The sequence below is a fragment of the Pristiophorus japonicus genome, chromosome 3, assembly GCF_044704955.1.
Source record: "Pristiophorus japonicus isolate sPriJap1 chromosome 3, sPriJap1.hap1, whole genome shotgun sequence".
NCBI classification, from domain to species: Eukaryota; Metazoa; Chordata; class Chondrichthyes; family Pristiophoridae; genus Pristiophorus; species Pristiophorus japonicus.
In genome coordinates this window covers 270,944,824-271,196,519 of record NC_091979.1, presented here as the reverse complement: position 1 = coordinate 271,196,519, position 251,696 = coordinate 270,944,824, and the positions used below count along the sequence as shown (strand labels likewise).

The 251,696-nt window shown below is 44.6% G+C and overlaps 3 protein-coding genes and 1 long non-coding RNA gene across 4 annotated transcripts; 2 read left to right on the top strand and 2 right to left on the bottom strand.

The window, feature by feature from the left end:
* Positions 1-98,010: 98,010 nt before the first annotated feature.
* Positions 98,011-183,018, bottom strand: acadsb (acyl-CoA dehydrogenase short/branched chain). Its single transcript, XM_070876713.1, has 11 exons — positions 182,519-183,018; positions 160,711-160,879; positions 150,881-150,981; positions 139,574-139,780; positions 123,709-123,879; positions 120,300-120,425; positions 104,624-104,716; positions 104,065-104,154; positions 100,051-100,188; positions 98,758-98,857; positions 98,011-98,250 (listed from the first exon to the last, which is right to left on the bottom strand). The coding sequence occupies exons 1-11, from the start codon at positions 182,543-182,545 to the stop codon at positions 98,180-98,182; spliced, it is 1,293 nt and encodes a 430-aa protein (XP_070732814.1). The 5' UTR covers positions 182,546-183,018; the 3' UTR covers positions 98,011-98,179.
* LOC139260287 (zinc finger protein Pegasus-like) lies at positions 182,947-206,433 on the top strand. The gene is made up of 4 exons (XM_070876714.1): positions 182,947-183,246; positions 190,413-190,577; positions 202,106-202,288; positions 205,461-206,433. Exons 2-4 carry the CDS (start codon positions 190,445-190,447, stop codon positions 206,393-206,395), a joined length of 1,251 nt encoding a protein of 416 aa, XP_070732815.1. The 5' UTR covers positions 182,947-183,246; positions 190,413-190,444; the 3' UTR covers positions 206,396-206,433.
* Positions 205,563-221,183, bottom strand: LOC139260290 (uncharacterized). Its single transcript, XR_011592760.1, has 3 exons — positions 220,533-221,183; positions 213,330-213,400; positions 205,563-205,958 (listed from the first exon to the last, which is right to left on the bottom strand). It is a non-coding gene; the product is annotated as an uncharacterized lncRNA (long non-coding RNA).
* Positions 220,655-250,248, top strand: LOC139260288 (zinc finger protein Pegasus-like). Its single transcript, XM_070876716.1, has 4 exons — positions 220,655-220,897; positions 235,183-235,349; positions 241,088-241,270; positions 242,953-250,248. Exons 2-4 carry the CDS (start codon positions 235,217-235,219, stop codon positions 243,882-243,884), a joined length of 1,248 nt encoding a protein of 415 aa, XP_070732817.1. The 5' UTR covers positions 220,655-220,897; positions 235,183-235,216; the 3' UTR covers positions 243,885-250,248.
* Positions 250,249-251,696: the final 1,448 nt, after the last annotated feature.

Below are 251,696 nucleotides of genomic sequence, written 5' to 3'. Positions count from 1 at the left end.
GATGGAAGGGGAGCAGAGGAGGAGGAGAGGGGTAGGGGGGATGGAAGGAGTGGAGAGGGGGTAGGGGGGGAGAGGGGTAGGGGAGATGGAAGGGGAGGAGAGGAGGAGGAGAGGGGTAGGGGAGATGGAAGGGAAGGAGAGGAGGAGGAGAGGGGTAGGGGACATGGAAGGAGTGGAGAGGGGTAGGGGAGGAGAGGGGTAGGGGAGATGGAAGGGGAGGAGAGGAGGAGGAGAGGGGTAGGGGAGATGGAAGGGGAGGAGGAGGGTAGGGGAGATGGAAGGGGAGGAGAAGGGGAGACGAGGGGTAGGGGAGATGGAAGGGGAGGAGAGGAGGAGGAGAGGGGTAGGGGAGATGGAATGAGTGGAGAGGGGTAGGGGAGGAGAGGGATAGGGGAGATGGAAGGGGAGGAGAGGGTAGGGGAGATGGAAGGGGAGGAGAAGGGGAGACGAGGGGTAGGGGAGATGGAAGGGGAGGAGAGGAGGAGGAGAGGGGTAGGGGAGATGGAATGAGTGGAGAGGGGTAGGGGAGGAGAGGGGTAGGGGAGATGGAAGTGGAGGAGAGGGGTAGGGGAGGAGAGGGGTAGGGGAGATGGAAGGGGAGGAGAGGGTAGGGGAGATGGAAGGGGAGGAGAGTGGTAGGGGGGATGGAAGGGGAGGAGGAGGGTAGGGGAGATGGAAGGGGAGGAGGAGGGTAGGGGAGATGGAAGGGGAGGAGGAGGGTAGGGGAGATGGAAGGGGAGGAGAGGGTAGGGGAGATGGAAGGGGAGGAGAGGGGGAGGAGAGGGTAGGGGAGATGGAAGGGGAGGAGAGGCGTAGGGGAGATGGAAGGGGAGGAGGAGGGTAGGGGAGATGGAAGGGGAGGAGGAGGGTAGGGTAGATGGAAGGGGAGGAGAGGGATAGGGTGATGGAAGGGGAGGAGAGGGATAGGGGAGATGGAAGGGGAGCAGAGGCGTAGGGGAGATGGAAGGGAAGGAGACGGGTAGGGGAGATGGAAGGTGAGGAGAGGGGTAGGGGAGATGGAAGGGAAGGAGATGGGTAGGGGAGATGGAAGGGGAGGAGAGGGGTAGGGGAGATGGAAGGGGTGGAGAGGGGTAGGGGAGATGGAAGGGGAGGAGAGGATTAGGGGAGATGGAAGGGGAGGAGAGGATTAGGGGAGATGGAAGGGGAGGAGAGGGGGAGGAAAGGGGGTAGGGGAGATGGAAGGAGTGGAGAGGGGTAGGGGAGGAGAGGGGTCGGGGAGATGGAAGGGGAGGAGAGGGGTAGGGGAGATGGAAGGGGAGGAGAGGGGTAGGGGAGATGGAAGGGGAGGAGAGGAGTAGGGGAGATGGAAGGGGAGGAGAGGGGTAGGGGAGATGGAAGGGGAGGAGATGGGTAGGGGAGATGGAAGAGAAGGAGAGGGTAGGGGAGATGGAAGGGAAGGAGACGGGTAGGGGAGATGGAAGGGGAGGAGAGGGATAGGGAGATGGAAGGGGAGGAGAGGATTAGGGGAGATGGAAGGGGAGGAGAGGGGTAGGGGTGATGGAAGGGGAGGAGAGGGATAGGGGAGATGGAGGGGAGGAGAGGCGTAGGGGAGATGGAAGGGAAGGAGACGGGTAGGGGAGATGGAAGGGGAGGAGAGGGGTAGCGGAGATGGAAGGGAAGGAGACGGGTAGGGGAGGAGAGGGGTATGGGAGATGGAAGGGGAGGAGAGGAGGAGGAGAGAGGTAGGGGAGATGGAAGGGGAGGAAGAGGGTAGGGGAGATGGAAGGGGAGGAGAGGAGGAGAGAGGGGTAGGGGGGATGGAAGGAGTGGAGAGGGGTAGGGGGGAGAGGGGTAGGGGAGATGGAAGGGGAGATGGAAGGGAAGGAGAGGAGGAGGAGAGGGGTAGGGGAGATGGAAGGAGTGGAGAGGGGTAGGGGAAGAGAGGGGTAGGGGAGATGGAAGGGGAGGAGAGGAGGAGGAGAGGGGTAGGGGAGATGGAAGGGGAGGAGGAGGGTAGGGGAGATGGAAGGGGAGGAGAGGAGGAGGAGAGGGGTAGGGGGGATGGAAGGAGTGGAGAGGGGTAGGGGAGGAGAGGGGTAGGGGTGATGGAAGGGGAGGAGAGGGGTAGGGGAGATGGAAGGGGTGGAGAAGGGGAGACGAGGGGTAGGGGAGATGGAAGGGGAGGAGAGGAGGAGGAGAGGGGTAGGGGAGATGGAATGAGTGGAGAGGGGTAGGGGAGGAGAGGGGTAGGGGAGATGGAATGAGTGGAGAGGGGTAGGGGAGGAGAGGGGTAGGGGAGATGGAAGGGGAGGAGGAGGGTAGGGGAGATGGAAGGGGAGGAGAGGGGTAGGGGAGATGGAAGGGGAGGAGGAGGGTAGGGGAGATGGAAGGGGAGGAGGAAGGTAGGGGAAATGGAAGGGGAGGAGAGGGGGAGGAGAGGGGTAGGGGAGATGGAAGGGGAGGAGAGGGGTAGGGGTGATGGAAGGGGAGGAGAGGGGTAGGGGAGATGGAAGGGGAGGAGAGGAGGAGGAGAGGGTAGGGGAGATGGAAGGGGAGGAGAGGCGTAGGGGAGATGGAAGGGGAGGAGGAGGGTAGGGGAGATGGAAGGGGAGGAGGAGGGTAGGGGAGATGGAAGGGGAGGAGGAGGGTAGGGGAGATGGAAGGGGAGGAGGAGGGTAGGGGAGATGGAAGGGGAGAAGAGGGGTAGGGGAGATGCAAGGGGAGGAGGAGGGTAGGGGAGATGGAAGGGGAGGAGGAGGGTAGGGGAGATGGAAGGAGAGGAGAGGGGTAGGGGAGATGAAAAGGGAGAAGGAGGGTAGGGCACTTAAATCAAAGTATACTGCCCTAAATATTTCTTTGACAAAAAATCTTGAGCAGAGAGCAGGCATCTGTCAAATTTTTTTTTAACGTATAAAACAAAGTAGGGCCCAGAACAACAGAGGTGTCGGGAGGATGTCACACATGGTGTCAGGCCGGGGTGCAGTGAGCGGGGGCTAGTTTTAGATATCGGTCAGAATGTCCGTATCAAGAGGCGGGGAATTTTGTAAACCCCAGCGTGTTATAAAGCAGTGATGACCAGTGCACGTTGACTCCTCACACACCTCAAGAACATTGAACCAACTGTCACATTAAATTCAGAAAATGACATTTCCAGAATTCATGATTTTCTTTTTGTCATCGCGTTAAATTCCTTGCACGATATGGTCGGGAGAGTAAATATCGAGACAGGTCCGGCGTATCTTCCAGAGCAAACAATGCTGGAATGTTAAATTTGGATTTAATGATTCGTTTGATTTGAAACAAAATGGAAACAATCTTACACTCAAAATTAAACGTCGTTTCACATATTTTGACAGAGCTGCAATCAGTCACTTTTTCAAAAATGTGAGAACCAGAAAACCGCTAATTAAACTGGTAATCTGTGTGGCTTGGACTGCATCAACTTTTAGTCCACCTAATGTTCACAATTTTATTATTCTGCTTATTATCGATTTTGATTTCATATATTAACGGGAATTTTTAAACACCCATACAAGCATCTGCAAGTGCCATCCTTTGATGTTTAAAAACTCAAAAGTACATTCACTTCTGCAGATGCTGAACAATTAACTTTAATTAATTCACTATTATATCTCAACTGTAGGTTGCATAGAAATAAATATCAGCCTTCAACTTGCAGTTGGAATGACAGCGAAACTGCCAGCGTTCTCCGCCATTACAACTGTGAAACTGACAGCAACTTCTGGAGTATGCACATGCGCAGTTAAACGGAAATCCAGAGATTGCTGTCAGTCATTCCCTGCTCCTCCACAGGGCGCACTGTTGAATGCTCCGCAGCCGACAATCGATTGAAATCACTGAACTGATGAGAACTTCAGTTTTTACGCTTTAATATCGCTGCCTAAAACCCCCGAAAAAGTTTAGCCTTGTTGAAATGAGGTGTAACTGGATTTTTAATGGAGTATTGAGTCATAATTACTGTTCAACAACCATTCTGGCCCTTAAAAACTAATTATATATTTGTGGAATATCAAATTTTTCCATTATGATAAAAATTCCGTGGTTTTTAGTATAATTTTTTTTAAGCTCGTTTATGATATTTCAACTTCTACCATAATCCTATGTGTATGCCCCAATCTATATTTTGCTCTCTTTGAGATGATTTTAAAAGTGAAGGACAATCAGTGCATTTTACTTCCTGGTTTGTTGTCTCTGTGAGAATTCTTCAATGTGATTGGCTGCTCAGCCAGCTTCATAACATTACTGTTGTTGGACATTGAAGACCCCCTAGATCTGGTGCTAGGTTCAAATTAACGTCAAGAGAGGTGAAATTCATACCACAGAGATCGCTAGACCGCAAAATCTGGGCCTTTGTTAACCCTACCAGTATAATTACTGCTGCTTTGTGAGATGCAAGGCTGAGTGAGTGTGTAACAGACAAGGTGTGACACTCTTGACATTAAAAACTGTGACCACAGTGGCACTTACAGGCGTAACTACTACTGGCAGTAAATTGGGTTTGCACATGGGGCAAAGCTACAGGAAAGGTTTCAATGATGCACATGCCCCAGATACTGAGTTTAATAGCTAATGCTTAGATATTTCATCTTGACAAATTGGTAGTAGTTGAAGCTTACCGCACAATTTTTAAACAGCATCAACAACCATTACAGATATGTATCCTATGTCCAGTTAGAACAATATTGGTGGGACTTGGAAACAGGTTGTTGTCAATCTCTTCCCCTCAATCAGAGCTGCTTATATGACATGGGGACATGGGAAGGCTATAATCAGAGAAAGTTCTTGAAAACATACACAAAGAAAAGGAAAGCAAAGGATAGCTGATTACATGGAAAATTCAAATTGTAGAATGTTTTCCGATTACAAAACCTTTTGTTGTCAAATCTCATGATTTAATTGCACATATTTATTTCAGATTAACTTTATCCATCTCATTTCATAGTTTTATTGAACAGTGCCCAACAGAGACCAAGCATTTTTGCATCACATTTATTTTACTGAAGGTCTGAGGTCAAATACTTTGACCCCAGGGCATCAGGGAAGTAATTTCCAATGTTAATAGGGTTTCATCTAAGGAGATCGGGAAAAAGTTGGTAACACTTTACCAAGGTACAGTCTTAGCAGTAAAGATTGATACTCTTAATAGGTTTTAATTTTATAAAATTGTAATGTTAATACAAAATATCAGGGGAAACTTAAGTTTATCTTACTTCATACTATAATAATTTTACTGCAGTAAGATATCAGAAGATGGATGTTAGTCAAACATCAGCGATTTTACCCCACATCAAAATTTGTCACTATAAATGCTTCAATGGCAGCCAAAAGCACTAGGGTTTCACTGATGTCCATTCTCATGACATTACACTGTAGTAAAATGATTGTAATGTGAACGGTGCTTAACATATTAGCACTACTTTAGAAAATTCAAATTTCAGCAGCTATGTGCCAGAGAAAATAAATGGTAATTACCTACCTAATTTGTATACTCTTTATGTAATACACTAATAACACTATAAACATATCAAAGTACCCATAGTTAATATGTTTTATAGACCTAGAACTATTATATCCAGTAAATGCCGGCTTTTAAGATCTAGCTGTTTTTTGTTCCAACATCAATTCAGATACTGTAAATGTTATCAATATGTAAAGCAACTAAAGGTGTGTAGCCTGCATAACTCACTGATGATCTTTAAGTGGATATCCATTCCTTATCTCTTATGTGCCTGGAATCATCTTTTTCATTTGTATTTGTGTTATATACTAACCGCATAAACTCTCCTAAAGTACAGCATGTTTGTCACTGTCACAGGTGAAACTGTTGTAATTAATGATACAAGTGTCTTTTACTGAAATGCATTTTGCTTTTGAATTTCTCGCTTGGAACTTGCCACCTGACTCAGTGCAGGCCACAGCTGGATGTCGCTGGGTTGGATCGATAAGGGCAGCAGGGCAGCCAGCATTTCCATCATTTCCATCAGCTCCATCAGCCCTGTACAGTCTAACTAACGATGCCTGCAGGTACAGTGAGATCTCCACATTCACACACCAACTACCCATGAACTGTAACAAAGAGCCTGGAGGTGATCTATGAAAAAAATAGACTCCATCTAGAGGATCTACTGTTATTGCATACTTAAAATATCCACCTATTTAGCACTACATAACTTCATAAATCTATTAGGAGCAATAATTAATGGTCATGAAATGTTAAAGCTCTGTCACACATTGCAAGTGTATGTTAAAATATACATATTGTCTTCATGTACCAATATTTCAAAAAAATACCTTAGTAACTAATTTAAAATACATTTAAAACAATGAAGACACTATCACATGTTTTTAAATATAGATTGGTAAAGGATAGTTTACAATAGTGTTGTAAAAATTTACTTTCCTGATAAGATAGATTCAAATTTAAAATACACCCTTAGTAGCCACGATAAAAGGGTATTACCTTCATTTAAAAGGAAAATAGTATAATTTAGGGAAATACAAATTAAACTTTAAAAAAAAAATGACACTACAACATTAGCCTATGAACTGCTTAACCCATATGTATGAAATTCCTTTGCTTGTTGTGTAATAGAGTTGTTAACCCGTTTATTTTGACATTCCAGGTAGGGTAATGGAGGCAAAAACCTTAGAGTCATTGAAGATACAGTTAGATGTAGGATGATGGGCAATGTTCCCTCTCTTTTTTTTCATGTGTGTGCCCTGTAAATTTATGGCGAGACATCTCTTCCACTGGCAGCAGCTGGTGCGCAGCCCGCACGGGACCTCTGGATTGGTGGCAAGGGGAACATTGATGGTGGCTGTGCATGTTTTTATTATTATTCTGGAAGGGTGGGATGAGTGGTCACTCATATGTATCCATCTTACATCATCTTTCAAAAACAAATCTCTGCTTGGGCAATTGGACGGCTGTCCGACAATGATAACAGCCATTATCAGAGAAGGTTCACTAGGTTGATTCCTGAGATGAAAGAGTTGACTTGTGAAGAAAGGTTGAGCAGGTTGGGCCTATGCTCATTGGAGTTTAGACGAATGAGAGGTGATCTTATTGAAACATATAAGATACTGAGGGGGCTCAACAAGGTAGATGCAGAGAGGATGTTTCCACTCGTGGAGGAATCTAGAACTGGGGGCATAGTTTACGGATAAGAGGTCGCCCATTTAGAACTGAGATGAGGAGGAATTTCTTCTCTCGGAGGGTTGTAAATCTGTAGAATTCTCTGCCCCAGAGAGCTGTGGAGGCTGGGTCATTGAATATATTTGGCGGAGATAGACAGATTTTTGAACGATAAAGGAATGAAGGGTTATGAGGAGCGGACAGGGAAGTGGAACTGAGCCCAAGATCAGATCAGCCATGATCTTATTGAATGGCGGAGCAGGCTCGAGGGGCCAAATGGCCTATTCCTGCTCTTATTTCTTATGTTCTTATTAGATCTAGTGCAATCTGCAAATTTTTTTTTTTGTAGAGTTCAAATAATGTCTACATTGCGGGAATGACTTGAACCCTACCCGTCAGTGGAAATTAGCAGTTAAAATGGGCGACCTTTAGGTTTCTTACCCCCCCTGATGACTGTTCCTGATTTTAGCCTGCTCAACTGAGTAAGGGGCAAGGACACCTGCTCAGAGCTGGTGGGGTCCGCTTGTACTTACGCATGGCTGGTTCTGATTCTGTTGGCACCTGACTACAATTTTAACTCAACAGGTTGAGTTGGAAGCTGTAATGGTTTTCCTGCCAGGTTCAGAGGATCAGAGCCAGAACAGGCCCCAAAAGATAAGTTTAAAAAAAAAATTGTTTTTAATATACTTTCCATGTGGGACCAGGAGGAACAGGAGTGCTCCACTGGATCCCACCAGGAAAGCTTAGGCCTCACCTGCTCCAGATTCAATCTCCCCCTTCCTGAGCATGAGACTCCCCCATAGGTGGGCCTGGCAGTCGTTCCCGCCACCTATCTGGTCTCGACAGGCAGCCTCCAGGCCACATTATTTTCTATTGCTTTCCACCAACTTCCTTGCCAGAATGGTTGGGAAGTCGACCAGCGGGATTTAAATGAGGGTCTGTACTTAAAACACCCTGGGTCTCTGGAGCAATGAGTGAATTTCTAACTCACACTACAACTCAGCCGCTGAAAACTGGCCCAGTGTTAAAATCAGGCCATGTGTCTTTTTAAATTGTATGGTCATGTACTGAATAATTGTGTTCCAAATTTTCCCCCATGAAATCTTTTTTGCTCTGTAACTCACTTCCAGAAGATGTTAGAACGCTTGAATGGGAGACTTTCCATACAGTGGGCAAAGTATTACCTTCAGTGCCACCAGCATTATCCCCACTGCAAATAGAAATGTATCAAGCCTCCACTAAAGAACACATATGTAGTCTCTCTCTGTTCCTTACCCCAATGCAAGCTATCATTTTTAATGATATGTAATTAGAATCCAGTAGAAAACAGAGCTTGTATTCTGCTTTATCTGCTATGTTCCTGCATGAATGAGAAGATTGCGTACAAACAGTGTTCTTTGCTTTTAGTGCATTATCCCTTTTATTCTTTTACTTTTTCCCTTTTGATCCATTAATAAGGATGTATGGATCCTGATCTCATCAGGGACAAGGGCAGGAGAAATAGGAATGATTAAATTCCCTTACGCACCCCACCCCCCCACCCTGCCCAGTGGCTTTTGAGCTGGAAGCAGAGAATGTAATCAGATAGCAGGATGGAAAGAAGAAGATCCTGCAATGTTTCTGCAATACAAGCTCCCTGGAATTAGCATTGAGTGGGGAAGTCGAGCATCTCTATTGCAAATGTTGCTTTAAGGTAAAGTACTTGCCTTGAACCAAGATACATTTGTATTGCATTGCACCAGGGCAACACATTTACAAATCATTTTTCAAATACTAAAGATCTAATACTCAAAACAGATCTTGGAAATAGTGGCCCGACATTTATTGGGCGGGATTTACAAGCGGGGGTGGGGAGAGAAGTTCTGGACCTGGAAGTCCGGGTTTCTCTGATTGCTCTTGAGTTTTAACTTCACAGCATGCATGTTTTTATTAACAGGTTCCCCACCCGGAAGCCAGCCCGATGGGGGATCCTGGGTGGGTCAGTGATTGTGGGGGAGTGGGGTCAGTGATCGGGGGGGAATCGGTGATCGCAGGGGGGGGGTTCCGATCGCAGGGGGGGGGAGTTCCAATTGCATGGAGTAGGAAACCGGCTTGCTTACCCGGGATGGGGAGCATTCCTGCTCCTCCTGACCCACAAGCAATGCTGGAAAAACACTTTGTTCTTCCATGCAACATCCCTTTAGTAGCTGGTTTTCCCGAGGCCCAGGAAACTCGGCCGGCCAGGGTTAAACCTGGAAGAGAGATAAAATCCGAGGCATGCAGCCCCATTAAAATATTTAAATAAGCGATCCGCCTCCTGGGAGCGGGTTGGTCATCTGCCCCCTGTCCCACCTCCGTTAAAACCGGAAGTGGATGGGTTCAAGGCGAGTTGGCTTCCGGTTTGAGATTTTAAAAATGTTAACATCCCACCTGACCCAAACCCACCCATTTTTGTGGGTTAAAATTACCCCCAGAGTCTTCATAGTACTTTTAATGCTGACCGTTCAAAATGCATGGAATGTTCTTAAATTATACAGTTAATACAACAACAGAAACATATAAATCATTGGGATCATGCATGTTGTTACTATATAAGACGTGCTTGGTAGAACATAACTGTGAGGTGAGTATTCGGGCAAATAGGAAAGGCTATTGGATGGCCTCAATGGCACCCTCTTAATTCTCATTAATTTATCGCATCATACAATAATATTCAGGGTAATTGCACAATGCTGTTTCAGCACTTATCCCCAGCACTTATCACGTTCAAGCTAAGCAAACCAACAATCACATTTTTATGTTGTATATTTCCGACCTCAATCACCAAAACATTTTCAGAGGCATATAATGATGACAACATTTATTTTAGCTAACAGTCTATATTCACAGTATTCTATCAAAGATAAACGAGTACTGCCCTGATATCAGGGTGAAAGGTTGTAATTGGTGCTTTGCTTAGGGTTATCTTTAAGTCAGTATAGTGACCTGTAAAATGCTATTACTCTAAATCTAACTCAGGAACACTGAAGTAACCGTCTGCATTCTTGTTCAGCAACATATTCATTCTATGTACTGTTGGTAAAATAATTGTTCTCTACTGAACAATTAAATATTTCATAATTCATAAATCTGTCCTTTCTATTTTTTCTACTCCACCTGAAGGTTGCTTTACCTTTATATGTATTAAACTGTACATCAAAGCAGGTATTGTGCTGTAGTAAAGTCACTGCATTTCATCATTCGGCCACAGAGTTGACCATTTCTCTTAGATGCAGGCCAGTAGCCCATCGGATGTCGATAAACAATATTATTTTAAGACATGAGAATCTCCAAGCTTAAGAGATGATTTTGACCTTATTTTAAAAGTGCTAACTATATATTTTCATTCAGATAAGCGGGAACAAAATGTACAAAGATCTGGGCAATATCCGCATAATTTGCTCAACATGATAGGCCATTACTTTCATTTAAACTTTTTTATCACATAGACTTTGAGATGTAGACACCAAACAGAACTGGGCAATAAAACAACTCACATACTCATGCACTATATTCAGGACATAGAAGCATGTGTCAAATGATATGCCTGCATGCACCCCATTCCTACGTACAGACTAATACATTTCAGCTCATGGCAAGAGAGAGATACTTGCAACAGAGCATTTAGAGGTATCATTCAACTGAATGAACTATTACTAACAGTGACAAGCTGGAAAAATGCTCTCGCTTTTCAACCTGTACAAATGATGCCAGCTTGCAATAACTCACAGTGGACATTCCATTTCGAGTCAAAAACTATTATCCCATCTTCTTTATTTGTGCACTGTTCTATTGCACCTTCTCATGGTTGAATAAATATAAAAGTATTTGTCAGTTCTTTCAAAATATACCAATAAATTACATCATATTTGATTCTATGAATCCGATTGGTTATAACCTGTAATACAAATATTGCATCTTGTAATTATCTTAATCTATTGAAAAAAAATACTCAGTTATTGGTGTGTTGTAAGTAACAATAATGGCTTGATGCAGTACATTATTTCCAAAGTACACAATTTCATTTATAAGCATAGCTTTGCTTCTTGGTCATCTGTAAATATTTTATTATTCATGATTCCATTATTATAATAGATTTAGCTAGAGTAGTTTGGAAAGATTTTGGATCCTTTCACTTCAATAGGATTAGACTCCATAAACTAAAATTATTTTCCAGATTTTTTCCTGAAATGTTCCATCTTATTTCAGCAAATTTTGCACAGTTTAATGTTATGCATGCCTCAGCTTTAATTTTAGAGGTACAGATGTTCAAACTATTCACGTTGTCAGCCCAAAGAAATCTTCCAGCATGGGGCTCAATGTTCACTTTTACAATCTGCTCACCCGTTTCAGCAAATTTACTTGTCATATTATTTCATGCAATTGGAAATATACTACAATTTGGCATCAGAACACATTCTCGCATATCTCTTTTTTTGAAAATATGAAATAAGCATTGTTTTTTTGTGTTTATGAAGGTGAGCAATGTTAGTAATGGGGAATAGAATAGTTTCTATTTTAGCCTCTCACTGTCCCCATTAAGAACTCCCAGGACAGAATTGTGTGTAGTAAAGCTCATCCTATGGGGGTAATTTTAATCTAACAAGGCTGGTGGGAAACTGACGGAATCAAATCAACCACCCCCATTTACAACCCACCTGAATTCAGTTAGCTTAAAATTACCCCTATATTAGCCCCGACCATAGATGGCCATCCCTACTGCCCTGTATAACATTACCCACTGCCCACAAATGCATCAGGTCACTGATGCCATGTTTGACAAGTCAGCTAATTATGTAAACTTTGTCACGGATGAAGCCAGTGTTACTGAGCGGGCGCTCGGCTTTGTGGCTCTGGCTGCCTTCCCACAGATGCAGGGCATCATCGACTGCACACGTGGTCAGCAAGATACCCCTACATCACCCAGGATTGTTTGTGAACTGCAAGGGCTTCCACTCCCTCAATGTGCAGCTCGTCTGCAGCCACAAAAAGATCATCATGTATGTGTGCGCCAGATTCCCTGGCAGCTGTCATGACTCATTCGTGCTGCACCAGTCCATCCTCCCTCAACTCTTCGCACCTCCAAACAGACTTACCGCCTGGCTACTTTGAGACAAGGGTTATCCACTGAATGTGTAGCCAATGACACCCTTGAGGAGACAAAGTACTGAGGCCGAGGAGCATTATAATGACAACCACATGTCCACCAGATGGGTCACTGAGCAAGCAATCAGCATGCTGAAGATGCGCTTCAGATGCCTTGGCAGATCTGGAGGAGCCCTTCAGTACGCACCAGTCAGGGTCTCCAGAATCATCGTCGTTTGCTGTGCACTGCACAGCAGAGCACAGCAGCGAAGAAGGGAGCTTCAGGAAGAGCAAGGCACAGAGTGCACAGCCTCTTCAGAGGAGGAGGAAGAATCTGAGATGGAGATGGCACCATCAACAGCAGACGTTGCTGCCCGGGAGGTCTGGTGGCTACAAAATGTTGTACTAAGTCCTTCCGCCCGCCCCCGCGCCCCCCCACACCCACCAACAACAACACAAAACAGCCCTACAATGACCAAGCCAGTCCTCTTACCCAAATCCCTATAGCTCGAGGTTAAGTAATGTCTCACCATTCAATTCAAGTGACAAAGCCACTTCCCAGGTAGCAGGCAAAAATGGACAAGCCGGGAAAGCAGTACAAAGAAATAAATTTACGTGCGTCATAAATAAAGCTGAAACTTTAACACTAATATTTGTTCATGCACCCATGTGCATACTTTTGTGCATCTAGGATTGTGTTTTTTTTCTTTTCTTTTTGCTTCTATGAGGTGCAACCCCTGTGGCTTCAGCAGAGGTAGTGGCAGGCTGCTCACTTCCCTGCTGCGACGACTTTGACACTTTTTGCAGATGTTCTCTGGGTTTTGGAGTCTGTGAGGGCCCCACCAAAGACTGCTTTTCCTGCAACTATGCAGGGGCGGACTGGGCCATTGGGATCTGAGTAAGCATGTGGGGCTCTGACAGAGGGGGAGAAGTGGGAGTGCTTTGATAAGAGCTCCAACTTCCATGTCCCCTCTCAACATTATCCCTCTCATGGCCCACCTGCACTTCCCTGCTAGCAAGGAGCTGGAGAGCACTTTGCTGCACATCAGTGGGGTGATGAACGCCCAAGTCTATGTTTATATCCCTCCTCGAGATGAGGTCAATGAGCATCTGCCACCTGTTGTCCACAGCAAGCATGTTCTCATTGGACTGGCACATTTGCTGCTCCGTGCAGGTGGCCATCCTTTCCATGGATCAGCACATCATTGCCATCACCTGCGAGATGGTGGACACTTCCATTCTCTGCACATTTGCACACAGTGTGGCTGCAAAAGCTGCCAGAGCCTCGTGCAATTGTTACTGCCCCTCCAAGGTCACCCTCTTTCTCGATGGTTCCCGAGGCTCAGCATCTGCATGCAGCTCAGCACAACTTGGAGTATCCTGCACCCCCCTGGCAAGGCATCTCCACTGCTGTCCCCGACAACACCATCTGCTCTTGCTCACTTGTGACGTGAGAGACACCAGGCGACAAACACTGCTGTATCATGCACAGGACCCACCGATGTGTGGTATCTGCACTTGTGCTGGCTGCGCTTGGGTCTGCTGATGGTGCACCCTCAGAGGCTGGAGCTTCCTCTGAGGAGTCGTCTTCGTACTCCAGCTGTACAGTCAGAGTGTGGGGGGTGGGGGGGGCAGGGGTTGCACTTGATGGGCCTGTGATAGAATAAAGAGATGAATTAGAAGTGTTATAAGAATGGGTAACGTTACCATTATGCACATGATGACATTTCCCTGGATGCTGACATCTGTCACCATATGAGTAACTGTTCTATGCCATGTGCCTGTATGAGATTGAATTCTGTCACCAGGTTTCTGGGCGGTCCCCCTCTCTTTCCATCTCCCACTGCAACTCCAGAGATCTCTAGGAGCTCCTCCTCGGCTGAAGTCAAATGACTGAACCATTTCTGGTTCTCTGCCTCTCCCGTGTGTTCTAGGCTCTCTTCTCCTGCAAAATCGAAAGAAAACTTTAAGTGGGAGTGATGGAATGAGTGTAAGGAATGGGTGGGCTACATCTGTTGAGGGTGACCATGAGGGAGTGGTGTGACATTGCCAAATGGCCCCCTTCTGTGGTGTTACTTGCTATGATTGCATTAGGATGAGGGGGAGTATCAGGGGTGGTTAGTCAGATGGGGATGTGAGCAGGTGCATAGACAGAGAGAGGTGAGTGGACTTGCAAGGTAAGTCGGTGTGAGGAGTGATGTGCAGGAGTAGGCTTGGGAAGGCAGAATGATGGGTTGTGCTGACAGGCACATGAGGATATAGATGAGTATGGCATTTTACTCATCTCTCCTGACCTCATGAGATCATTGAATGTTTTCCATCATTGGATCCACGTGCTCCTCATGACATCTCTGCTACTGACCTCTGCGATACCCATTTCCCCAGCCATGCTCCTGTTGTCTCTGTGGGTGGTTGTTTTCGTCGATTACCAGGAAAAAGGACCACCTTGCGTGCTCTTACTGCGTACACCAAAACTTCCAGGGAGGCATCGGTGATTCTTGGCACTGCCCTCTGTCTTGTCTCCATGACCCACAGTTTTGTCAGTTTTATGGCAACATCGAGACCTCTGGAAACCACCTTCTGCACTCCTACATCAACCTTTAGGTAATGCATTTGGGGAGGGCTAACAAGGCAAGAGACTACACACTAAATGGTAGGAGACTGAAAGTGTAGGGACCTTGGAGTGCATGTCCACAGATCCCTGAAAGTAGCAGGACAGGTGGTTAAGAAGGCCTACGGAATACTTGTCTTTATTTGCCGAGGCATAGAATATAAGGGCAGGGAGGTTATGCTTGAACTGTATAAAACACTAGTTAGGCCACAGCTAGAGTACTGCATGCAGTTCTGGTCACCACATTACAGGAAAGATGTGTTTGCACTAGAGACAGTATAGAGGAGATTTACTAGGATGTTGCCTGGACTGAAGAATTTTAGCTATGAGGAAAGATTGTATAGCTTGGGTTTGTTTTCTTTGGAAAAGAGGAACCTGAGGAGAGACCTAATTGAGGTGTATAATGTTATATATGTAGACTATAGATATACTCTCTGTGTGGTCACTGTATAGTTGTATAAGATGGAGACTTGTTTACCTGATGTATTATCAATAAGGTTTACACTGTGTATATACTATGCTGGCACCACTAGAGGGTGTGACTGGTGGAGACCAGGGTTTCCTGCCCTGGTGTCAGGGGCTGTATAAGAGGGTAGCCACCATGCGGCTGCCTCACTCTGGAGTTACGAATGAAGGACCAAGGTCACTACAGTTTGAGTACAACACATTGCCTTGTGGAGTCATTCATAGTACATTACAGACACAATAACTGATGATAAGAATACGGACTTTCACGCGATTATGGCTAACTTTGGCACATTAAAAGACTTCACAGAGGGTGATGATTGGGATGCCTTCACGGAAAGACTTGAGCTATATTTCGTGGCAAACGACCTGGCAGGGGAGACGGACGCATCGGCGGAGAAGCACAAGGCTACACTGCTGACCGGATGTGGGCCCGAGGTCTACCATCTCATCAGGGATTTGCTGGCATCTACGAAGGCCAAGGATAAGACATACGATGAGCTGACTGAACTAATTCGCGACCAACTAAAACCAAAAGAGAGCATCTTCACAGCCAGGCACAGATTCAACACTCACTGCAGACCCGAGGGCCAGGAAATTGCAAAATATGCTGCCGGCCTCAGGGGATTTGCAGCACCATGTGATTTTGGCACGCACCTCAACGAAGCATTGCGAGACATCTTTGTTATGGGAATTGGCCAAGAGGGCCTCCTTCACAAGCTATTATCTGCCGACACCACAGTCAACCTGCAGAAGGCCATCTGCATCAGTCAGGTGTTCATGACCTCGACCTGCAGCACCAAGCAAATTATTCATCCTGTGGACTCAAACCCAGCAAGTACTGTACACAGAAAGGTGTCTTTCACAGTCAAGACTGTAGAATGTGGCTCTGCCCAGGGCAGAGAGCACAGATCTCAGGGTTCCAGAACTCAGAATCCACCGAGGGGTGCTAATCGAGTAGCCCCATGCTGACGTTGCGGAGGAAATCATAGAGCTCACCTGTGTCGGTTTGCTGAATACGTATGCAAAGCCTGTAACACGAAGGGCCACCTCCAGCGAATGTGTAAAAGAAACACGACTCACCATCTAGCAGAGGAATCTGTAGATGACTTTGAATCCAGCGGGGAGTATGATGATTTGGCCAGAGAGACAGCTCAGCCCCAAGAAGAAGTGTATGGAGAGTATATATGCACCACCGATTGTCATAAGATGGTGCATATGGTAAAGATGGAAGTCGAGATAAACGGCGTTCCAGTCTTCATGGAAGTGGACACGGGAGCGAGCCAGTCAGTGATGAGCTAGGATGCCTTTGAGAGGCTATGGAATGAAAAATGACCCGAGCTGGTTCCAGTACAGGAAAAGTTGCACACCTATACCAAGGAGCTGATCCCAGTCCTTGGTAGTGCGGATGTAAGTGTAATCCATAATGGCGTGGTGCACAAGTTACTCCTGTGGATTTTTGTGGTGATGGTCTAACACTATTTGGAAGAAGGTGGATGGGGAAGATCCAGTGGAACTGGGAAGACCTCTTCACTCCAGCAATCGATGTCCCCAGTGTTCAGAGGCAGAACAAAACCTCACCTTCGCTTGGGTCAGTCACCAGTGAACAGACCAGCGCAGCACCTGAGGCACAGACCGTCCATCACAACTGCATGGCAATGATCTGACCGGAACGACCTAAAAGTATCTTCCCGGCTCCCGTGGCAGGACTCCTGGGGAGAAGGATCGAATTCACAGGCACTCTTCCAGCTTTTGTGGCAGAATCACGGGAGAGAAGGATCAAGGCATTTGACCTCGAGAACAGAGGTAATATGGCATCCCTACTGCAGCGAGGTGCAGCGTGGCTGGAAAAAAAAATGGCCACGGCAATACCATGAGGTGCAACGCTGAGGGACCAACACGTGGAGTCTAACAAAGGATTTGATTGGGGTAAAGCCAGCAGGGTTCTCTTAAAGGAGACCTGCAACCAACTGAACTTAGAGACATTGTATGCATGGCAATCAATGTAACGAACTGATTAAGAATGTAAAGAACAAAATTTGTTGCGAGATGTCGGGAATAGACTGTCCCCAAAAGTAGCAAGCGAGCGAATTCTGGAGGGTAAAGGCACTGATCCTGATGCCCTGCCCCAGGTGTCCCCTCAAGTTATAGGCCAGCGACCTCAGGAGAGTGAAGGCACTGATCCTGATACCCTGCCCCAGGTCTATCTCACGCTGCAGGCATCTGATGGCACTATTCACCACAGACCTGGAAATGAAAATGGCGCCAATACGCGCAGTCGGCCACCGTTGCTCACCACCCGGGTGGAGACGGTGCAGCCCCCAGACCCAGTCACTACCTCGGCCATGTCCGGGAGCGAAAGGTCAGAACCAACAAGTTCCCCAAACGGGACCTGGAACAGCCAGGTTCCCAACACCGTTAGAGAGCAGGCAGAAGATTCTGCAGCCCTCATAGGAGTTCAAGGAGGCCACACACATCTGTGGCTCTGCCCACCACTAGGCAACGGCAAAGGCCCTGAGTCCTGGCAAGGTGAGCGAACCAAGCCCACCCCACTAGCAGGGGGTGCAGCGCCGCCATCAGACTACTAGGACCCCGTCCGGCTGCTCAGGAACTAGCGTCCTCGCATACCTGTACTGCTACCTCAGTACTGACCATGACTGAACCATGAATCCTGGCGCACGACTGTAAAACATAACGAATGTAAGTCACTGAACCAAGGTGTCATGATACAAACTGTAAAAATTTTGTTTTTTTCTTCCTTTCTTTGTACTTGCACTGTGTCTGATCTGTATGTTGATGTAACAAGCCAGCTGCATGATCTCGCTGTGTGGGGCGGGGGGGGGGGGAGTGGGGGGAGGCGAATAGATGTATGTAGCAATGGTCACACACATGGACCACACCCAGAACCCATTGGAACCTCCACTGCATCATCGAACCATCCAAACTGATAACCCCCAAGTCCTTTTGCCACAACGTTGGGTAGTGGTTAACAGGGAAAGTGCCAAGCCAAAACACAGCCAAGGTGAAAGGGCTATTGGCACTTAAGTCTGGAGAGATTGATGTTATATATGCAGACTATAGATATACTCTCTGTGTAGTCACTACAGTTGTAAATGATGGAGACTTGTTTACCTGATGTACTATCAATAAGGTTTACACTGTGTATACTATGCTGGCACCACTAGAGGGTGCAACTGGTGGAGACCGGGGTTTCCTGCCCTGGTGGCAGGGGCTGTATAAAAGGGTGGCCACCATGCGGCTGCCTCACTCTGGAGTTACGAATAAAGGACCAAGGCTACTACAGTTTGAGTACAACACATTGCCTCGGAGAGTCATTCATAGGTACATTACAGACATAATATATAAACTTATGAGGGGCCTCGATAGAGTGGATAGGAAGGACCTATTCCCTTTAGCAGATGGGTCAATAACAAGAGAGCATAGATTTAAAGTATGTGGTAGGAGGTTTAGAGGGGATTTGAGGAGAATTGTTTTCACCCAGAGGGTGGTGGGGGTCTGGAACTCAAGAGTTGGAAAGTGGGATTAAGCTGGACAGCTCTTTGTTGGCTGGCACGGACACAATGGGCTGAATGGCCTCCTTCTGTGCTGTAAATTTCTATGATTCTATGAAATGAGATGTGTGCAAGGCTGCTTTAATTATTCGCACTGAAAATAAGTTATCGGTGGCGTCATCAGACCCGCTCCATTTAATTGGGCCGGGAAACACGCAAGACTATTTTAATTGAGGCCATTGAGTTAAACACGCAGTGCAGAACACGCTGCTCATCTTTGGGTTCCCGACCTGCTATGTGGCCCGCGCACACGCAACCCGACTCCAAGTTAAAGATTTCGGCCTTTCATTCCATCACTCTGGATTGGATTCAAACCCAGGTCCCAGAGGTGAAACAACAGTGTGATAATTTGCTGTACTACACTGCCAGTCCGCCAAGGCACCGATTTTGTCGTCAGCAGCAAAGGAATGGTGCTCGCCGTTCATTATGCTTACAGCTGCCCACAGACTTTCTGTGGGCTTTTGAGTGGCAACTTACAGTTACTAGAGATCCTTTTCAGTGCGGTGCCCTCAACAAGGGATTTGTGGCATGTGTGAGCAGGGAAAGGAGCAGCGTGTCTCTTCAACCAATCAGATTGAAGAATCCTCACTGAGCCACACACAGTCTAAACCAGGAAGTATGAATTAAAATATTTCATTCAATGTAACATCATGTACAGAAAATTAAATAAAGTGAGGAAAAACACTCGGAATGCAGCAGTTCAAGGCGGCAGCTCACCAGGACCTTCTCAAGGGCAATTAGAGATGGCCAATAAATGCTGGCCTTGCCCACATTCCATGAATTAATTTTTTTAAATGGGATTAAGAGAGAGAGATAAAAGAGACGGAAAGAAATAGTAAAAAAATATATATATATTTTTTTTAAATCTCCAACAAGATATAAAATCTGAAGTAATGAGACTCCACACTTGTAAAAGTAAATGTTCAGTGCCAGAGAGGTTGTTTGGCAGCAATTAAGATTTACGATGCTGTTAAAAATTCACTGCGACTCTGCTCCCGCTTCCATAGGGCTCTGTTGATTTGATTTTACGTTGATGGAGCTTGTTAAGCCCACCCTGTGAGGTTCCCACCCAATTAACAGGAAGTGGGTCTGATGACATCATCTGATGATATCATCAGACGCACTTAAAGGGACCATGGCCAATTTTTTTTGACAGTTGTTCTGTCAGTTTCCTACAGCATTGAGTTGCTGCAAACACCGACAAGCACTGCAAAAAGGTGCATGGCTGCACACAGGCTCTCCCATGACTCCCTCCATAAGCATCCAGATACTTATGGATGGAGTCAGAGCATGCAGTGAGATTCTCTTCCCTTCCAATGAGCAGAAGAGACTACCACAGGACACCAACGCAGCCTGGTTGCACATCGTCAGGACAAGCAAAGCCACACTTAACTTCATCCTGCTGTGCCACTTATCACATCCCCATCACTCTGCTTTCCTTACCCTACTCCTGCACATCCTTACTCACACCAACTTACCATACCCCTCCACCCATCCCTCTCTATCTACATTATTACTTCCCCATCTCACTAGCCACCCCTCACACTCACCCTCATCCTTGTCCAATTATATCAATTAACAACACATAAGGGTAGGCATTTGGGTCTTTTAGCCAATGTTCATGTAGAGTTTCTGCTAATGTGTTGTCAAACATTGAAATCTTTATTTTGAACACTTCAGGGCCGGAATTGCCCCTTTCCTTAGGGCCTGTTACCATCGCAAATCGGCGGCCACGCTGCGGAATGGAGTGGCTGCTGACTTTTAGTAGAATGGCCGCTGCTAGCCCAATTGCCCTCCCGAGTTTTTCCAGCGGTGCCCCAATCCTCCCTTACCGCTCCTCTGCTGCTGATCGGTGTTAAGCACATCATCATTGTATGCACTACCGATCACCCCGCCCCCATCCCCCACACCTGACGGTGACATTCACCTCAGAAAATCTTCGGCCCGCCCGGCGGTGCAGAAACAACCGGTGGTCCAGTGAGCCTGCCTTCTGCAGTGGCCTTGCAGCTTCCCTTAAAGTGGAGGGCTCACTCCCACTGCCGCCATGTTTTTTTTAAGTTGGCCAACTGCCAGGTCGGTACCAACAATTATGCCCCCAGGTTCAGCCGGGCCACCAACAGGCAGCCTGGCATCCCCTCTTTGGTGCCAGGCTGCTGGCCCGACCAAAACCCTCCCTGGTGGTCCAGTGGGCCTAAGTTTAAAAAGCGCGGCGGTTCGCCCCTTTAAGTGAAGGGGAGAGCCATGGTGGCGCGGTGCCATGATTATGTCATCGCAGCGGTGAATACGCACCACCCTTAACTTCCGCCCCTCAGTTGCTGTCACCGGCGCGTTTTTGCCCCTTAGGTGTAGTCACTATGACCGACTTCCGGATAAAAGAAAAAACAAAGAGCGGAATTTCCCGAAGGAGTTGACCTGGACCGCAGCTGTGGTTAAAAAAAACATCAAAATGGGGTATATGCGCCCCGTTTCAGGCAGCGAGGCAATTTCTACCCCTTTCTATTCTTGGACAGATTTGTGTGAACCTTTGGAAATGGGTTAGTGAGTTGCAGTGAATGGTCAGACTTAAGGGTGCCTCGCACAATGGTGATGAGTGCGAAAGGAATGGCTTTGGCATTACAGGGTTACTTTATGGTGCTGGTGTGGGGTGGTGCCAACCTGGCGCATCATGTGACAGCCAGAGTGTACAGCATCAAGTGAAGTAAATGTGGCCTTGGTGAGGTCATCCGTGGTCTCCCGGGCAGCAATGTGGTTGGGTGCTGATGCCCTGTGTCCTGTGCAGCATCAGGTGATTGCAGAGAAGGTTGGTGTTGTTGTTAGTGATGCTGGTGCGTTTAGTGATGTTGGTGTTGGGGCTAATCGTGGTGGGATTCTGAGAACCAAGGTGAGGTTTTTTTTTTATAGGGCACTGATGCTGTTGGAATAGATGGCAGGTGAAGTCGAGATGACAGAAGCGATCTGTCAATGGTGAGAGAGGTTGCTCCAAGGAGGTGACAGTGGATAGAGAGTTCACTGCAAACACTTCCAAACTGCATACAGCTCAAAATTTTCTTCCAAATCCTGAGGGCTTCAGCTTCTGACATTTAAAGTGAACAGCTGTGAAATGGTAGCATATATACCACTTCTGCAGCTGTCAGCTAGCCAAAGCAATGGAGAGTCACTGAGAAACCCGAGGGACAGTAAAATGGTAAGTGCCTAGGTAAAATCCTTTTAAATACTTTTAAATGACCTCTTCAGCATCTTAATTGACTGGCCCGCTGCTTGTTGACGGGTCTGCAATCCACAGCCAGACCCGACAGTTGAGAAACTGACACGGAGACGGGTTCAAAGCGGGGTCCCGAACCGCTGTCAATCAGAAACATTTTGACAGTGGGCCCGCCTCCAAATCCGCACTCGCAGGGCTGGGAAGATTCTGGCCATGGTCTTCCATACTTATAAATAAAAAGGACACAAAGAGAGAACTCTAAGTTTAAAAGGAAAAACACTCAGATTAGTTTATGCATTGACTTAAAGTATCATTTTACAAGCTAGTGAAACGCACTGTTTGGAGAATCTAATTGTGATTTAAATAGAAAAATCAATAATAATCTGGATTAATTGACTAACCCATTAGGGCTATGTGAGTGCTGGATAGTTTGGCCTCCTAATGACGAGGTTCACCTTGAACCTGGCAAGCAGCTAATGGTGTGCTCAAATGCAACATTATTTCTGAGTTGGAGTAAACTAAATCTTTATCCTTGTTTATTTTATGCTTTATGATATCGCCTAATATCCAAACATTCAAATTCATGCTCAATTTTAAATACATGATATAGCAACTATTTAACTTCCAGATTTGTTAATCTCCCTGGATCTTTACTTCAATAAACCATTCTTGTATCAATTAACTGCAGCTGCTGCTTCTATGTATAAAATGAACACCTATGTTCCAAATCCTTGCACTAAACCTCAAATTCAGATAAAATTACCAGTGCAAAATAGTAAACCATGTACTTGTAAAAGATGTACATTTCATGAAAAAATTAAGCTCAGTATTCCTGCTAAATCATTAATTGATCTCATAAATGGTATTTAATTTGGTACCAAAATTTGTTTTCAGCAAATTTTCTGGACATCTATAAATCAACTCAAAATATTAGCTATTTCCCCTTTTCTAAGCACACATTATCTGATCAATCAAGGGACCTTGGATCATTTAAGTTTATATCTAATTAATTTTGGCAGTACCCATCTAAGTCTTTGGATAGGAGCCCTGTTTTGGGAGTTGAATCCCAACAGTGCCTTACCCTGTAGTGCAGTGCAATCTAAAAGTAAGGCATAAGCAACATGGTTGTTCACATCATGAAGGAGTCTGGGTAATATATTAACTTGCCCTCAACTCTAAGAGAAAGGCACACAGTGGCAGCTCACTATAATGAAATAATGAAATAATAAAATGAAAAAGGAAAACTACAGCAATCGTACTGACAATGGGAAGGGTATCCCACTAAATTGTCAGCTAATCCTAAATGTTATGACGGGAGATGCTGTACACTCACTGGTGATCCCTCTTTGAAATATGAATTTTGCGCTGAAGGAACATCATGAAGTGCTGTGGGTGGTGCATAGATACATTGATTAAATGATAAAGATTAACCACATTGGCAACAATGCAGTACAGGCAGTTTCTAATAATTAGTAAAGAAAGGACTAGAAACAGTATGTTAACATTGTTTTATTTAAGATTCTTCATTGCAAATTGATAATACAATGAAAGGATGTTTGTAAAAATACCAGTGGTTTCCTTGTGCTTTGGTAATAATCATTGCAGACACAGAGTAGAGCATTAGAAAGAATGTTTTGAAGCTGCTGTTTAATCCTTTAAACAACTCAGTACAACTACTTGATTAACAGCCTAAAGGGTAAGGTTAATGTAAATGAACTTAGTGTTGATCCAATTGTAACATAAATAAGATTAGAGATTGGCAGCCCCTTCCATCACTTTTTGAAACTACTGCTAGCTAAATTTGCCTTGAACTCTCAATAGCAAACTGCATGGATTATTGTATATGTTCAAAATGTTAAGGATGGCATCTTTAACATGAGAAAGGATTGGTGAACCTGATTTTTTGGGTGGCGGGGGTGGGGGAAGAAGAGGTATTAGAGCTGCATAGCATTAGAGCTATCTGTTGTGATATGCAAGTGATGCTGTATGTATTCAGTTAGCAATATTTTACATTATACAATAATGAGAATTATTAATAAAATCACATCATTTTTCACAAGCTTAAGTAAAGTCTAACTAATAACTTAGTTTCCACATTACACACATATATATATATTTTATATATATATATATATATATTTTGTTTCAAGTTTGGCTTGGAAATCAAGTTGATATTGTGAAACAGACACCAATTTCTTGATGCCACAATATGATGACATAATGAAACCAGATTAAGTACCACAGACACTAGCGAAACATCATTTAACCTTTGAGCATTTTTTTCCTGTCCCCCATCCCCCAATCAGAACCCATATAGGCGAAAATATTAAAATACATTGATATTATTGAACTAGAGATTTTTTTAAAATTAAATAGGTGTCCTTCATTTCATGGATTTTTTATCATTCATGTTGAGATGTAGATATGATATGGTATAAGATTGAACGTGGTTTAATCACTCAAAAGACACAATTTCATAATAAATTCTCTAAAAATAAATCACTATCACTGGTTGTAGGGGAATGCTTCCTGTGACAAGACAATGAGACGCATAAATTAACTTTTAGAAGCTGATTGAACCAGCCTGATCCAACATCTTCTCCTGAAATCAGTCTAAGACTGTTAACATTATTGTTCAAATTAAAATATCACCATCTGACTGACAACCATAGTTTTCAATGATTAGGTTGGTTATGTAGCACAGAAAGGAAAACGTTTGTATTTTTAAAACCTCACCATGTGTTTCAGGATGCCCCAAAATGCTTCATATCCAATGAATTAGTTTTTCAGTGCTTTTGTTATGTGGATAAATGTGGCAGCAAGTTTGTACACAGCAAGATCCCACAAGCAGCAAATGAGATAACCGGCTAATCTGAATTCCTGGTTATAGAATCACCGGCAGTCTGGTTTTATATGGAAGCTGCAGCTGTTTTGAACAAACAAAATACAAGCAGTGAGCAATCAAGATGAATTTAATTGGCTGCAACTGTAAAGTAAACAAGACCTCCTTCCATTACCAGATGTGACTCCAAACAGTTTGAATTATGTTTGCATATAATTGTTAAATTTAACTTTCCACTGGTTTTGTGCCCTCCTGTAAAATAATTTTGTTTGTTTTAAGAATATAAGAACAAGGAACAGGAGTAGGCCATTTGGCCCCTCGAGCCTGCTCCGCCATTCAATAACATCATGGATGATCTGATCATTGAATCAATTCCACTTTCCTGCCTGCTCCCCATATCCCTTTATTTCCTTATCGCTCAAAAATCTGTCTATCTCCGCCTTAAATATATTCAATGACCCAGCCTCCACAGATCTCTGGGGCAGCGAATTCCATAGATTAACAACCCTCTGAGAATAGAAATTCCTCCTCATCTCAGTTTTAAATGGGTGTCCCCTTAGTCTGAGACTATGCCCCCTAGTTTTAGTTTCCCCTATGAGTGAAAATATCCTCTCTGCTCCACCTTGTCGAGCCCCCTCATTATCTTGTATGTTTCGATAAGATCAACTTGCATTCTTCTGAACTCCAATGTGTATAGGCCCAACCTACTCAACCTATCTTCATAAGTCAACTCCCTCATCTCCAAAATCAACCTAGTGAACCTTCTCTGAACAGCCTCCAATGAAAGTATATCCTTCCTTAAATATGGAGACCAAAACTGTACGCAGTACTCTAGGTGTGGCCTCACCAATACCCTATACAGTTGTAGCAGGACTTCTCTGCTTTTATACTTTATCCCCCTTGCAATGAAGGCCAACATTCCATTTGCCATCCTGATTACTTGCTGTACCTGCATACTAATTGTTATGTATGTAAACCTGTAATTACCATGTCTAACCACCAGAGGGCTTATCCCCTGGATCCCACAATCCCTTGGGACCATTTGTATATAAGGAGGCCTCACAGGCTGGAGAGGCACTCTGAGATCTGTAATACAGGACTACGGTCACACCTTACTTTGAGATTGCAGTATCTAGTCTGACTCTTTATTCAAGACATAACAACTGGTGATAAGATACAAATGACGAACCCCACCGCAACGATGCAGAGAACAGTGGGCATCCTGGAGAAATTTTCGGAGGGAGATGATTGGGAAACCTTCGTGGAGTGACTCGACCAATACTTCATGGCCAACGAGCTGGAAGGAGAAGCAAACGCTGCCAAACGAAGTGCGATCCTCCTCACCGTTTGCAGGGCACCAACATATGGCCTCATGAAAAATCTGCTCGCTCCAGCGAAACCCACAGACAAGTCGTATGATGAGTTGTGCACACTGGTCCGGGAGCATCTAAACCCGAAGGAAAGTGTTCTGATGGCGAGGTGTTGGTTCTACACATACAAGAGGTCTGAAGGCCAGGAAGTGGCGGGCTATGTCGCCGAGCTAAGGCACCTTGCAGGACATTGCAAATTTGAAGGATACTTGGAGCACATGCTCAGGGACATCTTTGTACTTGGCATTGGCCATGAAGTAATACTTCGCAAACTTTTGACTGTAGCGACCCCAACCTTGAGTAAAGCCATAGCGATAGCCCAGGCGTTTATCGCCACTAGTGACAATACCAAACAAATTTCTCAGCACACTAGTACTGCTGCAAGTACTGTGAACAAAGTAACGTTGTTTTCGAATCAAAATGTACAGGGCAGGACTTACACACCTGTAGCTGCATGTCCGCAGATGACTCAGAGTCCACCATCAAGGGTGCTGAATACAAGGCCATTAACACCTTGTTGGCGGTGCGGGGGTGATCATCATTTCCATTCGCTTCAAAGGGTATGTTTGCAAGGGCTGTGGAACAATGGGACACCTCCAGCGTATGTGTAGGCGAGCTGCAAACCCTGCTAATCCTGCAAACCACCATGTTGCAGAGGAGAACAGATCCACGGTGCATCACGATGAACCAGAGCCTCAGACCAAGGAGGCAGAGGTATATGGGGTGCACACATTTACCACAAAGTGTTTCCCGATTAATGCTGAAGGTTGAATTAAATGGACTCCCGGTGTCCATGGAGCTGGACACGGGCGCAAACCAATCCATAATGAGCAAAAAGACTTTCAATAAATTGTGGTGCAGCAAGGCCTCAAGGCCAGTCCTGACTCCCATTTGTACTAAACTGAGAACGTACACAAATGAACTGATTCCCGTAATCGGCAGTGCTACAGTAAAGGTCTCCTACGATAGAGCGGTGCACGAGTTACCACTCTGGGTGGCGCTGGGCGATGGCCCCACACTGTTCAGCAGGAGCTGGCTGGGAAAGATACGCTGGAACTGGGACAATGTCCTAGTGCTTTCGTCCGTCGACGAAGCCTCATCTGCCCAGGTCCTACACAAGTTCCCCTCGTTGTTCGAACCAGGCATCGGGAAGTTCCAAGCAGCAAAAGTGCAGATCCATTTGATTCCGGAGGCGCGACCCATCCATCACAAGGCGAGAGCGGTACCGTACATGATGAGAGAGAGGGTGGAGATCAAACTGGACAGGCTGCAACAAGAGGGCATCATTTCGCCGATCGAATTCAATGAGTGGGCCAGTCAGATTGTTCCAGTCCTCAAGGGAAACGGCACCGTCAGAATCTGTGGTGATTATAAACTAACTATCAATCCGAAGGCAGACAACCTATTTGCGACGCTGGCGGGAGGGAAAACGTTCACGAAGCTGGACTTGATCTCGGCCTACATGACGCAGGAGCTGGAGGAATCATCGAAAGGCCTCACCTGCATCAACACGCACAAAGGCCTCTTCATTTACAACAGATGCCCGTTTGGGATTCGATTGGCCGCGGCGATATTCCAGAGGAACATGGAAAGCTTGCTGAAGTCGGTCCCGCGCACCGTGGTCTTCCAGGACGACATCTTGGTTACAGGTCGGGACACCGTCGATCACCTGCAGAACCTGGAGGAGGTTCTTAGTCGGCTTAATCGTGTGGGGCTCAGGCTAAAATGCTCGAAGTGCATTTTCCTGATACCTGAAGTGGAGTTTCTGGGGAGAAGAATTGCGGCGGACGGCATCAGGCCCACTGAGTCGAAGACGGAGGCAATCAAGAGCACACCGAGACCACAGAATGTGACGGAGCTGCGGTCGTTTCTAGGACTCCTGAACTATTTTGGTAGCTTCTTACCGGGCCTTAGCACATTGTTAGAACCCTTACACTCTTTACTGCGTAAAGGAGTTGAATGGGTATGGGGTAAACGCCAAGAAAATGCCTTTGAGAAAGCTAGGAAGCTGTTATGCTCAAACAAATTGCTTGTGTTGTACGATCCATGTAAACGTTTGGTACTAGCATGTGATGCGTCATCATATGGGGTCGGGTGTGTATTGCAACAAGATAATGAATTTGAGAAATTGCAACCGGTTGCTTATGCATCCAGAAGTCTGTCTAAGGCTGAGAGGGCCTACAGCATGATCAAAAAAGAAGCGTTAGCGTGTGTTTACGGGGTAAAGAAAATGCATCAATAATGCATTGGCCCGCATCCAGAGATGGGCGCTCACGTTGTCCGCATGCAACTACGCCATCCGCCACAGACCAGGCATAGAAAACTGTGCCGATGCTCTCAGGAGGCTGCCATTGCCCACCACAGGGGTGGAGATGGCACAGCACGCAGATTTAGTCATGGTAATGGAAGCATTCGAGAGTGAGCAATAACCTGTTACCGCCCAACAGAATAAAACCTGGTCGAGCCAGGACCCCTTACTGTCCTTAGTAAAAAAACTGTGTGCTCCATGGCAGTTGGTCTAGTGTCCCATTCGAGATGCAGGAAGAAATAAAGCCATACCAGCGACACAAAGATGAAATGTCTATACAGGCAGACTGCCTCCTATGGGGTATTCGGATAGTGGTGCCAAAAAAGGGCAGGGATACTTTCATCAGTGATCTCCACAGCACCCACCCAGGCATTGTAATGATGAAAGCGATAGCCAGATCCCACGTGTGGTGGCCCGGTATCGATGCAGACTTAGAGTCCTCCTTTCACAAATGTAATACATGTTCACAGTTAAGCAATGCACCCAGGGAGGCGCCACTAAGTTTATGGTCCTGGCCTTTCAAACCGTGGTCCAGGGTCCATGTTGATTATGCAGGCCCATTCTTGGGAAAAATGTTCTTAGTGGTTGTAGATGCGTACTCCAAGTGGATTGAATGTGTGGTAATGTCGGCAAACACGTCTACTGCCACCATTGAAAGCCTACGGGCCATGTTTGCCACGCACGGCCTGCCTGATGTCCTTGTAAGTGACAATGGGCCATGCTTTACCAGTGCCGAGTTCAAGGAGTTCATGACCAGCAATGGGATCAAACATGTCACATCTGCCCCGTTTAAACCAGCGTCCAACGGTCAGGCAGAACGAGCAGTTCAAACAATCAAGCAGAGCTTGAAAAGGGTAACTGAAGGCTCACTGCAGACTCGCTTATCACGAGTCCTGCTTAGTTACCACACAAGACCCCACTCGCTCACTGGGGTCCCTCCCGCTGAACTGCCCATGAACAGGGCACTTAAGACAAGGCTCTCATTAGTACACCCTGATCTACACGAACAGATAGAGAGCAGGCGGCTTCAACAGAACACATATCATGATCGTGCAAATGTGTCACGTGAAATTGAGATAAATGATTCTGTATTTATATTGAACTATGGACAAGGTCCCAAGTGGCTTCCTTGCATTGTTTTGGCCAAAGAGGGGAGTAGGGTGTTTGTGGTCAAACTCTCAAATGCAGGAAACACTTGGACCATACCAAACTCAGATTTATGGACTATCCAGAACAACCCACAATAGACTCCACCTTTTTCAACCCTCCAACACACACACAGTTGACAACCGACCCAGCGGTTAACCACGAAGCAGAACCCATCACCCGTAGCAACCCAACAGGACTCACCACCCCCAGCAGCCCAGCAAGTTCAGCTGCGCAGCAGCCCAGCGAGGGCCCAACAAACGACTTACCCAAAACCAGCATTTGCACCGAGACGATCAACCAGGGAAAGGAAGGCACCAGATTGACTCACATTGTAAATAGTTACACTATTGACTTTGAGGGGTGGAGTGTTGTTATGTATGTAAACTTGTATATACCATGTCTAACCACCAGAGGGCTTATTCCCTGGAGTCCCAAGGGATCCCACAATCCCTTAGGAGCACCTGTATATAAGGAGGCCTCACAAGCTGGAGAGGCTCTCTGAGATCTGTAATAAAGGACTGCGGATATACCTTACTTTGAGTTTGCAGTATTTAGTCTGACTCTTTATTCAAGACATAACATGAACTTTTTGTGTTTTATGCACAAGGATCCCCACAAGTCCCTCTGTTCTGCAACACTTTGCAATTTTTTCTCCATTCAAATAATAATTTGCTATTCTATTTCTTTTGTGTGAGTTCCCATTACTATCAATGAGAAAACCCCATAATGCACCCAAACACAGCATAATAAATAACTAAAACACTTCACATATTTAAAATTAATTGAAATTAAAGTTAATTAAATGTTTTAGTAAAAAAATATGTTCTTTGGAATTTTGTTTTATGTGTTCTAATATGGCTCAAAAAAAACTTACCTTAATAGTCAGGGTTTTAAATTTAATTTTTATATTTTTTAAAACTCTTATGTTGGTAAAAGTAGGCTATGCACCTGCTTTCACTAGGCGTAAGAGTTTGAAGTACATTCGCTGGGCATGAGTTGCGCAAATAGCCCAATCTCGGCCTTGCAAATGTCCTTCCTGCGAGGATGTGTTTGATCTGTCAAGACAAATCTTGACAGATCGGAAAAGCTGGTTTTTGGCGCATGCGCATTGCACCCCGAAAACTGGCTTTTGCGAGGCCTCGCCGGGTCCGTGCGCACTCCGTACGGACCCGTTGAGGCCGTAATTTCAACACCAATATGATTTTAAAAACTGAATACATTCACATTGGAAAGGGTGAAATTTGACTTCAAGTTGAAAGTACTAGTTTATTATTACATTGCCATTGTCATGAAATTGCGGTGAAGAGACGCTAACATGTCATCACCATGCCCGCTGACCCCTTAGCTCTCCGTGCCAAAAAATTAACCAGTGCGCCGCGAGGCTGCTGCAAGCAATGTCGGCGCCAGCCCTCATGAGTCACAAATTGGGCCAATATCACGGGGCGGAAGTTAAAGAGGAGGTGCACTGCGCAGCCATTTTTGTAATTTTGGCCGACTCACCGGTCGGTCCGTCTTGCTGCTCCGTGGAATGGTCCAGGCCGCCATCGTGCAGCCCGGCACTCCGTTTAGGTGTCGGGCTGTGGCCATGGCACTCGCTGCTCTGGTGGCCCAGTGGAGGCCATCAGAGGCCTTGCCGAGTGCACAGCGGCCCTCCCATTTAAAGGAAGGGGAGGGGCATTAAAATGCATCAGCGCCACGTGGAGAAGCCGCAGAGTGCTGCCAATGCTGCCTGATTAGCGCCCCAAATACCGCCCCAACAGGCGCACAACATTACACTCCACTTCCTGTGAGGGGCGGTAACCCCAATTTTGCATAATGTCCATCTCCGGAGAGGTTACCGCCCCCAACTGAGGGATAGACAATTTTGACCTCTACGTTCAATAACACTGCCCTTCTCATCTCAGGGTGAGAACACTGCAGTGCCATGTTCAACTGTGCTGTTATGTGATGGTGTTGTCAAGGTATCCTCAGTTATGTATGATAGGATGGCCTGAACCCAGTCAAACCATAGGATCATCAGCAACTCTGATGGAATAGTACTTTTCTAGCCCTACACATCCTTTCTTGGGTCACGTTGGCGACGTTACTGTTCAGAATTCTACTATATACACGTAGTGTGACTCCAATCACCATTGAGTGCATGTAGAAAATGATATATAAATAATATATAAAAATGCAATTTAAATGACAGGACTGAAAGATTGTTGAACACAAAGATTATTTTGGACACAAATGATCGACCGCAATGGAGTTAAGCCACAGATTCACATCGTGACAATGGCCATTACAGATTTTCTACACTTTTGCTTGCCAAAAAGAGAGATCCTTCAAAGAAACTAATTTGTTTTTTTGGAAGACATTTGTATATTAATAGTCAGTATAAGAACTTACCCAAATCTTGCACATTTACAATAAATATAAATGGTTCACGAAGATAAATCTTTATTTGCTTTTATAGAAGTGAAATTACAGTGCTCTATATATCAGCTTTCCATCAGTTCAATTTTATTAGTTAAAAGATATGGTGCAGATTGGAAAGCCAAGAGTGATTACAAAATAACAATCTAGTTGAGTGGTTCAGGTGATATCGTAAACCACAATACCAAAATCAGCATGGTTTATATAAATATACTTACACTATTACAGATTTTAATTCACACCCAGCTATCTTTTATTTAAATTATACTGTATATACGCACTATAAATGTTATGGATTGTTTTTAATTCCATGTGTGTATTGTTACCAACAGCCAATGCGCTCCATGTAGGGTTGCCAATTCTCTCGGATTATCCGGGAATCTCCTATGCACTGCTGCTAGCAGCCCAGGAGAAGTTTGCTCTTTAAAGTTCCCACCGTAGGCCCTACCCCCTCAGTGAAGTCCAAGCACAGATTGGCTCTGGCTGAGGCGCCCAGTTAAGAGTTGCCACCTTCACACAAAACCGGAGTTCAAACCAGAGTCCAAGGAGATGGTGAAAGATGGGGCCTGTTAAAAGTGGCACTGACCTCGTGTGGTGCATGGGGAATTCTGGTTGGAGTTACAGGGTGAATATCAACGGGTTATAGGATTACTACTAGTTACAGGTAGGATATTGGGGTGATAGTCTATCACTGAGTACTATTACTTACTGGTAGAGTCACTGTTGGCTATGAGGGACCCTGAGTGTTACCAGTCCTACTAGTTATCAGTACTATTTCAGTGAGCTACTATTACTTACTGGTAGAGTCAAAATTCCTCCCATCTCTGGGTTCCTCCATTACCTCCTTGCAAATCGCTGTCCCACATTCGATTTCGCCTCTTCCCTGCCTTCGGTTTCCCTACTGCACCTGCTCATGGGTAGTTTTCTGGTTCTTGTACCACAGCTGCGGCATTAAACCACAAGCAAAAGTATTCAACTATAGAGGACCTAAATGTTATACAGAAATGCAGTAACATTTGCAGATGTCATGTGATCAGATATTACATGGCCAAACCTCCAGAAATATCTCCAACTAAAGTTGGCAACTTTAGCTCCATATCAATGATATATAAAGATATTCATACCAAAGGGTGGATTATGATACAATACTACAAATCTATTGACAGATAATTTGTAGTTACCAGGACATTCTATGTCCAATCTATATTGCATGAAGGATGCTCAGTGGGTAATTGTGAAATACTGTTTTTATTCAACTAAAGTGAAGGACTGGGGAGTTCATTCCTTTGTAACTCAGGAGAAGCCAGTAAATCATTAAATATTGAAAATTATGCAAATTATTTTTAGAAATATATATTTAAATCATTGTGGCAATTACTAAAGAAAATGATATAAGGCAAGAAGTTTCAGCCTTTAGAAAATAAACCTTTCTGCCAGTCTTCAGTTGGCACCACTGCTGTATTTCCAATTTTCTTTAGCTGCCTCAGATTTTACACTGCTATTCATCTCATTGTGCTCCTCTGTCAAAGCACTAAGGTGCAGTATGTCTCACCTTTTTTATGGACAGCCAGGTTCTCTTGTGAATTGTTTGGCTAGAGGCCAATTTTTGGCTTTCCAGTCCTGGTGTTATCCAAATATGGACGCAGGAACCTATCCAAATGTAGAAGTCCAGCATTCCTGTTGGACCAAACTGATCCCTGTCAATAAGTAAAGCAATCGAGCAATTTAATCAAAGGTAATAGCTGAAATGCCTGTGTGCTACAATTGTCATTATGGCTATATTTTAGTGAGTTTTAAAGGAGCAACAATTAATGAAAATAGCATGTGGCAAACTTTATTTCTCATCATTTTCTCCCCATTGTAAGGGGGTGGGGGGTGTGTGGGGGGGGTGTGTGGGTCTCTATGAGGGGGTCAGGTTCCCTTCTGACCAACTTGAGCGGTTTCAAATCGCTCCCCCTCCCTTGGGTTCTGTACTCTGGATTTATTTGGTGGGGGGGGGGGGGGTGACAAAAGTGCAGAGGACACTAGTTTGATGCAAAGAACTTTGGTTTTATTACAGTCAAAGTAATACAGGCTTATTACTCGATGAAGAAAATACACGGCCAAACTTACAATCACTCTAATAAAGAACAAGACAAGGAAAGGTACAAGGTCAAACTTATAATCACTCTAATAAAGTGCCATACACTACACATTCAAAGGGGGTTGCAGTAAAATTATACCTCCCACCTCCCAATACCTAATTCTAGCTCGGTTAGACTCCAGGGCAGGGACTTATGCTTACCAATCCTTTTGATAGTTAATGGTAGATGGTGATATTCTTCCTTCCCTCAGGACTTCAAGACTTCGAGGCTGGAGAAGTTAGTTTTACAACTATCACATTGGTTTCTCTCATTGTCTTGATGAGGTAGTAGCGACCACCTCTCTCCCCCACTAACCTTTGTTGAAAACAGGGGCAGTTATACGATTTCAGTGTTCTAATCTTGCCACCCAATCTGTTCACAATCCTTTGTATAATTTTGTCGGGCTTGGTTCTTCTTTGTAATATTTTGTCGGGCTCATTAAAGTTGATATGTCTTGGGTGGGTTGATCTTCGAAAAACTGTTTCCTGATGGAAATATTAGTTTGGTAATTGCAATGTCCTTTTGTGCTTAGTCTTTCGCATACAGGCTGGATTGGGCCTTTTCGTGATGTATATGCTGAAAATGGTTTGTCCAGACCCATGTTGATGGGGAGCTATCTTTGGGTGATACTGTGATGGTAATGTCTCTTGTGGAGGAAGATTTCCAAATACTCATTCTTCCAGACAGGTTACCTCAGTCCTCACACCCAGACAGTTCCAATAATCAAGTGGGCTTCCTTTGTTCCCTAGATCCGCCCACAGGCTTGAATTTGTCTTGTAAAAGTTCATAACTCTATTAAAGTTCGTAGTTTCTTCCATAAGCACTTTAGAGTTCCAAACTTTTTGGTAGATAGTCCCAAATTAAATTTCCTTTCGAATGAGCCGTAACACAGGGGAAGTTTTGGTGAATTTTGCTCTCCGCAGTCCCCCCTGTTGACACTCTACACTCCTTGAGTGTCAAACAAAGTAAGCAAAATTCTTGCTCCCAAGAGTCAACCTTCCCTGCATTTATACTAGCTAAACATTACCCTGTATCCCCCGTTGAAATGCAATGCAATATACAGGTGAATGCAGTCATTACAATTCGGTTATAGCATAGAGGGGGTATGATGTCCCTCTTTTACTCAGTTTTCACAGTGAAATGACGGTATACAGTCATACACAACTTCAAGTAAAGTAAAACAAAAACACATAGTAACACATTCTCAGATAGCATAAAAGGTTCATAGTCAAACACGTTTTAAGTTCAGTAAAATAAAAGTACATAGTCAATACATTTAAGTAACACTCTTACAACACTGGCGATGTGTTTGCAGTTCTATGTCATCTAGGCTATTTATTACAGAGGATGTTGTATTGTAGGTAGTGAAAATGTCATTTATGATTCCCCTTCTAGGTCTCCCTGAGCTCATTGTGTCCCTAGCGTTTAGGGTGTATAGGTCTGCTTTGTCTACATTTCCAAACTCATAAAATTTCTTGAACATGTCTCTAAGTAGGGCCTGGTATAACAGCTCTGTTTCCTTCGGACACCATGCAGGCAGGTGTACCTCGGTAAGGTTTAATATTACTGAAGCTACTGCATAATATACCCCCTGATATAACACCTTTTCGGTCGGTACCAATACTAATCCGTTCCCAGGTCCCTTGGTGGTGGGAGGACACCTTTCTATTATTGTGCGTATTGGCGGGGTTGTGGGTAGGTGTTTCTTGTGTGCTCTTAGTTCGGTGGCGTTAATTGGGAGTGGGGAGTGTGGGACCGCGCACCCGTGTCGGCTAGAGCCCCACCCCATCCCTTCCCCTTCATCTTGCCATTGCCTGGCGAAGGCGATCGATATGCCTGTGGGACAAATACTCTCTGATCCCCACATGCAGACATAAATTCCTTGTTCGGATTCCCACCATTAGTCCCAACACACTTTTACTCCTCCCCGTGACCCCGTGATGGTGCGGTACGTATCATTACCGAGTCTTTCCCAGTCCGATTCCTGGTCCCATGCGTCCTTGCTGAGTTTTCTGAGCCACCACCATCTTCCCAGGCGAATGTTCCCTTTGCAAGTCAAACACACACGCTTTCCCTCTAACACTGGCTCGGGCAGCGATGATCCGTATCCGGGGGCATGGAAGTGAGGCCTCCCCGTAAGTAAAACTTTCCTGGCTGGAGTAGCGGGTAGAATTAGATCCCAGCCACCCTGGCCATCTTCCCTCGGGGGCCACCCCCGGCGGTTACGATCAGTGCTCTCCCTCCTGAACACCCGTAGATGAGGGATTCTTCCACGTCTCCTTATCAGGGCGAGCAGGAACAGGATCCTTCTCATGCTGTCCTCTTTCCTGTAGGGGCACATAAAATAGATTGTCTAGCCCTGAGAAAGCTCTCTGGCTTAACAAAGGTGACTGAGTTCCAAGTTGGGCTCATAGTCTTTAATTGACTGGCTGTTTTATTCAGTTCCTTGTGGACTGATTGCTTTTAACTTTATCTCACAGTCATTCTACTTGTTATCTCACCGGTGTTTCCTTAATAGCTGCACAGGTAGATTCTTTTCCTTACCCCAGTTAACTAGCACTATTCTAAACTTATTCACTAAACATACTTAAATTCATATTGCTAAACATCCTTAAATTCACATCGCTATATATGTACATCTGCCACCCGTCTCCGGGTGGCCAGGTTAATTCCTGCCTTCTCTTTTTCTTCTTCTCCCGCTGGGTGTCCAGCGAGGTAGGTGATAGATCGGTCTGCACCGTCTAACCCTAAGTACCCTGACCGGACGTGGGTTTGAGTCCCACACGATCAGGGGAATGTCCCCTCCGGTGCTGCAGCACACCGCTTCTTTGGGGGTGGCTGCCTGGTTCGTTTCTTCCCCTGGAGGTTCTGCCTGATTGAGGGCTATGGGCTGGGGACTCTCTCACTTGGTGGCTGGTCCACCGCTATCTCTTCTGGGAGTCCCTTGTTGCCCGAGGCTACCGGCTGGGTGTCTCTGCTCGCGGGCTGGTCTTTGACCTTAGGTGCCCTTTTGCGGCTGGTCCCTCTCCCGGGGCTGAACCATTCAAATTGGAGCGCTGGTGACCACGGTGTCTTTGGCTGTGATGTGCAGGGAGTGCTTCTTAAGATTCCGGCTGCTGTGGGTGCATCTGAGTCCCAAATGATTGGGGGGGACAGCTCCTCTTGTAACACAGTTCACCGCCCCTCTAGGTGCAGTCTGTGGGTCTGCCACGTCCCCTGTGGGATTTCCACAGTCGGGGGTTGTTGGCTGGGTTTACAGGTTTTGGCTGTCCCTTACGTTTAGCTGCTGCCCCTGGGTTGAAAAGTTTACACTGATTTACATGGAACCACGTTGTTCAGCGGGGTAATTTTATGGCATAGACCATGGGGCTTGCCTTGGCGACAATGTGGTATGGTCCCATGTACAGTGCCTCAAAGACCCCTACTCTAGCGTAGTTTCTCACCATGACCTGGTCCCCTATCTCCCACTCGTGGTGCTTGCAGGGGTCTAGCAGCAGTTGGTTGCTTCGATGCTGTTTTCCCATGTTGTTAGCAGCTTGCCAGTGAATCTGTTTAAGGTGTTCAAACAGATTCCTGACAAAGCTGTCCCGGTTCGCTTCCCTAAGCTGACCTTCCGTGAGTACTGGGGCTAACACATGGGTGGGGGTTCGCATGGCTCTGACAGTCATGAGCTCGTACGGGGAGTACCCCATGCTCTTTGGCTGGCCCGGATCCCCATGAGGACTAGTAGTAGGACCTCTACCCATCCCTTTGGGTGAGTCCCCTGTCTCTTTGCGCAGCCTTTCTTTGATGGTGCGGTTTAAACGTTCCACAGGCCTGGATGACTGTGGCTTGTGCGCGACATGCCATTTCCCTTTGATGTCGGGTACCTTAAGGGTCTCCTGCATCACCTGTCTGGTGAAGTGATTCCCTTGGTCGGACTCCACGTATTGTGGTAGTCCCCATCGAGAGAACACTTCTCTGACCAGGATCCAAGCTGTTCCCAGGGAAGTGGCTGTTCGGTATGGGAAGGCTTCCACCCATTTGGTGACTAGATCCACCAATACTAGGCAGTACTTGTAACCTCCCTGGGCAGTGGTTAGGGGCCCGATGTAATTGATTTGGATCGACTGCCAGGGTTCCTCTACCCTCCTGATTTGTCCCATCGATACCTTTCTTTACTGGGGGTCGGGGTTGTTGGCCGGGCACACCAGACAGCTAGCACAGAACTCATGGACATCTTCCCTGAGTCCTGGCCACCACCCTGCCAAGTGATCTCAGGTCCGGAGTGTCCTGCTCCTGGACCCTCGTGGGCCAGCTGGAGGAATTCTCTCTGGTGTTGTTGCGGTACTACCCATTGCTCCCCGCTGAACAGCATGCCTTCTTTAATGGCAATTGCTGCGGTGCCGTACGGGCCGTCTATCCTTTCCACTTTTTGCTCGCGTGTTCAGGACAGTTTTGAGGATGGCGTCTTGGGTCTGGACCATTTTTAGGTCCGGGGGCAAAGCTATCCCTGCCGTCCCTATCCTGCCCCTGACTGCTGCGATGGATCCTGGGTTGTACGGATCCCAGAGCTTGCCCGTGCAGGCCCCCTGCTTGGCTAACATGTCAGCCGGCTGGTTTCCCTCACTCCGGGGTTCAGTGGTGGAATGTGCCTTCACCTTATGTATGTAGATAGTCCCTTCCTCTCCTACGGCTTTCATGATCTTTTCCAGTAGGGGCTTAATTGCCAGGGGTCTCCCATCTGCGGATGTGTATCCGTGGCAGGACCAGATAGCCAGGTACTCCATACACGAATTGCATGTGAACATACTGTCCGAGCAAATCATGTATGGGGTAGGGAATTCTTCAGGGTGTATGACTACATACACTACCGCAGACAGTTCAGCGTGCTGGGCGCTCATAGTACTGGGGAGTTTAATCGCCAGGGCAAGGCCTGCCTCGGGGTCATAAACTCAGCAGCATGTGAGTCGTTCACCCGCAGATACTGTGCTTGAGCCGTCCACATAGATCTATCGGCCTGTGGGGTGTAACCCAGCCTGAAAGCCTATGTTAATTTCCCATACCCCTTCTATGGAACACCGGTGGGCTGTCCCTGGATAAATCATGTTGGCTGCGAGTCTTGGCTCGCAGAGACCCTTTACCCGTAGGTCCATTTGGGAGAGAAGCAGGGTCCAGCGAGCAATGTGGGCACTGCTCACTGTCCCGTCCTTAATTCTCCCATCCAGGAGCATTTGGGTGGGCGTATGGTGGGTAAGGAGTGTGATAGGGAACCCCCCCCCTGTGAAGATCAGTGATCTTTTCACAGCCCAGTGAGTGGCTAGGAGGTGCTGCTCACAGTTGGAGGATCCCTTCTTCATGTCCGTGAATATTCTGGAGGAGTAGACCACTGGTCTCAGCCGGCCGTGCCACTCTTGGAGCAGTACTGCACTCAGGCTGTCTTCATTAGCTGCTACCTCCAGGAAAAACTCTTTACCCCCATCTATGGCCCCTAGATCTGGCGCGGTCTGGAGGTCTTTTTTGAGTTGGATAAATGCTGCCTCATAACCTTTGTCCCATTCCCACTCCACTCCCTTGTGTAGCAGTCGGAGCAGAGGGGCTGCTGTGGCTGCATAATCCTCAATTAAATCTCTGCAGTACCCGGTTAGCCCTAGAAATGATCTTACTCCTGTTACTATGTTGGGGGCGGGTAACTTCTGCACTGTTTCCCTTCTAGCTGTGTCTATGGCTCTTTCCCCAGCGTGCACAGCCAGTCCCAGGAGTTTTACTTCCTTCAGGCTGATCTGTGCCTTCTTGGGGTTTACTTTAAATCCTTCTTCTTTCGGCAGTTCCAGCAGCTCAACCAGCAGTGGGCCATGCTCGTCCCCCTCATCGGTGAACAGGAGCAGGTCATTTACATACTGTATCTACATACTCTTTAAACAGTTGGCCATACACTGATGGAAAATACTGGCACTGTTGTGGAAGCCCTGAAGGAGACAGTTCCAAGTATATTGCTGTCCTTTAAAGGTAAAAGCAAACTTGTACTGATCTTCCCTTCTTAAAGGTATGGACCAGAAACCATTGGAAATATCCAGCACCGTGAAGGTGGTCGCAGAGGCTGGGATACTTCCAATGAGGTCGGCGACAGCAGCAACAGTGGGTGCATAGGCGGGGATGTTACGGTTGAGTACTCGATAGTCCACCGTGGCTCTCCAGGAGTTGTCCGGTTTCTTAACTGGCCACAATAGAGAGTTCACATGGGTAGCTATTGGCCTCAATATCCCCTGTTTAACCAGCGAACGCAAGGCTGTTTACATGTCTGCCTCCGCCTCCCTGGGGAAGTTGTACTGTTTCTGTGGTCAGGTCTTGGGGTCCCCATCTGTGCTAATCTCGACCCCATTTAATCTCCTGCAATCGTGTTTGTGAGTGGCATATCTGGCCATGCTTACGGCATATCTGGCCATTGTTGAGTTTTACCACGAGGACCCTATTCCCCTCTTTGTCAATTACAGTACCTTCATGCCATTTGGGCCCCATGGTGTGATTGAGGATGAATACAGGATCATTTATTTCTATACATCTCCCCCTCACATTACGGTCATGGTACTCATTTTGTGACTTGCACTTTCCCTCAACGATGTCGTTCAGGACTGGGTGAATGAGGGACAACCGAGTTTTGAGTGTCCGTTTCATTAGTAGCTCTGCGGGCGGGATCCCCGTGAGCGAGTGCGGTCGGGATCTATAGGGCAGCAGGAGACTGGATAGACGGCATTGTAGGGAGGGTCCTTGAATCCTGAGCATACCTTGCTTAATGATTTGGACCGCACGTTCCGCCTGGCCATTGGAGGCTGGCTTGAACGGCGCAGTCCTGACATGGTTGAGGCCATTGCTCGACATAAACTCTCGGAATTCGTAGCTTGTGAAACATGGGCCACTATCACTAACCAGGATGTCTGGCAAGTCATGGGTTGCAAAGATCGCAAGTAGGCTTTCCACGGTGGTGGATGACTTGCATGAATTCAGAATGATGCACTCGATCCACTCGATCCATTTCGAGTACGCATCTACCACAATAAGGAACATCTTACTCATGAACGGGCCCACGTAGTCAACATGAATGCGTGACCATGGCCTAGTGGGCCAGGGCCACGGGGTGTGCGGGGCCTCCCTGGGGGCATTACCCAGCTGGGCATACGTCGTGCACCTGCGAACAGAGTGTTCCAGGTCTGAATCAATTCCAGGCCACCAAACGTGTGACCGGGCAATGGCCTTCATCAGCACAATGCCTGGGTGCTAGCTCTGGAGTTCCCTGATGAATGCCTCCCTGCCTTCTGGGGCATAACTACCCGGCTGCCCCATAGTAGGCAGTCAGCTTGGATGGAGAGCTCATCCATCCGTCTGTGGAACGGTCTGACCTCCTCAGGGCATACTCCGTGTGCGGGCGCCCAATCCCCAGTCAGGACACATTTCTTAATCAGGGATAGGAGGGGGGGATCTCTGTTTGTCCAGATTTTGATCTGGCGGGCTGTGATGGGGGAGCCTACGCTGTCAAAGGCATCGACAGCCATGACCAGCTCGGCGCTTTGCTCCGCTGCTCCCTCAGTGGTGGCCAGAGGAAGCCTGCTGAGCACGTCAGCGCAATTTTCAGTGCTGGGCCGGTGCCAGATGGAGTAGTCCAAAGCAGCAAGCGTGAGAGCCCATCGCTGTATGCGTGCTGATGCTTTGGCATTGATAGTCTTGCTGTCTGACAACAGGGATGTTAATGGCTTGTGGTCCGTCTCTAATTCAAACTTCCTACCAAAGAGGTACTGATGCATTTTTTTTTTACACCATAGACACAGGCAGGCGCTTCCTTCTCGACCATCCCATATTCCCGTTCCGCTTGAGCGCGCGACCTGGAGGCATAAGCCATAGGTTGTAGTTGACCCTCAGCATTGCCCTGCTGCAACACGCACCCAACCCCATAAGACGATACATCACATGTCAGAACAATTGTTTTTTACAGGGGTCGTACAGGGTCAACAACTTGTTTGAACAAAGTAGGTTTCGCGCCCAATCAAAAGCCCGTTCCTGACAGTCCCCCCAAAACCAATCGCAACCCTTACAGCAAAATTCTAAAAGGACAAAGGGTGTTAAAAAAACAAGCCTGAAGGCTTTGTGTCTTAATGCAAGGAGTATCCGCAATGAGGTGGATAAATTAACTGTGCAAATAGATGTTAACAAATATGATGTGATTGGGATTACGGAGACGTGGCTCCAGGATGATCAGGGCTGGGAACTCAACATCCAGGGGTATTCAACATTCAGGAAGGATAGAATAAAAGGAAAAGGAGGTGGGGTAGCATTGCTGGTTAAAGAGGAGATTAATGCAATAGATAGGAAGGGCATTAGCTTGGATGATGTGGAATCTATATGGGTAGAGCTGCAGAACACCAAAGGGCAAAAAACATTAGTGGGAGTTGTGTACAGACCTCCAAACAGTAGTAGTGATGTTGGGGAGGGTATCAAACAGGAAATTAGGGGTGCATGCAATAAAGGTGCAGCAGTTATAATGGGTGACCTTAATATGCACATAGATTGGGCGAGCCACACTGGAAGCAATACGGTGGAGGAGGATTTCCTGGAGTGCATAAGGGATGGTTTTCTAGACCAATATGTCGAGGAACCAACTAGGGGGGAGGCCATCTTAGACTGGGTGTTGTGTAATGAGAGAGGATTAATTAGCAATCTCATTGTGCGATGCCCCTTGGGGAAGAGTGACCATAATATGGTGGAATTCTGCATTAGGATGGAGAATGAAACAGTTAATTTAGAGACCATGGTCCAGAACTTAAAGAAGGGTAACTTTGAAGGTATGAGGCGTGAATTGGCTAGGATAGATTGGCGAATGATACTTAAGGGGTTGACTGTGGATGGACAATGGCAGACATTTAGAGACCGCATGGATGAACTACAACAATTGTACATTCCTGTCTGGCGTAAAAATAAAAAAGGGAAGGTGGCTCAACCGTGGCTATCAAGGGAAATCAGGGATAGTATTAAAGCCAAAGAAGTGACATACAAATTGGCCAGAAATAGCAGTGAACCCGGGGACTGGGAGAAATTTAGAACTCAGCAGAGGAGGACAAAGGGTTTGATTAGGGCAGGGAAAATGGAGTACGAGAAGAAGCTTGCAGGGAACATTAAGGCGGATTGTAAAAGTTTCTATAGGTATGTAAAGAGAAAAAGGTTAGTAAAGACAAACGTAGGTCCCCTGCAGTCAGAATCAGGGGAAGTCATAACTGGGAACAAAGAAATGGCAGACCAATTGAACAAGTACTTTGGTTCGGTATTCACTAAGGAGGACATCAACAACCTTCCGGATATAAAAGGGGTCAGAGGGTCTAGTAAGGAGGAGGAACTAAGGGAAATCTTTATTAGTCGGGAAATTGTGTTGGGGAAATTGATGGGATTGAAGGCCGATAAATCCCCAGGGCCTGATGGACTGCATCCCAGAGTACTTAAGGAGGTGGCCTTGGAAATAGTGGATGCATTGACAGTCATTTTCCAACATTTCATTGACTCTGAATCAGTTCCTATCGAGTGGAGGGTAGCTAATGTAACCCCACTTTTTAAAAAAGGAGGGAGAGAGAAAACAGGGAATTATAGACCGGTCAGCCTGACCTCAGTAGTGGGTAAAATGATGGAATCAATTATTAAGGATGTCATAGCAGTGCATTTGGAAAATGGTGACATGATAGGTCCAAGTCAGCATGGATTTGTGAAAGGGAAATCATGCTTGACAAACTTTCTGGAATTTTTTGAGGATGTTTCCAGTAAAGTGGACAAGGGAGAACCAGTTGATGTGGTATATTTGGACTTTCAGAAGGCTCTCGACAAGGTCCCACACAAGAGATTAATGTGCAAAGTTAAAGCACATGGGATTGGGGATAGTGTGCTGAAGTGGATTGAGACAGGAAGCAAAGAGTAGGAGTAAATGGGTACTTTTCAGAATGGCAGGCAGTGACTAGTGGGGTACCGCAAGATTCTGTGCTGGGGCCCCAGCTGTTTACATTGTACATTAATGATTTAGACAAGGGGATTAAATGTAGTATCTCCAAATTTGCGGATGACACTAAGTTGGGTGGCAGTGTCAGCTGCGAGGAGGATGCTATGAGGCTGCAGAGTGACTTGGATAGGTTAGGTGAGTGGGCAAATGCATGGCAGATGAAGTATAATGTGGATAAATGTGAGGTTATCCACTTTGGTGGTAAAAACAGAGAGACAGATTATTATCTGAAAGGGGAGGTGCAACGAGACCTGGATGTCATGGTACATCAGTCATTGAAGGTTGGCATGCAGGTACAGCAGGCGGTTAAGAAAGCAAATGGCATGTTGGCCTTCATAGCGAGGGGATTTGAGTACAGGGGCAGGGAGGTGTTGCTACAGTTGTACAGGGCCTTGGTGAGGCCACACCTGGAGTATTGTGTACAGTTTTGGTCTCCTAACTTGAGAAAGGACATTCTTGCTATTGAGGGAGTGCAGCGAAGATTCACCAGACTGATTCCCGGGATGGTGGGACTGACTGGATCAACTGGGCTTGTATTCACTGGAGTTCAGAAGAATGAGAGGGGACCTCATAGAAACGTTTAAAATTCTGACGGGTTTAGACAGGTTAGATGCAGGAAGAATGTTCCCAATGTTGGGGAAGTCCAGAACCAGGGGTCACAGTCTAAGGATAAGGGGTAAGCCATTTAGGACCGAGATGAGGAGAAACTTCTTCACCCAGAGAGTGGTGAACCTGTGGAATTCTCTACCACAGAAAGTTGTTGAGGCCAATTCACTAAATATATTCAAAAGGGAGTTAGATGAAGTCCTTACTACTCGGGGGATCAAGGGGTATGGCGAGAAAGCAGGAATGGGGTACTGAAGTTGCATGTTCAGCCATGAACTCATTGAATGGCGGTGCAGGCTAGAAGGGCTGAATGGCCTACTCCTGCACCTATTTTCTATGTTTCTATGTCTATGTTTCTTACGCAGGAGCACGTGTAGCAGCTCCAACAATGTGCTCAAGTTCGGCAGAAAGTTCCCGAAATAGTTCAACAGTCCCAGGAATGAACGCAACTCCAATGTGTTGCAGGGCCTGGGTGCTCGCGAATCGCCTCTGTTTTGGATTCGGTGGGCCGAATCCCATCTGTAGCAACCCTCCTGCCCAAAAACTCAACCTCAGGAGCTAAGAACACACATTTTAACTTCTTGAGTCGCAGGCCTACCCGGTCCAGTTGGCGTAGCACCTCCTCCAGGTTGTGGAGGTGTTCCTCGGTGTCTCGACCCGTGATAAGGATGTCGTCCTGAAATACGATCGTTCCAAGAATGGATTTAAGCAGGCTTTCCATGTTTCTTTGAAAAATCACAGCCGCTGATCGAATGCCAAACGGGCACCCGTTATAAACAAAGAGACCCTTGTGCGTGGTGATGGTGGTCAGTAGTTTAGATTCATCGGCCAGTTCCTGGGTCATATAGGCTGAAGTGAGGTCCAACTTGGTGAACAGCTTGCCGCCTGCCAGTGTGGCGAAGAGGTCCTCCGCTCTCGGGAGCGGGTATTGATCTTGTAGGGACACCCGATTGATGGTGGCCTTGTAGTCTCCACAGATCCTGACAGAGCCATCCGCTTTTAGGACGAGAACGATGGGGCTCACCCAGTCGCTGAATTCAACAGGCGAGATGATGCCCTCTCTCAACAGCTGGTCCAATTCGCTCTCGATCTTTTCCCGCATCATATACGGCACCGCTCTGGCTTTGTGGTGCACTGGCCTGGCGTCCGGGGTGATGTGTATCACTACTTTAGTGCCTTTGAAAGTCCCGATGCCAGGTTGGAATAGTGAATCGAATTGTTGTAGGACTTGTGAGCACGAAATTCGCTCCACAGATGACATTGCGTGAACATCCCCCCCATTTCCAGTTCATCTCAGCTAACCAGCTCCTCCCTAACAGTGCGGGACCATTGCCCGGGACAATCCAGAGCGGCAGCCGATTCACTAACCCATCGTGTGTGACAGCCAACATTGCATTGCCTAGCACCGGAATGATTTATTTTGTGGAAGTCCTTAATTGTGCCACAGTACATGCTAATTTGGGTCGACTGGCTTTAAGTGGCCATAGCTTCTCAAATTGCTGAACGCCCATGAGTGACTGGCTGGCCCCAGTGTCCAGCTCCATGCGTATAGGGATATCGTTTAATAAAACCATCATCATCATTGGTGGCGTTTTGGTGTATGAGCTGTGAATATTCACCACATGGACCCGCTGAACCTCGGCGTCCAATGCTCCAAAAGTCATCCTGCCTCAAAGAACCCACTTCTGGTCCATCTGCCTCATACATTAGTCTGGTAGCAGACTTCCTGCACATTCAAGCTAGGTGGCCACTGAGATTGCAGTTCCTGCAGACAAACTGTTGAAATCTGCAAAATCTAGCTGAGTGTTTTCCCTCACACTTCCAGCATGAGTTAAAGTTTCCATTGTTGGGAACAAAGGGACTATGGCCAGGCATTCTGCGCTGACTGTCCCTTTGACTGCTCTTAAGTATCCTATTGGTGGGTGTCAATGGCCCCATCCCGGGCCGCATTGTCCACTGTGATGGCGTGAATGTCCATTCAGCCTGCCATTGCCTCTGTTGAAGTCCTACTCTGGGGTCTATTGCTGCCTGGGGAGTGTCGGACTGCCCCTGCCTGCCTGCGGGGCTCTGAATCGCATTGATGATGTAGACTCACTGATCCATTGCCGCGATAGAGGCAGAATTGCGCGCGTATATTATTTTCGTCTCTTCCTCCCCAGCCATGAAAGTTTGAGCCATCTATGCCGCCGCTTCCAAGGTCAAAGCCTTGGTCGCAATTAATTTGCAGAAAATTCCCGCATGACCGATGCCCTCGATAAAGAAGTCCCTTAGCATCTCCCCCCTGCGGACGTCTGTGAACTTAGAGAGGCTGGCCAAACGCTGGAGGTCCGCTACGAAGTCCGGTATGCTCTGTCCTTCACGACGTTGGTGGATGTAGAATCTGTGTCGGGCCGTATGTATGCTACTTGCCGGTTTGAGGTGCTCCCTGATCAATTTGCTAAGTTCTTCAAAGGTTTTGTCCGCCGGCTTTTTGGGTGCTAGTAAGTCCTTCATGAGCGCGTAAGTCTTTGGTCCACAGCTGGTCAAAAGATGAGCCCTTCGCTTGACGGCCGCTGCGTCCCCCAGCCTTTCTTTCATAACGAAGCTTTGCTGAAGCCTCTCGACAAAATCATCCCAGTCTTCCACAAACAGTACCTTTCCTCTGTGCTACCGGTGGCCATTCTCGTGGGTCGTGAATTCCCGTTTCTCGTCGCCGCCAATGTACAGTCCTTACTCTACAGTATGAAACTACACAAGGCACATTCTGGGGACAAGGTCACTCTGTGACCTTAACTCTTTATTCACAGGACTCCAAAGACGATGACTCTGCACGGGACCTCCCTTTTTATACCTGTGTGATCAGGTAAGGACTGTCTCCCACAAGTTCACCCCTTGTGGTCGAGGTGTGTATCTAGGTTGAGTGTATACAGTAATACAGTGGTGTTACATTGTGGTTGCCATCACCTCACTCTCCTGTCCCATACAGACTGACCCCCAAAGACAGTGGTTTCTTAAATCCACCAGAATCCCGTGGCCTAGGATGCAGTCTGCCCCCAGGATCCCTCTCCCTTCCTGCTCCCACTTCATCAGGACACAAGTCCACTTAGTGTGGAGTGTACCTAAATGAATGGAGAGTGGAACGGAGAATGAGCTAGTCTGTTCTGTGCCTGTGAAACCCACCCACCTTGAGGGCACACAGGTGGACAGGCTGTGCCTGTCCTAGTCATGGTTTTGGTTGGGAGGAGGCAGATGGGACTTAGGTACCGGTGGCGGTGGCTACCTTCCCTGGGCCATCTAACATGGCTCGGAGCGCAGTTAAAAAGGTATCAAACGAGTGGGGAGGGACTAGCTTATCTGTCTCGGTCTTTTGGGCAGGGGCTGGAGAATTCTTTCCTGCACTATTCTTCCAAGGATTTTTACAATCCTTTCTCCAGTGCCCACTCTTTCCACACCCAAAGCAGCTACGTTTTGTATCGGAGGAGTTGCCTCCCTCGTCACGCCATTCCCTCTTGTCTTGGTTAGGTCGGATTTTGTGAACCCATCCCTTTTGTAAGTGCTCTTCTGTCCCTCTGCCGTTTCTGTAAGCTAGGGTCAGCTGCCTAAGCACTCCCTGTTCTGTGGCTTGGGGATCTCTGGGGTCGAACCAGGCCTCAGCCTTGGTTCTCATTCTGGATAAACTGTTAGCTACTAGGCTTCGGAGCCAGTGTGCTAATTCATCCGGGTTTAAGTGATCCCTGTCTATGTCCCCACTACAGGCGCTTTTGTACACCGGCCATAGTCGGTCTGCGAAAGCCTGTGGGGTTTCTCCTGTGAGCTGCACCGTTTTCTCTACTCTAGAGGAGGGACTCCCGTCATTGCAGGCCATAGCTTCTAAAATGTCCTTTTGGACGACAGCAAGTGTTTTCTGTCCTCTTTTGCTCTCAGTAGAGAGGGATGGGTACAGTTTGCTGCCTAGAGATTGGAGAAGCACCTTTGCCATTTCTGCATCATCGCGCCGATTAATATCCCCTGCCTGTTCCACTTCCACAAAGTGAACCGAGGGGTCTCCCTTTGGAGTTAGCTTTCCCAGGTGGCTTATCATAGCCCTAAGCTGATGGGGAGTGTGGGGGACCACAAACTGACTTTCCAGGGGCCCTGGACCCCCGTTAAGGGTGGACGGGTCAAACTTCTGTTGCCGGACCGGGCACATTGGCCCTGGTTCTGGCTCTCCCTGTTCTGGCTCGCCTCCCTCTCCTCCCTGCGGCCAAGCTGAGCTGAAACTCGGTGCTGCAGGTGGTGGTGGTTCACTGTCCCTGTCCGTCCCGCAACTGAACCGGTGTAGTCACTGGTGCTACAGGTTGTGGTCAGATAGTTTCTTCCTTCTCTTCCAGGTTTACCTGGGGCGTACCCAGGCTTATTTGGCATACCATGCCTTTTGCCTTGGATAGAGCAAGGTTTAAACTTTTAATTTGTTGCTGGCAGGGACCGTGGTCTCCCGATTCAAACCCATTACTGCTAACTACTTTATACGCTGCTTGCACATCTTTTAATCTTTCCTGGAGCTCTTTTACTTGTAGGGTGAGGCGAGTGCTTTCCTCCCTCAGTGACTTTTCATTACTTTTGGCCACGGTAACCTGAAAATAGTCCCGACTGTTTTTAAACCTTTCCATTATTTGGGTCCTTTCCCGTTTTAGCTTATGGAGTTCTCCTAATAACCTTTCTTCTGACATAACCCTTTCCTGATAGTTCTCTATCTCTGTGCATTCCCTTAACGCTGCCTGTAATGTTTCATTCATTCTGTCCAGCAGTTGGACCTGTCGCTGTAGGCAGACCAACAAAATTGCTTTCGCTACTGCTTCTTTATGATCTTTACTTGCTGTCCACTGGGCTGCAGCGTCAGCTGGATGCTCAACGCGCAATAGACTAAGCACCCATTCCTTAGTTACATTCACTTTCTTATACACACAGGAGAAAATCCTCTCTTCCATTTTGGTTCTTTGCCCCAAACCAGCACTCTCTACATCACACCCCATGTACCAGAGTCCTGCCGCGGTCGCCATTTTGTAAGGGAGTGTGGGTCTCTATGAGGGGGTCAGGTTCCCTCTGACCAACTTGAGCGGTTTCGAATCGCTCCCCCTCCCTTGGGTTCTGTACTCTGGATTTATTTGGGGGGTGTGGCAAAAGTGCAGAGGACACTAGTTTGATGCAAAGAACTTTGGTTTTATTACAGTCAAAGTAATACAGGCTTATTACTCTCGTAAGAAAATACACGGCTAAACTTACAATCACTCTAATAAAGAACAAGACAAGGAAAGGTACAAGGTCAAACTTATAATCACTCTAATAAAGTGCCATACACTACACATTTAAAAGTGGGTTGCAGTAAAATTATACCTCCCACCTCCCAATACCTAATTCTAGCTCGGTTAGACTCCAGGGCAGGGACTTATGCTTACCAATCCTTTTGATAGTTAATGGTAGATGGTGATGTTCTTCCCTCAGGACTTCAAGACTTCAAGGCTGGAGAAGTTAGTTTTACAACTGTCACATTGGTTTCTCTCATTGTCTTGATGAGGTAGCAGCGACCACCTCTCTCCCCCACTAACCTCTGTTAAAAACAAGGGCAGTTATACGATTTCAGTGTTCTAATCTTGCTGCCCAATCTGTTCACAATCCTTTGTATAATTTTGTCGGGCTTGGTTCTTCTTCGTAATATTTTGTCGGGCTCATTAAAGTTGATATGTCTTGGGTGGGTTGATTTTCGGAAAACTGTTTCCTGATGGAAATATTAGTTTGGTAATTGCAATGTCCTTTTGTGCTTAGTCTTTCGCATAAAGGCTGGATTGGGCCTCTTTGTGGTGTATATGCTGAAAATGGTTTGTCCAGACCCATGTTGATGGGGAACTATCTCTGGGTGATACTGTGATGGTAATGTCTCTTGTGGAGGAAGATTTCCAAATACTCATTCTTCCAGACAGGTTAACTCAGTCCTCACACCCAGACAGTTCCAATAATCAAGTGGGCTTCCTTTGTTCCCAAGGTCCGCCCACAGGCTTGAATTTGTCTTGTAAAAGTTCATAACTCTATTAAAGTTCGTAGTTTCTTCCATAAGCACTTTAGAGTTCCAAACTTTTTGGTAGATAGTCGCAAATTAAATTTCCTTTCGAATGAGCCTAAACACAGGGGGGGTTCTGGTGAATTTTGCTCTCTGCACCATTCCTTCATCCCTTTCCTGAAGACGATGGATGGAACGGTCAACTTTGGTCAGGGGTGTAAAACAGGTGGTATCGGACCGCCCACACATTATGCACACCTGCCTGATTTTCCATGCCAGCGACTATGTGAAAACGACAATCAGGTGAGGTGTGTAATGGGAGATCTGATACCGTCTGTTTTACCCCCATGCCAAAGTTGAAGGTTCCACCCATTGACTCCTTGTTGAGATTTAATACTAGGGTGCTAGGCATATGTGAGCCTTAACCGGGAATGTCAACAAGCTATTTTATCACAAGGTACACCAGACCCAAGCCCAATGCTAGCCTCACTAAATATCCACAAGTGCACTTTCCAATAGCAATCAGAAGTCAGGCACGAGGGCTCCATTCTCCAACCACCACCACCAGAGTTAAGTCAAATAATTCAACACAGGCCAGGGATTGAACACAGCCTGCGTGGCTCATTTATTGTAACTTTTTTTCTCTACTGCTTTTAGAAGGGTTGTGTATCAAATTTCCTTCCCTTTTTGAGCCAAGCATTGGAAACTTTTCCGGGATGAAGGTGCGAATCCACTTGGTCCCAGAGGCACGACCCATTCACCACAAGGCGCGAGCGGTACCTCACATGATGAGGGAGAGAGTGAAAATCGAGCTGGACAGGCTGCAACGCGAGGGCATCATCTCCCCAGTGTAATTCAGCGAGTGGGCCAACCCGATTGTTCCAGTACACAAAAGTGATAGCACAGTCAGGATTTGTGGCAATTATAAAGTAACTATTAATCGTTTCTCGCTACAGGACCAATACCCGCTACCTAAGGCAGACGACCTATTTGTGACGCAGGCAGGAGGCAAGACGTTCGCCAAGCTCGACCTGACTTCGGCCTACATGACGCAGGAGCTGGAGGAGTCTTCGAAGGGCCTCGCCTGCATCAACACACACAAGGTACTGTTCATCTACAACAGATGCCCGTTTGGAATTCAGTTGGCTGCAGCAATCTTCCAGAGAAACATGGAGAGCCTACTCAAGTCGGTACCACACACGGTGGTTTTTCAGGATGATATATTGGTCACGGGTCGGGACACCGTCAAGCACCGACAAAACCTGGAGGAGGTCCTCCAGCGACTGGATCGCGTAGGGCTGTGGCTGAAGAGGTCGAAATGCGTCTTCATGGCAACAGAAGTGGAGTTTTTGGAGAGAAAGATCGTGGCGGATGGCAATCAGCCCGCAGACGCCAAGACAGAGGCCACAGAACGTCACGGAGCTGCGGTCGTTCCTGGGACTCAACTATTTTGGTAACTTCCTACCGAGGTTAAGCACCCTTTTAGAGCCACTACATGTGTTATGGCGTAAAGGTATGGAAAAAAAACCAAGTAATTGCTTTTGAGAAAGCCAGAAACATTTTATGCTCCAACAAGCTGCTTGTATTGTATAACCCGTGTAAAAGACTTGTGCTAGCATGTGATGCGACATCGTACGGAGTCGGGTGTGTATTACAACAAGCTAACATTGCGGGGAAGTTACATCCTGTCGCCTATGCCTCCAGGAGCTTGTCTAAGGCCGAGAGGGCGCCTACAGCATGATTGAGAAAGAGGCATTAGCGTGTGTGTTCGGGGTAAAGAAAATGCATCAGTACCTTTTTGGCCTCAAATTTGAGCTGGAAACCGATCACAAGCCCCTCATATTCCTGTTCGCTGAAAACAAGGGGATAAATACGAATGCCTCAGCCCGCATACAAAGGTGGGCACTCGTGCTATCAGCGTATAACAATACCATCCGCCACAGGCCAGGCACCAAGAAGGAAGGACATTCTTGCTATTGAGGGAGTGCAGCGAAGGTTCACCAGACTGATTCCCGGGATGGTGGGACTGACCTATCAAGAAAGACTGGATCAACTGGGCTTGTATTCACTGGAGTTCAGAAGAATGAGAGGGGATCTCATAGAAACATTTAAAATTCTGACGGGTTTAGACAGGTTAGATGCAGGAAGAATGTTCCCAATGTTGGGGAAGTCCAGAACCAGGGGTCACAGTCTAAGGATAAGGGGTAAGCCATTTAGGACCGAGATGAGGAGAAACTTTTTCACCCAGAGAGTGGTGAACCTGTGGAATTCTCTACCACAGAAAGTTGTTGAGGCCAATTCATTAAATATATTCAAAAGGGAGTTAGGTGAAGTCCTTACTACTCGGGGGATCAAGGGGTATGGCGAGAAAGCGGGAAGGGGGTACTGAAGTTGCATGTTCAGCCATGAACTCATTGAATGGCGGTGCAGGCTAGAAGGGCCGAATGGCCTACTCCTGCACCTATTTTCTATGTTTCTATGATGCTCTCAGTCGCTACCATTGCCCACCACAGGGGTGGAAATGATGCATTCTGCAAACTTGTTGATGGTGGCACAGCCCGCAGACTTGTTGATGGTCATGGAAGCGTTTGAAAATGATAACTCACCTGTCACGGCCCGCCAGATTAGGACTTGGACCAGTCAAGATCCTCTGCTGTCCCTAGTAAAAAAACTGTGTACTGCATGGGAGCTGGGCCAGCATCCCCGTTGAAATGCAAGAGCTAATCAAGCCGTTCCAGCGGCGAAAGGACGAGTTGTCCATTCAGGCAAACTGCCTGTTGTGGGGTAACCACGTAGTGCTACCCAAAAAGGACAGGGAGACGTTCCTCTTGGATCTCCAAAGCACACACCCGGGTAAAGTAATGATGAAAGCGATAGCCAGATCCCACGTATGGTGGCCCGGTCTCAACTCTGATTTAGAGTCCTGTGTACGGCAATGCAGCATATGTGCTCAGTTGAGCAACACGCCCAGAGAGGCACCACTAAGTTTGTGGTCCTGGCCCTCCAGACCATGGTCAAGGATCCATGTCGACTATGCGGGCCCGTTTCTCGGTAAAATGTTGCTGGTGGTGGTGGATGCTTTTTCAAAATGGATTGAAAGTGAAATAATGTCGGAAAGCACCGCCACCGCCACCATTGAAAACCTGAGGGCCATGTTTGCCACCCACGGCCTGCCTGACATACTGGGCAGTGACAACGGGCCATGTTTCACCACTGCCGAATTAAACAAATTCATGACCTGCAATGGGATCAAACATGATTTGGTGGCCATTACAGAAACGTGGTTGCAGGGTGGCCAAGACTGGGAATTAAACATACAGGGGTATCTGACAATTCGGAAAGTTAGACAAGAAGGGAAAGGAGGTGGGGTCATTCTGTTAAATAAAGGATGATATCAGGGCAGTTGTTGGAGATGATATTGGCTCTAATGAACAAAATGTTGAATCATTGTGGGTGGAGATTAGAGATAGTAAGGGGAAAAAGTCACTGGTGGGCATAGTATACAGGCCCCCAAATAATAACTTCACGGTGGGGCGGACAATAATCAAGGGAATAATGGAGGCATGTGAAAAAGGAATGGCAGTAATAATGGGAGATTTTAACCTACATATCGATTGGTAAAATCAAATCGCACGGGGTAGCCTTGAGGAGGAATTCATAGAATGTATACGGGATTGTTTCTTAGAACAGTATGTTACAGAACCTACAAGGGAGCAAGCTATCTTAGCTCTGGTCCTGTGTAATGAGACAGGAATAATAAACGATCTCCTGGTAAACGATCCTCTCGGAATGAGTGATCACAGTATGGTTGAATTTGTAATACAGATTGAGAGTGAGGAAGTAGTCTTAAACGAGCGTACTATGCTTAAACAAATGGGACGACAGTGGGATGAGGGCAGAGTTGGCTAATGTAGACTGGGAACACCGACTAAACGGTGGCACAATTGAGGAACAGTGGAGGACTTTTAAGGAGCTCTTTCATAGTGCTCAACAAAAATATATTCCAGTGAAAAAGAAGGGCATGAAGAGAAGGGATAACCAGCCGTGGAAAACCAAGGAAATAAAGGAGAGTGTCAAATTAAAAACCAATGCGTATAAGGTGGCCAAGATTAGTGGGAAACTAGAAGATTGGGAAAATTTTAAACGACAGCAAAGAATGACTAAGAAAGCAATAAAGAAAGGAAAGATAGATTACGAAAGTAAACTTGCGCAAAACATAAAAACAGATAGTAAAAGCTTTTACCGATATATAAAACGGAAAAGAATGACTAAAGTAAATGTTGGTCCTTTAGAAGATGAGAAGGGGGATTTAATAATGGGAAATGTGGAAATGGCGGAGACCTTAAACAATTACTTTGCTTCCGTCTTCACAGTGGAAGACACAAAAACCATGCCAAAAATTGCTGGTCACGGGAATGTGGGAAGGGAGGACCTTGAGACAATCACTATCACTAGGGGGATAGTGCTGGACAGGCTAATGGGACTCAAGGTAGACAAGTCCCCTGGTCCTGATGAAATGCATCCCAGGGTATTAAAAGAGACGGCGGAAGTTATAGCAGATGCATTCGTTATAATCTACCAAAATTCTCTGGACTCTCGGGAGGTACCATCGGATTGGAAAGCAGCTAATGTAACGTCTCTGTTTAAAAAGGGGGGCAGAAAAAAGGGGACCGGTTAGTTTAACATCTGTACTGGGGAAAATGCTTGAAGCTATCATTAAGGAAGAAATAGCGGGACATCTAGATAGGAATAGTGCAATCAAGCAGACGCAACATGGATTCATGAAGGGGAAATGATGCTCAACTAATTTACTCGAATTCTTTGAGGATATAACGAGCATGGTGGATAGAGGTGTATCAATGGATGTGGTGTATTTAGATTTCCAAAAGGCATTCGATAAGGTGCTATACAAAAGGTACTGCAAAAGATAAAGGCACGCGGAGTCAGAGGAAATGTATTAGCATGGATAGAAAATTGGCTAGCTAACAGAAAGCAGAGAGTCGGGATAAATGGGTCCTTTTCGGGTTGGAAATCGGTGGTTCGTGGTGTGCCACAGGGATCGGTGCTGGGACCACAACTGTTTACAATATACATAGATGACCTGGAAGAGGGGACAGAGTGTAGTTTAACAAAATTTGCAGATGACACAAAGATTAGTGGGAAAGCGGGTTGTGTAGAGGACACAGAGGCTGCAAAGAGATTTAGATAGGTTAAGCGAATGGGCTAAGGTTTGGCAGATGGAATACAATGTCGGAAAATGTGAGGTCATCCACCTTGGGGGAAAAAAAACAGTAAAAGGGAATATTATTTGAATGGGGAGAAATTACAACATGCTGCGGTGCACAGGTACCTGGGGGTCCTTGTGCATGAATCCCAAAAAGTTAGTTTTCAGGTGCAGCAGGTAATCAGGAAGGCGAATGGAATAGTGGCCTTCATTGCGAGAGGGATGGAGTACAAAAGCAGGGAGGTCCTGCTGCAACTGTACAGGGTATTGGTGAGGCCGCACCTGGAGTATTGCGTGCAATTTTGGTCACCTTACTTAAGGAAGGATATATTAGCTTTGGAGGGGGTACAGAGACGATTCACTAGGCTGATTCCGGAGATGAGGGGGTTACCTTATGATGATAGATTGAGTAGACTGGGTCTTTACTCGTTGGTGTTCAGAAGGATGAGGGGTGATCTTATAGAAACATTTAAAATAATGAAAGGGATAGACAAAATAGAGGCAGAGAGGTTGTTTCCACTGGTCGGGGAGACTAGAACTAGGGGGCACAGCCTCAAAATACGGGGGAGCCAATTTAAAACCGAGTTGAGAAGGAATTTCTTCTCCCAGAGGGTTATGAATCTGTGGAATTCTCTGCCCAGGGAAGCAGTTGAGGCTAGCTCATTGAATGTATTCAAATCACAGATAGATAGATTTTTAACCAATAAGGGAATTAAGGGTTACGGGGAGTGGGCGGGTGAGTGGAGCTGAGTCCACGGCCAAATCAGCCATGATCTTGTTGAGTGGTGGAGCAGGCTCGAGGGGCTAGATGGCCTACTCCTGTTCCTAATTCTTATGTTCTTATGGCACCTCGGCCCCGTTTAAACCAGCCTCCAATGGGCAGGCAGAGCGGGCAGTACAAACAATCAAACAGAACCTTAAACGAGTCACAGAAGGCTCACTCCAAACCCGCCTGTCCCGAGTACTGCTCAGCTACCACACGAGACCCCACTCGCTCACAGCGGTGCCCCCGGCTGAGCTACTCATGAAAAGGACACTTAAAGCCAGACTCTCGCTGGTTCACCCCAACCTGCATGATCGAGCGCAGGTGGCAGCAACAAATTGTAAACGATGGTCGTGCCACTGTGTCACGGGAAATTGATCTGAATGACCCCGTGTATGTGCTAAGCTATGGACATGGTCCCAAGTAGATCGCAGACACGGTGATAGCTAAAGAAGGGAGTAGGGTGTTTGTAGTCAAACTAGACAATGGACAAATTTGCAGAAATCACCTGGACCAAACGAAGCTGCGGTTCACAGACTGCCCTGAACAACCCACAGCAGACACCACCTTTTGAGAGCCCACAACACACACCCAAAGGATCAATGACACCATGCCGGACCAGGAAATCGAACCCATCACGCCCAACAGCCCAGCAAGGCCAGGCTCACCTACCAGCCCTGCAGGGCCAACAACATGCCAGCCCAGCGATGGCACAGCCAACACACCAGAACAGACATTTGTACCGAGGCGGTCCACCAGGGAAAGAAAGGCTCCCGACCGCCTCACCTTGTAAATAGATTTCACTTTGACTTTGGCGGGGTGGGAGTGGGGGTGGGGGTGGGGTGGGGGGGGAGGGGAGAGTGATGTTGTGTATCTGTAAAGCATGCACCCTCATGTTCTGCCACCAGGGAGCGAATCCTCTGAGGTCCCAAGGGATCCCAGCATCCCTTGGGAGCACTGTATATACGCCAGCCCCTAAGGCCTGTTCCTCACTCTGGAGTGTCTTAATAAAGACTGAGGTCACTGTTACTTTAACCTCCCTGTTTGCAGTCTCAACTGTGTTAGGAACACAAGAAGAAGAATAGCCAGCAAAGACACCTATCATTTTATCATATGAATCATGACATTGTGCACAAGTTGTCAACAGTATAACTGCATCAGAAAAACAAATTAATAAGTAAAATCAGGGGTGAGAAATGCCTGCTCTGTTGTCAAGCTCATTGTACAAGTGCATTAAAATTGCAGTTACACTGCCCCACTAGCATTTTGATACAAAATGGTTTTGAGTGCAGATTGCCTCGATAGGGGCAGTATGACTCAAGAATAAAACCTTAACCAACACTTGAGGACACTAAAGCAAAGCAGTAACAGACTGTCACTAGAAGGCCATTGCACACCATTTTGTACTGTGTGGAATATAACTAGTCTAGTGCGACGCCAGATTTAAAAAGCGCTGAGGTGTTTATTGAAATTTCTCTAAACTTAGTACGGAGTCTTTAACTTTGAGAAAAAGGATGCTGTCTGCACGTTGCCAACCTTAAAAATGGCTGCTCTCTTCTGACAGAGTGAGTCAGAGCTTGCAGTATCACAGAACATGCATACACTGCACATTTAGCATTGGTGATGACTGGAGACCAGGCTCTACTGTATGGGCCTAGTTGCCTATGGTGGGATGTGAGCCGTAAGCTTGGCACTGGGTAGCGCCTTCAGGAGAGGTGGTGGGAGATCTGAGATGTGATGAGGGATGCTGGGGCCCTGTTCCATTTTAGCTGCTTGAAGGGTCGTGGGAGACGTCAGAGTGGCCGCCGCCATTACCCGCACCACGTGCCCGACAGTGGCTCCTCCAGCTGCTTTCACCTCCGCAGTTTGGGCCGCCGGCCGAAAGGACTCCGGGGCCGACTCTGAGCTAGCCAATAGGACTATGAGATCACTGCAGGGGCCAGCTCTGAGCTGGCTGAAAGGACTATGAGGTCGCCACCGGATTAGGAGAGGGAGGACAGAATTCGGACCTGGGAGGATTTGTTCCAAATCCTCGGAATCCGGAGAGGGAAGTGAGCTCCAGGTGCAGTAGAGACATCCAGAAGGTTCTTGAGAGGTCCGATAGGTGGGCCCAGGTTGTTGTCCGTGCAACATGGGTTTGTGCTTTGGGGGGGTGGAAAATACTCCCGCGATTAGGGCCAAGGAGGAATTTAAACTTAAACTTAAATGATGGTGGGGTAAGAGAATGGGGGAGAAAAGATGTAGGATGGCATTGGATGGCCTCGGGTAAAGATGCTCAGCGGAGCTCCCCAGGGAGCTGCCATCCCGGGCGCCATCTTTGGATTATCTCTCTTATCTGGAAGCAGGAGAGCATGCCAGGAGATCTCAGAGATGCCGTAGTCGTGACCATCTTCAAAAAAGGGGACAAGTCCGACTGCGGTAACTACAGAGGAATCTCCCTGCTGGGAAATCGCAAGAATCCTCCTCAACCGTCTTCTCCCTATGGCTGGAGAGCTCCTCCCAGAATCACAATGCGGATTCCATTCACTATGGGGTACAACGGACATGAGCTTCACTGCGCGACAACTACAAGAGAAATGCAGGGAAGAGCACCAACCCTTGTATATGCCTTTTTTTGACCTCACAAAGGCCTTTGACACTGTCAACCATGAGGGAATGACCTCCTCTGTTTCGGCTGCCCCCAAAAGTTTATCACCATCCTCCGCCTGCTCCACAATGACATGCAAGCCGTGATTCTGACCAATGGATCCACCACAGACACAATCCACCCAATCCGGACTGAGTCATCGCACCAACACTTTTCTCAATCTTCCTCGATGCAATGCTTCATCTCACTCTCAACAAGCTCCCCGCTGGAGTGGAGCTAATCTATAGAACCATTGGGAACCTGTTCACCTTCGCCGCCTCCATGCTAGATCCAAGGTCGCCCTATCCTCTGTTATCGAACGACAGTACGCAGACGATGCTTGCATCTGCGCACATTCAGAGATAGACCTCCAAGCCATTGTCAACACCTTCACCGAGGCGTATGAAAGCATAGTCCTTACACTAAACATTGGTAAAACAAAGGTCCTCCACCAACCTGACCCCGCCACACAGCACTGCCCCCCAGTCATCAAAATCTACAGCGCGGCCTTGGACAACGTGGACCATTTTCCATACCTTGGGAGCCTACTATCAGCAAGGGCAGACATCGACGACGAGATCCAACACCGCCTCCAGTGCAGCCTTTGGTCGCCTGAGGAAGAGAATGTTTGAAGACCAGGACCTCAAATCTGGCACCAAGCTTATAGTCTACAGGGCAGTGCTGGGACCTCAGCTATTTACAATATACATCAATGATTTAGATGAAGGAATTGAGTGTAATATCTCCAAGTTTGCAGATGACACTAAGCTGGGTGGCGATGTGAACTGTGAGGAGGATGCTAAGAGGCTGCAGGGTGACTTGGACAGGTTAGGTGAGTGGGCAAATGCATGGCAGATGCAGTATAATGTGGATAAATGTGAGGTTATCCACTTTGGTGACAAAAACATGAAGGCAGAATATTATCTGAATGGCAGATTAGGAGAAGGGGAGGTGCAACGAGACCTGGGTTTCATGGTACGTCAGTCATTGAAAGTTGGCATGCAGGTACAGCAGGCGGTGATGGCGGCAAATGGTATGTTGGCCTTCATTGCTAGGGTATTTAAGTATAGGAGCAGGGAGGTCTTACTGCAATTGTACAGGGCCTTGGTGAGGCCTCACCTGAAATATTGTGTTCAGTTTTGGACTCCTAATCTGGGGAAGAACATTCTTGCTATTGAGGGAGTGCAGCGAAGGTTCACCAGACTGATTCCCGGGATGGCAGAACTGACTTATGAGGAGAGACTTGATCGACTGGGCCTGTATTCACTGGAGTTCAGAAGGATGAGAGGGGATCTCATAGAAACATATAAAATTCTGACGGGACTGGACAGGTTAGATGCAGGAAGAATGTTCCCGATGTTGGGGAAGTCCAGAACCAGGGGACACAGTCTAAGGATAAGGGGTAAGCCATTTAGGACTGAGATGAGGAGAAACTTCTTCACTCAGAGAGTTGTTTGCTGTAGAGAATTCCACAGGTTGAGAGTTGTTGATGCCAATTCGTTGGATATATTCAAGAGGGAGTTAGATATGGCCCTTACGGCTAAAGGGATCAAGTGGTATGGAGAGAAAGCAGGAAAGTGGTACTGAGGTGAATGATCAGCCATGATCTTATCGAATGGTGGTGCAGGCTCGAAGGGCCAAATGGCCTACTCCTGCACCTATTTTCTATGTTTCTATGTTTACCCGGCCACCTATATGGGTCAGAGACATGGATCATATACAGCAGAAAACTCAAAGCACTGCCTCCACAAGATCCTGCAAATCCACTGGGTAATAGATGCACCACCATCAGTGTTCTCACTCAGGCCAACATGCCCAGCATCGAGGCACTGACCACGCTCGACCAGCTCTGTTAGGCAGGCCACATCATCTGCATGCCTGACACGAGACTCTACTTGGAACTCCGACACAGCAAGTGAGCCCCAGGTGGACAGAGAAAACATTCCAAGGGCACCCTCAAAGCCTTCTTGATAAAGTGCAACATCCCCACTGGCACTAGGAATCCCTGGCCCAAGACCGCCCAAAGTGGTGGAAGAATATCTGGGAAGGCGCTGAGCACCTCGAGTCTCGTCACCGAGAGCAAGCAGAAATTGAGTACAAACAGCAGAAGGAGCATGCGGCAAACCAGGCTCCCCACCCACCCTTTCCTTCAACCACTGTCTGCCCCACCTGTGACAGATACTGTAATTCCCACATTGTACCGTACAGCCACCTGAGAACTCATTTTTAGAGTGGAAACAAGTCTTCCTCAATTTCGAGGGACTGCCTATGATAATGATGATGATGATGAGCATTGGTGCAAAGCAATTTCAGGTTTGCAATAATACTAGTGTAAATTGGACATTGAAGCTTGAACTGATTCTGAAATGCACTGAGGGCCCGGTTGAGGGATGGAGTGAGAGAGCCTGTTTGGAGTGGTGGGGGGAGGGGAGGGAGAGAGAGCCTGGTTTGTGAGGGGGGGGGCGGCGGGGAGAAAGAGACAGGCTACGGGTGGGAAGAGAGGGAACTCAGGGAAGACAAATCACATTCTTCGAACCCCCTTTACACCCACACCTGACATCTTTGTAGTGGATGAAATCCAGAAGTCACGACACTGACACTTCATACCCAATAAATCTGTTAACAATCCGCACACAATGCCCCATCTACGGCGGGGTGGGGGTCTTGGGTAAGGGACTTAGGCTGAGGGAGGGATGCACTTGCACTGGGGTTAGGGGGATGGACTTTGTAAACCCTTTTTACCCTTTGTAAACTGCATGACACCTGACCACCAGAGGGCCCACCTGTTGGAGTCCCAAGGGATCCCAGCATCCCTTGGGAGCACAGTATATAAGCAGGGCACACACGAGGTATCTGCACCCTGGAATCTTATTAAAGGAGCTAAGGTCACACTTGCTCATTGTACAATGTACTCAGTTTCATCCTTTATTATGAGTGTACCAATTGGCGACGAGGTAACGAACAACCGCACGAAAATGCAAAGAACAGTTGGTATTTTGGAGAAGTTCTCAGAAGGGAACGATTGGGAGGCCTTCGTGGAGAGACTCGACCAATACTTCGTGGCCAACGAGCTGGAAGAGGACGAGAACGCTACCAAACGAAGGGCGATCCTCCTAACTGTCTGTGGGGCAACAACCTATGGCCTCATGAAGAATCTCCTTGCCCCGGTAAAACTGACAGAGAAATCCTACGAAAAATTGTGTACGCTGATCTGGGAACACCTAAATCCTAAGGAAAGTGTTTTGATGGCGAGATATCGGTTCTACACGTGTCAACGATCGGAGAGCCAGAAAGTGGCGAGCTATGTCGCCAAACTAAGGCGCCTCGCAGGACATTGTGAGTTTGAGGGATTCCTAGAACAAATGCTCAGAGACTTTTTTGTACTGGGCATCGGACATGAGACAATCCTTCACAAACTGTTGACTGTAGAAACTCCGAATCTAAGTAAAGCCATAATGATAGCCCAGGCATTTATGTCCACCAGCGACACCAAACAGATTTCGCAGAGTAAAGAAGTTTTGGCCAGTACTATGCAGAAAGTAACATTGGTCTTGAGCAGAAATGTACATGGCAGAACATACACGCAGGCTGCTGTGGCCCGACCTCAATTGACCCAGAGTCTGCCATCAATCGTTAATGTGAGGCAATTAACACCTTGCTGGCACTGCAGAGGTGATCATTGGCTCCATCAATGCCGCTTTAAGCACTATACGTGCAATGGTTGCAGAACTATGGGACACCTCTGCAAACACTGCAAACCACCATGTTGGAGAGGGAGATCGATCCACTGTGGATCAGGCTGAATTGGAGACGCGTACGGAGGAGGCAGAAGTTTACGGGGTACATACGTTCACTACAAAATGTCCACCAATAATGTTGAAAGTTGAACTGAACGGTATTCCAGTATCTATGGAACTGGACACACGGGCAAGTCAGTCCATAATGAGTAAAAAGGCCTTCGACAGGCTGTGGGGAAAAAAGGCACACAGGCCCAAAGCTCAGCCCCATTCACACCAAACTAAGGACTTACACCAAGGAACTAATCCATGTAATTGGCAGTGCAGAAGTCACTGTCTCCTATGATGGAGCAGTACACAAACTCCCGCTGTGGATTGTGCCGGGGATGGCCCCACGTTGTGTGGCAGAAGTTGGTGGGAAAGATCCGCTGGAACTGGGACGATATCTGAGCGCTTTCGTCCGTCGATGATGCCTCGTGAACCCAGGTTCTGAGCAAGTTGTTCGAGCCAGGCATTGGAAGCTGCTCGGGGGCGAAAGTGCAGATCCATTTGGTTCCCGGTAGGCGACCCATCCACCACAAGGCACGGGCGGTACTGTACATGATGCGTGAAAAAGTGGAAATTGAGCTGGACAGGCTGTAACGTGAAGGCATCATCGCGCCGGTGGAATTCAACGACTGGGCCAGTCTGATCGTGCTGTCCTCCTTAAATACCGGGACAGTTAGAATTTGCAGGGATTATAAAGTAACGATTAACCGTTTTTCGCTGCAGGACCAGTACCCGCTATCCAAGGCAGACGACCTATTTGCGACCCTGGCTGGAGGGAAGACGTTCACCAAGCTGGACCTGACCTTGGCCTAACATGACGCAGGAGCTAGCGTCTTCTTTGAAAAGCCTCACCTGCATCAACACGCACAAAGGTCTGTTTATCTACAACCGGTGCCCGTTTGGGATTCGGTCGGCCACGGCAATCTTCCAGCGGAACATAGAGAGCCTGCTAAAGTCGGTTCCTTGCACAGTGGTTTTCCAGGACGACATATTGGTTACAGATCGGGACACCATGGAGCACTTGAAGAATCTGGAAGAGGTTCTTAGTCGGTTGGATCGCATGGGACTCAGGTTGAAACGCTCGGTGTGTTTTCCTGGCACAGGACGTCGAGTTCTTGGGAAGAAAAATCGCAGCAGACGGCATCAGACCCACCGACGCCAAGACGGAGGCCATTAAGAACATGCCATGACCGTAGAATGTGATGGAGTTGCGGTCGTTCCTGGGACTCCTTAACTATTTCATTAATTTCCTACCTGGGTAAGCACCCTGCTTGAACCCCTTCATGCGCTACTGCACAAGGGAGACGACTGGGTATGGGGGAATTCACAAGAGGCTGCCTTTAAGAAAGCTAGAAATCTGTTGTGTTCAAACAAACTGCTTGTCCTGTACAACCCTTGCAAACGATAGTGCAAGCTTGCGATGCGTCATCATACGGGGTCGGGTGTGTGTTACAACAGGTTAATGAATCGGGGATTTTGCAACCGGTCACTTATGCATCCAGGAGTTTGTCCAAGGCTGAAAGGGCCTATAGCATGATTGAAAAAGAGGCTCTGGCGTGCGTCTACGAGGTGAAAAAAATGCACCAGTACTTATTTGGCCTCAAGTTTCAGCTTGAAACTGTTCTCTGAGAGCAAAGAGATTAATACCAATGTCTCTGTCCACATCCAAAGATGGGTGCTCACGCTGTCAGCATACAACTATGTAATCTGCCACAGACTGGGCACAGAGAACTGCACAGATGCTCTCAGTCGGCTGCCATTGCCCACCACCGGGGTGGAAATGGTAGAGCCAGCAGACTTGCTCATGGTCATGGAGGAATTTGAGAATGAGAAGTCCCCCGTTACAGCCCGCCAGATCAGGACCTGGACCAGCCAGGATCCTTTACTGATCTTGGTAAAAAAAAACTGTGTCCTCCATGGGAGCTGGTCCGGTGTCCCAGTGGAGGTGCAGGAGGCGATTAAACTGTTCCACAGACGCAAAGACGAGTTGTCCCTGCAGGGCGGATTGTCTACTGTGGGGAAATCGCGTGGTCTTGCCCAAGAAAGGCAGAGATACATTCATATGTGAACTGCAGTGCATCCACCCAGGCATTGTAATGATGAAAGCCACAGCCAGATCCCGTGTGTGGTGGCCCGGCATCGACTCAGATTTAGAGTCATGTGTGCGCCAGTGCAACACTTGCTCTCAGCTGAGCAATGCAACCAGAGAGGCACCGCTAAGTTTGTGGTCGTGGCCCTCCAAACCATGGTCGAGGATCCACGTAGACTACGCGGGCCAATTTCTAGGCAAATGTTTTTGGTTGTCATGGACGCTTACTCAAAATAGATTGAATGTGCAATAATGTCAGTAACCACATCCACGGCCACTATTGAAAGCCTACGAATCATGTTTGCCACGCACAGCTTGCCTGATGTCCTAGTCAGTGACCAGGGGCCGTGCTTCACCTGTGCTGAATTCAAGGAATTCATGGCCTGCAACGGGATCAAACACGTCACATCTGCTCCGTTCAAGCCTGCATTCAACGGCCAGGCAGAACGGGCAGTTCAGACCATGAAGCAAAGCTTGAAACGTGTATCGGAAGGTTCCCTGCAGACCTGGCTGTCCAGAGTGCTGCTCAGCTACCGCACCAGACTCCACTCCCTCACTGGGGTTCCCCCAGCCAAGCTGCTCATGAAAAGGGCGTTCAAAACAAGGCTCTCTCTTGTCCACCCTGATCTCCATGATCACATGGAGATAACACATGGAGATAAGGGTAGACAAGGCCAGTTGCCCAACAGCCCAGTGAAGAACTGACCAAGCCACCCACACTCGCATTTGTACCGAGTCGATCGAAAAGGGAGCAAAAAGCCCCAAATCGTCTCACCTTGTAAATAATTGTACTGTTGACTTCACAGGGGAGTGATGTTATGTATTTAACCCTTTGTAACCTGCATGACACCTGACCACCAGTGGTCCCACCTGTTGGAGTCCCAAGGAGCACGCAGTGTCCACCGGTACGCTCGCGGCCTTCCGCGAGAGGTGGGCGCCGGAGGGACTGGAGTGCATCATCACCCCCAGCAACCAAATTTTAATTTGATTTTATGTTTTAAAGTTTAATTTGTTTTAATTGCCGGGGTTTTTAGTGTCCCCCTCCCCTTTTATAGGGGGCACTGGTAAAATATGGAATTTTAATGCCCTAAAAAAAAACCCTACAAAAATACAACAAAAATACAAAAAAAAAGGGCCTTGCAAAATATTTGCAGTGTTCCCCAGATCGGGGGGCACTTGACCTCATGTTTATTTGTTTATTCTAAAAGAGTTGTTGGAGTCCCAAGGGATCCCAGCATCCCTTGGGAGCACAGTATATAAGCAGGCCACCCACGAGGTACCTGCTCTCTGGAGCCTTATTAAAGGAGCTAAGGTCACACTTGCTCATTGTACACAGTACTCAGTTTCATCCTTTATTATGAGTGTACCAAACTTGCTCTGGGATAAGGAGGGACTTCGGCTAGCTGAAGGCAGCACTCGTGCTAGGTTAAGGGACTTCGGCTTGGTGAGTGATGCACTTACATAATCATCATCATCATCATCATAGGCAGTCCCTCGGAATCGAGGAAGACTTGCTTCCACTCCCAAAGTGAGTTCTTTGATGGCTGAACAGTCCGATAAGAGAGCCACAGACCCTGTTACAGGTGGGACAGACATTTGTTGAGGGAAGGGGTCGGTGGGGCTGGTTTGCCGCGTGCTCCTTCCGCTGCATGCGCTTGGCTTCTTCATGCTCTTTGCGTTGAGACTCAGAGTTCAACGCCCTCCCGGATGCACTTTCTCCACCTCGGGCGGTCTTCGTCCAGGGTCTCCCAGGTATCAGTGGTGATGTCGCATTTTACCAGGGAGGCTTTGAGGATGTCCTTATATTGTTTCCGCTGTCCTCCTTTGGATCATTTACCATGAAGGAGCTCCGCATAAAGCATTTGCTTAGGGAGTCTCGTATCTGGCATGCGAACTATGTGGCCTGCCCAGCGAAGCTGATCAAGTGTAGTCAGTGCTTCAATACTGGGGATGTTAGCATGGTCGTGGACACTGATGATGGTGCGCCTGTCCTCCCAGGGGATTTGCAGGATCTTGCGGAGACATCGTTGGTGATATATCTCCAGTGACTTGAGGTGCCTTCTATACATCGTCTATACCTCAGATCCATACAGGAGGGCGGGTATTACTACAGCCCTATAGACCATGAGCTTAGTGGTAGATTTGAGGGCCTGGTCTTCAAACACTCTTTTCCTCAGACGGCCGAAGACTGCACTGGCGCACTGGAGGCAATGTTGATTCTCCGCATCAATGTCTGCCTTTTTCGATAAGAGGCTCCGAGATATGGGAAATGGTCCACATTGTCCAGGGCCGCGCCGTGGATCTGGATGATTGGGGGGCAGTGCTGTGCGGCAGTGACAGGCTAGTGGAGGACCTTTGTCTTACGGATGTTAAGCATAAGGCCCATGCTTTCATATGCCTCAGTGAATACATTGACTACATCCTGGAGTTCAGCCTCGGAATGTGCGCAGATGCAGGCGGCGTCCGCATACTGCAGCTCAACGACAGAGGCTGGGGTGATCTCGGACCTGGCCTGAAGGCTGCATAGGTTAAACAGCTTCCCACTGGTTCCAGCGGGGACAACGTGGACCATGCACTTGCGCTGGGGTAAGGAGGGACTTCGGCTGGGGAAGGGATGGGTCCTTTCTGACTTCTGAAGTCCAAATGGATCATGTTACAATGTGCTAAGTTAGGCTGGGCAGTGCCATTTACACATTCCAGAGAAACTTCAGGTTGTGGCTTATCCTCCAAGGGGACCAATTAGCAATGATCACAGATCTTGTGATCATGGACAGCCAATCAGAGAAACGGCTTTAATTCAGTTAGTACAAATAAACACCGATGAAACTATTTTTACTGCACTTTTTTTGACAGACAAGCATCTGTTCAGCCCCACCCCACCCCCTACCCGTACTTCACTTTTTTGACATACAGGTGACAAGCCCTGCTCCGTCAAGCTCCGCGCCCCCTACCGGCCTGAATCATTCCATCCACGTTGTGCCAAGAAGCAGGACCTGAGGCTCCGACTCTCTTCGACCGCTCAGGCTCACACCCCGGCCTGACTCTCTTCCGCCCCCCCAGCTCCCCAGCCGGCCTGGAGTTGAGAGTGGCATTGTGTGGTTGAGAGCGCGAGAGAGGCGGGGGCGGAGAGAAAGAGAGGCTGGGGGTGGGGGGTGGGGAGAGAGAAGAAGAGAGGCTGGGGGGGGGGGGGAGAAGAGCGAGGGAGGCTGGGGGGGGTGAAGAGCGAGGGAGGCTGGGGGGGTGAAGAGCGAGGGAGGCTGGGGGGAGGGGGGAAGAGCACGAGAGGCTGGGGGGGGGGGAAGAGCACGAGAGGCTGGGGGGGGGGGAAGAGCACGAGAGGCTGGGGGGGGGGAAGAGCACGAGAGGCTGGGGGGGGGAAGAGCACGAGAGGCTGGGGGGGAAGAGCACGAGAGGCTGGGGGGGGGGGGAGAGCGAGCGAGGCTGGGGGGGGGGGAAGAGCGAGCGAGGCTTGGGGGGGGGAACAGTGAGCGAGGCTGGGTGGGGGCAGAAAGAGCCTGGGGGGGGGCAGAGAGAGCCTGGGGGGGGAGAGGGGAAGAGAGCGAGAGAGGCTGGGGGGGGAGGGGAAGAGAGCGAGAGAAGTTGGAGGGGGGGGAAGAGAGCGAGAGAGGCTGGGGGGGCGGCGAAAGAGAGCGAGAGAGGCTGGGGGGGGCGAAAGGGGGCGAAAGAGAGCGAGAGAGGCTGGGGGGGGGAAGGGAGCGAGAGAGGCTGGGGGGGGAAGGGAGCGAGAGAGGCTGGGGGGGGGGAAGAGAGCGAGAGAGGCTGGGGGGGGAAGAGCGAGAGAGGCTTGGGGGGGGGGTGGGAGAGCGAGAGAGGCTGGGGGAAGAGCTAGAGGCGCTGGGGGGGCGAGAGCGAGGATGGCTGGGGGGGCAGGGAGAGCGAAAGAGGCGGGGGGTGGGAGTGCGAGAGAGGCGGAGGGGGGGAGTGCGAGAGAGGCTGGGGGGGCGGGGAGAGCAAGAGAGGCGGGTGGGGCGTGGGGAGAGCGAGAGGCACAGGTTGGGGAGTGGGGGGGGAGAAAGAGACCCGGGTTGGGGAGGGTGGTGGGGAAGACGGATTATGTTCTTCCAAACCCCTACAAGGGACATCGTTGGAGTGGATGATACCCAGAAGTCACGATTTTGTCATTACTCACTTCATACACAATAAACTTGTTAACAATCCATACACAATGCCTGCCCCATCTATGGTTTTGTGGGTCCTGGCCTGCAAGACCATCAGCAGGCTGGGGCCATTCGAGGGAGCAATGTGCGGTGGCCCGACCCGGAAATCGGCGCGGTCCTGGCCTCCGGGGCCATTAGAGGGAGCACGTTAAAAAAATCTAACCACAGGTATCTTCCACCCTTCAAGATGTAGTTCGGGATCTGAAATATTAGGTCCTTCATTGAAACACCTGTGAACTCATCCCTTTTTTGCGTGGAAGCAAGTCATCATCATTTGGAGGGACTACCTATGATGACGACAAATAAGCACTTCCAATAAATGCATCCCTCAAATCCTAGAGTGGGGCTTAACAGTCACATACGTTTGCTTTGCATTAATGGAGTAATGGTGCATTCAGACTCCAATAGTTTATCTGTGCAAAGTCAAAAACGGGTGCCAAGGCCTAACCCGATATAAAGAAAGCAAAGTAGAATGACTACCGACGCCCTCGGTCTCAGAACCATCATGTCGTAAACGGTCCCTCTTATTTACAAACAAGATGTGTTCCATTCACATGGGAGTGAGCTTTTGATTTGGGCTTGTTTAATTGCTAATATGCTCGCTAATGGGATAAACTAAAGGCAGATTGTCGAAGAACAGAGACGAGACGAAACAAATGTTTCTCCATCTGATACAGAAGCATAAAGCTGAACAATTCACAATCTGTTTCACAATAAGGCGATCTAGAAGTGTCACATCTCACAAGCAGATCGCTCTGAGCTGGGGGATGCTCTATTTAAAGCGAGAAAATCGCTTCACTTTTGCGGAAATTAATCAGGGGAATGGGCTTTGTCGAGCGTGTAGCAAATCTAATCTCTCTTTTGTGTAAATTTGGCTTGCTTGAATTCGCAGTAATTGTGAACACTGTCCCTCTTTTGTTAAGGTGCCACTTAGTCCACGCATAATTAGAGATCGCAGTGGCTGTGTTTTAAAAAAACGTTTCACATGATATGTGTGATCTAGATAATGGTATTTTCATCAAAGGTAGCAATTACATTCATTACCAAATCCGCGCGGCAATCAGGAAATTAAGTGGTAGCGAATGAAAAGCTTCTTATTCTTTTTATCTCTCCCTTTACGCTTTGAAATGCACCATGTTGAGCTGAAATGGGGGAAATAAATACTGAAGCTGAAAAATAAAGTCTTCTTAACCTTTCGGTGTAATGAAGTAGCAAAAATCCTAGGGACAACCACTATTATGTACTTTTCAAAATGAATGGTTTTATTCCGAGTAATTTCTTATGCAAGTTTTGAATTAGCCCAACATATGATTCCAGTCTTTAAAAGCTGCAGGGCCCGCCGGACGAGTGCACTGTTCTTTTCACACGTAAATTAATTGTTTTGTATCCTATAAATTGCAAACACCGCATAAATCAACCAGTTTACAGGAGACGTAATTCCTATTTCCTTCTAATTATCCCTTTAAATTTGAATTAGGGTAAGTGAATAACTCTACGACTTCCTTACCAAACAGGTGTAAAGCAGAACTATTAATATTCAGAGCTACACACGATAGAAGACAGTCTCTCAAATCTGATCCAATTACTCATTTCAGACATACAGCCACAAGTATGAATCCAGACAAGATTTACTCGGTATTTGTTTCGTTAGTTGACATTTTAAATCGACCTGTCCCCCTCAATTTGGTGCAGTTTCCTTATATACACGCTGTATGTCGGGGATATACAATGGGGACCAGTAGTGTGCCGCGTCTAGTTTGTGATTAAGGAAGATCCCAAAACTGAGATAGGATAACGTTACCAATAAGCCCGAAAGATGTGTCCTTGGTTGGCATGATTGGTTATCTATGATCTGTAGAATATCCTGTTAAATTACTTCAGTCTATCCAGAGTGAAGACCCCCTTCTGCGGGTCCCATTCTCCAGTTCAATTAACATGAAAACTCCCTTCATTGCTTCCATATTCTTTTATAAACTCTTGATTTATTGTGCCTTTGTTTCTGCCTTTTAATGTGTTGGACATTTGTCTCCCAGTATGTTCTTACACTTATTTCTCCACCCTTGTTTTTCCCTCTCTAGTTTGCTTACATCTACATACCCACCGGGTAAAGTTTTCACATCTGTCCTTATGAAAGATCTGACTTCTCTGTCAATGTTCCTTTATTTTATTTCTTCCTCTGATTTCCATACCACTTTCACTGTTACTTTTCTATCTCTTTTTAAATTTCCTATTTTCTCTTCCCTGATGAATATTATTTTGACCTGTTTCTTTTTATTTTACCAGTTCTTTACTTGTTCAGTCACAATTCCTCTTTTCCTCACTCTTTAATTTTCTTGCTGCTTTAGCTTGCTGTATCTGGGTTAAAATGCCTAAATTCTCAAGAATTGTTTCCCTGAACCAAACAAGTTCTGATTCCATGAACTCGTCTCTGAGCCAGACAATGTCAATAAGTCTGGAGCATCTGTGACAAAAAAAACACTGTCCATCCAGGAAACATACAGGTTCCAAGTGTGCAGAAATGCAGTGCTCTCAGTCTCCACAAACTGAGAATAGCAACCCTGGGTGCAGCCAAAATGCCATTTCATATTTCATTTTAGTATTATTTCTTAAAAATGTAGCTTAAAATGTGTAAGATTATTTGCCAATCTATTAGCAACGTCATAATACAAGGCTGCAGCTACGCCCCATCAGTGGTCTGAGGCCATTGGCCATCGAGTGTGAAGCACAGGTGATAAGACTGAACTATACTGCAGGCTTTGCCTCATACTTTCTCACCAGGAGAGGGGTCCATGCATGCCAGCTCCACCCTTCCCAGTGGCTATTAATGGTGGGAGGTTAGGGTAGGGAGAGAGTGAGCTAATAACAGCATTTGCTTTCTCATGATATTTAAAAGACTTCAATACTAAGTTTACAATTGCCCAAGAGACCTAACAGACTTGCCAGAGCATTTTTAAACCCAGCTTTACAGCAAACTGGAGTTATACTTTACTTGACCTGAAAAAGAAATATATCCCAGTGTTCTTATCATCTTTTGCTACCCAGTTTTTATGCTCGAGAACTGATGGAAGGAAGTAGCACTGAAGCAGTGCTGTCCCAATCCACTGCCCCCTGTCTTGATATTAGCATGAGACAGAAGTATTGAGGGTCAGTTCATTCTTAACAGTCCCTTTATCCATAGATCAAAGACGGTGGAACAAAACTAATTTTTTACCAAAATAGTTTTTTCATGGAGCTATAATTGAAGAAAGAGAACAATGTATTATTAACCAGTTTACCATCTGAATTATGATGTTGTGCTTTCCTTTTATTGAAAATGTATAAGTATCTGCCTACGAAGAAATATATAGTCTTAAAGAATGTTATATGAGGGTGTGTTATTTTAAAATGTAAATGTTTGAACTCCATGTACCAGACAATGAAATATCTACACCACAGTTCTACTGTGCACAAGCAGAGAATATGAGAAAACTCTCCAATTAACGTTCTGATTTGTTATGATGGAAGGGTACACATGGCTGAAGATTTTTAATTGATATATAGAAACAATTATCAGCTTGAGTAAATCTTCACTGGAATGAATGATTACTTGTTTGCTCATATATAGAATAATTCACACCCACCGGCTTGAAAAAACACTATTTGCTGAAGCCATTCTTTAGATATCATGTTTAAATCTTTGCATCATACATGGCTGAGAAATTAGTTCATTTCACTTATGGAGCAAAGGACAGAAAGTGTATATAATGAGGGAACCGATTAGGTGATATGCAATTAGTCTGTAACCAAAAGCATGTTCCGTCTACAGTGAATGAGCATGCTTTTATGTTATCGTATCCCTAGCATTTAATATAGTTTTAATATTTGACATTGGTCAATTTTTTACAAAACTGACCTAATAATAGTGATATTTTGTACTCAATGATTACAGCACAGACATTGTATGATCAGGATATACAGGACACCACTGCTTTTGAAAATGTGACATTTCAGGATTATCTATCCGTTCCCCTTGTTTATATGCTAACACTTTGAAGCCAACTATGATACTCTTCAAATATCACCACATCGAAGCTGTTTATACCATGGATAGCAAATCTGTCAGTTATCACAAATTCATGGTACAGCAGCCAAGAGGTGGTGGAGATTAGCATACATGTTGAAGCTGACCCCATGTTACTAAGGGGCAGCATATAGATAAGGAAGTGGGGGCCTAGGTTAGTTCCTTGGGGAACTCTGGAGGTAACTATGTGGAGGCAGGTAGAGCAGCCATTGTTGGAGATGGTCCGGAATTGACTGAATAGGCAAGAATTAAACTAAGTGAGGGTAGTTCCACTGAGTTGGACAAAAGAGAGGTGTTGGAGATAGATGGCCTGGTTAACCATATCAAAGGCTACAGAGAGGCCAAGTAGGGCTAGAGAAGTAAAGGGAGCAACCAAGATGAGAGTGCTGATAAAAGTTACACTGGCACCATCGTGGTTTAGGAGGGACAAGGGGTGGAAAGTATAGTCAGGAGAAGAAACGTCATTAAGGGGCAGGTGTTGTCACCTATGAGGCAAGTTTAAATCAAAGCCATGATGTCCACAATGAGGTCAACAAGTATCTTGTTCATGAGTGAATGGACATTTTGGAAAGAAATGTGTAAAAGGGTGGTAATTGGAAAGTCCAAGGGGGCAATGGTGTTTGGAATGAGTGGGATGGGAAAGAGGTTGGTGAGATTAGCCCCTAACAGGCACTCTGTACAACATGTTTGACAAGAGAAGGTGGGACAGAAAGGGTTGCTGCTCATAAGAAGTCAGTGACGGGAGCTTTGATAGGCCCTTCAGAGAATGCAGATCAAGTTACAGAGCAAAGCTATGTGTTTGTCCAAGAGGGGTTCATGGTGGCAGGTGAGCCAGATGGCAAAGTGATAGTTATGAGTTGGAGTGGAATCAATGGTGACATGATTGGATGACAGGCAGGGGAGGATACAGGAGACAAGGACCTAAGAGGGGCCAAGAGAAAAATAAAAGGAGATATAAATAATAAGCTTGGGTCTGGAGTGGCAGCCAAAGCGTGCACGCAAATGGAGGCAGAGGGAATTCAGGTTATATAAGGTAAGGCAGAGATTAGGAGAGACGACATGTCCTGGTCAAAAATAAAGTACAAGGATATGACGACAATAGAGAATGCAAAGTTATGTCTAAGATCCAGATTTGCAGACAAGGTGGACTCAGCTTGGTGCATTGATGAATCAATCCAGGTCTAGGTTCAAAAACAGTTGTGGAGAGGCAGTGATACCAAGAGATTTTCAAGGGTTAGCCTATCAGTGGTCACAATGTTGGTGGTTATCCACTGGGAAGAAAATGGAGATTTGACCATGAGCCAGCAAAGGTTGATGCAGGGGTTCGCAGAAGTGCTTGGTAACCTCAGGTGTTAGTGGTGTGCACCAATGGATCCGGTATAACAGCAGAGGAGCCAGGAGCAGGGGGAGTGATACCCAAGGGTCAATGCAGTGAAGTCAAGGGAGCCAGGCACCTCCTTTCTTTCAAAGCATGTATCAAAGCATTTGTTGAATGTGAAGGGAGAGAGAATTGTCCACCATCATTCTCTGCATCTTACAAAGATGTGACTATAGCAACATAAATTGATGATACCATGCTATATAGATCCACATCACATATGTCCTTTACTATATTTTTGTCAGATTGGTATTTGATTTCCATTGGTTGAATTACTGTCATAAAGCATGCACTGAACTTAATTCCTGGAAAGTTTCACAAACCAGTTCAGGTAGGCTGAACATTCTAATTAGTGCCACAACCATACTTTGATTTTGACAGTGCTAACTGTGTGGCTGTCTGTGTGAATTGTTGATATAAATTGGCATAACAGAGTGCAGTTGAATCAACTATAAAGATCATAGATATCCTATGAAAAATAGATTTCCTGTGGTGCATTTAGAAACCTGAAACTTGTTTTAGTTGGGATTCCCCTTTAAGTTCTTTCTTTAAATGAAGGGAAAACTAACAGCAGAGATCTATCTACCTGTCACTGTGGCTTTGATGCTGATGTTTAACTCAGTGCATGATTGTTTTGGGCAAAATACACCACTCACACATTATACTGATTTGGCACTGAAGTCAGATTGTAAATTTCTACAACTCCCAGGGTCCTAAACATTAGACAGATCAATATATTACTTTTTTTTGCTAGTTGGATCAGTGTAAAGGTGGCTCATGTAGTTACTGTGGCTCATGTATTTACTGTATTCTCCCATTGAATAGATGTAGCGCTAGTGTGATGAGAAAGTGTATCCTCTAGGGCATGAATTTTGTTATGCTTTTGCAATTGTAGAACTAGAGTATAATTTAAGGAAGAAAATGGGGTTCAATTGAAAGGATCACTTATTAGAAATCCAAAAGATTAAAAAAGGTGAGGGGTAAGGAATTTACCCATATAACCCTGTGAGTCTTGTTACTTTCAATAAAAAAATCACTAATCTTAGAAATTAACTTCCTTCGATCAAGTACCACTTTCATTACCCATCTCAAGCAGTGACCAGCTGACAATATCAGTGGCCAACATGTTGAAGTAGGACTCAAAATCCTGACAATACTGTACTGGTTATAAAGAAATGAGATTTACCATTCTTCCAGGTTGGTACCCTGTATTCATTTGCTGCCATGTTTTGTTTTGCTAAAGCATAGGTAACAGTGCCATCTAGTGTTCAACTGCAGTCAGAGACACAATATGAACTTAGTTACAAATTGATCAACCAAGTACTGTGTACATAGAGCAGAGTATTGAACATGCTATTTTACTGCCCTTTGTCATGATGCTATTCATTTAATAGCACATTTGCATTGTACTGCAGTACTAAAATTAGTTCAGCTGATACTTGAACTGTCCAAAAAAAAGATTCTTAAAAAAGATAAAATTCCTGTTGAATCCCTGAAGAATTAGCCTTAAGTTATGGACATTTAAACAAGATAGTTTCTGTTTCTAAGGTATTCCTAATTTTGCATTTCTACTGTATATATTAGTTATTATCTCGACAGGCTATGGAAAACAGATCATTGCAAGAACTGAAAACCAACATTGTTTCAAGACATAGAGAAGAGTGGGATGCAGAGAGTTTAAAGAGTTAGGTTCTATATTGAAGTGCAAGGCCGAGAGAGTAGTAATCTCAGAATTACTCCCAGCGTGTGCTGGACCAGTTAGGCAGCAACAGCTTAGATAGGGTGAAGGAGGATAGAGGAGATAAATTGCTCGGATATTGGAATATAGTTCAGACAGGTTCCATGCCAGCTGTTATTGTTAACAGTTCCCTCTCCTCTGGTACCATCTCTCCCTTTCAAATTTGCCATTATCACCACCATTCTCACAAAACCCAAGCTTGACCTCTCTGTCCTTGCAAACGACCACCCCATCTCCAACCTCCCTTTCCTTCCAAGTCCTTGAATGTGTTGTCACTTCCTAAATCCATGTGCATCTCACCCGCAAATCCATGTTTGAACCTTTCCAATCGTGTTTCCGCCCCTACCACAGCACTGAAACGGTCCTTATCAAAGTCACAAATGACATCCTATGTGGCGGTGACTGTGGTGCACTATCCGTCTTCATCTTCCTCGACCTTGTCTGCAGCCTTTGACAGTTCACCACACATCCTCCTCCATTGTCCAACTGAGAGGAACCTCAGAGAATCTCCTACAATAGCATCTCTTCCCAATCCCGCACCGTTACCTCTGGAGTCCCCCAAAAGATCTATCCTTGGCCCCATTTCTTTTGTCATGTACATGCAGTCCTTCAGCATCATCCAAAAACAAGTCAGATTTCACATGTACACTGACAACATCCAACGCTATCTCACCACCACCTCTCCCAACCCCTTCACTGCATTTAATTTGTCACGCTGTTTGTCCAACATCTAATATTGGATGAGCAAAAATTTCCTCCATGCTAATAGTGGGAAGACCGAAACCATTGAATTCAATCCCCACCATAAATCCCATTCCCTAGTCACCGATTCCATCCCCCTCTCAGGCCACTGCGAGGCTGTACCAGACGGTTCACAACCTTGGCCTTCTATTTGACCCTAAGGCTGAGCTTCTGCTGTCATATTCTCTCCATCACCAAAAATGCCGACTTCCATCTTCATAATATTGCCTGTCTCTGCCCCGCCTCAGCCCATCCGCTGCTGAAACTCTCTTGTATGCTTTTGCTTTCTCCAGACTCTACTATTCCAATGCTCTCCTGGCCGGCCTCCCATCTTCCACTCTCCATGAACTTCATCCAAAACTTGGTTGCCCATATCCTAAATCACACCAAGTTCACCCATCACCTCTGTGCTCGCCTATCTACATTGCACCCGGGGTCCAGCAATGCCTCAAAATTAAAATTCTCATCCTTGTGTTGAAATCTATCCATTGCCTTTCCCCTCCCTATCTCTGTAACCTCCTCTAGCTGTACAACCCTTTGATAACTCTGATTTCCTCTAAATTTGGTCTCTTGTGCATCCCCCATTTCCTTTGCTCCCACCATTGTTGGCTATGCCTTCAGGTGTCGAGCTCTGGAATTCCCTCCTTAAACCTCTCTCTCCTCCATTTAGATGCTCCTTAAAAAAAATCTACCTTTTTTAACCAAGCTTTTGGTTACCTGTCCTAAAATCTCCTTATGATGCTCGGTGACAAATTTTGTCTGATAGCGCTCCTGTGAAGTGCCTTGGGACATTTTATGACGTTAAAAGGCACTAAATAAACATTAGCTGTTTTTTTGTCTAGCTTTACCTAAACCAAGTTGGTACCCAGTGATAAAATAGGGGAATTGGGGAGGATTTTAACTAGTACGGCAGGAGGAAGGGGGGAAAAGAGAGAGAAACGAAACAGATCAAAAAGAAAGAAAATTAACAAAAGGTAAAAGAAAACGTGTCTGAAGAACAGGCTTAGCTTAGGTGCATATAAATACCAGAAACGTTGGCAACAAGATGACTGAACTCGAACTGAAGTGCGCCAATTGGAAACTACAAAGTAATGAGGATTTCTAAATATGTTTAATCTTTAGTGATGAAAATAATCACAACTACGAGGTTATAAGAGTGTGTTTAGGAAGGAAAGACTAAATAGGAAAGTAGATGGAATAGTTCTAAACATTCGCAACATCTTGGAGGTAAAGGAAGTCTAACCATTGGTACATGATTCGTTTTCCAATGAGATAATTTAGCTGGAAGAATGTAATCTGAAAGGACCAAAGATTTGCTTTAGAACCACGGAGCTAAAACAAAAAACAGGTTACTCTATGAAGAAGTATGGAAGATGTGCAAACACAGGATAATTCTAATGGAGACTTTAACCAATTAAATATAAACTGGAAAGGCCAATGAGGCTAGAAATTTGCCGACTTTACGACTAGGTTTTTGATGATATTTCACCATATGTTGTGGCAGCACTTTCCATGTACCACTGGGAAGAGGAGCGCCACCGTGCAAGACCCGAAATAGCATTTTCGTCAAAAATGTGGCGTTCTCCGCACCCCGAATACCGACAGGGAAAAACGGTCGTTGCAGTCCTGCCAGCAGCGGTAAGTATGAAGACCTGCAAAAAGGTAAGTTACATTTTTTATTTTTTATTCTTTTTCAGTGATTTATTAACAAAGGGTTTTGTGAATTGTTTTTTATTTTTTCCTTTTTTTGGGGGTGTTTTTCCTCCCTGCCAAAGCCTCCCTCGCAGCGCTAAAGGCCTCGGACTAAAGTTGCCAAAATTTGCGGTTTGCGCCGCGAATCCTCGTGCAATACCGATTTTTATCGCTGCATAAATTAAAGGTTGAATATCCGGCCTACTAGCGGTAACGAAGCGAAAATGGTAATTTTGGCAAAAAAATACCGTTTTGCTGAAAACTGAATTTCTAGCCCAATGTAGTTTAGAATCTGAGCTGGTAAATGTAATGCATGGCTTGTTTCTGACCCAGTGCATTATGGATGTCATAAGAGATCATTTGCATCTTGATGTGGTCAAGGCAAGTGATTCAGATACCACAGTGGCAATAGAAGAAATGCGCCCATATATAACAGTGACCAAAACATGTTCAAATTTGACAGTCTGGTATAAACAATACTGGAAACCAATGCTCAAGTATACAACTTTAGAGGTCAAATAAGAAATCAACTGGAGACATGTAACAAAGAAAACTTCAGTGGAGGACAAATGGAATACCTTAAAAGACATAGCAAGAAATTTGTGCTATCGCTGTGTTTTTGGTGATAATCAGAGCGGGGTTTTTTTTTTTACCGTCGGGGTACTGCTATTGTTGGACATCACAAAATTCGCCAGACGGTGACCACCAATAGCGATAAATCCGGCGTTGCACAACAATATTTGTGCGCCGGAGCCAAATTTAGTTTTAAAAAAAAAGGAACCTTCTGCACATGCACAAATATTTTTTTTCCCCGATTTTTATCTGGAACAAGGGCGCTGCCAAGGAACCTCCATGGGAGGAGGAAACTGATCAAGCTATTCCGGCGGGGGCGGGGTGGCGATGCAGTCACCACCTCTTTTTGCTGCGACCACTAGTTCTTCTGAGGAAGAAACATTCTCGGGCTTTTGACCATCCGAGGCCCCGGGCACAAGTGGCGCGCAGCATCGCACTCCCAGGGTTGAACCCCGTATGCCGTCTCTCCGGCAGGTGAGTCGGCAAAGCCGGTCTGTTGACAGACAGGCAGACGCACACCTGGACATGGTGGGACTGTCCAGGGAGAGCATCCAGCTCAGCTGACAGCTCCTGAAGGTCTTGGGTAGTATTACCGCAAGAATTGCGGCACTATCCGCGGACATGAGGGAGGGAATGCTGCAGATTTTCGGTGCGAGCCGCGAAACCACCGAGGCTGTCATTGCCCATGTGCAATTGTTAGTCTCGCCCTTTGGCACTACCACCCAGGCCAACATCACCTGTGAGTGGTGAGGCCGAGCAAGAGCCTCGTCACTCAGAAGCCGGGCCTTCCATATCCCGAGCTTCTCCAGGGGATCCACACGTGGCGTCTTCATTGTCTCTCCCCCAAATATAGCAGCACTCTGGCCACCTTTCTGCATGACATCTTAGTGCCGGCTCGGGTAGGGTAGGTAAGCGAGGGTAGTGGCGTTCGGACGAGGGGGGCGGGGGGGTGAAAGGGACCGCAGCTAAAAGATGTTTGGTGCAGGGGTTGTTTTGTTGCTGTTTTGTTGTTGTTATTTTGTAAAAGTTAAAAAATGGTCACAATTGACAATAATGTTTAATAAATTTTATTCCAGTTTTCAAAAGTTTTACAAATCATATTCAAAATGAATGTTTAATAAATTATTTTGTTCACCTTAACCATTCCTGTGTAGTGTCTCATTTGCAGAATAAGGGGAATAGTCAACATGGTGGGATAGAGTGGGCAGGCAACGGTGAAACGTGTCGTTCACTGTTCAAGCACAGCGTTGAATTATGAGCTGCTAACGCAAGGCTTTTGCAGTGGCGAAAGCTCCCTTGTGGTGGTGGTGGGGGTGGCGGCATAGGTTAATCGCCAGGCTCCTCGTCCTCCTCGCCTCTCTCGTGAGGTGGTCCTGCAATTCCTGTCCCCTCATGATGGCTAATTTGTGTAGCATGCAGCACACCACACTGAACTCGGAGACCTACTGAGGGGAGTATTGCAGGCAGCCTCCAGAGTGGTCCAGGCATCGGAAGCGCTGCTTGAGCACTCTAATTTTCTTTTTGACGATGTTGCGTGTGGCTATATGGCTGTCATTATAGCGATTCTCGGCTTCTGTCTGAGGGTTCCGGAGGGGAGTCATGAGCCGGATGGCGAGGCCGTAACCTTTGTCCCCCAGCATACACTCTGGCCTTGTGGCTGATGCTCGAACAGGTATGAGATAGTGCTCTCACACAAGATGAAAACATCATGGATACTCCCTGGAAATTGGGCACTTGCTGCCATGATGCACTGAGTATGGTCGCAGACGATCTATACATTCAGGGAGTGGAATCCCTTTTGGTTTCGGTAAACCTCTGGATCCTCTAAAGGTGCTCACAGGGCGATATGCGTACAGTCAATGGCAGCCTGAACCTTGGGGAAGCCAGCAACTTGTCCAAAACATATAGCCCTCAGTCCGTGTCTCCTTGGTTATTGGCAAATTTTAACGTCCATCTTGCGTGCATACAGTGCAGTAGTCACCTGGCGAAAGCAGAGTGCTGTGAGATGGAGCATATGTCCCCTGCTGATGCCTGGAAGGAGCCGGAGACATAGAAGGCAAGTGCCGCAGTCACGTTCACCTCGACGGGCAGTGCAGTCCTATTGCCGCTGGTAGGCTGTAGGGTCTGCCTTTATAAGAACGTAAGAAATAGGAGCAGGGGTAGGCCATACAGCCCCTCGAGCCTGCTCCGCCATTTAATACGATCATGGCTGATCCAATCATGGACTCAGGTCCACTTCCCTGCCCGCTCCCCATAAACCCTTATTCCCTTATCATTTAAGAAAATGTTTATTTCTGTCTTAAATTTATTCAATGTCCCAGCTTCCACAGCTCTCTGAGGCAGCGAATTCCACAGATTTACAAACCTGAGAGAAGAAATTCCTCATTTCTTGGCCTTTATTGCAAACGGGATGGAGTATAAAAGCAGGGAAGTCTTGCTACAGTTATATAGGGTATTGGTGAGGCCACACCTGGAATACTGCGTGCAGTTTTGGTTTCCATATTTACCAAAGGATAAACTTGTTTCCAAGGCAGTTCAGAGAAGGTTCCAGGGGACACAGTCTAGGGATAAGGGGGAAGCCATTTAGGACCGAGATGAGGAGGAATTTCTTCACCCAGAGAGTGGTGAACCTGTGGAATTCTCTACCACAGAAAGTTGTTGAGGCCAATTCACTAAATATATTCAAAAAGGAGTTAGATGAAGTCCTTACTACTAGGGGAATCAAGGGGTATGGTGAGAAAGCAGGAATGGGGTACTGAAGTTGCATGTTCAGCCATGAACTCATTGAATGGCGGTGCAGGCTAGAAGGGCCGAATGGCCTACTCCTGCACCTATTTTCTATGTTTCTATGACAGTTTTAAATGGGTGGCCCCTTATTCTAAGATTATGACCTCTAGTTCTACTCTTCCCCCTCTCTGCATCCACCTTGTCAAGCCCCCTCATAACCTTATATGTTTCAATAAGATCACTCCTTCTTCTGAATTCCAATGAGTAGAGGCCCAACCTTTCTTCATAAATCAACCCCCTCATCTCCGGAATCAACCTAGTGAACCTTCTCTGAACTGCCTCCGAAACAAGTTTATCCTTTGGTAAATATGGAAACTAAAACTGCACGCAGTATTCCAGGTGTGGCCTCACCAATACCCTATATAACTGTAGCAAGACTTCCCTGCTTTTATACTCCATCCCGTTTGCAATAAAGGCCAAGATACCATTGGCCTTCCTGATCACTTGCTGTACCTGCATACTTAACCTTTGTGTTTCATGCACAAGTACCCCCAGGTCCTGCTGTACTGCAGCACTTTGCAATCTTTCTCTATTTAAATAATAACTTGCTCTTTGATTTTTTTCTGCCAAAGTGCATGACCTCACACTTTCCAACATTATATTCCATCTGCCAAGTTTTTGCCCACTCACTTAGCCTGTCTATGTCCTTTTGCAGATTTTGTGTGCCCTCCTCATATACATTGCTTTTCCTCCCATCTTTGTATCGTCAGCAACTTGGCTACATTACACTCGGTCCCTTCTTCCAAGTCGTTAATATAGATTGTAAATAGTTGGGGTCCCAGCACGGATCCCTGCGGCACCCCACTAGTTACTGATTGCCAACCAGAGAATGAAACATTTATCCTGACTCTCTGTTATCTATTAGTTAGCCAATCTTCTATCCATCTATTCCCCCAACTCCATGAACTTTTATCTTGTACAGTAACCTTTTATGTGGCACCTTGTCAAATGCCTTCTGGAAGTCCAAATACACCACATCCACTGGTTCCCGTTTACCCACCCTGTTCGTTACATCCTCAAAGAATTCCAGCAAATTTGTCAAACATGACTTCCCCTTCATAAATCCATGCTGACTCTGCCTGACCGAATTTTGCTTTTCCAAATGTCCTGCTACTGCTTCTTTGATAATGGACTCCAACATTTTCCCAACCAAGATGTGTTGGTCTATTGTTTCCTGCTTTTTGTCTGCCTCCTTTTTAAAAGAAAAAAAATAGGAGCGTTACATTTGCAGTTTTCCGATCTGCTGGGATCTCCTCGGAATCCAGGGAATTTTGGTAAATTACAACCAATGCATCAACAATCCCTGCCGCTACTTCTCTTAAGACCCTAGGATGCAAGCCATCAGGTCCAGGAGTCCAGGGGATTTATCTGCCTTTAGTCCCATTATCTTACTGAGTACCACCTCCTTAGTGATTGTGATTGTGTTACGTTCCTCCCCCCACTATAGCCCCTTGACTATCCACTGTTGGAATATTGTTAGTGTCCTCTACCGTAAAGACTGATACAAAATATTTGTTCAGAGTTTCTGCCATCTCCATATTCCCCATTACTAATTCCCTGGTCTCACCCTCTAAGGGAGCAACATTTACTTTAGCCTCTTTTTCTTTTTATATACCTGTAGAAACTCTTGCATATCTCTGTGACCACCTCTTTTTGGAAGCGCAGCCTTCTAACGCAGTGTGTCTCAGACAGCTACAGGTATGAGCGCTGTTCCCTGCAAACTCGTGGGAGTAAGGTCTCCTCCCCATATGTCTGCAAGCTCTTCGATTAAGCTCAAAATGCTCTTGAATAACGCTGCATTGAAAAAGCAGCCAGGAATAATGGCAGAGATAGTATAGTCCCCCATTTAAAAAAATGTCCTTAAATATCCTTGAAAACGAACTATGAACTCATATAAAGCTCACTGTGAAAACGCAGCCTTCTCTTCAATGCACTGAATTTATGCTTCATTTTTCAAGATGGCGCCATTAGCACCCTCGGTCCGACCTGGTAAGACTTGATTCTTTTCGGGCACATTTTTGGGATGGGCGGTAAAAATGGCGATATCGGCGAATTTTCTGCTCCCGGTGATAGTGCAGCACTCCGATTGGCGTCACAAAAACGGCTATAAAAAACAGGCGGCCGAATTTTCCACCTGGGCACTAAATTTTGTGCCAATCATTTAGCGCCAAAAAAAATTACTTTTTCCACTTTGTCATGGCAGAAAAATGGGCACAAACCTGCTGAATTTCATAGTACTAAGCACGCAAGACACCAAAGGCTAGTGAAGTTCAGATCAAAGCAACAAAACTCATATGAAGGACATATACGAAGTGAAATAAATAAGAAAACTAAACTCTCAAAGCCTGTAGCAGAAAAAGGACAGATGAACACAGGAATCTTCTAGAGATGTAAAAAAATATGGTCAGAAGGAAAAAGGGAACCAGAAATGTGCATAACTTTAGAAACAATATTTTTCCATATTACAACAGCAAAAGGGTTATCATGAAAGAATCGAGACCCCTTAAGAAAGTAAATGTGGTTGAAATTGAGGATGAACAGAAAATTGGAATCTTTAACCTTACTCAAGGCACAAGTACATTTCTCTGGTATCTCACCAATAGTCCATTCTTGATGGGAGAATCTAAACAGAAAGTGTCGGCAAGCTGTTCAATTGTCCTCACCTGACTTCTGCACAAGCACACTTTTCAACCAGCGTCACTGAACAGCTAGTTCTGCTAGATCAGAGGAGCTGTGGCCAAGAGCAGCACCCCATCTTCGTCATGGCTAAGGCCAACAAATTCAGCACCAATCAGGGATTGAACTTGGAAACTTCTTGGCCTGCATGGCTTAATATACTAGTTTGTGTGCACCGTCCCTTCTAACCGGCAAGGAACTGCAGCACAATACTTATGCATCTTTTTATTTAAGTACTTAAAATCATAGAATCTTACAGCACAGGAGGCGGCCATTTGGCCTGTACCAACTCTTTGAAAGAGCTTCCAATTTAGTCCCACAACCCAGCGTTTTCCCCATAACTCTGGAATCTGATTACACTACCCTTTCTGGAAGTGTGTTCCAGATCTAACTCTGAAAAAAATTCTCATTTCCTCTTCAGTTCTTTTGTCAATTATTTTGAATCTATGACCTCTGGTTACATAGAAACATAGAAAATAGGTGCAGGAGCAGGCCATTCGGCCCTTTGAGCCTGCACCACCATTCAATATGATCATAGCTGATCATTCAACCTCAGTACCCCACCCCAGCCTTCTCTCCATACCCCCTGATCCCTTTAGCTGTAAGGGCCACATCTAACTCCCTTTTGAATATGTCCAACGAACTGGACTCAACTTTCTGTGGCAGAGAATTCCACAGGTTCACAAGTTTCTGGGTGAAAAAGTTTCTCCTCATCTCGGTCCTCATCGGGAACATTCTTCCTGCATCTAACCTGTCCAGTCCCGTCATAATTTTATATGTTTCTATCAGATCCCCTCTCATTCTTCTAAATTCTAGTGAGTATAAGCCTAGTCGATCCAGTCTTTCCTCATACATTAGTCCTGCCATCCCGGGAATCAGTCTGGTGAACCTTCGCTGCACTCCCTCAATAGCAAGCACGTCCTTCCTCAAATTAGGAGACCAAAACTGCACACAATACTCAAGGTGTGGTTTCACCAAGGCCCTGTACAACTGCAGCAAGACCTCCCTGCTCCTATACTCAAATCCTCTCGCTATGACCTCTTCATCGCCTGCTGTACCTGCATGCCTACTTCAATGACTGATATACCATGACACCCAAGTCTCGTTGCACCTTCCCTTTTACTAATCTGTTACCATTCAGATAATAATCTGCCTTCCTGTTTTTGCCAACAAAGTGGATAACCTCACATTTATCCACAGTATACTGCATCTGCCATGCATTTGCCCATTCACTTAACCGAACCTTGCCCAAGTCCCCCTGCTGCCTCTTAGCATCCTCCTCGCAGCTCGCATTGCCACCCAGTTTAGTGTCATCTACAAACTTTGAGATATTACATTCAATTCCTTCGTCTAAATCTAATGTATATTGTAAATAGCTGGGGTCCCAGCACTGAACCCTGCGGCACCCCACAAGTCACTGCCTGCCATTCTGAAAAGGACCTGTTTATTCCCACTCTTTGCTTCCTGTCTGCCAATCATTTCTCTATCCACGTCAATACATTACCCCTAAAAGCATATGTCTTAATTTTTCACACTAATCTCTTGTGTGGGTCCTTGTCAAAAGCCCAAATACACATCTACTGGTTCTCCCTTATCCACTCTACTAGTTACATCCTCAAAAAACTCCAGATTTGTCAAGCATGATTTCCCTTTCATAAATCCATGCTGACTTGGACTGATCCTGTCACTGCTTTCCAAATGTGCTGCTATTACATCTTTAATAATTGACTTCAGCATTTTTCCCACCACCGATGTCAGGTTAACCGGTCTATAATTCCCTGCTTTCTCTCTCCCTCCTTTTTTAAAAAGTGGGGTTACATTAGCTACCCTCCAATCCATAGGAACTGAACCAGAGTCCATGGAATGTTGAAAAATGACCACCAATGCATCGACTATTTCTAGGGCCACTTCCTTAAGTACTCGAGGATGCAGACTATCAGGCCCTGGGGATTTATCGGCCTCAGTCCCTTCAATTTCCCGAACACCATTTCCTGACTAATAAGGATTTCCCTCAGTTCTCCCTTCTTGCTAGACCCTTGGTCCCCTAGTATTTTCGGGAGGTTATTTGTGTCTTCCTTAGTGAAGACAGAACCAAAGTATCTGTTCAATTGGTCTGCCATTTCCTTGTTCCCCATTATGAATTCACCTGATTCTGACTGCAAGGGACCTACGTTTGTCTTCACTAATCTTTCACATAAGAACATAAGAATTATGAACAGGATCATGGCAGATCTGGCCGTGGACTCAGCTCCACTTACCCGCCCGCTCCCCGTAACCCTTAATTCCCTTATTGGTAAAAAATCTATCTATCTGTGATTTGAATACATTCAATGAGCTAGCCTCAACTGCTTCCTTGGGCAGAGAATTCCACAGATACACAACACTCTGGGAGAAGAAATTCCTTCTCAACTCAGTTTTAAATTGGCTCCCCCGTATTTTGAGGCTGTGCCCCCTAGTTCTAGTCTCCCCGACCAGTGGAAACAACCTCTCTGCCTCTATCTTGTCTATCCCTTTCATTATTTTAAATGTTTCTATAAGATCACCCCTCATCCTTCTGAACTCCAACGAGTAAAGACACAGTCTACTCAATCTACCATCATAAGGTAACCCCCTCATCTCTGGAATCAGCCTAGTGAATCGTCTCTGTATCCCCTCCAAAGCTAGTATATCCTTCCTTAAGTAAGGTGACCAAAACTGCACGCAGTACTCCAGGTGCGGCCTCACCAATACCCTATACAGTTGCAGCAGGACCTCCCTGCTTTTGTACTCCATCCCTCTCGCAATGAAGGCCAACATTCCATTCGCCTTCCTGATTACCTGCTGCACCTGCAAACTAACTTTTTGGGATTCATGCACCAGGTCCCTCTGCACCGCAGCATGTTGTAATTTCTCCCCATTCAAATAATATTCCCTTTTACTGTTTTTTTTCCCCCCAAGGTGAATGACCTCACATTTTCCGACATTGTATTCCATCTGCCAAACCTTAGCCCATTTGCTTAACATATCTAAATCTCTTTGCAGCCTCTCTGTGTCCTCTACACAACCCACTTTCCCACTAATATTTGTGTCATCTGCAAATTTTGTTACACTACACTCTGTCCCCTCTTCCAGGTCATCTATGTATATTGTAAACAGTTGTAGTCCCAGCACCGATCCCTGTAGCACACCACTAACCACCGATTTCCAACCCGAAAAGGGCCCATTTATCCCGACTCTCTGCTTTCTGTTAGCTAGCCAATTCTCTATCCATGCTAATAAATTTCCTCTGACTCCGCGTACCTTTATCTTCTGCAGTAACCTTTTGTGTGGCACCTTATCGAATGCCTTTTGGAAATCTAAATACACCACATCCATCGGTACACCTCTATCCACCATGCTCGTTATATCCTCAAAGAATTCCAGTAAATTAGTTAAACATGATTTCCCCTTCAGGAATCCATGTTGCATCTGCTTGATTGCACGATTCCTATCTAGATATCCCGCTATTTCTTCCTTAATGATAGCTTCAAGCATTTTCCCCACTACAGATGTTAAATTAACCGGCCTATAGTCTGCCTTTTGTCTGCCACCCTTTTTAAACAGAGGAGTTAAATTAGCTGCTTTCCAATCCGCTGGTACTTCCCCAGAATCCAGAGAATTTTGGTACATTATAACTAATGCATCTGCTATAACTTCCGCCATCTCTTTTAATACCCTGGGATGCATTTCATCAGGACCAGGGGACTTGTCTACATTGAGTCCTATTAGCCTGTCCAGCACTACCTCCCTAGTGATGGTGATTGTCTCAAGGTCCTCCCTTCCCATATTCCTGTGACCAGTAATTTTTGGCATGGTTTTCGTGTCTTCCACTGTGAAGACCGAAGCAAAATAATTGTTTAAGGTCTCCGCCATTTCCACATTTCCCATTATTAAATCCCCCTTCTCATCTTCTAAGGGACCAACATTTACTTTAGTCACTTTTTTCCGTTTTATATATCGGTGAAAGCTTTTACTATCTGTTTTTATGTTTTCCGCAAGTTTACTTTCGTAATCTATCTTTCCTTTCTCTATTGCTTTCTTAGTCATTCTTTGCTGTCGTTTAAAATTTTCCCAATCTTCTAGATTCCCACTAACATTGGCCACCTTATATGCATTGGTTTTAAATTTGATACTCTCCTTTATTTCCTTGGTTATCCACGGCTGGTTATCGCTTCTCTTACCGCCCTTCTTTTTCACTGGAATATATTTTTGTTGAGCACTATGAAAGAGCTCCTTAAAAGTCCTCCACTGTTCCTCAATTGTGCCACTGTGTTTCCAGTCTACTTTAGCCAACTCTGCCCTCATCCCACTGTAGTCCCCTTTGTTTAAGCATAGTACGCTCGTTTGAGACACTACTTCCTCACCCTCAATCTGTATGACAAATTCAACCATATTGTGATCACTCATTCCGAGAAGATCTTTTACTCGGAGATCGTTTATTATTCCTGTCTCATTACACAGGACCAGATCTAAGATAACTTGCTCCCTTGTAGGTTCTGTAACATACTGTTCTAAGAAACAATCTCGTATGCATTCTATGAATTCCTCCTCAAAGCTACCCCGTGCGATTTGATTTGACCAATCGATATGTAGATTAACATCCCCCATGATTACTGCCGTTCCTTTTTCACATGCCTCCATTATTCCCTTGATTATTGCCCACCCCACCGTGAAGTTATTATTTGGGGGCCTATAAACTACGCCCACCAGTGACTTTTTCCCCTTACTATCTCTAATCTCCACCCACAATGATTCAACATTTTGTTCATTAGAGCCAATATCGTCTCTCATAACTGCCCTGATATCATCCTTTATTAACAGAGCTACCCCACCTCCTTTCCCTTCTTGTCTATCTTTCTGAATTGTCAGATACCCCTGTATGTTTAATTCCCAGTCTTGGCCCCCCTGTAACCACGTTTCTGTAATAGCCACCAAATAATCCCCATTTGTCATGATTTGTGCCGTCAACTCATTTACTTTATTTCGAATGCTGCGTGCATTTAGGTAGAGTGTTTTAATACTAGTTTTTAAACCATGATTTTTAGTTTTGACCCCTCCTGCAGCCCCTTTATATTCATACATATTGTCCCTTCCTATCACCTTATGGTTTACACTTACCCCAGTGCTGCTCTGCTCTGTTGCCTCCTGCCTTTTGCATTCTTTCTTGGGGTCCTGTTCATCTGAGCTCTCACCCACTCTAACTAGCTCAGAGCCCTCTCCTGGGTTCCGAATACTCCTTGCATTGAGGCACCGAGCTTTCATGCTTGCCTTTTTATTACACTTTGACCCTTTAGAATTTTGCTGTACAATGGCCCTTTTTGTTTTTTGCCTTGGGTTTCTCTGCCCTCCACTTTTACTCATTTCCTTTCTGTCTTTTGCCCCCATCCCCCTGCCATATTAGTTTAACTCCTCCCCAACAGCACTAGCAAACACTCCCCCTGGGAATTAAACATACAGGGGTATCTGACGATTCGGAAAGATAGACAAGAAGGGAAAGGAGGTGGGGTAGCTCTGTTAATAAAGGATGATATCAGGACAGTTGTTGGAGACGATATTGGCTCTAATGAACAAAATGTTGAATCATTGTGGATGGAGATTAAAGATAGTAAGGGGAAAAAGTCACTGGTGGGCATAGTTTATAGGCCCCCAAATAATAACTTCACGGTGGGGCAGGCAATAATCAAGGGAATAATGGAGGCATGTGAAAAAGGAACGGCAGTAGTCATGGGGGATTTTAACCTACATATCGATTGGTCAACTCAATTCGCATGGGGTAGCCTTGAGGAGGAATTCATAGAATGCATACGGGATTGTTTCTTAGAACAGTATGTAACAGAACCTACAAGGGAGCAAGCTATCTTAGGTTTGGTCCTGTGTAATGAGACAGGAATAATAAACGATCTCCTAGTAAAAGATCCTGTCGGAATGAGTGATCACAGTATAGTTGAATTTGTAATACAGATTGAGGGTGAGGAAGTTGTGTCTCAAACGAGCGTACTATGCTTAAACAAAGGGGACTACAGTGGGATGAGGGCAGAGTTGGCTAAAGTAGACTGGCAACACAGACTAAACAGTGGCACAATTGAGGAACAGTGGAAGACTTTTAAGGAGCTCTTTCATAGTACGCAACAAAAATATATTCCAGTGAAAAAGAAAGGCGGTAAGAGAAGGGATAACCAGCCGTGGATAACTAAGGAAATAAAGTAGAGTATCAAATCAAAGACCAATGCATATAAGGTGGCCAAGGTTAGTGGGAAACTAGAGGATTGGGAACATTTTAAACAACAGCAAAGAATGACTAAAAAAGCAATAAAGAAAGGAAAGATAGATTACGAAGGTAAACTTGCGCCAAACATAAAAACAGATAGTAAAAGCTTTTACAGATATATAAAACTGAAAAGAGTGACTAAAGTAAATGTTGGTCCCTTCGAAGATGAGAAAGGGGATTTAATAATGGGAAATGTGGAAATGGCGGAGACCTTAAACAATTATTTTGCTTCGGTCTTCACAGTGGAAGACACAAAAACCATGCCAGAAATTGCTGGTCACAGGAATGTGGGAAGGGAGGACCTTGAGACAATCACTATCACTAGGCGGGTAGTGCTGGACAGGCTAATGGGACTCAAGGTCGACAAGTCCCCTGGTCCTGATGAAATGCATCCCAGGGTATTAAAAGAGATGGCGGAAGTTATAGCAGATGCATTCGTTATAATCTACCAAAATTCTCTGGATTCTGGGGAGGTACCAGCGGATTGGAAAGCAGCTAATGTAACGCCTCTGTTTAAAAAAGGGGGCAGACAAAAGGCAGGTAACTATAGGCCGGTTAGTTTAACATCTGTAGTGGGGAAAATGTTTGAAACTATCATTGAGGAAAAAATAGCGGGACATCTAGATAGGAATAGTGCAATCAAGCAGACGCAGCATGGATTCACGAAGGGGAAATCATGTTTAACTAATTTACTCGAATTCTTTGAGGATATAACGAGCATGGTGGATAGAGGTGTACCGATGGATGTGGTGTATTTAGATTTCCAAAAGGCATTCGATAAGGTGCCACACAAAAGGTTACTGCAGAAGATAGAGGTACGCGGAGTCAGAGGAAATGTAATAGCATGGATAGAGAATTGGCTGGCTAACAGAAAGCAGAGAGTCGGGAGAAATGGGTACTTTTCGGGTTGGAAATCGGTGGTTAGTGGTGTGCCACAGGGATCGGTGCTGGGACCACAACTGTTTACAATATACATAGATGACCTGGAAGAGGGGACAGAGTGTAGTTTAACAAAATTTGCAGATGATACCAAGATTAGTGGGAATGCGGGTTGTGTAGAGGACACAGAGGCTGCAAAGAGATTTGGATAGGTTAAGCGAATGGGCGAAGGTTTGGCAGATGGAATACAATGTCGGAAAGTGTGAGGTCATCCACCTTGGGAAAAAAAAACAGTAAAAGGGAATATTATTTGAATGGGGAGAAATTACAACATGCTGAGGTACAGAGGGACCTGGGGATCCTTGTGCATGAATCCCAAAAAGTTAGTTTGCAGGTGCAGCAGGTAATCAGGAAGGCGAATGGAATGTTGGCCTTCATTGCGAGAGGGATGGAGTACAAAAGCAGGGAGGTCCTGCTGCAACTGTAAAGGGTATTAGTGAGGCCGCACCTGGAGTACTGCATGCAGTTTTGGTCACCTTACTTAAGGAAGGATATACAGGCTTTGGAGGGGGTACAGAGATGATTCACTAGGCTGATTCCGGAGATGAGGGAGTTACCTTATGATGATAGATTGAGTAGACTGTGTCTTTACTCGTTGGAGTTCAGAAGGATGAGGGGTGATCTTATAGAAACATTTAAAATCATGAAAGGGATAGACGAGATAGAGGCAGAGAGGTTGTTTCCACTGGTAGGAGAGACTGGAACTAGGGGGCACAGCCTCAAAATACGGGGGTGCCAATTTAAAACCGAGTTGAGAAGGAATTTCTTCTCTGAGGGTTGTGAATCTGTGGAATTCTCTGCCAAAGGAAGCAGTTGAGGCTAGCTCATTGAATGTATTCAAGTCACAGAGAGATAGATTTTTAACCAATAAGGGAATTAAGGGTCACGGGGAGAGGGTGGGTAAGTGGAGCTGAGTCCACGGCCAGATCAGCCATGATCTTATTGAATGGCGGAGCAGGCTCGAGGGGCTCGATGGCCTACTCCTGTTCCTCATTCTTATGTTCTTATGTAGGACCTTGGTTCCGGTCCTGCCCAGGTGCAGACCATACGGTTTGTACTGGTCCCACCTCCCCCAGAACCGGTTCCAATGCCCCAGGAATTTGAATCCCTCCCTGCTGCACCACTGCTCAAGCCACGTATTCATCTGAGCTATCCTGCGATTCCTACTCCGACTAGCTCGTGGCACTGGTAGCAATCCCGAGATTACTACTTTTGAGGTCCTACGTTTTAATTTAGCTCCTAGCTCCTTAAATTCGTCTCGTAGGACCTCATCCCTTTTTTTACCTATATCGTTGGTACCAATGTGCACCACGACAACTGGCTGTTCACCCTCCCTTTTCAGAGTGTCCTGCACCTGCTCCGAGACATCCTTGACCCTTGCACCAGGGAGGCAACATACCATCCTGAAGTCTCGGCTGTGGCCGCAGAAATGCCTATCTATACCCCTTACCATTGAATCCCCTATTGCTATCTCTCTCCCACTCTTTTTCCTGCCCTCCTGTGCAGCAGAGCCAGCCACGGTGCCATGAACTTGGCTGCTGCTGCCCTCCCCTGATGAGTCATCCCCCTCAACAGTACTCCAAGCGGTGTATCTGTTTTGCAGGGGGATGACCGCAGGGGACCCCTGCACTACCTTCCTTGCACTGCTCTTCCTGCTGGTCTTCCATTCCCTTTCTGGCTGTGGACCCTTCACCTGCGGTAAGACCAACTCACTACATGTGCTACTCACGTCATTCTCAACATCATGGATGCTCCAGAGTAAATCCACCCTCAGCTTCAATTCCGCAACGTGGACGGTCAGGAGCTGGAGGCGGATACACTTCCCGCACACAGTCGTCAGGGACACCGGAAGTGTCCCTGAGTTCCACATGGTACAGGAGGAGCATATCACGTGACCGAGCTCTCCTGCCATGACTTAACCCTTAGATACACTTAAATTGGCGACAACAATGCTAAATGTTACTTACTGTTGCAGAAAAAAAAAGAAAAACTACTCACCAATCACCAGCCAATCACTTACCCCCTTGGCTGTGACGTCACCTTTCTGTTTCTTTCTACTTCTTTTTTGCTTTCTCCCTGTAGCTGCACAAGCTGGGCCTTTATAGGACTCTCGCCGACCCCGGACTCACGCCTCAGCGACGCACCTCCCGACTGCTGAACTCACGGTCTGTATAGGCCTCTCGCCGACCCCGGACTCACGGCTCAGCGATGCACATTTCTCTTCACATATCTATAGAAGCTTTTGCAGTCAGTTTTTGTGTTCCCTGCAAGCTTACTCTCATACTCTATTTTCCCCTCCTAATGAAACCCTTAGTCCTCTTCTGCTAAATTCTAAATTTCTCCCAGTCCTCAGGTTTGCTGCTTTTTCTGGCCAATTTATGTGCCTCTTCCTTGGATTTAACACTTTCACTAATTTCCTTTGTTAGCCACGGTTGAGCCACCTTCCCAGTTTTATTTTTAAGCCACACAGGGATGTACAATTGTTGCAGTTCATCCATGTGATCTTTAAATGTCTGCCATTGCCTATCTACCGTCAACCCTTTAAGTATCATTCGCCAGTCTATCTTCGCCAATTCACATCTCATACCGTTGAAGTTTTCTTTCTTTAAGTTCAGGACCCTAGTCTCTGAATTAACTGTGTCACTCTCCATCTTAATAAAGAATTCTACCATATTATGGTCACTCTTCCCCAATGGGCTTCGCACGACCAGATTGCTAAATAATCCTCTCTTTACACAAGACCCAGTCTAGGATGGCCGGCTATCTGGTTGGTTCCTCGACATATTGGTCTAGAAAACCATCCCTTATACACTCCAGGAACAACTCCTCCACAGTATTGCTACCAGTTTGGTTAGCCCAATCAATATGTAGATTAAAGTCACCCATGATAATTGCTGTACCCTTATTGCACGAGTCCCTAATTTCCTGTTTGATGCCTCCCCAACCTACCTACTACTGTTGCTGGTCTGTACACAATCCCTACTAATGTTTTCTGCTCTTTGGTGTTTCACAGCTCTACCCATATAGATTCCACATCATCCACTAATGTCCTTCCTTGCTATTGCGTTAATCTCCTCTTTAACCAGTAACGCTACACAACCTCCAATTCCTTCCTGAATATTGAATAGCCCTGGATGTTGAGTTCCCAGCCTTGGTCACCCTGGAGCCATGTCTCCGTAATCCCAATTACATCATATCCGTTAACAGCTATCTGCACAGTTAATTAATCGAATTATTACGAATGCTCCTCGCATTGAGACTCAGAGCCTTCAGGCTTGTTCTTTTAACACTCTTTGTCCTTTTAGAATTATGTTGTAATATAGCCCTTTTTGATTTTTGCCCTTGATTTCTTTGCTCTCCACTCTGGTTTTTCTCCTTCCTACCTTTTACTTCTGCCCCCTTTTTACTTCCCTCTGCCTCCCTGCATTGATTCCCATCGCCCTGCCATTTTAGTTTAAACCCTCTGCCTAGGACATCGGTTCAGGTCCTGCCCAGGTGCAGACCATCCGGTTTGTACTGGTCCCCCCCTCCCCCAGAACTGGTTCCAATGTCCCAGGAATTTGAATCCCTCCCTCTTGCACCATTCCTCAAGCCACGTATTCATCTGAGCTATCCTGAAATTCCTGCTCTGGCTAGCATGTGGCAGTGGTAGCAATCCTGAGGTTACTACCTTTGAGGTCCTACTTTTTAATTTAACTCCTAGCTCCCTAAATTCAGCTTGTCGGACCTCATCCCGTTTTTTTTACCAATATCGTTGGTACCTATGTGCACCATGACAGCTGACTGTTCCCCCTCCCCCTCCAGAATGTCCTGCAGCCGCTCCGAGACATCCTTGACCCTTGCACCTGGGAGGCAACATACCATCCTGGAGTCTCGTTTGCGGCCGCAGAAACGCCTATCTATTCCCCTTACAATAGAATCCCCTACCAGTATAGCTCTCCCACTCTTTTTCCTGCCCTCCTGTGCAGCAGAGCCACCCCTGGTGCCATGGACTTGGCTGCTGCTGCCTTCCCCTGATGAACCACCTCCCTCAACAGTACCCAAAACGGTGCATCTGTTTTGGAGGGAGGTGACCGCACGGGACCCCTGCACTACCTGCCTTCCCTTACTCTTCCTAATGGTCACCCATTCCCTATCTGGCTGTGCAACCTTTACCTGCGGTGTGACCAACTCACTAAACGTGCTTTTCACGACATCCTCAGCATCGCGGATGCTCCAGAGTGAATCCATGTACAGCTCCAGTGCTGCAATGCGGTCCGACAGGAGATGCAGCTGGATACACCTCCCGCACACGTAGTAGTTAGGGACACTGGTAGTGTCCCTGATTTCCCACATAGCACAGGAGGAGCATGACACGGGTCTGGGCTCTCCTGCCATAACGTAACCCTTGGATTAACTTAATTTGTAACAATGCCAAAGCTTTCTTACTGCTAAGAAAAATAAAAGATCAAATACTCACCAACCAGCCAATCACTTACCCGCTTGGCTGTGACGTCCCACTTCGATTTCTTCTTACTTCTTTGTTTACCTTCTGCCCCTGCCCCTGCACCAGCTAGCCTCCTCCGACTCTCGGGCCTTTATAGGCTATTCGACTGCCTGAACTCCCGCTCCTGTTGCCAGAGGAAACCCACTCATTTGAACCACAACAAGTATATTTATTGTATCGTTGACAGCTTTTATACACAAAGAAAATCACGAAGTGGAGAGTATTTACAATCACTTTCACTTTGCCAAAGACAGGGCAAAAACAAACATACAGGTTGAGCATCCGAAATCCGGAGTTCCAAAATTCGTAATGTTCCAGAACCCAGACATTGGGCCCATCCGTGGCGGGGTCGTTTGGAAACCGGAAAATGTTCCGAAATCCGGACTCCCCTGCCTCGGCCGTCCAACCTCCTCCTGCCTCAGCCCCCTGACCTCCGGTCGGCCAACCTTCTCAGGCCTTGACCCCCCCGCCTCGGCTGCCCAAACTCCGACCTCGCCCAAACCACCCCCAACCCCTTTACCTTGGCCGCCTGACCTCCCCAGGCCTCGCCCTCGCCCCCGCCCCCCAACCTTGGTCACGCGAACTCCGACCTCAGCCATCTGACCCAACCCCCCTTACCTCAGCCGTCCGACTTCCCCAGGCCTCGGCCCCCCAAACTCCGACCTCAACTTCCCTACCTACCTACTTCAGCCTGGGCGTTTCCAGATTCGGGACGTCAGAAAGATATCCGAAAATCTGGAAATACCCGAAATCCGTAATGGCCTTAGTCCTGAGGTTTCTGGATTTCAGACGCTCCACCTGTACCAATAACCTCAAAAGTGATTTGATTTTGAGAACAGTTTATGTGGACTGTTTTATTTTTAAAAAGTAATGCTTTTCTAATATTACAAATTGCTGTTTTTAATAAGTACAGGTACTACCATAAATTATTTACAACATATATACTAGATATTTAACAAAATAAATAATTTATTGACTTTATCTCCATTCATGCAGGAACGGTAATGTCAAAAACTTAGTGGACAACTATTCAAGGAGGAGCTTAGGGAATTGATCTTCAAATAATTCAAACAAAATGGTATTTGATTTTACTGGTGAAGCTTTATTGTAATGAATTGAAAACATTCTATACAGGAGGGAAGATCATTTTATGAAGCTGGACTTGTGCTTCCTTGTTGATCTGTAGTAAACTGTACTGCATCTGTACGATATTAAGGCGGCATCAATGGGCCTGTTGACATACAGCAACATTAGAACCCTTGATCTATCAATTTTGCAATTGTATTCAGCTGAATGTTTGAGGTTCCTTCATATATTGAACCTGGAAAAGGACAATTAATAGGGTTACAGTTCATAAAGACAGAAACAATTCAAAAGCACAGACTAGATTAACATAGAAGCTAGTTTTGGTGGTTGATTTGACTCATTGTACTGAGATAACTACATGACTATAAATTGAAGCTAGACAGGGCTAGCCAAGTCACTCTCAAAACGTAAAATGAAAATGATAGATATGCTAACCCATTACTATCAAACTGCTTTGATCAATCACTTCCAAGGTCAATTTTTACTGGAGCAAGTCAGGGATTTACCTATTAGGCTTCATCTGCTGCCCCCCCCCATCTCCTTGTGCCACCCGCTAAAAAGAAGAAAATACAAAATACTACTCCGTTTATGAAATTTCATGCAGTAGTTGGTAAGAGAACTCAGAATATTCTTTACCACTTTGATGGTCAATCTTCAATTTCATGTCTTGAATGTACATTATCTGAGTATTCATGCAAGTCATAAACATGAAAAGCAGTATATATATATATTTTTTTTTTACCTATTTTACAATCTCGATAGTATTTTTCTATGGGATAATCTTTGGTAAAGCCAACTCCTCCCATCCACTCAATACATTTGGCAGAAGTCAAGGCTGCAACCTGTAAGAAATAGATATAAATAGGGAAGTAGGTCTCATCATTTTTAGAAAAGGTCAGATCATACATACAGTTTACGCAACTCTTGACTCGTGCATTCACAATAACTAAATTGTTTAACATGCTTTGCTTTCTGTCATTAAATTGAGCAAGCAATCTATTGTCAGGCTCTCTATTGATGCTGCCCATTAAATTAACCACTGCAGAATGGTTGTCAAATGTGATGCCCCTTGTGATTTTTATTCTTCTCACCCCCCCACCAGTCCCTAAAGGGAAATACCCAGCCTCTTTTCGGCATCACTTGTCCAAAGTTGGAAACTAGAAATTCGTTATTTAGCAGCTCCCGTTAGCGCCGAGGAGCGGGAGCAGCGCATGCAGCAATGCCCGCAAACTTTAGTGCCGATTTATAAAATGCTCGTTTCATAAAGTGCGCAGCGCCCAGTTATTGCCCCGCATGTAAAATTGATTCTTGCCCCCTACTGGATCATCTCGTGCCAACAACGGCAGCAAGAGGAGGCATTGTGAACTCGGCTGGCCGCTTGCGGAACAGTAGTTAAAGGGAATGGTTTACAGTTAGCGCAACCGTTATTATTTGCACCTGTCTGGTGCCTGCGCATAGTTTTTTATGTTTCACTGGTGCAAGATGTCCAAACCCTTCACTTTGAGAGAGTATTTGGGACGGTAATGGCAGTCGTGCAGGTTGCCGTGCAAAACACAACTGCCAACAACTAGCTTATGCAGCATCATTGGCCCTTTCCTTTAAACGAGGGAAGCAGCCGCTCATGCGGTTACCGATGTGCTCAAAATTGTTTAGCGCTCTGTTGCTATCGCCCCGTTCTTGGACTTTAGCACCCTACGATAAGTGGTTAGCACTTGAATTAGCACTCCATTTCCCTCTTGAAGTGCTGAAACTGAATATCGCTGGAGGAGAGAAGGATTAGTGTCTGGCACTACTTTTTCAACTTTTCAAAATATAGCGCCCCGGCTGAATTTCTAGACCCCGGTATCTAGAAAAATTGTGGATAAGCGTATTGGAGTTCTAATGTTCTTCATCAAAGTGTTGCCTTTGCTTTGCATATTTAGAACTTCTGAAGAAAACAATCGGTGTTAGATACTTGTATTAAAATAATAAAATATATATCTATCTCAACCTTACAAAACCCGAGTGCTATTCCTCAATTCATTCAGTTTCTTACCTCAGAAGTGTAATATTTTGCCATGCACGCTTCCTTAATAAAGGGTCTCCCTGCTTCTTTTAGTCGAGCAGCATTGTACGTAAGCAGTCGTGCAGCTTCCAACTGGGTTGCAATCTGAGAAATCTGGTGTTGCATGCCCTGCACCAATGAGATTGGAATAATTTTTTTAAGCATTCTTTTGTTATTTGCAACACTACAGACATGTATTACTTAACTCTACATTTTAAGATTAGATGTGATTATCATCTTTATAAACGTATTCCAAATCATGTTCAATAACTTCCACCAATCTAATCTGTGCTCATTAATAACCTAGTGCATTAAGCAACTTGTTGCATAGTGTATGTTTAAAAAAAAAATGAATAGCCTGGATTTGTGGTCAGTGGCAAACAAACCGCACTGGCCATTCATTACACTTACACTTGCCCACAGACTTCCTATGGCCTTTTGCACTGGAATTTGTTCGATTAGAAATCCAAAACAAAGCGGCGCCCTCTACAGGGGATCTGGGACCTGTGTGAACAGGGCAAGCAACTGTGTAAACTCCTTTAGCAATCAGATTGAAGAATCCTTACTGAAGTAGGCAGTCTGAACCAGGTCGCACAAGTTAGAATAGTTAATTCAATAGCAAATCATGTACAGGAAGTGAAATAGAGAAAGGGGAAGAAAGATGGGATTAAGAGAGCGAGATTAAAAAAAAAACTAAATCAAATGATTGTTAAATTTTAAATAATTTCGAACAATAATTAAAATCTGAAGGAATGAGATTCCACGCCTGTAAAAGTTAATTTTCAGTGCCATATAGGTTGTTTACCAGTGAGCAAGACTTATTACACCATTAAAAATTCACTTACACTTGAATGGAGAAGCCCCAACTTTTTCTGCTGTGTTTAGTGGGTATTTATCACACAAGGATCCCAACTTCACACCCTACCATGCATTTGAACGCTCAGTCTCTCGTCATGGTTCCGGTATAGTACAGCTGCTGGATGAGCAGAGCAACTCGGACAGCAACTTCCTGATTGCCACATTTAACTGCGTATGTGCAGTCGTCAGAAGTAGTTGTCTGATTTACATTCTAATAATGTTAGCCTCACCATTAATTTTAATTGCAAAATCTGGGCCAATGTTGATCATAATTTGCTAGAGAACAAAACAACAAATCTGTAAAGCATTAATGGTTGAAAAACTACTGCAAAATTATAAATTGGTGGTAAGGGTCTTACATGAAATGACTCCTAAAGCAGAATTTATTTAATATATTTTAAATAGCCTCCACTATATTTGAAATGTTCATCTTCTGTAATGTGTTTTGCTTTGGTTTAAAAAAAGGTTTTAGTTTCTCTCCTTCTCTTGTACAACTGACCACATCCAGCCAAGAACACAGGCTAGCATCTTATCTTGAAGCCCTGGTCAATGCTGTTCTCATCAGGAGACACCTTTTCTGACTTTCTGTCTCTTGTGTAAGAAAAAATATGGCCTGCATCAGTACCTCCCTGCAACGGAGATCATGAGTTCACCACATAGGCAATTATACAAAAATTCTGGTCCATCCAGCCTGTTCCACATAATTGTGTATCACAATATATACACTCTCCACCAATGTTCCCTTTAATTTCTTTGTGTGTGTAACCCATTCAAAATACCGTGCACATGTGGTTTCTCCTATTTAATAACTGGTAAGCCGGGTGCGCTGGAGTTGCAGAGTGTGCGCAGCATAAAGGGAACACCCTACCTAAAACTATGTGATCTCCTGGGAGAGGGGGAAAAAAAAAAATTAAATACCCAGGCCAATTTGGGGGGAAAAAAAATCTGAGAAATTCCTCTCCGACCCATCGAGGTGATCAAAACTAGTCCAGATCATCACTTTGGCCCTGAATTCCCTGCAGTACCTACCTTTTGTAAGAGGTGATCTCCGTCCAAGCCAGAAACAGGACCAGCTCACGCTTGAAGGAATTCAGTGAATCAGGGCCCATTGCATAAGCCGGCAGTATGTTCCAAGGCCCACTATACTCTGGGAAACAAACCATCTCCTGACATCTAACCTATATCTAGCTTTATAGAACTTTAAATTGTGACCAGGTCCTGCCTAACCTAATTAATTGGAACAAACTTTCAACTCGAACACTGTCTATTCACTTCAGCATCTTATAAATCTCTCCATCAAATCACCCCTATAGCTGTAAATGTATATGATCTGTCGCTTAACACAGTTATTAGTGAGTACAAGACTACAAAGATGACAATCACAGCAAGTTGAAATGTCACAAGCTCAATAGTGGTCCTTTGTAGAGACTAAGGGCCCAAGTTTCCGGCCACGCCTAAAACGGCGCAGCCCGGACCTGAACGCACGTTTTTCGCGCCAGAAAATGCGCCTAAAAAAAAACTTACCTATTCTCCGGCTCCCTGCCTCTGGAGCTGGGCACGGCGCAGCACGAGCTGTAGGGGGCGGAGCCAGGTCCCTGTGCTGAATGGCCTCACTGGGGCTGCGTGGATAAGGCTCCTCCCACCCGACCGGACCCCCCCCCCCCCCCCGGCGACCCGACCTCCGCTTTCCCCCCCCCCCCGGACCTCCGCGACTCTTCCACCCCCCCCCCCCCCCCCCCAGACCCGACGCCACCTACCTGTAAATCCAGCCCGAAGTCTTGGGCCCGGCCGTTCAGCCTCCTTCTCTCCCTTCCCCCCCTCCCCTCTCCTTCCTTCCCTCCCTCCCTCCCCTCTCCTTCCTTCCCTCCCTCCCTCCCCTCTCCTTCCTTCCCTCCCTCCCTCCCCTCTCCTTCCTTCCCTCCCTCCCTCCCCTCTCCTTCCTTCCCTCCCTCCCTCCCTCCTCTCTCCTTCCCTCCCTCCCCTCTCCTTCCCTCCCTCCTTTCCCTCCCTCCCTCTCCTTCTCCTCCTCCTCCCCCCCTTCTCCTAACCCCTCCTCTCCTTCTCCCCCTCCCCCCTCCTCTCCTTCTCCCCCTCCCCCCTCCTCTCCTTCTCCCCCTCCCCCTCCTCTCCTTCTCCCCCTCCCCCCTCCTCTCCTTCTCCCCCTCCCCCCTCCTCTCCTTCTCCCCCTCCCCCCTCCTCTCCTTCTCCCCCTCCCCCCTCCTCTCCTTCTCCCCCTCCCCCCTCCTCTCCTTCTCCCCCTCCCCCCTCCTCTCCTTCTCCCCCTCCTCCCCCTCCTCTCCTTCTCCCCCTTCCCCCCCTTCTTCCCCTCCCCTCGCTGTCAGAAACACAGACACTGACAGAGAGTGAGATAAAGACACACACTGACAGAGACACACTGGGGGGGCCGTCCCAGCACGCTGTTGGAGGACTCCCGGTGCTGCAATCGGTAAGTAGAAAATGTTTTATTTATTGATTTTTATTTATTATTTTTTTTTTAATTAATTTTTTTTGATTGATTTATTGGTTGATTTATTGATGTATTTATCATTTATTATTGATGATGGCTCTTTATTTGTAAAACTGAAGTGTTTAATGTTTGTAAACTTCCCTTTAAACCCCCCCCCCCCTCCATTCCCTACACCTAATTTGTAACCTACGCCTGATTTTCTAAAGTGTAGACAAGGTTTTTTCGAACGTACAAAAATCTTCACTTACTCCATTCGAAGTTAGTTTGGAGTAAGTTTTCACTGCCTAAACTTTGAAAACAGGCGTAAGTGGCCGGACACGCCCCCTTTTGAAAAAAAAAATTCTGTTCCAAAGTGAAACTGTTCTAACTGACTAGAACTGGAGCAAACTAAATGCCGAGAATTCAAATTTCTAAGATACTCCATTCTAAACCAGTTGCTCCAAAAAAAAAAACAGGAGCAACTCAGGCCGAAACTTGGCCCCTATCTTTCTACTCTACTAGAGCAGTGTTCTATTTCCTGACTCATTACACACTTCACCTTGATGAAGGCAGAAAAGTTAGGAATTATTTTCAAAAAGGGCAAAGAGGAATGAAAGCTGAAGATGGTTTTACTTGGAACATACGACATTTTAGAGAAAATATGTCCCAGAATTATCGGAAAGCAGATTTGATCTATGTACCTGGAAATCATAAATCCTTTTTCCAAATTGAACTCGCTGCTTCAAGTAAGGAATAGTGTTATCAAAGCACCCCTGTGCCAACCCAAGCATCTGTAGAAAATAAAATTAGAAACAAATATTATCTCCTAAAAGAGAATGGAAAATTTAGGTTGAATACTTTTCATTCAAAACATTTCTCTATTTTATAGCTCAAAAAAGAAACACATACAAGTCTGAGTTCTACAACACAAATGCGGATCGATTTTCCGGGGTGGTTAGACCAATTGACACCCCAACCGAGATCACATAGCACAACATAGACCAGGATTGATCCTGGAACTTTCCTGGTTGGCTCAGCTACTGAATTCTTTAACTAGCAGACCATACACATTTGGTTTGAGTATTTAAAAAAAAACTTATCATTTACTATATAGAATATTGCAACTCAGCTCCCACAGCGGTCCGAAGTTACAGCATCAATGCACTCAATGTAGCCACTCTAGAAATGCCCTCCATGACATCAGGTGTCTGATAAATGTTTATACTGCTGCAAAAATTCTTGACATATAGTTCCACAAACCTGTGCAGCAATCCCAATCCTGCCTTCATTCAGCATTCCAATGGCATATTTGTACCCATGACCCAGCTGTCCCAAAATATTACTCTCTGGAACCTGCAACACAGAAGTAAAATATGATCGAAGCCAGAAAAGAAGAAAAATATATACTACTATAGTACAGAAATAGCAATCACATATAGCCACAACAATTAAAATATATATTACTGATAATATTAGCAGATCTCCTCTGACATTGCTACAAATAGTTAAGAAAAAAAGATTTGCATTTATATAGTACCTTTCATGACCTCAGGACCTCCCAAAGCACTTTACAGCCAATGAAGTACTTTTGAAATGCATTCACTGTCGTAATGTAGGAAATGTGGCAGTCAATTTGCGTACAGCAAGCTCGCACAAAAAGAAATGTGATAATGACCAGATAATCTGTTTTAGTGATGTTGATTGAGGGATAAATATTGGCCAGGACACCGGGGATAACTCCCCTGCTCTTCTTTGAAATAGTGCCATGGGATTTTTTACGTCCAGCTGAGAGCAGACGGGGCCTCAGTTTAACGTCTCATCCGAAAGACAGCACATCCAACAGTGCAGCACTCCACTAGAGTGTCAGCCTAGATTTTTGTGCTCAAGTGTCTGGAGTGAGACTTGAACCTACAACCTTCTGAATCAGAGGGAGGGTGCTACTAACTAAGCCATGGCTGCCCTTTAATTCTGTTAAGCTGTTGCAAGGGGGGAGTGCTTTGATGGGGTTTGGATGAGAAAGGAATGCACAATGAAGAATGCAAGAGGTGCATTCATAAACCATGACCATATGGCAGCATAATTCTTTTGTGCAATACCGAAGTGAAGGATGAGGGTCTAGTGGCAATGCGCTCAACTGATGATCAAGTTTATTAAAATTTTAAGGCACCCTAAACACCTAAACCCAGGTTTGCACACTGGGAGTAGAAACCAAATCGGTGCAATATTCCTCAGAATGTCCAAGAGTGACAGAGGATTGAGAGGAATCAGTCACTAACACTTAAAAAAAAAAAGAATGCTTTAATAAGTAAATAGTCCATGAAATTCTATTGGTGGTGGGCGTTGGTGAGTGCTGTAAGAGATAAGAATATAGGCCAGAATCCAGAGTCGCTGAGGTTCCACCCCATCATTAATACTGGCACATTTGGGGGCAGGCCCATGATATGCCCTCCTGCAAATGGGATGCAAGCAAAGATAATACATCAGATGACATCTTTCCTCAGTTACATACTTAGCAATTCTGAACGCCTACGAGTTTCTGGCAGACAATGTTACTAAGGCTATGTGGAGGGGTGGGGAAAGGAGTGGAAATTCAAAATTTGAGAGTCTGCTCTTACAATGCAGTGGTCACAGATCGGATTACCTAGACTGGAAGAGGACAGCCACACTTAAAAAAAAATCTAGAAAGTTCTTGAGGCTGTGGCAATTTGACTCACCAAGGCTCCTCCACTTCTGAGGAGGTCATGGTCACTGGTAGTGGGTGGGCAGGTTCCATTCTTTTTCTCCACCACAACACCCCTTACCCCTCTCCCCCGTGGAATTTCAGCATTAAATTGTATAAAGAAACCCTTGTGTATACATTATTATACCCATCAAAAATTACCTCAAAGAATTTGTGCTTTATATACAAAAAAATCATACTTCCTTTCGAAGCCATATCTCAAAAGATTATTTATCCCAATTCTCAAATAAAGAACACATAACAAAAATGGTTTCCTACATTACAACAGTGACTACACTTCAACATTATTTAATTGGCTGTAAAATGCTTTGGGATATCTGGTGGTTATGATAGGCGCTATATAAACACAAGACTTTCTTTCTTTCTATGCTATCAAGTTTTCATTCTTGTCTCTCACATGACTGTTTGTCCACTTGATTGCAAGGGGGAAGAGCTTACGAACAGCAAGTTTGCCATTAATTTCAGTCTTGATGTTTAACATCAAAAAATATCTTTAAAAGTACCTCAGAAAAAAATTACGTACCTCATAAAATCCCAAAATTCGTAGTTACATCCAGAAACAGGAAAGCAAGTTATTGGAAAATAAATAATGATCGTTTTCCTCATTCAATGCAGCTGTTTTTGTGTGTAAAACCTTGTTGTTAACTTATAGTTGAGAGACTGGGAAAAGAAGGCAGGAGGAAACATCTTCAAAATTATTTTGAATCATTTGATTGGTTCACCTTCTTTATACATCTGCTGTATAGAAATTGTTATGTATGAAGAAAGAGTCTGACTGGATACTTTGACCGTAGTCTTTTATTGCAAGTCTAAAGAGTGCCTCTCCAACCAGTGAGGCCTCCTTAAGTACCTGTGGTCCCAAGGGATTATGGGATCCCTTGGGACTCCAGGGGATGAGTCCTCGGGACTCCAGGGGATGAGCCTTCTGGTGGCTGTACAGGGTATATACACAAATTTAAATATATAACACTCCTCTTCCCCCCACTGCCCCCCCCCTCCCCACTCACCACCCCCCCTCCAAAGTCAACAGTGTAACTATTTACAAGGTGAGATGATCTCGGGTCCTTCTTGCCCTGGTTGATCGTCTTGTGGCAATTGCTGGTGTTGGTGAATCGTCTGTTGGGCCCTCGCTGGCCTGCAGTGCAGCTGGCCTTGCTGGGCTGCCTGGTGTGGGAAGTCCTGCTGGGCTGCTGGGTTCTGCTTCGTGGCCAACCGCGGTGTCGGTTGTCAGTGGTGTGTATGTTGGGGGGAGGTCAAAGAAGGTAGGGTCCAAAGTGGGTTGCTCAGGATAGTCCGTGAATCTGAATTTGATTTGGTCCAAGTGTTTCCGATGAATGAGTCCATTTGAAAGTTTGACCCGAAACACCCTGCTCCCCTCTTTGGCCACAACAGTGCCGGGAAGCCACTTGGGACCTTGTCCATAATTCAACACAAATACAGGAACATTGATTTCAAGCTCGCGTGACACATTTGCGCTATCATGGTATGTACTTTGTTGAAGTCGCCTGCTCTCGATCTGTTCATGTAGGTCAGGGTGAACTAACGAGAGCATTGTCTTAAGTGCCCTTTTCATGAGCAGTTCAGCAGGTGGGATCCCAGTGAACGAATGGGGTCTCTTGCAGTAGCTAAGCAGGACTCGGGATAAGCGAGTCTACAGTGAGCCTTCCGTTATCCTCTTCAAGCCCTGCTTGATGGTTTTCACTGCTCTCTCTGTCTGACGATTGGATGCTGGTTTAAATGGGGCAGATGTGATATGTTTGATCTTGTTGCGGGTCATTCATTCTTTGAACTCGACACTGGTAAAACATGGCCCGTTATCGCTCACCAGGACATCGGGTAGCCTGTGTGGTGGCAGCGGACGTGCTTGCCGACATTATCTCAATCCATTTGGAGTATGCATCTACAATCACAAGGAACATTTTACCCAAGAACGAACCTGCATAATCGACATGGACCCTAGACCACGGTTTGGAGGGCCAAGACCATAAACTTAGTGGCGCCTCCCTGGGCGCATTACTTAACTGCGAGCATGTGTTACATCTGGGCACGCAGGACTCTAAGTCCGCATCAATACCGGGCCACCACACGTGGAAACTGGCGATCATTTTCATCATTACGATGCCTGGGTGGGTGCTGTGGAGGTCACTGATGAAGGTGTCTCTGCCCTTCTTGGGAACCACTACTCGATTTCCCCACAGAAGGCAGTCTGCCTGTATAGACATTTCATCTTTGCACCACTAGAACGGCTTAATCTCTTCCTGCATTTCCACTGGGACACTGGACCAGCTCTCGTGAAGCACACAGCTTTTGACTAGGGACAGTAAGGTGTCCTGGCTCATCCAGGGTCTAATCTGTCGGGCTGTGACGGGTGATTGCTCACTCTCAAATGCTTCCATAACCATGACTAAATCTGCAGGTTGCGCCATTTCCACCCCCGTGGTGGACAATGGCAGCCTGCTGAGAGCATCCGCACAGTTTTGTGTGTCTGGTCTGTGGCGGATGGCGTAGTTGTATGCGGATAACATGAGCACCCATCTCTGGATGAAGGCCGGTGCATTAGTATTTATCCCCTTACTCTTGGAAAACAGGGATATCAGTGGCTTATGGTCAGTTTCCAATTCAAATTTTAGCTCAAACAGGTATTGATGCGTTTTCTTTACCCCATAGACACATGCCAATGCTTCTTTTTCAATCATGCTGCAGGCTCTCTCAGCCTTATACAGACTCTTGGATGCATAAGCAACCGGTTGCAATTTCCCAAAATCATTAGCTTGTTGCAATACACACCCGACGCCATATGACGACGCATCACATGCTAGTACCAAACGCTTACATGGATCATACAACACAAACAACTTGTTTGAGCATAACAATTTTCTAGCTTTTACAAAGGTACTTTCTTGGCTTTTGCCCCGTACCCATTTGTCTCCTTTACGCAGTAAGACATGTAGTGGTTCTAACAGTGTGCTGAGACCTGGTAAGAAGTTACCAAAATAGTTTGTGAGTCCTAGAAACGACCGCAGCTCCGTCACGGTTCTGTGGGCTCTCGATTGCCTCCATTTTCGAATAGATGGGCCTGATGCCGTCCGCCGCGATTCTTCTCCCCAGGAACTCCACTTCAGGCGCCAGGAAAACGCACAGAGTTTTAACCCGAGCCCCACGCGGTTGAGTCAACTAAGAACCTCCTCCAGGTTCGGCAGATGCTCGACGGTGTCCCGACTTTGTAACCAAGATGTCGTCCTGGAAGACTACGGAGCGCGGGACTGACTTCAGTAAGCTATCCATGTTTCACTGGAATATCGCTGCCACTGATCGAATTCCAAACGGGCATCTGTTATAAATGAAGAGACCTTTATGCGTGTTGATGCAGGTGAGGGCCTTCTATGATTGCACCAGCTCCTGCATCATGTAGACCGAGGTCAAGTCCAGCTTCGTGAACGTCTTTCCTCCCGCCAGCGTAGCAAAAGGTCGTCGGCCTTTGGAAGTGGGTATTGGTCCTGCAAGGAGAAACGATTGACAGTTACTTTGTAATCGCCACAGTGCCGTCTCCCTTGAGGACAGGAACAATCGGACTGGCCCACTCGTTGAATTTGATCAGCGAAATGATGCCCTCTCGTTGCAGCTGGTCTAGCTCGATCTCTACCCTTTCTCTCATCATATACAGTACTGTTCTCGCCTTGTGATGGATGGGTCGCGCCCCCGGAATTAGATGGATCTGCACTTTTGCTCCTTGGAACTTTCCGATGCCTGGTTCGAACAGCGAAGGGAACTTGTTTAAGACCTGGGCACACGAAGTGTCGTCAGCGGACGAGTGCGCTCGGGCGTCGTCCCAGTTCCAGCATATCTTTCCCAGCCAGCTCCTGCTGAGCAGCATGGGACCATCGCCCGGTACCACCCAGAGTGGTAGCTTGTGCACCGCTCCATCATAGGAGACTTTTACAGTAGCACTGCCGATTACGGGAATCAGTTCCTTCGTGTAAGTTTTCAGTTTTGTGCAAATTGGAGTCAAGACTGGTCTTGAGGCCTTGTTGTACCACAATTTTTCGAAAGTCTTTTTGCTCATGATGGACTGGCTCGCACCCGTGTCCAGCGCCATTGACACCGGGAGTCCATTTAGTTCAACCTTCAGCATTTTTGGGGGACACTTAGTGGTAAATGTATGCACCCCATATACCTCTGCCTCCTTGGTCTGAGGCTCTGATTCGTCGTGATCCGCTGTGGATCTGTCCTCCTCTGCAACATGGTGGTTTGCAGGATTAACAGGTTTAGCAGCTCGCCTGCACATACTTTGGAGGTGTCCCATTGTTCCACAGCCCTTGCAAACGTACCCTTTTAAGCGGCATGAATGGAAATGATGATCACCCCCGCAGCGCCAACAAGGTGTTAATGGCCTTGCATTCATCACCCTTGATGATGGACTCAGACATCTGCGGACATGCAGGTGCAGGCATGTTGGGCCTGCCTGTACGTTGCAATTTGAAAACAACATCACTTAGTTCACAGTACTAGTAGCAGCACTCGTGTGCTGAGAGATTTGCTTAGTATTGTCACTGGTTGCAATGAACGCCTGGGCTATCGCTATGGCCTTACTCAAGGTTGGGGTCTCTACAGTCAAAAGTTTGCGAAGTATCGTTTCATGGCCAATGCCAAGTACGAAAAAGTCTGAGCATGTTCTCCAAATTCGCAATGTCCTGCAAGGCGTCTTAGCTCGGCGACATAACTCGCCACTTCCTGGCCTTCAGACCTTTTGTAGGTATAGAACCATTACCTCGTCATCAGAACGCTTTCCTTCGGGTTCAGATGCTCCCGGGCCAGTGTGCACAAAACATTGTACAATCTCTGTGGGTTTCGCTGGAGCAAGCAGATTTTTCATGAGGCCATACGTTGGTGCCCCACAGACGGTGAGGAGAATCGCCCTTTGTTTGGCAGCATTCGCTTCTCCTTCTACCTCGTTGACCACGAAGTATTGGTCGAGTCGCTCTATGAAGGTTTCCCAACCATCTCCCTCCGAGAATTTCTCCAGGATGCCCACTATTCTCTGCATCATTGGGTTAGTTATCTGTATCCTGTCGCCAGCTATTATGTATGAAGAAAGAGTCTGACTGGATAATGTGAGCTCAAAGTAAAGTGTGACTGTAGTCTTTTATTGCAACTCTCCAGAGTGCCTCTCTAACCTGTGAGGCCTCCTTAAATACTTGTGCTTCAAAGGGATTATGGGATCCTTTGGGACTCCAGGGGATGAGCCCTTTGGTGGCTGTACAGGGTATATACACGTTTACATATATAACAGAAATGTCTTAATAAATTTAAAGCACAATTAATAAATTTGCAAATCAATCTGGTGGAATAAATTTAAATTGCATTAGAAGAAAATTTTGATACAAGGAATGTACATAATATTAGCCTGTGCCAACTATGATGCCAAGTGCAAGAAGGGAGAAAGGGATAGGCTGAGTAATTACAGGCCTGTCAGCCTAACCTCAGTAGTGGGAAAATTATTGGAAAAAATCCTGAAAGACAGGATTTGGAAAGGCAAGGATTAATTAGGGGCAGTCAGCACAGATTTGTTGAGGGAAGATCGTGTCTGACTAACCCGATTGAATTTTTTTGAGGAGGTAACCAAGTGGGTCGATGAGGGTAGTGCGTACGATGTGGACTTTAGCAAAGCTTTTGATGAGGTCCCACATGGTAGACTGGTCATGAAGGTTAAAGCCCACGGGATACAGGGCAAAGTGTCAGGTTGGATCCAAAATTGGCTTGGAGGTAGGAAGCAAAGGGTAATGATTGATGGATGTTTTTATGATTGGAAGAATGTTTCAGTGGGGTTCCGCAGGGCTCAGTACTGGGACCTTTTCTTTTTGTGGTATATATCAACAATTTAGATTTGAATATAGGGAGTATGATTAAGAAGTTTGCAGACAACACTAACATTGGCTGTGTGGTTGATAATGAAGAGGAAAGTCATGGGCTGCAGGAGGCTATCAATCTACTGGTCAGGTGGGCAGAGCAGTGGCAAGTGGAATTGAATTCAGAGAAGTGAGAGGTGATGCACTTTGGGAGAGCTAATAAGGAAAGGGTATACACATTAAGTGGTAGGCCACTTAATAGTGTAGATGAACAAAGGGGCCTTGGAGTGCTTGTCCACAGATCCCTGAAAGTAGCAGGCCGGGTGGATAAGGTGGTTAAGAAGGCATATGGAATGCTTGCCTTTATTGGCCGAGGCACAAAATACAATAGCAGGGAGGTTATGCTTAAATTGTATAATACTTTGGTTAGGCCACAGCAGGAGTATTGCGTGCAGTTCAGTTTGCCGTATTAAAGGAAGGACGTGATTGCACTAGAGAGGGTTCAGAGGAGATTTACTGGGATGCTGCTTGGAATGGAGAATCTTAGTTATGAGGATAGATTGGATAGGCTGGGTTAGTTCTTATTGGAATAGAGGAGGTTGAGAGGATTCCTCATGGAGGTGTACAAAATATTGAGGGGCCTGGACATAGTGGATAGTAAGGGTCTATTTCCATTGGTGGATGGGTCTATTGCGAGAGGACAGAGTTTTAAGGTGGTTGGTGGAAGGTTTAGAGGGGATTTGAGGGGGGGGGTGCTTCTTTACGCAGAGGGTTGTGGAGATCTGGAACTTGCTGCCTGGAAGAGTGGTGGATGCAGAAACCCTCACCACTTTTAAGAGATGGTTGGATGGGCACTTAAAGTGCAGTAACCTGCAGGGTTACGGACCTAGAGTTGGTAAATGGGATTAGACTGGATGACCTTTTGTTAGATGGAGGAGATATAATGTTAAGTACTGCAGGGAATAGAATACGGCCAGGGTGATCTCCTGGACTAGTTTCGATTGCCTGGATGGGTCGGAGAGGAATTTTCCTAGAATTCTGCTCCCTAAATTGGTCTGGGTTTTTAATCTGGTTTTTGCTTCTCCCAGAAGATCATATGGCTCCGGGTGGGGTGGAGTGTAGAATGTTTTAGTATAAGGGGTGTCGCAGTTGTGGTGAGGGAGACTGATTGGGCTGGGTGCTCTTTGCCTTTCCGTCATTGTTCATAGGTTTATATGTAAACTTTAGGGCTGCTGACCAAGGGCCACGTGGTTTTTTGTCGGCCGGCGCAGACACGATGGGCCGAAGTGGCCTCCTTCTGTGCTGTAAGTTTCTATGTTTCTAAGTGTGATGCCTCAAGTGTGACTGACAAATGTATCAGAATTGTGCACATGCACACACTTCATGTACACAAACCTACTTCTAGTTATTACAATTTGTTACATTAGAGGAATTTCCAATGTAATCAGGTGTCGGTCATGGTATGTTGATGAATCAATTTAAGTGTATCTAAGGGTTAAGTCATGGCAGGACAGCTCGGTCACGTGATATGCTCCTCCTGTACCATGTGGGAACACGGGGACAACACCAGTGTCCCTGACGACTACATGTGCGGGAAGTGTGTCCACCTCCGACTACTGACGGTCCGCGTTGCGGAGTTGGAGCTGAAGGTGGATTCACTCTGGAGCATCCACGATGCTGAGAATGACGTGAGTATCACGTGTAGCGAGTTGGTCTTACCGCAGGAGAAGGGTCCACAGCCAGCGAGGGAATGGAAGACCAGCAGGAAGAGTAGTGCAAGGAAGGTAGTGCAGGGGTCCCCTGTGGTCATCCCACTGCAAAACAGATACACTGCTTTGAGTGCTGTTGAGGGGGATGACTCATCAGGAGCGGGCAGCAGCAGCCAAATTCATGGCACCGTGGCTGGCTCTGTTGCACAGGAGGGCAGGAAAAAGAGTGGGCGAGCGATAGTGATAGGGGATTCAATTGTAAGGGGAATAGATAGGCGTTTCTGCGGCCGCAACCGAGACTCCAGGATGGTATGTTGCCTCCCTGGTGCAAGGGTCAAGGATGTCTCGGAGCGGGTGCAGGACATTCTAAAAAGGGAGGGAGAACAGCCAGTTGTCGTGGTGCACGTTGGTACCAATGACATAGGTAAAAAAAGGGATCAGTTCCTACGAAATGAATTTAAGAAGCTAGGAGCTAAATTAAAAAGTAGGACCTCAAAAGTAGTAATCTCGGGATTGCTACCAGTGCCACGTGCTAGTCAGAGTAGGAATCGCAGGATAGCTCAGATGAATATGTGGCTTGAGCAATGGTGCAGCAGGGAGGGATTCAAATTCCTGGGGCATTGGAATCGGTTCTGGGGGAGGTGGGACCAGTACAATCCGGACGGTCTGCACCTGGGCAGAATCAGAACCAATGTCCTCGGGGGAGTGTTTGCTAGTGCTGTTGGGGAGGAGTTAAACTAATATGGCAGGGGGATGGGAACCAATGCAGGGAGATAGAGGGAAACAAAAAGGAGGCAAAAACAAAAGACAGAAAGGAGATGAGGAAAAGTGGAGGGCAGAGAAACCCAAGGCAAAGAACAAAAAGGGCCATTGTACAGCAAAATTCTAAAAGGACAGAGGGTGTTAAAAAAACAAGCCTAAAGGCTTTGTGTCTTAATGCAAGGAGTATCGGAAATAAGGTGGATGAATTAACTGTGCAAATAGATGTTAACAAATATGATGTGATTGGGATTACGGAGACGTGGCTCCAGGATGAGCAGGGCTGGGAACTCAACATCCAGGGGTATTCAACATTCAGGAAGGATAGAATAAAAGGAAAAGGAGGTGGGGTAGCATTGCTGGTTAAGGAGGAGATTAAGGCAATAGTTAGGAAGGACATTAGCTTGGATGATGTGGAATCTATATGGGTAGAGCTGCAGAACACCAAAGGGCAAAAAACGTTAGTGGGAGTTGTGTACAGACCTCCAAACAGTAGTAGTGATGTTGGGGAGGGCATCAAACAGGAAATTAGGGGTGCGTGCAATAAAGGTGCAGCAGTTATAATGGGTGACTTTAATATACACATAGATTGGGCTAACCAAACTGGAAGCAATACGGTGGAGGAGGATTTTCTGGAGTGCATAAGGGATGGTTTTTTAGACCAATATGTCGAGGAACCAACTAGGGGGGAGGCCATCTTAGACTGGGTGTTATGTAATGAGAGAGGATTAATTAGCAATCTCGTTGTGCGAGGCCCCTTGGGGAAGAGTGACCATAATATGGTGGAATTCTGCATTGGGATGGAGAATGAAACAGTTAATTCAGAGACCATGGTCCAGAACTTAAAGAAGGCTAACTTTGAAGGTATGAGGCGTGAATTGGCTGGGATGGATTGGCGAATGATACTTAAGGGGTTGACTGTGGATGGGCAATGGCAGACATTTAGAGACCGCATGGATGAACTACAACAATTGTACATTCCTGTCTGGCATAGAAATAAAAAAGGGAAGGTGGCTCAACCATGGCTATCAAGGGAAATCAGGGATAGTATTAAAGCCAAGGAAGTGGCATACAAATTGGCCAGAAATAGCAGCGAACCTGGGGACTGGGAGAAATTTAGAACTCAGCAGAGGAGGACAAAGGGTTTGATTAGGGCAGGGAAGATGGAGTATGAGAAGAAGCTTGCAGGGAACATTAAGACGGATTGCAAAAGTTTCTATAGATATGTAAAGAGAAAAAGGTTAGTAAAGACAAACGTAGGTCCCCTGCAGTCAGAATCAGGGGAAGTCATAACGGGGAACAAAGAAATGGCGGACCAATTGAACAAGTACTTTGGTTCGGTATTCACGAAGGAGGACACGAACAACCTTCCGGTTATAAAAGGGGTCGGGGGGTCTAGTAAGGAGGAGGAACTGAGGGAAATCCTTATTAGCCGGGAAATTGTGTTGGGGAAATTGATGGGATTGAAGGCCGATAAATCCCCAGGGCCTGATGGACTGCATCCCAGAGTACTTAAGGAGATGGCCTTGGAAATAGTGGATGCGTTGACAGTCATTTTCCAACATTCCATTGACTCTGGATCAGTTCCTATCGAGTGGAGGGTAGCCAATGTAACCCCACTTTTTAAAAAAGGAGGGAGAGAGAAAACAGGGAATTATAGACCGGTCAGCCTGACATCGGTAGTGGGTAAAATGATGGAATCAATTATTAAGGATGTCATAGCAGTGCATTTGGAAAGAGGTGACATGATAGGTCCAAGTCAGCATGGATTTGTGAAAGGGAAATCATGCTTGACAAATCTTCTGGAATTTTTTGAGGATGTTTCAGTGGATAAGGGAGAACCAGTTGATGTGGTATATTTGGACTTTCAGAAGGCGTTCGACAAGGTCCCACACAAGAGATTGATGTGCAAAGTTAGAGCACATGGGATTGGGGGTAGTGTACTGACATGGATTGAGAACTGGTTGTCAGACAGGAAGCAAAGAGTAGGAGTAAATGGGTACTTTTCAGAATGGCAGGCAGTGACTAGTGGGGTACCGCAAGGTTCTGTGCTGGGGCCCCAGCTGTTTACACTGTACATTAATGATTTAGATGAGGGGATTAAATGTAGTATCTCCAAATTTGCGGATGACACTAAGTTGGGTGGCAGTGTGAGCTGCGAGGAGGATGCTGTGAGGCTGCAGAGCGACTTGGATAGGTTAGGTGAGTGGGCAAATGCATGGCAGATGAAGTATAATGTGGATAAATGTGAGGTTATCCACTTTGGTGGTAAAAACAGAGAGACAGACTATTATCTGAATGGTGACAGATTTGGAAAAGGGGAGGTGCAAAGAGACCTGGGTGTCATGGTACATCAGTCATTGAAGGTTGGCATGCAGGTGCAGCAGGCAGTTAAGAAAGCAAATGGCATGTTGGCCTTCATAGCAAGGGGATTTGAGTACAGGGGCAGGGAGGTGTTGCTACAGTTGTACAGGGCATTGGTGAGGCCACATCTGGAGTATTGTGTACAGTTTTGGTCTCCTAACCTGAGGAAGGACATTCTTGCTATTGAGGGAGTGCAGCGAAAGTTCACCAGACTGATTCCCGGGATGGCGGGACTGACCTATCAAGAAAGACTGGATCAACTGGGCTTGTATTCACTGGATTTCAGAAGAATGAGAGGGGACCTCATAGAAACATTTAAAATTCTGACGGGGTTAGACAGGTTAGATGCAGGAAGAATGTTCCCAATGTTGGGGAAGTCCAGAACCAGAGGTCACAGTCTAAGGATAAGGGGTAAGCCATTTAGGACCGAGATGCGGAGGAACTTCTTCACCCAGAGAGTGGTGAACCTGTGGAATTCTCTACCACAGAAAGTTGTTGAGGCCAATTCACTAAATATATTCAAAAAGGAGTTAGATGAGGTCCTTACTACTAGGGGGATCAAGGGGTATGGCGAGAAAGCAGGAATGGGGTACTGAAGTTGAATGTTCAGCCATGAACTCATTGAATGGCGGTGCAGGCTAGAAGGGCCGAATGGCCTACTCCTGCACCTATTTTCTATGTTTCTATGAAATGCTTTTTTAGAAAAACTTTGACCACTGTTTTTATCATCATCAGAAACTCAAATTTATAATGTCCAACATAAGGTTTTAAACAAAATTTTACAAATTACATCTTTCACTATATGATTAAATTTACCCAGCCTATTATCTTTTAATACCTTCCTTAAAGTTTTTACTTTCAAGGCTTTGGCGTGTCTCAGAAGCCTGGGGTTCAACTGGAGATTTTTACCTTAGAAAAGTTGCAGAGCTTCTAATCACATCTGTGCATTCTGAACTTATGCAGTTTTCCCAGTCTACAATCTGTGTACGCATAGGAATTGAAGAATGGAAGAGCATGTCCACTCATCCTGTGAGGATTTGGGAGTTTCTGTGCATACATTCAAAAAATACTGAAGAGTCTAAATGGGATAGAGGAGCAGAGAGTTCTAGGGGTTTACAGATACCCAAATCATTAGTAGAGGCACAGGTTAATAAGGCCATAAAAAAGGCAAACAAAGCATTGGGGTTCATTTCTAGAGGGATAGAATTGAAAAACAGATAAGTTATGTTAAACTTGTATAGAACCTTGATCATACCACACTTGGGAGTACTATGCACAATTCTGGTCTCCATATTATAAAAAGGATATAGAGGCACTAGAGAAGGTGCAAAAAGATTTACTAGAACTGAGAGGTTATACCCATCATGAAAGATTAAACAGTGTGGGGCTCTTTTCACTAGAAAAAGGAATCTTGAGGGGTGACCCGATATGGTTTGATAGAGAAGATATTTCTACTTGTGTGTGTGTGTGTGTGCGGGGGGGGGAGGTAAGCAAAACTAGGGGCCATGAATACAAGATAGTCACTAATACATCCAATAGGGAATTCAGGAGAAACTTTTACCCAGAGAGTGGTTAGAATGTGGAACTCACGACTATAAGGAGTAGTAGTTGAGGCAAATAGCATAGATGCATTGAAGGGGAAGCTAGATAGGCACATGAGGAAAAAAGGATTTGAAGGTTATGCTGAAAGCATTAGATGAAGAGGGATGGAAGGAGACATGTGGAGCATAAACACCGGCATGGACCAGTTGGGTTGAATGGCCTGTTTCTGTGCCATATATTTGTAATTCTATGCAAGATTGAATTCTCAAAGATTTATTTCAGTCAGGTTTAAAATATTAACAACTAATTTTAAATATTAACAACTTTTCGACTATGAACTGGTCAGTTAGTTAATGTCAGCAAAGATTGTTTATCAAGAATGGACTCTCTCTCTTCAATCAAAAGGTTCAAAACTTGTTTTAGAAAAAAGCGCTCTTCTGAACCATTTTTGTGGTCAAGAGAATTTTCTTTTATCGAAAAACTGAGAAACTGAATAAATAATAAGCTTTTGAACATTTGGGATAATTTGTTTCTGGGAAATTATTAAAGAATGTATAGATCAGTAAATTCACTCAATGCATTAATTGCTTCAAGGTAAAAACATTAAAAAGACAGAAATTAGCTGACAATAGGAAAAGTGGTGAGTGAGGCAAAAGGATCAGGGAGGAGGTCAACAGGTGAGACTGTGGTCTGACAATCTGTTCGGTTCCATTTTCTGGATCCCGTAGGCTGCTAAACATTGGCTCCCCAATTCCTGTCGGATCCCAGAAATCTCCAATTCTGCCAGACTTAACCCCCCACCCCCGCCGGAAAAAAAAACCCAAACCCCTCCCCACTCCCACCGTATTCCAGGAAACCATCCCCAGGACTTGCCTGGTTCCACTCTGGTCTCTCTGACCATAGCCAGAGTGTCGCTAACATTGCCTTCTCTTCCCGCCCCCACACGGTTACATCTGGAGTTTCCCCATTCATTCTTAGTACCCCGCAGCCCCCCCCCCCCCAACCTTGCTCACCTACATGCTATCCCGTTGGTGACATCACCTGCAGATATGGGGTCACCTTTCACATGATAGTCTGATGACCAGCAGTTGTACTTCACCACCTCTCTCAATTCTCCGCTGTCTCGGCTGCCAGACATCCAGTCATGGGAGAAGCCTCAATTTCATTCAACGAAACCATCTTTGCCCCTGCCACATACTCCATACTCTTACCACTGACTCTGGCTCTTGTGCATCCCATTCCCTTCGTGCAAAACCTCAACTGTTTATAAGTGGCTTCAATTACCTGGGTTTTCCTATTTCGAGTAGTGGCCCTAAGGCACAGGCCAAGTTAGCAATTATGCTCTAGACAGGAGTTTACTTGTAACAAAGTCACAGGAGATCAAATTCATTAAAAATACAATTTAAAATATATATAAAGTTAATATAATAAACACATTAGATTAAAAGACTTCTAAATAATAACCATATGTATGGCAAGCTATAATACATTCAAGTTAATAACCAAATTCTTCCAATGGCTCAGTTGATGAGCTGAGCAGCAGTGCCATACAAACCAGAAGTTCCCAAGATCAATTACTGGTCTGTGTTGGGTAATAGTGGGGCTACAATTGGCATGTGTCCACTTGTTGTGGAGGGTGGGGAATTTACCCAAGATTCTTGCTGACAATTGCTATCTAGTGACATCTGTTAGAAAAGCAAATGCATAGATGTCAGGTGAAAATAGGATTAGGCTTGGCTGTGGTACCCCATGGTCAAACAGTCAGTCAACAGTGAGGGTGGAGGCTCATGCATAAAGAATGGCCACGAGGGCAAGACACCAGCGGGTGACCGGTATTCATGGAACCATATCTAAGCAGGAGTCAATCCCTCCAGCAAAGGAGGACGGAAATGAGCAAAAACAAAGTTTATAGTCAAGATTTCTTGTACATATAACAATACAGTGTGTGTTAAATATGAATTTAAAAAAATATATACCGTGACATTATCAAAATTGACTGAACAAGTGGATGATGCACGGATTCCAAGTTTATCCTCTTTTTTCCCCACTTGCAGGCCTTCAGTGTCTTTATCTACTATGAAGCACGTGATCCCCCTATAGCCCTAGAAATACAAGACAATAACCTAGGAGTATCAAACTGACTTTAAGAATACTTGCAAGAATGAAAAACTGTAAGAGTGGTTAATTGTGTTGTTTCACAAAATGCCGTTTCAAAAAGGATAGCTTCACAAATGGTCATACATTTTTAAACGAGTAACTCTATTGGCTACACCATTTAAGGGCCGGGGGGCTGCTATCACTGAGCAATACATCATCAAAAATCTTCATAAGAACAGAACTATAGCTACAGCTTAACTTTTAGAATTAAAAGCAGCAATTCAATGCAAGGCAAAGACAAAGTTTGCTTCCCCAATTCATTTGCTGTACATGCATGCCATTGTTTATTGGTTCAAAGTGGAGGATGGATGATATCAAAGAAGGAAAACCTAGGCATATTGCATTGCCAAGATGATGTATATTTAATTTCTTTTAGTTCCAGTTTGGTTCATGTTCATTAAGCTCCGAATGTACTAGCTACCCATTCTTGTAATGTTGTTGCAACCACCGAATCACAAGTACAGTCCTCAAGTTACAACCTTACCATGAATTGGAAGCTACAAATAATGCAGTGAAATGAATGATAGAAAATGGACCAGCAATCCAATTTAGGTTATTTACATGCTTCATAGAAATTACAAGAGAGAAACAGATCATTTAGCACAACCAGTCCATGTTAGGGTTTATCTTCCACATGAGCAGTTGTCCTAATCCTATGAGCCTGCCACATTTTCATTTCACTTTCTCTTTTCCTTCAACCATTCATCTAATCTATTCTTAAATGTTGACATGGTCTCTGCTTCAAATCACATACTTTGCTGGTGCATTCCACAGCCTCACAACCTTCTGTGTAACAAAGAAAAATTCTTCTGCTCTCCGTCTTAAATTTCTTGCATTTAATCTTGTACCCATGTCCCACATTATTGGAAACAATCTATTTCTATTCATCCTGTCCTCTTGGTGTGGAGCAATTCGATACACAAGAGATATTCTGAAGTTGAATTTGGAGGCTGGCTGCAGAGAATACAGCAGCTTTATATGTTGCATGGGGGCCAGGAAGGGAAATTGGGTGCCTAGCAGCTTAGTGGGACTTGGGTCAAGAGAGCAGGCAATGGGTCTCATGGACAAGATGAACTCAGACAGCAGATTAAAGAACGACACGGGTCAGGGCTTGGTGGGTAAGGGCACGCAGGAGAGAAAGCGGAACAGATGGTCTTAATCTTGACGACAAAGAATTCCACAAACTCCTCGCACTTGTTGGTGGTGAGGATGGAGGGGGCAGGACAGAGGATTTCAGAAGACAGTTGGTAGTGGAGAAAAGAAGCCAAGGGTTGGCTTTGTAATCAAAGTGATGCCAATAGGATTTTGAAAAACATTTCTGGCAATGGGAGCTAAATAGTTCATTTAGTTTCTAGAACAAAAAAAAAAATTATTTTCACAGTATATACTCAGTTCAAAATTACATGCACGTTATGGTGAGACTCATGAATACTTTAATTGGCTGCTAAACTGATCCAATGAGGCTTCTGGCAAATTCTGGTAATAAATCCAAATTCACAAGGAAACATAATACAGCTATAATATTGACCATGATTGTATAAGTGTGTCAGTGTTGTCAGTTTTTTGGGTGGAATTTTGGAGGAGGGCAAAGAATTTGTGGAATTCTTTGTCACCAAGCTTGAGACTATCTGTTCAGCTGCTACCACCCGCCTCCCCCCCCTTCCCCACCAAGCCAAACCTCCCCTAACGTTCCCTCCTCCACTAGTCCTGAACCAGTGTCTTTCTCCAGTGTCTTTTTGATCTCCCGTACGCTTTCTCCAAGTTCATTTTGCCTATGAGACCTACTTCCTGCTCTCGACCCCATTCTCCCATCATAGTGGTGGAGATCTAATGAGGAGTTCATTCAGGAGAGCTTTACACTAGTATTTATTTGTTGTAGATTTCCTGCATTGTGACAAAAATCAGCAATGCAAGCAGTGTTTTGTGTGTGGATTGGAAAGATTTTTCAAAACAAAAAAATACTGGGGGTGTACCTGAAAATCTGATATGAACTCCCAAATTCAGCTGTCGGTTAGTAGGTACAGTCCAGGGGAGTGAGATTTTTTTCCAGAGTATTTCTTAGTCCGCTGCCGTAAGGCAGCAGCCTCGTTCACACATGTAAGCAGGGTTTCCGCTGAACTTCTGCCGAAGTTGTGTGCCAAGAGTAGAAAGTCCAAGGAAATCAACCCCCACCCAATGATTTCCCACTGAGAAAAAGCTATGTAGTTAAGATTGTGCTTTATCCGTTTACCAACGATTACATCGGAGACAATAATATATTGGTCCAGATTTCACTGTCAAAATAACAGTAAGCATAAATGGTACAGTAACTTTAGGCGAGGTGCATAACACATGATAACTGTTAGTTGCTGCCGATCAATCTCTCTGGCAGTGAAAATTAACTATTAAAAGTGCGGAATCTCCTTCTTTCAGGCAGATGCCATTAGATACCCTGCTACAGCAACATCTGGGCAATAATAATTGAACTTCTGGACCGATTTAAGACTTAACTTTAAATATTTAAGATATGTTCTTGTGCTTGTTAGCCATTTACTGAAATAAGTCATTTTATATATTTGAACAGCTTCTTTGCTGATATTACCATCACATTACAAATATTAAGAACCTATGAAAATTAACATTAAAACTTATTTTTCATAGGTAGATCGTAACTGAGGTGTATTTATTTTACCTCCAAGTTAACATTCAAAATGGTTGGCTAATGGAAAGCAATTACAAGAGAGCTAATGGCTATTTTGAGAAATAGTTCAGGTCATGAACTTAACGGTGTTCCCCACCTGCTTTACTTTACAAAATAAATTTATATTTTTCTGTTCTTCTGGCTCCTTTCATCATTTCCACCATATCTGCATTCCCATCTGCCTTTTGGTTTATCTATTTCTTTTGGTTTTGTTGCTTGGTTCTATTTCTAGAACCTGTTGGTCCTGCATCAGCTCAACAGCACAGCCACATACACACTGCTATTGCTATAGTGTGCAACAACTGCTTCTGCCATCACCACTATACAGTACTCTTTTACATAATGGCAAAGTATTATTTTGCATCAGCTACATGGATGCATGTTTTATATTAACTAATTAAAATGTAAAATGTGTAAATATAACACAAATAAATCTACCGGAAGTAAATTTAAGATTGTTTTCTTGCAAAAAACCATTATATGTGGTTCTGCATTAACTCCTAACTCAGGTTTGCAAAAAAAGATACTTTATTTACTTTGATACTTACGGCTGAGGGGTTTGCATTTGCCATAACTAGGAATATTCCAGCAAAGTCAGCATTACTAATCCACATCTTGGAGCCATTGATGATATAATAATCTTTGTGTTTTACAGCACAAGTTTTCAAAGAGAACGCGTCACTTCCAGAGTCAACTTCTGAAAGACAGAAACTGCCAACCTAAAAAGAGATTTTAAAAATGATTATTAAGATGCTAACTGGTCAGAATATCCATGTTGCAGACATGCAACTTGATACTACTATGATCTTAAAAGGAAAATTCATGCCAAATATCAAATTAGGCATTCATTTCATCTCTCATACCCCACTATGTCACTTTTCTCTTTCGCCTTCCTCTTGACTCCTTAAGAGACAACCTGTGCCAAGAGTCAAGACTTTAATTCACACATAGGCCTCTGCTGCGGACACTACATCTCGGAATGAGTCATTTTATATATTTTCAAAACGGGCACTGCTGGCCCCTTGAGATTTGAATTTTTGATTTTCTTCCACGAGATTTCTGCACTTCATTTCAGTATTTGTATAGTAGTAAAAAGTGTTTTTGCACTAGGTTTCTCTCTTGGCTCAGTGGTACCACTCTAGTCTCAGAGTCAGATGGTTGTCAGTTCATGCTAGAGCACATAATCTAGGCTGATATGTCAATGCAGTACTGAGAGTGTGCTGCACTGTCAGAGGTGCCGTCCTTTGGACGGAACGTTAAACTGAAGTCCCATCTGCCTTCTTAGACGAACATAAACGATCCCTTGGCAGAATTCAAATAGTAGAGGAGTTCTCCTGATCAATATTTATCCCTCAACCAACACCATTAGAAAGATGTTATCTGATCACTTAACTCATTTCTGTTTATGGGATTGTGATGTGTGCAAATTGGCTGTACATTACAACAGTGACTACACTTCAAATGTACTTAATTGGTTTTTAAGCGATTTCTGGCTGTAAAACCCTTTTAGATGTTTTGAGATGTGAAAGGCGTGCTATATACATGCAAGTTCTTTCTCTACTGTTTTGCTTTGGATAGTTGATATAGTCTTTGAAAAGTTAGGAAAGGGGATACCTGGGAGTGTGTCAATATTTGCAGAAGGAGCCACACAGAAAAGTTTAAAGAACGCATGAAAGGAGATGCATGAAAAATGGACTGATTCTCTTCACAAATGTTCCCTGCCCATGGAAAGCACCTGGCCTGACCCAGGTATATGGCTGAAATTTGTAACTCACCACGAGAAAGAATCAAACTTTAAAACAATGTTCAGGCAGTTCAAGGAGCATCATGCCATACACAATAAATATTTATTTTGTTTGTTTTTAAGTGGCAATGTCTATTCCTACAATGTTTTACAAGTTACAGTACTTGGATCTATTAGCTTGAAACTTGAATTTAACAAACTTGAGAAATACACCAAAAGGAAAATAGGGAGAGAACCACACAATGGTGTTCAGATTTTTTAAAGAGAGAGCTATGGCAGGCTTTCACCACTCAAAGTTAGAATGCAGGATGATAATTAGATGTTATTAATGAAAGAATTTGCATTTCTGTAGTGCCTATCACAACATCAGGATGTCACAAAGCGCATGCAGCCAATGAAATACTTATTGAAGTGTAGTCACTGTTGTAATGTAGGAAACACGGCATCCAACTGGCACAAACAGCAGTGTGATAATGACCTTGAAATTGCGGGCTCACCGGGTCCGTAGGGAATGGACCCGGGAAGGCATTGCAAAAGCCGGTTTTCGGCGCGCAATGCGCATGCGTCGAAAACCAGCTTTTCTAATCTATCAAGATTTAGCTTGACAGATATTCCGCATCTTCGGGAGAAGGACATTCGCATGGCCAAGATTGCGCTATTTGCTCATCTCCTGCCCAGCGAATGTCCTTCAAACTCTTGCGCTTGGTAAAAGCAGGCGCATAGCTTACAGCCAACTTTTACCAGCGTAAGAGTTTTAAAACATATGAAAAACATAAAAATAAAATTTTAAAACACATTGTTAAAAACCCTGTCTACTAAAGGTAAGTTTATTTTAAACCCTAATTACATTAATTTAATGTTAAATATGAGAGATTTTAAAAATAATTGTTTGAGTGTTTTGGGGTGTGGGGGTGGCGGGGGGGGGGGTTGTGGGTGGTCCTCATTCATAATGAGAACTTGTACTTAGAGTTCCTGTTATGTATGTAAACATTGTAACTGTGTAAGACTTGCGATTCACTCGGCTGCTGCCATCTTCCAGAGGAACATGGAAAGTCTGCTGAAATCGGTTCCTTGCACCGTTGTGTTTCAAGACGACATCCTGATCACCGGTCGTGACATCACCAAACACCTGCACAACCTAGAAGAGGTTCTAAGTCGACCAGACAGAATGGGACTCAGGCTGAAATGCTTCAAGTGTGTTTTCCTGGCGCCAGAGATCGAATTTTTGGGGAGAAAGATTGCGGCAGATGGCATCAGACCCACGGACTCAAAGACAGAGGCCATCAGAATGTGACGGAGCTGCGTTCGTTCCTGGGACTCCTCAACTATTCTGGAAAATTTCTACCCGGGTTAAGCACTTTGCTGGAACCGTTCATCATGTCGCTATGTAAGGGTAACGACTGGGTTTGGGGTAAACCTCAAGAGACAGCCTTTGAGAAGGCCAGAAACCTACTTTGTTCTAATAAGTTACTTATACTGTATGACCTGTGTAAACGATTAGTGCTAGCTCGTGTTGCATCTTCGTACGAGGTCGGCTGTGTGTTACAGCAAACCAGCGTATCGGGCAAACTTCAACTTGTTGCATAAACATCCAGAAGTCTGTCCAAGGCTGAAAGAGCCTACAGTATGGTCAAGAAAGAGGCGTTAGCAAGTGTATATGGGGTTAAGAAAATGCAAATATACCTATTTGGACTTCGGTTTGAGCTTGAAACAGACCACAAACCGCTCATTTCGCTGTTTTCAGAAAGCAAAAGTATAAACACGAATGCTTCTTCCCGTATCCAAAGATGGGCACTAGCATTGTCTACCTATGACTATGTTATCCGCCACAGACCAGGCACGGAGAACTGTGCTGATGTCCTCAGTCGGCTACCATTGCCCACTATGGAAATGGCGCAGAGTTGCTTCTGGTCATGGATGCTTTTGAGAGCGAGGGATCACCAGTCACTGCTCGCCAGATCAGGACCTGGACTAGCCAGGATCCTGTGCTATTACTTGTAAAAAGTTGCATCCTCAATGGGAGCTGGTTGGCGTTCCTGGGGAAATGCAAGATGAAATTAAGCCGTTTCACCAACGCAAAGATGAAATGTCCATCCAGTCGGATTGTTTCTTATGGGGTAATCGCATGGTTTTGCCAAAAAAAGGCAGGGAAACGTTTATAGCCGACCTACACAATACCCACCCAGGCATAGTCATGATGAAGGTTATAGCCAGGTCGCATGTTTGGTGGCTCGGCATTGACTCAGACTTAGAGTCATGCATACATCAGTGCAACACGTGCTCACAATTGAGCAATGTACCAAGAGAGGCTCCATTGAGTCTATGGTCATGGCCTTCCAAACCGTGGTCCAGGATCCACGTAGATTTTGCTGGCCCCTTTCTCGGAAAGATATTTTTAGTTGTAGTGAACACTTACTCTAAATGGATTGAATGCGTAATCATGGTCATCCAGCACATCCACTGCCACCATTGAAAGCCTCTGGGCTATGTTCACCACCCATGGCTTGCCCGACGTCCTTGTCAGTGACAATGGACCGTGTTTCACCAGCTTGGAATTCAACAAGTTTATGACCCGCAATGGCATCAAGCATGTCAGGTCTGCCCTGTTTAAGCCCGCATCCAATGGTCAAACGAAACGGGCAGTCCAAACTATCAAGCAGACCCGCTTATCTCGAGTTCTGCTCAGCTACCAGACGCGACCCCACTTGCTCACTGGAATTCCCCCTGCCGAATTGTTAATGAAGGGAGCACTCAAACCCAGGCTCTCCCCTAGTCCACCTGGATCTAAATGATCATGTGGAAACCCGGCATCACCGGCTATATCACGTGACATTGATGTTAATGATCCTGTGTTTGTCCTTAATTATGGTCATAGTCCTAAATGGGTCGCTGGCACTGGCTTGGCCAAGGAGGGAAATAGAGTGTTTATAGTCAAACTATTGAATGGACAAACGTGCAGAAAGCATTTGGATCAGACCAAACTGCGGTTCACCGACAACCAGGAACAACCTGAAGAGGACATCACCATCATCAATCCACCAACACGCACCCAACCAGCAATCGACCTCGCTGTCAATCATGAGGATGAACCCACCATTCTCAACAGTCCTGTCAGACCAGCCGCGCCGCAGTGCAGCAATGGTCCGACCAACTCACCCATGCCAGAGTTTGAACTCAAGACGTTCAACCAGGGAGCGTAGGGCGCCGGATCGTCTCAACTTGTAAATAATTTGTATAAAAACTTTGGGGGGTTGGGAGGGGGGCGGGGGGTGAGGGTGTGGGAAGGAGTGATGTTATGTATGTAAACATTGTATGTGTAAGACTTGCCACCAGAGGGTGCAACTATTGGAGGCCCAAAGGTCACCTGCACACCTCGTGCAAGGGAGTATAAAAGATTGTCTGCCATACTGCTTAGGCACTCTGGAGTTGTATTAAAGAGACTAAGCTTTAGCTCACAGGACTCAGTCTTGTGGAGTTCGTCCATACTTAACAGTTCCCATTATTATGAATGCGAATACCGTACCTTCATTGGCTGTCCAGTGCCACTTGACTCCAGCTTCTCTCTCCACATCTCCAAGACGTGAACGCGCTCCGATGCGCAGGAAGAGGGGGCCTCCGACCAGAATCGCTGGAGGACGCAGGAGCAAACGGTAGGTGCGGATCTTTTTTCTTATTTTCAGGCGAGCGCCTGCGGGATTTCAGGCCCAATATACTTTAGTAATGTTTGTTAAGGGATAAATATTGACCAGGACACCAGAGAGAACTCTCCTGCTCTTCTTCGAAATAGTGCCAGGGAATGTTTTACATCCACCCGAGGGGGCAGATGGGCCTCGGTTTAATGTTTCATCCGAAAGACAGCACCTCAAACAGTGCAGCACTCCCTCAGTACTACACTGAAGTATCAGCCTAGATTTTGTGTTCTAGTCTCTGGAGTGGGTCATGAACCCACAACCTTCTGACTCTAAGGCAAGAGTGCTACCAATGAGACACGACTGATACTTAAGCCAAACAAGATAACCCACTGACATGGGGAAATAGATCATATTCATTATTAAGATGAGATATAATAGAGTTTACTGAGTGTTCATAACTGTTGCTTTGTACATTCACTTTCTGATGCTGACAGAGAAATAAAACTTAATTAAAAATAAAGCTTAATGTTTCATTCTGGCTTCATCTTATGCTGTGGCTTTTCCGTTCATCTTTCAAGAGTGGAGAGACGTATGCAGGAGCACATGAAAGACACTGGGATAGAGCTTCCACTTTGGGCCCAGTGATCCGGGTGCAAATTGTGCTAGTTTTCCAAACTGATTTTATGGTTCAAATTTCTGTTCAAAATCATTTGCCTAATCACAAACTTAAAATAGTCCATTAACCACTGCAACAGGACAGTGTTTTAGAACATAATTATGTTTTGCAATAAAAAATATTCCTTGATATATTTAAGTGGTAACCTGGTGCAGTTGTTTTATTACTACTATAGCTGTAAATGGGTTTATCACAAAAAAATAAGCATTTTTAATAGGAATGTCGAGACCATCACCTGTGAGTAACCAGATTTTAAATAACTGAAAATGATTTTTAAAAATGATACAAAGCCATTTCCTAGTTTCATAGGTGTAGTTAGTTTCTTTGTAAATTAAATATTTAAAATTTTTTATAAAAAGGTGCCCATTAATGCTCGAGCCTAAATAAAAACCATAATTTTAAGATACTCCTTGAAGGCCTGCAGAAACTCACCATGGTGATTGATTTGATTTGGGGGCATGGCCAGTATTGTGGGCGGGCCCAGCTTCCAGCACAAAAGATTGCAGAAACTCCATTTGCACTAAATGTAATTTGCGCTTGAAGTTCCAATCTTTTGCGCTGGAAATGCCAGCGTAACCTAGCGGCAACTCTACCCCACGATATTCAGTTTAGATCACAAGGGGGCCAGATTATTGGGTGACACGATTGTATAGTTGGCTATTGAGCAGTACAGGTATACTCATAAAACATAAGAAGCTCAGGGCTAGAATTTTGGCTTTTAGCGATTTCGCCAAAAAAAAATCTCGTTACCGCCAGACCTCTCAAAATTCACCAAACAGTGAAGATCGATAAATCCGGCGTTGCACAACTGAATTTGTTATGTAATGATGTGTGTATCGTCCCAGTACCTTAAATGTAATGTAAGCACTATGCCACACCACAGAAGGCGCTGTGGTGGGAAACCCTGGTAGTACCTGCAACAGGTGCTATATAAGGCTGACCACCACACCCAAGAGGCACTCTGGAGCTGAACAACAAAGGACGAAGGTCACAGCAGTTAGATTTACACCAGACCGTGTGGAGTCAGTGATTTGTGTACTACATACACCACATTGGCAACGAGGAAGCGGACGAACTCCATGCAACCATGGCTACTCTGGGCTCGCTAAAGGATTTTACCGTGGGCAATGATTGGGAGGCCTTTACGGAAAGGCTCGAGTACTACTTCACAGCAAACGACCTGACGGAGAACACATACGCAATGAGAGATAAGCGTAAGGCGATATTGCTCTCCAGTTGTGGAGATGAGGTTTACTGTCTCGTCAGGGATTTGCTGGGACCTGGGAGCGCCAGGGACAAGTCATACGTGGAGCTGACTGAACTCATTCGTGACCAGTTGAAACCGAAGGAGAGCATCCTCACGGCCAGATACAAATTTTACCATCACTGCAGACCCAGGGCCAGGATATCACCAAATATGCTGCGGACCTCAGGATACTCGCGGCGCCGTGTGATTTTGGCGCACACCTAGACGAGGCTTTGCGGGACGTTTTCGTCATGGGGATTGGCCACGAGGGCCTCCTTCACAAGCTGCTGGCCACGGAACCCACAGTCACTCTGACAAAGGCCATCACCATCAGCTGGGCATATATGACCTCGACTTGCAGCACCAAGCAAATAATCCACACAGTCTCGAACCCGGCAGGCACTGTCCACAAGATAGCGCCCACCACGGACAAAACTGAAGAATGTGGCTCTGCCCGGAGCAGAGAGCACGGACCTCGGGATCCTGGAACTCAGAGTCCGCTGAGGGGGGCCAATCAAGCAGCACCATGCTGGCGTTGTGGAGGAAGCCATGGGGCTCACCGGTGCAGGTTTGCGGAGTACACATGCAATACCTGCCACCTGACAGGCCATCTTCAGCGTATGTGTAAAAGAAATCAGACTCACCATGTGGCTGAGGAGATGGGGGATGATCTACTGTTCAGCGAGGAGCAGATAGAAGATGATTAGGTGTTTGGATTGCACACGTGTACCGACGATTTGCCCCCAGTGATAAGGGAAGTAAAAATCAACAGAGTCCCTGAGTATGGAAGTGGACACGGGCTCGGGTCCGTCGTTGATGAGTCGGAGAACTTTTGATAAACTGTGGATTAACCCAGCTGCACGACCCAAGCTGGTCCCGGTCACGGTGAAGCTGCGTACCGACACCAGGGAACTGATACCTGTTCTTGGCAGAGCGATGGTGCAGGTATCCCAAAGGGATGAGACGCACGCTTTACCTCTGTGGGTCGTTGCAGGCGATGGGCTGACACTCCTCGGCCGGAGGTGGATGGGGACGGTCCGTGGGAGCTGGGAAGACTTCATCAGTCCACAGGCTGCTGCTCCCCGGGGTGCTGCCGTGCCCCGGATCCCCAGAGAGCAGCGCCGACTGAGCTGGAGCTGCAGCCTCAATCCCCCCCCACAGGCAAGTCCCAGGCCCGGACCTCGCACCAAAGTCCTGCAGTCCCAGCCCCCACAGGCAAGCCCCAGGCCCGGACCTCACACAGAGATCCTGCAGCCCCAGTCCCCACAGGCAAGCAACCCTGCACAGAGGGGCCTAGTGGAGGGGGGAGTGAGCTGGCGGGGTGCGAGGAATCCAGGATGGCCGACGGTTCGGAAGAGCCCCGCCAAGGAGCTGTTAGCGTCGGGCAGCGGCAGCAGCTGGAGGTCGGCGGCTACGGAGGCCGCGGAAAGTGCGGCCGCTGGAGAGGCCACGACGGCCGCAGGAGAGGCTGCAAGTCAGGTGGCAGCGGAGGGGAGCGGAGGCTGAGACGGCGGAGGGCAGCGGAGGCTGCGACGGCGGAGGGCATCCGGAGAAGAAGATGGCGGCGGCATCGTGTCGGAGCAGCAGAGCATCAACGATGGCGGTGCCCAAGGAGCAGCCTCGTGGAATCCTCCTGCATCAAAGATGGCGCCTTAAAAAGGAAATGCACCCGGGAGTCTTAAAAGGGCCTTACCAAGAGGTGGTCCCCACAAAGGACTTCTGTAAGGCAGAGCGAGTCTAAAATGAGCTATGGTAATGTGAGATAGTGAATTTATAATAAGAATTACTTTTTTAATGCTGAATGGCCACTGTATTTGTGTAAAATAATGGATGAAGTACAATTAATGATAACGGCTAACAAGGAAATCAAGGATCCTTTACCAGTCAATGTACCAGATAATATGTACCATACTAATGCACTGTCTATGCCCACCTGCCTTCCGTTGGACAAGTGTGATGTTATGCAATGATGTGTGTATCGTTGTCCTGCGTCCTGGTGGGGGGGGGGAAGGTGATGTTATGTAATGATGTGTGTATCGTCCCAGTACCTTAAATGTAATGTAAGCACTATGCCACACCACAGAGGGCGCTGTGGTGGGAAACCCTGGTAGTACCTGCAACAGGTGCTATATAAGGCTGACCACCACACCGGAGAGGCACTCTGGAGCTGAACAATAAAGGGCGAAGGTCACAGCAGTTAGATTTACACCAGACCGTGTGGAGTCAGTGATTTGTGTGCTACATACACCACAGAATTTGTGCACCAAAGCCGAAATTTGCGATTGGAAAAAAATACCTTATGTGCATGCGCAAATGTTTTCTCCCCCCCCGTTTCCCCCCCCTTTTTTTTTCCGTCTTCCGCGCTTCTGGTCAGCTGTCAGAGTGCCTGCGCATGCGCCGTACACCCAGGGCTGAATCAGCCAATTTAAGATTGCAGTTACGATGGAAGGAGATGGAAGCAGGCAGAGAGCGAGGAAGTTTAGTAATGAGGCCAACCAACGAGGTACTCGTCATTCCTGTGGCGAGGAGATGGGGGGGGGAATTTAAATAGATGGAGTGCAAGTAAACCCCTCCCAGCAGTTTTTCGGCATATTTGGACCAGCATCGCTGAGGTGTCTTGTATTGATATCAGAAGGACCCACACCCAGTGCTGCAAGAGGTTCAATGACCACAGTAGGATCATCAGAGTAAATAATATTTTTATTTTGAGGCACTCCTTCATTACATAAATTATAAATCTGACACATGTTGGTATAGGTAGGCTTGGTGTTGCACCTTATTTGTCATGAATGATCATTACACATTATTAAGACTGCTTTCTGAGATCTTAAAAGATGTTTCTGCACTTCGATGTCTTCCTCATGAACCACGTGCAACTTCCAGGGTCATTAAACAGTATTAAATGCGCACAGTAGGGTATAAGTGCTTTGATGGCTGTGTGTGTGTGCCACAAGAGCAGATGGGCCCTCTGGTAGCCATTCCCATTGGCATCTTTACAGGGAAAGATGTCCCACAACTGCCAGGAGCAGCGATGGACAGGCAGAGGTCCACCGAGAACCATGCCTTTGACAGACCTGGAAGAGCAATTGGCCAGTCTGATCGGTGCTTCAAGGAGGGTAACTGTCCTTGGGGGTGCTGAGTCCTGTTTGAAAGTGAGGGCGAGAACTGCAAAATCCCCGGGCTGGGTTGGGGCAATGTCATGTAGTGTCTGTGGATTACATATAATGGAGTAGCGACGGTCCTTCAAATGAGCCTGTGCTATGTGACCTTACTCATGTCACCCTGCCCACTCCCCTGCTGCTAACCACACGTCTGTTGTTTTCTATTTCCAGATGAGGAGTCGCATGCGCCACATCCTCCAATGGAAACCTCCACCTCAGCCAGTCACATGGGGGTGGAGGGGGGAAGACAAAGGCAAGGACGAGGACGAGAAGCATACCGATCAACCTATTCCGGGGGGGGAGGGGGGGGTTGGGGGCCGGTGCACTCGCCACCTCTTTTTTTCTCCGGCCAGCAGCTCGTCCGAGGAATAAACATTCTCAGGCTTTGAGCCATCCGAGGTCCCGGGTACAAGTGGCTTGCAGCAAGGCACTACTAGGGCTGAATCCCGTATGCCGTCTTTCCAGAGGGCGAGTCGGCAAAGCCAGTCTGCTGACAGACAGGCAGACGCACACCTGGACATGGTGGGACTGTCCAGGGAGAGCGTCCAGCTCACCCAACAGCTTCTAAAGGTCTTGGGTAGGATATCCACAAGCACTGCAGCAATAACCGCGAACATGATGGAGGTCGGGCCGCAGATTGTCGGTGTGAGCCACGAAACCACTGAGGCAATCAATGGTCTCCATCTTTGACTACAGTCCCCAATGTCACACCCAGACCGACATCATCCGAGTGGTGAGGCCGAGCAAGAGGCTTGCCACTTAGAAGCCGGGCCTTCCATACCCCGAGCTTCTCCAGGTAATCCACACATGGCCTTTCCATTGTCTCTCCCCCCAATACAGCAGGACTCTGGCTGCACGAACTGTTAGTGCCACCTTGGATAGGGTCATGACGCAAGGGAGGAGGGGCCGGAGGTAAAATACATTTGGAGCAAGGGTTGTTTTGTTGCTGTTGCTATTTTATAAAAGTTTTTAAAGTTTCCCAATTCACAATAATGTTTAATAAATGTTATTCCAGTTTTGAAATGTTTAATAAATGTTATTCAAGTTACAATGTTTAATCAATCTTATTCAAGTTACTGTATGTTTAATACATTCTTTTGTTCATCTTAACCATTCTTGTGTAGTGTCTCATTTGCAGAATAAGAGGGGGAATAGTCAACATGGTGGGATAGAGTGGCCAGGCAACAGTCAAACGTGTCGTTCACTCTTCAAGCAAAGCACTGAATTATGAGCTGCTGATGCAGTGGCCGAAAGCTCCACGAGGCCTCCCCTGTAGTGGTGGTGGTGGCGGCATGGGTTCCTCGCCAGACTTTTCATCCTCCTCCCCTCTCTCCTGAGGTTATCCTTCAGTCCTCAGTGGCAAATCCTGTTCACTCATGATGGCTAAGTTGTGTAGCATGCAGCACACCACAATGAACTCAGAGACCTGCTGAGGGGAGTATTGCAGGCAGCCTCCGGAGTGGTCCAGGCATCGGAAGTGCTGCTTGAGCACTACAATTGTCTTTTTGACAATGTTTCGTGTGGCTATATGGCTGTCATTATAGCGATGCTCGGCTTCTATCTCAGGATTCCGGACGGGGGTCATGAGCCAGGTGGCGAGGCCGTAACCATTGTCCCTGCGCATTCAGCTCTGGCCTGGTGGCTGACGCTCAAACAGATGAAACACTGCTTTCACGCAAGATGAAAGCATCATGGATGCTCCCTAGATATTGGGCATTTACTGATGTGCTGAGTATGGTCGCAGACGATCTGTAAGTTCATGGAGTGGAATCCCTTTCGGTTTCGGTAAACCTCTGGATTGAGCAGGGCGATGTGTGTCGTCAATAGCACCCTGAACCTTGGGGAAGCCAGCAATTCGGCCTCTCATTCTGTGCCTCCTTGGTCATTCGGAACTTTATGAAGTCCATCCTGTGTGCGTGCAGTGCAGTACTCAGCTGGTTAATGCAGCGATGTGTAGCGTACTGCGAGAGGGAACATATGTCCCCTGCTGATGCCTGAAAGGAGCAGGAGGCATAGAAGGCAAGTACTGCAGTCACCTTCACCTCGACGGGCAGTGCAGTCCTGTTGCTGCTGGTAAGCTGTAGGTCTGCCTTTATGAGCTGGCATATCTGTGTGACCACCTCTTTTCGGAAGTGCAGCTTTCTAATGCACTGTGCCTCAGAGAGCTACAGGTATGAGCGCTGTTCCCTGTAAATTCGTGGGTGGGGGTAAAGCCTCCTCCCCATACGTCTGCAAGGTCTTCGATTACACTCAAAATGCTCATCAATAAGCCTTCTTCCAGCTCAACACTGCATAGAAAAAGCAGCCAGGAATAATTGCTGACATAGTACGGCCCCCCATTTAAAAAAAAATGTCCTTAAATATCCTTTAAAACAAACTATGAACTAACATAAAACTTCACTGTGTAAAACGCAGCCTTCCTTCTCCAAATTCTTTTATTCACTAACTTCTGCTCCGCTTTCAAGATGGCACCGGGTGCACCCTGGGTCCGACTGTTTTTTCCAGGCGGACAATAAAACGGGCGATATCGCTAAATTTTCTGCCCGGGGATGATAATGCAGCATTGCACGCCGATTGACGTCATCAAAACGCTTTATTTATTTATTTTTTAAAATCGGGCGGGCGATTAGTTTTAGCGCCGGCGTAAAACCAATGCCAAAATTTCCGCCCAGGCGCAAAATGTTGTGCAACTTGTTTAGTTAACAAAAAAATTAACAAATTCCACTTCGGCCAGGTGGAAAAACGGTTGCAAGCTTGTTGAAATTCTAGCCCTCAGACCCCTAAGGAAGTGACCAACATTGCTGTAACCAAGAGAATATCTTAGGCAAGACCCAAAAACTGTTGCACTTCCTAGAAAAAATAGAAAGTGTGAAGAATCATGGGTAATCAGTCATTTTAGTATCTTGCAGGCAACCAATGCTGGAAATCTGTCAAATTAAACATACAATTCTGAATTTGAGACAGTGATCACTAAGGAGGTGGGGAAGGTTAAAAAGATAATATTACTTTATCTAACACAGTTTAGCTTGCATGCAAGTTTTCTTTTCGCTATCTCTTGTTGAAGGCACAGATTCTTGACTATTTAAAGAAATACACATTGTAAGGGGAAACTGCTGCTCCAATTACACTACAAAGTGCTAGAATGTTGTAATGGTTCTAATAATTGGGCATAAGGACAACTATAATTATGCAACTGAGCAGAGTGTGCAAATAAATGCACGTATCGAGCTCTGCTCACCAACCTTTGACAACAATGAAGCATCTAATTTTGAAAAACTACTGTTGGAATAATCAGCTATTTTCTAGCATTAGAAAGTACTTTTTAAGTGTTAAGTTTCAGTTTAGAAAGCTGTTTCCACAATGAACAAGCAATGCTAATTGTGTTTAGCATTCAGGTCATTTCACTAATTTTTCATAAAATCAGTGTTACACCGCACATTTAGCATTGCTATGATGCGAAAGATCACGCTGTATCAATGCCAAATATGCAGTATCATCATCATTGGCAGTCCCTCGAATCGAGGATGACTTGCTTCCACGTCAAAAAGCTCACAGGTGTTTCAATGAAGCATCTAAAATGCCAGGTCAGAACTAAATCTTGAAGGGTGGAAGTTGCCTGTGCTTGGATTTTTTTGAACGTGTGGTGACCGTTGCAACCAGCCACCACACAGGCTGGGCAGAGCTAGGTCTTGGTCCAGTAGCAAGGGTTAACCAAGACGACTGGAGACCAACTCTGCTGCACAGTCCTCGTGTGCACACATATCGCAGTGTGACCTTGATGACGTCCCTTTTCACGCTGCTCCTTCTGCTCCCCAGCCTGCTCCGATGGTGCTCGCAGGCCGGGGGCCGCGCATCAGTATAACTGCTGCACATCTCAGCAAGCTAGCTCTAAATAACAACATGCGTATTTCTTGGATTCTTGCTGAAAACAAAAAGACAATGGAGCCGAAATTGCCCGTGAGTAAGATCAGTTAGCACATCCGGATGGCACTAATGGGTTTTCGCCCAGGCGCGGCAGCGGCAGCGCCCCACCCGCCTGGAATTGTCCCCGGGGGCTCGGTGCATGAAAAGTGCTTTGCGCCGCGCACAGCAACTAGCAGCGATTGTGTCATCGGCAAGCGCACCAGTTATCGCCCCACGCCGAACCATTTGCGCAGACAGCTTCGTGCGGAGACAAGCAGTGGTGGCTGGGGCACCCAGGCCGCCTTTAAAGGGGAGGTGGTAGCACCACTGCGGCCATCTTTTGTGTGTCAGCTCGACACTGACAGCCGCCAGTGCAGCTGGGCGCCTCTTGCGTACCTGCCCATTGGCCTGGCCGACACCCTCCCTGGTGGCCCAGTGGGCACCACTAAAGCGGCTGCAGAGTTTGCAGCGGCTCTCCCCTTTAAAAGAAAGGTAGGGACGTTGTGATGTGCTCAGTGCGGAGTTGAAACTCACGCCACACGACTGCCCCGTTGCTGCTCCACAGATTTTTTTTGCTCCGCCGAATGCTAAATTTTCTTTTACTTCAAATTATGTGCCCAAAACCAGGCGCGGGCCGATTTCGCCCCCTATATCTTTTGGCCATTCAGCCTTCCTGATGAGAAATGTATAGTAAAAAAGTTAACTAGACAGAGAAAAAGATCAGAATGTGTATAATTACCAATTTATTTCTAATTTCTTTGTGACATCTTAGACTGCATCACTTAGACACAACCATCTTCCTTGCTATAATGCTCCATCTTACCCTCGACAAGCTCCCCGCTGGAATGCAACTAAATTACAGGACAAACAGGAATCTGTTCAACCTCCACTGCCTCTAGGCCAGATCCAAGGTCGTCCCATCCTCCGTCATCGAACTACAGTACGCAGACGACACTTGCGTCTGCGCACACTCGGTGGCCGAACTCCAAGCCATCGTCAACACCTTCGCCAAAGCGTATGAGTGCATGGGCCTTACACTAAATATCCCTAAGACAAAGGTCCTCTATCAACCTGCCCCCACCACACAGCATTACCCTGTTTTTCAAAATCCATGACGAGGCCTTGGACAACGTGGACCATTTTCCATACCTCAGGATCCTGCTGTCAACAAGGGCAGACATCGATGACTAGGTCCAACATCACCTTCAGTCGCCTGAGGAAGTGTTTGAAGACCTAGACCTCCAACCCGGCACCAAGTTCATGGTCTACAGAGCAGTGGTGATACCCACCCTCCTATATGACTCAGAGACATGGACTATGTACAGCAGGTACCTCAAAACGCTGCCTCCGCAAGATCCTGCAAATCCATTGGCAGGATAGGCGCACCAACGTCAGTGTCCTCGCTTAGGCCAATATCCCCAGCATTGAAGCACTGACCATGCACAATCAGCTCCGCTGGACGGGCCACATCGCCTGCATGCCTGACACGAGACTCCCAAAACAAGCACTCTACCCGGAGTTCCGACACAGCAAGCAAACCCCAGGTGGGCAGAGGAAACGCTTCAAGGACACCTTCAAAGCCTCCTTGAAAAAAATGTAACATCCCCACCGACACTTGGGAATTCCTGGCCCAAGACCGCCCAAAGGGGAGGAAAAGCATCCAGGAAGACACGAACACAGAGTCTCTTCGCCGAGAGCAAGCTGAAGCCAAGCGTCGACAGCGGAAGGAGCATGTGGCAACCTCGACACCCCACTGACCTGTTCCTTCAACCACTTTTTGCTACACCTGTGATAGAGACTGTAGGTCCCGCATTGGACTCTTCAGTCACCTGAGAACTCATTTCTAGTGTGGAAGCAAGTCATCCTCAATTCCGAGGGATGCCTATGATGATGATTTATTACAACCCAAAAAATAAACATTTTAGATAATTGAAAACTATTCACTCATATTGGGATTTTAATATCGACAAGTTAGCATTTTAGTGCTCGGTTAATTCTGTAAATAAAGAAATGCGTTATTTGAGATTCTGAAACTTCCATTTGCAGCTCACCATGTCTTTGGCAAGTCGAGGTAGATACTTTCTTTTTTGTTCTTCTGTCCCACATTTCCTCAATAATGTGTTGATCAGAGTGTTCTGTATGTCGCATAGGACTGCTACTGATGGGTCCACTTTGGCCAACTCTTCTATGACAAGGATAGAGGAAAAGAAGGTCGATTCTGGTCCACCATACTGTTCCTCAATCTCAATTCCCATCAACTAGAAATTAAAAAGAGAGAATCACAAGTGAGGAACATACAGAACTCAAATATAAATAATATATATATATCTCCAATGGTGTTACCATGAAAGATTGGAAACGTTAGAAAAAAAAGTGATTAAGGGAATGATATGAAATAAATAATGGTGCAGAAAGAGACTGCCATTAAACAAGTTCACATAAATAAATGTGGGAAAGAGGATGGCAGGAAATATATTTTATTATATTTAATGTAATTACATCAAGGATCCTTGTGGCTGGGGAACATGAGCATAGAGCGAGCTTTTTATTTATGTATGTGTGAGTGGAAACTATTTAATAATTTATTTGGGAGTTTCACAGCAATTAAAACAGTTGATGATAAATAAAAGTACTATAAAACAGCACAGCAGGTATGGAGCATGTGAAAATATCTAAAAGGGATGGGAAGCCAAATGCCAACTGGGGATGTGGTGGACATTTTACACTCAAGAGTGCAACATTAACAGATGAAGATAAATAAAACTATTAAAACGCAGCATAGTAGCTATTGAAGCAACGTGAGAAATGGCAGGCATTGCTTAATGACCACTTGTAATCTTTCAAGCTAGTGCTTGTTCAGAAAGTAAAAATAAGAGTCAGGACATGGGGGCGGGGGGGGGGGAGGGGGGAAGTGGTGAGGGGGTAGTGGGAGAAAGCAGCCAAACAGCACTGTAGTGAATAGTGCCATCTATATTGAACATGAAGGTTAGGAACTCAAATCACAGGAAAGATGAATACATAAATGTAATTGTGATAAATGTCTATGCCCTTCTATGACCAAACTAGTGTTATAGGAAAGCATTTACAAAAGGTAAGTGTGATACGTAAGGAAGTGCACACTCTGGAAGCTAAATTAGGTAGCTCCCGAAAACAGGTGCGGGGATTGTGATACATGATTAACACACGCCCATTGATTGAAATGCAGGCAGCATGTCAACTTCATGCTACCTGCTCAATCTGTCCTGGGCAACAGTGAGGAATGGCACAATGTGGCAGAGAGAGAGCTCCAAGGTTTTCGGAAGCTGCACTGAACGTCTTGGTGGAGGAGGTGGACAGGAGGGGAGAGGTCCTGAATCTTCAGAGAGGCAGGAGGCCCTACAGACACACAGTCAAAAGGCAGTGGGAGCAGATAGCCCTGGAGGTAAAAGCCAGGAATCAAGCCCCGAAGACCCAGATGCAGTGCAGGAAGAAGTTTAATGACCTCACATGGAACATCAAGGTGAGTGATTGCATCTTCAAATGCCATATCCTACCAACTGCACCACTAGCCTCGGCCACTGCTCTATCACCACACCCCCATCACTCACCAACCAACAATCTCTATCAATCAGGACTCATAACATTCAGATGCTTCACCTCACCCTCACACACTTAGCACTGTAGCAAGCCTCACACCAACATCTCACAGCTTGCACACACTGCCAGCTATTCAACCATGACAGCCACATCACCCAAACAGATTGCACGACACTCACTGACACACTTCCCTCTCTCTTGCAGGACAAGGTGGTGCACAACTGGAGATGGCAAGAGCTAACCGGAGTGGGATGCGCCTGCATGCCCTAACCCCCTTGGAGAATACTGTGCTGGCTGTAATTGGAATGGTCACTGCTGAGGCCATGGCCAGTGGCGGGGCTGAAACCATCAAAGATGACAGTATCCTCATACATAAATCCTCCGGCTCACATCACACAATCTCTTCTGGTTTACAAGCTGCAGATGGCAGAAGAATGCATCTCTTACTTTCTGCTCCCCTCCTCTCACCACAACCTTACCCTTGTGCCTTTTTCCTTTCAGATACTCAAGAGGAGCAACCTGGCCAGGCAGTGGAGGAACACCAAAAAGTGAGTGAAGACGACGACACAGCACCGTCACTTGATTTCATACTCGCAGCCACCAGCTCAGATACTGACACTGCGCTTAGCTTTGAGGTTAGATTAGAGGCGGGATCGGCATGTGGCGAGACACTGGGTACGAGTGCACTGTAGCTAAGGCAGGGGGAAAAGAATAGTGTTGCACACGGGTTCCGCTGCAGACCATACAGATGAGGATTCGATGGGGAAGCCTACAGAAGAACGCTGATGGGTATGCACAACAAAATGCTTGGTGCATTTGAAAACCTGCCAGAAAGCCTGCATTCAATGTGAAGGAGCATGGAGGAGTCCAGCATCAACTTGGCACAGGGATTTGCGCAGAGCTTGGAGATCATCCTTTCCAGCATGGAAGTGGTGGCCAACTCCGTGCGCACACTTGTGGACCCAAACATGATACAGCATCCAATGGCTGATGTCACAACTTCCATTGCAGCACAAGCAGCAGCCACCCAATCTCTGACTGCTGCAGTGGAAGCTCAGACTGCTGTCATGCAAGGTCAGACTGCTGCCATCATGGCTGTGGATTACAGTATTCAAAGGGACTTGCAGAGTGTCACAGCAATCCAGCAATCTGTCCTCCAATAGATTTACTAGGCTTGCTGAGGCGCTGCCCTGTGGGAGAGGCAGTGACTTCCTGGAGATGAACCTGCTGTTGTCTCAGGATGACAGTATTCGTCCTCCCACTCCGCCAGTGCCCTTGCTGTTGCCCGTCAGCCAGCCAACCGAGACTGCTGCTGCCCATGCCAAGATGGTGCAGTCCGCAGCCAGGCCTTCTAGGCCCAGAGCTGCTCGAGGCCGTCCTCCAAGGCCATCTGCAGTCTCCTCCACTGAAAGTCAGCGGCCTTCCGCCAGCCATGCGACAGCTATTGGGATAGCACTGCGTAGGAGCACTGGGACAGGCAAAGGCACACGGAAATCAGGCACTAGGGAATGCACAAGGGTGATTAGTTTATGTTTAATGCAATATACATGATTCCATTCATAAATTTGGTTTGGAATGTTTAGTTTGTTGTGGCTTTTATTTTTACATTGTGGCCAAGCGGATGTTGTGATGGTCAGTGACAGAGGAAAAGTAAGGTGCGAGACTCTCGCACTCTTCTCTTTCACCACTGGCTGGCCAGGTTGGATTACTTGGGTCTCTGAAATGAGAAGACAAAAAGGTAGGGTTGTGGCAGAAGGGTGGTGGCGGGAAAGCAATAGGTGCATGCTTATACCATCTGTAGCTTGTAAGTCAGAAGAGATTGTGGGATGAGGTGGAAGTGGGATGCGAGGAGGAGGATGAGCAAACTGTCATCTTCAATGCTTTCAGCACCATTGCTGGCAACGGCGTCAGTCACAGCCACTTCAATTATGGAGAGTACCGTCTCCTCGAGCAGGGTTAGGATATGGAGGCACGCATGTCCCCCTGCAATTAGCTGCAGCTGCCTCCTGTTATGCGCCACCTTGTCCTGCAAAGGAGAGGGAAGTGTATCAGTGAATGTGGTTCACTGTTTGGCCTATGTGGTAGTCATGGCTGAATAGCTGGCAGTGTGTGCAAGGTGCGAGACATGGGTCTGAGGCTTGCAGCAGTGTTAAGTGTGAGAGTCTGATTGATAGAGATTGTTAGTAGGTGAATGATGGGGATGTGGTGAATTGAGCAGTGTGTGAGGCTAGTGCTGCAGTTTGTGGATAAGGGCATTTGAAGAGGAATACTGACTGTGACCACTTGTGCGAGGCCATTAAACTTATTGCGGCACTGCATCCAGGTCCTCGGGGCTACACTGCTCACGTTAACCGTACGGCTATCTGATCCCAATGCCTTCTCTTAGTTTGCCTGAGGGAACCGCTCTACTTCGGTTCACCTCCCACACCAGGGCCTCCTGTGCTGCGTCTGAAAATCTGGGAGCGCTCTCTCTCTGCCATGTTGCGCCACTCAAGTTTTCTTGCTCCTCTGTCTGTTTCCCAGCTACTTCCAGTACCTGCTGCAGCCAGAATGCACCTCCCCTTTAAGAGGTGCAGGCTGATTTAAGAAATGTAGGCCAGCTTTAAGTGGTACAAGCCTTGCACGAACTTGGAGCCCTCTGCTGAAGTGCTAAATCACTGATCAGCATGTTTAGCGCTTCCTTTACGCTGCAATCATTTTAATTAGCAGACAGCACAAAGATTGAGTTCTGCCTGCATCAAACTCAACGGGCATGGGCTAATCGTGCATTGCGATATCTGCGTACGTTTTTGGGCCTTATCCAATTTCTAGGCCTGCATGTCTCAGTGAGGATCCTTCAATTGATTTATTGAAGAGCCTTGCTGTTTCCTGTCCTGCTCACAGACCCCACAGAGTCCTTGTAGGAGGCAACACGCTGGATCAGACTCTGGATTAGGGCAAGTCTGCAATCTAAAGCCTGCAAAAGCTGTGCGCAGCTGTCAGCGAGGTGAACAGCGAGAGTGCCATTCCTTCACCCAGACCATAGGAACAGGAGTAGACCATTTAGCTCCTTGTACAAAAAGCTATCAATCTCCAATTTAAAATTAACAATTATCAATTGCCATTTGTGGAAGAGTGTTCCAAACTTCTATCATCCTTTGTGTGTAGAAGTATTTCCTAATTTCACTCCTGAAAAGGTCTGGTTCTAATTTTTAGACTACGCCCCCTTGTCCTAGAATCCCCAATCAGTGGAAATAGTTTCTCTCTATCTACCCGATCTGTTCCCCTTAATACTTGAAAAATCCAAGCCAATACATGCCTAGTTCAGAAATGTTACAGATCATTAACATTACTAAGTTTAGCAAGTTGCTCTAGATTTGACCTCAATCTCTTGAGAACTTACCAGTCATCTGCATTCATGTCAATGTGAATGTTTAAAAATGTATAGAGACATTGAAGTTGAGAACGTGGGAATTGTATAGGGACAGTATAAGCTAACAAAGAATTCATGGAAGAATAGCCATGACATCTCAGACTCGAGACTGCGAAATGTTACAACACTAACACATATTGAAACAAAACCCACAGCTTGCAGAAAAACCTCAAGGTCTTATTAAATCATGTTATTAACCTGAAACATTAACAGAAGGTCTTTGTTTAAAATCAGACCATACTTAGGTCAGCTTATGAGTGGACAAAGGGAAAGAGGGATCCAAAGAGATAGGCTGAACTAGGATGTCACTCTAGCCCTATCTTGTTATCTTTTGCCGAAAATGTATAACCGTCGTCCCTTTACAATGTAACGTCACTTTGTCCGTAGGAAGTGGGTGCGTTCTATCAGAGTTGCATTCCTTCTGTCTGATAAGGTCCCGGATCGGGATTTGCTTTTTAAATAAAAGCTTGCTTTGTTTAAAGCACAAACGGTATTCGTTTCAGTAATTTTGCTGAACCAGATTGAGGTAAAAGAATCCAGAAATCAACATCGCTTGTAGGTTGTTTGTGGCCAAATCATACCAATTAGCATTAACATCCTTGCACAAAAATAAAGTGTTTTAGATCTAATTATATTATATGTTAAATGTTTTTGGCCATTAGCTATCTCTCCCTGATTTTGCTTCCTTGAAACCATCCCTCAGAAGAAAGAGAGGACACTTTGTTTTCAAGTCTCTGCCAATACCATTTGTAACCAGTTACAGGAAGTGCACATTAAAGCATCAAGCTGCTGCTCCATGCAATATATTTATTTTCTGTAACTATCAAAATTACCCAATTCTACTTGGTAATACTTAGCACAAAAAAGCTGCACAAACTCATACAAAACAGCAAATGTACAGATTATTAAAATTGCAAATGATGCTAAAGAAGAGGGCTTACATTTCACATCACTAACATTCACAGGACAACTAGGCAGTTTTAGTGCATTTTCTTCCACTAAAATGTTGAGCATATGAAACATTTTACCCTAGTTCAGCTAGACAGAATCAAGAATTTCTTGTCATATACAAGACATATTTGATGTTGTGTCGAGCTCCCAATAGCACTATAGCAATATGCCTCAAACCAATCTCAAGATAAACACTGTAGCCAGTGCATCATATCCAGTTCCTCTCCATCATGACTTCTTGGAACAAAACTGCACAATTAGTACAGAATTGGTATTGGTCTTGGAACAGAATTGCACAATTGATATTGTGCTATGGATTGATTTCCAGAGGGAACTGGAGTGGGCGTTTACTCATTTCACTTAGGATCCTGACTGGTCAGGTTTCAACAACAACTTGTATTTATAGAACACCTTTAAGGTAGCAAAACATCCCAAGGCGCTTTACAGAAGTATTATAAAACAAAAAAAAATTTACTCCACGCCACATAAGGAGTCAAAGAGGTAGGTTTTAAGGAGCATCTTGTAGCGAGGCGGAGGTAGAGAGGTTGAGAAGTTTTAGGTAGGGAATTCCAAAGCTTAGGGCCTAAGCAACAGAATGCACAGCCAACAATGATGGAGTGATTACAATCAGGGATCTCGAGAGGGCAGATTTAGCTGCGCAGCTATCTCGGGGGTTGTGGGGCTGGAGGAGATTACAGAGGTAGAGAGGGGTGAGGCCATGGAGGGATTTTAAAAACAAGGATGAGAATTTTGGAATCAAGGTGTTGCTTAACTGGGAGTTAATGTAGGTCAGCACGCACAGGGGTGATGGGTGAACGGGACTTGGTGCGAGTTAGTATGCGGGCAGCTGAGTTTTGGATGACTTCAAGTTTACGTATGGTTGACTGTGGGAGGCCAGCCAGGAGTGTGTTGGAATAGTCAAGTCTAGAGATAACAAAGGCGTGGCTGGGGATTTCAGCAGCGGATGAGCTGAGGCAATGGTGGAAACGGGCGATGTTACGGAGGTAGAAATAGGTGGTCTTAGTTATGCTGCAGATGTGATCAGAAGCGCATTTCAGGGTCAAATATGACACCAAGGTTGCAAATAGTGTGAGACAGATATTGAGGAGAGGGATGGGGTCAGTGGCTAAGGAAGAGAGTTCGTGGCGGGAACTGAAAACAATGGCTTTGGTCTTCCCAATATTTAATTGGGGAAAATATCTGCTCATCCAGAACTGGATGTCGGACAAGCAGTCTGACAATTTAGAGATCGTGGAGGGTTCGAGAAAAGTGGTGGAATAAAAGGGACAGTGGCAGCATGGATACGAAATTGGCTAAGTGACAGGATACAGAGCAGTGGTGAACGGTTGTTTTTTGGACTGGAGGAAGGTATACAGTGGTGTTCCCAGGGGTTGGTACTAGGACGACTGCTTTTCTTGATATATATTAATGACTTGGATGTGGTTGTACAAGGTATAATCCTAAAAGGGATGCATAAACAGGGGTATATGTGCACAAATCACTGAAGGTGGCAGGGCAGTAAAGCAGCAAAAAAGCTTACGGAATCCTGGGTTTCATGATTAGAGGTGTAGAGTACAAAAGCGTGGAAATGATGATGGTCCTGTATTCGGCCTCAACGTACGTATGTACATAGCGAGAACCAGAGGACACAGATTTAAGGTGACTGGCAAAATAACCAAAGCCGGCATGAGGAAAAACTTTTTATGCAACGAGCGGTTAGGATCTGGAATGCACTGTCTGAAAGGTGGTGGAGGCAGACTCAATCACAGCTTTCAAAAAGAAATTGGATAAGAACCTGAAAGAAAAAAATTTGCAGGGCTAGGGGGAAAGGGGACTAGCTGAGATGCTCTTGCAGAGAGCCAGCACAGGCTCGATGGGACGAATGGCCTTCTTCCGTGCTGTAACCATTCTATGATTCTATGAGGTCGGGCTGGATGTCGTCAGCGTACATGTGGAAACTAACGCTGTGTTTGCGGATGATGTCGCCAAGGGGCTGTATGTAGATGAGAAATAGGAGGGGGCCAAGGATAGATCCTTGGGGGACACCAGAGGTAATGATGCGGGAGCGGGCAGAGAAGCCATTGCAGGTGATTCTCTGTCTACGATTAGATAGATAAGAATGGAAGCAGGCAAGTGCAGTCCCACTCAGTTGGATGATGGTAGAGAGGCATTGGAGAAGGATGGAGTGGTCAACTGTGTCAAAAACTGAAGACCGTTCGAGAAGGACGAAATAATGCAAGTCATATTAGACTAGTAGAGACCTGTAAAACATTTGCGGTCAGATTAGTATCTTTATTGCAACAGTACTTGTTAAGACTGTCATCATCATCTTGGTCTATATAATCAATGCTGATGTCCTCCCTCCCCTCGCTCGCTCGCTCCCTCCCCCACTTCCCACCTTCCTACCCCCCGCGTCCCCCAGCCGCTGCTCTCACCATCTGCTCCTCCCGGCTGTTGTGTAATGAGAGAGGACTAATTAGCAATCTTGTTGTGCGAGGCCCCGTGGGGAAGAGTGACCATAATATGGTAGAGTTCTTTATTAAGATGGAGAGTGACAGTGTTAATTCAGAGACTAGGGTCCTGAACTTAAGGAAAGGTAACTTCGATGGTATGAGACGTGAATTGGCTAGGATAGACTGGCAAATGATACTTAAAGGGTTGACAGTGGATAGGCAATGGCAGACATTTATAGATTACATGGATGAACTTCAACAATTGTACATCCCTGTCTGGAGTAAAAATAAAACGGGGAAGGTGGTTCAACCGTGGCTAACAAGGGAAATTAGGGATAGTGTTAAATCCAAGGAAGAGGCATATAAATTGGTCAGAAAAAGCAGCAAACCCGAGGACTGGGAGAAATTTAGAATTCAGCAGGAGGAGGACAAAGGGTCTAATTAGGAGGGGGAAAATAGAGTACGAGAGGAAGCTTGCAGGGAACATAAAAACTGACTGCAAAAGCTTCTATAGATATGTGAAGAGAAAAAGATTAGTGAAGACCAACGTAGGTCCTTTGCGGTCAGAATCAAGTGAATTTATAAATGGGGAACAAAGAAATGGCAGACCAATTGAACAAATACTTTGGATCTGTCTTCACTAAGGAAGACACAAATAACCTTCCGGAAATACTAAGGGTTCGAGGATCTAGCGAAAAGGAGGAACTGAAGGAAATCCTTATTAGTCAGGAAATTGTGTTAGGGAAATTGATGGGATTGAAGGCCGATAAATCCCCAGGGCCTGATAAGTACTCTGGGATGCAGCCTAAGGAAGTGGCCCTAGAAATAGTGGATGCATTGGTGATCACTTTCCAACATTCTATTGACTCTGGATCAGTTCCTATGGACTGGAGGGTTGCTAATGTAACACCACTTTTTTTAAAAAGGAGGGAGAGAGAAAACAGGGAATTATAGACCAGTTAGCCTGACATCGGTGGTGGGCAAAATGTTGGAATCAATTATTAAAGATGAAATAGCAGTGCATTTGGAAAGCGCATTTGACAGGATCGTTCCAAGTCAGCATGGATTTATGAAAGGGAAATCATGCTAGACAAATCGTCTAGAATTTTTTGAGGATGTAACTAGTAGAGAGTGGACAAGGGAGAACCAGTGGATGTGGTGTATTTGGACTTCCAAAAGGCTTTTGACAAGGTCCCACACAAGAGATTAGTGTGCAAAATTAAAGCACATGGTATTGGGGGTAATGTATTGACGTGGATAGAGAACTGGTTGACAGACAGGAAGTAGAGTGTCGGAATAAATGGATCCTTTTCAGAATGGCAGGCAGTCACCAGTGGGGTTCAGCAGGGTTCAGTGCTGGGATCCCAGCTATATACAATATACATCAATGATTTAGATGAAGGAATTGAAAGTAATATCTCTAAGTTTGCAGATGACACGAAGCTGGGTGGCGGTGTGAGCTGTGAGGAGGATGGCAAGAGGCTGCAGGGTGACTTGGACAGGTTAGGTGAGTGGGCAAATGCATGGCAGATGCAGTATAATGTGGATAAATGTGAGGTTATCCACTTTGGGGGCAAAAACAGGAAGAGTATCTGAATGGTGACAGATTAGGAAAAGGGGAGGTGCAACAGGACCTGGGTGTCATGGTACATCAGTCATTAAAGTTTGGCATGCAGGTACAGCAGGTGGTGAAGAACGCAAATGGCATGTTGGCCTTCATAGCTAGAGGATTTGAGTATAGGAGCAGGGAGGTCTTACTGCAGTTGTACAGAGTCTTGGTGAGGCCACACCTGGAATATTGTGTTCAGTTTTGGTCTCCTAATCTGAGGAAGGATGTTCTTGCTATTGAGTATAGCGAAGGTTCCCTAGATTGATTCCCGGAATGATAGGACTGATATATGAGGAGAAACTGAATCAACTGGGCTTGTATCCACTGGAGTTTAGAAGAATGAGAGGGGATCTCATAGAAACATATAAAATTCTGACGGGATTGGTCAGGTTAGAGTCAGGAAGAATGTTCGCGTTGCAGGGGAATTCCAGAACTAGGGGTCACAGTCTAAGGATAAGGGGTAAGCCATTTAGGATCGTGATGAGGAGAAACTTCTTCACTCAGAGAGTGGTTAACCTGTGGAATTCTCTACCGCAAAAAGTTGTTGAGGCCAGTTCGTTAGATATATTCAAGAGGGAGTTAGATATGGCCCTTACGGCCAAAGGGATCAAGGGGTATGGAGAGAAAGCAGGAAAGGGGTACTGAGGGTGAATGATCAGCCATGATCTTATTGAATGGCGGTGCAGGCTCGAGGGGCCGAATGGCGTGCGCCTGCATCAAATTTCTGTGTTTCTATGTTTCTATGGCTCTGCAGCAATGCCCAGGGTGGCCCTGCCGCATCCACTGCCACCTCCTCATTGGTGCAAACCCAACCTCGTGCCATTGCTCCCTGACCAAATTGGTTGCGAGGCCGAGTGAGCCCTAATCATCCATTTGTCACGGAGTCCGGACCACGTGCCCCCAGCCCCCGCACCAGGACAGTCAAGAACTGTGTATTATTACAATAGATTGATTTGAAGGAGTTTTGTTTGATGGTCAGAGAATCTCACCATTTTTTTCTGGTAATTTTTACTTGTGGTTAAGCCCCTCTCGCAGCAAACTAAATAATTTGGGCAAAATCCACAATAGGGAAAATTGTAAATTGTCCGTCTGGAGAAATAGGCTTTGCCTGCTCCATACTTAAGTTCCCAACTTTCAGAGTAGATATGTGCATCTCTTCTGTTGGAGCTGGACTAAAGCCAATATCCCAGAGGCGAAAGGGGAGTCTTCTAATTTACTGCTCCACCTAGTCGTAACTTTATGACATTGAAAAGATTTCTAAATATGATCAGTTGATGCAGAGTTAATCTCCATGATTTTGTAATTACATAGCATAAGGTAAAGAAGAACAGAATTCCCAAAACAAAATATTACTAACCCCTTGTTCAAACAATCCTGCAATGACAGATTCATCCATGTGAGACTGTTCATCCATTTTACGGACCAGTGGTGCAATTCGCTCCTGAGCAAACTTAGCAACTAAAAAAAAAAATCCAAAACTGTCAGTAAGAGAAAAAAAAATGATATTTCACAATACTGAAAAAGTAACGATTCTGAAATAAAGTACACAGTATTTTTCATAGTTTATAGTTAGGAATTTATATAATCCATTTCCTTTTGATGTGCTTATCTACTTATCAAATTGATGGATGTCACTGGCAGGAATGACATTTTTCTGCTCTGCACCCAGCGTCAGTATCAAGTATTCTGGGGTCGATGTAGCACATCAACTACTAGAGCAATATGCTTCAACTCACACCTCAGGTGATCAACCCTTGCTGCAATGTTGGAAGGTTTCTATTTCCTGCCCTCTATCCTTACAGCAAACTGTAAGGTAGTAAAAGGAGAAGTAATTTAATTCCCAACACTTACATCTCTCATCTTGGGAAGTAAAAATTACATTTTAAAAATAGTATGTTGAAACACAGATACAATATGTAATTCCTCCACAGCAATAGAGCCAACCTTCATGGAATAAGTTGGATAATGCGATCTCAATCATAGGCAGTCCCTCGGAATCGAGGAAGACATGCTTCCACTCCTGAAGTGTGTTCTTTGGTGGCTGAACAGTCCAATACGAGAGCCACAGACTATCACAGGTGGGACAGATAGTCGTTGAGGGAAGGGGTGTATGGAACTGGTTTGCCACACGTTCTTTCCCGGATTCACTTCCTCCACTTAGGGCAATCTTTGGCCAGGGACTTCCAGGTGTCAGTGGGGATGCTGGACTTTCAGGGAGCCTTTGAGGTTGTCCTTGTAACGTTTCCGCTGCCCACGTTTGGCTTGTTTGCCGTGACGGAGTTCCGAGTAGAGCGCTTGCTTTGGGAGTCTCGTGTCTGGCATGTGAACTATGTGACCTGCCCAGCGGAGCTGATCAAGTGTGGTCAGTGCTTCAATGCTGGGGATGTTGGCATGGACGAGGACGCTAATGTTGGTGCGCATGTCCTTCCAGGGGATTTGTAGGATCTTGCAGAGACATCGTTGGTGGTATGTCTCCAGTGACTTGAACTGTCTATTGTACATGGTCCATGTCTGAGCCATACTGGAGGGCAGGTATTACTACAGCCCTGTAGACCATGAGCTTGGTGGCAGTTTTGAGGGCCTGCTCTTCAAAAACACTTTCTCAGGCGGCCGAAGGCTGCATTGGCACACTGGAGGCGATGTTGGATCTCGTCGTCAATGTTGTTAGGAAGCTTCCGAGATATGGGAAGTGGTCCACGTTGTCCAGGGCTGCGCTGTGGATCTTGATGACTGGGGGGGCGGGGGGGCAGTGCTGTGCGGCGAAGACAGGCTGGTGGAGGACCTTTGTCTTACAGATGTTTAGTGTTTAAAATGTTTAGGACGCGATCTGAAATATACCCATCAGCATACCTGCCCAAAGAATGGAAATTTCACTTTGCTGATTCGTACATTGAGGCTTATTGCCAACCCTCCTCAAAATTCCACCTGGTATTATCTTCACCTTAAAATGTAAATGGACTTGCATTGAACTGAATGAGACTGCCTCAATAAATTAGCTGAGAACCATTCACAGTCATCCCTCAAAACAGAGTTATTAGAGATGGAGAGCAATCCCAAATAATTAATTTTCAAGAGACCCACAAAGTGCCTAGATTCACTTCACAATAATAAACACAGTATGATCTGTTGTTTAATCTAATCAACAGCTAATATTAATATATTTGTATTTGAAACATTGTGCTTACAGTAAATATGAACACATTTGTAATCCAACATAGAATTATTTAACCTTTTATCATTTGCCAGCTCTTGACCATCTCAAGTAGACAAAGCTTCCATTTGATTTCATCATTATTTAGTTCGAACTTTGGTTCTGGTAATATGATGGCCTTGATTTTGCAGTGGGAATAATGGTGAGGCTATTAGCGCTTACCGTTGTTAAGGAGTAAATTGGATAGCAACATCCGGCGTCCACACATGCGCAGTTAAACGTGGAAATCAGGAAGTTGCTGTTTGATTTGTCCTGCTCCTTCACAAGCTTCACTACACTAGTACCTCGCCGGGAGATTCACCATTCAAATACATGAAAGGTGTGATGTTGCAGTACTTACCAACGAGATACCCTAGAAACATGCTCGAAAATGGTTGTCCATTCAAGTGCAAGTACATTTTTAATAGCGTAATAAGTCTTAGTTACTGCCAAACAATCTGGCCCTGAATATTTACTTTTACAAGTGTGGAGTCTTATTCTTTCTGATTTTAATTATTGTTGGATAGCTTTTTTAAAAATTAAATATTTTAAAAAACTTTTTCTGTGTCTTATCTCTCTTTGAAAATCCCATCTTTCTTTCCCTCTCTTTAGTTTGCTTTCTGTATATGATTTTACATTGAATTAAATATTTTTAACTTACACTTCCTGCTTTATACTCTGCGGGCCTCAGTAAGGATTCTTCAATCTGATTGGCTGAAGAGACACGATGCTGCTCGCCCTGTTCACTCAGGTCCCAGATCCCTTGTAGAGGGCACCGCGCTATAACAGACTCCCGTTGACCGCAAGTTGCCGCTCAAAAGACCACAAAAAGTCTGTGGGCAGCTGTAAGCGCAATTAACGGCGATCGCTGTTCGTTCACTGCCAACCTCCAACCTCCAAATATGGGCCGTTAATTTTAAAATGTGTTTTCTAAAACTTAAATGTTTTTCACAAATTTTATGAGAGTATAATAAACCTTTATTGGGATCTGAAAGGATTAATAAATGTAATCCACATGCTCAATTTTCCTATTGACTGATAATTCCCCATCATTGGTAAAGTGTTGCTACAATTTCAATCCCTCTCCTTTTTTAACGGGTCATATGTCAAACAGATGTTTGTGCTTCCCCCAACTAATTTAGTCATGCACGATAAAATCACAAGTAAATTGAGCATGACAAACAGCTTACTTTAGTGAAAGAAAATAATTGTATTTTCCAATTCATTGTAGCTCATGCTAAATTCTATCTTACCATTCATAACACAAATTTATTTCAGCTATTTATATCCTGCATTTAATTTACCCAATATCAACCTCCTTCCTCCTTCTTCATACTTCTAACACACAAGAATGACCACACAAAAACAAGCTGAATCATCATTAGAAACTCCCAGAGATATCAAATAAAGAAAGATTCTGGCAGCTTTAAGATGTGCGCTACAGCACCAGTTGTAGCTCTTTAACATACTAGACTGGACACAAGAGAAGAATTTTTACACTTTTCAAACTTTAGCACATCACGTCCTTTGTTCCACAACATGTTCCATTTTGTTTCTCTCATTTCTTCCTTTTCTTTTGCTATTAATTCCTATCTAGCTGTATTTATTCTTTGTCTCTTTCATTTCTAACATCAGTTTGTTTTCTGTCTGTCCAGTTTGTTTTTGATTACCTCCTGTGCATGTTTCCTAATAGACACAACGTGAGCAGAATCAGAGAAGAAGTTCATAGTAACAGCACGACAGATTCAAGATCGATTCTGGAGCTACTGGTAATTGCTGAAGAGGGTTCGCACATAATCCTAATAATTGCTAAGGTCAGACAATTGAAAACAGAAAGTCTTTCAGAAAGACAGTGACGGATTGCATGGTGATTGAAAAGACTGGAGCGGATATTATATTTTTTGTCCCAAAATGAAAGCCACAGAAATAAATACCATTTTTAACAAAAACTAGTATTTTAACAGGTACACTAGCCCATCTCATCCTTTACTGCTATTTGGACTATATTTAAGTATATTTATTGTACTCATCAGGCTTTTATTTATTTATTATTAATTACATTTTAAATAAGGAATCAGTTTCTTAAAGTAAAAAAAAAGAGTGATAGATATGATGGTGAGGCATTGGCCGATATTTACAGGGAGGGAGTGGTGAGGTCGGAAGCAGCTGAAGGGTCCAGGAACATGAGGACCTGCCAAATTTGACAGCAGGACACCATTATCATATTCCCAAGCAGTCAGATAGCAAGGCAGGCTGGTATTAGGGATTGGGTTGGAAGAGAGAGGTCATCGATCACGGCAGGGGCTACAGAGGGGCAATTGGTAGGAGAGGAGAGGCAGGTGGGGAAGAACATTCCTGCTCCTCCTGGCCTACAAGGAGTACCATAAAAAGCACTTACCTTCTGGAGCCGGCAGCTTCCGCCACCCTTTTACTGCAGGGTTTCCTGGGAAACCAGCTGGCAGCAGTTACATTTAAATCAGGCTCCCAATTGCACCGTGGAAGCCGGATTTAAATATGCCTCTCCAAGATAGGGCACTCAAAAGGCAAGCTGCCTACCGATGTAAAAATGGTGGCAGGCGCGTACGCGTCAGGTTGGAATCGTGTTTTTTAGTGTTTAACTCCCCAATCTCCTCCCGCCCGTCGTGGTTGGGGGGGTGCGGGGGGATCAGTATCAAGGCCATTTTATCCATCACAATACCATGTACATCCAAGTAATGGAGCCAGATAGCAAAGAATATAGTGAAAAATGCAACCCAAAGAATCATCCATTTAAAACACAAAAACTCTCTCCTTATGCAATTATGCATTCCTACTACGTAACTGACTTTACCTGTCCACCTGATAAGTGACAAATTAGTTTTTTAAAATTGGATAGATTGTTGGTGCTAGAATGGATGCTGGGTATAATTAAATCAGTGTCAGCATCAACTTCTCCCAAGTCAGAGAAAGCATAGATCATGCAAATAAGGTAAATAAAGCCCCCTCTAAATAGGACAAAAAGTGTTAAAAAAAAAACAAGCCTGAAGGCTTTGTCTCTTAATGCAAGGAGTATCCGTAATAAGCTGGATGAATTAACTGTGCAAATAGATGTTAACAGATATGATGCGATTGGGATTACAGAGACGTGGCTCCAGGATGACCAGGGCTGGGAACTCAACATCCAAGGGTATTCAACATTCAGGAAGGATAGAGAAAAAGGAAAAGGAGGTGGGGTAGAAGTGCTGGTTAAAGAGGAGATTAATGTAATAGTTAGGAAGGACATTAGCTTGGATGATGTGGAATCTATATGGGTAGAGCGGCAGAACACCAAAGGACAAAAAAAGTTAGTGGGAGTTGTGTACAGACCTCCAAACAGTAGTAGTGATGTTGGGAAGGGCATCAAACAGGAAATTAGGGGTGCATGCAATAAAGGTGCAGCAGTTATCATGGGTGACTTCAATATGCATATAGATTGGGCTAATCAAACTGGAAGCAATACGGTGGAGGAGGATTTCCTGGAGTGCATAAGGGATGGTTTTCTAGATCAATATGTCGAGGAACCAACTCAGGGGGAGGCCATCTTAGACTGGGTGTTGTGTAATGAGAGAGGATTAATTAGCAATCTCGTTGCGCGAGGCCCCTTGGGGAAGAGTGACCATAATATGGTGGAATTCTACATTAGGATGGAGAATGAAACAGTTAATTCAGGGACCATGGTCCAGAACTTAAAGAAGGGTAACTTTGAAGGTACGAGGCGTGAATTGGCGAGGATAGATTGGCAAATGATACTTAAGGGGTTGAAAGTGGATGGGCAATGGCAGACATTTAGAGACCGCATAGATGAACTACAACAATTGTACATTCCTGTCTGGTGTAAAAATAAAAAAGGGAAGGTGGCTCAACCGTGGCTATCAAGGGAAATCAGGGATAGTATTAAAGCCAAGGAAGTGGCATACAAATTGGCCAGAAATAGCAGCGAACCCGGGGACTGGGAGAAATTTAGAATTCAGCAGAGGAGGACAAAGGGTTTGATTAGGACAGGGAAAAGAGAGTACGAGAGGAAGCTTGCAGGGAACATTAATACGGACTGCAAAAGCATCTATAGATATGTAAAGAGAAAAAGGTTAGTAAAGACAAACATAGATCCCCTGCAGTCAGAATCAGGGGTAGTCATAACGGGGAACAAAGAAATGGCAGACCAATTGAATAAGTACTTTGGTTCAGTATTCACTAAGGAGGACACAAACAACCTTCCAGATATAAAAGGGGTCAGAGGGTCTAGTAAGAAGGAGGAACTGAGAGAAACCCTTATTCATCGGGAAATTGTGTTGGAGAAATTGATGGGATTGAAGGCCAATAAATCCCCAGGGCCTGATGGACTGCATCCCAGAGTACTTAGAGGTGGCCTTGGAAATAGTGGATGCATTGACAGTCATTTTCCAACATTCCATAGACTCTGGATCAGTTCCTATGGAGTGGAGGGTAGCCAATGTAACCCCACTTTTTAAAAAAGGAGGGAGAGAGAAAACAGGGAATTATAGACCGGTCAGCCTGACATCGGTAGTGGGTAAAATGATGGAATCAATTATTAAGGAGGTCATAGCAGCGCATTTGGAAAGAGGTGACATGATAGATCCAAGTCAGCATGGATTTGTGAAAGGGAAATCATGCTTGACAAATCTTCTGGAATTTTTTGAGGATGTTTCCAGTAGAGTGGACAAGGGAGAATCAGTTGATGTGGTGTATTTGGATTTTCAGAAGGCTTTCGACAAGGTCCCACACAAGAGATTAATGTGCAAAGTTAAAGCACATGGGATTGGGGGTAGTGTGCTGACGTGGATTGAGAACTGGTTGGCAGACAGGAAGCAAAGAGTAGGACTAAATGAGTACTTTTCAGAATGGCAGGCAGTGACTAGTGGGGTACCGCAAGGTTCTGTGCTGGGGCCCCAGCTGTTTACATTGTACATTAATGATTTAGACGAGAGGATTAAATGTAGTATCTCCAAATTTGCGGATGGCACTAAGTTGGGTGGCAGTGTGAGCTGCGAGGAGGATGCTATGAGGCTGCAGTGACTTGGATAGGTTAGGTGAGTGGGCAAATGCATGGCAGATGAAGTATAATGTGGATAAATGTGAGGTTATCCATTTTGGTGGTAAAAACAGAGACACAGACTATTATCTGAATGGTGACAGATTAGGAAAAGGGAAGGTGCAACGAGACCTGGGTGTCATGGTACATCAGTCTTTGAAGGTTGGCATGCAGGTACAGCAGGCGGTTATGAAAGCAAATGGCATGTTGGCCTTCATAGCGAGGGGATTGGAGTACAGGGGGCAAGGAGGTGTTACTAGTTATACAGGGCCTTGGTGAGGCCACACCTGGAGTATTGTGTACAGTTTTGATCTCCTAACTTGAGGAAGGACATTCTTGCTATTGAGGGAGTGCAGCGAAGGTTCACCAGACTGATTCCCGGGATGGCGGGACTGACATATCAAGAAAGACTGGATCAACTGGGCTTGTATTCACTGGAGTTCAGAAGAATGAGAGGGAATCTCATAGAAACGTTTAAAATTCTGACGGATTTAGACAGGTTAGATGCAGGAAGAATGTTCCCAATGTTGGGGAAGTCCAGAACCAGGGGTCACAGTCTAAGGATAAGGGATAAGCCATTTAGGACCGAGATGAGGAGAAACTTCTTCATCCAGAGAGTGGTGAACCTGTGGAATTCTCTACCACAGAAAGTTGTTGAGGCCAATTCACTAAATATATTCAAAAAGGAGTTAGATGAGGTCCTTACTACTAGGGGGATCAAGGGGTATGGCGAGAATGCAGGAATGGGGTACTGAAGTTGCATGTTCAGCCATGAACTCATTGAATGGCGGTGCAGGCTCGAAGGGCCGAATGGCCTACTCCTGCACCTATTTTCTATCCCAAACTGTCTTGGTGCTTTATCCCCAACCTCAGAAAAGGAGGCACTATTAAATACTGCAGCTTCTTTATTTTTTTTCCATTTCCATTTCCCATCTCTGATCAAGACTGTCAATATGCAGAAATATGGGGTTGAATCTGCTGGAAAGTTAATAACCAAAATTATTTCATAGTCACAACATTAGGGATGAAGGGTGGAACTTTCAACTTTGTCAGGGGTGTAAAACAGGTGGTAAAAGATCAGCGGCCTGCTATACACCCCACCCACCCAATTTTCCTTTCCATTAACTTCTAATTGGACGTTACTCTCAAGATTTCCAACCAAACAGTTGAAATTCAGTTTCCACAGATGAATGGATTCTAATCCTGTCCATTATCCAAGCTCAATAAAGCTCCCTTGATGCAACAAAACCGTAAAGCAACAACCAAAATGATTGAAGGTAGTGAGTGATCTGTCATGGTGTCACAGTCAACCATAAATCCTGTGAATTTGCTCAGAAGTGGTATGACTTTTAAAAATCAAAAGGGAGAGAATAGGATCCAGTACTAAAGTTATGAATCAGTTGGAAGCGTGCACGAGGACCCAGTACTAAATTGAAGTGTTGAATGAGCAACTAGAGCCAATATTAAAAAGGCAGGAGTTGGGTAAGAGAGAGCAACAAGAACTAGTCAGGAGAGCACAACAACATCCATTTAAGAATTTATTTTTGCCCAATCTGTTGGATTGAGCCAACTGTTGGAATTGACTAAAGGATGCCCTTATTTGTACTAATAAAATAGCCGCTGTGTCTCTGATTGGCTCTCCATTATCACATGACCTATTGCTGATTAGTCCCCTTGGAGGATAAGCCACATCCTGAAGTTTCTCTGGAATATGTAACTGGAACCGTCCAGCCCAAGTTCTGACTGACTTTACAAATTGTAATTTGATCCATTCTGACTTCAGTAGCCAGAGAGGACAGATTGTGAACAACCCAGCAAAAGCCACCAAGTTCCAGCCAATGTCCATTATTCCAGTCCAAGTGCTGCCTTCCCTAGCCAATGACCTTTACCCGAGTGCAAGTGCATGATTTTACACTCTTCTTCCCCCTACCCCCACCCTAGAAGGGGCATTGTGTGCGGATTGTTAACAGGTTTATTGGGTATGAAGTGAATAGTGACAGTGTCGTGACTTCTGGATTTCATCCACTCCAACGATGTCCCTAGTAACACATGCACTGAGCTTTCCGAGAAATTGGGTGTGGGTGTAAAGGGGGTTGGAAGAACGTGATCCATCTTCCCAGAGTTCCCTCTCTCCCCTCCGATCCCCCCCACCCATGTCTCTGTCTCTTCCCCCCCCACCCCGCCCCACCCATGCTCTCTCTTTCCCCCCCCCCACCCTCTCTCTCTCTCTCCCTCCCCACCCCCCACCAGGCTTTCTCTCTTCCAACTCCTCCTCCACACCTCCCCCCGGATCTCTCTCTTCTCCTCTCCCCGCCCTTCCTTCTCTCTCTCTCTCTCTCTCTCTCCCTCTCTCCCTTCCCCCCCCCCACCCCGTGCTGTCCTCCAATGTAGCCCCAACCCCCCAGGCTCTCCTCCTCTCTCCACCCTTCCAGGCTCTTCTCTTCTCCTCACACCCCTCCCCCTTTCCAGTCAGAGTCTCTCCCTCCCCCACACACCTTCCAGTCTCTCTCTCTTCTTCCCTCCCCTCCCCCCGCCGGTCAGGCTCTCTCCCTTGTTTCTCTCCTCCCCCCAACCAGGTTCACCCTCTCTTCCCGCCCCCAGTCTCGTTCTCTGTCTGTCTGTCGGGGGGTGGGTGGGGGGCGGAGTCCAGAGGATGCAGAAGGAACAGAAAAGTGTTACTACAAATAGTCACTGTTGACTTAACTAGCTTGCAGAATGTAAATAGCTCTAATGCAGCTGCAAGTCATGGAGCTACAGCAACGGGATGAACTGTCATTCAGCCCTAATTGAGCCTGGCTTTCAAGGAATATGGTTTTTCAACTTTATATGCAACTAGCTTGTCATTTTTGGCAAGAGTTCCCATGACAAATCACTAGTCTTAATAATAACCAACAAGAACTAGCACAAAAACAAACTGGAACTAATTTACCTGTTTCTTTCATCATTATCTCTTCTTCAGTGAAAGTCTGTAGTGGTGCATAAAGGTTGCCACTGGCTGTGCCATTATCCAAGGTAGCCTCTGCAGTGGTAGATTTTGAAAGCCATTGTTGAGCCTTTGGAAATGCTCGACACCAGGGTCCGATAAAACTTCTTCCCAGCTTTTGGTCATTTATGCAAGATATACAGTGTAACAAAAAGAAAAGTGTGTTATTTAACTGTTCAACTTATCAGGAAAAAGTGTACTTTATTTAAATGTAAAATCAACTATAGTTTACCATGTTTAATTGAAGCCCTTCCCTATTCACTTTTATATTTGAAACCAATATATTATTTTACTATAATAAAAATTGAAAAATTGTGCATCTAATAAATCCCACGGGTGTGATATATTTATCATTCTTGCAGTATTTATGCTCATTTTTTCTTCCTATATTTAACATTTAATAAATATAATCTGGCATCATTCTGACCACTTATAGAGCCCAAGTTTCCACACGATAAAAAACGGGCGCCCCTCCGAGCTGGGCGCCTGTTTTTCGCACCTAAAACGGTACCTTTAAAAAAATGTAAAAATGTTAAAAATCGCGATTCTGGAGTGCTTTGCAGCTCCTTGTCTGCCTGGCGCGGCGCCCAGGGGGGCGGAGCCTACACTCGCGCCGATTTTGTAAGTGGGAGGGGGTGGGTACTATTTAAATTATTTTTTTTACTGCCGGCAACGCTGCGCGTGCGCGCTGGAGCGTTCGCGCAGTGTGAAAAAAACATTGTCACTCGGCCATTTTTGTAGTTCTTTGCACCTGTTTAATTTTTGAACATTTTTAAAAATAAAAGCACATTGCCATCAGCACATCAGCACTTGCAGCCTTCTCACTGTCTCCTCCCCCCTCCCCCGCGGGAAAGAATGGGCGCCTCCTCTCCCCCTCCCCCTGCCCTCCTCCCCCCCCCCGGCGGGAAAGAACGGGCGCCTCCTACCCCGCCCCCCGCAGGAAAGAACGGGCGCCTCCTACCCCCCCCCCCGCGGGAAGAACGGGCGCCTCCTTCCCCCCCCCGCGGGAAAGAACGGGCGCCTCCTCCCCCCCCCCCGCGGGAAAGAACGGGCACCTCCTCCCCCCCCCCCTCACGGGAAGAACGGGCGTCTCCTCCCCCCCCCCCCCCCCCCCGCGGGAAAGAACGGGCGCTTCCTCCCCCCACCCCCCCAGCGGGAAGAACGGGCGTCTCCTCCTCCTCCCCCCCCGCGGGAAGAACGGGCGCCTCCCCCCCCACCCCCGCGGGAAGAACGGGCGCCTCAGGCTGACTGCAGAATTCTCCATGCCTGAAGCACTTTCACACAGGTAGGAAGATGGTTTATTTAATTTTTTCTTTGCTTATAAATGTTTATTCAGGTTGGATTTATTTGTATAATATTTGTAGAAGTATAAATAAGGATTTATTGTAGAATTTAATGACTTCCCTTCCCCCCTCCCTCCCCCCCACCTCGTTCTGGACGCCTAATTTGTAACCTGCGCCTGATTATTTAATGTGTAGAACAGGTTTTTTCAGTTCTACAAAAATCTTCACTTGCTCCATTCTAACTTAGTTTGGAGTACGTTTTCACTGTGGAAACTTTCAAATCAGGCGTCAGTGGCCGGACATGCCCCCTTTTGAAGAAAAAATTCTGTTCCAAAGTAGAACTGTTCTACCTGACTAGAACTGCAGAAAAGAAAATGTGGAGAATAAGATAGTCCGTTCTCCACCAGTTGCTCCTAAAAATCAGGCGCAAATCATGTGGAAACTTGGGCCCATATAGTTTACGCCACTCATTTTGTAATTCCTGAGCTGTCTATTCAGATTCAACACACCCTCTTCCAAGTTCGATACCTGTAAATTTGATCAATTTCCATTAAGTTTCAATAGTTTGTCATAGATATAAATTAGTAACAACACAGCTCCCAACACTGTGGCACCCGAATCATTAATTCTACCCAACTAACTGCCGTCCGCTGCCTTCAGCTAATTTCTTATTTCACCCAAAACTGCGACTCCTCACTGCTTTCAGCTTAATTTTTGTATTGAAATTGATTAAATGTTTTTTTTAAAAAAAAGAATAGGTACGCCATATTATAGAGCTTTCCTCAGTCCACTTGAAATGTCACTTCCTCAAAAATGTTAAAGAAATTGGTCAGGTAGGATCTTCCCTAATTCCACACTGGGTGCTGTTTACTAGATTATCCTAAAAGTAATTCTGCAATTTACTCTTAATAATCAATCCTGTAATGACCTTTGCCTCAACCACTCCGTGAGAATTCCATGCTCCAGCAACTCTCTGCGTAAATAAATTTCTCATAACCGCTCTTCTCATTTAGTACCAATTTAAAATTGATGACCCTTCAATACTGACTGCCCAAACAAACAAAATACACTTTCTCTATTCACTCTACCAAAACATCAATTTTAAAAACCTATTATTAAATCTCCTCTGAGCCTGCTCTTTGAGCATCCAAAGCTGGAGTTTTCTGAATGAGACTAGCATGGTGGACATGACATTAGAAGAGATCAAAAAAAGATATAAAGACATTGCCATTTAGGACAGAAAGGTGGGGGGGTGGGGGGGTGGGGGGGGGGGGCGGTTACAGGGGAGATAATTGATGAAGTAATCAAACTTAGAGGATAAAACCCCTGCTCTGGATAGATTGTATCTGCGCATATTAAAAGTTAGGGAAGAGTTAACAGAGGCACTATTACAATCTCGAGTAGTCAGCTTGGATTCCAAAAGGGACGGTCATGCTTGACCAATGTGACTGAATTCTTTGAAATAATAGAAAGGATAGATCAGAGTAATGCAGTAGATGCATTATATTTGAATTTCCAAAAGTCCTTTGATAAGGTACCGCAGAGTAGACTCATGACTAAGGACAGAACACGTGCAGTCAGGGGTCAGGTAGCAGAATGGATAGCAAGCTGGCTACAAAACAGAATAGAGAGAGTAGGGGTTCAAGGTAGTTACTCAGACTGGCAAACAGTGGGAAGTGGTGTACCACAGCTTGGATCATAAATGATTTGGAGGGTGTCGTTAATACAGAGGAGGGCTACAACAAAATACAGGGAAGACATTAATAAATGCAGAAAGGCATGCAATTGGCAAATGAACTTCAATATAGATAAGGTGGGACATTTTGGTAGGAAGAATAAGGAGGCCACATACTCCTTGGAAACCAAGTGTCTAAATGGGATAGAGGAACAAAGGGATCTAGGGTTACAGATATACAAATCACAAAGTAGTAATGCAGGTCAATAAGGCCATAAAAAAAAAAATCGCAAACAAAGTTCATTTCTAGAGGGATACAATTGAAAAGCAGGGAAGATATGTTAAACTTGTATGGAACATTGGTTAGACCACAGTTGGAGTACTGTGAAGAATTCTGGGGGGGGGCGGGGGGGGCAGAATTTCACCGCGCCCCGCTTGGAGGCGGTAACCTTCCGGGGCCAGGACATTTATTGCCAGCCCGGAAGTTCCACCCCCGGCACGGAATTCGGCCCTTCAGCCCCTCAATGTAGGGGCACAAAAGATGTCGGCGCGCATGGCGAAGATGTCATCACCGTGCGTGTGCCAGCCTGGGGCACTAATCGCGGGCTAATGACAACGCCTCCCCAAACCTCGAGGGCAATTTTTCTGGAGACGCTATCAACCTCTTCCCCTGAGCGATAACCTCATTGCGCCCCCATTAGTGCCCTCCAGAGGCACTAATGCGGCTATAAAAGAGATCAATTTCATCCCCATGGTTTTCATATTATAAAAAGGCCCTGGAGAAGTTGCAAAAAAGATTTACTAGAATGATACCAGAACGGAGAGATTATATACATCAGGAATGATTGAACAGTTTGGGTCTCTTTTCGAGAAATAAAAAGGGGAGATTGAGGGGTGACCTGATAGAGGTCTTTTAGCCTATGTAAGGGTTTGATAGGGTTAACAGAGATGTTTCCACTTGCGGGGGAGACCAGGACTCGGGGCCATAAATACAAGATAGTCACTAATAAAACCAATAGGCAATTCAGGAGGAACTTCTTTACCCAGAGAGTGATTGATATGTGGAACTCGCCATCACAAGGAGTAATTGAGGCGAATAACTTAGATCCACTTAAGGGGAAGCTAAATAAACACGAGGGAGAAAGGAATACAATGATATGTTGATGGGGGTTAGATGAAGATGGGTGAGGAGACTCTTGGAGTATAAACAACGGCATGGACCAGTTGGGTTGAATGGCTTGTTTCTGCACTGTAAATACTATGTAACTATGAAATAGAGGTTAAAATAAAGCAGAAAAAAGGAGGAGATTTATGACAAATGTCAGGTACAGAATAAATAGAAAACCAGGCAGAATACAGAGAGTGCTGGGGGAAATTGAAAAAGGATACAAGAAGGGCAAAGCGAGAATATGAGAAACCATTAGTGGGCAACATAAAAGGAAACCAATTTTTTTTAATAAAACATATAAAAAGTAAAAGGATAGTTAAATGAATGGTAAGGGCCGAATACGGACAAAAAAAATTAAATCTTCTGATGGAGGGAGTGAGCATGGCTAAGGTACCAAATGAGTACTTTGCATCTCTCATCACAAAAGAGAATGAAGTTAATGTTGTAATAGAAGAGGAGGGCATAGAGATCTAGGATAAGTGCAACGTGACTGTAGCATGTATCATCTACAAGATGCACTGCAGCAACTTGCCAAGGCTTCTTCGACAGCACTTCCCAAACCCGCAACCTCTACCACCTGGAAGGACAAGGGCAGCAGGCGTATGGAAACACCAACACCTGCATGTTTCCCTCCAAGTCACACACCATCATGAATTGGAAATATATCGCCATTCCTTCACAGTCGCTGGGTCAAAATTCTGGAACTCCATCTCTAACAGCACTGTGGGAGTACCTTCACCACGCAGACTGCAGCGGTTCAAAGCGGCGGCTCACCACCACCTTCTCAAGTACAGTTAAGGTTGGGCAATAAATTCATTATCCTCCCAAAATGTACTAACACTCACTTTTCTTGAACAGTCTATATTTCTGTATGCTGCATTCACTACCATCCTTTGGGTTCATTTTTCTGATATTTCTACTACAATTACTGTAACAATAGCTACCAGTTCAGTCATCTTATTCCCAATGCTTCTAACGTTTATGTATATACAACTGATTGTAAACTTGCCTCATTTTAGTCCCAAGTGTCTGGTTCCTGAGTAACTAGGCTCATACCCATCTGTGTACAACATTCCACTCTATAATCAATGTCATCTGGGATCCAATATCCTTTCCACTTATCTTTCTAGTTTAAATGATTCTTGATAGCTGCCTCAAAAGCTCTTTGCAAGTTTTATTATTCCTGCTTTGTTTAGGAGCAGCCTGCATCTCCTGTGCCAGTTCTTTTTGTCATGAAAATATTTCCAGTTATTTATGAAAGTAATATTATTATTATATCAGCTTGTTTACTTGAACTCCCATTCTTTGCTAAACAAGTGAAGTACACATTACGTTGCATTTGAGATTTAAGATAATCCTTAAGGTAATCGCAGGATAGCTCAGATGAATACGTGGCTTGAGCAGTGGTGCAGCAGGGAGGGATTCAAATTTCTGGGGCATTGGAACCGGTTCTGGGGGAGGTGGGACCAGTACAAACCGGACGGTCTTCACCGAGGCAGGACCGGAAACAATGTCCGAGGAGAAGTGTTTGCTGGTGCTGTTGGGGAGGAGTTAAACTAATATGGCAGGGGGATGGGAACCAATGCAGGGAGACAGAGGGAAACAAAATTGAGACAGAAGCAAAAGACAGAAAGGAGATGAGTAAAAGTGGAGGGCAGAGAAACCCAAGGCAAAAAACAAAAAGGGCCACTTTGCAGCAAAATTCTAAAGAGTCTACGTGCGTTAAAAAGGCAAGCCTGAAGGCTCTGTGCCTCAATGCGAGGCGTATTCGGAATAAGGTGGACGAATTAACTGTGCAGATAGCAGTTAACGGATACGATGTGGTTGGCATCACGGAGACATGGCTCCAGGGTGACCAAGGCTGGCAACTCAACATTCAAGGGTATTCAACATTTAGGAAGGATAGACAGAAAGGAAAAGGAGGCGGGCTGGCGATTCTGGTTAAAGAGGAAATTAATGCAATTGTAAGGAAAGATATTAGCTTGGATGATGTGGAATCGGTATGGGTGGAGCTACGGAATACCAAGGGGCACAGAATGCTAGTGGGAGTTGTGTACAGACCTCCAAACAGTAGTAGTGATGTTGGGAAGGGCATCAAACAGGAAATTAGGGGTGCATGCAATAAAGGTGCAGCAGTTATCATGGGTGACTTTAATATGCATATAGATTGGGCTAACCAAACTGGAAACAATACGGTGGAGGAGGATTTCCTGGAGTGCATAAGGGATGGTTTTCTAGACCAATATGTCGAGGAACCAACTAGGGGGGAGGCCATCTTAGACTGGGTGTTGTGTAATGAGAGGGGATTAATTGGCAATCTCGTTGTGCGAGGCCCCTTGGGGAAGAGTGACCATAATATGGTGGAATTCTACATTAGGATGGAGAATGAAACAGTTAATTCAGGGACCATGGTCCAGAACTTAAAGAAGGGTAACTTTGAAGGTATGAGGTGTGAATTGGCTAGGATAGATTGGCGAATGATACTTAAGGGGTTGACAGTGGATGGGCAATGGCAGACATTTAGAGACTGCATGGATGAACTACAACAATTGTACATCCCTGTCTGGCGTAAAAATAAAAAAGGAAAGGTGGCTCAACCGTGACTATCAAGGGAAATCAGGGATAGTATTAAAGCCAAGGAAGTGGCATACAAATTGGCCAGAAATAGCAGCGAACCCGGGGACTGGGAGAAATTTAGAACTCAGCAGAGGAGGACAAAGAGTTTGATTAGGGCAGGGAAAAGAGAGTACGAGAGGAAGCTTGCAGGGAACATTAAGACGGACTGCAAAAGCTTCTGAAGATATGTAAAGAGAAAAAGGTTAGTAAAGACAAACGTAGGTCCCCTGCAGTCAGAATCAGGGGAAGTCATAACTGGGAACAAAGAAATGGCAGACCAATTGAACAAGTACTTTGGTTTGGTATTCACTAAGGAGGAGACAAATAACCTTCCAGATATAAAAGGGGTCAGAGGGTCGAGTTAGAAGGAGGAACTGAGGGAAATCCTTATTCGTCGGGAAATTGTGTTGGGGAAATTGATGGGATTGAAGGCTGATAAATCCCCAGGGCCTGATGGGACTGCATCCCAGAGTACTTAAGGAGGTGGCCTTGGGAATAGCAGATGCATTGACAGTCATTTTCCAACATTCCATTGACTCTGGATCAGTTCCTATGGAGTAGAGGGTAGCCAACGTAACCCCACTTTTTAAAAAAAAGGAGGGAGAGAAAACAGGGAATTATCGACCGGTCAGCCGGACATCGATAGTGGGTAAAATGAAGGAATCAATTATTAAGGATGCCATGGCAGCGCATTTGGAAAGAGGTGACATGATATCCATGCTGACTTGGACCTTTGTGAAGGGGAAATCATGCTTGACAAATCTTCTGGAATTTTTTGAGGATGTTTCCAGTAGAGTGGACAAGGGGGAACCAGTTGATGTGGTGTATTTGGACTTTCAGAAGGGTTTCGACAAGGTCCCACACAAGAGATTAATGTGAAAAGTTAAAGCAAATGGGATTGGGGGTAGTGTGCTGACGTGGATTGAGAACTGGTTGGCAGACAGGAAGCAAAGAGTAGGAGTAAATGGGTACTTTTCAGAATGTCAGGCAGTGACTAGTGGGGTACCGCAAGGTTCTGTGCTGGGGCTCCAGCTGTTTACATTGTACATTAATGATTTAGACGAGGGGATTAAATGTAGTATCTCCAAATTTGCGGATGACACTAAGTTGGGTGGCAGTGTGAGCTGTGAGGAGGATGCTATGAGGCTGCAGAGTGACTTGGATAAGTTAGATGAGTGGGCAAATGTATGGCAGATGAAGTATAATGTGGATAAATGTGAGGTTATCCATTTTGGTGGTAAAAACAGAGAAACAGACTATTATCTGAATGGTAACAGATTAAGTAAAGGGAAGGTGCAACGAAACCTGGGTGTCATGGTACATCAGTCTTTGAAGGTTGGCATGCAGGTACAGCAGGTGGTTAAGAAAGCAAATGGCATGTTGGCCTTCATAGCGAGGGGATTGGAGTACAGGGGCAGGGAGGTGTTACTACAGTTGTACAGGGCCTTGGTGAGGCCACACCTGGAGTATTGTGTACAGTTTTGGTCTCCTAACTTGAGGAAGGACATTCTTGCTATTGAGGGAGTGCAGCGAAGGTTCATCAGACTGATTCCCGGGATGGCGGGACTGACATATCAAGAAAGACTGGATCAACTGGGCTTATATTCACTGGAGTTCAGAAGAGGGGATCTCAGAAACGTTTAAAATTCTGATGGGTTTCGACAGGTTAGATGCAGGAAGAATGTTCCCAATGTTGGGGAAGTCCAGAACCAGGGATCACAGTCTAAGAATAAGGGGTAAGCCATTTAGGACCGAGATGAGGAGAAACTTCTTCACCTAGGGAGTGGTGAACCTGTGGAATTCTCTCCCACAGAAAGTTGTTGAGGCCAATTCACTAAATATATTCAAAAAGGAGTTCGATGTAGTCCTTACTACTAGGGGGATCAAGGGGTATGGCGAGAAAGCAGGAATGGGGTACTGAAGTTGCATGTTGAGCCATGAACTCATGACGGTGCAGGCTCAAAGGGCCAAATGGCCTACTCCTGCACCTATTTTTTATGTTTCTATGCAAGGTTGGTGGCTCGGTTTACTTATACCAAATCTCCCAGCTTCATCTCCAAGATGGTGGCCCTATAGCTTTGCTGTCCATATGTCCAAAGCTGCCTTCCCATCACCTATAAGTAACTTTCTCCTCACCGCTACCAGATTCCTCCACCTTACCTCCCCGAGTAGCAAAAGCTGGGTTTCTGGCTGATGTGGGATTGGGGAAAAGAGAGAGTTAGTTCAAATATTTTCTCCAGCAGTGGGGAAATTATTATTTAAATAACTTCCCCCCCGCCCCCTCATCATAATTGAAGTTCCCTGCTGCAACTGATCCCATGCCATAACACTTATCCTGAAGGATTGGTTGTGACAAGGACACAGACTAGTCTTGGGCGGGGGGGGGGGGGGCAGATTTGTTGAGCAGTGACTTGTGGAAATCATGTTACACTTAAAATACTCAGCTGAGTATTTTAACTAATACAGGTTTCCCCAACTTACTACTCAGGAATACTGCATCCAGTTTTAGTCTCCTCACATGGTGAGGGTTATTGAGGATTTAGAAAGGGTACAGAGGAGGACCTCAAGACTGATCCCCAGTTTAAAACACCTGCGTTACTTAGATAAGCTCAAAGATCTGGATCTGTATACTTTAGAAAGGCGTAGACTGAGGGGTGATTTGATCAAGGTTTATAAAATAATAAAAGTGACTAAAATGGTGTTTGAGAGAGTTAAGGAGGCATGCTTATGAGTTCTGCAAGGACAGAATTAAGTTGGATGTTAGGTGGCTCTTCTTTTCCCAGAGGAAAGTAGATCTGTGAAACACACAATCCTCGCAGTACTCCTGGTTGTGCCAAATCTTTGCAGTCTCACAATACTTGCATACCACATGATCCCCACTCTAAAACGTCAGGATCACCTCAACTACTATATGCATTTCCTACATCCATCTTCTTTACCATCTTCCTCTGTATCCTTGGCTTTAAACAAATGAAACCCAGCACAAATTGTAATCAAGGAGAAATGATTTAGTTCACAAGCAAATATTCATACAATTTTGAGCCTGCAACTATTACCCACACTGACTAATACAATGACTGCAAATCAGTTGTCCTGAATTATACATTAAAGTAGCAAAAACATGACATCTTGCGACTCACTGCGTACAATGCCACTGGAACTCCACTAGTCTTTAAAGAAAGTAAAAAGGCCATTTATTTCCCAATGTTTTCCTGACCATTAGATACCTATAAGAGTGGTGAGGTAACAGGGAGAGCAGTCCAGTAGATGCCAAGCTAGAGAAACTTCCCACAACAATCTTTAACTGATCCCATTTACACAAGTTTATCAGTCGGTCCCCTTAAAGAGATAAGCCACATTGATGTCTAAACAAAAACAGCCATGCTCTACTTGGTGAGCAATACTACAGGTCATCAGCTAATCTACAATATGAAATGTTTTGCATATATAGCACAAACTTCCTGTAATTCCAGGAAGTAACCAATACCAACCCCATCACAATGACTGCCCCACTGGAAAATTGCCTCTGTCTCAGCCCATCTGCTGCTGAAACCCTGTCTTTGTCAGCTCCAGATTCAACTATTCCAACACTCACTTGGTCAGCCTCCTATGCTCCACCTTCCGTAATCTTCAGCTTACCAAAACTCTGCTATCCATATACTATCCCACACAGTTCCACTCGCCCATCACCTGACTTCACTAACCTATATTGGTTCCAGGTCTCCCAATGTCTCAAAATATAAAATTCTCATCCTGGTGTTTGCATTTCTTCATAGCCTCACCCCGCCCCAAACTCTCCATTCCTCTGACTCTGGCCTTCTGTGCATCTCTGCTGCCCCACCATTGGTGGCCATGCCTTCAGCCACCTAGGACCCACACTCTGGAATATCCTCCATAAACCCTCGGCCTCATTTCCCTCTCTTCCTTTAAGATCATCCATAAAACTCAGCTCCTCAGTCAAGCTTTTGATCACTGCTCCCAATAGCTCCCTCTTTAGGCTCAGTATTCATCTTTAAATATTCTGGGGTGTGGGGAAGGATCTCCTTTACCCCTCTTTCATTTGCTCCTATCTACATCGACTGAATATCCTTGCCTTTCCCATCATCATAAGCGACACCCATTTTGATTGGCTATCCCCTTCTCTCCCTCACTGCTTCCTTCTACCACCTCTTACTACCCCCACTCACCCAGAACAATGAAGCTTTCCCTGTTCCCTCCTATAGCTCCAAGAGTCTTTGCCTTACCTTGTTGCTTCTGCAACTGCCTAGGACCCACTGTGTAGTGCCAGTCATCAAGCACCCACACTTTTTCCACCTCAACAGCCCATCAGTCCGCAACAAAAAGTAATTATTGCCATGCCACTCCCTCCATGTCTCAAGGCTTCCACATCCCAACAATCCACCACGGCTCATCCTTCTCGAGGGTGACTAGATGCTGCAACCCTTGCCCAAGCTGTGACAAGTCCTTGCATCTGGGCCAATGTTCCTAAACCCCAGGTATCCTAATTCCAATGTCCCCAGACTCCGAACCCATTACTACACCACCACAGGTTCCCTTCAAAGAATAGGCTATTAAGCTCTTCAAGCCAGTTTACTATTCGAGGAAATCAACTGATCTGTACCAGAACTCCATTTACCAATCTTTGCTCCATAACCCTGGATATCCCAACCCAACAAAAATCTATTGATCTCAGTCTTGAAAATATCAATTTACCCAGCATCCACAGCCTTTTGGGGAGAAAGTGCTCCACATTTCCACTACCCTCGGTGTGAAAAAGTGCTTCTTGATTTCATTACTAAATGGCCTAGCTCTAATTTTAAGATCATGTCCTTTTGCTCTGGATTCTCCAACCAGAGGAAATAGCTTCTCTGTATCGACTCTACTGAAACCATTCATCGTTTTAAACACCCCGATTAGATCACCCCTCAACCATTGAAACTCAAGAAAATACTGCAAGTTTATGCAACCATTCCTCATAATTTAGCCCTCTAAGCCCCAGTATCATTCTAGTGAATCCACCCTCCAAGGCCAATACATCTTTCCTTCAGTTCAGTGCCCAATAAATACACTACTCTAGGTGGGATAGGACCAAGACTCTGTAAAGCTGAAGTATCATTTCCTCATTCCTAACCTCAGATAAATATTCCATTGGCCTTTTTGATTATTTTTTGTATCTGTGCACTAACTTTGTGATTTAAAATTTTTTTATTTATTCATTCATTCATTCATGGGATGTGGGCGTCGCTGGCAAGGCCAGCATTAATTGCTCATGAGAAGGGGAGATGAGCCCCCTTCTTGAACCGCTACAGTCAGTCTGGTGAAGGTAGGGAGTTCCAGGATTCTGATCCGGCGACGATGAAGGAACGCCGATATATTTCCAAGTCAGCACGGTGTGTGTTTTGGAGGTAGCGGCGTTCCCATGTGCCTGCTGCCCTTGACCTTCTCGGTGGTAGAGGTCACGGGTTTTGCACCTTTGCTCCTCCACACCTCTTAGTTTAAGAAAATATTCCTATTTGTTCTTTCGGATCCAAAGTGGATCATTTCCCCACATTGAACTCCATCTCCTATAACCTTGCGCATTTATTGTGTGTGTCACTTTTCAACTTCCTGTTCCCAGCCACATAACTTCCTGTGTCTCCTAACTTGGTGTCATCTGCAAACTTGGATATACAAAGAGAGTCAAGGTGGATTTGTGAAGGATAGGGCATATCTGACTAATTTAGTTGCATATTTGAAGTGGTCAGTTGCATGATAGATAGGAGAGTTTTTATATGGATGCTGTCCATATGGATTTCTAGAAGGCAGTTGATAAAGTTCCGCAGAAGAGATTATTGGCAAAAATCTATTCTTTCATCCAAGTCATTTATTCCTGCACTCTGGTTGGGAGGTAGGAGACAATTACCAACCCACATCACAGGGTTATGTCCAATTCCGTGTGCTTTCATTTTTGCCAATAATCTCTTCTGCGGAACTTTATCAAATGCCTTCTAGAAATCCATATGGACAGCATCCATATAAAAACTCTCCTATCTATCATGCAACTGACCACTTCAAATATGCAACTAAATTAGTCAGATATGCCCTATCCTTCACAAATCCACCTTGACTCTCTTTGATCAGCTCATACATGCCCAAGTTGTTCTGGCTGTGATGGCTGACTCCAGTAGCTTTCAGCGTTGAGGTTAAACTGACTGGCCTGTAATTACATGGTTTCTCACTCCTTCCCTTCCTAAATAATGACATTTGCAATTTTCCAATCCAAAAGGCACATTTATTGAATCTAGAGAGCCGTCCCTCGTACCCTCAGATTCAAATATATTGACACCTGAACCTTCCCCACCAGTGCACACTCCAACAAATTTCCCATCATGCACCTCCACCACCCGACACACCAACACTTATCGTCCAGTAATGATACCCTGACACTCCATGCCCATCATCCCAAAATCCAGCACACTCCCACATCCCAATATGCCTGTCCTACTTTCAATATTTGTTTTCTGCTTTGCATTATTATTAGGTCTGTAAATAGGAATAGGAAGCAGAAAAGTAGATTTGGTAAGATTACATTACAAATTAATTAATGGTTCAACTAGCTATTCAATTGTGTAAAGGTTGTATAAGTCAAGGCTCAATTATGGAAACTGTTATGACAGTGTTGAGAGAAAAGATAATTCAATAAAAACAAAAATTATAACAATTTGGGAGTTGGCAGACACAATGGCCCCAATATTAATGGTGAGGCGGGAAGGTTGCGAGATAGCCCGGTAGAGGGCGAAGAACCCAGCATGACTGGGGACGGGAAAGCTCTTAACGGCAGGACCTCTTAAATAAATCATTGTTAACTTGCGCTCGACAGCAGACCACATTGCTCGCCGTCGAGGCAGCCAGAGGCAGAAATTAGCAGCAGAAAGCCATAGCTGGGGACTCGCCAGAACAGTTCCCAGCAATCAGTGGGTTTTGGGGGGGGAAAGGAAGCAGGAAGCCTGACATCATGATATCACTAAAATGTCTTCAAGGGACTACCTCCATAATGAATCTCCCAATAGTAACCTAGGTACCACTGTGCCATGGATACCACTAAATGAACAAATACCAATTCAAGAAACCACAGCATGAGTATGAATAACAGGTAATACAATGGGCTATAACATGCCAAGAATTTAATTTCTACTGGAGCAAACAGTAATTGTAAATATTTGTTTTCAGATATGCCTTTGCATAATTTTTAAATGACATTTGTTGAAAGGGGTGGGGCAGGGGAGAGGTTCTCATCTATTTAAAAATGTGCATTTACTTTACAACTTAGTGTCATATTAGTGTGAAACCAATAGGGATTGACCTAATTCTGGAAAGGGATGAGACGTTCCCTCAACCAAAGCCATTTAGAAAAACGAAGGAAAAAATTCTGCCCATTTGTCTCATTATGGTTTGTTGGACCATGCGGTCTGAAAATCGACTGTGTTTGTTTTCATTACAGCAATGGTTACACTTCAAAAAGGCGCAATATAAATATTTCTTTTCTTGCATTGCTTGGAATTAATTTAAATGTTTACAGTGTGAATACTGCCACTTGGACTATCTAAATATTTTCTTAAAATTAACTACTGGAGAGGAACTTTATGCAAGTTGCCTCATGGATAGAAGGATCAGCATTCCAATTAGGCAGTGTAATTGGGTACTGTATGGCTCAACCGATAATTGGTTAAATCAGTATTATTATATGCTACTTTTCAGGCAACAACAATATTGGCTAGAATTTTACCACTAGAAGGAATAAGCCATAATGGTGTAAAAATATAGTTTTGAAGTACCTACACATTTACAAAATAATTCATTTTTTTTCTATAATTGTGCATGGATTCTGAATAATTATCAAGATAGAAGTGAAACAATTGCACTATTTTGAGGTTCACTACAGTTAGAGAAAATCTACAGGAGGTTACATTACAACACTGTGGCAGTATCAACTAGTCTTTAAACAAAATAAACTGTTCAGATTAGCAATGGCAATAAATTTTAATTTAAAGAAAAAGGGACAATTCACTGGATTTCCCAACACGGGTTTGTGAACTGTAAAGAAAAGGAATGAAGTTAGAACCATCAAGGAGGTTGGTATTAAACACAGAAATAGGGAGAGGTCATGATTTTAATAGCTACCATTTGTACATTCCTGCTTTAAAAGGAATAATTTACTATAAAATTAAATGCTGCTTATCTCAAATTCATCCATAAATTAGGATTAACTGCTACCATTGAAAATGATGGTAATCTGTGTACAAATCTATAGCTATAAAGAAAGAAATATGATCCAGCAGGTCTTGCAAGCAGGAAAAACATATTCATATTTTAGGTCATAAATTATTTGCATAATAAACATTGAAACAGAATATCAACTTAATACTTCTGCCCATTACACAAGCAAATCTATGTATTGCACACGCCAATTAAATTTAAAATTTATCACTGAACTTGATGCAGAGGAACAAACATCATAGAAGAGAGGCAAGGAATTTAGTTGATGGGCATTTTATAATACAACTTTTGATAGGTGCAATGGCTTGAATAAGAAATACTGTGTAAGGAATAAGCTGGCATACAAGAATTTTCTGAACTACACAAGAATCTAGATGGGAAGAAGATTGTTTTTTTGAAAATGTATTTGCCCTCATAAAAAGCACAATATGCTTCAGATATTATTCTGAATGTTAAATCCCATTGGCTGGGATTTTCCTCTTTAATGCCCCCTAACCTAAAATCTTCAGCCCATTTATTTTAATGGTGCATACTTCAAAAGATTGATTACAGCAATAGCTAAAAAGGTAAATCATCTACCTTGACTATTAGATTCTAAAAAAATTGGGTAACCTATATCAAAAGTACTGTCTTAATTAAGTGGATGACTCATTTTGAAATGCAATACTGCCAAAATGAGGGCAGTCTCGGGATAATTTCTATAACGTGTTTCCCAAGGTTCTTTTTTCTATCTATATTAAAAGAGTATGGTCCTCGACATCCACATGATAAACATTCTCTGATCATATAAAGTCAGCTAATTCTGACATTTTCATGTAGAAAGGACACCTACGCCTTCCTGGCACATAAGAACATAAGAAATAGGAACAGGAGTCGGCCATACGGCCCCTCGAGCCTGCTCCGCCATTCAATAAGATCATGGCTGATCTGATCATGGACTCAGCTCCACTTCCCCATAACTTCTTATCCCCTTATCATTTAGGAAACTGTCTATTTCTGTCTTAAATTTATTCAATGTCCCAGCTTCCACAGCTCTATGAGGCAGCGAAGTCTAGAGATTTACAACCCTGAGAGAAGAAATTTCTCCTCATTTCTTTTTTAAATGGGCGACCCCTTATTCTAAGATCATGCCCTCTAGTTCTAGTCTTCCCAATCAGTGGAAACATTCTCTCTGCATCCACCTTGTCAAGCCCCCTCATAATCTTATATGTCTCGATAAGATCACCTCTCATTCTTCTGAATTCCAATGAGTAGAGGCCCAATCTACTCAACCTTTCCCCATAAGTCAACCCCCTCATCCCTGGAATCAACTTAGTAAACCTTCTCTGAACTGCCTCCAAAGCAAGTATATCCTTTCGTAAATATGGAAACCAAAACTGCACGCAGTATTCCAGATGTGGCCTCGCCAATACCTTATATAGCTGTAGCAAGACTTCCTTGCTTTTATACTCCATCCCCTTTGCAATAAAGGCCAAGATACCATGAAGTAGGGAATACTGATGATCAAGGAGTTTATTAATTGAGACCAGAGGTAGAGGAGTTTTCCATTGCAATCCTTAAATCTAAGGAATTGAAACATTCAATATTTGCACAGCATGAGATTAAGATCCTATTATGATCATGGGGTGAGTAAAATAATGGAGTTAGTGCACCAAGCATCTTTATGAACCCAGAAATTTATAGATAAAAACACAAAATAGTTGGAGTTAGACTAATCTTTGTATCTAGAAATGGAGAGGTAATTCAGGACCTATAGTACTTGCAATCACAAATGTTCAAGGTGCCTTTCCACAAATCAGATGCTTAATGCTTCCATTTATAGTTCTAAATTTTGAAGGCATACTTTTACAGGAAGGCATAATAGTTTGGATGACCAGAGCAGTTTTAATGCAACTACCGAGGCTGCATTTACAAACATTACCAGAGATTGGCATTTTTGTTACTTAAGTGTTGAGAAAATTCATTAAGGATGGATGTAACTCAAATTCAAATTGAGCACAATCAAACTGCTGGTTTTGTTCCAAAGTTAATCAAGTTAAGGCAACTGTTCAGGTGTAAGAAACAAGTTAATCTGATGACACAGCAGATGTGAGGTCATACCAAGCAAGCATCCGGTGTTTTAAGCTGTGTGCAAGCTTCAACACCTTATGTGGGATTCCACATAATTTGATACCATTTGTCCTCGGAAGAGAGAAAAGATTTGAACTCAACTAGTTGCCTTACATAAGAAATAGGAGCAGGAGTAGGCCATTTGGCCCACTCCACCATTAAATTAGATCATGGCAGATCATTTACATCAACTCCACCTTCCTGCACATCCTTTCTGCATATTTGTTTGTTTCAATGAGATCATCTCTTACATAAGAACATAAGAATTAGGAACAGGAGTAGGTCATCTAGCCCCTCGAGCCTGTTCCGCCATTCAACAAGATCATGGCTGATCTGGCCGTGGACTCAGCTCCACTTACCCGCCCGCTCCCCATAACCCTTAATTCCCTTATTGGTTAAAAATAACCTTATTCTTCTAAACTCGAGAATATAGGCCTGGTCTACTCAATTTCTTCTCATTGGACAATCCACCCATCCCAGGAATCAGTCTGGTGAACTCCCTCTATGGCATGTATATCCTTCCTTAGATAAGGAAACCAAAACCACACGCAATATCCAGGTATGATATTACTTCATTACTTATGTAACAAGAATGCCAGTCTTTGGTGATGACCTCAAGTAACCTTGTTATCCTAGTGGAAGGGGGTTCTATTATCTGAATGGCGGCAGACTAGGAAAAGGGGAGGTGCAACGAGACCTGGGTGTCATGGTTCATCAGTCACTGAAAGTGGGCATGCAGGTACAGCAGGCGGTAAAGGCGGCAAATGGTATGTTGGCCTTCATAGCTAGGGGATTTGAATATAGAAGCAGGGAGGTCTTAATGCAGTTGTACAGGGCCTTAGTGAGGCCTCACCTGGAATATTGTGTTCAGTTTTGGTCTCCTAGTCTGAGGAAGGACGTTCTTGCTATTGAGGGAGTGCAGCGAAGGTTCACCAGACTGATTCCAGAGATGGCTGGGCTGTCATAAGAGGAGACTGGATCAACTGGGCCTTTATTCACTGGAGTTTAGAAGGATGAGAGGGGATCTCATAGAAACATAAGATTCTGAGAGGACTGGACAGGTTAGATGCGGGAAGAATGTTCCCGATGTTGGGGAAGTCTAGAACCAGGGGACATAGTCTTAGGATAAGGGGTAGGCCATTTAGGACTGAGATGAGGAGAAACTTCTTCACTCAGAGAGTTGTTAACCTGTGGAATTCCCTGCCGCAGAGAGTTGTTGATGCCAGTTCACTGGATATATTCAAGAGGGAGTTAGATATGGCTCTTACGGTTAAGGGGATCAAGGGGTATGGAGAAAAAGCAGGAAAGGGGTACTGAAGGAATGATCAGCCATGATCTTATTGAAAGGCGGTGCAGGCTCGAAGGGCCGAATGGCCTACTTCTGCACCTATTTTTCTATGTTTCCATAGAGTGGTGCCCAGTGAGATGGATTGACAGCTGTATGTCCAGATAGAGATACATCTAGGGCTACACCACAGTTCCTGTTTATTTACATGATTGCAACTCTTCTAACTAGATTAGAGAAATCGGGACCCAAAAGCACCAGTATTGCTCTATTATTCTGCCTTGCCAGAGCAGAAACACAGAAAATGCCTCAAAACAAAATGTTCTTATCTCAGAGTTGTGCAGTCTCTGCATCCTTAACTTGAGATTCTGAAATTATTCTACACTTAAAATGTTTCACCTATCCAACTTCCAAAAAGGCATATTGTTATGGAATCCAAATATAAAAAGCCAGATGGGACAGTTTAAGTTGCCCAAATGGTACATTATTCGATCCTTATAAATGATTCATTCATAAAATACAAGGGTAAATTTCTGCAGGGCTTCTCCCACTCATTTGGCTGAAAAACCACAGAAACTGCATACAGCACACATGCCTTTTTTGGGTTTTCTGAGGCTTTTGCACTGAAGTTCTGACAGCTGATAGGGAGAGTCCCCACAGAAATCCGCGCCCCCTCCACGAAAAACCACACCCATTATCCCAGGTCCAATCTCTAAGGACCTCGAAAGGGTCATTGCCTCCTAGATCCATGCCCACCTCTCTTGGTTCTGACCCTCCCACATTTAAAAAGAAATTGGTGGACGGATGTGGGCATTGCTGGCAAGGCCGGTATTTACTGCCAATCCCTAGCTGACCTTGCGACGGTGGGCTATCTTGATTAACCGCTGCAGTCTGTGTGATGAAGCTGCTCCTACAGAGCTATTAGATAAGGAGTTCCAGGATTTCAACCAAACGATGATGAAGGAACTGCGATCCATGCCCAAGTCAGGATGGTGCGTGATGTAAATGGGAACTTGGAGGTGTTGATGTAGCCCTGCACCGGCTGCTGGTTCTTCTAGGTAGTGGATGTTGCAGGTTTGGGAGGTGCTGCCGAAGAAGCCTTGGAGAGTTGCTGTCGTGCATCATACATATAGTACACTGCAGCCACGGTACGCCGGTGATGAATACCATCCTTTGTGATTATGAATATGCTGCAATACCCCTCCTCGGATCTATCATTGGCCCCCTCCTCTTCCTCATCTGCATGTTCCCCCCTACAATATCATTCAGACACATAGTCAGCTTCTAGATATATGCTGATGATACCAAGCTGTAGCTCTCCAACTCTCTTGACCCCCTCCAGTGCCTCCATGCTGTCAGACAGCTTGTCCATCATTCCGTCTTGGATGAGCCGTAACTTGCTCCAGCTAAACACAGGGAGGATCCAGATCATCATCTATGGCCCCCGCAAGCCCAGATGTTCACCACCAATTCCATTCCCCTCGCTGGTCACTGTCTCAGGATGAACCAGACTGTTCGCAACATCCTGTTGGGCTGAAAACTAAGGCTCAGACCGCATATCCTCTGCCTCACAAAGATCAGCTCGCCTCCACCTCAGCCGCTGAAATCCTCATTCATGCTGTTGTCACCTCAAAACTCCATTACTCCAACACACCTGGCTGACCCCAACCATCACCCCTCACTCCCAATCTTCTCCCCTCTAATCTTCAAATTTATCCAAAAGTCTGCTACCTGCATCCTATCCCACACCGCCCCACTCATCCATCACAAGTCATACTCGTTGATCTACATTGGTTCCTAGTCCTCCAACACCTCTAACTTAAATTTCTCATCCTTATTTGCAAATTCCTCCATGGCTCTGCCACTACCTCCCCACTCTCTCTCCCCCACCCCCACACACAAAAAAAATCTCTGCAACTTGCTAAAGCCTTACAACTATTTTAGTTGTATCAGTAATCAAGTGCCTCCCCCCCCGAATAAGGGGGGGGCACACTCCAAAAACTTTTCAAAGTGCCCCCTTGGGTTTTTTTTGAGGGCACTAAAAACATAAAATTATACAAGTGCCCCTTGGCTAAAAGGGGGGGGGGGCACGAAAACCGACAACTTAAACAAACTAAACTTTAGACATTAAGATCAAATTAAAATTTGGTTGTCTGGGATGATGATGCACTCCAGTACCTCTGGCGCCCACCTCTCGCGGAAAGCCGCGAGCGTACCGGTGGACATCACGTGCTCCATCTCCAGGAACACCCTGGCTCGGAGGTAACCGCAGAAGAGAGACAGGCAGTCGGGCTGAACAACCCCCTCGACCGTCCGCTGCTTGGACCAACTAATGCCCCCCTTGGCGCTCAAGCCCTACAACTTCCCTGCTCCAGTACTCTCCATTCTTGGCTCTGGACTCTTGTTTATCCCCCACAATTAGCAGCCATCCCTTGCTCTGGAATCCCCCAAACTGCTCTGCTTCTCCACCTACTCTTCTCTTCTCTTTTAAGATTATCTTTAAAATCCACCTCTTGGACACCCCTTGTGCTTATCTAGCATTCCCTTAAATGCATCTATGGTAGTCACCTCAACTACTCCTTGTGGTCAATTGAAGTATTGTTAATGAACAGCAGAGTCTGAACCAAGGAGTGCAAGTTAGAATAATGAATTTAATGTCAAATCAGGTGCAGAAAGCGCAAATACATATTTTTTTTAAAAAAAAATCTCCAACAATTAAAATCTGAAGGAATGAGACTCCACACTTGTAAAAGATAATTTTCAGCGCCAGGTTGTTTGGTAGGAATTAGGACTTGTCACGCTGTTGAAAATGGTACTTAGACTGAAATGGGCAAATCCTAACTTTGTGGTGAGTTTCGTCTGCATCTACGATGCAAGTACAAGCACAACACGTCGTTCAATACATCTTCCTACGTTAAATGTTGTCACTTACTAGGGAGCTAGATGGCTTACAGAGTGGCACATATCAGATAGTAATATCTGGATTTTCAGGTTTAACTGTACATCTGTGCTTGCCTAAAAATGTTGTCCGATGGGTGTATAAATAATGGTGGGCGTTGTTATTTTTACAGTAAATTTTGGCCAGTTATAATAAATACAAGTTGTTGTAACTGTAAACACGTTAGACGTCTGCTTCAATATGTATGACCCAACAGCTAAAACAGCACTAATCAAACGGAACGAACAAAAAAAAAATCACGCAACAACAAAAATCAGTACTTTTTATGTAAAGAAGCGAAGCGAGTTTATTTGAGACACAGTAATGTTGGCTATTATTACACAGCAAACAAAACGATGATTATGCAGTTACTAAATACTGCTGGTAGCACCAACTCACTGTGAATGTCAAATACTCTGCTCACCTTGGAAAGCAATAAGCACGTCGCCATTTCTTCTTTTGTAACAACGGGTATACCGCGAGAATATCTCGGGCCAGCTAGAGTGCGGATGCTTTTTGTTACCGTTTGGAGGGTGGTGATGTTGGAGGACACACGGCACCTTATCCAAGTTTAAGCACCAAGCATGATTTACTCAGCTGAGCAGAAGACGTCACTGAGACCACCACCATGTTTTTTGGGGGGAAAGAAGAGGCTTGCGTTAATTTCTGAACTTGGTGAAATTTAAATAAAATTCCGTTTATATGTAAAAAGCTACCTTACAGAATGGGAAAAGGCAAAAGTTTAAAAAAAATGAAAATTAAGGTCGCAGGTGATTTTTTTTGTTTCCCCCCCACCGACCCCAACGATTGGCGTGTGGTAACAGGGGCGGCCTCTGCCAGGGATGCCTGGTGAGAGGAGAGCAGCCGCGGCCCCGCCCGCTGATGTCACTTCCATCCGGCTGCCCGTCTGTGTGGTGTGTAAGTGTACTCCTGGCTGAACTGTGACATCGTCGCCGGCCTTTTGTTTCCTCGTCTTCGGGACTGCGGCTGAGGAACAAACGTGAGAGCGAAAGGGAGGGGAACCGCTTCCTCCCCGGCACATTACCCCGGGCCCGCTGCTGACTCCAAGCGTTGCTTTTGAGACACACCCCGCGGAGACGATATGTTTTGCTGTGTAAAGCGGCTGTCGAGTGGATAAGAACTAAGCTGAAGGTATGAAGGAAGGAAGGGGGAACTCTTTCCCCCCCCCCCCCCCCCCCCATTCGGCCTGTGGCCGCGACCGGTTTGAACCTCTTCAAAAATTTTAACAGCTCGCGGTTGGACCCCGGTTTGAAAAAAAAACCGTAACCGAAAGGGCTCGAGACGCCAGAGCCTTCGGCTGGGAGCAAAACTTGTGAAGAGCATTTGCGGTGTGGGAGGGAGGATACATTCACATGACCTGTCTAATCCCGATACCGAATTCTCTTAAACGCTTTTTTTTCCTTCTTCCTATAATTGTTATTTTTGATATTTTCAAAATAACGCGGCTCGGTTCTATCTTTTTAACTTGGAGCGTAACACTCTGTGATTGACATTCCCACCGACCAATGGGTGGCTACGTTTCCCTCGGTTGAACCAATGAGTGTGAGGGAGGGGCGGGATGTTGGTCGAGGCCGGGTTCCGGGACTCAACAGCGGAGCCATTTATAAACCGCAGCTTCCGTCCCCGCAGCTGAGAGAGTTAGCTCAAACAAATGCGCACATATGCACACAAAAGGGTTACTCTCCCGTCACGTAAATTCACCGAGTTGATCGTGGACGATTTGCATTTTAAGCTGATCCGATTTTAAATGTTTTTTTTGAATGGGACATTGTATTTTTGAAAAATGCGAGTTTTTCAAGGACACGAAGCCACTGCTGATCCCCAGGATCATCTTGGTCTCCGAAGAGTTAAGAAGTGAACGGAGACAAGTCACTTTTTCTAGTAAGAAGACGGAAGTGCAGCAGTTAATCCAGCTCACAAATCTATGTATATGCAAGGCTCAACATTAGGCCCCCAAAGCCTATCGAACGAGCCATCCAACGTAGGTAAACATTATCACCATTATTCTTTTAAAAAGCGGGCACAAAACCAACCAACTGCAAGCCAGGGAGATTAGGTGAATCCACTGTCGGAGATAGAGGAAAGTATAAACGGATCAAACATGGTTTCATAAAAGATTCCAGCATCCAGTTTTTTGCTTTTGTAATGGTTTAATAAAAGATGGATGTCTAGTTTCCCCAGACCTCTTCTGACGATTTTTCAGTGCGAACATTACGATGGAATTTTTTTAAATTTCAAAATATACTTTATTCATATAAAAATTTGTACAGTACATTCAAAAGCAGTTCAGTACATTTAGCTGCGGTCAGCAATCCCATACACTACATTTGGGTGCTGACGGCAGTTCCGTTCGGTACATTTCCTTGCTTTTCAGTTCAAGTACAATTCGGTACAACACGGGATACATTGTAGTGCATTCAACAAATTACATTACATGTGTCACATGTGTCATTGATGTATTCAAATCACAGATAGATAGATTTTTAACCAATAAGGGAATTAAGGGTTACGGGGAGCGGGCGGGTAAGTGGAGCTGAGTCCACTGCCAGATCAGCCATGATCTTGTTGAATGGCGGAACAGGCTCGAGGGGCTAGATGGCATACTCCTGTTCCTAATTCTTATGTTCTTATGTACACGGAATGGATGACGGTACATTTACACTTTTCCTTTCCAACGTGCATCACGAAACAGACCTTGCATTGAACATGGCACTGCATAGGTGTTTACAGATCATGGTGCTCCATGTACACAAAAAAGAAGTTACAAGTACGGCCCGAGTGGAGTTTTGTACTGATTCCTACCACCGGGTTTACCGTGGCAGAAGGGCTTTAAACTGTGGCCCTTCCCCACCGTGCCTTTGCGGCGGCTGCACCAATTTTAAATGTGTCCCTCAGCACATAATCTTGGATTGCGCCAGTCTGCAACACGCAGACGTGGACATCTCCTTGCTCTGGAAGATCAGCAAGTTTCGGCAAGACCAAAGAGCGTTTTTGACCAAGTTGATGGCCCTCCAGCAGCAGGTGATATCTGTCTCGGTGTGTGTCCCTGGGAACAGCCCTTGGAGCACAGAGTCCTGTGTTACGGAGCTGCTCGGGATGAACCTCGACAGCAACCCCTGCATCTCTTTCCAAACCTGCCTTGCGAAGGCGCAATCCTGAAGGAGATGGGTGACAGTCTCGTCCGCCCCGCAGCCGACTCGGGGGCACCGTGCCGTGCTGCTGAGATGTCGGCTGTGCATGAAGGCTCTGAGGGGTAAGGCGCTCCTCACTGCCAACCAAGCTACATCTTGGTGCTTGTGTGACAGCTCTGGCGACGAGACGTTCTGCCAAACGAGTTCGACAGTCCGCTCAGGGAACCACCCGACAGGGTCCACTCACTCCTTTCGTAGGGCGTCCAGGACGTTACGTGTTGACCACTGTTTTATGGCCTTGTGGTCAAAGGGGTTTTTTGTGAAAAACTTTTTCACGAAGGACAGGTGGGCAGGCATAGTCCAGCTGGTGGGGGCGTTTTGCGGCAGCGTGCCCAGGCCCATTCCTCGCAACAAAGGGGACAGGTAGAACCTCAGCACGTAGTGACAGTTGGTGTTTGCGTACCGGGGGTCTGTGCACAGCTTGATGCAGCCGCACACACAGGCGGCCATCAGGATGAGGGCCACATTCGGAACATCCCTTCCTCCACTGTCCAGAGATTTGTAGATTGTGTCTCTGCGGACACGTTCCATTTTGACCTCCAGACAAAGTGGAAGACGGCCCGGATAACTGCCGTGGCACAGGAGCGAGAGATGGGCCAGACCTGTGCCACGAGAGCACCTCACTCCTGATGACCAGGTTCTTTCCTGCCATGGAGAGGAAGCACAGCTTCCACCATCCCAGTTTTTGCTTCACTTTGGCGATACGCTCTTCCCAGTTTTTGTCGCACGCCCCGTCTGCTCCAAACCATATTCCCAACACCTTCAGGTAATCTGGTTTAACGGTGAAGGGAGTGGAGTAAAGGATCGGTCGGTCCAGTTGCCAAAGAGCATGGCCTCGCTTTTGCTGCGATTGACCTTTGCTCCCGAGGCCAGTTCAAACTGGTCGCAGATTGCGAGCAATCTGCGGATCCGAGCAAAAAACGGCGACGTCGTCCATGTACAGGGAGGTCTTGACCTGAGTGCCTCCGCTGCCTGGGATTGTCACCCCTCTAATGCCTGCATCCCTCCTGATGGACTCAGCAAAGGGCTCAATACAACACACAAACAAGACCGAGGAGAGAGGACAGCCTTGCCTGACTCCAGATCTGATTGGAAAGCTTTCAATTTCCCACCCGTTGATTTGAACTGCAATACTGATGTCTGTGTAGAGCAGTTGGACCCAATTACGGATACCCTCCCCAAACCCCATTTTGGAGAGCACGTCCATCAGGTACGTGTGCGATGTCCTGTCAAAGGTTTTCTCCTGGTCTAAGCTGATTAAGCAGGTGTCCTAAGCTGATCAAGCAGGTGTCCACCCTCCTGTCCCGCACGTAGGCGATCGTATCCCTGAGTAGCGCGAGGCTATCGGAGATCTTCCTGCCTGGGACAGCGCAGGTCTGGTCCGGGTGAATCACCAGCTCAAGAGCAGACTTGACCCTGTTGGCGATGACCTTTGACAGGATCTTGTAGTCCACATTGAGCAGCGAAATGGGCCACCAGTTTTTGATTTCCTCCCTCTCCCCCTTCTGCTTGTAGATGAGGGTGATGATGCCTTTCCTCATCGCTTCTGACATGCCGTGGTCCAAATCCCGTGCAAGTCTTTCAAGTCGCTGCTGTTTCCTGCCCCATCGACATACCTGGCGAGGAAAGTCAGCACATCAATGACCGGGATGTGGGGGTTGTATATCTGCACTGTGATAGTGCGTCTTCTCTGCGATGGGAGGGTGAACAGTGGCTCCCAAGTCAGCATTGAGCGCAGCAGTTCACTCGCCTCCTTCAGTCCCTTCAGGAACTTCAGGCATAGGGTGACGATTCTGAAGGTCACATCGAAGTAACCTCTCTTCGGGAGGTCCTGTAAGGCGAAGATGTCGGCGACTTTCATGCCACATGTTCCCAACAGGATTTTCTTCACAAAAAGGTCCCGGTTGATCGTTGTCTGTCCATCCACTTTCTTTACCGTCACTCAGATGGTGTTTCGGACGCCCTGGTTCGCCACTCGGTTGGCCACCATCCGGGTTGCAGATTCCTCCTTTCGATGTGTATTTTGGCCGAAGCCTTCAACCTGTTGTGGTGCCAGTCCGGCACCTTGGCGGGCCTCCGGGCCGGTCGACATGCAGATTTTCCTCTTCTCTCCAATTGCCGCTTGGCCCAAGCCAAAAGGCCAGAGCCAGCAAAACTGGAAAAACGAGCTTCTGCAATCAGTCAATTTGCATATGAATGCCCAATCAACAGAGACGACACTTGATCTTAGCCAAAAGGCCGAGAGCCAACAGGAAGGGCCTTTGCATGAAAAGAGCCAGCACTCTTGTTGGAGAGTGAGATGGCCTCAGGGGACTCCTGCACTACCTGCCTAGTCCGATGGAAAATTGCTCCTGCGCTCTGTCATATCCCTGCCTCTGTGCCCAGCCATCCAACCTACAGAGGTCTGTGAAGGGGACACGTAATTGGTTATGGCAGCCAGGGCCTTGTGAAAGCACATTTATTAAAAGCCAGCTCAAAGATATATATTAAAAAAAAAAGGGCCAATGTAAAAAATATATATAACTGGTTAACTACAGTGGCTTGCATTTATATAGCACCTTTTAAAATAGTAAATGTCCCAATTCCCTTCAGAGACAAAAAGAGTTGTAATAGAATAAAGAAAATGATTTGAATACATGGTTGAAAAGATAAGTTTGGAGAGTGCTTTTAAAGGTGGGCAGAAGTAACAAAGCAGCTGGGTTTAGGGAGGGAATTCCAGACAGGACAGTACTGAGGAAGGCTCTGCCACCATTGGGCAGGGAGGATGCACTGGAAAGTTGGTGGACCAAAGGCTGGAGGCTGCAGGAGTAGTCAGGTGAGGTTGTGCTGGGATTTATAAACAAAGATGATTATGAAGTGAATTCATTTGGGGGATGGAGCAAACAGAAGTAGGTGAGTTGGAGCTTGCAATGGCTGGAGAGGAGGATTTTGGGGACGTTAAACCTGGAGGTAACAAAAGCATAAGGGATTTGGCAGCAGTGGGTTTGAGGCAAGGTCAGAGGTAGATGATGTGGAAACAGACAATCTTGGTGATGGATACAATATGGGGTTTGAAGGAGTTGAAACAGGACGAGATTGTGCAATACATGGTTATGTTTGACCAGGTAATGGGAGGCAAAGCTATGGAGCTTCAAGTAGGAGAAAAATAATATCACTGGTCTTCCCAGTGTTTCATTTGAAAAAGTTCTGGCTCATGCACAACTTTATTGGACTGACAGCAGAGATGGTTGTGGAGTCAAAGATAGTGGTGGAGTGATAATCTGCATGCTTTCAACTTGCATATGGAAATTGACCCTATGCCTAGATGATAGCAGCAAGGGGCAAAGGTAAGCAAGAAAGAATGGGCTAAGATGGAATCTTGGGTATGCCAGAGGTGACTGCAGAGGAAGTAGTTGCTTATTGAGAAGAAGAGTTTGCATAATCCTGGAGATTTCAATTTATTTATGTAGAGGTACAGGTAGCATGTGTTTGGGAAGATTTTGGTCTTAAAATAAAGCTGTAGATCATTTGTGGCACTCATAAATTAACTAGACTTGAAACAGATTTTCTTTGTGATTACTGCTAGAGTTAATGTGATACTAGAGTGCATATGTGCAAAAAAACCTCTCGATTGAATTGGAGGTATTGTAAGGTGTTTTGTTTTGAATTAGTTTTGACAACAGGAGGAGCTCTCTGAGCTTCATTCATTGTTCAACTTGGATTGTGGGTAATTCAGGGTTTATTCAAGAGACATCACAAAGACATTTGAGGGCTTGACTGGACTGCTCAATACAATTCCTGGATTTTAATTGTGATCTGCCTACGGATACACCAGGGAACAAGACTGTAGAAATTAACCTGCTTAATTCATGTTTGGATAAGGAGGGAGGCAATTCAGTGAGGTGGTGATGCTGATGACCTTATGAATATGATTTTTTATCTTGCTGATACATTTTGAATTGAGGTGAAAATGACAACACAGGACATGTCACTGGTGCTTCTGCTGATGCAGCAATGAAGTTGATTAAACATTTCCTGCATTTCCGCAGCATAACCAGACGTTGCTGTATTTCAAAGATACAGGTCTGCATTGAGGAAGGCACTCCAGCTTTTACTAGAGTTTGCAGCTAACTATAGTAACTAGTAACAGCAGACGTCCATCCTGCAGATACTTATTTAATTTTTTTTAAATCCAAAACAAAATAAATTGATGAGACTGGTAGCAGTGGTATACATGGTTCATGAAACAGAATTATATAACTAACTCTTGGTCTGATTTTCTGGAGCAAATCACATTTATTATATTTGATTATACATTACTTTGTTTCAATTGTATTTCACTATGTTCTACAAAGGAGTAAAACATTTCCTGAAATCATTGTATGGTAAATTTTGAAAAGCAATTTAATTAATGAAGTGTAGTTATATTGCCTCATTTGTGTTGCAGCATGGTAATTTCTGTTTGCAGTGATATAAAAGTGACGGCCGACTTGGGTTTGACACCACTCAATATAGCTCCAATATGGTAGTAAACCTGTTTTTTTTAAAAAGTGCTTGGGGAAGAATCTGTTTGACCATTTGGGCACTTTGTATAAGCTCTGTGCAAGTTTTTTAAAGTTGTTTGTGAATGAAGATGTTCCCATTCTCAAAAGCATTCAAATTTACCAGAGGAGTAAAAGAATATAATTTGTACAGACAATGTAAATCAGGAAGTAAGATGCTGTGGATGCTGGAAATCTGAAATATAAACAAATGTCCAGCATTTTCTGTTTATATTAATGTAAGTTGGGTACTGCTGGCTGTAAATCAATAATGCAACACAACTGCAATCATAATTTTAAAAACTACAGTGTGCTCTACAGTTTGGAACTTGATATTCTATATTTTCAATTTTTAGAATTTGGCTCAATCCTGGAAGGGGGGGAGGAGACAGGAGGAGAAAAGCTGTTATGTGGTAGAACCAGAAGTGTTAAAAAAATTAATGGAGAAATTTACTCTGGATTTCAGCTGTTTTAATAAGACAGCATTTGAGAATATATTCAGATCTGAAAAATGCAAGTATGCTCTGAATTGCTTAGTAATATTGTGGATATGAAACACTTAATATTGGAAGTTTTTTTTCTTAAGGAATTAAAGGAGCTTCAATCAAGAGTAAGAATATGCGAGAAAAGAGAAATGACTCTGCAGACTTTGTCAAGGATTTTCAAGAGTATCTCACTCAGCAGACACAGCATGTAAACATGATTTCTGGTTCAGTTTGCAATGAAAAGGAACCAGAATTACTTCAGCCTGGTAAGGAAATGTTCAGATTACTAACTTTTATATAGTGTACTAACTTACAAGGGAATTTAACTATTAAAACAATTATCTAACATGCTGTCCCTACCATTTATATTCAAGATACTGTTAGTATCCAAGATATTGGATTGAAATCTCCCAAATATCTGCTTCAAAATTGAACTAACATTTTTAGAGAGAATTGGATGCTTACAAGTGTGTCACATGTAGCACAATGCGAAGGTTCAGATGGTTCCCTAAACTGGGAGGAATCCTTGATTGGTCAGATTGTACTTCAGGCATGTAACAAATAGCCAAGAAGCTTTATGCATGGTAATTTAAAAAAATAACCTTCAGTGCATTTGCGCTGAATTTTCTTGTCATTTGGCAGAGGTGTGGTGTGTGGAAGAAATTAAAATGTGAACTTTTCATGTATTTTGTGATCCTCGGAATTACTGAATCTTTGAAAAAAGCTCAGTAAAAATGGATGTGTCTTATCATACAAGAGTTTTATGATACAAGTATGTAAGCATTCCTGGTTTATGTAATTTTATCATGCCTGATTGACACTGGCTATATTTTAATGTGCTATTGATACCATACTACTGCCTGTGCTTGAGTTCCTGAAGTTTAGAAGGATTAGCTTTTAATCGATTTTAAATGACCCATAAATTAACAATTAAATGGTTTGTGCATCATCTAATATATCTGTTGCATTTAAAAACATACTTTTTAAAAACATACTTTCTATGAAGAAGCCTAGGGTTTTCAAATGTAGTTGATCTTGTTGTATTTCACTGAAGTGCATTTTAATGTGTATTGTATAATATGAAGGTGAATTGAATATGCACAATTATTTTTCCAATTTTTTTCTTGCTCCTATAATTAATGTGCTTATATTGTGGTCCAGTTCCATGAGTTCTGGCAGCCATTCAGTACTTCACTCATGACTATTCTTCACGTGTGAGTCTGGACAATGAGCTTTGCTGTTCAACTGCAGCCAAATTACGAAGCTATCCTTGCGCAATATCCATATGCAGATTCCTACAGGGGTTATTGAACAGTGACCAGTTATTGTATCCTACTACCAGAACAGACCACTGATTGAACCTGTGATCTTCCTGGTCTGAATCATTCTGTGCCTTTACCCACTGAGCCATTGGGGAGGTGTGTAATAAATAAATAAAAACTGTAAGCATATTGTAGTAGAAGCAAATGAGGGAAGATAACATTGCGAGTTTTTAGTATAATGAAAGTTTAGTGAAAGGCAGAGCCACTATTTTATAATGGTTGATTTAACTACCGCTTCATCTCCAACCTTTCTTTCCTCTCCAGTCCTTGAACATGCTGTTACCTCCCAAAAATCTGTGCCCATCTTTCCTGGAACTCCATGTCAGAATCCCTCCAATCAGTTATCTGCCCCTGCCACAGTACTGAAACGGTCCTTATCAAAATCACAAATTACATCCTCTGTGATTGTGGTAAACTATCCCTCCTTGTCCTTCTTGACCTGTCTGCAGCCTTTGACAAGGTTGACCACACCACCCTCCAACACTTCTCCTCTATTGTCCTGCTGAGTGGGACTGCACTCACCCTCACCTGATTTGGCTTAGCTTCCAGCTTTACCTCGCCACCATCTTTCTCGACTCTTCCACTGTCTCTTATTTATAACATTGCTTGTCCGACATCCAGTATTGGATGAGCAGAAATTCCCTCCAACTGAGCATTGGGAAGACCAAAGCCATTGTCTTCAGTCCCTGCCGGCTATTTGCACCTCCATAACATTGCCTGACTCTGCCCCTCCCTCAGCTCATCTGATTGCTGAAACCCTCATCCATGCTTTTCTTACCTCTAGACCTGACTATTCCAATGCAACCCAGGCAGGCCTTCCATTTTCCACCCTCCATAAACTTGAGCTCATCCAAACCTCTGCTGCCCATATCTTAACTCACACCACGTCCTGTTCACTCATTACCCCTGTGCTCACTGACCTACATTGGCTCACGGTTAAGCAGTGCCTCAATTTTAAAATTCTAATCCTTGTTTACAAATCCCTTCATGGCCTCACTCCTCCCTATCTCTGTAACCTCTTCCAGACCCACAACTCTCCACGATATCTGCACTCTTCCAATTCTAGCCTCTTGCGCATTTCCAGTATTAATCGCTCCTTTGGTGGCCCTGCCTTCAGCTGCTTAGGCCCTAAGCTGTGGAATTCCCACCTTAAATCTCTCTGCCTCTCTTCTTTTAAGACGCTCCTTAAAACCAAGCTGTTGGTCATTCCCCTAATCTCCTTGTGTGGCTTTGTGTCAAATTTTGTTTGATAATGCTCCTGTGAAGTGCCTTGGGACGTTTTACCATAAATGCAAGTTGTTGTCAAGTCAAATTCATTTTCATTACATGAATTTTTATAAAGCTTTGGGGATCGCACACCACAATTTGCCATTGTAAATGGTATTCTCTGTCTGAGTACTGTCTCTCCCTTTCAAAATAGCTGTTATCACCTCCCTCCTCAAGTTCCACTCAATCCCTTTGGCCTTGCTATCTACTGCCCCAGCTCCAAACTTCCTTTTCTCTCTCATGTTCTTGAATGTGTTGTCTCCACCCAAATCCATGAACCTCTTCAATCAAGTTTCTGCCCCTCCCACAGCATTGAAGCCGCCCTAATTAGTCACAAATTACATCTTCTGTGACTGGTGTAGTATCCCTCTTTGTCCTTCTCAACCCTCCTGCAGCCTTTGACACGGTCAACCACACCATCCTCCTCTCAGCATCATCATCATAGGCAGTCCCTTGGAATCGAGGAAGACTTGCTTCCACTCCTAAAGTGAGTCCTTTGGTGGCTGAACAGTCCAATACAAGAGTCACAGACCCTGTCACAGGTGGGACAGACATTCATCGGGGGGGTGGGACTGATTTGTCGCACACGCCTTCCGTTGCCTGCGCCTGACCTCTTCACGCTCGCGGCATTGAGATCCTCCGGGATGCACTTTCTCCACCTACGGCGGTCTTTGGCCAGGGACTCCCAGGTGTCAGTGGTGATGTCGCACTTTACCAGGAAGGCTTTGAAGTGTCCTTGTAACACTTCCGCTGCCCACCTTTGCCTCGTTTGCCGTGACTGAGCTCCACATGGAGCAATTGCTTAGAGAGTCTCGTGTCTGGCATGCGAACTATTAGGCCTGCCCAGCGAAGTTGATCGAGTGTGGTCAATGCTTCAATGCTGGGGATGTTAGCCTGGGCGAGGACACTGATGTTGGTGCGCCTGTCGTCCCAGGGGATTTGCAGGATCTTGCGGAGACATCGTTGGTGATATATCTTCAACTTGGGGTATCTTCTGTACATCGTCCATGCCTCTGATCCATACAGGAGGGCGGGTATTACTACAGCCCTGTAGACCATGAGCTTGGTGGTAGATTTGAGGGCCTGGTCTTCGAACACCCTTTTCCTCAGGCGGCCAAAGGCTGCACTGGAGGCGATGTTGAATCTCCGCATCAATGTCTGCCTTCTTAGATAAGAGGCTCCCAAGGCATGGGAAGTGGTCCACGTTGTCGAGGGCCACGCCGAATCTTGATGACTGGAGGGCAGTGCTGTGCGGCGAGGACAGGCTGATGGAGGACCTTTGTCATGGATGTTAAGCGTAAGACCCATGCTTTCATGTGCCTCAGTGAATACATCGACTATATCCTGGAGTTCAGCCTCAAAATGTGCGCAGATGCAGGTGTCATCTGCCTACTGCAGCTCAACAACAGAGGTTGGGGTGATCTTGGACCTGGCCTGGAGGCGGCGTAAGTTAAGCAGCTTCCCACTGGTTCTGTAGTTTAGTTCCACTCCAGCGGGGAGCTTGTTGACTGTGAGGTGGAGCATGGCAGCGAGAAAGATTGAGAAGAGAGTTGGAGCGATGACGCAGCCTTGTTTGACCCCGGTCTGTAATGGAACCACTGGTAAGGATCACGGCCTGCATGTCGTCGTGGAGCAGGCGAAGGATCTTGACAAACTTTTGGGGGCATCCAAAACTGAGAACGCTCCGTATGCCCTCACAATTGACAGTGTCAAAGGCCTTTGTAAGATCGAAAAAGGCCATGTATAAGGGCTGGCGCTGCTCCCTGCATTTTTCCTGCAGCTGTCGAGGTGCAAAGATCATGTCCGCTGTGCCCCGTAGGGGACGAAATCCGCACTGTGACTCTGGGAGGAGCTCCTCGGCCACAGGGAGAAGACGGTTGAGGAGAACTCTAGCGGCAACCTTCCCAGTGCTGATAACAGGGAGATTTCCCTGTAGTTGCCGCAGTCGAATTTGTCCCCCCTTTTAAAGATGGTCACGATGACTGTCCTTATCAACTTTCCTGCAGCCTTTGACACGGTCAACCACACTATCCTCCTCTACTGTCTAGCTTGGCTCCTCTCTTACCTATCCAATTGTAGCCAGAGTATCTCTTCCCTTCCTGCACCGTTGCCTCTGGAGTCCTCCAAGAATCTATTCTTGGTCACTTCTAAGTGTTTGCTGTGACTCAGTGGCAGCATTCTTGCCTCTGAGTTAGAAGGTTGTGGATTCAAGTTCCATCCAGGGACACAATCTGGGCTGACGCATCAGTTCAATACTGAGGGGGTTCTGCATTGTCGGAGGTGCTGTTCTTTGCATGAAACATTAAATCAAGGCCAGTTAAATCAAGGTGAACGTAAAAGATCCCATAGCAGTGTTTTGAAGAGGAGTTTTGTCTGGTGTTCTGTCCAATATTTAGTTGAGGGACAAAACCGATTAACTGGTGATTTATCTCATTGTTTGTAGAGTCTTGCTGTGTGCAAATTGGCTGCTTCGTTTCCTACATTACAACATTGACTGCACTTCAAAAATACTTAATTGGTTGGAAAGTGCTTTGTGACATCCTGAGGTGAAAGGTGCTATAGAAATCCATGTTCTCTATCTCTTCTCTTTCTCTTCTTTATGCTTCCTCTTAGTGACATCATCTTCCCTTCTCTTTCAAGACTTCCTTGAAACCTATTTCTTTGACCAAGCTTTTAGTCACCCCACCTAATATCTCCTCCTTTGGCTCGTTGTCAACTCTTGTCTGGTTAGAGTTCTGTGAAGTGACTTGGGATATTTTATTCTACATTAAAGGTGCTATGGCAGCTGTGGTTCAGTTGGTAGCACTCTTGCCACTGAGTCAGAAGGTTGTGGGTTCAAGTCACAAGCCATACTTGAGTACAAAAATCTAGGCTGACACTCCAGTGTCGCACTGAGGAAGTACTGCACTGTTGGAGTTGCAGTCCTTCGGGTGAGACATTAAACCAAGGCCCCGTCTGCCCCCTCGGGTGGATGTAAAATATCCCATGGAACTATTTAGAAGAACAGGGGAGCTATCACCATTGTGCTGGCCAATATTTATCACTCAATCAACACAAAAACAGATTATCTGGTCATTAGCGCATCGCTGTTTGTGGGACCTTGCTGAGTGCAAATTGGCTGCCGCATTTCCTACGTTACAACAGTGACTATACTTCAGATGCATTACATTGGCTGTAAGACACTTTGGGTGTCCTGAGGTCATGAAAGGTGCTATTTAATTGCAAGTATCTTTCTATCTTTATCATTTAGCCAACGGCTGAATACTATAGAATCTTTGGAGGAATATAGAACGTTAAGAGGCAAAATTAAAAAGGATATTAAGAATGCTGAGAGAGCATGAAAAATTCTTGGCTAGTAAAATTAAGGATAACCCAAAAATGTTCTATAAATATAAAGAGTAAGAGGGTAACTAAAGAAAGATTAGGGCCTATTAGAGACCATGAGAGTAATCTTTGTGTGGAGGCGGAAGATGTTGGTAAGATTCTGAATGAATACTTTGCATCTGTTTTCACAAAGGAAAGGGGTAATGCAGATACTGCTTTGAGGAGGAGTGTGATATTCTGGATGAAAAAAACATCATGAGAGAGGAAGTGTTCAGCATCTTTGAAAGTAGATAAGTCCCCAGGCCCAGATGAAATGCATCCCAGGCTGTTCAGTGAAGTAAAAGAGGAAATCGCAGAGGCCTTGACCATCATGTTCCAGTCCTCTTTGGATTTGGGCATGGTGCCGGAGGATTGGAGGACTTCTAATGTGGTACCCTTGTTTAAGAAAGGATAAAGGGATAGGTCGAGTAATTACAGGCCTGTCATCTAACCTCAGTGGGAAAATTATTGGAAAAAATCTGAAAGACAGGATAAATCTACATTTGGAAAGGCAAGAATTAATTAGGGACAGTCAGCATGGATTTGTTAAGGGAAGATTGGGTTTGACTAACCCGATTGAATTTTTTGAGGAGGTAACTAAGAGGATCGATGAGGATAGTGCATACAATGTAATGTATATGGACTTTAGCAAAGCTTTTGATAAAGTCCCACATGGTAGACTTGTCACGAAGGTTAAAGCCCATGGGATCCAGGGCAAAGTGGCAAGTTGGAACCAAAATTGGCTTAGAGGTAGGAAGCAAAGGGTAATGGTTGATGGATGTTTTTGTGACTGGAAGGATGTTTCCAGTGGGTTCCCGCAGGGCTCAGTACTGGGACCCTTGGTTTTTGTGGTATATATCAACGATTTAGATTTGAATATAGGGAGTATGATTAAGAGGTTTCCAGATGACCCTAAAATTGGTTGTGTAGTTGATAATGAAGAGGATAGTCATGGGCTGCAGGAGGATATAGAAACATAGAAACATAGAAAATAGGTGCAGGAGCAGGCCATTCAGCCCTTCTAGCCTGCACCGCCATTCAACGAGTTCATGGCTGAACATGAAACTTCAGTACCCACTTCCTGCTTTCACGCCATACCCCTTGATCCCCCGAGTAGTAAGGACTTCATCTAACTCCCTTTTGAATATATTTAGTGAATTGGCCTCAACTACTTCCTGTGGTAGAGAATTCCACAGGTTCACCACTCTCTGGGTGAAGAAGTTTCTCCTTATCTCGGTCCTAAATGGCTTACCCCTTATCCTTAGACTGTGACCCCTGGTTCTGGACTTCCCCAACATTGGGAACATTCTTCCTGCATCCAACCTGTCCAAACCCGTCAGAATCTTAAACGTTTCTATGAGGTCCCCTCTCACTCTTCTGAACTCCAGTGAATACAAGCCCAGTTGATTCAGTCTTTCTTGATAGGTCAGTCCCACCATCCCGGGAATCAGTCTGGTGAATCTTCGCTGCACTCCCTCAACAGCAAGTATGTCCTTCCTCAAGTTAGGAGACCAAAACTGTACACAATACTCCAGGTGTGGCCTCACCAAAGCCCTGTACAACTGTAGCAACACCTCCCTGCCCCTGTACTCAAATCCCCTCGCTATGAAGGCCAACATGCCATTTGCTTTCTTAACCGCCTGCTGTACCTGCATGCCAACCTTCAATGACTGATGTACCATGACACCCAGGTCTCGTTGCACCTTCCCTTTTCCTAATCTGTCACCATTCAGATAATAGTCTGTCTCTCTGTTTTTACCACCAAAGTGGATAACCTCACATTTATCCACATTATACTTCATCTGCCACGCATTTGCCCACTCACCTAACCTATCCAAGTCACTCTGTAGCCTCATAGCATCCTCCTCGCAGCTCACACTGCCACCCAACTTAGTGTCATCCGCAAATTTGGAGATACTACATTTAATCCCCTCGTCTAAATCATTAATGTACAATGTAAACAGCTGGGGCCCCAGCACAGAACCCTGCGGTACCCCACTAGTCACTGCCTGCCATTCCGAAAAGTACCCATTTACTCCTACTCTTTGCTTCCTGTCTGACAACCAGTTCTCAATCCACGTCAGCACACTACCCCCAATCCCATGTGCTTTAACTTTGCACATTAATCTCCTGTGTGGGACCTTGTCGAAAGCCTTCTGAAAGTCCAAATATACCACATCAACTGGTACTCCTTTGTCCACTTTATTGGAAACATCCTCAAAAAATTCCAGAAGATTTGTCAAGCATGATCTCCCTTTTACAAATCCATGCTGACTTGGACCTATCATGTCACCATTTTCCAAATGCGCTGCTATGACATCCTTAATAATTGATTCCATCATTTTACCCACTACTGAGGTCAGGCTGACCGGTCTATAATTCCCTGCTTTCTCTCTCCCTCCTTTTTTAAAAAGTGGGGTTACATTGGCTACCCTCCACTCGATAGGAACTGATCCAGAGTCAATGGAATGTTGGAAAATGAATGTCAATGCATCCGCTATTTCCAAGGCCACCTCCTTAACTACTCTGGGATGCAGTCCATCAGGCCCTGGGGATTTATCGGCCTTCAATCCCATCAATTTCCCCAACACAATTTCCCGACTAATAAAGATTTCTCTCAGTTCCTCCTCCTTAATAGACCCTCTGACCACTTTTATATCCGGAAGGTTGTTTGTGTCCTCCTTAGTGAATACTGAACCAAAGTACTTGTTCAATTGGTCTGCCATTTCTTTGTTCCCCGTTATGACTTCCCCTGATTCTGACTGCAGGGGACCTACGTTTGTCTTTACTAACCTCTTTCTCTTTACATACCTATAGAAACTTTTGCAATCCGCCTTAATGTTCCCTGCAAGCTTCTTCTCGTACTCCATTTTCCCTACCCTAATCAAACCCTTTGTCCTCCTCTGCTGAGTTCTAAATTTCTCCCAGTCCCCAGGTTCGCTGCTATTTCTGGCCAATTTGTATGCCACCTCCTTGGCTTTAATACTATCCCTGATTTCCCTAGATAGCCACGGTTGAGCCACCTTCCCTTTTTTATTTTTACGCCAGACAGGAATGTACAATTGTTGTAATTCATCCATGCGTTCTCTAAATGTCTGCCATTGCCCATCCACAGTCAACCCCTTAAGTATCATTAGCCAATCTATCTTAGCCAATTCATGCCTCATACCTTCAAAGTTACCCTTCTTTAAGTTCTGGACCATGGTCTCTGAATTAACTGTTTCATTCTCCATCCTAATGCAGAATTCCACCATATTATGGTCACTCTTCCCCAAGGGGCCTCGCACAATGAGATTGCTAATTAATCCTCTCTCATTACACAACACCCAGTCTAAGATGGCCTCCCCCCTAGTTGGTTCCTCGACATATTGGTCTAGAAAACCATCCCTTATGCATTCCAGGAAATCTTCCTCCACCGTATTGCTTCCAGTTTGGCTAGCCCAATCTATGTGCATATTAAAGTCACCCATTATAACTGCTGTACCTTTATTGCATGCACTCCTAATTTCCTGTTTGATGCCCTCCCCAACATCACTACTACTGTTTGGAGGTCTGTACACAACTCCCACTAACGATTTTTGCCCTTTAGTGTTCTGCAGCTCTACCCATATAGATTCCACATCATCCAAGCTAATGTCTTTCCTAACTATTGCATTAATCTCCTCTTTAACCAGCAATGCTACCCCACCTCCTTTTCCTTTTATTCTATCCTTCCTGAATGTTGAATACCCCTGGATGTTGAGTTCCCAGCCCTGATCATCCTGGAGCCACGTCTCCGTAATCCCAATCACATCATATTTGTTAACATCTATTTGCACAATTAATTCATCCACCTTATTGCGGATACTCCTTGCATTAAGACACAAAGCCTTCAGGCTTGCTTTTTTAACACCCTTTGTCCTTTTAGAATTTTGCTGTACAGTGGCCCTTTTTGTTCTTTGCCTTGGGTTTCTCTGCCCTCCACTTTTCCTCATCTCCTTTCTGTCTTTTGTTTTTGCCTCCTTTTTGTCTCCCTCTGTCTCCCTGTATAGGTTCCCATCCCCCTGCAATATTAGTTTAACTCCTCCCCAACAGCACTAGCAAACACTCCCCCTAGGACATTGGTTCCGGACCTGCCCAGGTGCAGACCGTCCGGTTTGTACTGGTCCCACCTCCCCCAGAACCGGTTCCAATGCCCCAAGAATTTGAATCCCTCCCTGCTGCACCACTGCTCAAGCCATGTATTCATCTGCGCTATCCTGCGATTCCTACTCTGACTAGCACGTGGCACTGGTAGCAATCCCGAGATTACTACTTTTGAGGTCAATCTACTGGTCAGGTGGGCAGAGCAGTGGCAAATGGAATTTAATTCGGAGAAGTGTGAGGTAATGCACTTTTGGAGAGCTAATAAGGAAAGGGTATACACATTAAGCAGTCGGTCACTTAATAGTGTAGATAAACAAAGGGACCTTGGTGCTTGTCTGCAGATCCCTGAAAGTAGCAGGCCAGGTGGTTAAGAAGGCATATGGAATGCTTGCCTTTATTGGCCGAGACATAGAATATCAGAGCAGGGAGGTTATGCTTAAATTGTATAATACTTTGGTTTGGCCACAACTAGAGTAATAGTTCTGGTCGCCGTATTATAGGAAGGACGTGATTGCACTAGAGAGGGTGCAGAGGAGATTTACTAGGATGCTGCCTGGAATGGAGAATCTTAGTTATGAGGACAGATTGGATAGGCTGGGTTTGTTCTCATTGGAACAGAGGCGGTTGAGAGGAGCCCTCATTGAGGTGTACAAAATTTTGAGGCGCCTGGATATAGTGGATAGCAAGGGCCTATTTCCATTGGTGGGGTCGATTACGAGGGGGCATAGTTTTAAGATGGTTGGTGGAAGGCTCAGAGGGGAGGGGGGGCTTCTTCACGCAGTGTTGTGGGGGTCTGGAACTCTACCTGGAAGAGTGGTGGATGCAGAAACCCTCAGCACATTTAAAAGATGGTTGGATTGGCACTTAAACTGTTGTAACCTGCAGGATCAAGGACCTAGTGCTGGTAACTAGGATTAGACTGGATAATCTCTTGTTGGCCGGTGCAGATATGATTGTAAGTACTGCAGGGAATCGAATACGGCCAGGGTGATCTCCTGGACTAGTTTCGATCACCTGGATGGGTCCGAGAGGAATTTGCCCAGATTTCTTTTTCTCCTCAAATTGGCCTGGGTTTTTAAATCTGGTTTTTGCCTCTCCCAGACTCCGGTTGGGGTGGAGTGTAGAATGTTTCAGTCATCATAGGCAGTCCTGCGAAATCAAGGAAGACTGGCTTCCACTCTAAAAGTGAGTTCTTGGGTGACTGAACAGTCCAATATGGGAATTACAATCTCTGTCACAGGTGTGGGGCGGACTGGTTGGGCTGAGTGCTCTTTACCTTTTCGTCATTGTTCATAGGTTTATATGTAACCTTCAGGGCTGCTGACCGAGGTCCATGCGGCTCTTTGTCGGCCGGCACGGACACGATGGACCGAAATGGCCTCCTTCTGCACTGTAAATTTCTGTTTCTATTGCTATTTGTTGTCCATTTTATAGTTATACCCACTGGTTTATAGTGAATAATGAGCTCCAATTCCATTTTTTATCAGGAATTGTATTCTGTAATTCAGTCCAGTTTTTTGTAAAAACCTCAACGGTGGCCTTGGTTATTTATATTGTGTTTTTATATACGTGCGTGTATGTGTGTATATAATACACCTCAGATATTCTATGGTCTATTAGTATTGCTTTATTTTTGTTTGTAATCTTATTTTGGACTACTTACAATTTATAAAAAAAAAAAATGTTTTAATAGTCAATACTGTTGTTTTTATTTGCAGCTGGGACAATAAATCATCAAAATGGAATTCACCATGCTTCCGTTGAAGTTTCTCTTGATGATGGCTCTGGAATGATAGGGGAAGGGCCAGAAAGAACAGCAGATGGAAAGCTGAAGTGTCAGTATTGTAACTATGCTAGCAAAGGGATAGCGCGACTGATGGAGCATACCAGAATGCACACAGGTAATAGACTATGTACAGCAGATTAGCTTACACAATTAAGTATCAACTATAGAGTTGTAGTGTTTGAGCTCATCAGAGAACTAGTTAGATGAAATAGTGAGTCTACCCACATGCAATTGATACAAGGCCCTGAAACATCTTCCATCAATTCCTACACATTGTTGAATTTAGTATTCCCTCCTAGCTAATATCCCTGTTGTTAAACATTTTACGTGAAAACAAAATGCTCAAAAACAATGTAAAAATGTTAAAGCTAACTGCACCCTTTTAATAGTTGAATTTTAAAAGAAATATTGATGGTGACAGTCCTGTTTTCAAAAATCCTGTGATATTTAAAAGATTTTTTTAAAGTCTAGTTTACACCAAATGTTCTATTTTGGGTGATTTTTAATGTTCCTGAAGTATGCTATTTACATTATCACTTCTCATATTCAGAGTGAAACTCTGACTTAAGTGCAGGATAGATTCATGCTCTCTAGCAACTGGATTGAGACTGCATAAATTCACTTCACCAAAGATCATTTCAGCTAGTTCACTCAATCTGGCTTGGATACACTCTGTTCCTCGAGGTGAAAAGACATTATGCTAATCTGCAGCATCGTTGATAATGATACCAATTCTTTATGCACAGAGGGGTAGGGTACAGTTGCGTTTACAATGCATTCTAGCTAGCATATTTTCATGGCTTTATGCTGCATAATGAACCACAATGTTTTATTTTTGTTGTAAGCCAAAATTTATCTGTAATATACAATAGTCTGGGAATGCAAGCTGACTGGAATTCATTACAGTAGGAATAGATTATATATTTGGGTTACTGGAGAGCATTGGATCTCTACAGAATTAAAGACTTAGGGTTTTTCCATTTGTGCTATTCAAAGTGTAATTGACAGGAATAGATCCCAAATTGTCCATTTTGAGGTCATGTGATGATGGGGAAGGGAATGAAATCTAAAACATCCAACAAAAAAGTATAATTTTTAATAAAAAATGAAGCCATACAAGTTGCTCTTGGATACATTGGTCTGGATTTTGGTGTCAGCGGCAAAGGTACGATGCTCGCCATTCACTACGCTGAAGGCTGCCCACAAAGTTTTGATGAGCTTTTGAGCAGCAACTTGTGCTATTTAGAGATCATTTCCAGCATGGCGCCCTCTCCAGGTGATCTGTGGTCTCTGAGCAGGTCAAGAAACAGTGAAGTTCTTTAACCAATCAGATGAAGAATCCTCATTGAGACTCGCAGTCTAAAACAGGAAGTGGATATCATATTTAATTCAATGTAAAATCATGTACAGAAAGTGAGATTAAGATTGGATTGAGAGAGAGATAAGAGACAGAAAATGTTGTTTTTTTAAACCTTCAACACTAATGAAATGCTGAAGGAATGAGACTCTTTCACATGTAAAATTACATTTTCAGGGCTAGAGAGGTTGCATGGCAGTAATTATCACATCACGGCGTTAAAAATTCACATTTCCGAATGCACCAACCCTAACTTTTTCAGACGTGTCTAGTGAGTAAGTACCACAACATCTCACGTCATTACATTGATTTCAAGGCCAAGTCTATCGTCCGGGACTTTTACAGCACAGCCTGTGGATGAATGGGATATCCCTGATAGCAACTTCTGGATTTCTGTGTTTAAATGCGGACGGCGGAAGTTGCCGCCGGATTTACACCGCAATAATGGTGAGCGCTTTTAGCTTTGCCATTATTCTCAATGCAAAATCTGGGCCATTATGTAGTCATTTTTTAAAATCTGTTTTGTATATTAAATTGTCACAGTTAATTGCTACTATATGCCTCCCTTTGGTGAAATAGAGAGCATCTGTGTAGGTACTTTCAGCTGAGGGGGTTAAAAATTGCTTCTGAAGATCCTTCCTTTCTCTTTAGTTTCCATTTTTGTTTTACAAAACCTCTGAATACTGGGGAAAGAGGAAAGGAATTGTTCATCATCATCATCATCATCATCGGTGGTCCCTCGTATCGATGATGACTTGCTTCCACGCCAAAAAGGGATGAGTTCACAGGTGTTTCAATGAAAGACCTAATATTCCAGGTCCCGAACTACATCCTGAAGAGTGGAAGATGCCTGTGCATGGATTTTTTTAAAAGTGTGCTGTTCATGATTGTAGTGACACCAGTGATAGGAAGATGATGTTCCCTGAAGGGACCTGTACTGTGCTATTTACTGATGTGTAGGGCATGCAGTTATAAACATGAATAATTGAAAATAACTAATTACAGGCTAGGTGTGGTGTTAGTACTTATCAATTAGTCCAAGACATGTATTTTCCTTGTTCAGCAATTCTCCTAACTTGTCAAAAAAAACATTGGATAAGAATTGTCTTCTATCCAAAACTGTATGCAATTAGATGTTGAGCGTGATTTTTATTGTGAAAAGTAACTACATTTATTCTGTGTTGCTATTGTGGGAATAATTTTGTTTAATTTGTTGCACATTTCCTGCTCAAAATGAAGTTCTTTATAATGTGGTCACACTGGGACTATAGTTTTTAAATGGTACATGATTCTAGTAGTCATGTGTGATGTGTCCATTTTTGACTGGGCTACTCGGCTGAGATCACTGCAGAATGAAAAATAGCCTTGGTAAAGCATGAGATGCTGACGTGCTGCTCACACTGATAAGTATATTATCTATCAACTTTTAAAGTTTTTTTTTCCTTTCCCCTTTCCTGAATACAATGATTCTGCTGGAGTGCAATTCGATTGGTGCCCATGGAATCGCATCTCATCCAAGTGTTAATTCTTTGTATGAGCCTAGTCGGGTCATGTTGACCAACCGACTGGCCCTCTCTTTACATCTCCATATACTTGCACTTTCCAGCATGGGTCACTGGATAACAATGAAGAATGGTAATCCTGGCCATTTTTTTTTCTTTCTTTCTTCCTTCCTAGCCCAACAACATACAGGTCATTTATACTGGCCCAGCTGAGATCAGCTAACTCAGCACTGACAAAAATCAATCTTGGAAGTGTTGGTCTGCTTGGCTCAGTATCAGATACCCACTGAACTATTTGGGGAGCTGAATGGTATTTGTATTCATTTCCCACCTAAAGGAAGATTCTTTGAAAGATAAAACAAAAATATTTTTTTTTAAGTGGAGAGGAAAACTAGACAAACTTTGTTGATCTGTTTTTTCTGATGCAGGTGAGAAGCCCCACAGATGCCATCTATGTCCATTTGCTTCAGCTTATGAGCGTCACCTTGAAGCACATATGCGTTCACATAGAGGTGAAAAACCATATAAATGTGAGCTTTGCTCCTTCCGCTGCAGTGATCAAAGTAATTTATCCCACCATCGCAGACGCAGACATAAACTTCTTCCTCTGAAAGGACGCAGGACATCACTGACCAATAAGAGAATGATGGGAATTTTGCAGAAAAAGTCCAGCTACTCCCTGAGTTATGGAAGAAGACCTCTGATTAATTTCAGTCCCCCTCCCATGTTGGTGCAGAAGACAGATTACCTTGATGAGTTTTCTCATAACATCTCGGCTGAATCTTATGAGGGTCTGACAAAAGCACAGACTGGTGGGATCTCGAGGGACGTACAGGACATGATGGTTGATAATCCATTAAACCAGCTTTCTGCCTTAGCTGGCCAGCTTTCCAGCCTTGCACATGATGACCAAGCTCCAGCATCGTCTGATGTGGTAACATGCAGGGATGAAAAACCATACGTAATACAGCAACAGTCTATAGCACCGATAGTTACCACTGTAGTTTCTAGTGTGGCTCAAAGCTCATCCAATGCTAGCCCTGATAGACATCCTATGCATAATCAGAGAAACTTTAGTCCTATGGCAGGCCCCCATAGTGAGCGCAGTGCACATATGAGCTCACCCTGCATGACGAACAGCCAACCTAGCACTCCTGCTCCTCCAATTCAAGTCCAGGATCCCCAGCTTCTGCATCACTGCCAACACTGTGACATGTATTTTGCAGACAATATCCTTTATACTATTCACATGGGGTGCCATGGTTATGAGAACCCATTTCAGTGTAACATATGTGGATGCAAATGTAAAAACCAATATGACTTTGCTTGTCATTTTGCCAGGGGTCAGCATAAGCAAATTTAATGTTTTGTATTAATAAAGCATTTAAAAATTAATTAAAATTAATCTTGTTTTTTTTTAAATGGTAACGTATCACACACAATTCTTTGTAAAACTATAATGAAAGTCAAATTAGTTTGCAACCCATTTGTTTAAAGGAAACTTAATATATACAATAGAATAATGAATTTTTCTCTCCTTTTGCATTTTCCAGGTTGCCAATGTCCTAATTATCTCCATTGCTTGCTCTATCATTTCTGTGCTTAGAAACATGAATGGACTATTAAACATATGTACAAGACTAAGTGAGAGTTGATTGAAAATATAAACAATTGCAGATGAAACAAACAAAAAGGATGATAAGAAAATGGTTTACTTTTCTTCAATTTATTCCACCTAAAGGGGCTGACGCATGGTGCAATGTGATTCTACTTCCGAGTGGCTCGTTCAAAACACGACCATTTTGGCAAGCTATTTTATGGGGTGGGGAGCAATCACACCCAAGATGGATTCTGTCCACATGCATGCTTTCCATCATATGTCACTGGAATGGGAAGCACTCGATGTTTTCATCCATATCATGACACCACTTCCCAGTGTCTAGTCTTGGGATGCTGAGGCCAGTTGTAGCATCCCTGTTGCTGACCTTGCTAAAATTCATAGAAATAAAATATTTATTTTAAAAGTGCCTATTTTAGGTTTCAGTAGTGCCAGTAGTTAATATTCAGTAAATATTTGGATGTTCCATTAATATTTTTTAATTCTGTTTTATAAATCAGTCTTTTTTTACAGTATTTTTCTTATAAACCTACTTTATTGGAGCATTTGAAAAAACTTTTCTGTATTATACAGAGATGCCTGTCTCTATGTAGTTTTACATTAAATATTCCTCCATTTATTTAAAAAAAAAAGTATTTTTGCTCTTCATTTTGCAGGTACCATAGGCTCTGATCCCCACCCAGTCTTTATCAAGAGTTCCATTCTCTTGGGGTTTGCCAATGCTGTTATCTAGCCACCAGATGATCATCAAGTAGTGAAAGTTGCCTTCTTTCCTTGGGAAATGTCTGAACTTTTCAGCTGTTCCTGACAAAGAGCAGGAACTCGTGTAAAGAATTGATGAGAATCTGTATCATGCCACATCAACCTAATGAGTTTATCCTGGGCCAGCTTGATTCTATTTGATTTTGTTTTCCCTTCTATATTAAATAAATTAAAAGTATTTCTATACTGCTTGTTTGTTCTTTGCCTTGGTTATCCTGCACCAAGCAGTATAGCAGGCAGCTGAGATTATACTAACTGCCTTGGAGAGGGGAGGAAGCATATTTACTTCAATATGTGTATGCAGTCGCTGCTCAAAAGCATGTGTTGAAATTTCTAATGATAGAAGACAGTAGGTAGGTTCAGCCTTTTTTCTTTATTGATTTATTGAATAGCTGTACAATAATAACTTTTATTTATACAGGTATAGCACCTTTAACGTAGTACAATGTCCCAAGGCACTTCACAACAGTGTTACAAGACAAATGATCACTTGAATCTTTTTTTACAAGGATCGGTGATGGGACCACTGTTGCTCACCATTTACATGATTTGGACTTGAATCGGAAGTACAGAACTAGGGGCCATAAATATAAGATAGTCACAAATCAATCCAATGGGCAATTCGGGAACAACTTATTTATCCTGAAAGAGGTTAGAATGTAGAACTCGCTACCACAAAGAGTAGTTGAGGTGAATACCTTTGATACATTTAAAGGGAAGCTTGATAAACACATGAGGGAGTAAGGAATAGAAGGATATACTGATGGGGTTAGATGAAGAGGTGGGAGGAGGCCCATGTGGAGCATAAACATCGGCATAGACATGTTGGGCCAAATGGCCTGTTTCTGTGCTGTTAATATTTTGAATCATAAACAGAACTAGTGGAGATGACAGCATTTTTCATTGATGTCAAACTGATAATTTCAGCAAAATCAGAACTATTACATGTGTTAATGTGGTGCAAACCTATGCTGTATGACAAATTGTGCAGTGGAACTGCTGGAGTATTCCCAATACCAACACAAATCTATACATATTTTCATGTACAAATTATGTTTAATATGTTAACATTTGGAAGAACAGGAAATTCTAGCTTTTTTAAAAAACTGAGCATAGACTTGAGTCTTTTGGTCAAGTGCAGCAATTACAGGTACCAGCTGTTCAGATCCATAACAAATATTACCACTAGTTTTGTTTCTGGGTGTAAAACAGAAAACCATTTTATTGAGGTTAGGCAGTTTGATATTCCCTTGTAACTGGAAGAGGTGCTTTGAAATTCAAAATGTTTGCAATTGAACCATTTTGTAGTTTAGAAGAAGCTTGAACTGAAAGCAGCTATTAGACCTTTCTATGCAAGTGTCAACAATAATTTGCATATTGTTGCACCTTTTATGAAAGAATTAGTCCAAGGTGTTTCACAACAGGTGTAAGTAAATGAACTCTCGGCCAAGAAGGGAAAGATTAGAAGGGGTGACTGAAATCTTGGTTGAAGGGATGCTCTGCCAATAATGGACAAAGGGAGATAGGAAGCACAGAAGGTTGGAGTCAGGAATGGAGTATTTGGGAGGCAGATATATGACTGACGAGATTGCAGAGATGGGATGGGTTGAGGACAAGCATGGATGTATAGACAAGGATGAAGATTTTAAATTTTGTTTGTTAGGAGGTGAAGTGCCAATGTAGGTCATTACGGATGGAGATAATGTGCTAGTGGAACAGGCTACACGTGCCAGGGTTTTGGACAAGTTGAAGTTTATAGATGAACAACGGGAAACCAGCAAGGAGATTGTTAAAATAAGGGGCAAGAAAGGCATGCAGAGAGGTTACACTGATATAGATATGGAGGTGGACAATGTTGTGGAGGTGGAAATAAAGGGTCTTGGTGATGGATAGATGAGGTTTAAAGCTCAGTCCATGGTTAAATGGGATGCCGTGGTTGCGAATGAACTGGTTTGGCATGAGGGAGTGGCAGAGAGGGATGGAGTTTATGGTGAAGACGAGAAACAAGTTGAATGAGGAGATTATGACTCATCCAAGACTTCTTGCTGCCAGACAGCACAAAGGTAGTCCAGGAGTTGAGAGAAATAATGTTGCTGAAGGGCAGCAAGTAAATGAGGAAGGAGCCAGGGGACACCTTTGGAGCACTCTGAAGGTGAAATGAGAGGGAAGAGAAGCTAGTGAGAGACACTCTGGCTACATTCAGATACGAATGGAACCGTACAAGGGCAACTTCACCAAGCTGGATGACTAGAGGCTTTGGAGGAAGATGGTGTAGTTAACTATCAAGTGCTGTGGAAAATACAAGGAGGGGTTCGACCACAGAGGATGTATTTCTTCACTTTGCCTGAGGAATACAAACCATTGATTATGTTGGCTAGCATGGGGGGTCAAGGAGGGGAGTTGACTTTGGTTGGGGGCTGGGGGTGGTTACAGGAAGAGAGGAGAATCAATTGTCTAAGTGGTGGGTTTTATTAAGATTGGAGGGGAATATAGAGAACGAACTGTAGAAATACAATGACTAGAGTGGGTAAGAGGCTGAGGGTGACAGATCAGCCATGATATTAAATGGTGGCGCAGGCTCGAGTGGCCAAATTGCCTACTTCTGCTCCTATTTATGTTCTAATGAAGTGGCTTAGGCAGCCCTATGGATTGTCTTGATCTTGGAGAAAATAAATTCCATGAGTTCCTCACACTTGGTGTTTGAGCTAAGGGTAAAGGGGGGTGGGGTTAAGGGAAGTAGTTAGTTGTACAAAATAAAGCATAGGGTTGTCTTTGCCCTCCCAAGATAATCCTAGAGTAGTGGGTGTTTTTGTTTAAAATTGAAGTATGGTTGACATGGGCAAGCCAAATCTGCAGCTTGATTACTAGACCAGCTGTATGTTTAAGTTCGCATCTCTCTGACTTGGAATGCAGGACGAGCAACAGGGATGGGGATAGTGATCTGCTTAAAAACAATGACGTTGAAGACAAGAGGCAAAGGAGCAGTTAAACAGATTGACATCGGCTGAGATGTCATGATGGGTGGAGGGTGGAAGGCGAGAGTTGGTATTTTATGAGCATCATTTCGTGGAACTAAGTGCGTACATATTGCAAAGATTGTGGTAGCAACACAAACACTGGATTTAACAAAAAAAAATTACAAATTTATATTTTGTTGTGGTGGTCACAGACTTGTATATCAAGCAGTCTTCCTAACTGTACTGTAGTGGAACCAGTAATATTTTGTGACAAATGTATAGCATTTAGCTGAAGGGTTTGGATTAGTGAGGATGTTGACCAAATCCTGCTCACCCATCACCCCTGTGCTCGCTAACCCAAATTGGCTTCTGGTTAAGCAACGTCTCGATTTCAAAATTCTCATCCTTATTTTCAAATCCCTCCATGGTCTCGCCCCATCTTATCTGTAATCTCCTCCAGACCAATAACCCCCTCGAGATATCTGCGCTCCTCTAATTCTGCCCTCTTGAGCATCCCTGATTATAATCTCTCAACCATTGGTGGCCATGCCTTCTGTTACTTGGGTCCCAAGCTCTATAACTCTCAGCCTAAACCCCTCTCTCCTCTTTTAAGACGCTCTTTAAAACCTACCTCTTTGGTCACCTGCACAAATTTCTACTTATGTGGCTCGGTGTTGAATTTTTTAATCTCAATGCTCTTGTGAAGTGATGTTTCACTATGTTAAAGGCGCTAAATAAATGTGTTGTTGCATTTGGTAAACTTTTTCCTTATCCACACCCTCAAACATTGGGATACCCAGTTTAAGGAAGTGCCTGAGCATTTCATATACAAGGTAACTTGACTTGGTAAGTTTCTATTACCAACAATAGTAATCAGCCCCATTACTATTATAGATACATTTATTAAAACTCAATGTGCTGAATGAGAGGATGATACTGAGCATGCTCTTTTGGGGCTGGTGGGGGTGGCGGGGGAAGCAAGAGGGGGTGAGCACAGGTCATGCATCTCCATAAAAAGGGAAAATCAGAAGTCTTGTGAAGCTGCTCTTGTAGATCTCCTGAGTGAGGCCTGAGAGCACATTGCTCATCAGTCCTAAAAGGGAAGAATTTATAAATACTAACAAAATTATTGTTACCAGCCTCTCCCTCTTTTTAAAAAATACTTCCCTGCTATTTTCGGACTGAATCTTAAATTCTAATATCTTAATATTCTTTCAAAACTAAAGCTGTTTTTCATCAAACACCTTGAACTTTTTCTTCTACAAAGTATCCTCTACAAAATGGAAAGTTTTGACTGCTAAAGGTATCTTAAAACTACAGATGGTTCAAGAAATGTACCAAAATGCATGATGCCAGATGAAACTAGGATGTAGAAAGATGTGAATTGTAAGTCTATATGGTAAAATTGTTAAATCCAAAAGGAACAGGAAGTTAGAGTATACAAAATTCTAGTTTTTTTGCTTCAAGTTAAACAAACTAGAAAATACATTGAAGTTGTAACACAGAAACAGGCCAATAGGCCAAACCAGCCCATGCCCATCTCCCTTCATCCAATGTAATCCTGAATGTTGATAAAAGTTTCTGCCTCAACCACTACCCCTGGAAGTGAATTCCACAATCTCAACTCTGAAGAAGTTTCTCCTGCCTTCTGTTCTAATCATTTACATTTAATCTTTTATTTATGGCCCCTCATTCTATGTCCCTTCACTATCGGAAACAGCCTACTTTTATCTACCCTGTCCCATCCTTGCATAATAGACTTCTATCATATCACTCCATAAACTGTTGTAATGAAAAAAAGACCCAATTTTAAGTCTTAATATTTACTTTTCCTCATATCAAGCAGTACCCTACCGAATCGCCATTGTATCCTCTCAAACCTCAATATTCTTCCTGTAGAATGGAGCCTAATATTGCAGTTCTCTAACTGAAATCTTAAGGTTTATCTAGGCTCGTCATTACCTCTTGCTTTTATATTCTATACCTTGTGATAATTAAATTATGCAGTTAATGTGATGGCAAAAAGTGTATGTTAAATTGGAAAGAATAAAGAATCTGATTTGATCCATGGTTGATAAACATTTTTTCTGCCCAAGCAGGTGGCCATTAAATTTATTCTATATATTGCACCAGGGAATTTATAATTCAATACCTGAAGATATGTTACTGCTTTAAGATTATTTAACAAGTCTTCAGAATCCTGTTGCCAATGAAGGAGGTGTTGTATCTACATCTCTAACATTCTGTGGTTCAGTCTTGCTGTCAGGAGTAAGGTTCCTAAAACCTAGATTGAAGGCACTAATTCCTTTCTCCCCTATACAAGACATACCACAATTTTGCTTGGTAATTCAACTTGGGAGGTAATGTCATGCTGTAAAGTGTAAATGTCAGCAAAATACATTTATATACCTCGTATCTTTTGAAATTATCCTGACCTTCCCCCTTGTATTCACTATGAAACTTGACCATTTCTAAATTTGCATTTTATTAGTATAACATTGAGATGTTTGTTCAGTATGTTTAATTCTTGAATCTCCATTGTTTCATTTCTTCACAGGATATCCTCCAGTATGGTCAGCCAGGAGAGAACCCTAACTGACTGACTAGATGAGACTGAAGTGAAATGAACTGGACAATGTGACTTTTTTGCCCTGAGTTGGAATACTTTGCTTCTGTGCAGTGGCCTGCTAAGAATTGACTAAAATAACCTAGCTACATATAACCAGATTTCAAATGGTAGCAAACCTGAGACTTGGACCTACTAATAGGAGTCAAGCACTCCACTACTGAAGGTAGTGGACTAGCAGTAGGCTGCAGACAGTGATGCCCAGCAGTATTAATTTCTCAGCAATTTTATACCAATACATGTACATTTTCTATATGAAATGAAGTTTTATGACTACCTGTTAAAATATTAATCTTGAAGCACCAGAAAATTTTGTTTTGTTAGGCTACCTTACCTATGGTATTTCAAGTAATTTGAACCAGGAAAATATTTCGGTGGGAACCAATATGCCGCTTCTATTTTACCCTGTAAAAGAAATGATCAATGACGATATTGAATTATTTATCTCATACCATTGGATGAGTCTCCTTTTAATCCACTGTTACATAAGCATTTTTTCTTATTGAACAAGGATTTTGGAATGTTGGTAGAAACTTAAAAAAAATCTTAGTGTCTATTGGATAATGCTTTCAAATGCAAGCAGCAATTTTCTCCCATTTCTGGTTCAGTATAGGGAAACACAGCAGCCAGTCTGCACCTGAGAAAAGTCCCACAACCAGCAATGAGATAACAGACAATCTGTTTTAATTATGTTGATTTAAGGGATAAATAATGGCCAGGACAGCAGGCAAATTCCCCTGCTCTTTTTCCAATAATGCCATGGGATCTTTTTAATCCACACAAGGGGGCAGATGGGTCCTTTTTCAATGCATCTTAGAGAAAATGGAAATGGGGCTGGGAAATGATTAGAAATCATTGGAATCAGCCAAATTAAAGTAATTTAGATAGATTAGAATAATTGTAGCTATAATTGTTTTGACTAAAATGGAGTGACTTCGGATGGTAATAAAAGTGCACTGTTTGTCACTTTTTGGACACACTTTTGCATTTTCTATTATAAATTCCAATATCCATATTTCCCATTCAATTTTCCTATACAGGAATTGATGTCAATGCAATTGCATGATATGGCCACTGGATGGCTCTTGAACAAATTTTTCAACTTTCCGAGCTCATCATCTTTTTGACATTGCATTCTTGTCATACTCAGCTGATTCCTTTTTCACCCAATACTTTTTTTTTTACATAGAATGTACAGCACAGAAACTGGCCATCAGACCCAACAGGTCTGTGCTGATGTTTATGCTCTGAGTCTCCTCCCACCCAGTAATGTTTCCCCCAATTTTGTTTTGGGTACGCAGCCCATTCAACGTTTCGCACATGTGCAAAATGCCACATTTGAAAAGCTGGTCCTGGACAGCTAGAGGGAAATTTGCCTATCAACATTATTGTGTTCCTAACACAGATGAGACTGCACACAGGGAGGTTAAAGTAACAGTGACCTCAGTCTTTATTAAGACACTCCAGAGTGAGGAACAGGCCTTAGGGGCTGGCTTATAATCAATGCTCCCAAGGGATGCTGGGATCCCTTGGGACTTCAGGGGATGCACTCCCTGGTGGGAGTTCATGCTTTACAGATACACATCACTTTTTCTCCTTTCCCTCTCCCTCCCCCCCCCTCCCCCCCCAAAGTCAAAGTGAAAACTTTACAAAGTGAGGCAGTCGGGAGTCTTTCTTCCCCTGGTGGACCGCCTCGGTACAAATGTCTGTTCTGGTGGGTTGGCTGTGCCCTTGCTGGGCTGGCGTATTGTTGGCCCTGCAGGACTGCAAGGTGAGCCTGGCCTTACTGGGCTGTTGGGTGTGATGGATTCAATTTCCTGGTCCAGCGTGGTGTCGTTGATCCTTCAGGCGTGTGTTGTGGGCTCAAAAAAGGTGGTGTCTGCTGTGGGTTGTTCAGGGCAGTCTGTGAACCGCAGCCTCATTTGGTCCAGGTGCTTTCTGCAAATTTATCCATTGTCTAGTTTGACTTTTAGTGTCCCCCTCCCCTTTTGTAGGGGGCACTTGTCAAAATTTATGATTTTATAGACCAAAAAAAAATCACAAAAAAAACAAAAAAAAAAGTTAAACCCCCCCCCCCCCCAAAAAAAACAAAGAAAATGGCAGTTGAAAAATGTTTGGAGTGTCCCCCAGATTGGGGGGCACTTGACTTAACTGGTTAATTTTGTCTCCTATTAAGAGTTGTCTAGTTTGACTACAACCACCCTACTCCCTTCTTTAGCTATCTCAGTGCCCGCGATCCACTTGGGACCATGTCCATAGTTTAGCACATACACAGGGTCATTCGGATCAATTTCCCGTGACACAGTGGCGTGACCATCGGTTACATTTTGTTGCTGCTGCCTGCTCTCTACCTGATCATGCAGGTTAGGGTGAACCAGCGAGAGTCTGGTTTTAAGTGTCCTTTTCATGAGTAGCTCAGCCAGGGGCACCCCTGTGAGCAAGTGGGGTCTCGTGCGGTAGCTGAGCAGTACTCGGGACAGGCGGGTTTGGAGTGAGCCTTCTGTGACTCGTTTAAGCCTCTGTTTGATTGTACTGCCTGCTCTGCCTACCTATTGGAGGCTGGTTTAAACGGGGCCGAGGTGACATGTTTGATCCCATTGCTGGTCATGAATTCTTTAAATTTGGCACTGGTGAAACATGGCCTGTTGCCACTGACCAGTATGTCAGGCAGGCTGTAGGTGGCAAACATGGCCCTCAAGCTTTCAATAGTGGCGATGGCAGTGCTTCCCAACATTTTTCAAAATGGATTGAATGTGAAATAAGCATCCACCACCACCAGAAACATTTTACCGAGAAACGGGCCCGCATAGTCTACATAGATCCTTGACCATGGTCTGGAGGGCCAGGATCACAAACTTCGTGGTGCCTCTCTGGGCGCGTTGCTCAACTGAGCACACACGCTGCATTGCCGTGCACAGGACTCAGTCAGAGTCGATACCAGGCCACCACGCGTGGGATCTGGCTGTCGCTTTCATCATTACTATACCCGGGTGTGTGCTGTGGAGATCAGAGATGAACGTCTCCCTGCCCTTTTTGGATAGCACTATGCGGTTACCCCACAATAGGCAGTCTGCCTCAATGGACAGTGATATGTCCTTGCTATACAGTATAAATGCACACGAGACCTATACTTGAGAGAAGGTCACTCTGTGACCAGTTACCTTTATTACCAAGACCTCAAGTGATGAAGGTTGGTGCAGCTTCCCCTTTTATTCCTGAAAGTCCAGGTTAGGAGTGTCTCCCACAAGTTCACCCCCTTGTGGTCAATATTCTCAAGGTGTACAACTTAGGTCAGCTTATACATGGGTTACAATGATAGTTGAATACATGACAGACAACTCGTCCTTTCACCGCTGAACGGCTTGATTAGCTCTTGCATTTCAGCGGGGATGCTGGCCCAGCTCCCATGCCGTATGCAGTTTTTTTACTAGGGACAGCAGAGGATCTTGGCTGGTTCAAGTACTAATCTGGCGGGCCGTGACATGGGATTTATCATTTTCAAACGCTTCCAGGACCATCAACAAGTCTGCAGGCTGCGCCATTTCCACCCGTGGTGGGCAATGGTAGCCGACAGAGCATCCGCACAGTTCTCGGTGCCTGGCCTGTGGCAGATGGTAGATGGTATAGTTATAGGCTGAGAGTGCGAGTGCCCACCTTTGTATGCAGGCTGAGGCATTAGTATTTATCCCCTTGTTTTCAGCGAACAGGGATAGGAAGGACTTGTGATCGGTTTCCAGCTCAAATTTGAGGCCAAACAGGTACTGATGAATTTTCTTTACCCTGAACACACATGCTAATGCCTCTTTCTCAATCATGCTGTAGGCCCTCTCTGCCTTAGACAAGCTCCTGGAGGCATAGGTGACAGGTTGCAACTTCCCCGCAACGTTAGCTTGTAATACACACCTGACTCCGTACGACAATGTATTACATGCTAGCACAAGTCTTTTACACGGGTTATACAATATAAGCAGCTTGTTGGAGCATAAAATGTTTCTGGCTTTCTCGAAAGCAATTACTTGTTTTTTTTTTCCCCCATACCCAGTTCTCACCTTTATACAATAACACATGTAGGGGCTCTAAGAGGGTGCTTAACCCCGGTAAGAAGTTATCAAAATAGTTGAGTCCCAGGAACGACCGCAGCTCCGTGACGTTGTGTGGCCTGGGCGCGTTCCTGATAGCCTCTGTCTTGGCGCCTGTGGGCCGAATGCCGTCCACCGCGATCTTTCTCCCCAAAAACTCCACTTCTGTTGCTATGAAGACGCATTTCGACCTCTTCAGCTGCAGCCCTACGCGATCCAGTCACTGGAGGCCCTCCTCCAGGTTTTGTAGGTGCTCGACGGTGTCCCAACCCGTGACCAATATGTCGTCCTGAAAAACCACTGTGCGTGGTACTGACTTGAGTAGGCTCTCCATGTTTCTCTGGAAGATCGCTGCAGCCAACCGAATTCCAAACTGGCATCTGTTGTAGATGAACAGTCCCTTGTGCATGTTGATGCAGGTGAGGCCCTTCGAAGACTCCTCCAGCTCCTGCGTCATGTAGGCCGAAGACAGGTCAAGCTTGGTGAACGTCTTGCTTTCTGCCAGCATCGCAAATAGGTCGACTGCCTTAGGTAGCGGTTATTGGTCCTGTAGCGAGATACGATTAATAGTTACTTTTATAATCGCCGCAAATCCTGACCGTGCCATCACTTTTGAGTACTGGAACAATCGGGCTGGCCCATTCACTGAATTCCACTGGAGAGATGATGCCCTCACATTGCAGCCTGTCCAGCTCAATTTCCACTCTCTACCTCATCATGTGAGGTACCGCTCGCGCTTTGTGGTGAATGGGTCATGCCTCTAGGACCAAGTGGATCTGCACCTTCGCCCCGGAAAAGTTTCCAATGTCTGGCTCAAAAAGGGAAGGAAATTTGTTAAGAACCTGTTTACATGAGGCCTTATCGACATGTGATAGCACTCGGATGTCATCCCAGTTCCAGCGGATTTTGCCCAGCCAGCACCTTCCAAGTAGTGTGGGGCCATCGTCCGGGACAATCCAGAGTGGCAGTTAGTGCACCGTGCCCTCATAGGTGACCTTGACCATAGCGCTGCCCAGGATAGTGATAAGCTCTTTGGTGTACGTTCTCAGTTTCGTGTGGATGGGGCTCAGGGCTAGTCTGAGTACCTTGTTGCACCACAGTCTCTCAAACATCTTTTTACTCATGATGGATTGGCTAGCGCCAGTGTCCAGTTCCATGGCTATGGGTAAGCCATTCAATTTTACATTTAGCATTATAGGTGGACATTTCTTCGAAAATGTGCGCACCCCGTGTATTTCAGCATCCGCCTCCTCTCTCTGAGGCTTGAAATTGCTTTGATCCACCATGGACCGATCTTCCTCTGCCATGTGGCGGTTAGCAGGTTTTGCAGAGCTTACAGCTCGTCTGCAAGCTCGTTGGAGGTGTCCCTTTATTCCAAAGCTCTTGCAAACATACCCTTTGAAGCGGCATGAATAGGCTGAATGGAAACCTCCACAATGCAACAAGATGTGAATTGCCTTGCATTCATCTTTTGTTGCGGACTCAGTCATTTGGGTCACCTGAGACCTGCTGGCAGTTGCAGACTCGTGGTTTCTGCCCTGTTCATTTCTGCTCACAAACACAGTTCCAGTTAATTTATGAACATTGCTAGCACTTGTGTGCTGAGAGACTTGTTTGGTGTTATCACTAGTGGACATAAACGCCAGTGCTATCACAATGGCCTTAGTGAGGGTCGGTGTCTCTACAGTCAAAAGTTTTCGTAGGATGGTCTTGTGGCCAATGCCCAGTACAAAAAAAGTCTTTGAGCATTTGCTGCAGGTAGCCATCAAACTCACATTGTCCTGCAAGTCACCTTAGCTCGGCGACGTAGCTCGCCACTTCCTGACCTTCAGATCGCTGGCACGTGTAGAACCGATACCTCGCCATCAGCACGCTCTCCCTCAGGTTAAGATGCTCCTGAACCAGTGTACACAGCTCCTCATACGACTTATCTGTGGGTTTCACCGGAGCCAGAAGATTCTTCATGAGGCTGTAGGTCGGTGCCCCGCGGACCGTGAGGAGGACCGCTCTCCTTTTTGCAGCGCTTCCTTCTCCGTCCAGCTCATTGGCTACAAAGTACTGGTCTAGCCGTTCGACATAGGCTTTCCAGTCCTCACCGTCCGAGAACTTCTCCAGGATGCCCACAGTTTGCTGCATCTTTGCGTTGGATTCGTATTCTCGTCGCCAGTTGTTGTGTTCCAAACACAGATGAGACTGCACACAGTGAGATTACAGTAACAGTGACCTTAGTCTTTATTAAGACACTCCAGAGTGAGGAACAGGCCTTAGGAGCCAGCTTATATACAGTGCTCCCAAAGGATGCTGGGACTTCAGGGAATGCACTCCCTGGTGGCGGAACATGGGAGTGCATGCTTTACAGATACACAACAAACATAACCTATTCCTTTCCCCCTCATGTACTTATCTAGCTTCTCCTTAAATACACCTCTACTATGCAGTAGTGTGTACTACATTCTAACCAATGAGTAAAGAAATTGCTCCTGAATTCCTTATTGTTACGGTACCTAATTTTTGAGTCTCCACAAGTCTACCCTATAAAACCCTTTCATAATTTTAAAGACCTCTATCAGGTCACCCCTCAACCTTCCCTTTTCTAGAAATTGCTAAGGGCCGAGTTCTGGAACAGCACTACCCAGCATAGGCAGCACCTAGATGTGGACCAATGTTCTCACACAGAGTAACAATGTCAATTACTTGTAGTTAACTTCTACCCAATAACTTAACTACATTTTTACATGACTTGTTAAATTGCTGTGCACACTTATGCTAACAGTAGAGATCCAGCTTATTTAACATTGTGGTTTATTTTCTCCATCTGTATTCAAATAATTAAAAGTATGAAAGGTGCCTGGAAGCCCACAAGCATGAGGATAAGAGGGAAATGGGAGTCCAGAGGCATTAAGTTAGCACTGTTGTCCCAATGCCGGAGGAATCTGAACCCTTCCCTCCTACATTATCTCTCCAGCCAGGTATTTACCCCCTTGTCTTGTTATTCTTATACTGACTAGTACTTGGTACTGAGAATAATCCTGAGATTGCCACCCTCAAGGTCCTACTCTTTTAAACTGTCTCTTAATTGCAGAAATCCCCTTTGCAGGAGGTCTACTTTATTTTTCTTGCGTCATTGATTTTAACATAAATCATACCTTCTGACTGTTCCCCTTCCCTCTCCAAAATGTTTGTACCCCTCTGCGATAGCCCTTACAATGGCCCCAGGGAGGCAACACATAATTTAGGACTCGCCGTTATGGCTGTAAAACTGTCTATCTATACACTCGCCACATTTTAGGGTTTTTAAGCAGTTGGGTGGGCAGTACTAAATTTAGTCAGCAAGTTCAATCATGGGTCTGGTAGAACGACAGAACCGGTAATCCAATCGAATACCAAAAATGTAAAAGGCACTCGGGTGCCCAGGAAGTACATTCTCCGTTTAGTGTTTCACGCTTTCTGAAGTCTACCTGTAATCCAAAAAGTGAAAGCTCATCAATACAGCGAGTACGTCAGTCTCATCACCATGAAAACCGCTCCCTCGCCGCGATTGGGCCTGTCGTTTCTAGGGTGACAGTTTCCGTGGGGACTCGTTAAACCGCCGCACTGAGTCCTCCTTCCCCGAACTCTGACCCCCGCTTTTGTTCGGCGTTCGGCTGCTCGCTCCAGCTTCCAGCGAAGGTTCGGCCGAATAAAAAAGGAATTTAAATTTTGTAAAAATTCGTTAATAACTCGCCACCCACCATGCAGCTCGTCGCGTTCAACGCGCCGTCTGCACCTCCGCCAGGATGTTACTCTGGATAGAGGTGTTTTCCGGGTGCACGGCAATTGGAAGGTAAGCAAACGGAGAATATAAATTTTAAAAAAAACAGAAAATGCTGGAAAACCACTCAGCGGGTCAGGCAGCAGCTGTGGAAAGAGAATCAGAGCTAACGCTTCGGGTCGACGTCCTTTTCGATCGGTAGATGTTGAGCTGGTGTCGGGGCAGGCCGCGCGGCGCGACGGTTTAACGGGAAGCGCCGCTCGCTAGCCTTGTAACAGTGCTCCGGCACTCCGGTTGCGGGAAGCAATGGGACCTCTGCCTGTCCTCCTCCCAATCGCGGACGCGGTTGCTTTTTCTTTTCTCCCTCTTTCCGCCTTCAAATTCACAACACGGCCTCAGTGCAGCCTAACGGACGGATGAATGACGTGTGGCTGGATCAATGAGAATCGAGGGCGCGGTCGCCAGCAGGCCCAGCCGGCCAATAGGCGCGCCGGAGAGGGCACGAGCGAGTCAGGAGGCGGTGCCTGAACCCCCCCCCCCCACCCCCCACCCAGGTTAGGCTGAGGAGCGAGGCAGTCTCGGCACTCAGTCGCTGCTGGTTAAGTGCTGCTCGAACAATCAGCGGTAGCTTCACTCCCAGCAAAGGCTGTCCAGCATTGACCGTGAAAGTCATCGCTCTGTATCCAAAGAAACCTTAAAAATATAAATGAAATAGAAATCGTTGTTTGGGGAGCATCTTGGAAACTGGAACTTCATCCTCAAAAGGCTCAGCCATCAGTGCTGATCTCTTTGAGTTAAAGTTTAGTTTCTCACAATTTTAAAAACTTTTTTTTAAAAAGAGGTCCTCAATGTGATTCAGAACAACCCTTATGAATAGTTTATAAATCATATCCTGTGTTCACATAACAGTCTGTGGCCTTAAAGAAACAAAGCTTCACCTCAGCAGTAGAATATAAATATAAACACGGCAAGTGAGTCCCAGGTGGGCAGAGGAAACGCTTCAAGGACACCCTGAAAGCCTCCTTGAAAAAATGTAATATCCCCACTGACACCTGGGAATCCCTGTCCCAAGACCGCCCAAAGTGGAGGAAAAGCATCTGGGCAGACGCTGAACAGCTAGAGTCTCTTCGCCAAGAGCAAGCTGAAGCCAAGCGTTCACAGCGGAAGGAACGCGCGGCAACCCAGGCACCCCACCCACCTGTTCCTTCAACCACCGTCTGCCCCACCTGCAACAGAGACTAGGTCCCGCATTGGACACTTCAGTTACCTGAGAACTCATTTTTAGTGTGGAAGCAAGTCATCCTCGACTCCGAGGGACTGCCTATGATGATGATGATTTATAAATAGGGCACAGAATGTGGTCTGGGTGAGGGACTTCAATGTTAATCACCAAGAGTGGCTCCATTGTACCACTACTGACCGCGTTGGCAGAGTGTTGAAGGACATAGCTGTCAGACTGTGCCTGCGGCAGGTGGTGAGACAACCAACACAAGGGAAAAACTTACTTGACCTCGTCCTCATCAATCTACCTGTCGCAGATGTGGAGATGACGTCCCGTCTTCACACTGAGGATACACTCCATCATGTTGTGTGGCACTACCACATTACAACAGTGACTACACTCCAAAAAGTACTTATTATTTATAATGTAATTTGAATTTCTGTTTTTTTTAGTTTTTTCGCCTGTGTCTATCTGTGCGCATTTTGGCTGCCGCTTCAGACCCAAGCCTTTTACCTCTTTTACACTTCCTTCTCCTACTTTTTCTCTCTTTCCCTCCCATGTCAATATCTAATATGTTGTAAGACTGTTGTGAAGTGCCTTGGGATGTTTTAGTATGTTAAAGGCGCTATATAAATAAAAATTATTATTATTACTTCATTGGCTGTAAAGCGCTTTGACGAATCTGGTGATCGTGAAAGGCGCTATATAAATGCAAGTCTTTCTTACCACCATGCTAAATGGAATAGATTCAGAACAAATCTAGCAGCTCAAATCTGGGCTGCTTCATCAATAACCTTCCCTCTATCATAAGGTCAGAAGTGAGGATGTTCACCGATGATTGCACAGTGTTCAGTTCCATTCGCAACTCCTTAGATAATGAAGTCACTGTGCTCGTATGCAGCAAGACCTGGACAACATTCAGGCTTGGGTTAATAAGTGGCAAGTAGCATTTGTGCCACACCAGTGCCAGGCAATTACCATCTCCAACAAGAGAAAGTCTAACCATCTCTCCTTGACATTCAATGGCATTACCATCGTCAAATCACCCACCATCAACATCCTGGGGGGGGCGGTCACCATTGACCAGAAACGTAACTGGACCAGCCACATAAATAGTGTGGCTACAAGAGCAGATCAGAAGCTGGGTATTCTGCAGCCAGTGACACACATCCTGATTCCCCAAAGCCTTTCAACCATCTACACGGCACAAGTCAGGAGTGTGTTGGAATGCTCTCCACTTGCCTGGATGAGTGCAGCTCTAACAATACTCAAGAAGCTCAACACCATCCAGGACAAAGCAGCCCGCTTGATTGGCACCCCATCCACCACCGTAAACAATCACTCCCTCTACCACCGGCGCACCGTGGCTGGAGTGTGTCCCATCTACAAGATGCACTGCAGCAACATGCCAAGCCTCCTTTGACAGTACCTCCCACACCCATGACCTCTACCACCTAGAAGGACAAGGGCAGCAGGTGCGTGGGAACACCAACACCTCCAAGTCACACACCATCCTGACTTGGAAATATATCGCAGTTCCTTCATCGCTGGGTCAAAATCCTGGAACTCCCTACCTAACAGTACTGTGTGAGTACCTTCACTATACGGACTGCATCAATCAAGATGATGCCTCCCCACCACCTTCTTGAGGGCAAATAGACATAGTCAATAAATGCTGGACTTGCCTGCCATGCCCACATCCAGTGAATGAATAAAAAAATAACTTGGTATATAAGGATCCTGCCCTTAAAGTGCACCATCTGACTTGAGCAGCACCATAGGAGATCTGTTGGTCATTATATTATTGGCCCAGATTTTCCTGGGGTGGCGCATCTACTGCACAGGAGCACTTGAACGGTGCAAAACAAAAGAAATAATCATGTAAGTGACTTACGCCAATAATTTCCACCCCGTATTTTCCTGAGACACTTGTGCCACTCCATTGTTGCCCTAGCTAAAACAGTTAGAGGGTATTTATCATAGATTTGCGTTCCCATTGAAATCAATGGCAATCATCATTTTCCTGCATTTAAGTCTGTTTTCATACTGCTGGCACTTAGACTTAAAACTAACAACAATCTCTGAGCCAAAGTCATAACACAGAATGATGTTTTGGCAAAATATCTGAAGCTCAAGCAGAGATTGTGATGTTCTGAGTAAAAATAAACATCTATAAAACACCAAATCAGTTTCACCAAGTGCTGTACATTTATTAGGACTTTTCGAGTTCAAACTAAAACTAGCTTCAGAGAACATCATTTAATGCCCATTCTATATAAACTTCCTATTTAAAAAAAATAAACATTATAGATTTCAATAAACCTTGCAGCTCAAAGACAATTACTCAATGAAATATAACCAAATTGATGAAACGTAACATTAGCAAGCCTCAAAATTCCAACCGTTATATATTTTTTTTCTATAATTGTAAAAGGTGAAGCGATTTATTGAAAATTACAAACCAAAGTAGCTTTTATTTTTTTAAATGAAGCTGGCGATCAATTTGTTCAACTTTCAATATAAACCTGTAGATTCTGGTTTTGTTTCAATATAATTTTGCATACATGATTTAAAAAAAAAATCAAGTCCATATGAAGAAAATTGAAGATGACCAGTATGAGTTCTTTTTCAATCACAATTAGCCATTTGACTGCCACATCTGATTCGCCACCATCCTTGCTGCAGCATATTCAGATCAGTTTTTCAGTAAACTTTGGTGTTAATCAGGTGTACAGTGGTCTAACTTGTGCAAAATTGCCAAAATTGTCTGTGGGAAAATTTGGGCTATTATCTTGCATCAATGAGCCACAGCACATGCTGCTGCTGATACAAATAAAACTACCTGAAGTGATTTTTTTTTTAATACAACCAATTCTTGGCATTTGGATGAATTATAAACATCTTATGATTTACTCTTGCAGTTTATATCTTTATCTGAAGCCCATCAATTAGATTGCCACCCTGTAATCTTGCAAAACAATGACAGGAGAAAGAATGCTACTCTTTGTCATGCCAAACATACTACCCTGGAACTGTAGCAATTTGGAGAACTGCAGCTGCACATTCACTCCTGTTCTTGCTCTCCACACACGCTAGCACACACAGCTGATTCACTATCTCTTCGTACTGTATAGTTACTCATGTTCCAGTCCCCTTTCAACACACTTTGACTCAGTCTCTTTTCTATATCTCACAGTTAGAATTGTACAAGAGCCAGAAAGCTTTACATTCTGTAAAATTCTCCCTTAGACAGCAGTATAAAGGAGTTATAAATGCGTCCAAAGCCTGAAAAGGAATGACTACATTTAACCCATTTCTTTTTTTTTTAAATTGTGTATTGAATTCACTTAATGGCCTGGAATTTGCAGTCAGCAGCGAAGCGAAGGCATTTGCTGCTGGCCCCGAAGTAAAGTATGCTCCGCACATGGGTGATTTTAATATGCATATAGATTGGGCTAACCAAACTGGAAACAATACGGTGGAGGAGGATTTCCTGGAGTGCATAAGGGATGGTTTTCCAGACCAATATGTCGAGGAACCAACTAGGGGGGAGGCCATCTTAGACTGGGTGTTGTGTAATGAAAGAGGATTAATTAGCAATCTCGTTGTGCGAGGCCCCTTGGGGAAGAGTGACCATAATATGGTGGAATTCTACATTAGGATGGAGAATGAAACAATTAATTCAGAGACCATGGTCCAGAACTTAAAGAAGGGTAACTTTGAAGGTATGAGGCGTGAATTGGCTAGGATAGATTGGCGAATGATACTTAAGAGGTTGACAGTGGATGGGCAATGGCAGACGTTTAGAGACCGCGTGGATGAACTACAAGAATTGTACACCCCTGTCTGGCGTAAAAATAAAAAAGGGAAGGTGACTCAACCGTGGCTATCAAGGGAAATCAGGGATAGTATTAAAGCCAAGGAAGTGGCATACAAATTGGCCAGAAATAGCAGTGAACCTGGGGACTGGGAGAAATTTAGAACCCAGCAGATGAGGACAAAGGGTTTGATTAGGGCAGGGAAAATAGAGTACGAGAGGAAGCTTGCAGGGAACATTAAGGCGGACTGCAAAAGCTTCTATAGCTATGTAAAGAAAAAAAGGTTAGTAAAGACAAACATAGGTTCCCTGCAGTCAGAATCAGAGGAAGTCATAACGGGGAACAAAGAAATGGCAGACCAAGTACTTTGGTTCGGTATTCACTAAGGAGGACACAAACAACCTTCCAGATATAAAAGGGGTCAGAGGGTCTAGTAAGAAGGAGGAACTGATGGAAATCCTTATTAGTCGGGAAATTGTGTTGGGGAAATTGAAGGGATTGAAGGCCGATTAAATCCCCAGGGCCTGATGGACTGCATCCCAGAGTACTTAAGGAGGTGGCTTTGGAAATAGTGGATGCATTGACAGTCATTTTCCAACATTCCATAGACTCTGGATCAGTTCCTATGGAGTGGAGGGTAGCCAATGTAACCCCACTTTTTTAAAAAAGGAGGGAGAGAAAACAGGGAATTATAGACCAGTCAGCCTGACATCGGTAGTGGGTAAAATGATGGAATCAATTAGTAAGGATGCCATAGCAGCGCATTAGGAAAGAGATGACATGATAGGTCCAAGTCAGCATGGATTTGTGAAAGGGAAATCATGCTTGGCAAATCTTCTGGAATTTTTTGAGGATGTTTCCAGTAGAGTGGACAAGGGGGAACCAGTTGATGTGGTGTATTTGGACTTTCAGAAGGCTTTCGACAAGGTCCCACACAAGAGATTAATGTGCAAAGTTAAAGCACATGGGATTGGGGGTAGTGTGCTGACGTGGATTGAAACTGGTTGGCAGACAGGAAGCAAAGAGTAGGAATAAATGGGTACTTTTCAGAATGGCAGGCAGTGACTAGTGGGGTACCGCAAGGTTCTGTGCTGGGGCCCCAGCTGTTTACATTGTACATTAATGATTTGGACGAGGGGATTAAATGTGGTATCTCCAAATTTGCGGATGACACTTAGTTGGGTGGCAGTGTGAGCCGCGAGGAGGATGCTATGAGGCTGCAGAGTGACTTGGATAGGTTAGGCGAGTGGGTAAATACATGGCAGATGAAGTATAATGTGGATAAATGTGAGGTTATCCACTTTGGTGGTTAAAAAACAGAGAGACAGACTATTATCTGAATGGTGACAGATTACGTAAAGGAGAGGTGCAACGAGACCTGGGTGTCATGGTACATCAGTCATTGAAGGTTGGCATGCAGGTACAGCAGGCGGTTAAGAAAGCAAATGGCATGTTGGCCTTCATAGCGAGGGGATTTGAGTACAGGGGCAGGGAGATTTTACTACAGTTGTATAGGGCCTTGGTGAGACCACACCTGGAGTATTGTGTACAGTTTTGGCCTCCTAACTTGAGGAAGGACATTCTTGCTATTGAGGGAGTACAGCGAAGGTTCACCAGCCTGATTCCCAGGTAGGCAGGTCTGACATATCAAGAAAGACTGGATCAACTGGGCTTGTATTCACTGGAGTTCAGAAGAATGAGAGGGGATCTCATAGAAACGTTTAAAATTCTGACGGATTTAGACAGGTTAGGTGCAGGAAGAATGTTCCCAATGTTGGGGAAGTCCAGAACCGGGGGTCACAGTCTAAGGATAAAGGGTAAGCCATTTAGGACCGAGATGAGGAGAAACTTCTTCACCCAGAGAGTGGTGAACCTGTGGAATTCTCTACCACAGAATGTTGTTGAGGCCAATTCACTAAATATATTCAAAAAGGAGTTAGATGTAGTCCTTGCTACTAGGGGGATCAAGGGGTATGGCGAGAAAGCAGGAATGGGGTACTGAAGTTGCATCTTCAGCCATGAACTCATGGAATGGCAGTGCAGGCTCGAAGGGCCGAATGGCCTACTCCTGCACCTGTTTTCTATGTTTCTATCTCACAGTCCCTGTGTCGAGAACTTTGGGTTTTCTGTCCTTCAATTCAATTCAACAGACTAGTTTGATCCCCTTGTTCAAGCTGCTGTGACATCAACAGGCTTCAAAGCAGCCAATTTAAAAGGCAGAATTCTCACATGGCAAACAAGGAACTGAGTAAGCTTTTAAAATTCTTTTTAAAAGAGAAAGAGAAAGATTGGGGTTCTCGCATGGGATCAAGGCAAACCTAAAATAAAGATGGACAGATGTAAAAAAGGTTTTTGAAAAGTTTCTTCTAAATTAACATTTTTATTAAAATGGACAAATTTGACGTTGCTCAAAATTAAAATTAGTTTTCCAGGCCTTAACATTTGTTTAGCAATACCAATGCTGTTAAAACCCCAGTTACACCTAATCACTTTGGGTCTAACATTTAGTGGGGAATTTAACAGCGTAATTAACGCGGAAGAGCTGAAGTTTTTGTCAGTTTCAATGATTTGGCTGATTACACAGATTGCCAGGTCTGTGGTGGGTGAAGTGGAGAGATCAGTCGCTGTGCCAAATCCAGAAGTTGCGGTCGGTTTCAAAGGCGGAATGACGCCGAACACTGCCAGTTCGCCGTCATTCCAACCACAAATTGCGGGCCATAGTGTTCATTTGTTGTGGTAACTTTTGTAAGTTGTGGCAGGACATTGAAATTTTGCAGAAAGTATGTAGGTGTACAGATATAAAAATGGTTAGCATTATCTCTTAAGAATCATGTAAATAGTACTGTAATGTGGCTTTTTGTTGCCAGCAGATTATTGGAAAATAACATGATACAATTGGAATCAATCAGACAAGGACACACTAAGTATTTTCTAATGACAGTGGTGGTTCTGGTCACAGTGGCACATATATCTTGTTAATGAGCTGTTTAAAGAAACAATAAACATATGAAAGAGTAAAGAAGTCAGTGGGTTATAACAGAAAATCTAATGTTTTTTTTGCTCACATACTTGCACTCTTGCTGAGATGGCAATGCAAAAATTGGAGCCTCTGGTTACCTTAGAATATTTCTTACAATCCATACTATTAATTTAATATTCCTGGTTACATAGCTTAGATCATCATCATAGGCAGTCCCTCAGAATCAAGGAAGACTTGGTTCCACTCTTAACGTGAGTTCTTGGGTAGCTGTACAGTCCAATACGAGAACCACAGTCTCTGTCACAGGTGGGACAAATAGTCGTTGAGGGAAGGGGTGGGTGGGACTGGTTTGCCGCACGCTCTTTCTGCAATAGCTTTAGAACATAAGAAATAGGAGCAGGCATAGCCCTTATGGTCCCTCGATCCAGCTCCGCCATACAATAAGATCATGGATGAACTTCTACGTCAACTCCATGTACTCGCCCTATCCCCATATCAAGGGGTATGGCAAGAAAGCAGGAATGGGGTACTGAAGTTGCATGTTCAACCATGAACTCATTGAATGGTGGTGCAGGCTCGAAGGGCCGAATGGCCTACTCCTGCACCTATTTTCTATGTTTCTTTGTTTCTATCCCTTGATTCCCTTCGTGCCCAAAAATCTATTGATCTCAGTCTTGAATTGACTCATCAACTGGGCATTCACAGTCCTCTGGAGTAGAGAATTCCAAAGATTCACCACCCTCTGAGTGAAGAAATTTCATCCCAGAGTACTTAAGGAAGTGGCCCTAGAAATAGTGGATGCATTGGTGATCATTTTCCAACAGTCTATCGACTCTGGATCAGTTCCTATGGACTGGAGGGTATCTAATGTAACACCACTTTTTAAAAAAGGAGCGAGAGAGAAAATGGGTAATTATAGACCGGTTAGCCTGACATTAGTAGTGGGGAAAATGTTGGAATCAATTATTAAAGATGAAATAGCAGCGCATTTGGAAAGCAGTGACTGGATCGGTCCAAGTCAGCATGGATTTATGAAAGGGAAATCATGCTTGAGGACAAATCTTCTGGAATTTTTTGAGGATGTAACTAGTAGAGTGGACAAGGGAGAACCAGTGGATGTGGTGTATTTGGACTTTCAAAAGGCTTTTGACAAGGTCCCACACAAGAGATTGGTGTGCAAAATGAAAGCACATGGTATTGGGGGTAATGGACTGACGTGGATAGAGAACTGGTTGGCAGACAGGAAGCAGAGAGTCGGGACAAACGGGACCTTTTCAGAATGGCAGGCAGTGACTAGTGGGGTGTCGCAGGGCTCAGTGCTGGGACCCCAGCTATTTACAATATACATTAATGATTTAGATGAAGGAATTGAGTGTGATATCTCCAAGTTTGCAGATGACACTAAGCTGGGTGGCGGTGTGAGCTGTGAGGAGGACGCTAAGAGGCTGCAGGGTGACTTGGACAGGTTAGGTGAGTGGGCAAATGCATGGCAGCTGCAGTATAGTGTGGATAAATGTGAGGTTATCCACTCTGGGGGCAAAAACGTGAAGGCAGAATATTATCTGAATGGCGGCAGATTAGGAAAAGGGGAGGTGCAACAAGACCTGGGTGTCATGGTACATCAGTCATTGAAAGTTGGCATGCAGGTACAGCAGGTGGTGACGAAGGCAAATGGTATGTTGGCCTTCATAGCTAGGGCATTTGAGTATAGGAGCAGGGAAGTGTAACTGCAGTTGTATAGGGCCTTGGTGAGGCCTCACCTGGAATATTGTGTTAGTTTTGGTCTCCTAATCTGAGGAAGGACGTTCTTGCTATTGAGAGTGTGCAGCGAAGGTTCACCAGACTGATTCCCGGGATGGCTGGACTGACATATGAGGAGAGACTGGATCGACTGGGCCTGTATTCACTGGAGATTAGAAGGATGAGAGGGGATCTCATAGAAACATATAAAATTCTGACTGGACTGGACAGGTTAGGTGCAATAAGAATGTTCCCGATGTTGGGGAAGTCCAGAACCAGAGGACACAGTCTCAGATAAGGGGTAAGCCATTTAGGACTGAGATGAGGAGAAACTTCTTCACTCAGAGAGTTGTTAACCGGTGGATTTCCCTACCACAGAGAGTTGTTGATGCCAGTTCATTGGATATATTCAAGAGGAAGTTAGATATGGCCCTTACAGCTAAAGGGATCAAGGGGTATGGAGAGAAAGCAGGAAAGGGGTACTGAGGTGAATGATCAGCCATGATCTTATTGAATGGTGGTTCAGGCTCGAAGGGCTGAATGGCCTACTCCTGCACTTATTTTCTATGTTTCCGCATCTCAATCTTAAAAGGCAAACCGTTATCCTGAGACTGTGACCCCCTAGTCCTAGGTTCTTCAGCCAGGGGAAACGACTTCTTAGCATCTACTCTGTCTAGCTCTCTAAGAATGTTATATGTTTCAAAGAGATCACCTCTTCTGAACTCCAGAGAATATAGGTCATGGAATCACAATAAAAGCTATTGTAATTTTGGGATTTATGTACAAATGAAAATGAATTGTATCTGCACTGTGGGTGGGCATCTCCCTGTTAACACCTGGAACTGAGCTATAGAGATCATAAGGTGCCAAATGTGACCTGCAGTTTGTGCTGAGTTGGGTGATCTCATTTGGGGTGCCAGTACGGATGTTACAATTGATCTCGCCACAGGCCTAGTGAAAGTAAACTTTGCCAAGCTATTCATGCTCCTCATTGCTAGCAGTGGCTTATATTTTAAGCATTTTCTTAAGCAGTTCCTTAGAGTCAAGGATAACTCGCTTCCACATTAGAGTTCTAAGGTGGCTGATGAGTCCAATGCGGGATCTACGGACTCTGTCACAGGTGGGGCAGGTGATGGTTGAAGGGATGGGTGGGTGGGGTGCTTGGCTTGTGGTACGCTCCTTCCACTGTTTGTACTTGACTTCCACTGCTCCCGACTCGAAGGGACTCGAAGTGTTCAGCGCCTTCCCGAAAGCTTCTTCTCCACTTTGAGCGGTCATGGGCCAGGGATTCACCAAGAATCGGTGGGGATGTTACATTTTTTTCAAGGAGGCTTTGAGGGTGTGCTTGAAGCATTTTCTCTGCCCTCCTGGGGCTAGCTTGCCGTGACGGAGCTCAGAGTCGAGTGCCTGTTTTGGGAGTCTTGTATCAGGCATGCGGAATATGTGGCCCGCCCATCGGAGCTGATTGAGCGTGGTCAATGCTTCGATGCTGGGGATGTTGGCCTGAGTGAGAACACTGACGTTGGTATGCCTATCCTGCCAATGGATTTGCTAATTTTGCGAAGGCAGCGTTGGTGGTACTTCTCCAGTGCTTTGAGGTGCCTACTGTACATTGTCCATGTCTCTGAAGCATAAAGGAGGGCGGGAATCACTACTGTTCTGTAGACCATGAGCTTGAATACCATGAGTATTTTTTAAATACCTGTGTCTGTCAGGTGGGGACAGATTCAGACTTCGCTGTGATGCTCTTTATGATCAACTATGCTGACTCATAAGGATTAGCTACTTGAGTCGTCATCATCATAGGTGGTCCCTCGAACGAGGATGACTTGCTTCCACGAGTTCACAGGTATTTCGATGAAGGACCCGATGTTCCAGTCCTGGACTCCAATTGAGGAGATGGAAAGTACCTGTGCGTGTATTTTTTTTTAAGCATATGGTGACTGTTGCACACCCGCCACCACACGGGCTTGACAAAGCTAGGTCTTGGTCCAGTGGCAAGGGTTAACCAAGACGACTGGAGACCTGCTAAGCTGCACAGATCTAGTGCGCACACATATCACAGTGTGGGCTGGCCCGTGCTGCCCCTGGGCCCTCAGTTCTTCTGGGCTCCGTACCCTCATCTGTCGCACCTCTGCCACAAACACTCGCCGCTACTCTGCCCCGACCTTCCCACTCTTCTGTACCTGGGCCCTGCCGACATTACTGCCCACGCTCCAAAACGGCGACCAGGGTTTTGATGATGTCACCCAGTCGCCCATCTCAAAATCCTTGGAGCAGCTCGCGCTGGAGGTTGAAGTGGTACGCTGCTCCAGCTCTTTTATAGCCCGACCTGCGGAGCTTTTTCTCTCGCAGGTCGGGGGGCCACGATCTTTATGATTAACTAGGCTAACAGCACTTCCTGTCTATGCTGACTTATAAGAATTAGCCACTTGGGTAAGGTACTGAAGGGTGCCTAATGTCTGTCTAGCTGTATTCCAGCATAGGTTAATGAGGAGGGGGAGTCAAAATATGCTGGTTACATGATTATTCTATCAAGTGTATTGCAGATGTTACTGTAAAATTTTTACTTGAAGTGGAAAAATCCTTTCAGGAAATTGATGTAAAGCATTACTTTGCAGTAAAGATACATTATAGTGCTTGGAATGAATATGTTGACACATCTGTGTGCAAAGTCAGTAAATTATATTGTCAGTCTGCTAGGATTGAAGATAAAATACTCCTAACGTGACATGAATAAGATTGATTTTCAAACTATCAATTTTTAAAAATGTGACTGAAGAGTTACTTAGTTGAGTAAGGAAGCTATTAGCTGTTAAGCATTCTTTAAAAATATGATCAACATTTTGAATTTCTAAATTGTATAATCAAATTGCAATCCTCTGCTTTTTTTCCCCCCTCAATTGTTCCACAAATTACTGTACTGGGTTGCACCAATAGTAATGAGCATGACTCAGAGTCACTGTGCTAACACATGCATCAGTCAGTCCATTGAGAAAGATTGCAAGATATATTTGACAATAACATGCAAAATGTACATTTAGGATTTTAAAATGTTACCGTAATTGCTTTAATGAACAATCCACCACAACTTGTTCATATTCTAAAGCTTGGCATTAATCATTTATATTGAGGATTTAACTGAAGTTTGCAGTGATACAACCTTTCTATAGAAAAAGGGGTGGGTGGAATTTTATTAATACTAACAAAATAGAGCCATAGATGTAAGGTTAATTCATTCATTCCTATCAAGATGCTAAATTTTCTTTACTTCAGTGGACCAAAATGTCCACATGTCTGAAGGATAGCTAAAACCTAAAGACTACAAATTAATTCCTGAAACCGCAAAAGCGGTTTAGGATATAGTTTAGAGTAAATACACTGGAATTACCAATTGTATCATATTGGTTTGAGACAATAGGGGTCATTAGCACCATCCAGAAGTTAAATCGAGTTGTGTGTATGTGTATACGAGAGAAAACAGATCAATTTCCAATATGACAGACTTCTGATTACACACGTTGCTTTTGTTTATGTTTAAATGATAAATATTTAATTTTTGCAGTAAAAAAAGTAAAATTGTGTGTGTTAAAATTATTTGAATACTGACTATAATGAATTTGAGTAGGTTTTGAACTAAACTTTTAAATAAAAGCTGTTCATTTTTTTACTTCAGAAAACATGTCAAACTGAGAGAGACTGAAAGCACTGATGGCGAGATGGTGTTTTCTTCATTCTAATTTGAGGTGCCAAGTAAAAACAAGTGACTGGAATTTTGAAAGCTTGGGCAAACAGTAAAGCTCTGATGATCATCACCTGTGTTTTTGTTGGTAGTTATAAAATGTAAGCCTTCTAATTGGTTATGGCTGTGAAAGACCAATAGACCCATGTCCAGGAATCACTCATAAACCACTGAATTCAACATTTACAGAAACCTCCCAGAAACTTGCAAAAGAGTACTACTAAACGTGGATCTCTTCACTTCTCCCTGTGCCTTTACGCGGGTCACTGCCAACAAAAGTTGAGAATCCACCAGTGAAACAAGTCCCAAAGTCTAGCCCCTAATTGTGACAAACCGTGAGTTTTCCCTCCATAATGGTGGCAGACCACAGGACATCAGTGTTATCTAACCCCAGGACATGCCCCGAGTGCAACTATTTCAGAATTGTTCCCGTCGGTAAAGTTGAGGCAGAGACCATCACACTTTTTCAGGGAAGTACATAATCACCTGAAGCAGAGAGATACAGTGATACGAGGAAAAAGCAGGGCAGGAGATTAATTTTAGATTGCATTAAAAAAGAACATGGTCAGAATGGACCAAATGCCCTCCAACGACATTGCACTCCACTACCTCTCGGGGGCAGTAACCCCAATTTTGCAGCCGGGACTTCCGTGTCAGCTGCAGGAAGTCATGTCTCGCCTCAGTTACTGCCCCCAAATGAGGCATTACCGACTTTCGGCCCCCTTGTCTCTCAGTCAAAGTGTTGTTCTGCCCTGATGGGATTACATTTGACCACTTTATTTGCTGCAACACACAAATTTTATTTAATTTCATTGTTGTGACTCACGATGTTAACCACATTCCTTTTTTTTCAAGGAAATAAAGCAATTTCTTGAAACACTGTAAAAATATGGATGAGAAGAGAGCTGCTTCCGTAGACTTCGTCAAGGATTTCCAGGAGTATCTCACTCAACAAACCCATCATGTGAACATGATATCTGGCTCTGTTGGTGGGGAGAAGGAGCCAGAATCCCTACAGATTGGTAAGGACATGTTTAGTCACTTTGTGTGTGTGTGTGTGTGTGTGTGTGTGTGTGTGTGTGTATTTATATAAAAATAATGCTTTGCATAAAGCATGCACTAATATGTCACTCTTGGAAACTTCATCATCATAGGCAGCCCCTTGGAATCGAGGAAGACTTACTTCCACTCTTAGCATGAGTTCTTAGGTGGCTGTACAGTCCAATACGAGAACCACAGTCTCTGTCACAGGTCGGACAGATAGTCGTTGAGGGAAAGGGTGGGCAGGGAGCCTGGTTTGCCGCACACTCCTTCTGCCTGCGCTTGATTTCTGCATGCTCTCGGCGACGATACTCGAGGAGCTCAGCGCCCTCCCGAATGCACTTCCTCCACTTAGGGTGGTCTATGGCCAAGGACTCCCAGGTGTCAGTGGGGATGTCGCACTTTATCAGCGAGGCTTTGAGGCTGTCCTTGTAACGTTTCCTCTGCCCACCTTTAGCTCATTTGCCGTGGACGAGTTCTGAGTAGAGCGCTTGCTTTGGGCGTCTCGTGTCTGGCATGTGGACTATGTGACCTGCCCAGCGGAGCTGATCAAGTGTGGTCAGTGCTGGGGATGTTGGCCTGGATGAGGACGCTAATGTTTGTGCGTCTGTCCTCCCAGGGGATTTGCAGGATCTTGCGGAGACATCGCTGGTGGTATTTCTCCAGCGACTTGGTGTCTACTCTACATGGTGCACGCCTCTGAGCCATACAGGAGGGCGGGTATTACTACGGCCCTGTAGACCATGAGCTTGGTGACAGTTTTGAGGGACTGATCTTCAAACACTTTTCCTCAGGCGGCCGAAGGCTGCACTGGCACACTGGAGGCGGTGTTGGATCTCATCTTCAATGCTTGCTCTTGTTGATAGGGGGCTCCCGAGATAGGGGAAATGGTCCACGTTGTCCAGGACCATGCCGTGGATCTTGATGTTTGGGGGGCAGTGCTGTGCGGCGAGGACAGGCTGGTGGAGGACCTTTGTCTTACTAATGTTTAGCGTAAGGCCCATGCTTCTATACGCCTCGGTAAATCCGTCGACTATGTCCTGGAGTTCAGCCTGTGTGTGTGCACAGACGCAGGCGTCATCCGCGAACTGTAGCTTGACGACAGAGGTTAGAGTGGTCTTGGACCTGGCCTGGAGATGGCGAAGGTTGAACAGCTTCCTACTGGTTCTGTAGTTTAGCTCCACTCCAGCGGGGAGCTTCTTGGAAACTTACCTGTGTGCTGTAGCTACTTGTCATTGAGTCCTCCTAGCTCTGTCTCCCAAGTTATGTAGCACTATGTGCTGTTTCCTATTGGATGGAAGATTGGGCCTCTTGCTTGATGCTGTGCCTGGGGGTTAAGTGGGAAGGAATAAATAGAGGGTGATGGATGAGGTGAATGATAATGGAGTAAGGGGTGGGGGGGTTAGGCTACAGAGGGTGTGGGAAGCTAAAGGGCTAGGGAGCTCAAAGGATTTGTGAGAGTGAGCAGGAGTAATTGGGAGGGGTGGGGGGGGGGGGAAGAGAAGGGATGGGATGGGAGGTGCTGAGAGCCTCATTTTCCCTACAAACCTAAAGGCAGCCTGCTGTCATTGGTGACTCCTTGCCTCACCTCACCACATCACGCCATACCACCTAGCACCTGGAAGGAACAAAGAAAAAGACAGTGAGAAGCAAAAAGAGTTAAGAAGAGGGATACAGAAGCAGAAGAGGAGAGACAAGCAGACAAACAGCAATGAAAAGGAAACATCCTGTAGATGAGAGATCCTACTTACTGTGTGCCCTGCCACATGAGATTAGCTAATATCTAAATTTTTTTACATGGGCCATATGTTTTGTTGAAAGCTCCTATGTAAATCAGCTCTTCAGCTGTCAACCTTGGCTCAGTGATGGTAATATTGTCTCTGAGTCACAAGGTCAAGGATCCAATCCCACTATAGAGACTTCTACATAATCTAGGTTGACACTTCATGTGCAGTACTGAGGGAATGCTGCACTGTCGGTGGTGCCATCTTTCAGATGAGATGTTAAACCAAGGTCTCCTTTGCTCGCTCAGGTAAACGCTCCATGGTACAATTTAAAGAGCTGAAGAGTTCTCCTGGTATCCTGGCCAACATTTTATCTCTTAACCAACATCACTAAGAAAAATTATCTGGTCATTTATTTCTTTGCTGTTTGTTGGACCCTGCTGTATTTAAATTGGCTACTGTGATTCCCAACGTTACAACAATGACCACATTTCAAAAGTACTTAATTGGTTCTGAAATACTTTGGGATGTCCAGAGGTCATGAAAGTTACTATATAAATGTAAGCTCTTAATGGGAAATCTCAATTTTAAATTTCTTAAATGTTGTTACCTGTGATGCCAATTGGAAGTGCTGTGATAGGACTTTCACCGTTCGAGGTGTCACACCCTTGTCTGTTTTAGTTAGTTAGCTGAATTCAGATTGTGCAGTCTGAGCATGTACAGTGGACCCACTTCCTCGGGATGCACCAATAGCATGAACTGCATGAATATTTTTCATTAGCTTCTAGCAGTTTCTGCATAGTTATGTCTGAGAATTAAATGAAGACAGTCGAGAAGACAAACTTCCAGTAATGCTTGATTTGAGAGGTCAACTACTGATTAAACCTTTTGTAGCTTTTATTTTGTGTTCTATAAAACTTTAGCAAATGCACCAAGCTGAGAGAGACAGATGGCCTTTCCTCCTATTAATTTCAGTTTATTTTTGAAAAACAGTTGAATTTTGAAGCAAATTGCCCCTAATTACCACCTGATTGTCATATTATATTTAGTTAAACAAATATTAATGTTCTAATTAGTTACACTTTCCAGATGGAAGAGGAGAGTATCTCTCATTAGTACCTGATTGTTTACTTGTCATAACAGGTGAGTTAATAGAATTAATGACACTTTGAGACTTGGCAGGGACAGTCCGAGAGAGGGAGATAGAAACAGTATACAGCATTTCTTTACCTTAATTTCAGTGTTTTGTCCACCAAATTAATAGAATTTTGAAATATTTAATTATCAACTATGTTTTGCTGATAGTAATTAGAATATTCAATTTTTCATGCAATTATCCAGAAAGATGCCGAGGTACAATAATGACTACACTTCAAAAGTACTTAATTGGCTGTGAAATACTTTTGGGCATCCTGAGATCGTGAAGGACACTCCAGGAACCATCGCAAAACTCCAAATTCAATGTTTACTAAGTTCCCTTAGAAAGTCACAAGCTGGTATTGCCAGACATGGGATGTCCCCTACCTTTGGTATTCACCTAAGGAGGACACAAACTACCTTCCGGATATAAAACGGGTCAGAGGGCCTCGTAAGAAGGAGGAACTGAGGGAAATCCTTATTAGTCGGGAAATTGTGTCGGGGAAATTGATGGGATTGAAGACCGATAAATCTCCAGGGCCTGATGGACTGCATCCCAGAGTACTTAAGCAGGCGGCCTTGGAAATAGCGGATGCATTGACAGTCATTTTCCAACATTCCATAGACTCTGGATCAGTTCTGATGGAGTGGAGGGTAGCCAATGTAACCTCACTTTTTAAAAAAGGAGGGAGAAAGAAAACAGGGAATTATAGACCGGTCAGCCTGACATCGGTAGTGGGTAAAATGATGGAATCAATTATTAAGGATGTCATAGCAGTGCATTTGGAAAGAGGTGACATGATAGGTCCAAGTCAGCATGGATTTGTGAAAGGGAAATCATGCTTGACAAAACTTCTGGAATTTTTTCAGGATGTTTCCAGTAGAGTGGACAAGGGAGAACCAGTTGATGTGATGTATTTGGACTTTCAGAAGGCTTTCAACAAGGTCCCACACAAGAGATTAATGTGCAAAGTTAAAGCACGTGGAATTGGGGGTAGTGTGCTGACGTGGATTGAGAACTGGTTGGCAGACAGGAAGCAAAGAGTAGGAGTAAATGGGTACTTTTCAGAATGGCAGGCAAAGACTAGTGGGGTACCGCAAGGTTCTGTGCTGGGGCCCCAGCTGTTTACATTGTACATTAATGATTTAGACAAGGGGATTAAATGTAGTATCTCCAAATTTGCAGATGACACTAAGTTGGGTGGCAGTGTGAGCTGCGAGGAGGATGCTATAAGGCTGCAGAGTGACTTGGATAGGTTAGGTGAGTGGGCAAATGCATGGCAGATGAAGTATAATGTGGATAAATGTGAGGTTATCCACTTTGGTGGTAAAAACAGAGAGACAGACTATTATCTGAATGGTGACAGATTAGGAAAAGTGGAGGTGTAACGAGACCTGGGTGTCATGGTACATCAGTCATTGAAGGTTGGCATGCAGGTACAGCAGGTGGTTAAGAAAGCAAATGGCATGTTGGCCTTCATAGCGAGGGGATTTGAGTACAGGGGCAGGGGAGGTGTTACTACAGTTGTACAGGGCCTTGGTGAGGCCACACCTGGAGTATTGTGTACAATTTTGGTCTCCTAACTTGAGGAAGGACATTCTTGCTATTGAGGGAGTGCAGCGAAGGTTCACCAGACTGATTCCCGGGATGGCGGGACTGACACATCAAGAAAGACTGGATTAACTGGGCTTGTATTCACTGGAGTTCAGAAGAATGAGAGGGGATCTCATCGAAACGTTTAAAATTCTGACGGGTTTAGACAGGTTAGATGCAGGAAGAATGTTCCCAATGTTGGTGAAGTCCAGAACCAGGGGTCACAGTCTAAGGATAAGGGGTAAGCCATTTAGGACCGTAATGAGGAGAAACTTCTTCACCTAGAGAGTGGTGAACCTGTGGAATTCTCTACCACAAAAAGTTGTTAAGGCCAATTCACTAAATATATTCAAAAAGGAGTTAGATGTAGTCCTTACTACTAGGGGAATCAAGGGGTATGGCGAGAAAGCAGGAATGGGATACTGAAGTTGCATGTTCAGCCATGAACTCATTGAATGGCAGTGCAGGCTCGAAGGGCCGAATGGCCTACTCCTGCACCTATTTTCTATGTTTCTACCTCTCCCCTCACTGCTAATTGACATCACAAATCCACCAATTAGCCAAACTTTAATTCTAACCCAGCCAAATCCCAGGTTTCCCCCTCCATAGGGATCTAGATCAAAGGTCGCAGCCATGCTGCAAACATCAGCAGTACTGTTGAATCCCAGGATCTGTAACTCAATGCTACCAAAGCCAGGGCTGCCCCAAATGTAGCTAAACCACATTTTCTCCTCATACTGCTAAATACCAGATATTTACCTCCAATTGGCAACTGACATATTACCTTGCTGTATATTCTCAGCATTAAAAATAGTAATTAAATACATAGATAAAGGGATATAGTTGTGAAATTTAATCCACAAGGCACCAGGAAAAATCTCAGAATGCCATTTAATAGAAATGGAATTTGACTTATTCAGTCCCTGTAAATCAATGTTATCACTTATTTGGCACAAACAAGATTGTAATAAAATAGTAAATTCTTTGACTCTTCATGAGGAATGCCATGGGAAATCTACCAGTATAGGTATAAATAAAAAACAGAATTTTCAGAAATAAATACAGCAGTTTATGCTCTTAATAGCTTATGCAAATATAGAAAATTAATATATACTTGGTAGAAATGTACTGTCATTCATAAAATGTTAGTGACACTTGCATTGTAAATGTTTTTTCTTCACTGGTAAGGACTGACTTTTATTTCAAATTGCAAAAAGTTGTATTTTTGAATCTTACTCACTTTTCTGGGATTCATTACTGTCAGCGGGATCAGAAATTGATCAGAATGGAATGCAGCATGCTTCAGTTGAAGTCTCACTGGATGATGGCTCCGGGCTTATGGGTGAAGGGATGCAAAGAACATACGATGGAAAACTGAAGTGCCGATACTGCAACTATGCTAGCAAAGGGACTGCACGACTGACTGAGCATATCAGAATGCACACAGGTAACGACTGTATACTATTGGCTTCTAAATGATTTTTAAAAAAAGAAGTAATTATCATATTGGTTTCTATTTAAGCTACCTAAAGGAGCAGTACTGTACAATAAAGTGAAAACATAGCAATCTAATCAACATGCTCAACAGTGTCAAATCCTAAGACTTTGAGTTCCCAATGCCTTCCTTATTTTATTATATACTTCTGGAATGTCATTTGGAAATGAGTCAGTCAACCATTTTACTTTTTCTAACATGAGGTTGGTACAGAGATAATAGCTTGTATGGTACAAGGATAGCTCTGCTGATGATGCAAATATTGCTCTTTTCAATGAAAAAAATAATTTACGCAACACTGTTATATCCTAAACGAGACAAAAGAGGGACATTTAGATAGCTCGCTTCACCTGCATTCTCCATCCAGGTTGATTTCGAGCATGTGGTGTTCATTGTAATAGGAGTGTGAATGTTTCCTTAATATAAATAGACTTAAATGGAGTCTCACCATCGGAGCCCCTTTAAAACACTCAACAACTACAGTTAACTTGTATTTTCCTCTACGTTATTGGATTTCTTTGGTTAAAATTGAGTGTTGATAACCTCATTACTAGAACTAGTTTATGACCAATTGCTGTTTGTCAGTGTAAGGGAGTTAAATTGACATCAGCAGATACATTAATTAACTCAGACTATATCAGTGATCCTTCTGTCATTTTAATTATATCGATGGTAATTCAGTTTCTCCACACTGTTTGACCCAGTGATGTCTTGCAGGGGTTTCCCCAGAAATTGTCATTCTCCCTTTTTAAACAATTTTTACACACAAAAAAGAAACGAAAGGATGTTGAATTTGATCACAATTCTTTGTAACAGTTTGATTTTTTTTAAAAGGAGTACCGATGGTGAGTCTCCCTGTTTAAAGTGAAAAGGGCCAGGACTAACGAAAAAGCAGGTAAGGATTAAAGTGTTAAGTATTATTGGTAACATCTGATTCAGACAATTATAGCATAGTACAGTGCTGCTCCTCTAGGTAGGGTATATAATGCTGTAAAACCAGCATGTAACAGCTACAGTTTTCAATTGTAGTTACATTTGAGAAGTTCTTATGTTTTCTTTTATGAGTAGAGAACGGCAACACCATAATATATATTGGATTGCGATATGCAGATTCAGGAAGTGCCGCGCCACTCCTTTTCAAAATTCATCCTATAAGAGACAAGTTATTTTCTTTTGATTTTAATTTGACACACATTTCTTCCTAAACATTTTTAATGAGGTTTTTTCTCTAAAACAGCCTGGTAGCAGAGTAGGTGAGAATTTTGTTAAGTCACCTCATCATATTTCATCAGTTAGCTGAAATTCTAGCCCTTAATTTGGGACGGGGGGGGGAACATACAAATTCATCAGGTACACGGGAGGAGTTTCATCAGTTCTTAACTGATCTGCTACACAGAGAAAATCCACAAATCTGAACTGCTTCACCAGGAGGAAAGAAACATAACTATCCAGTCTTGTTACATGGCAAGTACTCTGCCTGTCATTTGATGACCAAATGCCATTGTTGATGGTGATCTTGAAGTTCCATGGCTCTTTCAGTACTCCCAGCTGAAGGACAAGATGCTTAGAGGAGGGAAAATGCAAAAGGGAGAGATAAAATGGCAAGGTTTGCTGATGTATTCTTTCTGATACAGGTGAGAAGCCCCACAGATGTCACCTATGCCCGTTTGCTTCAGCGTATGAGCGGCACCTCGAAGCACACATGCGCTCACACACAGGTGAAAAACCATACAAATGTGAGCTTTGCTCCTTCTGCTGCAGTGATCGAAGTAATTTGTCCCATCACCGTAGACGTAGGCACAAACTTCTTCCCTTGAAAGGTGCTAGGACCTGCCTGACTGATACGAAAATGTTGGGAGTGTTACAGAACAAAACTAGCAACTCCCTGAGTTATGGGCCAAGACTTCTGATTAATCTAAGTCCTCCTTCCATGGTGGTACAGAAGCCAGATTACCTCAATGACTTTTCTCATAATATATCAGCTAACTCCTATGAGGGTATGCAAAAAATACAGTCTGGTGGGATCTCAAGGGACACGGAAGATATTATGGTGGATAATCCATTAAACCAGCTTTCTACCTTAGCAGGCCAATTGTCCAGCCTTCCACCTGAAAACCAAGCACCAGCACCTCCTGAGGTGGTAACCTGCAGGGATGAAAAACCATTTGTGATCTCACAGCCTGCAGCACCAGTCGTTTCCACGGTAGCTTCCAGTGTGGCCCAAAGCTCATCCCCTATCGGTCCAGATGCATGTCCCACGCTCAATCAGCAGAACTTCAGTCCTGTGGCAGGCCCCAGTAGTGAGCACAGTGCTCACACAAGTACACCCAGCATGTCGAACAGCCAGCCTAGCACCCCTGCTCCTGCACTTCAGGTACAGGATCCCCAGCTTCTGCATCATTGCCAACACTGTGACATGTATTTTGCAGACAATATCCTTTATACTATTCATATGGGGTGCCATGGTTATAAGAACCCATTCCAATGTAACATATGTGGATGCAAATGTAGAAACAAATATGACTTTGCTTGTCATTTTGCTCGGGGTCAACACAAACAGAATTAACAGTACAGCACCAAAATACATGCTGGTATTTGATTTGAATACATATTGGATTAATATTGGTTCATAGTCATAATATTAAATATGTATGAAGAGGGATTGATTTACTTGCCTCACCATTGTTTTTCCTTTTGTGGAACTTTTAAAAATATTTTCTTTATAGAGTCTTCTGAAATAGGTATGAACTAGATTCAGGCCATTTCAAAGTATATTGGTGCAGCACCATTTGATACATCTACTGCAGTTCTAGAAAAGTGTAAATTGTGGCAATAGCATCACTTCTTGCCTCTGAGAAGATTGCAGTGATCTTAGAGTGGACTGTGTGTTGCTTATACTCGTGTGTCAAGTACTTGCAGAAGTGCTGATCCTGTTTAATATCCAACTGTCACTAGTGAGAGGAAAAACTTTAATTGGAGCATACAAATAACTGAAATGATGTCATCTCTAATTACTTTGCCTCAGGGTATGTTTTCTCTCTATTCTACAACAAGTTGAAATAATAATGAGTTAACTGTAAATTATATTATTTGAATGCATTTTTTTGTATACTGAAATTTTCTTTCTGCATTGAAAATGCTGAGATCAAAATAGGTTGCCTTTTTAAAGACCCATTCAAAGATTGCGTTTTAAAATGGACAGGAACAGGCCTAACTCCCCAAAAAATCTTTATTAAATGCAACATAAAACAGTTGCTTAATTCTAGTAAGCATTCACATTTCATTATTCAATAGGTAACAGCATTTCATTGCAAAATCTAGTTTAAGTAGTTGAACTGAGTTTAATCAAACCAAGCAGTTGTCCCTCAAAATCTTTACAGATGTTCATATGATAATTCTAAGGACTAGAAACATCTCTACATCTGTGTCAAAAATCCAAGATTCAATTTTAAAAATAAATCTGTAGTGCTACAAATAAGTAAAGTGCTTTGATAGTTTTATATTTCTAAAATTGCTATATCTGCCAGAATTAGTAAGCACCGCCCACATCTTCATGTGGGCAGTGTCAATGGATGATTGGTTTTGTTGTTGGTCATTCATGTTGTGCCATGTGTTGGAACAATCCTTATATTTTTACTTTAATGCAGGCACATGGACTCGAAACAGGGCCTGATCAATAATCTTTAATTAAAACCATATGAACCCAATATATGCAGTACTTATGAGATACACCTTGATACTTACAAGTAACAAACTCATCGGGGGTTTATGAACTTAAACCCTTTGATTACTTATGGCAAGACTATTCAGAGTTCCTACAGTATCCCGGTGTGTTCCACCTTTTTATAACATCCAGTATGTAAGATTAGTACGTCAGTAGTCATGTAGACAAATTATTCTTCTACATGTGCATTGCAGCTCAATCTGTTTGTTGTTCTCCAGGCATTTCACATGCTTGAGTGGATAGGCTGGACTTAGGATCAGTACTTTTTTATCTTTCAGGCATTCTAGCATCTAATCATCCCTGAATTATAGCTACCTTTACAGACATGTTGGCACTTAATTCTCTTTCGCAGCATTCTTTTCCCAGCTTTTTACTCCCAGCATTCAAAGTCCCCTTGTTAACCACCACTACTACCATTCTACCTTACTTGCTTTTCCTAACAACATGTATTCTTAACGCTATTGGGAGCTGGATTTTCATGGAGGTTCTTCCACTTGTCCATTGTAATCTGGGCAGAAGAGTCACAGAAACCCTGGGAGAATGGGATTTCTGAGGCCAAAATTACATCAGGCAAGCTGGAAAGCCAGCATGAAATTTTACCCATTGGTTTTTAAACATTTTTGTAGATTTTACGGGTAGAGTTTTGTTTGGTGGAATTTACATCAGGAGTCACTACAATATAACTGTTTGACTGCTTAGTGACTTATGTTGCATAAAAGTTCAAAACTACAGAATTTAAAGGAGCAATTAGATTGCTTTGCATTAATGCTGTACTTCATTCATATTACATATTTTAAACTGAGTATGACCTATTGAATAACCTACAAACAGTCTCTTCTGTTCTTTACAGTTAGACTTAAAGTACTATGAATCATATTTGGAATACTCAAAGCACTTTTTATATTGCTGGAATGGAGCTGACTGTAGATAGCGACAGTTTTCCCTCTGTTGGCTGATATCCATAGTGTAAATGACCTGCTCCAGTAACTGACCATTGTAAATCCACAAAAATGTAGGTCTGCTAATCTAGTTGGGTTAAGTTCAGCTCCCGGAGTAAAATAAATGCAGAGAACTTGTCCTTCATATTTGTACTCCTAAGGTTTATGGCTGTTTGTGTTCTGGGAGCGCCAAGACCTGCTTTCAGATCCAGCAGGAATTATCTCCTTGGTTGTTGCAAAGTGAATGATCAACTTTTGCAACAGCAAGGGAATGAAAAAGCAAATGGGTCTCCATTGCAACACACACTTAGATACTGTATTTAAAAAATAAATAGTCTCTATCGTAGCTCAACCTGTCAACTCTCAACATTAATTTAAAACAAAAGTCTCTCCATCACAGATCACACTAATCACTATATGGAAATAGTGCAGTGTTTATATAAAATTATAGATTGTTCGTTAACTGACTCCATTGAGTATGCTTGCCACCAAAGCAAACAAAAGTTACACACCTTTTGTGCCTTCAAGGCTGAAAGTTGATCTAATTTAACAATTTTTCTTTTTTATAATGACTTGATTTTTAAATACCTTTGGTTAGTATTTAGCACAAAATAGTAACAGCTATACCACATTGTTAGGTAAAACAACAGGGTTATCTTTCTCATGTCACTTTTAAAATGTATAATATGTACATCTGAAGTGGAATTGCCAGCTTTTTGCTGTAGTCTCGCTTTATTGGTTCTAAAGTGATATCGATATATGAAGGGTCAGTTATAGTGGTCATTGGTAAATAATGGGCTTCAATTTTACATTCATCAAATTCAATTAATTCTAATGTGCATTATTGGCTAGAAGTACAAAATTTCAACAAGCATAAACTTTAACCTAAGATTTAAAGAATTAATAACCAGAGGTGCCTAACAAATACGTCTTAAATATAAGAATGTTGTCATTTTTCAGGCTTCCAGTATACACATCATTAAGTCAGAAGATAATCTATTCAACATTTTTTAAAATTAAGTTATGTCAAGTAACTACATATGTTGCTATAATACATTTACACAATAGTTGAATATTTCACTTTAAATGTGGGATTTTGATGATGGAATATTGGATTTTTTAAAGCAGTGACACTGGCTTCACAAGGTAATTGCAAATATGTATCACTTTACAATCTCACCTCTGGGTCAGAACGTTGTGGGTTTAGCACACACCAGGAGTTGAGTGCATAGTTTAGGTTTAGTATTTTAGTACTGAGTGAGTGTTTCATTGTTGGGAGATGCAGTCCTGTGGACAAGATATTAGACATCTATCTGTTCCGTGGGAATGAAGATCTAATGGCACTTTTTGAAGAAGAGCAGGGAGTTCTTCAGGTGTCCTAACCATATTGCCTCCTTCAGCCAATGGCACCGAAAAGAAATTATAACTGGTCATTCATTTCATTGCCATTCTGCATTAGAAACATCCCACAAATAGCGTCTACATTATCAGTTGCTGCACGCTAAAAGTAATGCATTACGTGAAGGCAAGCATTATTAAATCATCCTGCTTGCTTCACTCTGATCTTTTGGCTCTGCTCCAATAGTCATTTAAGTTTCTTGCGAACTCTAATATTGGTTTGGACACTTCAGCAAAGTACAAAACAGGTAGTGACAAATGAAGGCTGAGTCTTGAAAAGCCTTGTTCCACCAGTTATTAACTCTGTCCTCAACTATAGATTTTTTCCACCAAAAAGCTATTCATTTCAATTGAAGTTACTCATGCCTATATATGTTACTGCACTTCAGAATTAATTATAATGTGTGAAGAGCTTTAAGACACACAAAAACACTGTATAAGTGCAAATTTTTTAAGCTGCTGAGAGCCAAGGGCTAAAATGCCAAACACTTTGCAAGCCTCTTTATAAACTTCAACGAACTTTATAAACTATATAGATAAACCTTTTAATATCATATTGCACGTGAACACAGGTGTCCAATTGGGTCCATTTACCTTAATTCTGTTTTGACTTGCACACCTCTTGTATATAACACTTTAAAACACAAAAGCATTTCATTTTAGTTTGAACTTACAGTTCATCCCTTTTTGCTGGTGAGTTATTTTAACAAACAGGAAATACATGGTATCTCAGCTAATTTAATGTTCCTAAAAATACCAAACTGATTCTTTTAGTATAGCTTCCAAAGGTGCATAGTTTCCCTCTGGTACCTCACCCCAATGGTCATAGCAGTGTGTGAGACAGTGAGCATCAATGTTAAGGGCATCATAGCTGATCCAGATCCAGCCCTGACTCCGTGTTCACGTACAGGTTCCAAATGGGTAGCTCGATAGTAATCAAAGCCAAAAACTCTGACTATTTCTATCCAAAGCCCAAGGGCAGTTAGACCAATTTTAGAGTCCCTACAGCCATTTGGGCTGAGATCAGTTAAATAACAACAACTTGAATTCTATAGCACCTTTTAATATAGTAAAACAGGAGCATTATCAGACAAAATTTGCCACCGAGCCAATATTCCTTGTAATTCTTTTTGGGTGCGCGGCCCCTTTAAGGGGCTGCGCAGCCTATTCATAGATTTGCGAATGCGCAAACTTTAACATTGCAAAAGCCAGTCCCGGTCTGCTCGGGACTGGCAGCGAACTGCGCAGCTTATAGGGAACGTTACACCGAGCCACATAAGGAAGAGATTAGGAAAAGGAAAGGAAGACAGGGATTTAGGGAGTGAATGCCAGAGCTTGGGGCCTAGACAGTTTAATGCACAGCTACCACTGGAGAGGCAAAGGAAATTAGGGATGTACAAGAGGCCTAAAGTGGGGGAAAACAATGTTCTTGGAGGGTTGTAGGGCTGGAGGAGGTTACAGAGATAGGGAGGGATGAGACCATGGAGAGATTTGAACATAAAGATGAGAATTTTAGTCAGGAACTAATGTAGGTCAGAGAACCAAGGGTGATGGGTGAATGGGACTTGGTGCGAGTCAGGATACTGGCAGCAGAGCTTTGGGATGAGCTGAATTTTATGGAGGGTTTAACTGGGCACAGATCTTGGGATCAAATATGAAACATTCCTGGTCTGTTTGCCACAGTTAATTATATAGACATACTGATTAGGACAAGCATGTTATAATCAAGGCCACTAACTTTCAGTTTTCATGCAAAAATGAACAATTGCAAAATGTACACCAATAAAAATCCTGGAAAATCTAGTCATCTCATCTATTAAAAATGGAATTTGATTTATTCAGTGACCATAACAAATGAGCCTAATTATAAATGGACAGAATTACATAGTGATTTTCAGAACACCTGTAAAATCCTGGCATCCCATGTAATAAAATGGTATTTTACTTATTTAGTCACCAGAAAACAAAGATACAGTTTAAAACTGTACAGTGGGCAACTTTGTTGGATCTGGTATTTTGATTATGGATATTATTACAGTGATTAGCTATGTGTAAAATCTTCAATAATAGTCAGGGGTCCAATTTTTCTCATTCCTCAAAATCATTCTCTAGTGTTTGACCAAACGGAGTCCAGTATTCCATCATTAATTTGTTGTATGTGATTATATACATAAATGTCTATTAATGTGATGGCAGACACCACTGAGATAGCACTTTATTAAGAAGAACATAGGAATTTGGTTAAACAAGTGGAGGTTAAGCTTTTGGCTTGATTATTCCAAGCCTTTGTGATTATTAATGCTTTGTCATATTGAGTTTTATAAGCCCAGATTTATTTTGATTCATTTTGTACACGATATAATGGAAGTTTTGTTACACATTAGTAACTATTGTAAAATGTGTCATATTTTGTTTGCATTGTGTTGTCTTTGAGCAATGCTCTAGGTATATATGTACACACATTAACAAGTGCATATAAATTCAATACACAATTACATTTAGGTGCTGTAAAATGTGAATAAACTGTGTTGATGTGATTAAATTAAATTGCTATTTAACAAACTATTGCTAACATTGGTACAAGTGCTTGATAGAAAATGCTAACGGTGTTCAAACTAGCTACAGTGTTTGTATTTTAATAAAAATGTATATTATAAAAGTGAAGTTTCTTAATATTTCATGTGAGATTATCTAAACTCGATGCCCCTAGAAGTTGCTGTGACAAAATGCACTGTGCAGTGACATGAGCAGTTTAAGCATTGTTCCTGTTTTTTGAGTTAGATCGTGTAAAATAAAACAGAGCTGACATTCAGTTGTTTTTGTTGCATTTTGTATAACACCTTCTTGTGTTGCTTTAAATAGTATAAAGTATAACTGAAGATTTTGCTCTTTGTACAATAAAGGTAAAAGTTTACATTTTCTAAATAAAGCAGTTGTTTGGTTTTTTTTTGTTGTCTACATAGATTATACAAATGCTTTTTTCATTGTCATGGCAGATCAGATGGAAGAATCTGATTTGGATCACATTTTAATAAACCTGCTCTCATATAGCTAAAAGTGTGGCTGCGTATATATGTGTCAATGGGGAAGAAATTTCTATGGGGCGAAATTTTCCGGGGTGGTAGTGGGCACGACTGGTGGCGGGTTGGGTGGGAAAGTAGTTATTTTTGACAGTGCATGTGCCTTTCTTCCAGGCATGTCATCGTGGAGCTGACCTGACTGTCAGCGGCGGGCGATCCATTTGAGATCATTATCATGTAGCTGATGGGCACTTAAGAGCCTTTTCCCCCTTACTTTTTAAATTTCCCTGCATGGCCACTAGATTCACGCAGCTCAGGAACCCATGTCTGTCAATCTGAGGCAAAAGTTACGTGGCCATTGCTTCAGCTGATTACTTGACAGCATAGCAAACAAACCAAAATAACAACATGTTGATTACATCAGCTAACAGATTGATGGAAATTCTGTTCTATTTGAAAAGCTACTGGTAAATGTTAATTCAAAAATTCCTGAAAGGATTTAAGTGCTACCCTGGATGAAGAGGGAAATACATTTTTCAGTGGCTATTCTCAGTTGCTGCCTTCCAACTCAACAGTAATTGCAGCGAATTGATCTGCATTATTAAAAAATGACAAACTATTTATTTAAATACATTTTTGTGTTGTTTCTGGTCAAATTGTTCGCACAGTGTACTATGATTGTCCAGTTACACATTAAATCAAGTCATCAACCGTAACAATTTCATTCTCCTCTGGTTCAATTTGCTTTCACTCCCTAAATATAACTAATATAATTTTTCAGTCTGTGACTTTGGGGGTGAATTTCTGCACAGATGTGCAGAAATCCCAGAAATATCTGAGTACCACTTACACTGTTTGTCAGGGTTTGCGCAGCTCTTCCGCTAAACTTGCATAAGATTGTAAATCCACCCCATTACAATTACATTTGAAATCAGCTTAATTTTATATATTACAAATACACACACCTTTTATTTGTACCAGTTACTGATACAAATGTCTATAGAACAGTAAAGATTCAACAACTATTTTAGAATAAACTTGACATTCAATGTGGCCAGGGTCCCTTTAAGGATCCCGGCTGAAAATGCATCATGAATGATGTCACCAGACCTGCTCCATCTAATTGGGCCCAATAATGTGCTGAATGGGCGTAATCAGCCTCATTAAGGTAAGTTCATTTTCTGCTGTGGTTTGGAGCCAGCAGCGGGGTAGCAACCTGCCACGGACAACGCCCATACCGGACTTACTCAGGTAGGCCATCTGCGACTACTCCCTTATTACTACAGTTTTCTTTATGT

Excerpts from the sequence above, each read along its gene's own strand:
- acadsb (XM_070876713.1), bottom strand. The coding sequence starts at position 182,545 with ATGGCGACGTGCTTATTGCTTTCCAAG. Across the intron at positions 104,155-104,623 it reads GGATTGGGATTGCTGCACAG|ATGCTTGGGTTGGCACAGGG; the intron begins GTTTGTGGAACT and ends TATTTTCTACAG. Across the intron at positions 98,858-100,050 it reads CAAAATATTACACTTCTGAG|GTTGCAGCCTTGACTTCTGC; the intron begins GTAAGAAACTGA and ends TATTTCTTACAG.
- LOC139260287 (XM_070876714.1), top strand. The coding sequence starts at position 190,445 with ATGCGAGAAAAGAGAAATGACTCTGCAGACTTTGTCAAGGATTTTCAA. Across the intron at positions 190,578-202,105 it reads ACCAGAATTACTTCAGCCTG|CTGGGACAATAAATCATCAA; the intron begins GTAAGGAAATGT and ends TTTTATTTGCAG. Across the intron at positions 202,289-205,460 it reads GCATACCAGAATGCACACAG|GTGAGAAGCCCCACAGATGC; the intron begins GTAATAGACTAT and ends TTTCTGATGCAG.
- LOC139260288 (XM_070876716.1), top strand. The coding sequence starts at position 235,217 with ATGGATGAGAAGAGAGCTGCTTCCGTAGACTTCGTCAAGGATTTCCAG. Across the intron at positions 235,350-241,087 it reads GCCAGAATCCCTACAGATTG|CGGGATCAGAAATTGATCAG; the intron begins GTAAGGACATGT and ends CATTACTGTCAG. Across the intron at positions 241,271-242,952 it reads GCATATCAGAATGCACACAG|GTGAGAAGCCCCACAGATGT; the intron begins GTAACGACTGTA and ends TTTCTGATACAG.